This window comes from Hyperoodon ampullatus (assembly GCF_949752795.1).
Source record: "Hyperoodon ampullatus genome assembly, chromosome: 12".
Taxonomy (NCBI): domain Eukaryota; kingdom Metazoa; phylum Chordata; class Mammalia; order Artiodactyla; family Ziphiidae; genus Hyperoodon; species Hyperoodon ampullatus.
This window is the reverse complement of record NC_136925.1, coordinates 77,712,408-78,000,765: the sequence shown is the minus strand read 5'-3', so window position 1 is coordinate 78,000,765 and position 288,358 is coordinate 77,712,408. Positions and strand designations below refer to the sequence as shown.

General features: G+C 42.0%; 4 protein-coding genes across 4 annotated transcripts; 1 reads left to right on the top strand and 3 right to left on the bottom strand.

Annotated features, from left to right (window-relative positions):
- Positions 1-45,959: 45,959 nt before the first annotated feature.
- Positions 45,960-118,050, top strand: TFB1M (transcription factor B1, mitochondrial; the record flags this gene model as incomplete). Its single annotated transcript, XM_079716950.1, has 7 exons — positions 45,960-46,092; positions 48,807-48,958; positions 63,273-63,381; positions 64,767-64,918; positions 72,254-72,373; positions 114,566-114,693; positions 117,689-118,050. 7 exons carry the CDS (start codon positions 45,960-45,962, stop codon positions 117,897-117,899), a joined length of 1,005 nt encoding a protein of 334 aa, XP_079573076.1. The 3' UTR covers positions 117,900-118,050.
- Positions 78,674-78,956, bottom strand: LOC307061663 (small integral membrane protein 15-like; the record flags this gene model as incomplete). Its single annotated transcript, XM_079716905.1, has 1 exon — positions 78,674-78,956. One exon carries the CDS (start codon positions 78,954-78,956, stop codon positions 78,732-78,734), a length of 225 nt encoding a protein of 74 aa, XP_079573031.1. The 3' UTR covers positions 78,674-78,731.
- Positions 90,367-91,026, bottom strand: CLDN20 (claudin 20; the record flags this gene model as incomplete). The annotated part of the gene is made up of 1 exon (XM_079716854.1): positions 90,367-91,026. The coding sequence occupies one exon, from the start codon at positions 91,024-91,026 to the stop codon at positions 90,367-90,369; it is 660 nt and encodes a 219-aa protein (XP_079572980.1).
- Positions 118,051-118,573: 523 nt separating the features above from the next.
- TIAM2 (TIAM Rac1 associated GEF 2) lies at positions 118,574-229,226 on the bottom strand (the record flags this gene model as incomplete). The annotated part of the gene is made up of 25 exons (XM_079716560.1): positions 118,574-119,175; positions 120,548-120,702; positions 121,082-121,169; positions 122,115-122,220; positions 122,793-122,851; positions 123,463-123,571; positions 124,619-124,737; positions 126,413-126,592; positions 130,220-130,328; positions 131,223-131,348; positions 131,880-131,948; positions 134,569-134,748; positions 162,077-162,180; positions 182,634-182,897; positions 183,681-183,773; positions 187,326-187,404; positions 187,586-187,690; positions 189,083-189,244; positions 196,933-197,004; positions 199,914-200,060; positions 200,782-200,967; positions 212,694-212,918; positions 216,455-216,627; positions 221,936-222,371; positions 228,066-229,226. 25 exons carry the CDS (start codon positions 229,224-229,226, stop codon positions 118,574-118,576), a joined length of 5,109 nt encoding a protein of 1,702 aa, XP_079572686.1.
- Positions 229,227-288,358: the final 59,132 nt, after the last annotated feature.

Sequence of the window (288,358 nt, the reverse complement as noted above, 5' to 3'; positions counted from 1 at the left end):
AGGAAAGGACAATCACCATTACATTTTTTATTTTTTTGCGGTACGTGGGCCTCTCACTGTTGTGGCCTCTCCCGTTGCGGAGCACAGGCTCTGGACGCGCAGGCTCAGCGGCCATGGCTCACGGGCCCAGCCGCTCTGCGGCAAGTGGGATCTTCCCGGACCAGGGCACGAACCCGTGTCCCCTGCATCGGCAGGCGGACTCTCAACCACTGCGCCACCAGGGAAGCCCACCATTACATATTTTATGTGACAATCTTGTGCCACATCCTCCAAATCTCTAACCAACTTAACTCGAAATTCAATTTTATTTTTTTAATGTTTGGAGTGTGTAGAAACAGCATCAACAATATATGGTGCCAATAAATAATTCTGGCAAAATACATGAAAACTTTACAAAGAAAATTATAAAACTCTATCAACCATATCCTCATCACACTAACATGAACAGAGGTGTTACCCCTTTGCTGCCCTACCTCCACCTTGAGACTGTGTGGTGGGGACCTGTCAAGTATTCTTGCCCTACACTAAACAAATATCTAGAAAATGTTGAGAATCAGGGCCTGGGGAGAGGGCGGGGAGAGGGATATCCCAGAACTAAGATTGCTGAAGAAAAGGATTCTTAAATCTACATCTAAAGTCCTGGGCAAATTCCCAAAAGGCCAGTGTGTAAAACCAACCAGAATCAACAGCAAATGACTTGAGACTTGTACTCAGGTGAGGAATATTATCCAGTTTTCAGATTGGCCTCTGGGCTGCACACAAGTGAAGCATACCAGAATAGCATTGCAAAGGCTTTAAAAACTAAATTGATATTGGAACCACAAACCACAAAAGTGGGCCAGGATGTGTGTTCTGAACCCAAACCTGTTAACTGCCAGCTAAAATAGAAGATCTAAATAAGAACCAGAGTGTCATAACATTATACTCAAAATGTGCAGGATACAATCCAAAATTTTTGTCATACGAAGAACTAGGAAAATCTCAACTCAAATGAGAAAAGAAAATCAACAGATGCCAACACCAAGATGACACAAATGTTGGAATTATCTAACAAGAATTTTAAAGCAGCTATCATCAAAAGGTTCCAACAGGCAACTGCAATCACTGTGAAACAAATGCAAAAATAAATAGTCTCGGCAAAGATATAAAAGATACAAAAAGAGCCCAATGCAAGTTTTAGAACTTAAAAATATAATGACCAAAAGAAAAAACTCACTAGATGGCTTGTGGTAGGTAGGATAAGGCCCCGAAGATGCGCACATCCTAATCCCTAGAACTTGTGAGGTTCTTTGGCAAAGGGGAATTAAAATTCTGGATGAAATGGTGGTTGCTTTGAGATGATCCCCTTGAGATGGGAAGATCATCCTAGATTATCTGGGTGGGCCCAATGTTATCAAAAGGGACTTTAGAAATGGAAGAGGGAGGCAGAAAAGTCAGAGTCAAGAAACAGAAGTTGGAATGATGTGATGGATGGCTTTGAAGGTGAAAGGGGCTGCAAGCCAAAGGATGTAGGCAGCTGCTGGAAGCTGAGAGAGGCAAGGATACAGATTCTCCCCATGACCCTTCAGAAGGAAGCACAGCCCTGCCAACATCCTGATTTTAATTCAGTGAGATTCATGTTGGATTTTGACCTAAAAAAATTTAAGATAGCAAGATAGGGTTATGGAATTAAGAGATACAAACTGCTATGTATTGATATAAAAAAGATAAGCAGCAAGGATATATTGTATAGAACAGGGAAATATATCCATTATTTTGTAATAACTTTAATTGGAGTATAATCTATAAAAATATTGAATCACTGGGACTTCCCCAGCAGTCCAGTGGTTAAGACTCTGTGCTTCCACCACAGGGGGCATGGGTTCGATACCTAGTTGGGGAATTAAAATCCCACATGCCTTGCAGCACAGCCAAAAACAAACAAACAAATTGAATCACTATGTTGTACACCTGAAACTAATATAATATTGTAAATCAACTATACTTCAATTTTTTAAACTAATTAATTTAAATATATATATGTAAGATAATAAATTTGCATTATATTGTTGCAAGGTGCTAAATTTGGGGTAATTTGTTATAGCAGCAGTGGATAACGGATACAGATAGAAAGGTGCAATGTTATCAATGTGTCAGTTCTCCTCAAAACAATCCACAAATTCTAAGTAACTTCAATCAGAATTCTGAAAAGGTTTTTTATGAATCTTGATAGGCTTATTGAAAAAAACATATTTAGAAGAACACAGGAATAAGAATAACCCAGATGAAATTAAAGAACAAGAATCATCAAACATTTTCCCATAAAGGGCAAGAAAATAAATACTTTAGTCTTTGTCTACCTCTGTCATGTCTACTGCTTTGATTTATTATTCAATCCTTTACAGATGTAAAAACCATTCTGAGCTCAAGGGATGTATAAAAACAAACCACCAGCTAGATTTGGCCCATGGGCCATAGTTTGCCGATGCCAGAATTAGAAGGACATGAATAAGCCTCAAGATCGTATTGAGAAAAAAAAAAAAGGTGTAGAAGAATAGCTATAGTGTGGAACTACTCAAATAAGATTATAAAACATGCAAAACAATATTATTTACTCATACACACACATAATCACTTGCACGTAAGTGTACAGAAATGCACAGAAATTAAATTATGCACCCCACATTCAGAACACTGTTTGTTTCTAATAAGAGGAAAAAGACAAAGGACCTCAATAGTCTCTGTAATATTTATTTCTTAAGTTGGATTTTTAAATATGTATTACTTAAGCTGTAATTTTGTATGCACCTGATATGTTTCATAATATTAAGACATTCTTGGTAGATTTTTTGCTCTGCTAGGCAAGGGATGACTCCTCAAGTTATCAAGGGACATGTGGATTGTCCTCGGTGGATGGAGGTTCCCAAGTTCATCCTTCTTGAGGGTTTATGCAGTTATCCCATATATTAAAGATAAGGGTTTGAAAACACTTGGTTTTCTGGAACCCAGGAAAGCATGCTCAATTCATCATTGTGTCTGTGTCAAGGAAGCCTAGCTTGTCTCTCAACAATAGATGTCTAGAAATTTTCCAGAAGTCTGATGAAAGAGACCCAGGCTGTCTTAGCCTCTCCCACCACTGCCATCTCCCAACCCACATGATCACTTGCCCAGTCACTGTGGGATTTGGATTTTTAGGACAACACACCAAGATCCTCCAGTCCACAAAGATGTGCTTTTCTAACACTCCCTGTCTTGGCCACCATCACACAGTATTGAGTTCTAGGACCCTCCACTCTGTTTCTATTCATTTTCTTTCTTCAAACCCTGGAGTCAGTGTCAGGATATGGTAAAAACACAATATGGAAAGAAAATATGAGAAGGGATATGGCACAAACCCCCCAAAGTACAGCAGTTTGGGGGCCTGGAGACAGACCCAGCCTATGTGCAAGAGCAGCTGGGCAGGAAGACAAAGTGTAGTGCCCAAAGAAGGGCTGTGGGTTGGGCAACGGTGGACATTAAGACTTCCAAGAGAGAGGCATGTCCCAGGAAGGAAAGTAGACCAGGGTAGTAGAAATCCCAGATTGAGGATGGCAAGTGTCATCAACAGGAAGCATCACATCCAGGAATCAGAGTACCAGCTGCAGGACTGGGTATCAGAGGCAGAGGTGCCTGGACTTGACTGAGGATGGCAGGGTAGCGAGAACCGAAACAGAGCTCAGTTCTCAGCAGTGGAGCACACAGGAGCCCAGGAACATCACAGGGCTCTGGGGTCTGGGAAGCTGGAATATTCAATTCCATGGGATGAAGCGATGGAGCTGTTTAAATGCTGCCCATCTGTCATTTGAATTGGTCCAGGAACCAGGGCAGAGCTCAGCCTTGCAGTGAATGGCAAGACCCAGCCTAGCTCCTGTGACCTGGGGAAAGTCACAGGAAGAGAAAGCGGAGGGCAGCTGCCTGTTCCTCTTCTTCTTACGCTTGTCAACTTCCTCCCACCTCTCCCTCCTGTCCCCACCCAGGTATTAATGATTTGTACTAACATCTGCAGCACATTGTTCAGATTCACTGCTGGTACAAAGAAAGCGTTACAAAATAAAGTCGTGTTATTGTATTGTTTTAAATGGTGCATCTTGGTTTGAAAAGTGCTTAAGTTTTGGAAATGTCTCTCCATCCAGCATGATTAATGTGATACATACAGGAAAGCAGCAGAGTGAGTGGAGAATTAGAGTTGGTGCCAGTTCACCTCGAAGCATTTATCTTTGCTTTTTTTTTTCCCCTGGTGCCTGCGCTGAGCCTGAGGGTAAGCTGACACTTTCTTTTTCTTTTTTAACAAATTAAGCTTCATTTTCCTCTTCACGCGTGTGTTAAGAACCTTGAAAGGAATGAGCAATGTCTGCAGCCTCCAATACCAGCTGCTGTGGCAGGGAAGAAAGAGGTGACAATGTCCCACAGATTCGGAAAGATTGTTTTAATGGGGCTGTGGCAGAGGTAACAAGCACAAAGATACTGTGCTGCCAGGAAAAAGCAGGTTCTCTCTTCCCCCAGCCTCGCGCTACATGATGTAACATTTAGCTTCTGGCTTAACGTGGCATCTCTTCCCGGCTTTGATTTATTCCCACTTTTGCAAATCACGGAGGTATGTTATAGGAGATGCATTTAGAGCTGTTGTTATAGATCATTGAGGAGCCAGGTTGTATCCCTACCAGAGGAGAATCTCCTGCATAGCAGGGAGAGTGACCTAGAATAAAAGGAGAAGAGGGGGAAAAAAAGAGGGACAGAGAGAGCAGGAATGTAGATGTTACGCTGGGATGAAATTGTATTTACCTTGATTGAAAACTCTTTTATTATGAACATAATTTAGATCAGAATGGAAAATAGAACAACTGGGCTCCTTGCCTGGACGGGAGTGTTGCTGAGTGCACAGCCGCTACAGTAATGTAAGTGCATATGTGATGGCTGTGTTATTGTGTTTATATACGAAAGCACTATGCTCCATCAAAGGAGATGAAAAATATCTCCATGCGTTTGCTCAGTTAGCTTCTTTGGCAGAAAATGCTTGGAGGTGTGGAATCGTAACAGTGGCTAAAATGCAGAGTCTCAAAGAACTATGCAGGCTTACATGAAAGTCACACGTCCACTGGAAACAGTGAAATGCTGACCAGACCCTGGCATCCTCAGAACAGTTAATCCTGTATTGTGACTTGGGCGTAAGTGCTCCTTGAGCACGAATTATACCCACAGCTGATGAGTTGGGCAAAATAATGTGTAAGGCAGCAGTACTGTCTGCAGGGAGCTTACAGTCCAATGGAGCAGGCAAAACAAATACAGATAGAGAGATAATTAGAATTGCCGGTCAGGGGGTGGATTTCAAATGAATTGCTGAAATGATCCAAATTCTAAGGGGAATATTCTAGGAATTTAGCCACTCTCTCCAGAATGTCTGTGAGTATGTGTACATATCTATACATATACACCTATATATTAACATTTTATTTACATAGATGATATGTTTTTACCTTTTTATCCTAACACACTCAATTAGGAAGTCTCTGTTTCCTTATTTCTAAGACTTTCTCCATGTCAAAGCTACACTCCGGACCACAGAACTGAGAGAGAGTGGAAGACTTTGTCTTCACATCCCACTCTCAGCAGCATAAAGGAGTCTCTAGATGTTTTCCTTGTCAATTCAAGTTGTAATTGACGCCCCCACCGGCCGTGCTCCCCCCACCCCGCACAGTGTGGACTAGTGCTAGTGCTGGAGGCGAAGTAAGGCTCAGAAGAGGGCAAAGAAAACAATCAGCTCTGAGCTTCACTCTGTGCTAGAACCATGGAATGATGCTAAAGGTTTCACCTGTTATCACATCTGATTTATGGAATTTCAACAAGAGCAGGGGCCTTGCCTTATAATCAACACTGTATCCCCTCTACCTAGAGCTGGTCTTGGCAGATAGAACATGCTCAGTAAATATCTGTTGAATGAATGAATGAATGAATCTTTATAGCAAACTCTGTGAAGTGTATCATTACCTCATCTTACTGATGATGAAACGTCAACTCAAAGATTGAACCATCTGCACCTGGTCACACAACACGTGGATACAATTACCCATATTCAAGACTAATTAGGTCTGACTCCAAAGGCCAGCTTCTTTCCACATAAGCATTGTCGCTGAAAGACAGAAGGTCTAAGCCTGACCTCAAAGGGCTTACCATCAAATAGGGAAACAATACTTAGCATGTACAAGACGAGAACAAATGGCCCAAGGTAGGATGTGATTAAGAGAACGGAATGCTTGTGCAAATGATTTTCCTGAGCACGCCTCATGCTTACACAGCCCCAGCACCCTTTCTCTGGCAGCAGCTACTAACCCACTCACTCCCACATCTATACCATGAGGGGGAAGGAAACTAATTACTAACACACTTGGTTTTGTCGACCCATGTTTTTCCAGGCCAAGATAACTTACAAGTAAGAATGGAAACAAAAATTTTAAACTTATGATACCAGTTTACACAAACTTTTCTTTTCTGATTTTGCTCTCATAAATTTCTGTCAGATGGGTCTGGAATACTCAGAAGAGTTCTCTGCCATTTTCCTCTCTTCTTGTACCAGCTCACTGTGGTGACATGTATTACTTACAAAAGGTCAGCCATGCCTCGGACCTGAGTTAAAGGCACTGCTGACAGGAGACAGGAGAGGGGTTAAGCACATAGAATCTGGGGTCAGATGCCAGTCAAATGTGTAAAATAACCACAGTTGTGAGACTCAGATGATAAATGCCACCATAGGAAGATCAGACTGTTACCACTTTAACCCGGTGATAAATTTTAGTGTCACTAATGGTGCGACAGCCAGAAATTAGGTACCTCCCAATGTAACGTAAAATGAAATACACAGTAACGCCTGTGTATTCTTGCCGGAATGTTCAACCTAAATCTAATTGGACTTTTCAATACAGGGGACAGAGGAATAGGTTAGATGACACCACAGAAAACAATCAGACAAATACAGAAGGAGGGACATTTTAAAGATAAAAGACCTACTCTCTTCAAGCCAAAGTCATGACTTAAAAAAAAAAAAGAGAGAGCAATGTTGTACTGTAAAAAAAATGAAAGGGAGGATTTTCTAGATCAAGAGATATTTAAAGAGACATAATAGATGTGACAATTTAATTCTGGTTTAAAAAAAAGAGCTATAAAGACATATGTGGAGAAGAATTGGGGAAATTTGAATATACACTGAGTTTTAGATATTGGAGAATTGTCAAGGATGATAATAATGTTATGGTTATGTAGAAAATGTCCTTACATTTTGGAGGTGCATACTGAAATACTTCAGAGTGTAACGTCGTGATATCTGTAACTTAAAGTACTTCCACCAAAATAAAAAAGACAACAGTGCAGAAAAGTATGAATAACTATTAAATATAGATGATGGGGACTTCCCTGGTGGCACAGTGGTTAAGACCCCATGCTCCCAATGCAGGGGGCCGGGGTTCAATCCCTGGTCAGGGAACTGGATCCCACATGCCACAACTAAGGAGCTTGCATGCCGCAACTAAGGAGCCGCAATTAAGACCTAGCGCAACCAAATAAATAAATAAATAAAATTTAAAAATAAATGTAGATGATGGGTTTATGGGTAATTTTAATTCTGACTTTCTACTTTTTAGCACATAAGTTTTTGTAAAAAAGAAAATTTTAAAGGATGATATGATGCATGTGAATTGTTCAACAGAATTCCTGGCACTCCGTAAATGCTTATTAATATTGGCTTTTACTATGTTTATTGTTTTTATTATTTCCAGTTGTCAGTGCTGCTACCAATGCCTGCCAACATTACCATGAAGGCCGCTGCCCCCCAAAGCCCAGAGCACTGGTGTCAGTGTGGACTGCTGTCTCCAGTCCCTGCCTAAGCATGAAAGCCAGTGTTGCTGAGGCCTGTGCTCTCAATAACCCGCATTTTGTTGTTGTTTTTTAGATTTTGGTCATTCTTAATGCATCCTGTTCCCTGGAAACTGGACCAGAGAAGAGTCTGTGTGGTGGGTCCTGGGCTCTATTCAGCCAACAGCTATGAAGATACTGATGAGCCAGCTGTGTTGGAGGTGGTGAGGGTTGGAGGAGGGAAGGGTCCCGGCCCAGGCTTCATCTTCACCATGAAGGGACACCAGTGCATTTGGATATACTCCTCTTCCTCACTCACTCTTCTCCAACAAGGAGGATTGTTTTATCTTACTGGCAAATTCAGGAGCAAGCACTTAGGCGTGGACAGCTCAGCCTCTGCCTGTGCAGGACACATTATGTGTTAGGCTTTCCACATGCCAAGGCTTGTTGACAAAGGCTCTGTGCCTACAGGAGGAGCCTGCAGTGTCACCTGTGATTGGGTGGATGTTTGTCCAATCCTGAGATTCAAGATGGAAGTCCACGTCGCCACTCTAAAGCCATGTTCTTCAGTATTATAAAAAAACAAACAACAACAAAACACCCAAAAAACTGCTATTTCCTCCTCCAGCTCCTTATTCCACTTTATTGTTTAGTTTCAAAGCAGATGGGAGAGAAGAGGAGTGTTATATGTCCATTTTCTCAAACCCAACATCCTGCGCCAAACACTTGAGCTTCTAATTTTCCTACTGAGGTAAGTTCTTTCCCAGATCCTAGATACACATTCTACACTCTAAGGCATGCAGATATGCCTGGTAATGCCTGAATATTAAGAAAACACAGTTGATCTGGGATTTCTGTTCTATGTGTTTTAACTAAGCTCAATATACTAGGGATTACTAGTCATCAAACTTAAAAGAGCTGGGCAAATGGGTTTTATATGAATTATATGAAATTTTCAAGTTGGAGAACATTCTGAGTGAAGCTGAGTGAAATATGAAATGGCTATTATTTCTCCTAGATATTCTAATGTTTTAAATTAGAAAGAGGAAGAGAACAAAGATCCATATGCTACAAGTATAGAATTAGTAAGTTCTTTAGTAATTACTTTTTCTATGGTCTGAGGAAAATGCTAAAGTTAATCTTTTTTTTTAAATTTATTTATTTTTTGGCTGCGTTGGGTCTTCGTTGCTGTGCGCGGGCTTTCTCTAGTTGCGGCAAGCAGGGGCTACTCTTCATTGCGGTGCGCGGGCTTCTCATTGCGGTGGCTTCTCGTTGCAGAGCATGGGCTCTAGGCGCGTGGGCTTCAGTAGTTGTGGTTTGCGGGTTCTAGAGCGCAGGCTCAGTAACTGTGGCGCACAGGCTTAGTTGCTCTGCGGCATGTGGGACCTTCCCGGACCAGGGCTCAAACACGTGTCCCCTGCATTGACAGGTGGATTCTTAACCACTGAGCCACCAAGGAAGTCCAACTAAAGTTAATCTTGAAGTTGAAATACTGGATGCCCTTCCTGTAACCATCTCAACTTGCTCTTCTTTGCCTAATAATTTCAACTATCAGGAGATATATTTCCTAGGAGCATACGTCACCAAATTCTTAAGGTAAAACAACTGATACAATGGATTTTGATACGAGCAGAAAACACCTACATGTAAGCCAAATAAACTAAAGACAATTATTTTTGATACAGTTTTAAATGTGGTAAAATATACATACGATGTATCAACTTAGCTATTTTTTAAGGGTAGATCAGGGTTATTAAGTACATTCACATTATTGTGCAACCATCACCACCATCCATCTCCAGAACTCTTTCATCCTGCAAAACTGAAACTCTGTACCAAGTAAACGACTTCTCATTCCCTCCCATCCCCCCAACCCCTGGCAACCACCATTCTACTCTCTGTCTTTATGAATTTGACCATTCTAGGCACCTCCTATAGGTGGAATCATACAGTATTTGTCTTTTTGTGACTAAAGACAATTATTTTTAAGTGGCTTCTCTCCTATGTTCTGCCCATCACTTATGTGCACTTGGCCATGGGTATTTGCCCAATAACACTCCCAGCAATTGTACCAACACATAAGCCAGGCAATTTTACATTCAGAAGACCACCTCTTTCCACTTGATTTTTGCATTTAGCAATCACCGTGTCAAATAAAGCCTCTGTGCCATAGCCTGTTTTCTTTGTTCAAAGTTAAATTTGTAAGATCAAAACACTCTCCAATTTGTCTGTACCAATCTCTGGAAGCCTCCTCAACGTGGTATCAGCCTGGGTCATGGGCAGCAGACACCAAAAAGAGGGACCAAAGCCAGACTCAGAGAGTAAAAATAAGCAGTCAGGAGTCTGGAGACAAAGCCATCAACAAAAGATGAATGTCAACAGGCAACATCATAGACAAAGAAGTCTCAACTGAAGGAAGATCCACTGTGCATTTTCAATAGCTCCGCTGGAGTACAGCAAGGCATCACATGTGTCAGAGGGTGCCCTTTACCAGCAAAATGTGTCCAGTGTATAAGATATATTAAGAAAATATTCTACATTCTCTACTTTTATTGTTTAATATTAAACTAAATCATATTTCATAGTCATCTAATTTCTACCAACAGAAGACACTAAATCCAAAAGCTGAATGGAATCTCACTTAATTCAAGTGTTATTTCTTCTGTTTAAACACGTTGCTTTATATTAAATAACAAAAACCCAGGTCTGAGGACCCAGAGGGAAGAGAGATCTTTTGTCTTGGATAGTTGTTTCTCTTATGAAAAGTGATTCTGGGAATAAGAAGTCAAAACCAGTTTGACCTTTGGCCCTGAAATAGCACACACTGAATATCATGAAACCATAATTAGAAATAGTGTTCAGGAACTAATAATAATGTATTTTTCAAACTGATATTACTGTATATAAAACTTTGTAATTAATTCTGGGTCCCAGAAGAATTAATTGTTTCTCATTTTGGGAAAAGTCTGCCTTTCTGTGCCTCAGATTCTTCATATTCTTAGTCAAGGCAGTAATTTTCAAAGTTCAAGTTTCAGAGTTCAGAGTTGAAGTCCTGACAGACATAGTCATTTTCATAATCACTGAAAAAAATCTTCCATTAAAGAACTAAGCAATTAAATCTTGACTTTACTTCATATGAAAGTGTCATGGTCCTGAAAAATCGCATCTCTAGATGTCAATTCTTTTTTTTTTTTTTTTTTTGCGGTACACGGGCCTCTCACTGTTGTGGCCTCTCCCATTGCGGAGCACAGGCGCCGGACGCGCAGGCTCAGCGGCCACAGCTCACGGGCACAGCCGCTCCGCGGCATGTGGGATCTTCCCGGACCAGGGCACGAACCCGTGTCCCCTGCATCGGCAGGCAGACTCTCAACCACTGCGCCACCAGGGAAGCCCTAGATGTCAATTCTTATATAGCACTTGGGCACATCATTATTCTTAATATACAGTTTGTTACAGAACCTCAGAATGTTGGAGACAGAATTGGAAGCCAACTACAACAAATTCTTCATTTAAGGAAACTTTGGTCCAGACTAGTTTAACTCAGTTAAGTTCATGTAACTAGAATAAAAATTCCCATCTCTTGAATCTTATTTCAAGCTATTTTCCTCACACCAAATAAAAATACCTAAATAGTGAGGAAAGAAATTGGTCTTTAGTTAGAATCCAACTCCTAAGACATTGCCAGAGTCCTCTTGCCTGACCAAACTTCTCCAAGATGAAGGATGCTAGTTTTGGATAGGAGCTAGTTTCATTAGTTGATTGGACAACTGGCTCAAAAATAGACTGTGTTGGCCACAATCCATGTACTGAAATGTCCATCATAACACCTATGGTGCCCTTCGTAAAACAAGCTGCAATCCCTGGGGACAATAAACAATTAACAATTATAGGGACTTAATTTGAATCATGCCTGGGTCAAATTTAAGTTACAAGGCAAACAGCTTCAGTCCAACCTCCTGAAGTAAGGTAGATTCTATGATAAATTTTCAAGAGAGCAGATTTCCAGAGTCTGAATATATAGAGAAGATAATAGTAAAAGGAAGAGATTTATAGATTCACCAAGAACCAGGATATCTTTTGGAAAATTAGAGTCCATACAGAAAAGAAAAAAAAAAAAAAAAAGTAGGCTATCATCTGAGGTAAAATAGCACCAGACTGTTAAGGTTACTTTTCAAATTTCAGAAAGTTTAAGATTAAGAAATGGGGAGAAAAATGTCTAGAAACATAATATCTGAGTTATCCAAGATTCAAATAAAGCAATCAAGGAGGAAGTGCAGAACATATCTGAGAAAAATAAGGATAATAAAATAAGGATGCTGCAACCTAAGAACTAATAGATGGGAGAAGTGGTGAAAGACCAATTCAGTGGGCATAACTGCTTCAAATAAACATTAAAGACTTATCAGACCAAATGGCCACATGGAAATACACGGTGACAAGTGAGGGCTGTGATATAATTAGCAAGTAAATAACCAGATAACCTCTTGCTGCCAAACAAAAACTCCGTATACAGGGTTTCCCTGGTGGCGCAGTGGTTGGGAGTCCGCCTGCCGATTCAGGGGACACGGGTTCGTGCCCCGGTCCGGGAGGATCCCACATGCCACGGAGTGGCTGGGCCCGTGAGACATGGCAGCTGAGCCTGCGCGTCCGGAGCCTGTGCTCCGCAATGGAAGAGGCCACAACAGTGAGAGGCCCGCGTACCGCCAGAAAAAAAAAAAAACTCTGTATAGGAAGAATATGGTGTGAGCACACGGGAGGGGATATGGCTTTGTATTTTAGGGCCTCTTAAACAAAAACAAGTTGCAGAACTTTATGAGCAAAGGAAATATGATAGAATCACTGGGGGTAGAAAGTGCCATACTTTAATATCTAGATCAGAGTTTGGCAGATAACCGCCTGTAGGCCAAATCCAGCCTACAGCTTATTTCCATATAACCTGCAATCTAAGTGAAGTTTAAAAAGGAAATGTATTGTTTTAAAGGCATCATATTAAAAATAAATGTGCCTGAGTAGAAAAATATCATTGATGTCATACATAGCAGAAAAGATGCAAATAAAAAAAATTTTAAGCTAAAAAGAGAATCAGGACACATATCTGAGGAACCAACCCCAGTATTAAAATACTTGTTAGAAAGAGGGGAGCCAAAAAGATAGCAAGAGAATCAGTGAGACCAGCTGAGTGATGATCACAATATAAAAAGTCCATGCAGGTCTGAAAAGGAGATAGCAGAATGAATCATCTTACAAAGGAAAGCATTAGTGACAGTCTCACTCCTAAATTAACTTTTGAAGCAGATCAGTGACAGATACAAAATCAAATAGCAATAAATAAACTAGATGTCTTGGCTGAATCAATAATGCATTTTGTCACAATTTTCTTTCCCAAACTTGAGTAATCACTGGAAATAAATGGGCTCTACCCAAGAGTTTAGAAGACATTCAAGGGTGAAATTTGGGATCCACTGCAACTTGTGTAGACAGATCAATTTAATGGAGCTGCTAATGTGACGAGCATTCACGATTAAGGACCAAAGGGTATGATTCCCTGTACATTTAAGAATAAGATAATCTGCAGAGTAAGGCAAGATAGCTTCTGAAAGGGATATTACACCTCCCTCATATTCTGACGGAAGCATGCAATAAATGTCCTCCATTTAAATACTCAGTAGGCCTGGGTGGGATACGAGTCCATGAAGAATTATGCATATTTGATATTTCTAATTACAAAAGCAATATTTATTCTTTGTAGAAAATGTGGAAAACACAGAGAAGCAAAATGAATTCAATTAAAATCATCCATAATCTAGCTAACCAGAGATATCCACTGTTGATATTTTGCCATATATTATTTGGGACCAAACACAGAATTTAATTAACTGTTTTATCTTAGAAGAGAACTGACACTGGCTCCCAAAAAGGAGAGAAGGGAAAGGAAAAATATTTTTTAAATTGTGCCAACTCACAAATGGATGCTAAGATCTTAACAAGAGACTGTTTACAATAAAATCCTCAGGTCTTCACATGACACTAAGTTCTTTTTAATAATGAAATATTATGCCACTTATGCAGAGGAAGCTGTGAAATTTTCACAAGACTGCATATGGGAGCAGAAAACTGGCAGATGAAATCCCTTATAGGCAAGTATAAGAGAATACATTTAGGGAAGTGTAAGACCAGTTATCCTAGAAAAATGATGGATTCCATGGTTTCAGTCACCATCTAGAACATGGAGCATGCCATCATTACAGACTGTACCTTAAAGACAATGTACTGATTCAACTAAAAGATTAAAAATTATGCAGAAACCAATATTATACTCTCAAAAAGAACTGTATATCCACAGCTAGAATGCTCTGTGCATTTTCAGTCCTGCCTTAAGAAGGGCCAAAATAATTCAAAGAAATGATCAAAGCAAGATAGGGGTAGGGAATTAAGAGGTATATTTTATGAAGAATAAAATAAATAAGCTAAAATGATGTACAGCACAGGAATATAGCCACTATTTTATAACTGTAAAAGAAGTATAATCTATAAAAATTTTGAATCACTATGTTGTACACCTGAAACTAATATAGTACTATAAATCAACCATACCTCAATTTTTTTAAATGCTCAAAAAGGTCAAAGAAGTGAAGACACTTGCCTATGAGAGTCGGTGATTATAATTGGTATTCTCCAGTCTCCAAAGTCTAATTGTGATAGCTGAAATCTAAATGAAATGAAGTCTTTAAAATAGTGATATTTCTAGATTAGGTGATGCTTCTTAACCTGGGGTGCATGGCCTTTACAATGGCATGCACATTTTTCTATACATATGTATTTACATATATCTATATATAAATATATATAAATAAAAATTTTATATATTTATGATACATATATATTTCTTCTGTTGATCAGATGCCTAGTTATCATCAGATTCTTAACAGTGGTCATAACCCCCAAATCTCAAGAACTAGTGGTCTAGATGGTAAGGGTATGGATTCAGTCACTAATTCCTGGGAGCAGATCTTGAGGCTTGCAAAAGAAAGTTTTAAAATAAATCAAGTTGTGTTTACCCCATGAAAAATAAATGTGAGGAACTCATTTCCCTGAGAAAGGCTGTAGAAGAAGAAGATGTAAACTTATGAGACTGTTTGAAGGAGATGTTTTCAGTGGATCTCTGAGTTTCTGATATTGGGGCTCCATGAGGGCAAAGACTGAGGTCTCTTTTCTTTGCTGCTCTATGCCTAGTGCTTAGAACAGGGGCCTGGCACGTAGTAAGCACTCACTAAATACTTTCTGATCACTCAGGAGCTAGTTGGCGCCATCAGAGCTAGCACTGACTGAATGCAGGGTCTTTCGCTGGGTGGCATTTCTGACATTCACAAGGGTGAGGCTCTTTCCCTCCTTCTCTCTTTCCCATATCCTCATCTCATTTTCTCACTTGATCATCTACCACCAGGAGGGCATCTAGACTGTGGAAGAGAACAGGCACCACATCAGCAAAGAACCTCACTATTTTGGCCTTCGAAGAAGACAGGAAAAAAGACCTAGAAATGAAATATCAAAGAATTTATGAACATAACACAGGTAGGTACCACTGTTAAATAGAACACTGTCAAGCAGATTAATTAGTTAACATTTGGAAAGTGCATTGAAGATGAAAATTGCCAAATAAGGGCTTTGCATGTTGAATCAGTTTCTCATTTGTTATAACTGGGTGGCATAAGAAACAATTCCACTAATAGTTGAGACAACTATTATGCCCAAAATGGGCTATAGAAGTTCTTTGGCCCTCAGAAGACTGAGCCCAGTGTAGCCCCACTTTAGGATTTAGGGAGAGCATCTTGCCCCAGTATCTGCGAGGTTACAGCTATGGAGCTACCATCCCTGCTGTTCTCTGCTTTTGTTTGCCAATCCCTCTGCTACAGGCCTCTTGCAGGAGGCCTCTTAAGGCCAGGTGAAGGCTTTATAAATAGCTTTGTTAGAAGCTTCCAACCCAAATTTAGATTCTGTTAAAATGGGATTTTAGCCAACCTTCCCTGGATGGATGGAATTCCATTCTTCTACAATATTGAGATATTGAGCTATCCAGGTATTCTTGAAACCCAATAGGACAAGAGCTGGAGCTCAATACCAAGAGCTAGCTCGGCCTGTGCAGTCAGAACAGATACTCTCCCTGGAAGCAGGTGTCATTGAAGAGAGAACCCGGATCAGAAATCATCTGGACTGGGTGGCTGATAGCATGTGAAACCAAATTCCTTCAGCATAATTTGTCTCTGAAAAAAGAAAGGGTTCTACATGTTTGATGTAGTTTTATCTATTTATACAGGATTTTTATTTTGACCAGTATTTGTTTTGATTTACTTAAGTTTTAAGATCCCTCCTACTTCCAAAAAGAACTGAGACAGCTTATAGATTAAAACAAAGTACAAACAAACTAAAGCAGCCGGGGAGAAACTAGGACAGATAATGCATTCCTATGCTGGAATTCTTAGGACACTGAATATACATTAGTAAAAAAAAAAAAAAGGTATTGGAACTGAGGTTAAAAAATCCTGGGCTCTAGTCATAACTCTGTCCCTAATGAACTGTGTGGTCTTATGCAATCATTATTCCACTGGCAAAACAAAGTCTCTCCAAGGCTTTTAATGTGATCTTTTTAAGTGTTTAAAGAATAACGTTCTGGCATTAGTAAGTCAGGCAAAATGGAGTGGGTGAGGTTGTAGGGGGAACCGTTAAGAGACTGAAGTGTGATCCAGGTCCAGCAGGGATTAACAGTAGAGATGGACACAAAAGGAAGCAGAAAAGCTGTTTAAGGAAAACTTGACAAAACTTGGAAATTGACTGGATATGAGAAGGAACAAGATGATTCAAAGATACTATGAGTGTTTGTGGCTGGGAGCGTGATATCGCTGTGAGTAGAAAGAGGAAAATATTTCTAGGAAAGGAAGTGCAGCCAGGACTGAGCAGAGTGAGCTTGTCACGTGGAGTTTGTGATGACCGGAAACCATCCAAGGGAACTATCTATCCTGGAGTCATGTCTGGTGCCAGCTGCACCCAAGGCAGGAGACACTCTCTCTCTGAAGTCATTAGTGCTGCAGTGAAGAAGCCGATGAGCACAAACAGGAAGTGTACACGGGAGTGGGGTGCTGAGGGCTGAGTCCTGAGTTAACCTGGTTACTCAGTACCAACCGAGCATTTGTTTCTGTCATTAAAGGGTTTTAATTTGTGCTCTTCTCAGGGATGTCCAGTCCCATTCAAAGAGAGTGCCTGCTGGAGAAGACAAGCAGAGAGATGAGAAAGTGAGTTTCTGATGGGTGTCCATCTGGCCTGATTGGCTGTGTGGTACTTTTCTAGCTTTCTTTCGCCTTTTATTGGATGGTGCCACTTAGTCAAAGGTCCTCTTCTGAATGCACGTTGACGCCGGGCAACCTGGGATTTCCTGAACTATGTAGGTAGACTCAGTGTGTTTCATCCAACTGTGTTTTATTTTCATTTTCCCAAGTCTGCCCCTGTCCACTGCAAGCTCCCGGGCTTCTAAGGGTCATCTTTTGTGCTGTGCTCACTGCCAAGCTTCTCCAGAAACCTTGGGCAAGTTAAGTCAGGAGTTTGTTAAGATCTCTTTCCTCCCATTTATCAAGGGCAATTGCACAGATCCTGTATTCAACCCCCGTGATCTCTTCCCCTAGAGCAGTACCCAACTTTGTTAATCCTCAGAGGCAGGGAGATAGTACTGGGGTTTTCCATTGCAGGATATATACTACCACCCACATAACAAATTATAGAACAATGTACTAAACTACCAAAATACTCATCAAAAAGAAAAGCATTTTTTATTTTCCTTTTAGTCTTTCCCCTTCTAATCTCGGCATCAAACATACCATAGTAAAAAAGAGGTAAATGTGTTTTATGTTAGAATAATAAGCTTCTCTGAATATAAACTGGATATCTTTTTGGTATGACACATTTATATAACATATATACTAATATATTATTATCAACATATTATAATGGAGTATTTTCCTGCAGGGTAGGCTGTAATGTATATGTCTCAGTAATTGTAAAACTTGATGGCACATAAATCTAAAAATTTTTTCAATAACAGAGTATAAATGATATTTTTGAAAATTTATTTATTTATTTATTTTTGGCTGCACTGGGTTTTTGTTGCTGCGTGCGGGCTTTCTCTAGCTGTGGCGAGAGGGGGCTACTCTTCGTTGGGGTGCGCGGGCTTCTCATTGCTGTGACTTCTCTTGTTGCGGAGCTCGGGCTCTAGGTGCGTGGACTCAGTAGTTGTGGCTCACGGGCTTAGTTGCTTCACGGCATGTGGGATCTTCCCGGACCAGGGCCTGAACATGTATCCCCTGCATTGGCATGTAGATTCTTAACCACTGCGCCACCAGGGAAGCCCCTATAAATGATATTATCAATGTAGTTGATGCTAACATTTGCTAAACCAGCTTTTCTAATGATATTCATTTATGACACAAATACAACAATAAGACCAGATGTGGGAAGAAATAATGTGTGTAATAGAAAAGAAAAGAACACCTAAGGATATAAATTCAACATGATTTTGGCTTTCTTGGAGAGTTGTCAATGGTAGAACATTACTCCTGGTAGCTCTGGTGATCCAGGAAGAAGATTCTACCATCTGTGGTTCTCAGCTACTCGTGAACTGAAGTCAGTCAGAAACAAGTGAATGCTCAGGACGGTTGGAGCACAGAGCAGCCACAGCAAAATGGTTCTTCTCTCTGCACACTCCGAGGGCAAACTCAGATGAAACAGTCTAAGGGCAGAAGACGGTGGAACTCCACCCACGAGGTAAAAGTAAAAGAGAGAAAGTGTGTGTTTGAGACAAAAAAAGAACAGAGCTGTAGGAGTCTCCAACAGAGAAGTATTAACCTTCACAAGAATGAGATCCCTGTATTTCTCACTTCTAAGAATTATTTGCACCATCTCTGCCCTGATGTATCATCAAGTATTTATTTTGAATATAAGTGGAAAGTTCTGAAAGTGTAAGAGGAAAATTGCTAGAATTAGAACCAGTCGGTTATGTTGTCTCTATGCTACTTCCTAGCCATGTGGCATGAAGCAAGTTATTTAACCTCTCTGCCTGTTTTTGTGGGTTTTTTTCTTTTTCTTTTTTTATCTTTCTGAGCCTGTTTTTTTTTAATCAGTAAAATGGGAATAGTAATTATAATGTGTCCCTTACAAAATTGTTATCGAGATTCATGAGATAGTGTAGCTAGAAAGAATTTTGTAAATTTTGACTGCTATGCCAATGGCAGTTATTAGCAATTCTCTAAGACCAGTGGCATATATTTATCTATTTATGATTGATATTGAGGTCAGTTCACTTGGGGATGAGCAAGCTCACTCAGGCAGCTGTGGGGGTGATTTGGGAAGAGTTCCACCCAGCGTTTGGGGAGACAGGGTCCGTGGAAGGTGGCAATGAGACTGCAGGAGGCTGCACAAAGGGGATCGGCTCTGTAGAGGCTGTCTCTGTCTGACCCTGGATAAAAATGGCCTTCCAGAAGTTACAGTGATAGGGGTTTGGTGCCTATAACAAATGTACCTCTGGATGGCTTCCTTGCTGGAGAAAAGGGGGTGAGAACCTCACTGATCAAGCGCTAATTCCCACCTCAGCCTGACCCCAGCTGCCACTGGGTGTCACTGTGAAGAATGACTGCTGGAGTCATCCCACCCAAACCCTCTGGTGTCCCTGAAGGTCTGTGCACAGGGGTCCTTGGTCATCACTAGTTCAAAGGGCTGTAGACAAGAAAAATGGGAACAGTGACCAACAGGGTCTTATGTTTAGTTAGCTTACTTCATTCTGCTGACTCAGCCCACCTTTTTTTTTTTTTAATCTTTCTTTCCTTGCTCCAGGCCTTTCTTCTCCATGTTTCTCCTTTTTGCAAACTCTCTTCCTTCCTTTGGACTTCCCTCCTTTTATCATGCTTTAAAATCATTCTTCTCCCTTTCCCTTTAAATGGTCATTGTATTAAATCAAAACATTTCAATATCTCTTATGCAAAATAAATAGGGTTTTAGACTCTCTGCTCTTAAAACATATAAACAAAAATAATTTACAAAAAAATGAAATTAGGTTTTTTTTTTTTTTTTTTGCGGTATGCGTGCCTCTCACTGTTGTGGCCTCTCCCGTTGCGGAGCACAGGCTCTGGACGTGCAAGCTTAGCGGCCGTGACTCACAGGCCTAGCTGCTCTGCGGCATGTGGGATCCTCCCAGACCGGGGCACGAACCTGTGTCCCCTGCATCGGCAGGCGGACTCTCAACCACTGCGCCACCAGGGAAGCCCAATTAGGTTCATTTATTTAATGTAATGATCATTTTTTTTTATGTCAGAGGCCCTTGATAGGAATTTGAACTTGAAGCAGTTTTAAATGTTAAAAAGTCCACAACTGTCACCACAAAAAATTCCTGAAAAACACCATCATGAAACATATCACTGTAAAGCAGATTGTATCGTCCCATAGAAACCAGTTTGTAATTAGGGGTTTTGTTCTTGATCAAGGACTTAAATTCAATAAATCATAGATATGACCAACAATAAGTCATAAAGGAAAAGACACAACAATAAAATTTTATAGGCATTTGAAATAGTAAAATTAGGCCCCAGGTCTTATAAAATGAGCAAAAATAGAGCATGCACCATGACTACGACGGGACCCTAATCTGCTATTAACCACACTGATCACATAAAAATACAACTCTACCTTGTCATAAATTTGACTAAAAATTAATATATATAATGGATATTAAACATTTAATTAGCAATAACTTTGTGTGCTGTCCTTGACTTCAGAAAAACTTTCTAGGGAGCCTTTGGGTGAGTTGAGCCTCCTTACAAAGCCAGCTGGTGAGCAGGGACTAGGGCAGAGCATGGTGTTGGCCGTGGATGGGGTTCTGTTTTACACTCTTATTAGTTACTGAGACAAGTGAACATCCTAATTAAATTTGTAGGGGAGGGACTTCCCTGGTGGTACAGTGGTTAAGAATCCACCTGCCAATGCAGAGGACATGGGTTCGAGCTCTGATCTGGAAATATCCCACATGCCACGGAACAACTAAGCCTGTGCATCACAACTACTGAGCCTGTGCTCTAGAGCCCGTGAGCCATAACTACGGAGCCCGCGTGCCACAACTACTGAAGCCTGCGCGCCTTGAGCCCATGCTCCGCAACAAGAGAAGCCACCGCAATGAGAAGCCCACGTACCACAACGAAGAGTAGCCCCCTCTTGCTGCAACTAGAGAAAGCCCACGTGCAGCAACAAAGACCCAACACAGCCAAAAATTTATTTATTTATTTATTTATTAAAAGAAAAATTTGTAGGGGATGTTCCACAACTTTAAGATCTTGGTTAAAATTAATAAGGATCAGAAGCTGGAAAAGTGGACGGACCTCAAAAGAATGAGATTCAATAGGGATTTATGATGAGATTGTCATCTCAGTAGAAGAACAAACCATGTATCATTATTATCAAAGAAACATTTCCTGAGGTCTCATCAAACTAGGGGAAATACAACTGTTGTGTAAGAGGTTTAAAAGTAGTAAAAGGGCTGATCATAGAGAAAGTTAATACCCTAAGTTAAAAGACAAAAATAAACATAAAATAGGCACATTTTGTAAGTATAACATATAGACATTAAATAGTCAATAAAAGCAGTAACTTAAGATTTGGGGGTTCCCCTAACCCCTCTGCCTACTGTAGCAGAGCACACAGCACCTGTGATGTCACCCAGTGTGACAACAGAGGGTGACATGGCTGTCTTCCTGCTCAGCTGTGTGTTCCTTGTGTCTTCCCATTTTCTACCAAGCTGACCAATAACAAGCCCTCAGTCAATGTTTGTTGAATGAAAGGACAAATTAATACTCTGTTTTTCAGTGAGAAGCACTTGAGTAGGAGTCAAAAGCCCTGAGTTCTAAACCCCCCTCAACCACTCACTGCAATTGGATCTGGAATAAGTTCCAGTGAGGGGGTCCCTCACCTTTTGAATGCAAAGGACCACATTTATTACTCCTTCCGATGTTGGGCTCATGCCACAAAAATATTGGACTGCCAAATCCCTTTCATTAGTCAGTCCTTTATAGTTTTCCCTTGAGACAACCAGCGTTAGCACACTAAGTCTATATGATTATTGTCAAGGGCTGAAAAATTACATTTTTATAGTCTATACAGTTTATCATTGGTAAATATTCCCCTTTTTAAAGGCGAAAACAGATCATTGCTACCCTTACATTACTATATTCAGAGTCTCCAAGGTGAAAGCAGTCTTGATGCTATCTGTGGGGCCTTCTCATCCTAACTTTGAAATCTGAATAATTTGGGGTTAGGACCTAGAGAGGAAAAGCTGGGATGTGGTAACAGTCTACATCCAAACATATGTAATCATGGATAAGTATTTGTGAAATATAGGAAAAGTGAAAACAGGGAAAGAAAATATGAAAGGAATTATCTATTTAAATAGAAGTAAGAGGGATGTCCATTTTTTAAAAAATCTCAACAGCAAGCATTTCCACGCACAACACAGAATTACCCAAAGAGACATCAGTGAATCACATGGTCCTCTAGAAGGGACTTGAAAAACACATGGTCCTCCCTCACCAGCCAAAGGGTCAGGAATCCATTCCATGGCGTTTCTGACTGGAGGATGCCAGCCTGGAATCTGATGACTGAGACCCCAGGGCAATGCCTCCCAATCCAAGTGTAGATGGAAAACTACCTTAATCATTAGCTATATTCTCAGAAGATGAAGAGTAGAGGGGAAGAGGAGCATAAGAGCAGGGGGAGAAGCAAAGCCACAGACACTGCCTTGCTGGGAGACGCAGGAGGAGGTACTGAAAATGCCCCCCTGGAATCTGGAGGGAAAGGCCTAGGACCACAGCACACTCAAGGTCATCCCCAGGTGCGATGCAGCTGCTTCAGGACTGGGAGAGCTCAGGAAACACGCTCCTCCTTGCTCTGCCTGAGCTGCCCCATCCATCCAATGGAGACAGCCATCTTGCCTCATTCAACTGGGGTAAAAGGAGGCATAGGTACTTTGAAAAGTTGAAAACGTTGCTAAACTATGGCTTTTAAGAAAGGCATAAACAGCTCTGTATATCTGGGGTGAAAGAGCACTTTTGCATAAAGGCTGAGGTGTGGGCTGCTGGCTGCCTCTTCAGCCCTACGATGCTCTGATCCTGGGGCCGGGGATGGCGGGTTTGCAAACCCATCACCTCCGGTGTTGTTGCTGTGCTTAGGAAAGCAGGCCCAGAAAGGGTAGCCTTTCCTGCCACGAGCATTAAAAAAAAAGAAAAAGAAGAAGAAAAAAAAAAGTTTCCGAATTGTTCTTCCCTTTAAAGTACTAAGAAAGAATAAAAGAACTGAAAAAAAGGAAGACAGAAATCACAGAAGAAAATAAAAAGATGAGGGTAGATTGGAAAATTTGAAAAATGAGGGAAGAGAATAAGAAGGGGAGAGAGGAAAAGATCAGAGAGATAAAAGAGATTTGTGGAGAAGAAAAAAAAAAGAGAAACTGAGAGCAGATACAGGCCAACTTGAAAAGAAATGGAAGAATGTGTAAAAAAACCGACTTCACTGAGCACAGGAATAAAAAGCAATGCCAAATAAAAGGCAAAAGAAAAAGGCACTAAAATGAAAGAGCTATCAGAAAGGGAAAATGTCACAGAGAGATAAAAGAGATTTTTTTAAATGGGGTAAAAAAATCCTCCAAACATTTTTATTTAGTTAGCCAAGGAAGAATATGAATTCAAGAGGCTAGGGAGATAAGAAAAGGAATGACAAACAGTCATATAAGAAATTAAATAATATTAAAGAAAAGAACAAGGAAGAAAGGAGACAAATGATTTTGGCAAAAGAGAAACCCTTATATAAGAAATTTCAGCAGCTAAATTAGGTTAAAAGCCCTTTGTAAACATCGTCCTCAATCAAAAGCATGTATTGAACTCACTTTGAACCTGGCAAACACAGGTAGGGAGAACCCAGAGGCCCTTTAAAGAGGAGCGAAGACGAATCAGAAAACAAAAGTAGTTAACCTGGAATAAAAGCTCCAGGGCACACAAATCAGTCTTTTATCCTGTCACCTGACACAGAGAAGGCATTCTAAAAGTATCTGTGGAATGAATAAATGAAAGAGTGGATGGATGGGTGGATGGATGGATGGATGGATGATGGATGAATGGATTGGTAAATCTATGGAGTTTCAGGAGCCTCCTGTGTGTCTATAACTCCTGATGACACAGAAGCATTCTCTGCTCCCCAGTGTGGAAACTCCTCTTCCTCCTTTGTTCTGCCAGCAAAAATGACAAAATCTCTGTGATCCATGGTCTACTCACCAGGGAGTCATCCCAGCCCCATTTCCCATTAGCAGGGGAGAAGGGAAATGTAAACGTTTTTAACTTTTCAAAGCATTTCTAGAATAGCTCATTTTATCCCTGGCAAGTTGAGTGAGGCAACATAATTATCTTTCATTAAAATCAACTCTGAGAAGTCTAGTGGTCATTTTAATGATCCCTGAAAAAGAAAACAATACCGGTCATGGGATAAGAAGGGCTAAATTGTAAGATTCCCCCAACACCTGAATAAGAGAGATTTCAGCAGTACTGTGATTGAAGACAATTTAGCTTCACTCAGGATTCTTTGAAAAAGTGAGAGGGTAGCTGGGTTTTAAAATTTGAAAAAAACAGGGCTTGAGGATATTAGACTAGGAAATGGAAAACACACAAGCGTGAGCACCCACAATTATCGTACACTTAAAGCAGTCAAAATCAACACTGAGGGCCTCCCTGGTGGCGCAGTGGTTGAGAGTCCGCCTGCCGATGCAGGGGATACGGGTTCGTGCCCCGGTCTGGGAGGATCCCATATGCCGCGGAGCGGCTGGGCCCGTGAGCCATGGCTGCTGAGCCTGCGCATCCGGAGCCTGTGCTCCGCAACGGGAGAGGCCACAACAGTGAGAGGCCCGCATACCACAAAAAAAAAAAAAAAAAAAAAAAAAAAAAAAAAAAAAAAAAAAAAAAATCAACACTGAGAATTCTAGTGCCATTTAAGTGGCCTTGAATGAGGACCCAAAAACTCTCTCCACTCACTTCAACTGTTTTCATAATAGAATCTACTTCCTACCTACCAAAGCCTAACACTAAATTTAGAGCATTTTTTTTCCTTTAAGGGATACCCTTTATAAGGCAAATACTGTGATAAACCTAGGGAGACACTAAGCAATAGTTAAAAATGATTAAATGTGTATCAATCTCAAACTTGAAGTTATACAACTGTAAAGGATAGTTACAAAATAGAGTTTGTATTGCAGGGAGTGGTCCTAAGACCTGCAAGGGAATTTTTCATCATTTCCTTGAGAGCCAGAAAAGCAATACCAACAACTATGGCCAAGCTTCAGAAGAGCAAATCCGAGCTAGACAAATATGTTTTTATGTCATCCCAGAGACTTTCAAGTTGCATATTAAGTATGGCATATTTAAATAAATGCATTTAAATTTATGGCATGGTAAGCCATGTTCATTTCAAATTGTCAAGAAATCCATTAGATAAATAGCATAGACTTGTCCTTCTAAAAAATATAATATTAAATTGGGAAATATTTTAAATAGGATTTTAAAGAGTTGCTCATATTAATGGAATTAATTACTGAAGGTTGTCATGTATACTATCAAGTTTCTTCTCTGTTTGAGAATAAATGGATTTCCTTTCATGTCTGCTTTCTTCAGATCAGAAATAATCCAGGTGTTGAGAGAGCCAGTGGTATGTTGTTACTACCCTAACTTAAAAAAATCAAAATATTAATATCAGTTTCTAAAGTGAGTACAAGTATTTAATTTATGTAATATGACTCATTTTCTAAGCTTGTGCTACTGGAAATGGATATTATTATTCTCTTCAACTGAGCAGAGTTTAAACTCAGACTCACATATAAATCAGGGTCACAGAATCAGAAATTAAGATGGGTTATACAAGAAGAGAATAAAAAATGTTCTTGGAATTGGAAGGAACCTTGGCAATCATCATAGGTGCTTAATAAATATGTCAATTGGAAAATGTTACCAATAATGAAAAAAAACTGGATTTTGGAAAACAGTGCCAGTTATATGTGAATCCATTCTAATCACTAGCTATTTTCAGCAATTCCTGTTTAAGTGGTCAAACTTTTTTTTGCAGTGTAAGGCAAAGAGGAACTGCACAATAACATACCCATGAGTCTGAATGAATTTTTGCTGTTGAATTTGTTGCTGGAAATCACTTTTTAGTGGCCACAGTCTCCTTCAGGAGCCTCTTAATGAGACCTAGGAGGAAAAAAAGATCGGAAGATGATGATAAAAAATGATACAGCAGGGCTTCCCTGGTGGCACAGTGGTTTAGAATCTGCCTGCCAATGCAGGGGACATGGGTTCGAGCCCTGGTCTGGGAAGATCCGACATGCTGCGGAGCAACTGGGCCCTTGAGCCACAACTACTGAGCCTGCGCGTCTGGAGCCTGTGCTCCGCAAAAAGAGAGGCCGCGATAGTGAGAGGCCCACGCACCGCGATGAAGAGTGGCCCCCGCTCGCCGCACCTAGAGAAAGCCCTCGCACAGAAACGAAGACCCAACACAGCCAAAGATAAATAAATAAATTTATTTTTTTTAAAAAGTGATACTGCAAATGGTATGCAGTTAGGCTGAAATGGACCAGAAACATTGATCCACTGACCTACCTAAAAGGTAAAACATTCCCTGCTACAAAGTGGACCTTTTCTCATCAACTTTTTAAGAGCTCCTTAGGGCACTCTTTAACGCCACATAAAAAGCGTTTGCCAAAGGAACCCTGGGGTACTAGAAGGTTGTAAGTGACGAGCTAATTCTCAGAAGAGTTTTGGCTCTATTGGATCACCATAGTACTAAGTGAAGAATGCCACAGGACCTCAGAGCCCTTTTCCTGCTGAAATTTACTCAGTCATGATCATCCTATCATTTTTTTTTAATGAAACAGAAATAAGTAAGTTGGAACATTCATCCCACACTGGGAAGCCAAACTATATTCATTTATATTATTTTATTATTTTTTGCCTAGTTGGCCATGTCTGCTTCCTGTTTGGGTAGTGATTGGAACATACTGACAGATGTGGAAGCATGATTCAAAACTCAACCAGGGCAATTTTTCCAAAAAATAATTGAAGACTGCATTCAAGCCTGGCATATACATAGACACCTGCTGTATTTGCATAGCCCAAGCTTACAGGAAGTTTTAATCAATCATTTTCTGTGTGTAGAATTATCCAACCAGAAAACCATTACTTATTTCGCTAGAAAAAAATAGTTTTTTTTTTTTTTTGCTGCTGGATTAGTTGCATCCCATCTCCCACTCACCTCCCTCCCTCCACCAGCAAAAAAAAAAAAAAAGTTTATATCAAAATATATGGATCAATGTTCCAGTTTATAAACAATCTTGGCTTATTTTTACATCTCCAAAAAAAGTAGATTCTGTCACTTCTTTTGCCAATATGCATAAAAATTCTATCTTCAGTCACATACCTCTTCATTTATATTTATTGAGTGTTCCTTACTATGCCAGGTGCTAGGAAACTAGTGAACAAAAGAGAGAGACAAATGTTGATTAAGTAATCATAAAAAGTATGAATTACAAAAGTATGAGTGAAGAAGGTGCTATATAAAAGGATAAAACAGGGGAACCTGATATAACTGTAGGTCTGGAGTGGTGATGGGTCAAGAAAGAAGCAATATTTGAGCTGAGATTTTAATAAATAGACATTAACCCAACAGAATTTGGGAGGGAGAGACAAGAGAGGGAGGAGAAAGTTGCAGGCAAGACAAAAATAACACGTGCAAAGGCCCTGGGGCAACAGAGAGAATGCACATTGAAGAATAGAAAGGCTTAAGAGAATGTAATACAGAAAAAGAGTGAGAGGGTTGAATTAGCTGAGGCTGGAGTATGTGAGTTTGTGCAGACTTCCTAAGGAGTTTAATCTTCAAAAGCAACTGGAAGTCATTCAAAGGTTTCCAGATTCACATTTTTAATAGCTCATTCTGGGTACAGTATATTAGAGTGAGGAGGTCTTTCAGTTGACTTAAAACAGGTGACGTTAGTACCTGCTGTAAGGATACCAGTGAGTTAGAGGGGAGTGTATGCATTCCGGAGATATTTAGGCAGTAAAACCCACAGGACTTGGCCTTGTTAAATGAATACATGAATGTATTAGTGAATCAGTCCTCAAAACAGTTCACATTCATTTACTCTTCCCACTTACCACACTGACTGAATTTTAGAAAAATTCTCTATACAAATGGTAATTTTTAAAAAGAGAAAGTATAAAGTACATCCAACATTAGTGCTTTATGAAAAAAAAGGCATGAGTCATATCTTATGGACCTTATTTCAGGTTATAGACAAACCATCTTTAATTCAGTTATTTTTCCCCTTTGAATATTTTTGCAAGAAACTTTCCCAGGTTTCTAATTCATTCCCTACATTTATTAACATGTAAATGTTAACAGCCTTCAATTTAGAGCCAAGCTACAGATCACTCTTAAAGTGTGTTCACCAGAACCAGCCTTTGTGGAAGTAATAGCTATTACTTTAAAAATATATTTTTTAGAAAGGAAACAATAGTTAAGCAATATTCAACAAGTTTCTTTACTGAAAGGCTTTTCAGAGCCTTTAATGTGCTAATATGCATTATGAATTTCCAAGAGAGAAACAGGTAGCACATCCCAACTCATGTGTCCATGGAATGCCTTGCACTGAGTATCTCAGGGATTCCATAAGAGCCTTTGGGTAAAAAGCTATATACATATTGACTCAGTTCCTTGAACAGGGTTTTGCGTGAAACAGGTCTTTATAATTTGTTAAATGAATGAAGATGTAGATTGCGACTTGCGAACTCTAAGTCTCAGACGAGAGGGGGTTGGCAAATGTCCCAGGTCTCCACTGGGGGCAGCATTAGAAGGACAGCCTCTTATTACTCAGTTTCCAGCCAACTTGTTGACATGAAATATTCCTTTTTTTTTTTTGAAAAGCCAGAATTCTATATTTCTGTATGAAATTTCATATTTAAAAAAATTTTTAATGCTATAGGTCAAACAGAACATATAGGTGACCAGTTTTCAACTTCAGAGGGCGATATTTCTCCACTTTAAAACAAAATTACAATGAAGAGTCAGGACAAGCAACTCTAATGGAGCAATCAAGAATCCTTCTGTGAAATCCACAAATGCTTTCCACCCTTTTAAGGAACCCACAGTGTCCATTTGAGGAACATTAACTCCTTCATTGCCTGGAGGTATCATCAGAAGCCCGAAAATAGTATCACCAAATGATACTGTCAGACCCTGAAAGAAAGAACTATTTCATTTAAGTAAGCACATTTTCTCCCTATTGAGGAAAGATCAGGTCATTCAGGAATAAAGAGCAATGAAGAGCAATCCCATTTGAGAAAGAGCATTATTATACCAGAGACCACACTTAGAGCAGCACAATCAGACCAGAGTTTAATTACAGGCGGGATTGTCAGATTGTTTGTCTGTTTTGCCTAAAAGAAGTAATGTCACTATTTAAAAGACAGTCAACTCTCAGGTATTTAGGATCTGATTCATCACTTTATTGGTGACCTAACCCCACATTTTGTCCTTTCTTGCTTAGAATACTTGTCCATTTCAGTGTTAACAGGTGCAGACAAATGCAGACTTATCAAGTGTATATGCCTTAAATTGAACCAAAGGTACACACACATACACCGTACACATGGCATTAAGTATTCTGTCGGGGTTTTTTTCCTTATTTGTGTTATTGCAGTAATGGTGCTTTATGGCTTATCCTTTGCTTAAAATTCTATTTGTATACCTTTTTTTATCAGTTAGAAGTCCAATATGAATAGTGGGGGGAAAATTGTAGCACTGGCATGTTTCTATTTTGTAAAAATCAATTGTATTTTTAAATGAAGTGTAAACTTGAAAAAGAGAGGGTTTTTTTTTTTTTTTTACTGCTAATGGAACCATATATATAACAAAACCTCTCTAACTAGAGATAACTTGTTTCATGACCTCAACAATCTAAAACATATCCAAGAAAATAAAATAGAACTAATAAGTCTATGAGAGCCAAAACAGATGATAACAAAAAATAATACCACGACCTCATGTTGCCACAGCGGGTTTTCTTTAAATCATTTTGAAACACCTTCATAAATATAATCTCGTTTGGTTATTCTTAACAACATTGTAAGAAGGAAAGGGTTGGCAATATTATCCCCATTTTTCAGATGAGAAATGGAGGGTTACCATACAAGATTTCATCCAAATCAGGACATTGATTGAGGCCCTATTAATAATGACGCCAGAACAACAAACATAAACTGGGACGATCCCAGGCAAACTGGAACATACAGTCACCCTAGAAATATGGTGGCTCAAAGCCATGTCCTTCTCTCAGAGCTTATTTGCTCCTGTAATAGCTGACATGCCTCCCCTGTGAGGCAAGATGCTACCTGTAGCTGACAGGTGAGGGGTACAGAGTCAGCCTAGAAGGGCAGGGTTGGACCGGGAGTCTAACACAGATGAATTAGGCCAATGGTCCAAATCATGGTCACCAGGGCACTTAATGAACTTGTGGCTAATGTCCGATTCAAATGTCAAATCAGTCCTCAGATCAAACACAGTGCCCAGACTCTGAGTCAGGCAATGGAAGAGTCCTCATGTCAGGGCTTTGTTCCCCAGTATTTCCAGTGAGTAACTACTCTGTGTTTGGGCTATGGGGATGGTCAGGAGGGATAAGAAATGATGGAGAAAAAGACAGCAAAAGTCAAGAAGGTAAGTCTGAGACAATAGAGGTAAAATTCAAAAGCAGTCCCCAATCCCAACACAGAGGAACAGAGCTTAACATTTAGGGATATGGACCGGGCATGTAAGCCGGAGCTTATAGGGAAGCAGCAGCTCCTGGAGCATTCACCAGGGCTAGGGACCTGAGGACCAAATATTAGATTTAAAGCACTAATACTAAACCCAGGAATGAGGCTTCTAATTTCTGCTAGGCTGGCAGCTAGGGGAAATCCTCAGAAAAAAGAAAGGAAGAACAGAGAGTCTCATAGGAGCCCCAGTTCTGACCAGTTCATCATCTGATCATCTTGGTTATCGACAGCAAGTGGCCAATGGGATGCTGCTGGACCCAGGCATTCTCACAGTCAGAGACCTGCTGACCAACTGACATCTGGGAAGAGGCAGATGCCCTTGAATGAGTGAACAGAGACCTGCATGGGTTAAGCAGGATTCTGAGTCCCAGTAGTTCCTGAGGGCCCTTGAATGATTGAACAGAGACCTGCATGGGTTAAGCTGGATTCTGAGTCCCAGTAGTTCCTGAGGGCCCTTGGTTAGATGGTACCTAATGGGCTTCTTGGCTCTCAAATTGGTTTTAAATGGTGAACCTTAACCTTCTTTTTCGCAAAGGTTAAATTATATGCTGTTTAAAAAGGTGTGGCCATATGTAATAGATCTTAGAAAGATGATCTGTCCAAAATAATTAACATGGAAAGACTTTTTCCTTTAAGAGTAAGCCCCCTGGGCTACTCAGAAGCTTCAGTTATCCAGACTGAAGCATTCAAACATGTCTGAGAGCCCGAATTCCAGTGCAACTGAGTACTGTTTTGCTTAAAAAGATTAGGATCTCTCCAAAATTAGCATATATCTAAACACTTCTTAGTCTCCATTTGAACTTCCCACTACTGAGTTGTGATGCTTGGGGTAGCTTCCTGAAATGCTCTGGGTCTCCTATTTTCATCTGGAAATGAGGGGATTAGACTCCTGAGATCAGGGCTCAACACACTATAACCCACCGGCTAAATCCAGTCCGATATCTGTTTTTGTAAATAAAGTTTTATTGGAACAGAGACACCCTCAGCCATTGACATATTGTCTTTGGCTGCTTTAAATCTACAGTGGCAGAGCTGAGTAGTTACAACACACACTGTATGGCTCACAAAGCCTAAAATATTTATTACATGACAGAATATTTACTACTTTGCAGGAAAATGTTTGCCCTTACCTGACCTAATTATTCTTGATTTTATAAGTATAGACAGACAGATATACAAGTATGGAAATCCATATATATATAATTTTTTAAATGTTCCTATCATTGGTGATTTCACTTCCTCAGAGGTTAGGCTTCTCATTTATTCCCCGTCTCTCTCTGCTTCTTTCTAGCATTTTCTTACTTATCACAGCAATCACCTCTCACCTTGCTTGAAAGTTTCTTCCTATCGCTTCATTTTGTGTCTGCTGTTCTCTCCCTCTTTCTCTCTCTCTCTCCCCCTCTCATTAAAGAGAGGGATAACCCCATATAACTAACAATGCTTCAAATTATTTTAAAAAGACAAAGGCCTTTGAAAATACTGTGACATGGTCTTTAAAACAAAGTAACTTTTTAAAAATAAAGCAAACAATACAAAAGTGGAGGAACTCTCTCCCTTCAACTAGCTGTCTTTCCTTTCAGTGTCCTGCAGAAGGTCCCGAATGCACGCCCACCCACCTCGGTGTGTGGAAATGTCATGCTTGGTTTCGGCAACTTGTTTCTCTGCTTTCACCTCATTCTTACGCCTTCAACTTTAAATTTCAGCTTTCCGTTTTCCCATTTATCTGCTGCACTGCTTCCCAAACCAGTGTCCCTGACCTTTCCCACATCACTTCCTGCTGCTTATTTTTCATGTTTTCATAGTCTCCTGATCATAATGGAAGTATTTTGGCTAAATCTTCTCTATCTGAAAATGTCTCCTATACCTTTGACTCCTTTTTTTCCCTAAATCATTTTAAATCACATCACAAAGTTCTATTTTTACCTTTTCTTTAAATATAGTTACCTCTGAGCATCAAAGGACTCCCACTTCTTTCCCTTGACTATCCCTGTATAGAATACCCACTTGGGCTACTAGTTATTTATACTTTAGCAGTCAGCACTGGGGCTCCTTTCCCAGTCTGCTGCCATTAGGAGAACTAAAGCAGAACATTGAAACAAACCACAATGTGAATTTTTCTCTGCAGTGAATCTGAGAATGAGCAATCAACGTCCACTGATAACAAAGCACCATACATCCCATAATTATAGTCATGCCTGCTGTAATGCGGTGCTGGTGAAGGGAGGAGATGGAGTCAACTGAGAAAGTCTTTGTGCAATTTAGTTGAGCATCACTCTTTAAACTGCATTATCCACACTGACAATGTATATTCAGTACTAATCAAAAAGGGAGCTAAGACTTGGGCAAGAGCATTTTAATCCTGTAGCACCTCAAATACTATGTAGGTTAAATAACTAAAGATAAAAAACTAACCTTGACCACTCAGTGTATGATAGTTCCCATGAATGCTAAGTACTTTCTAGAATTATCTCTTGTAATCCTGCCCCCAAACCACTGCCTATGTGCTTTAGGTTGTACACTGCACAAAAGTAGCAAATCTAAGGAGACTGTCACATCATAGCCATCTTATGATTCTGTAATATTTTTGTATTTTTATCATAACTTTGTTAACTTCAGAGATGAGTGAGCTATATACTTATTAAGGCAGTTTTGTGGCAGATGACTATAAAATGTCTTTTTTCAATAGGATTGGAATATTATCACTGTCTGATTGGACTTACAAAAGAAGAATATGTTTGATTATTAAAATATCTTGATGATCTAACAAAATTCAAAATAACCTATGTTTCTAAATAAGAAATTGCTTTTCTCACTGAAGTACTGTTTAGTATCGTAACATTTTATAAAAATCTCTATCAGCGTCAATACATTGCAGTTCACATACTCTGCCATGTGTTTTCTGTGCCAGGTGGGGTTGTAGAGTTCCTATTTTAAACATATAGGCACTTTCATTATGATACAAATAACTAGGTAGTAACTAATATTAATTTAGCATTAATAATATACAAAGTGAGTATTAAATTGATATAAATTAGAGATTACTATGTAATGATCTGCTAATTACATTAGAGCACTTGTTTATTTGTTGTTATGGAAATTTCATAATTAACTGCTATTAAACTTTTGGGCTTGTTACATATCTTGTATTTTTAAATTTAATTTTTTAATTATTGTGATTAAAAATTCAAATCATGTATTATATTGTTGAATAATTTGATTTCTATTATTTATTCAGAATTATTTTATGTTTGTATCACTGTAATTAATGAGAAATATATACTATTCTAACTTCAAAAAGATGTTTTACTTGAGAGTGGGAACCTTTCTCTAATTTAGGCCAAGATGTCCTGTGAGCTAGCAGCAGCCCTGATTCAGACATTTGGTCCATAAGACATTTAGTCCATACCAAAGGTCCTTGAAATTTTTTCCTATCCAAAACATCCTTGAACATGTTTGGTCCATGCCCAAAGGTTTTAGATAGGATCAAATTTCAAGGACCTTTTGTCTCCATGGCCATTTGGGGCAGAACCAAATGTCTGCTAACTGTGTGTGCAGGAAGGCAGGAACCATTTGAAGAGTCAGTTGTTCATTTCCATTCTTCCTGCCCATCTCAACTACATTAAGTACCCAATTAAGGTTCATGAATGAATGAAAGGGGAATGAAATTACATACAAAACAGCAGAGATGTAGAAAAGACAAGTACGCAAGAGGAACCATGGGGAGGCAGTCCACAAGTCCAGAACATAAATCTGTTCAGAGGGTTTTCAGAAGATAGATCAAAGGAAGTAAAACCTCCACCAGGGGCAGCTCTGGTCTGTTTAGCCTTCAGCCACTTCATAACTTACTTTCAGCCCCTACCCTTGGATCTGCTTTGACAGGAGATCTTTAAATGTTGGGGGGAAATCACTTAACTGCTATCTGATCCTTCATCTGCAAAACAGAGCTAATGACACTGACCTTCCTCCTAGAGCTATTGTGTGGGATAATTAATTAATAATTGCAGACTCCTTTGAGAGTATAAAGTGCGATATAAATGCTAAGCATTATTTCCATACAGTCTCTGCTGGCTCTTCTAAAGTGCATTCTGGTCCCGTGCCTTTGATCTGCTGTTATCACCTGAAACAGAGCAAACAAAGCCTTTGTATCATTAAGCAAATGCATAATGAATGCTATTCATTGTTAAAGGTTACTTAGCGCTCTAACTTTTTTTTTTCTTTTGAATAGGGACATCCTCCTGTGAGAGGATTATGTAAGCTAATAGCTAATGTATCAAAGGAAAGGGGAGAAAAGAAGCAGCCATGGCAACCAGAGCCACAAGGCCCACGCTTCGGCCTTCAGAGGAAACCTGTGTCCACCTCAGAGGGAGGATAAGAAAGAAAACCAGAGGGGAAGATGAGCAGAGTCGGTGGTGGCAAATGGCAGGCCAGGGCCTGTGTCTCCTCCCACCGTCTCTCAGCTTATCGCACTGAATACAAGATGCCATGTGCAATATTTGGGAGGGTGAAGGATTCATGCAAGAGTCAAGTTTCTCCATCGTTGCCCTTTTCCACAAGCCCCTCCATCTTCACTGGTGTTTTACTGGGGAGATTGTTTTTCTTTTGAATATAACCTTTTCTAGAGATAGAGGTGGGCAGCGCTGTGATCAGAAAGCCTTTATCCACCCCTGCATTCCTACTGATGCTCGTTTATCTCCACTGAAACGGACCTCGACTTGAAGCCCTGCAGATAACAGTGCAGTTCATTTACTCCAGAAGCAATCGTCCCAAGGTTTTAAAGGTAAGCTAGGTGGCCTGATAGAGACACACTCTCCTATAAAATGGGGAAAAGCTCAAAACTTGTAGATTGGTTCCTTTTATTTAATATTAAAATATTGGAACAGAATTACAATTCCCTTATGTGTTTCCTTTAAATTTAGACCGAAGAAATATCGCGTTCATTGATTTGGTTTAGATTTTGTGGTTTAGACTTTTATGCTCCAACGCAGTTTTAAGGTACTCTGTTATTTTACAAGTTAAATCTTTAAATGTTAGGGTTAACTTTTAAACCAGTTTTTCAAAAACTATATAAATTTACAGTGTACTCCTCTCCCTCTATTCCTTTAAATAATACCCAAAACACAACTCTCACGTCCCCCTCTATGTTTTACTGCCTTAACTATAGAGATTTTATGTCTCTTATTTGGCATTGCTGTTTATTGTCATTCCTCCATAATTCTGGGAGGTTTTGCCGACCTGATTTTATTTCAGTATCCTTTGGAAAATCTATCTTCACTATGCTTAGTTAACTCAAACTTCAGCACTCTTGGAAAAAGCTAGAAAATCCTTCTTAATGTGGAACAAGATCACCACCAAGTGGCAAGGCTGGGCTTCCCTCTGTGCATCCTTCCAGATTCCCCCCCCACACACACACATTTTTATTTCATTGGATTATATAGAGCAGAAATGTCCCTAAAGATAGCTAACCCAGCCCCTTCATTCTTCAGATGAGAAAATTGAAGGTCAGAAAGGTGAATTTCTTTAATCAAGCCCACAATGCCTCATGACATGCTACACTCTTCATTTTTTCAACAGTGCCTCACACCTGGGATTGAGCTTCAGGGTCAACCAATCCAACCCTCTATCATACAGATGGGGAAACTGAGGCTCAGAGTAGGGAAATGGCTTCTCAAGGATCACAGAGCTGATCAAATTTGGACAAGAACCCAGCTTTATTAACTTAGCCTGGCATTCATTCTCCTACTAGACCAGCCCCATGTAAAAATTTTTCCTTTTGACGCCTTGATTTATCATAACTCCAGTCTTTTTTTTTTTTTTTTGCTGTACGCGGGCCTCTCGCCGCTGCGGCCTCTCCCGTTGCGGAGCACAGGCTCCGGACGCGCAGGCTCAGCGGCCATGGCTCACGGGCCCAGCCACTCCGCGGCATGCGGGATCCTCCCGGACCGGGGCACGAACCCGTGTCCCCTGCATCGGCAGGCAGACTCTCAACCACTGCGCCACCAGGGAAGCCCCCATAATTCTAGTCTTAATAGGTGACAACAGTGTCTGAGAAGGAAGTGGTCAAGTTTTCCCTTCTTCAAAATAAGTCCACACCAGAGGAGCCCTTTGAAAGGCAAACTTCATTCTTATGAACGAACTGTTCCTTGTAGACAGGTATAAAAATATTTCACCACTTTTGTTTATATGATATTTAGGAGGTGATGAATTTCAGTGAAGGGAATTAGAAATTCCAAGTGTATTCTTTTGGCTTAAGGAAAATACTTATCTCTAGCTCAAAACGTCTTGATTCTATGGTTTGATTGCAGGCATTAGAGAACTTTCTTTGTCAAGTCAGGATGAGTCCTCATTGTCTTTGAACTCCCTTCCCTCTAACTTCAAAGTCATTGTAATAAAATAAGAAAGGTTCACAACACTGAAGATTCCTTATCACTCTGAAAAACTCTGAGCTACTAAGTTCTCAGGGGGAATAGGGTTTGCACAGGGCAGCAGGTGCTGTGCGTTCCCGCCCCACCCCGTGTCCCTGTATCCTCCTAAGTTTACCTGCAGCTGTGATTCCAGGCAGACTGACAGCTTACCCCCTCCACTGCTGTCCTCCATCTTGAGGGCTTGGGGGAGCTTCCCCAGCTTCTAGTGGGAAAACTATGAGCTGGGCTTCACAGAGTTTTTCAACGTGTCCTCAGCGAGATTGAGGCTTAGTTGTCCTAGAGCCCTAGCATTAAACTACTCTTTAACCACATTTAATTAACTTTTCTCCCTTTCCCATCACAGGTTTCCCATTTCCTCCTCTGGAATTACCTCCTATATAAACTACCTGCATCCACATCCTTGCCTCAGGATCTGATTTTGAGCTGCTACAAGCTACGATGTTCATACTGTAAAGAAGCCCTGGTTCTGCCTTGGTGGCCGGACTGGTCCTCTAATAACAGGGTCTCCCAGAGGTCCTTCAGCCTGGCCCTTGTTCCTGCACATGGGCAGATGAACCGTGAAGCTCGGGAAGTTGGAGCGACAGGCCTCGACTTGAACAAACCTCTTGCAAGGCCCTGGGAGGGTCCCTGGAAATATACTCACATGGTTGTGCGTTTTTGTAAAATTTGCAAAAGTAAGGCATTTTAACCACAGTTAAGACCACTGTCTCTGTCCAGGTGATATTCTGGTGGCCAAGACCACTTTGGGAGTCTGGCGAAAGTGGAAAGTGAGTTAGGAATACATATTTTAATTGAACTTTGGAAAGATGTTTTAGAACATTTCAGTAAAACAAAGGCAAAATTATAGACTCCTGATTTGTGTGAATATGGAGTATGCTTTCTGCTATCTTTAAATTTGTGTATTTAAAGAACTGAAAGAAAATTTAGATTAAAAAATAGTGAGTAAGAAACGAAAGCAATAGAGTGATAAATAGAGCAATAAAGTCAATAGAAATTATTCTTATATCAAGAAGTGAATTGCAACCAAAAAATTCATCATATCAAATGCAGTAATTTATTAAGAGGAATAAATAAATTGAGCAGAAGTAAGGAATAGGTTTATGGACTGTTTGATAACCCAATTAATAAAGAGAAGTGAATCATATGAATACATTGGAAAAAATTAAATATCTTGATTATTTGACACCAAATACTGACATCAGTGACTCTAATACAAACTCATAATACGTCATTACAATGAGGATGCCTATGACAAATTGGTTAACGAGTGTCATCAATTCAAAGTATTTAAAATTAGACACAGCACAAAAAAACTTGAAATGCCCTAAAAATATACAGATCATATACGCAAAAAGCTTAAAAGAGATTTTCCAAATTTGACAACAATCCTAACTATTTATATGACATTGCCAATAATGAGTTTGAAGCTGCAAGAAATGTTTCTAAACTATCAAAAATAAAAACAAAGTTTTAATCAGAGTGGAGGAAACACTAAATTATCTTTCTATCTTTCTATAGAATTATCTTTCTATTTTCTCTATTCTCTCAAAACCTCCTCATATGAAAAAAACACCAAAGAGTTTGCCTCCAAAAATGTCAGGGAAAAATTATGAAAGCAGTTTGAAAGGAGTTAATTCGTAAAAACATTACATTACTTTTCAGATGTTGTGATGTTTGTGCTATTTGTCATGCTTGTAATTTCTTTCATTATTCCAAATAAATAATGACTCATATCTAATTTTATATTCATAATTTTGTATTCTTTTTCTTAAAGAAAGCCTCCCAAGTTGCATAAGCTTCCATATCTTCCCAAGGCTCCCTCTAACATTGAACATGATATACGAGACCTTAATCCTGCAACCGAAAAGAAGCAAAATGCTCTGTCTTCCACTTAATATACCAAGAATGGATATGTATCATGAGACTTCCCAAAATCAATTCGTTTAAGAGAGTGAGAAAACAGTATATGATCTTTCTGTTATGACATGAATCATTATATTTTACAATAAATTAAGTTGGGACTATATACATTTATTCAAGAAAAGAATTACCCACCTACTGTATTTGATAGTGACCTACGCTGCTGGCATTTCCAAAACTTAGAAAGAAAGAAAAATGTCACATGAGTTAGTCATCATAGGGGAATGAAGGAAAACTGACAGAGACCTTGGAAGAGTAGACCCCGATACACTTCTTAGGCTTAGGGGACAATAAGAAAATAAGACAGTGTGTTACAAACTGCAGGTCAGAATCCATTATTGAGCAGTAGAAACTAATATTTGTAACAATCATTTATTTAGGAAAAAAAAGAAATGATTAAAAAAGAATTGACTAGGAAATAGATTGGATCACACATAGTTAGGTTAAGTGTTCTATGAAACGTCTGCATGTGAGAGTATGTGTGTACAGGGTTACAAAGTAAGACATTTTTTACTGTGGATCACAGTCTAAAAAGCTTGAAAAGTATATAAAAGGGATATGGAGTGGCTGCAGATTTCAGCATAAGAGAATAAGAATGACAGAAACGGTTACCAGAGTTCAGGTTGATTATTTGTGGCAGATTATTTGTAAATTCACTGGAATTTGGGAGGCATTTTTAATAGAAATAATAGTTTAAGTCATGACTGGATTCCTGAGTGAAACCACAAAAGCTTATTAACTTAAAATGTAATATATAAATTATAGTATGATATGGTACAATGTGATAAAATATGATATGGTTAATATAATGACAGTATGTAATATAATGAACACAATACAATATAAATTAATGATTACAGTTATTACAGCCCTAAGCCAGCACTCTCATTTCCCTCCCCACTGTCTCTCCCATGTGCAAGTCTCATGAGCAAACTGTTATTTATATAGTCTACAATTACAGGATTTCGGTCACAATACTATGTGTATACATTTCAAAACACGATTTAACATTTTGTAATGATAATTTAATACTCTGTTTTGCACTGCCACTTGATTTGGTTTAATATAACTGTTACGTAAACCTTTCTGCCTAATTAGAACCACTCACCCTTCCTTGCCCTCACAAAAGAACAACAGAAGTATTGAAGAGGCTAAAAGGAATAAGGTTTTTAAACTGGGTATGAGTAAGACCAAATGACACGTTTGTTTTAAAGTGTAACATTTGTAATTCCAGCCTTAAGATAATCCTCTGATGTTAAAATTGTCAATGTCTCTAAATAATGAAGTAAAAGAATAAAAAGTCAATATGCAGCAGCCAAGCTCAATAAAAATCTGCAGAAGGGAAAGTCATCTTTCATGACAGCCACAGAATAATAAACAGGCAGGTAATCCTCTGAGCTTACTTTGTCATATGTTACAACAACAATATGGGAACTACATTCTAACGGTTATTTGACTTCAGTACCGTAAGAGTGTCAACAATTCATATGTTGATTATATGTAACTTGATATAGATCTGCTAGATACGTGTGTTCAGACAGGAAGAGAAAAGGGAAAAAGTATTAACATTTATGAAGTATCTTCAATGTGTTGGGACTATATTTGGTCCATTATATTCATTATATTATGAGGTAGAATGATACCTAATATTTTTTAATATCTTAATATTGCAAAAATTTTTGTAATGCTATAAGTTATCTGTTACTATACTCATGTTATAAAGATACTGTATTAGTGTTCTGTTGCTACTGTAACAACTTAGCATAAATTTGTTGGCTCAGCACATAAATTTGTCTTCCAGTTCTGTAGTTCAGAAGGGTGAAATGGGTCTCACTGGACTAAAATCAAGATGTCACCAGGGCTGTGTTCCTTTCTGGAGGCTCTAGGGGAGGACCCTGTTCCTTGCCTTTCCATCTTCTAGAGTGTCCCCACACCTTGAAGGTTTTACCCGCTCAGCTCTTGGCCTTCTTCCTCCATCTTCAAAGTCAACAATATTTGACCATGTCCTTCTCACGCTGCTTTGTCTCTAGTTTTCTTTCAATTCCCTCTTCCACTATTAAAGACCCTTGGGGTTACACTGGGCTCACCCAAATAATCCACGATTGGACAGTTTAGGAGAGGGGAAGTATAGTATGACAGAGGAATATGGTAAATTCAACAGCAGTCTGAAGGCACTGGGCTCCAGGTGGGCCACAAGGGAAAAGGTACGGTGCCAACAGAGCTGCTCTGGCCCTCCTCCTCTGACCAAGCCTCTCCATCCTTCTTCCTTCTGTTTTCACCAATCCCTTCTCAACTGGAGGAATAGGCAGCCAGCTGCTGTGAATAAATTACAACTCACTAACTTGTACCGACAAGAATGAGGATCCCAGGCCAGCTATGTGCCCACCGGCACTGCCATCCTCCTATGGCCTTGGCCTACACTCTTTGGTCTTTGGGGCTTGAGCTAGAGATGGGCAAGGAGAGGGAACCTAGAACAGAGAAAGAAGGAACAGATGTGGCCTGAGTGTCTAGTCCACCCCGTAGTCCCTTTGCTGGGGAGGGACAGGGAGCTGTCACCAAGATGCCCAGGGAGACCCATTTACTTGCTGTTCACAGGGTCTCCTCATTCACAGAGCAGTTTGTTCCCACGTAAATTTTTTAATGCATGGAAAAGCCTTAAATGCAAATGTATTCATATTCACAGTTTTATTTATTCTTAACCTTTTTTTCTCCCAATTAAATGTTGAGGCTTAAACTAATAAGCAATTGATATAATACAAGCTAATTATTTTTGCAGTGCCTTTAGCATATGTTGACTTCTTCTTCATTCACAAAAAGATCTGCTTTATTCTGTAGGAAAAATCCCTACCCCCAGCTCTGAGTCATCCTGAGTGGAAAGGGTTGCCTGCTCTCACCACCTCATTAGGATACTTGACAACAGTTTACAGATCTTTGGGGATAATCAGCAGGCTTTCAAATACTGCCTGTAACCGTGATAAACACTATATTTTTTTTAAAAAGTGTAACTCTTACATGGTTCCCTCAGGCAATTAGCCTGTGTTGCTTGCCATCATTGCCCTGCTTCCATCTGCAAAGAATAAGCATTCGGTCTGTCTGCTCAGAATTATCATGTATTTCCTTCTTCCCTCTAGGTAGGTCACTAGATTCCTTTGTGAACAGTGGGCATCAAACAGTCAATGTTTAATGACTGTTAAGTGACAAACAGTCATTAAAAAAAAAAAAACTAAATAGTGCAACATGTATCTCAACATTTCTCTAGAGCATGGAGTCATATTACATGGAATTATAAAATACTATCAGAAAAGGGCACTCTACATACCATAATAGTCATTTTTAAAAGTTCAATTTGGCAATTCCTGGCCACACTTAATTTTCTCTGAAAATTCCCACATGGCAGAAAGATACTGCTTTTTGTGGCTTTCAAGTCTCTTTCAGGGAACTGTAAAATGACAACCTTTTAGAATTAGCACTTTTTCTGTAAATAGACACTAAATTACTTATACCAAACAAAGTCACCTATGCATTTTCATTAAAATAATACTAAAATGATAAGTAATTTTCCTATATAACCATCTTGGGATTTATGAGGATTAGAATTCTGTACTATAGTTTAGTAGAAATCACTTGTAGTTCTTCATCTGCACTGATAGGTGGGGCTAGGAATTTCTGTATTAATTATAATATTTTAGCATATTAAAATTTATATCTAGATGAAGCAGATACTTCAAAGCTTCAAAACTCATGAAACTGCATACGTCTCTTTTAAGGGATAAAACTGTTGGCATTAATACGTGAAATACACTACCAAAACACCCCCTGCTGATTTCATAGGCTTTGCAGGGAGTTATGCAAAATTTTCTGAAAACTAAAAGACTGAGGATGAGATATTTATGATGATAAAAATTAGATCTCAAGAACTATTAGAAACTTGGAAGATTCTCTTAAGGTGGAATTTTTAAATTCAGTTCAGCAACTATTTAATACACACCAGAGGTAAAAGAGCCTAGCAGAGTCAGAAGATTGGAGTTTGAGCTGTGCCCTTGCTGGCAGCATAGCAAGGCACACTGAATATCTTTATAAACCTCCACCACGGAATTGAAATGAGAATTAACTGAAGTAACTGTTTTGGGAATAAAAGGTCATCACCTCTCAAATATTGATTATTAAGACAGCATGGCATAAGACAATAATTCTCATATTTAGATGTGGAAACAAATTCTTAGGAATGCACCAATTCTCCATGTAAATGTGTTTTTGCCCTTTAAATTTTTGTTTTGTTTTTATGTTAATGTTAATCTTTTAAAAAGTTCACGTGAGCACATTCTGGATCATCTGAATACCCTCTTTCTAACTGCCATGCAACATGTGGTACTCATGATAGCATTAGTGCCAAGTAATTGGACTTCATTTGTTTCGAAGCTAATGAAAACAGACACAAGCTGACTTAACATGTAGCTTTCACGTTCCTCCAAGACAAAGGCAAGCGACAATGGCAAAACTTCTGAACGAAGATTTGGTGGTAGTTTGGATCCAGAAAACTGATGAGAAAATTCCATCATTACGTGGTACACTATAGCATTTGGCAAAGCTGAACTTAAAAAAACAGAATCCTGCCAGTCTGCATCAAGAGCAGTGATTTAACATCATGCATCATCTGTACCGATTTTGTAGCTTTAAATATGTATTTACTGTAATTGTGTTTTAGTTAGTCATATGAAAACTATAAACTTAAGTTTATATTCACATTCAGATTCTATATATTTAAAATAAGATTATTAAAATTAACATATATTAATTAAATAATTAACTTTAAAATAATTTAATACTTGAGGGGTGTGGACAAGATCAGAACTCAGAAAAGAAAGAACTCAGGTTAAGTCTTCTAAGTCAAATGACTTCATCTCCCTCTATTTCTTCACAGAAATAAGGATAATAATCTCATCCACATAGGACTGTTGTGAGGAATAAATGAAACAATGAATATAACTGTGAATGAATACCTTCCCAGCCCTTACTGTGGAAAGTAAGGGCTCTGAATCAAGAGTCTAGACTTTCAGCCTACATTTCTATGCCACCTTGGGCAAATCACCTTAACTTTATGGGAGTCACTTCCCAATTTTCTAAAGCTAGGAGGTAGACCAGATCAGATTACTTTACAGTTCCTTATAATATAGCTGTAACAGCAGGTGGTTGGGTTTTCCGTTGGGATTTCAATGGACTCCTCATTTCCAAATCATACCCACAGTTACTTGGCTTTCCATTAGATTTATTTTAAACTTACTATTTCAAGAAATATAAAATTTTATCCTTCACTTGTGACCAATGAGCAATTCACAAAAAAACAGGGTTAGAAAAGCTAAATTCTCCCATCTGTCAGAGAGATTTTTAATATCTTTCTTTGCTTTGTTGTTTTCCATCCTAGGCAAGTCATATGACCTCTCCACTGCACTGCTTAAAAAGCAGGCTCTGGACACAGAATTGTGAATTTAAATCCTGACTCTACCACTTTTTATCTGGGCAGCCTAGGGCAAATTGCTGAACCTCTCTAAGCCTTAATCTTTTGTAACAATTAAGGAGATGATGGTCCTAAAGCACTCAGCTGTGAAGCCTGATACTTTGGAAAAGCTCAGTGAATGTTAGCTATTATCAGTATTATCATGTTTAATTTTCCTTCCCTTTCATCCTTCGTTTTCCAGTTGCTACAAAGAGAGGCTTGCAGCATGAAGGGGCAATAAGAAAACTCTGGGGAGCTACGCAAGAGGTGACAAACAATTCTCAATTCGTAGGCAGGTTACCAGAAAGAGCAGCCACCACACGCATCAGGAAACCTAGATTGGATCTGGGTTCTACAGTTTTCTACCTTTCTGAGTTTCATTAAGGTATCTTACCTCTCTAAAGTTTTTGTTTCCTCCGCTCTAAACGGAGGCTAGTAATATTTGCCCTATTTATTTCACAACACTGTTAGTGAAAGGTTCAAAAACAAGTATTTTATATATACACGAAAACACTTCCTAAAGCCTAAAGTGCTAAACAAAGTGGTTTTTCTAATTGATAACATTCTGAAGGGACAGGAGTTGGGTTCTGCTCTGGCTCTCTCACGAACAAGCTGTGCTGATGTTGTTTAACTCCTCTGGGCCGCATTCACCTGCCAGATAATTAAAGCAGTAACTGCCATCTTTGACTGCGGCTTTACCACACAGCATGCACTACTCTACGTTCTGGATCTACACACCAGGAGACTTCTCTCAGCGCCACAATTTTAAAGCAGACATTATGTTCACTTAACAGATTAAAAACAAATAGTAACAATAAGGCCAAGAGAAGTTAGAAACCTGCTATCCCGCACCTGCAGTGCTGAGGTTCTAAAAACACCTAACCATAAGAGAGTTATTAGCAATCAACAGTTTTGCCTCTAATCACCCGCGACCCCTCACAGAGAGGATGTAGGTAAGCCCATCCACCTGGAGAACTTCATCCACCAATCCCTGGATCCGACCCTCCCCGTTCCTGCCCAGGCCCCGCCTCGCCCCGCCCCCCACCACGGGCCGCTCCGGCCACCGCCCAACCACTAGAGGCCCGGCGCCGTAGACACCTCCCCCGCCCTCACGTGCGGAAACCAGCGTGTACCCAGACCTCACCGCGCTTACCGGACGCGGAGCATGCGCCATGTGCGCGCCCGGACTTCCTGTTCGCGTCTCATCGCTTCCGGCGGGGTACGTCTGACCAATAAGGCAGGCTCGGAGGCGGGCCATAGTACTACCCGGCTCTTCGCCCGCCTTTACTTAAGGAACCGCGGGGGAAGGGCCTGTGTGAGACCTATGCGGCCAGGTCGGGGCTCATGGCTGCCTCCAGGACGCTCGGCACTTTCCGTCTCCCGCCGTTACCCACGATTCGAGAAATCATTAAGTTGTTTAGACTGCAAGCCGTGAAGCAGCTATCCCAGAATTTTCTCTTGGACTTGAGGCTGACAGGTGGATGGTTTATCACTGCTCCCCGGATGTCTTCCCCCCGCGTCCCTGGGGCGTGGGTCAGGGGGGGTCGCGCGGACCCTGCGGGCGAGTGACGGGGGTCAGGGACAGGCGTCCAGTGGACTTAAGTCAGGCCCTTTTGCCGCTTTGAACTGAAAACTCCGGAGTCCCGCCGCCCAGGGGACGTGGAATGCGTTGTTTGCTCAGGGGCGTTTGCCGTGGGCTCTTGAAGGCAGGTTGTGTGGACGCCGAGCAAACACTAGGCGTAGAAGGGGTCGCGTTTCCTGAAAGGCGGTTTTGGAATTCGAGGCTCGGTGTGTTAACAATACGAAATACACTGTACGTGCTGACTAGATTGGCTTTTTATGCAGTTAAACTAGAGCAGGGATTTTATCAGTAACAATGCCGGAAGTGTCAGTTTCATGGGATTCGTTATTTAAACGTTTACCTGTTGAGTCTAAAATCCTCGAGGGTGCAAATATTCATTTCGTAAATACATATTAAACCAGCCCCTATGTGCTAGAGCTGAAGATGGGATATGGGAGTGAACAAGGCGAAGTCCGTCCCCAAGGAGCTTACATTTTAGTCAGTTTACATTCCCACTCCTGAAGTAACATTTAAAGTACAATAAAATTCACCTGTTTGAAGCGCACAGTGTGATACATTTTGACAAACGTGTATATTCGTTTAACCTCTACCGCCGTTTCTGAGTGTTGGTCGTTCTAAAAGATAAGACTTCAATAATAACGATGTGTATCAAATATGTCCACTAGTTCACGGCTGGAATACTTAACGTTTCTGAGGTTTTGATATTTCATTCTATTTGGCCCCTCTTCAGAAACTGAAAGGATCAGTAAATCACACCCCGAAAGTTCATCTTCTGTTAAATGAAGTACAGTCCACAAAGCATGGATAGGATGTTTTATCTTTTGGACATAGAATAGCAGTGTGGACAGGCCAGTAGCAGTATAACTGGGTAAAAATAGCTTAACGTGGTTTGAGTTTTCTCATCTTTTAATTCGAGGAGAGCTCTACTATAAGAGCTTTAAAAGGTTACCCACCTCTCAGATTCTTTGCTTCTGGTAGTAAACCAGAACCAACCTTTTCTACTAGTCATTAGCCACATTCTAGGTATAGAGCACCATTTTCAGGACTGAAAATACAGGTCTTTATATTTCCAGAAGAATCCTTCATGTACATTTTTTCATGTGAGCCTTTTCACCTTTAGGAATAAATTCTGGAATCTAGGTACTCTTATTCCCTTTTCTATAGGAACCAAAGTGAAGGGAAATTAAGGTACTTGTGTGAGGTGAGAAGCTCAGGTGTGAGCAGAGCAAGATGAAACCCAAGTGTAGTGAATTGACAGTGCCTCTTTGATAGTCATTTGTATTTGAATGTTTCTGAAAAGTTTTGAAAATTTTAAGGTGGAACGACTCCTACCTACTGTGATAGCTCTCCATTAAAAAAAAATGAGAATATTAAATTCACGATACCTGTGCTTAATGCAGACTCTCTGTTGTTCCCTCCGAGAGGCATTGGTCTTTAGTGGAGGAAGGATTGGCTTTAGGATTTACACCTAAGCTGGAGTCCCTTCTCTTCCATTTGCTTTCTAGGTGACCTCACCCAAATAAAATAATAAACAAGGAAACCAGGAAGTGTAGAGAAGTTAAACTGGGATAGTAGTTCTTAGTTAATGGGCTGTAAGGATTTGCTGTGAGAAAACATGTAAAGCACCTGTAACAAATAGATGGTCAGTGGGTGCAAGTTTTCTCCTGGCACCCATTAAAGAGAAAACTATTTTTGGATGGTTGAGAGCCTGTTTTTGCCTCTAAGCGTACAAGGATGGGTTATCAATAACACAAGCAAAAATGAGACTGTACGGTATCAGTGAACAATGCAGTGAAGTGCTGGTATGTTTTCAGTGGCTAAATTTCCACTATCCCAAGAAGCCCAATTGCTTGGATTTTAATATCTCAGTCAATAAAACCAGTCTGTTGTTTGTTTTTCCAGAAGTGATGGTTGATTGCAGTGAATCCTCAGTAATCTGCTTTTCCATGATTTCTTAAGGTCTGCTAACTTAGATCGATTAATTTAAAAATTTCTCATATCAACTTGCACGTTTGCAAAGCTTAAAAAACCTCCACTGCTAAATGTCACCTTTTCCTGAAAATAACCAAGAATCCAAGTTTCTGCAAGTCCTACCAGCTAGGAACTTGCTGCCATTGCCATATTGACCACCAACTAGATGCCTGCTAGTAAAAATAGAGACTGCCAGCACTTTTTGCTCCTGAATTTTTAACTAGCAGCACTGGAAATTGAGTGTGAAAGTCGTCTTGCTTATTCAGATATTTAGTGTTCAACAACTGTAGAGAAGTGGTGCATGCTTTTCCAGGCAGTTCTTCTTAGGAATTGATTGGTTTGGCAGAGGAACAGGTAGAAAAGACCATGTCGGCTAAATTTACGTTAAGGAAATTTGTTATGGTAATCTTATTTTTATTAAGGGTTTGGTACAATTCACCAGTTATATGATAGAATATTGAATGGCCACTATATGTTGGTTTAGGTTGAGCGTTAAATAATCGGATAAATATATCTTATATATAAAAGATTAGTTGATTGAGTAATTGCTGATAAGAATTTGTGTAGATTATTTTTCTTTTTAAATTCCATATGTTGAAATTTGCCAAGGTAATCGACTGAAACTTTCTTTTCTCTAGATAAAATTGTAAGGAAAGCTGGCAGTCTGACAAATGCTTATGTTTATGAAGTGGGCCCTGGGCCTGGGGGAATCACAAGATCCATTCTCAATGCCGGTGTTGCTGAACTGCTGGTGGTTGAAAAGGATAGTCGATTTATTCCTGGATTACAGGTGAGATACTTGGTGTCTCTTTTAGGAGGCAAAAACTCGATATAAATCTTCAAACAGTGCTTCTTAAACCCAAGGGTATCCAAGGATTCTGTAGTTTGCTCCTCAAACTGCAGCTCTCCAGGCTTCGTTCCAGAGATTCTGATTCCATAGTCTGGAGTGGTATAGGAATCTGCATTTCTAGCCAGCATGCCCACATGAACTCTTGGCCACAGCTTGAATAAACCTGCTTTATGCATTGATACTAAACAAACTTCCTTGTGTGACCTTTTTTTTTTATCTACTAATAGCTGTGCATGTCATGGCCCATTCTTTCAAAAATAAGTAAAACCAAGTAATGCCAATACTGACTTCTGAGAACCTCATTTAAATTCAGAAAATCATGTCTACAAGCAAAAGATGAAGACATATGCCTCATTGAGAGAGACTAATTGTTAAGCTTAGGCATTTGTATAAGGATTTTTTAAGTGAAGAAATTAAGTTGTACCATTGTACATGTAGAGTTAAGATGAGGTTTAAATGAAATGATACATGCATCTAAAACAGTAGGTGATGTCATATGGGAAATATTTGAAGGAATTGGGTGTGTTTCAACAGGAGAAGAGAAGCCTTGAGTGAGGGGATTGACAGCTGCTGGTGGGGAGGATCAGCTTGCTTTGGTCTTCTCTAGACGAGAACTAAAACAAATAGGTAAGAATTGAGGGAGGCAGATGTGGATTTAAAATGAGGAGGGACTTACATTTTTGGAACAGTGGCAAACAGTGGAACAGATTATATCAGGGATCTTGTAAAGGGAATTCTTCATGGGGGGCACTTAATGCACTTAAAAGGGCCTTTGATTCCTCTGCAATTCTGAAACTTTAAAAGAGCCCTTAGCCTTTAGTTCATATGAGTAGCAATTTATTAGGCGAGTCCAGCAGAATAATAAAATTATCTACATTGTTACTTTCATACAAGAGGACAGATTGGTTTAAAATTAGGACATTCTGATACTTTTGTATGTATTAATGGATAAATGTTTAATTTATGCCAGAACAGTTAGAAAAAATTTGTTTGAAAATCTAGGGCTTTGTGTTCATGCCTCTGAATTTTTTTAGAAACCTAGTGATTTTTTTCTCATTATTTTGCTATTTCTAGGTTTTATGCTTTAAACAATTAGGTATTTAGTTTCATCTAATTTTGCCAGCCTTTATTGATAGAATTGGTTTCAGATTTATAACTTTATTTGAGGAAAGAGCGGTGTATCAGTGGGAGGTGGAAGTGAATAATATTGTTATTTTTGGTGAGAGCATAAGGTGATAAAAAGAAACTGAATAACACTACGTAATTCCCTGCAGGTTTATTTATCTAACCCTTTTGTGGGCATAGAGAAGAAGACTCATCTGACTTTTTTCCCCTTAAAGGGACATCTTAACCCTAAATCTCACCCTCTCTTATGTGTAATTCTTTCATTAGGCAGGGAGGTGAATCACATTTCTCATCGCCAGCTTAATTTATATATTCTCCTCTCTGATCTCAACTAAAGATCTTTGAAGACAGACTAAACCACAACTGTACTCTTCTCACCTGCCCCCACCACCGCCTACGCAAGTTCCTGCACTCCTAACCTCTGCCTTGTTTTATTTGTCTCATGAGATTTCTTATCGTCTGACACACTATATGTTCTTCTTTGTTGTCAGTCTCACGCCGTGGAATGTAAGCGCCATGAGGGTAGAGATTTTTGTTCAGTTTGTTCCCTGACATGTAAGGGTGCCTGGCACATAGCAGGTGTTCAGTGATGTCTCATGTGGGAGATAAAAAGGTTGTCTGTCTTTGTAGGGATCTATCTAATAAGCTGATTAAATGTGTTATTTAATGGTGAAAGTGAATAATTGTGTAGCATTGATTATCAAAAGAGTTTTGTGCTTTTTTTTCCCTAACCATGAAGGTTGATTTCAAGGTAAATTACTGTGCAAGAAATGTGTTTGACTTCTTTTTTGTTTCTGTAGAAGAGGCAAAATTAATTTTTAGTGTCTTATATGCATGAAAGGAATTTACGTTAAAAAAAATGTTGGGTACTAAAATATCAAATAGACTTCTTTTTCCTGTAAAGAATGTTTCAATATGTAAAACCACTTTCTTTTAGAGGTACTAAATTAATCATAAAACTCAGTGAAGGCAGAAGGAGAGTGATCTATTTTAAGGATTCCATTTTAGTGATACCTAAGCTAATAGAATTACTTTTTAAAGAAATTATAATAATTTATAAAATGTCTGCTAGCTGAAAGTATGTCATTTGTAGCTTAATTCAATTCTTAAAATATTATCACGAGGCAGCCTGAGGGAAAGAACATAGTGATAACATAGGTTTCACTATCAGCATGTTGGAATGTAAGAAAACATGTCTAATACGTGGAAGCATTATAGTATGAGTTTGTAGCGAAGAACAGACTGTTAACATCAAATGGCTTGTGTTTGATTTCAGGCTGTACCGTTTACTATTTATATGACTTTGGGCAGGTAACTATCTCTCTGTGCCTTGGTTTGCTCATAGGATTGTTATGGATTAAATGAATGCCTTATCTTAGTGGGCACTCAGTACGATTTTTGATATAAGGAATCAATTAAATTATCATCCCCATGCCTTGGGCACTTTTGGTAATTAAGGATTGTTCATGAGACTGCTAATCTGGAAAGAGGTATAGGAAAAAAGTAATGTTACTCCTTTGGAGCGCTAGAAAATCCCCAGTGCTGTGGAAACATTGGGACTTTCTCCAACTCATCAAACTAGTATTGGGCATGTGGAGCTTCTTTCTCTCTTATTGTGTTGCATTTTCTTGTGATTGTGCATAAAACTTAGTTTTTATCATGTACAGTTTATCAATTTTTTTTAATTTGATGCTTTTTACACCTTAGTTTTAAAATAATTGGCCAAAACTAAGAATTTCTCCTACATTTTCTTCTGGATGTTTTATCTGGATGTGGAATCTAAAAACAACAACAGCAACAACAAAACAAAAGTGAACTCGTAGATGCAGAGAACAGATTGGTGACTGCCAGAGGCTGGGGGTTGGGCTTGGGTGAACTGGGTGAAGTTAGTCAAAAGGTACAAACTTCCAGTTATAAAATAAGTCCTGGGGATGTAATGTAGAGCATGCTGACTACAGTTAATACTGTACTGTATGTGTTAAAGTTGCTAAGAGGGTGAATCTTAGAAGTGCTCATCACAAGAAGAAAAATTTGTGTGTGGTGATAGTTTCACAGTGTACACATGTATCTAATCATTATGCTGTGCCCCGGAAACTAACATAATGTTATATGTTAATTGTATCTCAGTTTTTTAAAAAGTTGAATGCTAATTGAGTTGAAAGCTTATTTCCTGAATAATGTACAAATTCTTAGAATCATAAGCAACATAAGATCCAGTGGTTTTCAAAGTTCAGTTGACCCTAGAACAACACGGATTTGAACTGCAGTGGTCCACTTATACACAGATTTTTTTTCAGTAAATACATGCAGTACTACACTATGCGAGGTTAGTTGAATCCGAGGTTGAACAGGTACAGAGGGCTGATTATGGGACTTGAGTATCTGTGAATTTAGGTATTCTCGGCAGGTCCTAGAACCAGTCCCCTGCAGGTACCAAGGGATGATTGTAAATGGGAAGGAGAAAAATAAAATCCCTCTCCAATTTTCCAAGTGTTGATTAAGTAGAGACCTTGATTTGGTAGTTAGAGTGCCTCCTCATTGGTTTGCTCCAGGTGAGCCCAATTATAAACTCTGCCAGAACTTGCCCTCCTCTTGTTCTGAACATTCCATGACAAAACAGAAATGACAGTGAAAGGCAGAAGTCTCACTTTGATCTTCTTTTTGCACAATGAGAGGAACATGAACCTTGAAAATCTACAAATCTACAGTTTGGAGTAAAATATTACAATAAATCCCTATGAATCACTATGTAATATTAGTTCCTTACAATGAGCAGAAAAATTATGAAGATATCGCTAAAATACTTTCAGTAAGGAAACTTGTTTAGACACTAATCTTAGCGAGATCATTCTAACTCTAAATTCTCAAAATGGAGTTAATATAATTTGCTTCCACCTTACCCCATATAAGTGCATGAAATTTTAGCACTTAAATTTAATGCATGTTTCAGAGTCACAGTACTTTGAGAAATTTTTTTTTAAAAAGCCAAAACCCAAACTAAGAATTTCTCCTGTCTTCTAGAAGTTTCGTAGTTTTAACTTTTACATGTAGACCTATGACACATTTTGAGTTAACTTTTGTATATATTGTGATGTAAGGGTAAAGTGGGTTTTTTTGCACCATTTGTTGAGAATATTATCTTTTCCTCATTGAGTTGCCTTGTTACTGTTGTCAAAAATCAATTAGTTTTATGTGTGTTGGTCCATATCTGGACTTCCAATTCTGTTTTATTGATCTATAGGTCTGTCTTTTCACCAGTACCAATCTGTGTTGATTACTGTAGCTTTATAGTAAGACTTGAGAGCAGGTCATGTAAGTCTTCCAACCTTGTTCTTCTTTTTCAAAATTGTTTTTGCTATTCTAGATCCTTTGCATTTCCAAATAGTTTTAAAATCATGTTGGCAATTTCCACTTAAAAAAAAAAAGCCTCATGTGATTGCGATTGGATTAAAACTGTAGATCACTTTAGGGAGAACTGGAATCTTAATAGTATCGTCTTCTGATCCATGAACGTGATATATTGCTCCATTTATTAGGTTTTCTCTAATTTCTCATGGCCATGTTTTATAGTTCTTAGTAGACAAGTCTTGCACACCTTTTGTCATATTTACCCTTAACTATTTCATATTCTTTGATACTATTGTACGTGGTATTGGTTTTTAATTTTAACTCAAAGTTGTTTGTTGCTACTATGTAGAAATACCATTTATTTTTAGATATTGACTTTGTATCCTACAACTTTGCTATACTCACTTATTAGTAGCTGTTTTGTAGGTTTCCTTAGTATTGTCTGCATATATTAATATTTCATCTGCAAATAAAGACAGTTTCACCTCCTCCATTCCAATCTATTTGTCACTATTTTTCTTCATCTTGCACCAAGACCTACAGTACAGTGTTTAACAGAAGTGGTAGGAGTAAACATCCTTGTCTTTCTCGGGTCTTAGGGGAAAAGCATTCAGACTCTTAACCATTGAGTACGATGTTAGTTGTAGGTTTTTCCTGGATCTCCTTTTTCCGGCTGAAGAAGGTCCCTTCTGTTCCTAGTTTGCTGAGAAGTTTTTTGTTTGTTTTAAATAATGAATGGATGGGAGGGAGGGAGACACAAGAGGGAAGAGATATGGGAACATATGTATATGTATAGCTGATTCACTTTGTTATAAAGCAGAAACTAGCACACCATTGTAGGGCAGTTATACTCCAATAAAGATGTAAAAAAAATAATAAAAATAATGAATGGATATTGGATTTGCAAGAATACTTTTTCTGAGTTTTTGAGATAATCGTATGGTTTTCTTTTTTAATTAATATAGCAAATTATATTGATTTTTCTAATGGTAAAGAAACCATCTGTAGAATCTGTAATGATGTCACCTCTCTCATTCTTGATGTTGGTAATTGGCATATCTCTCTTTACTGATCAATCTGGCTACAGAGTAGTCAACTTTATTGATCTTAAACAAAAACAGCTTTGGAATCACTGATTTTTCTCTATTGTTTTCTTATTTCATAGATTTCTGCTCTGAAATTTTTGTTCCTCTTGCTTTGGGTTTAATTTGTTCTTCCTATAGTTTAAGGTGGAAACTGGAGTCATTGATTTGAAGCCTTTCATATTTTCTTATAGGTGTTAGTACAATAAATTTCCCTCTCAGTACACCTTTAGGAGAATCCCACAAATTTTTTGATATGTTGTTTTCATTTTCATTGCATTCAGAATACTTTCTAATTTCCTTTTTCTTTTTAGATATTAAAGAAAGACTTTAGCTCAAATTTCCCTTATAGTTTCTTATTTGACTTGTGGATTATTTAGAAGTGTATCATTTAGTTTTCAAATTTGGGGGCTTTTCAGATCTCTTTCTGTTATTAATTTCTAGTTTAATTCCATTGTAATCAGAGAACATACTTTGCATAGGTTGAATCATTTTTTATTAATTCAGACTTGTTTATGGCATATGGAATATGATCTGTCTTGGTAAACATTTCTTGAAAAGAATATGCATTCTGCTGTTGTTGGATGCAGCATAAATTTCAATTAGGTCAGTTGGCATTACTCAAGTCTTCTATCTCCTTAGTGATTTTCTGTCTACTTGTTCAATCATTTATTGAGAGAAAGGTGTTGAAATCTTGTACTCTAATTGCAGATTTGTCTGTCTCTCCTTGCAGTCCTATCAGTTTTTGTTTCAACTATTTTTAAACACCGTTTTTAGGTGCATAAACATTTAGGATTGTTATATCTTTGTTATGGATTGGCTTCTTTATCATTTTGAAATGAACTTCCTGATCCCTGGTGATATTCTTTCCTCTGAAATCTACATTGTCTGATATTAATATAGCCATTCCATCTTTCTTTTGATTAGTGTTAGAATGGTATATCTTTTCCATCCTTTTTACCTATTTCTGTTTTTATATTTTAAGTGTGTTTCTCATAGGCAAGTGTGTAGTGGGTCTTGCATTTTTCCCACCACTCTGGCCATCTCTGCCTTATGTATTAGTTTTCTATTGCTGCTGTAACAAATTACCACAAATTCAGTAGCTTAAAATGACTTTTCTCTTACAGTTCTGGGGGTCAGAAGTCTAAAAGCAGGGTCAGCAGGGCTGTATTCTGCTGGAGGCTTCAGGGGAGAATGTTTCCTTGCCTTTTTCAGCTTCTAGAGGCCACCTGCCATCATTAGCTCCTGTACCTCTTCTACATCTCTACTATTGCCTCTGATCCTCCTGCCTCTCATCACCTTTGTGATTACATTGGGCCCACTTGGATAATTTAGGCTTATTTCCCCATCTCAAGATCTTTTTTTTTTCTTTTTTTTTTTTTTTGCGGTACGCGGGCCTCTCACTGCTGTGGCCTCTCCCGCCGCGGAGCACAGGCTCTGGACGCGCAGGCTCAGCGGCCACGGCTCACGGGCCCAGCCGCTCCACGGCATGTGGGATCTTCCCGGACCGGGGCACGAACCTGTGTCCCCCGCATCGGCAGGCGGACTCTCAACCACTGCGCCACCAGGGAAGCCCCCCATCGCAAGATCTTTAATCACATCAGCCAAGTTCCTGTTACCATGTAACATAACCTAGTCACAGGTTCCAGGGATTAGGATGTGGATCTTTGTGGGGCCAGTAGTCAGTCTACTGCAGTTGATTATCTATAGCTCTGTATTTTATTATTTGAGTGGCTTATTGAAGGTGTATAGTATACGTCTGTCTTTAACGTATCCCAGTCTGTCTTCAAGTAATTACGTATACCGCTTCGTGGATAGCATACAGATCTTACAATAGTATACTTGCATCTCCTCCTGCCAGGCCTTTGTGCTGTTGTTGCCGTATTTCTCCATATGTTATAAAGTTCACAATACAATGTTATTTTTTGTTTTAAAAGTCAACTCTATATTAAAGACACTTAAATGATAAGCAAACATTCTTACCTAGTTACCCCTGTGGTTACTATTTTGAGTACTCTTCTTCCATATTTCTATTTAGTATCATTTCCTTTCTACCTGAAAAACTTTCTTTAGCATTTCTTGTAGTGTGGATCTCCTGGTAATAAATCCTTTTTAGTATGTCTGAAAAAGTGTTTTATTTTGCCTTTGTGTTTAAAAAACATAGTGTCAGGTTTTTGGGTTTTTTCAGTGCTCTTAAGATGTTGCTCTGCTATTTTCTTATTTGTGTTGTTTCTGACAAGAAATCTGTCATTCTTATCTTTGCTTCTGTCTTTTTTCTCTGGCCGTTTTTAAGATTTTTTTCTTTATCACTGGTTTTGAGCATTTTCATCATGATGTACCTGGTATCATTTTCTTCGTGTTTCTTGCCTGTGGGGCAGTGAGGGCTTCTTGGATCTGCAGGTTTTCCTGAACTTCCTGTTGTCCAGTGTCTGAATATTATTGCCTCAACTATTTTGTCCGTTTCTCGTTTAAGGCAAAAGAATGTATCTGGTCTCCTATATTTCATCTTGACCAGAGTAAGAAGCTCTAGGAGTCTTCCTAACCGTTATGTGTTTATTTCATGGAATTTTGGAGATTGTAAGGCATTGATTATTGTTAGTATTACCTCTGGGATTTTTATAGTAGGTAAATAGAGTGATTTATTTTTTACTTGATAGGCAAAGTAGAGAGTTCATGGCATTGAGAATCAAATAGGCTGATGTTCAAATATCATATATGTCACTTACTAGCTTTGTGACCCTGAGCTTGCCTTTGAATCTTTTTTAGCTTCAGCTTTCTCATCTGCAGCATGGGAATGATAGTTATCTTTTGTGGTTATAACAAGGATAGATAGAAATTTATGTAAAGAGCCTGGCCTATTGCCAGTTGTCAATAAATGGTTGCTATTATAATTATTCTCCTTCCCTGTCGTCTTGTAAAGGGACATATAAAGTAATCTAGTCATCCTGACAAAAGGAGCTGTTTTTAATCAGAGGTAGTAGAATTTTGAAATTCTTTCATTGCTAGCAAATTTTAAATAAGGAGGACTTTCTGTTGTGATAATTACATACTTTACACATGTAAGTTACTTGATATAGATATAACCGTAGTTAATCATAACATAGACAACACTCAACCAATTAGCAAAAGGTGACTTACAGCCAAAGTGATTTCCTAGTCCACTGTAAGTCGTAAGTACAGAGATCATTGCTAGAAGCAGACCCACTGACAAGAGCAAGAAGTAACAGTTATTACTGTGGCAGAAAAGCTATAAAAAGCAAATATAAAACTGAAAGAAAAGGGCTTCCCTGGTAACACAGTGGTTGAGAGTCCGCCTGCCGATGCAGGGGACACGGGTTCGTGCTCTGGTCCGGGAAGATCCCACATGCAGTGGAGCGGCTGAGCCCGTGAGCCATGGCCGCTGAGCCTGCGTGTCTGGAGCCTGTGCTCCACAACGGGAGAGGCCACAACAGTGAGAGGCCCGTGTACCGCAAAAAAAAAAAAAAAAAAAAAAAGCTGGAAAACACAGCACTAAGGGATCATAACCATTGAGGCCATTGCTCTACAGGCAACAGTGACCCAAGTCATCAAGAAAAGGGTGAAATTGGGTGCATTGTTCTTGGGTTAGGAAGAGAATTGTGCAATACAGTTTAGAAAGATTTCCATCTGTATGTTTCTGTTTAAGAAATGTTAACACCTAAAGGAGTTACATTGGTTGAGTAGAAAATTTATTAAACATCTAATTCCTTGATGAGTCTAAGTGAGTTTCTACTGTACATGTTCTGGGCCTGTTTAAAAAGCAAAGCAGGCTGACTTTTTGAAATCATGCTGTAATCTTCACCCTTAGAAAAGTCATTTTTAACATTATCTTAAATTCCTTTTGAATAATAGCATTAGTCTTTTCTGTGTGTTCTATATAATTAAAAAACTTTTTTTAACCTATTGGTTTCATACTGTAGATTCATTATCATATAGTTTGCCTAACAGTTTTGTCCAGCCCTTATTTCAACGGTGTTTGGGTTCCTACTTTGTGGCAAGTTAGAAAGAAGGTAATATCACTGGGCTGGGTAATTAATCTTTAGCCCACTGTACAGCATTGGCCGCCAGGAGCCCCTCACCATGAGAAGGTGGCATAAAACATACAAAATGGCTATTTGATAGTTTTTCTCAAGGAATTGGTAATTGGGCATAAGTACCTTATAATTGGGTATAAGTTCTTTCCTCATCAAATTAGATCACCAGCAAACTATCTAGTTAGACCATAGCTACTTGCCCCCCACAGAAAGCATTCACTAAGACCTTGACTTGTTAGAGGAGAGAGATTTTTCGGTGACCATGTGAAGAATACTTTTGCATTTGTTTTCTCACTTTTATTAAAGGCATTCTCTGTTTGTTCCTTGTACCCTTTACAAAACTTAATACCAGAAAAACACTTGATCTCTTGGAAACTGGGTATAATTACTTCCAATACTGAGTGAAAATGGTATAATTCAGTATGTCAGCTGTGAGATCTAACATCTCCAGGATTGTTACGATGTAAAGCTCTCACGATTTACATACATGTTTCCCCTATCGTGGTTTGGCTTTCTTTCTTCTTTTACAGCCTTATTTAATGAATATTTTTTACTCAAAGCTTACTCATGCCTCATTTTGGAAGAATATAGGATTGGAAACTAAAATAAAAATGATAGAATGATTTGAGTGTCTGTATAAATACCCATTTGGCTGTAATCAAGTGTGTGCATTCATAGTCAGCTGTGCCTTTGAGCACATGATGAGGCAACACCTCCAGTGTTTTGAAGTGTTATTCTTGAAGGGGTGTAATAGTGATCTTTCCCACCCCTTCGTCATTCCCCAAATATCATTATGATAATGAAAACATTTTCCTCTATTAGTGGTTAGTTAGAAGGTCTTTCTATGTCATTGCTGAATATCATCAGGTGTTGAAATGGCTGCTGTCTGTAATCATACTGTCATTTCAGTTTGTATAGCATTTTTTTTTTTTTGCCTCCATAATTGCTTCAGGGCCTTCCCATAAAACTGAACACCAGCATTCATTCCTTCTGCAGTGGGGGGTGGGAAAGGGGACGATTAAGCTACAGAGCGGTCCTGGAAAAGGCAGACCTTTTAGAGAACAGGACGACTTGCTGTTTCACTGATTGACACTTAAGCCTGAAGGGGAATCCAAAAAAAAAAAAAAGCGACTTTAAACTTAGGAAAGGAAGGTGAATGTGTATTATATCAGGTTTCTGGTATGCAGCTGTGTGTGTCAGTGTGGAAAAAATTAACATTTCAAACTTGGTTGCGTTATCAGAGCATGTAAATTAGTGCCAAAAAGCCAAATTTACATAGTTTTAATCTTAATTACTGATGACTTCATTACTTTCTATATATTGACATTGTGAAACATAAGCTTTTAGTTCTGCCTCTTGGTTTTTGGTATGCTTATTTGTTTTAATTATGTGAAGCATAATTATAGAAAAAAATTTTAAGTTCTTCATTGATGATAAATGCTAGCATTAAATACACAGTTTTTATACAGTAAGAACCTGTCCCATAGAGAGCTATCTCCTTTTTTATTTTTATGGTATATTGAGGTTATTATATTTTCTAAGATTAATTGTCTGGAACTCATCAGATTAAGTTTTAGCAAATCATGGTAACTTAAAATAATCCATAAGTACATTAATATCAGAGGTATGCAATTATTTTTGCTAAACTACCATGGCTAAATGTATCAAAGTAGATGATTCCCAGACTTAAAATGTTTAGCCTCTAATTAGTATATGCATTTCAGCTATGCATTTCTCACATTCTAATTGATTTATCAGTGAAATAAATCTTTGCAAGTTTCTGGACCCTACAAATTTTGGGAGCCCCAAATCTCACAGTCTAGTAGAGAAGTTTTCCAGCTTCACAGAAAACTGAATGCCATTTGAGCATTCACTTATTCATTCACTTATCAAATATATATGAAGCACTACTATGTACTATTGCAGCTGCAGGGGATATTAAGGTAGATAAGAAACAGGTGCCCTTAAGGGCCTATGTTGTTGCAGGGAAAAGAAACTTAAATATACATAACTGTAATACACAGTGTTCTAAAGAAGCATGTGCAAGGCACATTGTTGACCCAAAGGTGTAAGTGATCTACAACTGGGTGCCCTGGTCCATGTCTCCTCTCTGGCTTCTGTGGTGATGCTTTCGTCCTTCCTCAGTTGCCTGAGTTAGTGAAGAGGAGAGTTAGGAGAATTAGTTAGCTTTAATTGAGCTAGAGAAGAAGGTCCAAGGGATGCTCAGGGCAAAAGTTCCGTGAATTGGAGCCAAGGTTCTCTGAGCTCCCTGAGCTGAGATTTAATGTGGGAAGAGGGTTACGTCTTCCTTTTGTAACCTACTTTAGATGTTTGTTTTCATTGATTTTAGTCACTCCTGCATGTTGAGCTTTATAAGCTCAGGGATTGCATCTGTTTTCTTTTGTTGTTGTTTGTTTTTTAACTAAGGACTTCAAGAATCAAGTTTTGTGTTGGGTCCAGGGCACTTAACACAATGCAAATTTATAGATGGCTTAGCTGTAAGGCTCTTTTTAGGTGCCAGCACTTCAGTATTGTAAGAGCATTTCTTAAGATGTGATGCGAAGGTGGATGAGATGGAGGAAAAGAAAAAAAAAGCTAAAGGAAAGAGTACTTTTTTCCTTTATTTATTTTTCTTTTTTACTCAGAAAAACTGAAGGAAGAGGAAGGAAAGCAAATAGTGGAAGGTAGAAATAGGCTGGGAGGTAGCTTTTGTTAAAACATGCAGGGTGGGCTTCCCCGGTGGCACAGTGGTTGAGAGTCCGCCTACTGATGCAGGGGATGCGGGTTCGTGCCCCGGTCTGGGAGAGGCCACAACAGTGAGAGGCCCGTGTACCGCAAAAAACAAACAAACAAAAAACATGCAGGGTAATTCATTAGGTTGCAAGTGCCTGTGAATCAGAAGTACTTTAGGGGTAGTCTGGTCAGGGGGTGATTCAGACCCTGCCATGTACAGCATGGCGACGACACATGACTTTCTCCTTGTTTGACTCTAGTTGTCGATTAAGTTAAAGATCTTGGTTATATGTAGAATCCTTTGTATATACTTAGGCTACAAAGATTTAGTTGAATTAAGTCCATCTTTCCTATGATTTGCTCCTAATTAATTCTCAGTATTTCATTATAATGTCCTTAGTCTCTAATTTATCTTCTATCAATAATTTTTAATTGAAGTATAGTTGGCTTACAATGTTGTGTTAATTTCTGTTGTACGGCAAACTGATTTGGTTATACATATATATACATTCTTTTTTTATATTATTTTCCATTATGGTTTATCATAGGATATTGAATATAGTTCCCTGTGCTGTACAGTAGGACCTTGGTGTTTATCTATCCTACATATAATAGTTTGCATCTGCTAATCCCAAACTCCCACTCCCTCCATTCCCCACTCCCCCTTCCTCCCTTGGCAACCACCAGTCTGTTCTCTATGTCTGTGATTCTGTTTGTTTCAAGATAGGTTCATTTGTGTCATATTTTAGATTCTACATGTGTTATCATATGGTATTTTGTCTTTCTCTTTCTGACTTCACTTAGTATGATAATCTCTAGTTGCATCAGTGTTGCTGCAAATGGCATTATTTCATTCCTTTATATGGCTGAGTAATATTCCATTGTATATATGTACCACATCTTCTTTATCCATTCATCTGTCGATGGACATTTAGGTTGTTTCCATGTCTTGGCTATTGTGAATAGTGCCACTATGAACATTAGGGTGCATGTATCTTTTTGAATTATAGTTTTGTCTGAATATATGCTCAGGAGTGGGATTGCTGGATCATATGGTAATTCTATTTTTAGTTTTCTAAGGAACCTCCATACTGTTTTCCACAGTGACTGCACCAACTTACGTTCCCACCAACAGTGTAGGAGGGTTCCCTTTTCTCTACACCCTCTCCAGCATTTGTTATTTGTAGACTTTTTAATAATGGCCATTCTGACCGGTGTGAGGTGGTACCTCACTGCAGTTTTGATTTGCATTTCTCTAATGATTAGCAGTGTTGAACATCTTTTCATGTGCCTATTGGCCATCTGTATGTGTTCTTCAGAGAAATGTCTATTTAGGTCTTCTGCCCATTTTTTGATTGGGGTTTTTTGTTGTTGTTGAGTTGTATGAGCTGTTTGTATATTTTGGAAATTAAGCCCTTGTGGATCACATCGTTTGCAAATATTTTCTCCCATTCTGTAGGTTGTATTTTTGTTTTGTTTATGGTTTCCTCTGCTGTGCAAAAGCTTGTAAGTTTGATTAGGTCCCATTTGTTTATTTTTGGTTTTATTTCTGTTCCCTTGGGAGACTGCTTAGTCTGTAATTTAAAAAAACAGCTAAGAGTTGAGTTTTTGCTAAGTCTGTACAGAAATACAAGTCATTCTGAGGGTCAGAATTAAGATAATGTATTATTTGTGATGTTATAAGCTATTGTGATACTATTATCTGCCACTATCCCCAGTCATTCTTAATGTGTTGAAAGTCAAACACCACAGTTGCCTGTTGCAGTGGACACAGCATGCTATTAGTTCATTAATGATCATTCTTAGTCTGGCTTTTCAGATTTATTTAACGATGCACAGACTTGAAGAAAAAAAATTAGTTCTACTCTTCTCCAAAGTGTATGAGCTCATTTTATTGTCCTTTTTGTAAACTAGATGCTTTCTGATGCAGCACCTGGAAAATTGAGAATTGTCCATGGAGATGTCTTGACATTTAAGATAGAAAGGGCTTTTCCAGAAAGCCTCAAAAGACAGTGGGAGGATGGTAAGTGACTTTGGGTTGGTTTTCTTATTTTCTTTTGTAATTATTTAGATCACAAATATTTGTTATTTATTATACATTATAAATGTTTATTATATATTTATATTAAAAATTAAATGAATAGAATTAAATAGGTAATGCGCATTGCAATTTTTTTCTGCTTTTCCACTTTGTTCCAAAGTAAGATAAGGTAATTTGATTTTATAATTCTAATTTTTTTACCCGATATTTTTCAAATATTTTGGGTTCTGTTCAAATAAACTTTCCATTTTTATGATACCATATAAGGATGGAATGAACTATAAAGTGTTACATTTTCCAAGTGGTGAAAAAAGAAGTGTTTTAGTGAACCAAGCTGTACCCACACCTTTCTAACTTTATTTCCATTGTCTTTCACATTCAATGACTAACCAAGGTGCTCTTCATTCACAGACAGTGTTTACTGGGTACCTGCTATGTGCCAGCTCCTTGGAATACATAGATAAATGGGGTGTGTTTCTTGCCCGTTAAACCCCTCAGAACATCTGGAGGAGCGACTCTGGCATGCCCCCATGGCTGCCCCCCTTGTCTCTGGCCGCTGCACGCCAGGCTCCTTCAGAGACGCTAGCGCTGCCCGTCTCCCCCTTTCAACCCATTGTCCTCTTCTCGACACCAGCCTTCAGGTTTCTGCCTGCCCAGCCCATCACAGACACAGTGACAACCGACCTAACTGCCTGCTTCAAACCATCCCAAGTTCCCTGGCATTAATCTGACTGTTACTCTCTTCTAGACTATTTCTCTGCTCCTGTCTTCCCTGATACCAGGCCCTCCTATTCCTCCTTTTACATTGTTGGGAGCTTTCTCTAACTATTCTTTGCTGGTGTTATTTTTCCACCCACATCTTACATGTTGTTTCTGAGATGGCGGGGACGGGGTGGAATCTGCTGTTCTCATGCAGCAGGCTTGCCTGGATTACTCCTCCCCTGTGGTTTCACTTACCATGTATATACTGCACACACTTAATCTTCATGTCCAGCCTGTATCCCCTGCCTAAGTATCTGACAGCTTCATCTGGGTGCCCCATAGGAACTTTGACCTCATCATGTCCAAAGCAAATGATCTTTTCCCTCAAACCAGTTCTTTTTCATATTTTTCCTAAGCCAAAACCTGAAGACTTTGACTGACTGAATAGTAATTAGGTAGGATTTTTTTTCCTTGATAATTCAAAGCGGATTGTGAGAAAACACTGCTTCTGAAGAATAAATGGACTGGAAAATACTCAGCCATATCTTTTTTATATTTTTGTTTGATGCTGTTAATACCCAGTTTGATTTTACTCTTAGCTAAAATTGTATTCAGAATATATTGATGAAATAATCATTCCAAGTTTTTTTTCTCATGCCAACCAGATCCTCCAAATGTACATATTATTGGAAATCTGCCATTTAGTGTATCAACTCCACTGATTATCAAATGGCTTGAAAATGTTTCTCATAGAAACGGACCTTTTGCTTATGGCAGAACCCAAATGACTTTGACTTTTCAAAAGGAAGTGGCGGAGGTAAGTTTTAACTTTTTCTGGCTATTTTATCATGTGATCAAATTACCAAAGAAAACAAAAAGAATGTGATAATTTGGAGTTGAGAAAGGGAAGGGGGCTGCATGTCTTATTATTCAATAGATAGACTTTGATTCAGCTGATAAGCCTGCTAGGCATTCCCGTGGCTGGAGTGTTCCAAGTTTGTCTCTCTAGAAAATAAACCCTCAGGGCAGATGAGAGCAGTTTTTAAAGTGCAGAGGTTTAAGGAGGGAATCTGTAGACTATAAGCATTTTTTTAAAATTTCATTATGACATATAAATACAAAAGAGTATATAATATATATGCATGGCTTTGTGTATGTATGGCTTAATAAAAAGAACATATGAATCTCTACCACCCAAGTCAATAATTAAATTACAAACATCTTTGACACCCTCTTGTATACCTCATTCTGATTACATCTCCTGTCCTCCACATGCTACCAAGATAATCTATACCATGAGTTTGTGAATTATTATTCCCTGCATAGTTTATCACATAGATTCTTATCTGTAGAATTAATATACTTTAGTTTTGTCCATTTTTTGACTCTATACAGGTGGGTTCATAAAACGTGTATTCTCTGTATTCTTTTTATCCTGATCTGCTCATGTTCATAGCTGTAGTTTATTTGTACAGCTATTTACTACCCACTCTTTAACTATTTACTGTCAGATTTCTCTGTCCATTTTCTGTTTTGGGACCCTGCATTAGTTTCAGTGTTTCATTATCACAAACAAAACTGTCATGAACATTCCTATTTTGATGTCAACTGGTGCACATAGGCAAGATCTCTTTAGGGTATAAACCTGAAAGTGGCAATGCTGGATCATTCTGCAACTTTAAATTTACCACTCTTTTCTGCAGTGTCTAATCCGTTGTTAATTTTACTCAGTTTATTTTTCATTTCAGAAATTGTATTTTTATCTCTAAAAGTTTCATTTGAGTCTTATCATATCTTCCCTTTCTCTCATTATGTTCATGCTTTCCTTGGCATCCTTATGCATATGTATGATATTTGTAATAGCTATTTTAAGATCTTTGCCTACTAATTTCATTACCTCTGTCATTTCTGTACTGTTTTACCAGTTGACTTTGCCCACCCTCTTTGCTATGGGTCTTTGCAAGCCTGATAATTTTTGACAAGATACTGGATATTCTGAGGTTTTTGTTTTTTTAATGTTGGGGATGCTTCTGTCATCTAGTGGATAGAGGTTAGGGATGCTGATAAACATCCTTCAGTGCACAGGACAGTCCCCCACAGCAAAGAATTACTCAGCACTAACCAGCCCAAAATGTCAATAACGCCACAGTTGGAAAAACTTTGTTTTAGATTATTTGGCTATAAAATCCATCACAAAAATGTAGTACCCTTTTGTGTTTGTTAGAAACTCTAAGATGACATCCTCTTTTTCCTAAGGTCCTAGTCATCTCCTCCTCGTGACTCTTAATTCTCTTCTGTTGGTTTGAATTGAGGCCATGCTAATAGTTCTCCTTGTTTTCTCAACTTTGGGATTTGTCCTTGGTTTTTTTTTCTCAGCTGACATGATTATTATGGTATTTCTGTTCTTCAGTAACACAATAGAAATGCAAAGTGCTATGTACTCTGATTCTTTTGGGGGGAACGAGCAAAGGAACAGAGGCTGAAGAGGTGGGGTAACATCTTCAGTGACTCAGTGTCAGGTGTGCTTATTCATAATAGTGTTGCTTCCACTTAACCGTATGCAATTATTTTTCTTTAACAAAAAGTTGATTTTAGTTAAATTTTAGTATTAATATTGAGAAGAGTTTATAGTAAGTCTGTAATTAACGGAATGCTTTAGAAGTGTAGATGACACTGCTCCTCTGACCTTTGCAAGTGAAAGTTTCAATGGGAGGCTAAGCAGCATTCTCTTGTATAACTTCTGTTTGTTCTTGACACTGTCGTATTTGTAATTTTGTATTTAGCCACAGAAGGCACTTTTAAACATTTGCTTGGCTTGGCTTTGTGAGTTACAGAACAGAAATGAGCGTGTTCCTCCTAAGACTACAGGGTGTAAATTTAAGAATTCAGCTCACACATTACGAGTCGTGTAGACAGTTTAAAGTTACAGCTCATCATAAAATAGAATCAGACTGTGTAGCAATAAATGAGGCTTTAACAAATCTCATCTAACCTCATAGACGATGAAACTGAGGTTCCAAGTAGTTTAATGTCTTCCAAAGGTTGTGGAGCTAGTTACAGGGAAAGCTGAACTTCAACACAGGTCATATGTTTTCTGCTGAAGTCACGATGTTCACATTCTTTCTGTGACCCGACCTGTGGTCTTTTCTTTCTGGGTCCAGCATCAGCCTCTTCATCTCCTGCCATCTCCAGGGGACCCTGGCTGGTTAATGGTCACATCCCTGGCAGAGAGGGACTCACCTCTCCGTTAATTATCTAGTTCTCATCGTCCCTGGTGTTTGGCTGTGCAGCTTCTCAAGTATAAGCCTAATTTTTCTATTTGTACTTAAAATTATTTTAGATGAATAGGGAAATAAATAACACTGTCCTTGTGAATTCTTTGACCCGTTGTTTTTCTTATACTCAACCAGAATTTTTTAAAAGCTCAAGGGTTAAGAGTTTTTCTTTTTACTGAAAAATTACCTGGTTTGATTCCCTGGGCTTTTGCTTTACAAATCTATCCTGTGATGGAGTTTGAATTTTCATAGCTTTACCTGTAATACATCTATCAAAGAAACATCAATTCATGTTTGAATGGTTGATCGACCGTTTAACTCTTATGCTAGCGTTTAATGAAATCTTTTTGCAGAGCTTTCTGGCTTGAATTTTTCCTTAATAAATTAGGGACAGGTATGTGTGCTGCTTTCTTCTAAGTTATAAGATATGATTCACATATTTTCATCTCCACAGCCTGTGTGTGTATTTGCTACAAAGATTGGATGGGTTACATTGGATAGGTGTCCATCAGGACACCCCTTCCCCTGGCAGAACTGGATACATAGCACTCTAGGTGAAATATATTGTACTTAAATGTGTCTTTATAGCAAATTAGCTTACTATCCATGCCTCCCTGGTTTACTTTTTGGTTAAAGTGATTTTTAAATTCTCTTCAGTAGGAACACACCTTTCAGATGTAAAGTAAAATACCGGAAGAAAATCCAGGATGAGATAATTTTTTAAGTCTGGGCATTTCTTTTGGTTTATTTTCTAATTTTGTGATTATGTTCATGCTGCATTTTAGTTTTACACAACTGCTTTGAATTGTGCCAGTTTGCACAATGCATTTTAAAAATTTTGAATCTTATGCCAGTGGTAAAGTTCCTTTTTTCTTTATAAAGAAGTAGAAATATTTTTGACCATTTGATCCATAAGCTTATTCTTTAACTTAAATCTATACTTCCATTATTTGTCTTTGTTTTTGATATTTGCATGAGAATATGTACAGTTCTTGGCTTTGCATTTTAGAAAGGAAGAATTTATTTTGTTATATATACTGTAGCAACTCATCACTTGTCTTGAACTTGACTTCCTGGTAATTTTAACTGTCCAAATACAGACAAGAGCCAGGTAATCTAAAGTAAAAAGGGTTGAGATGAGGGATGGCTTCTAAGTAACAGAATACGCTACAAAATCTACGGTTAACTTTGCCCATAGGAAATTTTCTCAGCATCTCAGATTAAAGCCTATTTTTAAATCTTACCTAAGGCAGAGCTTTTACAAGCCAAATTATGTGGTGTTCATGCCCACAGCTGGTTAGAAGCAGCAAAGTAAAAGGGACTATTAGAGTTTGACACATGACAGTGAAGCAGGAAAGAGAAACACCCAGCACAGTAAATATATTGGGTTGGCCAAAAGATTCCTTCGGTTTTTAAGTAAAAATAAACGACACATTTTTCATTTTTACCAAGAACTTTATTGAACAATGTACTCCACTACCTTCTGCCATTTTTCAGGCAACTTCACAATTCCATCTTGCCAAAACTTTTTATCTTTTTGAGCAAAGAACTGTTCCAGGTGCCCTTTACAGTCTTCCAAGGAACTGAAATTTTTTCCATTAAGAGAATTTTGTAAAGACAAAAGTAATCGGAAATCCAAAGGTGCAATGCCTGGTGAATATGGCGGAGGAATCAGAACTTCCCAGCCAAGCTGTAACAGTTATTGCCTGGTCATCAAAGAAACATGTGGTCTTGCATTGTCCTGATGGAAGATTATGCGTTTTCTGTTGACTAATTCTGGACGCTTTTCATCAAATGCTGCTTTCAGTTGGTGTAATTGGGAGCAGTACTTGTTGGAATTAATCATCTAGTTTTCTGGAAGGAGCTCACAATAGAGGACTCCCTTCCATTCCCACCATGTACACAACATCACCTTCTTTGGATGAAGACCAGCCTTTGGAGTGGTGGTGGTTCATTTCGCTTGCCCCACAATCTCTTCCATTCCACATTATTGTGCAGTATCTACGTTTCATCACCCACCACAATTTGTTTTAAAAACGGAGCGTTTTTATTACATTTAAATAGAGAATTGCATGCGGAAATACAGTCAAGGTTTTTTTCACTTAACTTATGTGGTACCCAAACAACAAAGCATTTGAATATAACCAAGCTGGTGCAAATGATTTTCAGCACTTGATTTGTATATGTTGAGTATGTTGGCTATCTCCTGGGTGGTATAATGTTGAGTTCTCAATTAATTTCTCGATTTGATCGCTATCAACTTCAGCTGGTTTATCTGACCGTGGAGCATCGTCCAGCAAGAAATCGCCAGCACGAAACTTCACAGACCACTTTTGACACATTTGATCAGTCACAGCACCTTCTCCATACACTACACAAATCTTTTTTTTTTGCGTTTCAGTTCTGTTTTTACCTTTCTTGAAATAATAAAGCGTAATATTCAGGAAATGTCGCTTTTTTCTTTTGTCTTCAATGTTAAAATAGCTACACAAAAATTTACCAATTTTGGTAAGTTTTTCGGTGCACACTGATATGACAGCTGTCACAATCTAACAAATGTGTTTCGAATGTAGTTAAAGACAGCTGAGTGCTACTAGAGCCATCTTGCGTGGGGTGGTGGGGGACAAATGAACTTTTTGGCCAACCCTGTAACTCAAAAAGCACTCCGTCTTTGACTGTTTAGTAGTACGGCACAGCACAGGCATACCTGACACCAGGATTATTCCAGTAATTGTTGGTATTTGTAATGTTGACTCTGTCATTTAAAAGAGACTTAGAATGTCCAGGGAGTTCTAAGAACGTAGAGAAGCAGGCTACATTTTAGAAAAATAAGTATGCCTAATTTTTTTATCCACCACTCAGCTTTGTCCAATCTTAATATACTGCCATATTTTTCATATCTTTTTTAAGAAATATGTTTGGAGCCCTCTTCTATCCCCCTTTTCCCTCCTATGAATTGAACTGTCTTAAAATTGATATTATGCCCATGAACATGTTTTGCTTGCTCTACAGATATAGATAGATATACACATGCACATAGAGAGTAAACAATAAGAAATAATCTTTTGAAGTTTTTATGTGAGTGGAGTCATACTGTACATATATTCTGTCAATTATTGTTTACTCTATTTGGGATTTACGTTGGTGTCTCTTGTTATTCATTGTAACTATTATTTAGCATTCCATTGTCAAAATTACCACAGTTTAATTATTCACCTATTGATGGACGTTTATGTTTTTCCACTTTTTTTTGGATACTACATATAATGTTGCAGTGAATATCCCTGTACATATCTCCCTGTGAAGCAGGTCTCTAGGATATATTCATAAAGGTAGACCTAAAGGATCATAAGGGTTTACCCAGTTTTAGCTTTGCTATATATATTGCCAGATTACAGGCCACAGTGCTTGTGCCAGTTTCCCCTCTCACTAGCGGCATATGGGAATTCCTGCTGCTCCGTATTGGTGCCAGTATTAGGTTCTGTCAGGTTCTTTTTCTGTTGTTTAAATTTTGTTCATTTCATGAATATGCAACTGTATCTCATATGGTTTTAATATGCATGTCCCTAATCTGTAATTTACTTAAGCATAGTTTATGGTTATGGTTCATTTGGGTTGCTCTTACCATATTTCTCATCATATTTTCTATTAGTTGTTTATCTTTTGATTATTGAGCTGTAGGAGTTTCTTCTGAACGCTAATCCTTTGTCAGATATGAGTTTCAAGTACCTTGTCTCAGTCTGTGACTTATCTTTATAGTGTTTTTATTACACAGAAGTTTTTAATTTAAATAGAACAAAATATATCAGTCTTTTCTTTTCTGGCTTCTGCTTTTGCATTATTAAGAAATTCTTCCTCACCATGGGGGTCATAGATATTTAGTTACAAAAATTAAAAATTTTTCACTTCCTGTTAATTCACTTGGAATTTATTTTTGGTTGTGATGTGAGATATGGACCTCCATTGTCCTCCTTGTAGATTCCTGTTTACACCAGTATCACTGAAGGATCCTTCCTTTTCCCACTGGCAGCTGCTACCTCACATCTGTCACAGTTCAAATGTCCACAATGTGCTTGGGTCTCTTTCTAAGGTTTTTGTTCCATTGGTCTGTTTGTACCTCTAACAATACCATACTGCCTTAATTTTGATATCTGGCAAGGTGAATCACCCCCACCTCATCTCCACACAGCAGCCCCTACCCCCTGTTCCCCCAGTTACTGATGTTCTTCAGGACTATCCTGGCTGTCTTGGCCCTTTGCTTTTTCATATAAAATTTATATGGAATTTAAAGTTCTTTCTAAAAATCCTTTTGGGTTATTGGTTGAAATTGTATTTATGAGTTAATTTGAATATACCTAATTTTAAAATAAAAATGTTTGGGTGCTTAAGAGAATAAATTCCTAGTTTTTTATAAAAATTAGTTGTCAAAAACAGCCAGTTCTTCAATAGTTCTGAATATTCAAGGTTTTATTACATTTAAGAAAAGCACACCACTGAAAATGTTCATGCAGATATTGGGGTAGTTCATAAAATTAAAGCATCTTTAGTTCTTCATTATTCTTGCTAACTTTTTCATTTATCAATATTTATCAATATTTTTCATACAGTATCTTCTACATAATATAACAGTGGTTTGAAAATCCCAACAGCCAGTGGTAGGGAAGTTTTCTTATATGATTTTTTTTGAGTGCACTGTATATGATATAATTCACGCTTCTTAGATGTACCTCAGTTAGTACTGGAGGAAAATATTCTCCATGTTGGCTTTGTATCATGTCAGATAGCCTGTGCTTTTAAAATTTATCTCAAAGAATCTACCTAGTGTTCATAGATAATGAATGAATTATTTGCTAAAATTCCTTTGTGCCCTTGTGCAGAGACTTACAGCCAGTACAGGAAGCAAGCAGCGTAGTCGCCTCTCCATCATGGCCCAGTACCTCTGCAATGTTCAGCACATTTTGACAATTCCAGGTCAGGCTTTCATCCCCAAACCAGAGGTGAGTTTCTTTTTGTTTGTTTTAGTATACCAGAATTAGGATTTTAATTGTAATCTTTGCTCCTGTGAGGATATGTCATAGGAAATTATCTCTAGAATCTGATCTTATATGCAAACCGTACCATACCTTTTTCTTTACCTCTCCTAACTGAGAACCATAAACATCACAGTATGAATAGTTCTTATTCTAATTTTTCTTCTCCTTCTATAGTATGACCAAATGTCTAGGTTTATCCATGTTGCCCTGGTGCTGCTATTATCATTATTATTATTATCCCCCTTTACCCTTACAAGTATCCCAGTATTTAAGATGAGTTATATGGTCACCCAATACTCAAAAAAAGAAATCAGTATTTCTTTGTGATTTCTGATGGAGACTTCTAACTAAAGTTACATCAAACATTATTTATCTGTTTATTTGTATTGAAATATGTTTGACATTTAACATTGTATAAATTTAAGGTATACAACATGTTAACTTGGTACATTTATATATTGTAATATAGTTGCCATTGTAGCAATAATTGGCACCACTATCTTATTACATAATTATCCTTTCTTTTTAATAGTTGAAATAATTAAGTCCTAGTCTCTTAGCAAGTTTGATTATAATACAATATTGTTTATATTTACTGTGCATTATATCTCTAGGGTTTATTTACGACTCATTGTACGTTTGTGCCTTTAAACAGCTTCCTGTCCCCCCCTCCCCTGGTAACCACCATTTCACAAGTCTGGCTTTTTAAAATTCCACATGTCAGTGATAACATACAGTACTTGTCTTTCTGTCTGACTTACCTCACTTAGCATAATGTGCTCACGGTCCATCTGTGTTGTCACAGATTGTTGTGTTGTCAGGGCGTCCTCCTTTCTTATGACTGAATAATATTCCATAATATATGTATATAAAATATACACCATATTTTCTTTATCCATTCATCTATTGATGGACATTTAGGTTAGCTTCCATATCTGGCTATTGTAAGTAATGCTGCAATGAATACAGAGGTGCATGTATCTTTTTGAATTAGTGGTTTCATTTTCTTCAGATAAATACCCAGAAGTTGAATTGCTGGATCATATGGTAGATCTGTTTTTCATTTTGCCAGGAAACTCCATACCATTTTCCGTAGTGGCTGCACCAACTTACATTCCCACCAGCAGTGCACAAGGGTTCCCTTTTCTCCACATCCTCACCAGCACTTACCTCTTCTTTTTTTTTTTTTTTTTTTGCGGTACGCGGGCTTCTCACTGTTGTGGCCTCTCCCGTTGCGGAGCACAGGCTCCGGACGCGCAGGCTCAGCGGCCATGGCTCACGGGCCCAGGTGCTCCGCGGCATGTGGGATCTTCCCGGACCGGGGCACGAACCCGTGTCTCCTGCATCGGCAGGCGGACTCTCAACCACTGCGCCACCAGGGAAGCCCCGACTCTTATCCTCTTGATAGCCATTCTAACAGGTGTGAGGTGATGTCTCATTGTGGTTTTCATTACTATTTCCCTGATGCTTAGTGATGTCGAGCATTTTTTCATGTACCTGTTGGCCATTGGGTTATCTTCTTTGGGAAAAAGTCTATTTAGTTTTTCTGCCCATCTTTTAATCAGATTATTTGGGGTTTTGTTGTTGTTATTGAGTAGTAGGAGCTCTTTTTATATTTTGGGTATTAACTCCTTATCCAGTATATGATTTGTAAAAATTTTTTCTCATTCTGTAGTTTGTCTTTTCATTTTGTGAATTGTTACTTTTGCTATGCAGAAGCTCTTAAGTTTGTGGTCCCTTCTGTTGATTTTTGCTTTTGTTCTATGTGCTTTTGTTGTTATATCCAAAAAAATCATTGCCAGGACCAAGGAGAGGAGTTTACTTCCTACTGTTTTTTCTGGGAGTTGTGTAGTGTCAGGTCTTGTGTTTAAGTGTTTGATCCTAGAAAGGAGTCCAATTTCACTGCGTGTGTTTATCCGGTTTTCCCAACACCATTCATTGAAGAAATTGGGTGCTCTTGGCTCCCTTGGGTGCTCTTGCCTCCCTTGTCAAATATTAGTTGATCATATAAGCAAGGGTTTAATTCTGGGCTCTCTATCCTGTTCATTGGTCTATGTGTCTGTTTTTGTGCCAGTAACATACTGTTTTTTGTTTTGTTCTGTTTTGTTTTTACTGTAGCTTTGTAGTATAGTTTGTAATTGGGAAGTATGATATCTCAGAAAGTGTGATACCTCCAGCTTTGTTTTTTTCCTCAGTATTGCTTTGGCTATTCAGGGACATCTGTGGTTCCATACAAATTTTAGAATTCTTTTTTCTATTTCTGTAAAGAATGCCATTGGTATTTTCATGGGGATTGCATTGAATCTATAGATGGCTTTGGGTAGGATGGACATTGTAATAATATTAATTTTTCAAATCCATGAATATAAGATGTCTTTCCATTTGTGTTTTCTTTGATATCTTTCAGCAAAGTCTTGTAGTTTTCACTGTACAGATCTTTCGCTTCCTCGATTAAATTTATTCCTAAGTATTTTATTGTTTTTGATGCTATTGTGAATGGATAGTTTTATTTCTTTTCAGATGTTTCATTCTTAGTATATAGAAATGCAGTTGATTTCTGTATGTTGATTTTTGTGTCTTGCAACTTTACTGAAATTGTTGATTACTTCCAAGAGTTTTTTGGTTGAGTCTTTGGGATTTTCTATGTACAAAATCATATCATCTGCAAATAGTGACAGTTTGACTCCTTCTTTCCCGATTTGGATGCCTTTTCTTTGTCTTGTCTAATCACTCTAGCTAGGACTTCCAATATTCTTAAATAAATAAGAGTGGTGATAGTGGGCATCCTTGTCTTGTTTCTGATCTTAGAGGAAAAGCTTTCAGGTTTTCTCCACTGAGTATAATGTTAGTTGTGCATTTGTTGTTTGTGGTCTTTAGTATGTGGAACTATGTTCCTTCTATACCCAATCTACTGAAAGTTTTCATCAGGAAAGGATGTTGTAATTGTCAAGTGCTTTTTCTGCATCTAGTAAGGTGATCATGTGATTTTTATCTTTCATTTTATTAGTGTGATTGATGTATTACATTTATTGATTTGTGTATGTTGAACCATCCTTACATCTCAGGGGTAAATCCCACTTGGTCATGGTGCATGATCCTTTTTATGTGTTCTTGAATTGGGCTTACTAATATTTTGTTGAGAATTTTTGCATCTGTATTCATTAGGGGTATTGGTCTATAGTTTCCTTGTGGTATCCTTATCTGGCTTTGGTTTCAAAGTAATGCTGGCCTCATAGAATGAGTTTGGAAGTATTCCCTCCTCCTCTGTTTTTGGAAGAGTTTGAGAGGATTGGTGTTAATTCTTCTTTGAATGGTAGAATTTTCAAGTGAAGCCATCTGGTCCTGGGGTTTTCTGTTTTGGGAGGTTTTTGATTACTGATTCAACCTCTTTGCTCACTATTGGTCTGTTCAGATTTTCTGTTTCTTCGTGATTCAGTCTTGATAGGTTGTGTGTTTCTGAGAACTTACCTATTTCCTCTAGGTTGTCTAATTTGTTGGCATATCGTTTTTCATAATAGTCTTGTATGGTTCTGTGTATTTCTGTAGTCTCAGTTGTAAGTCTCAGTCTCCTTTTTCGTTTCTAATTTTATTTATTTGAGTCTTCTCTTTTCATCTTAGTCTGGCTAAAGGTTTGTCGATTTTTTAAATCTTTTCAAAGAACCAGCTTTTGGTTTTGTTGATTCTTTCTATTGTTTTTCTGGGCTTCATTTCATTTATTTCCACTCCAGTCTTTATTATTTCCTTTCTTCTGCTAACTTTGTTCTTTTTCTAAATCCTCGAGGTATAAAGTTAGGTTATTTGAGATCTTTCTAATTTCTTAATATATGCATTTATTGCTGTAAACTTCTCAGAACTGCTTTTGCTGCATTCCATAGGTTTTAATATGTTGTATTTTCATTTGTTATTTGAGAGAATTTTTTATTTCTCTTTTGATTTCTTCTTTGACCCATTGGTTGTTCAGAAGTGTGTTTAGTTTCCACATATTTTTAGATTTTCCAGCTTTCCTCTTGCTGATTTCTAGTTTTATACCATTGTGGTCAGAAAAGATAGTTGGTGTGATTTTCATCATCTTTAATTTTCTGAGATTTGTTTCATGCCCTATCATATGATCTATACTTGAAAACGTTCCACGTGCACTCGAGAATAATGTGTATTTTGCTACTGTTGTGTGGAATATTCTTTATATGTTTAAGTCTGTTTGTTCTAGAGTATGGTTTCCAACATTTCCTTGTTGATTTTCTGTCTGGATGATCTATCCATTGCTGACAGTGGCATATTATTGCATTGTTGTCTATTTCTCCCTTTGGATATGTTAGTACAGTAAGTCCCCTACATACGAATGAGTTCCATTCCGAGAGTGTGTTCTTAAGTCCAGTTTTTCCTAAGTCCAACAAAGCCTAGGTACCCACCTAACACAATCGGCTCTATAGTACTGTTCTGTAATAGGTTTATAATACTTTTCACACAAATAATACATTAAAAAAACCCACAAAAATTTTTAAAAACACTTTTAATCTTACAGTACGTACCTTGAAAAGTACAGTAGTACAGCACAACAGCTGGCACACGGGCACGTTCGCATCTTTGAAAGTTCGCAACTTGAAGGTTTGTATGTAGGGGACTTACTGTATTTGCTTAATATATTTCAGTGCTCCAGTGCTGAGTGTATATATATTTACAACTATTATGTCAATATCTTCAAGATGTATTGACCCTTTTATCGTTACATAACAACCTTGTTTGTCTCTTGTTATCATTGTTTGGCTTGAAGTCTATTTCATCTGATACAGGTGTGGCTCTACCCACTTTCTTTTGGTTTCCACTTCCATTCCTTCACTTTGAGCCTATGTGTGTCCTTAGAGCCGAAATGAGCTTCCTGTAGGCAGCATACAGTTGGGTTTTGTTTTTTTAATCCATGCAGTCATTGTGTACCTTTTGATTGGTGAATGCAGTCCATTTATATTTAGAGTGATGATTTTTTTTTATAAAAATGTATCAAATTTATTTCAATATCTAGTTTCATTTTTAAGTTAAAGCTTTTAGACAGTTTTTTTGTAGTTTAAAATTCATTATCAGGGGTGAGGAAAACATCAATAAGCTATTAATTACTGACAACAAATAAAATTATTAACCATGCATTTATAAAAGCCATGTTAAAGAGTAAAAAGTTCCAGTTATACTACTTAACTGAAGGAAATATCCTTCAGTCCTTTATTTCTAACTATAACACATTCTAATTTTGACATGATTTACACCTTTTTCACCCAACTAATACTATGCTAAACAAAATTTTTCCAACTGTTAAGCCTTTCTTTACCATTTATGAAATATGACTTAACTGTTACTCTTTAAAAGTTCCTTAAAAGAGATTTGAATTTTAATTTTCACCATGAACCTGTTTGATCAAAAAAGTAAAGGACATCACTACCACAAGAATTAAAAGAATGGAATGAAAAACAAAAGTGGTATTATATAACCAGTAAATTATTTGATAAGACATTTTAACTACTTCACATTTCTACTTACAGCACAGGTGAGAATTAATTGGTTCCAAGGTACTACAAGGTTTGGCATTTTTACTCCAAGCTTTAAATCATAGTGTTGCTCTACTCAAGTCATCTCTAAGAAAATGGCAGTGTTCATAAGTACAAAAATTGTTATATCCAGTAAGTGGTAATCTACATGGTCAAGATAATAAGAGAATTCTTTATAAAATTAGATTTTTAAAAATGCAGAATGTCTGGTAATTACCAGTATCTCAAAAGCTAAAATGAGAAAAATACAGAAAATAGAAGTACTCGTTGAATAATAATACTTTGCTTTGAGGAAGCCAGAAATGATTCTATTTCAAGAAATAAGTAATAATGATAAAAGGTGTGATTAATACACTGTATCTCTTTTAAGCCAAAGCATGCTTTTCACCTCAGGACAATTCTGATTTTTACATTCTTAATCTCCTTTGTCCAGAACAGGACCCCATTTTAAGCCATTATTTGAATAGAGTCCATAATCTAAAGCCATTTTTCTCCACAGGATGTTTTCACTTTAGTACATAGGCTGCAAAAAGGCAAATGACTAAGTCAGTTATAAAGAATCTGTAGCATAATAAATGCCAATTTACAGTGACTGTCAACAGACTTCTACACCGAAGCCTAAAAGCTGCTATAGTACAGGTAAGAATTAACATGATTCTTCCACATGCTCAGACTTCATTTACTAAATAATACTGCCATAAGATCTGAAAAGAAACCTTAATGGGTCCTTCCAAAGCTGCATAATTTTCCAGATGATTTTCCTCTGGTTGCAGAGCCTGTTCATTCCTTCAATCCTTTTTTAGTCGTTTAGCTTTTGCAATATTTTCTTGACGTTTTTGTTTCTTCTTTTGCTCCTTTTCCCTGGCCTCAATCATCTTGGCCAATTTCCAAGACAGTACAGCACTTGCTAGAAACAGTGGAGTTAGGGCCAGAATAACTGTTGTGAGGAAGCCATATGGGTCCCTTGCAGCCCATTCCACAACATACTCAGCCCAAGCCTTTACATCAAACATCTTTGTAGAGGCCTTATGCTTGAGTAGTGATCTCTAACTTTGTCCTGGGATTATTAGCCAATCACAATTTCAGATGACCCTTGGTTGGTTGTCTTCTTTAGCTCTACCATACACTTCTGAGAGAATGATTAAATTCTATATACTCCCATGCACCTCAATTTCGGACCCCAAGCGCACACGCCTCCCACACTCCAAGGAATATTTTCTTCCTTCCGAGAAGGATCGGCCGGGCTTGATCTCCAGACCAGACCCGCGCGGCGCCTAAAGCTGCAGCTGATGGCACCTCACAGCCATCCGCACTTCCCCTCCTTCCTTGTGTTTTCCTCGCTCACCCTTCCTTCCTTCCTCACCGCACCCGGCCGCCCGCCCCTGGGGCCACGCTCCCCAGACCCTCCACCTCGGCGAGCGCGGGCCCGGCGGGGCTCGCATAACGGGCGGCCCCCGGGAATCAGAGGTCGTCCCCGCCACACCTTGGGCCGTCGGCGCCGTGGCCGCCTCCGCCGGGCACGGGGGCAAAACTGCGGCTGCGGCCACCACCGGCCTCCCCTACGTCGCGCCCGAGACAGTGGGCTCGGACCCCCCACTCCCCTAGAGTGATGATTGACGTACAAGGATTTACTGCTGCCGTCTTACCATTTGCCTTCTGGTTATTTTGTATCACCATTGTTCCTTTTGCCTCTCTGTTTCTGTCTGCCTTTCTAACGTGGTGGGTTTCCACGGTCATTTGCTCAGTCTTCCCTTTTTTATCTTTCATGACTCTCCTCTAGAGTTTGGCTCTGTGGTTGCCATGTGGTTTACGTAAAACATCTCAGAAACAAAACACTTCTTTTTATGCTGATAGCACCTTATCTTTGTCTATAAAGTTTCCACCCTTTCATTCTTCCTCTTTTATATCTTTGATATCTCACTTTTTATGCTGTGGATTCACAGATAAATTGTAATAACTATAGTTACCCTTAATATTCTTTTCCTTAAGCCTTTATGCTATAATTGTGGTTAACACACCACTCTAATATAAAGTTTTCTAATTCTGACTGTTTTTCACCTTTGCAAGAGTATTGTGTACTTTCTTTTGTTGCTTTTATGTCATTATTAGTGTCTTTTTATTTTAGCTTGAAGAATTCCTTTCAGTATTTCTTGCAAGGCAGGTCTAGTGGTGAACTCCCTCAGTTTTTGTTTGTCTGGGAAAGCCTTTATTTGTTCATTATACTTGAAGGATAACTTTGCTGGATAAAGTATTCTTGGCTGGCAGTTTTTATCTTTCAACACTTTGAATATGTCATTCCATTCTCTCCTGGCCTGTAGTGTTTCTGCTGAGAAATCTGCTAATAGCCTAGTGGCAGTTCCTTTGTAGGTTACTTTCCTTCCCACCCCCGGCTGCCTTTAAGATTCTTTCTCTATCATTGATTTTTTTTATTAGTTTCTGCTTTATAACAAATTGAATCAGTTATACATATGCATCTGTTCCCATACCCCTTCCCTCTTGCATCTCCCTCCCTCCCACTCTCCCTATCCCACCCCTCCAGGAGGTCACAAAGCACCGAGCTGATCTCCCTGTGCTGTGCGGCTGCTTCCCACTATCTATCTACCTTACGTTTGGTAGTGTATATATGTCCATGCCTCTCTCTCGCTTTGTCACAGCTTACCCTTCCCCCTCCCCATATCCTCAAGTCCATTCTCAAGTAGGTCTGTGTCTTTAGACCTGTTTTACCCCTAGGTTCTTCATGACATTTTTTTCCCCTAAATTCCATATATATGTGTTAGCATACGGTATTTGTCTTTCTCTTTCTGACTTACTTCACTCTGTATGACAGACTCTAGGTCTATCCACCTCATTACAAATAGCTCAATTTCGTTTCTTTTTATGGCTGAGTAATATTCCATTGTATGTATGTGCCACATCTTCTTTATCCATTCATCGGATGATGGACACTTAGGTTGTTTCCATCTCCAGGCTATTTCAAATAGAGCTGCAATGAACATTTTGGTACAGGACTCTTTTTTTTATTATTATTATTAGTTTCTGCTTTATAACAAAGTGAATCAGTCATACATATACATCTGTTCCCACATCCCTTCCCTCCTGCATCTCCCTCCCTCCCACCCTCCCCATCCCACCCCTCCAGGCGGTCACAAAGCACCGAGCCGATCTCCCTGTGCTATGCGGCTGCTTCCCACTATCTATCTACCTTACGTTTGGTAGCGTATATATGTCCATGCCTCTCTCTCGCTTTGTCACAGCTTACCCTTCCCCCTCCCCATATCCTCAAGTCCATTCTCAAGTAGGTCTGTGTCTTTAGACCTGTTTTACCCCTAGGTTCTTCATGACATTTTTTTCCCCTAAATTCCATATATATGTGTTAGCATACGGTATTTGTCTTTCTCTTTCTGACTTACTTCACTCTGTATGACAGACTCTAGGTCTATCCACCTCATTACAAATAGCTCAGTTTCGTTTCTTTTTATGGCTGAGTAATATTCCATTGTATATGTGTGCCACATCTTTATCCATTCATCCGATGATGGACACTTAGGTTGTTTCCATCTGCAGGCTATTGTGAATAGAGCTGCTATGAACATTTTGGTACATGTCTCTTTTTGAATTATGGTTTTCTCAGGGTATATGCCTAGTAGTGAGATAGCTGGGTCATATGGTAGTTCTATTTTTAGTTTTTTAATGAACCTCCATACTGTTGTCCATAGTGGCTGTACCAATTCACATTCCCACCAGCAGTGCAAGAGTGTTCCCTTTTCTCCACACCCTCTCCAGCATTTATTGTTTCTAGAATTTTTGATGATGGCCATTCTGACTGGTGTGAGATGATATCTCATTGTAGTTTTGATTTGCATTTTTCTAATGATTAATGATGTTGAGCATTCTTTCATGTGTTTGTTGGCAGTCTGTATATCTTCATAAGCTCAAAATGGATTAAAGACCTAAATGTAAGGCCAGAAACTATCAAACTCTTAGAGGAAAACATAGGCAGAACACTCTATGACATAAATCACAGCAAGATCCTTTTTGACCCACCTCCTAGAGAAATGGAAATAAAAACAAAAATAAACAAATGGGACCTAATGAAACTTCAAAGCTTTTGCACAGCAAAGGAAACCATAAACAAGACCAAAAGACAACCCTCAGAATGGGAGAAAATATTTGCAAATGAAGCAACTGACAAAGGATTAATCTCTAGAATTTATAAGCAGCTCATGCAGCTCAATAGCAAAAAAACAAACAACCCAATCCAAAAATGGGCAGAAGACCTAAATAGACATTTCTTCAAAGAAGATATACAGTCTATCATTGATTTTTGACAGTTTCATTATAATGTATCTTGGGTAAGGTCTTTTTGCATTGAGGTGATAGGGTATTCTATTAGCTTCTTGGACATGTGTGCTTAATTCTTTCCCCAGGTTTGAGAAGTTCTCAGCAATTATTTCTCTAAATACATTCTCTGCTCTCTTCTCCTTTAGGAAGACCGATTATTCTTATATTTGTTTTTCTCATCATATCTGATAGCTCTCCTAGGATTTCTTCACTTTTTAAGAACCTTAGTTCTCACTCCTGAGTCATTTCTAAATTCCTGTCTTCCAAGTTGCTAATTCTTTCTTTGGTCTGATCTGCCCTATTTCTTAAGCTCTCTAGTGTATTTTTCATATCATTCATTGAATTCTTCAGCTTCAGAATTTGGTTCCTTTTTAAAATTTCAATCTCTCTGGTAAAGAACTCCTTCAGTTTACTCGTTTTATTCCTGAGTTCATCGAATTGCCTTTCTGAGTTTACTTGTAGCTCATTGAATTTCATCGTAACAGCTGTTTTGAATTCCTTGTAAGTTAGATTACAGTATTCTGTGCCTTTGAGTTTAGTTACTGGGGAATTACCATTTTCTTTTTGTGAATACCATGTTACCAGTTTTTCATCGTGTTTGATGAATTGTGCCTCTGCCATCTCATTTGAAGTAGCACACTTACTTTTACTTTTGTTAAAATAAGACTGGCAAATAGAAACCCTTCTTTTGTTTTCCAGAAGGTGGCGCTATAGCTCAAGTTTTTGGTTTCTCTTGACCTGATCTGGCTTTGGGGCTGCACTCTGAAGGGGGTGTTAAAAAAAAAAAAAAATTGGGTAGAAAAAGTCGGTGGCAGAGCAGCGGAAGGTTTGGGCTTAGCACCTGAGGCTCTGAGTGCTCACAGCCCAGTAGGGACGGTCCTTGAGTGGGAGTCCTCCCAGAGGTCCATGGCAGACCCCTTGCTGAAATCCCAAGGCAGACAGCAGAGACCAGCACCTTCCATGCTCTGTTATTCCTGTCTGCCTCTTTCCCTTTCCTCTCCCTCGTCCCAGTCATGGAGGTCCCTCCTCAGAAATCCAGACGCTGCTGGAGAGAAGCAGGTCCATCTAGTTGCGATCTGTGCAGCCGGGAGGTCGGTTACTCGCCCCTTTCTCTTTCCACCTCCTCTGTGAGGGGAGGTCACCACTGTCCTGGTGAAAGCCCAGCACGTTGCTGTGTTGCTCTAGGGAGGGAGGGGGGCTCACTCCTGAGTTCCTCCTTCTCAGCTCCATGCTTGTCTTTATCCCGCTCTGGTGGCGTGCCTGGTTCTCCCTCTGTCTGGCTGGACCTCCGCAAGTTCTCTGTCTCCCTGAGCGTCTGCTGCGGTTTTCAGTCGCCAGTTTCACTTCCCCCCACCCCACCCCCGTCAAGGTGCTGGGTGTGGGGCAGGCTTACTGCCTTCCTGGGGTCCACAGCCCCCTTCCCGGTCCTGTCTGTCTACTTCCTGAAGCACAGGTGGGTGGAAATCTCCTGGTTGGTCCGGTGTAATGTGCAGAGGCACTTTTTTCTGTTTGGTTATGAATGATGAATTGTATATAAAAAGGGAGAGAAAAAGAGACAACTCGTGCTGCCAGGATGCTGATGTCACTTTAAAGATCCGAACATATTATATTTATCATGATTTTTCCCCCACTTCTTTGAGAGACCTTGTTTTGACAGTATTACTTGTGATCAGTCATCTGTGGAAAACTAGTTGGATATTAAACTAGACTCTGACTGTTATATGCTAATCACAGAAGAGTAAGTGCTAATTACAGAAACCAATCTTCTCTGACAAAAGTACAAATCAGTAAGCCAGTGTCTAGTTTAGCAAAAGCACTGCTGGATGAGTTACTACAGGACGTGTGCTATAAAAACTTATTTATTTCTTCATTGAAGGTATCCTGAGCCCCAGCCGCATGAAAAGCCCTAGCTAGGCAGAGAGGGGGTGGTGACAGGAGTGGTAGCCCAGTCAGATATCTGCCTTCAGGGAGTGCACAGCTAGTGAGGAACAGCTTTCTTCTTGCTGAAACTCTCAACTCTAAAGTCTTGCAAAGTTTCCCTTACGTTATTTGACATTAGCTAATATAAGTAGATATCGTGAACAAATCATGTGGTTTTTAGATTTAGGTATAGACGTAAGTTATAGATTTAGAATGGAGCCCCTGACCAATAGCGTTTGACCTGTTTGTACAAATTGAACCGTGATCTGAGGCATCTCCATGGCCTTTGCTGCCACCTTCCACGTCCTCTGCCATGTTGTCGACCACAGTTAGCCATGCTTTCGGGTGACTTTAGGAATTCAGTCCATCTTCCACTTTTATAACAGATTTAATTGTCAGCTTTTTCTAAATCAAGGTCAGTATTACCTCCCTTCATCATCTCAAGCTTTCAGATATTGTAAATGACTTCTTCCATAATAATAGATCCTATTAGATCCTAGTCAGAACTTAATGATTGGAGATATAGATCATGATCAGATTTAACACAGTGGTGCTCTCAGGGATTTTTTTTATCCTAGAATAGGTGACCATTGTAATGAAGAAAACCAAGTCACCATATAGCCTTCTCTCTTCTCATAGTTCATATATATGTATATATAACGTTTTCAGTAGTATAAGAGCCAGTTATATCAGAAACCACTATCTTTAGGCTTTTAAAGTTATGGTGGTTGCTGTAATCCAGAATCTTTAGACATCTAAATTTTACCAAGGGTTTCTCAGGGTAGATATTAGAATATTTTTAGTGGAAAGTTTCTAACTCTTTGTTTTAGTTACCTAGTTGAGAGTAATTGATGGTGTTTAGAGGTTATTGTCAACTGTATCTTTGATTTAGGGATAAGATACACATAGAGTTAAAGTACTTTTCCTCCAGGATTAAGGTCTTATGAAACTGTTATTTGTTAAAAAGCTAGCTATGTCTTTGATTCTCTTTTTATTGAGGATGTTTGCTTTTTGGCAAATTAAACATACTCATAGCAATTCTCTGTATGTGCTTTTCATCATGTTGTAAATACTACATGCAGAGGATTTATTTTTAATCTAGGAAAGCAGTTTTCACAGAGGAGAGAGAATGTATTATGATAAAGGAAAACAGTAAATCAAATGATTAAATTTTAGTTGTAAAAGAATATGCTGCTGCTCTGAAGTAGTTTTACCTTATTAGGGCAAATCAGGAATGCTCTGAGGAAAGCCAGGAAATATTTGACTGATAGTTACATTGAGCACATTTTTAAAAATTCATTTTCTTAAATAAGAAAGGGGAAGAGTTCGTACAGAGATGATAAAAATAACAGTACAAGGGTGTCCCTCTGGCTAAACCCTTTTAAACGCAAGAAGAGAAAGTCATAAACATAACACAGGTAAAATATGCTCAGAAAAAGTTTACTGAAATTCAATGCTTATTCTCAACCAAAACTCTAAGAATAGATATGGAGAATTTCCTGTGTGATATAACAAGAAGGGCTTATTTATAACCATCTTAAGATTTTTCCTGGAGAATCGGTTAACCCTTCTAATTATCAGTCTTTAAATTAACTAACTTAATCAAGCTTTAATGGCAGAACCCTCACTCTGTGGAGCTATTACAACTACACCCTGCTCTAAGTAGTTGAGCTCAATTCTTGCCAAATTCTTCCCTCTCATTAACTTCTCTAGCCCAGTCCCCAAAGTTTGAACCCCAAATTCTTTTCTATTTACAGAAAACACAGCCTCTTACGTTCTTAAAATTAGACTAACTGGTCTACTCTAATGTTTCTTAAACTACTAGAGTTTGTAGTATATGGATTTTTAAGTTAGAATTTTAAAAATTTTGTATTTTAATTTCACTGTTGAGTTCATAAAATTATTTTACCAATTAGAAAACAAAATCTCTCTTTTGCAGTGCAAATTCACAGTTCAAAAATGTTTCCATGAGAACGTAAGACTTGTTTCTGAAGTTTCTCAAGCTGGCATCTGAAGACCCCTGAGAATTCATATATTTCTGGGGTTCCACAGTAATTTTTATTTCAACTAGTCTGCACATTACCGTCGGCCCTCCGTATCCACGGGTTCCACATTGGTGGATTCAACCAACACCCAGATTAAAAATAGTCAAGAAAAATAAATTCCAGGATGTTCCAAAAAGCAAAACTTGAATTTGCCAAATATAGGACAACTATTTATTTACATACCATTTACATTGTATTAGGTATTATAAGTAATCTAGAGATGATTGAAAGTACACGGGAAGATGTGTGTAGGTTCTGTGCAAATGCTATGCCACATTATATAAGGGACTTGAGTGTCCTCTGATTTTGGTATCTGTGGGGTTCCTGGAACCAATCCCCCACAGATACTGAGGGACAACCATACTCAAGTGTGAGAAATCCTGAGCCATTAGCTAGTCCCTCAAAATTCTATGTCATCTTTTTTCTTTTATAAATTGTGGTCATGGGTCTGGTGATCCTTCCCACACCACTGTCCTGTACCCCAACCTAGTAGAAAAGTCACTTAGATACAATCTGAGAATTGCAACAGGCTCTTCTGATTGATACAACAGAGGCAGTACAGAGCAGTGGAAGAACTAGAAGTACTTTGAAGTCAGCTGGGCCTCCTGGAATTCCAGCGTTCCTAGTTATGAGAACTTGGTCATGTTAATAAGCTGATAAGTTAACAATACATCAAATTGGGGCAATAATGCCACCCTTAAAGGATTGTTGTTGAGGGATAGAAATAATCAATATACAGTGCCTAACAGGAGTATCTCACACAGGGAGGCAGTCAGTGAAAGGTAGATCTTACTGTTATGATTATACACAAATATTTATGGACTAAGTTGTTATATCCTGATATAATAATGTGGATTATAACTTTTAAGACATACATATAATTTATATATAGTTTTGCCTATTTAGAAGTATGGCACATGGAGCAAGTGACTCCCAAACATGGTACAGATTTAAAGCATAAGTTGTGTCAATACAATCTAAGATGAATTAATGATGCTACACCTGTGACATAAAGAAAAGGTCAGCACTTTGGGGCATCCACGCATGACCTTTGAGAACAGCATTTTAGAAGCTTTCAGCTACGCTTGCCCCCCGCTATTGGGGCCTCAACCTCTGGTCAAATAAGCTTAGTAAATGGATGGGTCCACATAAGAAACAGCCATTTTTCATGCTTTAGTGTTTTTTGAATCTGATATTGAGGCTGTTACCTCTGCTGTCTTCTACCCTGTATTTGAAAATCCTTTGGACATAAGGTCAGAAGACTAATATTTTTCTGTTAACTAATATTCTTTTGTATTTGGTCTGGCTTCCTAGAAGCAGAGGTTGGGGTAAGGATTTTTGGGAAAGTGATGTATTGAGGAGACTCTGAAGAGAAGGAGTGAGGGAAGCCGGCCAAGGCAGGGCGAAAGCTAAGCAAGGGTATTGTTTCACTTGGAGACGTAGCTTCAGCCTGGTCCCACGGGGGTCCCAGGATGAGGTCTGAAGGGGAGCTCGGGGGCACAAATTGCCCCACAGGTTTTGTCCTCCCTTGAGGCAAGGGGCGGCTGTTGTACTGTTGCCAGTCGGTCTGGCTCCTGGCCACCTCCTAGGGACAGTTGGTGCCCTCACCTTGCAGTAGAGGCGGCTCCACATCTATGAGCCATTAGCACCCAGCGCTCAGAACAGCTGGCGAATGGTGGGGCGGGGCAGTATGGCACCAACAACGGCCTCTGTTGGTTTCCTCCAGGAGACAAAGCTATCAGATGCCTTATGTGGCCTTCTCCGACTTGGTTGTGTGGGAAGTTCTAAACAACATTTCATATTTAATTGCTTTAGCAACCTTTAACCAGGATTATTTACTAGCATTCTTTCTCTCTTCCTTTTCTTGGTAATTTTAACCTTCTTTATCTTTTAGTTTTTCTGTTTATTGGGCCAGCAGTTTTATTGTAAGTTGACTCAAATGCTTTTTGAAAGTGGATGAGTGTAAAAGAAATAAATATGTAAACTGAAAACCAGTTTTATAATTAGAAAAAATACCTGAGTTGCCCTCCTTAAATACCAGATAAAAAAAGTGTTGAATAGAAATAAGAGTATTTACTGTTACAATCTAATTTAACATGTTATGCTTTCATATGTACTCAAGAATAAAATAAGCAATAAGTATTATAAATCCAAGGAAGGAAGAAACAAAATTGCATTTTTGCAGATGACACTTTTTTTATATGTATGAAGCACAATGAAATGAACAAAATTACTGGAGGTAAGAGATATGCAACAGGGTTCTGCAAAATTATAGGCTATGATGGAAATCCTCAAACGTCAGTAAAATCAGTATATTCTCAAGTCATATAGCTAAAAATATAGATGGCATTTGTTTAGAAAGTATTTTGACTACTCAAAAGGAATATGTACTTTCTAATTTTTTTTTAATTTTTTAAAATTTTTGGCTGCGTTGGGTCTTCGTTGCTGTGCGCGGGCTTTCTCTAGTTGAGGCAAGCAGGGTCTGCTCTTCATTGCAGTGCGTGGGCTTCTCATTGCGGTGTTTTCTCGTTCTAGGACTTCAGTAGTTGTGGCGCATGGGCTCAGTAGTTGTAGCACACGGGCTCAGTAGTTGTGGCTTGCGGGCTCTAGAGCGCAGACTCAGTAGTTGTGGTGCACGGGCTTAGTTGCTCCGTGGCATGTGGGATCTTCCCGGACCAGGGCTCAAACCCGTGTCCCCTACATTGGCAGGCGGATTCTTAACCACTGTGCCACCAGGGAAGTCCAGGAGTATATACTTTCAATGCCTTCCTAATTCCCATGTGAAATCGTACCTTTATTTTAGCTATTCTGTTAATATGTAATGATGATGATACAGAAGAGAATGATGTACCAAATAAAATAGGTATAAAATATTTTAATCTGTATGTCTGTATGCACAATCCAAAATTATTTACTCACATGAAAGATAACTTCCCACTTCATGAGTTATTAATGTACAATGAAGTAGCCTTTTTCCCCTTTACCACTGTATTATGAACAATACCTAAGCGTAAATGAACAAATAAATTGTTAGAAACAACAGTGTACAGTGTTACCTTTGCACATTAGAAAATTCAATTTTTATTTTCTTATAAAGTGTTTGAATTACATATCATAATTTAACATCTTTTAAAGCATCCTTTATTCTTTAAGAATTCTTTTCACGTCCATTAACCAATTGAAGCAGCTCATTTATAAAAACATTTTTGTTAACATGAGTCAAACCTAAAAGAAAAAAAATGACAACTTGAAAGTAACCTTTATCATCCAGATACTAATCAGTGCGATATTAAATGATAGGGGTAAATCAAAAATGGTAGAGGTAAATGAACTTAATCTGGAGAATCCTCTTATTAGCAGCCAGAACAGGGCAGTTCTTAAGCCATTTTAAAACAAACTCTTCCTGTTTTCACTTAGCTTGTACTTGATGCTTTACAAGTCCTAGAGATTTCAGTTTGGGTTTGGTTTTGCTTTGCTGCTGTAGCATTTACCGATTTCTTTTCTTTATTCCTGCCTAATCTTTGAATGCCATATTATATGGAGATATTTTTCCTAAAATGTCAACAGAGCCGGGGAGATGACAGTAGGTGGGGACTTGGGGTGGCCGGCTTGGGCATCCTGTGAAGGGGGCGGGCTGCTCCTCTGTGCGTCGTAAGGCGCAGGCCTGTCGAGGGGCTCGAAAACAGAAGCAGGTGACCGTGGGGTGGCCGAGGAGAGGGAGCAGAAGCAGAGGGTACCCTGGGTTAACACCAGGACGAGGTGCTTTTTCTACTTGGCAATGGAGCTCTTTTATAAAATCCAATGAAGTACCAGTTAGGAAGATGTATCCACAATTTATCTTAAAAAGGGGGGAAAAAAAGCCATCAATTCATTGCCTTATTAATATAATCAGAACCTCTTTTCATTATAAACCTTTAGGTAAAACATGACAACAATAATGGAAAAATCATCTAAAACAGCTATAATTGTACACGAAGTTTGTTGGCATTTTGAACAACTTCATTTTTTAAGTATTTTACATCCTTTGTAGAGAAAGGTAAGCACAATTCTTGTATTTAATCTAAAATAAAGGCAGAAATCACAGCAGGCACCTAAGTCATGTGCGTCATACAGTTATTCACACATAATCCTTCAGGCTGTATGCTAAATGGTCCTCTGGCTGTGTGGTAGAGATGGGCTGCTGCTTGGATGGGTGGAGCCAAGCTTCCGAATTCTTTTTTATACAGGATGTGCAGAAAATTATGCCAGAGATCAACAGCAGCATGGCCGAAATGAATCCAATGTAGACAGCTCCTCCGGGTTCATGTTTGTTGCTTTCTGGAACTGTCACATCCACAAAGTTTGCTATGATCTCCTTTGTGTACCACACCGTCGGTATTAAACCAGAGATCCCCGCAGACATGAAGCAGACTCCCCCAGCAAAACAAGCGTAACACTTGGTTTCCATGTCCCCTCCTAAGCGAGTGCATTTCATCCCGATTGTGGCAGCGCAGATCCCCACAGCAGACAGGACACAGGCCAGGACCATGGCGGCCCGAGCGGCCTGCACGTGGGTGGGGAGGGCCAGGACGGAGTACTTCAAGGTGCAGCTGAACATCCCGGTGCTGTGCCACGTGCAGTCCATCCACAGCCCTTGCATCTGCACAATGGCCGTGATGATGTTGGAGCCCGCATCCACATTCACCTTCCAGTTGGGCAGCAGGGTGGCCATGAGCACTCCAGAGACCCCAGATAAGGCCAGGGCAAAAGCAAGGAGCTGGAGACCCGCCGAGGTCATAACGTCACCGTTACCTTTGTCCTCCTGGAAAATCCTGATGGCTCTCGGTCAGAATTGTAGCTATTTCTGTACAGTAGAGAACGAAGTAACAAAAGGCTGGGGAAAGAAGACAAAATCAGGGTTGAAAGAAAGGAAAAACAAAAACACTTCTGTGTGCAGTGGGAGCTGAGAACCCATCTGAATAGGTCCCAGCAGTGGACGAGGACACTGCTTCCCAGGAGAAAAGCTCACACCAGGCCCACAGAGGCTGCCATTGTCCTGGGTGATTTTGGTTGGGTGGTGCTTGATACATGGCGTAAAGGAGAGGGCTGTCCACTGTGTTCTTTTATTTAAAATTTAAGCTCTGCTGAAGTTGTCTGTGTGACTTGTTAGGAGATTTAGACATGGAACGCCAGCTGTAGGATATCTGATACAGAATTTTAATAGTATTACAGGTTTTAAAAACTTATTTCTAGTTGAAATACTCTATAGGTAATAAGAATAGTTTAAACCCATCTGTCAAAAATGATTTATAAATATATATTAGAAAAGTTTGAAGCATTCAAAAAATGATTTTATTTTTAAAAATGTATCAGATACTCTCCATGTGTCATTCACATGGCCCAGGTGAATTGTTTAAGAAGGAGAAGAAAGTAGTAAAAGAAAACAAAGTCACTGGCACGATTATCTCTAATTTCCAGCTTGCAAAATCCTTACCTAGGTGAGCAGTTGTTTCCCTTCAGGTACAGGTTACTCAAAACTGAAACAATTAAGCCACTGTCTTGCTTAGGAGAATGTGAGATCCTTTCTAGTTGGGACCAGAATCGTTCCCTGACCCAAATGAAGTAGTCTGTTGTAAAACCGGTTATTCAAAACGATTCAGAAGTAGTGACATTGAATCTTGCAAATACATACCAGAAGTAACCACATCATTATTTGTATGAGAGAGAATCAAAAATAATTCACACTTTTTTCCTCCCTCCCTCCCTTCCTTCCTTCTGTTTAGTAAGAGGGAAAAGATAGCACTTCCTTTGTGACGTGCTGTGTTTTAATCAGGCAGTACTTACTGCCTTCTTTGAGGAAAATATAATGGTTTCTGAAATACAGCAATATTGACCTTTTTGTGTTTCTGAATTTTTGAGTGATGTATTAGAATGGCTCTGTCGTGATTTATATATTTGTCACAAAAGGCAATATGAGCTCAGAATCTAAAGCACTTGGGTCAAATCTTGGCTTTCCAGAACCTCTCTGTGCCTCAGTATTCTCTTATGGAAAGCAGGGAGGATTATAGTATCTATATCATGGAGTTATATACATGAAAGAATTTTAAAGGGTGTAGAACAATGTCTAACCCATAGAAAGTACTCGGTAAGTTACAATTGACATTGTTATTAGTATTTCTAAAATTTATATTATGTCACGTGACAATTGATATTTAATGACATCTGGATTTTTTTTTCTCTTCCTTCCTTAGGCCGATTTCATTTGTTTTCATAGGAACTTAGAGCTGAAAGAAACCATAGATGTAATCTTGGCCATCAGCGTTGTTCCAGATTAGGACACTTAGGTAGTAGATCACCCCACGCCACACAGACCTCGGCGGCAAGATCGGCAGTGCCCCCTTCCCCACCTCTTCCCACCTCACTGCACCTTGCACCCTTGTCCCCCTTCACCACAGTAATTCCGGGTGAAATCCTCCTGTGTACTTCCTGTGGGAAGCAGGGAGAATGCTACATCTAAAGACAAAGCACTGTTAACCATCCCCTCACTCACTCCCTTTCTCACACAGAAAAAAAGACTCCAGAGGGAATTAATAGAGCAAATGAGCAAGTGGCGTAGCTTCAGAGACTCAGCAAGGAGGTTGATGCGTGGCTTTTGTGAAATGCCTGCAGTAATGTGAATCCATGCCTGTGTTACTTTTAATACAGTTGTATAGTTTAATATAGTTATAACATTGATTCCCTAAGAGGTTAAATCCTGGGCTATCTGAATTCCATTGTTCTATTTTTGTTCATAATCCTAAAATGTAAATTCTATAGTTTCAGGAGATTTCCCTGAGATTTTGAATTCTTAGAGTCAGTTTCACTATAAGCATCAAAGTGCCTTGGCTTTGCCTCCTACAGTTCATTCTTTTTCTGTTTTCCAAGTTTCTTTTCATATCTGAGACCAAAATAGAATGAAAGTTAAAGTTTCTAGAAAAAAAAATGAAGCACATGTTTATAGTTTCATAATAGCTGTTTTCAGGTTTGGGTTTTAACATTTCAGCCTCCAGCCAGCTCACTCAATTACTGCCTTCCCGGACCATTTTCGGCTTAACGGGTTCTTCAAGAGCGAGACTGCTGTTAGCATGCCCTACGAGCATCTCCTTTCTTTCTTTCTCTTTCCTTTGGTTGAGTAACCTTTATGTGTTGATCAGTCTCTGTTCAGCTTCCCAATTATAACTCTTTTCTTCCCATTAACCAATACACTTTATAAATTCCAGTGTAATTCAGACTTGGAGACAGCTTGTTCATCTTAATTAACAAATGCTGGCAGTGATAAATTACAGATGGCCAAAATCAGCATAAACAATATGACACTGCATTCCGTTAGCATAGTGCTCACTTACTATTGAATATTGGACTTTAAGTGCTTTCTTCTGCATGGAGAACTTATGCAGAAAGAATTTGTTCTCCAAAATGAAGGTCACTCTTTTCCCTTTGTAAAAAATATACTGGCATCTTAGCTATATTGCCGTGAAATCTTTTTTTTTTCCCCCTCCAGCCACAAGCATGGTACAGTTTGTGGCCTGTTCTCTCAGATTTCTGTCTCGTAGAGAATAAAGGCATACTTTGTTTCAGCGGTGGTGGTGGTGGTGATGGTGGTGAAATGCTGTGAAAGTAGGCATGGAAAACAGTTCTAAATGAGAACTCTTTCGTGCTTCCAAAATCTGTTGCATATAGAATAGAACCTATAATGTTAAATTTATGAGCTATTTCCCAAAGAAATTCTGAACTGGATTTCGTTAAAATGTAAAGTCAGTTTTCCAGACAAGATTTATTTATATCAAATTTAGTATTTAGAAACAGATTCACAACGTACAGTTCAAACCGAGTTATACTTGAAGATCTATATTTAGGTCCCGAAGCGTTGTGGAAGCTTCTCGTTTTCCATACCTTTTGTCAGTAGCCTTCAGTGACTTAACTCTCTTCTGTCAGTTGTCTTCAAATGAACCCCAGTAAGACATGATGAAGAGGAGCCACATACCTGAGGCTCAGTTCACAGCTTCTGAATATTAGCGATGAAGCTCCAGTAGGTTAACCTGAAAGTAGCAAATGAAGAGCAATGTAGAAATCCGAGCGGGGAAAACTGCTGGTGGTGCCAGGAGATAAATACCGGGTTCCCCATCTCATTTTTTGAGCTGGGGGAGAATTCAGAAAAGAGAGGTGGGGGAGGGGAGGGAGCTGTTGCTGCAACAGGATTTGTCGAAACCTGAAAGCTGAAAATGCTTCTGTGTCACTATATACAGAGGAGGAATTATCTGGGTGCTCACAAAAAGACTTTCTTTTAATATTATGTTCTAGCCCATAGTTACAATTTATTTCTGAATTTTTATCTATGTTGGGGGATACCGTTTATTATTTTATGTCCCCGATTAAAGAATATGGTCTGAAATATTTTTCACTAGACTGTGCTTTGCAAGTGATAGTTAATTGAGACTATCTGTTTATTCTGGTGCTTTTGATTTGTCTGAAATCAAGATTCACAAAATTGGTAACTTTCAAACTAAACATTCAAAAGACAGTTTTATATATATCTTGATAAAAGTAAAAAGAAATCCCAGCAACAGCTGTTGACTAGAATCTGAGCAGTAAACCTACAATTGTTTTCTTTTTGTTTGGCGGGGGCAGGGCGGTTGGTATCCTGAATTTTCTTCTATTAATCTTTCCACTGAGAAAGATTTCTAAAGTATAATAGATAGCTACTGGGAAGCAGCCACATAGCACAGGGAGATCAGCTCGGTGCTTTGTGACCACCTAGAGGGGTCGGATAGGGAGGGTGGGAGGGAGACGCAAGAGGGAGGAGATATGGGGATATACGTAAGCATATAGCTGATTCACTTTGTTATATACAGCAGCAACTAACACACCATTGTAAAGCAATTATACTCCAATAAAGATGTTAAAAACAAATAAATTATAACTTAGTAAATTAGAGATTTTAGAAAGCATTGTAAAGAAATGACACCAAAATAATGTGATGCAAAATATTAGATGAACCAAAATCAAACAGTGAGGTTCTAGACCATGAATAATGGTACAGACATATTTAGTCTTCATCTCCTTTGGGTTCTCATTTTTTTTTCTACCTCAGTAATGTTAATTCTACAGGCTATACATTCATAGCCACTATAGAGAAAGGAAGATAATTTTATGATTGGATGTTTAAAATTTTACAACTGCTAATAGCCATGTTAGATGTTAGCCATTTCTTTAAAAGCAGTGAATAATAAAAATGCATGTTTCATATATATGGAATCTAAAAAAAATGGTTCTGATGAACCTAGGGGCAAGACAGGAATAAAGACACAGACATAGAGAATGGACTTGAGGATATGGGGAGGGGGAAGGGTAAGCTGGGACAAACTGAGAGAGTAGCACTGATATATATACACTACCAAATGTAAAATAGATAGCTAGTGGGAAGCAGCCGCATAGCACAGGGAGATCAGCTCGGTGCTTTGTGACCACTTAGAGGGGTGGGATAGGGAGGGTCAGAGGGAGACGCAAGAGGGAGGGGATATGGGGATATACGTATGCATACAGCTGATTCACTTTGTTATACAGCAGAAAGAAACACAACACTGTAAAGCAATTATACTCCAATAAAGATAGTAAAAAAAAAGATGCATGTTTCAGTTATCTGGATTTTTCTGGATTTTTTTGTTGTTTTTAGTTGGTTTGTTTTCATCTTTTCTAAGTCTGGCATTTAGCAAGATACGTATTGTTTTCTCCTCTTAGAAATCTAATGCCTGTAGATTTGTGTTTTTAGCCATAGTGTTGTAATTTTGCTTTATAAACTTATTTAATTTCATCGAGATATATAAACAGTTCTTTGTCTAAGTACTGAGTGAAGTAGAGTTGAATTTCAGGCACTACCCCTAACAGCACTGTTACTACTGCTGTATGAAGAAATCCACCAGATCCCTTCAGTATCTTGGCTTGTTTTGCTCCTTGCCATGGTTGTCATGCACACTCACCTGTGCTGAGGCTGACTGGTGGCCGGTGGAGGGACCAGTCTGCTCCCAGCTCTGACCTCCAGCATAATGCAGCTTGCTGAGGGTAAATGGATTAAGCTTGGCTTAATGTACATTTTGCTATTTTCGAAACCTTTTTGATTATTTTTCTGCCTTGATGAGAACACTTACCTTCTAATACATTAGCTACCTGTTTTAAAAAGGCAAACTTCTGAAACGCAAAGAACTTTCATTAACTACAGGCCTTTAACCCAAGGAAGAATATCTTGTATAAGAAAGAAGCTAGAAAGTAGAGGTGTATAGAGAACTATAACTCATTGACATTATTATCTACTTCCAATGTGGATATTAAAGAGAATTAAATCTTTTCAGTTCAGAGGCTTCCCTAGATAACTCTTTATCTTTACCTTAGTTTATGTCTATTCTCCAGCCCTCCCCACAAACACCCAAGGTTTTTTGTTTGTTTGTTTTTTTACATCTTTATTGGAATATAATTGCTTTACACTAGTGTGTTAGTTTCTGCTTTATAACAAAGTGAATCACTTATACACATACATATGTTCCCGTATCTCTTCCCTCTTGCGTCTCCCTCCCTCCCGCACTCCCTATCCCACCCCTCGAGGTGGTCACAAAGCACCGAGCTCATCTACCTGTGCTATGCGGCTGCTTCCCACTAGCTATCTATTTTACATTTGGTAGTGTATATATGTCCAAGCCACTCTCTCACTTTGTCCAAGCTTAACCCTTCCCCCTCCCCATATCCTCAAGTCCATTCTCTAGTAGGTCTGTGTCTTTATTCCTGTCTTACCACTAGGTTTTTCATGACCTTTTTTTTTTCTTAGGTTCCATATATATCTGTTAGCATACGGTATTTGTCTTGCTCTTTCTGACTTACTTCACTCTGTATGACAGACTCTAGGTCCATCCACCTCATTACAAATAGCTCAATTTCATTTCTTTTTATGGCTGTGTAATATTCCATTGTATACATGTGCCACATCTTCTTTATCCGTTCATCCGATGATGGACACTTAGGTCGTTTCCGTCTCCGGGCTATTGTAAATAGAGCTGTAATGAACATTTTGGTACAGGACTCTTTTTGAATTATGGCTTTCTCAGGGTGTATGCCCAGTAGTGGGATCGCTGGGTCATATGGTAGTTCTATTTGTAGTTTTTTAATGAACCTCCATACTGTTCTCCGTAGTGGCTGTACCAATTCACATTCCCACCAGCAGTGCAAGAGTGTTCCCTTTTCTCCACACCCTCTCCAGCATTTATTGTTACTAGATTTTTTGGTGATGGCCATTCTGACTGGTGTGAGATGATATCTCATGGAGGTATGATTTGCATTTCTCTTATGATTAATGATGTTGAGCATTCTTTCATGTGTTTGTTGGCAGTCTGTATATCTTCTTTGGAGGAATGTCTATTTAGGTCTTCTGCCCATTTTTGGATTGGGTTGTTTGTTTTTTTGGTATTGAGCTGCATGAGCTGCTTATAAATTTTGGAGATTAATCCTTTGTCAGTGGCTTCGTTTGCAAATATTTTCTCCCATTCTGAGGGTTGTCTTTTGGTCTTGTTTATGGTTTCCTTTGCTGTGCAAAAGCTTTGAAGTTTCATTAGGTCCCATTTGTTTATTTTTGTTTTTATTTCCATTTCTCTAGGAGGTGGGTCAAAAAGGAACTTGCTGTGATTTATGTCATAGAGTGTTCTTCCTATGCTTTCCTCTAAGGGTTTGATAGTTTCTGGCCTCACATTTAGGTCTTTAATCCATTTTGAGCTTATTTTTGTGTATGGTGTTAGGGACTGATCTAATCTCATACTTTTACATGTGCCTGTCCAGTTTTCCCAGCACCACTTATTGAAGAGGCTGTCCTTTCTCCACTGTACATTCCTGTCTCCTTTATCAAAGATAAGGTGACCATATGTGCGTGGGTTTATCTCTGGGCTTTCTATCCCGTTCCATTGATCTATCTTTCCGTTTTTGTGCCAGTACCATACTGTCTTGATTACTGTAGCTTTGTAGTATAGTCTGAAGTCAGGGACCCTGACTCCTCCAGCTCCGTTTTTCGTTCTCAAGGTTGCTTTGGCTATTCGGGGTCTTTTGTGTTTCCATACAAATTGTGAAATTTTTTGTTCTAGTTCTGTGAAAAATGCCAGTGGTAGTTTGATAGGGATTGCATTGAATCTGTAGATTGCTTTGGGTAGTAGAGTCATTTTCACAATGTTGATTCTTTCAATCCAAGAACATGGTATATCTCTCCATCTATCTGTATCATCTTTCATTTCTTTCATCAGTGTCTTATAATTTTCTGCCTACAGGTATTTTGTATCCTTAGGTAGGTTTATTCCTGGATATTTTATTCTTTTTGTTGCAGTGGTAAATAGGAGTATTTTCTTAATTTCATTTTCAGGTTTTTCATCATTAGTGTACAGGAATGCCAGAGCTTTCTGTGCATTAATTTTGTATCCTGCTACTTTACCAAATTCATTGATTACCTCTAGTAGTTTTCTGGTACCATCTTTAGGATGCTCTATGTATAGTATCATGTCATCTGCAAACTATGACAGCTTTACTTCTTCTTTTCTGATTTGGATTTTTTTTTTCTTTTCTTCTCTGATTGCTGTGGCTAAAACTTCCAAAACTATCTTGAATAAGAGTGGAGAGAGTGGGCAACCTTGTCTTGTTCCTAATCTTAGTGGAAATGCTTTCAGTTTTTCACCATTCAGGATGATGTTGGCTGTGGGTTTGTCATATTTGGCCTTTATTATCTTGAAGAAAGTTCCTCTATGCCTACTTTCTGGAGGGTTTTTATCAAAAATGGGTGTTGAATTTTGTCGAAAGCTTTCTCTGCACCTATTGAGATGACCATATGGTTTTTCTCCTTCAGTTTGTTAATATGGTGTATCACATTGATTGATTTGCGTATATTGAAGAATCCTTGCATTCCTGGAATAAACCCCACTTGATCATGGTGTATGATCCTTTTAATGTGCTGTTGGATTCTGTTTGCTACTATTTTGTTGAGGATTTTTGCATCTATGTTCATCCGTGTTATTGGCCTGTAGTTTTCTTTCTTTGTGACATCCTTGTCTGGTTTTGGTATCAGGGTGATGGTGGCCTCTTAGAATGAGTTTCGGAGTGTTCCCCCCTCTGCTATATTTCGGAAGAGTTTGAGAAGGATAGGTGTTAGCTCTTCTCTAAATGTTTGCTAGAATTCGCCTGTGAAGCCATCTGGTCCTGGGCTTTTGTTTGTTGGAAGCTTTTTAATCACAGTTTCAATTTCAGTGCTTGTGATTGGTCTGTTCATACTTTCTATTTCTTCCTGATTCAGTCTTGGCTGGTTGTGCATTTCTAAGAATTTGTCCATTTCTTCCAGGTTGTCCATTTTATTGGCATAAAGTTGCTTGTAGTAATCTCTCATGATCCTTTGTATTTCTGCAGTGTCAGTTGATACTTCTCCTTTTTCATTTCTAATTCTATTGATCTGAGTCTTCTCCCTTTTTTTCGTGATGAGTCTGGCTAATGGTTTATCAATGTTGTTCATCTTCTCAAAGAACCAGCTTTTAGTTTTCCTGATCTTTGCTATCGTTTCCTTCATTTCTTTTTCATTTATTTCTGAACTGATCTTTATGATTTCTTTCCTTCTGCTAACTTTGGGGTTTTTTTTGTTCGACTATATTTTGGTAATCTTTTTTTTTTATTACTATCTGCTTTATAACAAAGTGAATCAGTTATACATATATATCTGTTCCCATATCCCTTCCCTCTTGCATCTCCCTCTCTGCCACCCTCCCTGTCCCACCCCCCCAGGCGGTCACAAAGCACCGAGCTCATCGCCCTGTGCTATGCGGCTGCTTCCCACTAGCAATCTACCTTACGTTTGGTAGTGTATATATGTCCATGCCTCTCTCTCGCTTTGTCACAGCTTACCATTCCCCCTCCCCATATCCTCAAGTCCATTCTCAAGTAGGTCTGTGTGTTTATTCCTGTTCTACCGCTAGGTTCTTCATGACATTTTTTTGTCTTAAATTCCATATATATGTGTTAGCATACGGTATTTGTCTTTCTCTTTCTGACTTACTTCACTCTGTATGACAGACTGTAGGTCTATGCACCTCATTACAAGTAGCTCAGTTTCGTTTCTTTTTATGGCTGAGTAATATTCCATTGTATATATGTGCCACATCTTCTTTATCCATTCATTGGATGATGGACACTTAGGTTTTTTCCATCTCCGGGGTATTGTAAATACAGCTGCAATGAACATTTTGGTACATGACCCTTTTTGAATTATGGTTTTCTCAGGGTATATGCCCAGTAGTGGGATCGCTGAGTCATATGGTAGTTCTATTTGTAGTTTTTTAATGAACCTCCATACTGTTCTCCATAGGGGCTGTACCAATTCACATTCCCACCAGCAGTGCAAGAGTGTTCCCTTTTCTCCACACCCTCTCCAGCATTTATTGTTTCTAGAATTTTTGATGATGGCCATTCTGACTGGTGTGAGATGATATCTCATTGTAGTTTTGATTTGCATTTCTCTTATGATTAATGATGTTGAGCATTCTTTCATGTGTTTGTTGGCAGTCTGTGTATCTTCTTTGGAGAAATGTCTATTTAGGTCTCCTGCCCATTTTTGGATTGGGTTGTTTGTTTTTTTGGTATTGAGCTGCATGAGCTGCTTATAAATTTTGGAGATTAATCCTTTGTCAGTTGCTTCATTTGCAAATATTTTCTCCCATTCTGAGGGTTGTCTTTTGGTCCTGTTTATGGTTTCCTTTGCTGTGCAAAAGCTTTGAAGTTTCATTAGGTCCCATTTGTTTATTTTTGTTTTTATTTCCATTTCTCTAGGAGGTGGGTCAAAAAGGAACTTGCTGTGATTTATGTCATAGAGTGTTCTGCCTATTTTTTCCTCTAAGGGTTTGATAGTTTCTGGCCTCACATTTAGGTCTTCAATCCATTTTGAGCTTATTTTTGTGTATGGTGTTAGGGAGTGATCTAATCTCATACTTTTACATGTCCCTGTCCAGTTTTCCCAGCACCACTTATTGAAGAGGCTGTCCTTTCTCCACTGTACATTCCTGCCTCCTTTATCAAAGATAAGGTGACCATATGTGCGTGGGTTTATCTCTGGGCTTTCTATCCCGTTCCATTGATCTATCTTTCCGTTTTTGTGCCAGTACCATACTGTCTTGATTACTGTAGCTTTGTAGTATAGTCTGAAGTCAGGGAGCCTGACTCCTCCAGCTCCGTTTTTCGTTCTCAAGGTTGCTTTGGCTATTCGGGGTCTTTTGTGTTTCCATACAAATTGTGAAATTTTTTGTTCTAGTTCTGTGAAAAATGCCAGTGGTAGTTTGATAGGGATTGCATTGAATCTGTAGATTGCTTTGGGTAGTAGAGTCATTTTCACAGCGTTGATTCTTTCAATCCAAGAACATGGTATATCTCTCCATCTATTTGTATCATCTTTCATTTCTTTCATCAGTGTCTTATAATTTTCTGCCTACAGGTCTTTTGTCTCCTTAGGTAGGTTTATTCCTAGATATTTTATTCTTTTTGTTGCAGTGGTAAATAGGAGTGTTTTCTTAATTTCATTTTCAGATATTTCATCATTAGTGTACAGGAATGCCAGAGCTTTCTGTGCATTAATTTTGTATCCTGCTACTTTACAAAATTCATTGATTAGCTCTAGTTGTTTTCTGGTAGCATCTTTAGGATTCTCTATGTCTAGTATCATGTCATCTGCAAACAGTGACAGCTTTACATCTTCTTTTCTGATTTGGATTCCTTTTTTTTCCTTTTCTTCTCTGATTGCTGTGGCTAAAACTTCCAAAACTATGTTGAATAGGAGCGGTGAGAGTGTGCAGCCTTGTCTTGTTCCTGATCCTAGTGGAACTGGTTTCAGTTTTTCACCATTGAGGACGATGTTGGCTGTGGGTTTGTCGTATATGGCCTTTATTATGTTGAAGAAAGTTCCCTCTATGCGTACTTTCTGGAGGGTTTTTATCATAAATGGGTGTTGAATTTTGTCAAAAGCTTTCTCTGCATCTATTGAGATGATCATATGGTTTTTCGCCTTCGTTTTGTTAATGTGGTGTATCATGTTGATTGATTTGCGTATATTAAAGAATCCTTGCATTCCTGGAATAAACCCCACTTTATCATGGTGTATGATCCTTTTAATGTGCTGTTGGATTCTGTTTGCTACTATTTTGTTGAGGATTTTTGCATGTATGTTCGTCAGTGATACTGGCCTGTAGTTTTCTTTCTTTGTGACATCCTTGTCTGGTTTTGGTATGAGGGTGATGGTGGCGTCGTAGAATGAGTTTGGGAGTGTTCCTCCCTCTGCTATATTTCGGAAGAGTTTGAGAAGGACAGGTGTTAGCTCTTCTCTAAATGTTTGCTAGAATTCGCCTGTGAAGCCATCTGGTCCTGGGCTTTTGTTTGTTGGAAGCTTTTTAATCACAGTTTCAATTTCAGTGCTTGTGATTGGTCTGTTCATACTTTCTATTTCTTCCTGATTCAGTCTTGGCTGGTTGTGCATTTCTAAGAATTTGTCCATTTCTTCCAGGTTGTCCATTTTATTGGCATAAAGTTGCTTGTAGTAATCTCTCATGATCTTTTGTATTTCTGCAGTGTCCGTTGTTACTTCTCCTTTTTCATTTCTAATTCTATTGATTTGAGTCTTCTCCCTTTTTTTCTTGATGAGTCAGGCTAATGGTTTATCAATTTTTTTTATCTTCTCCAAGAACCAGCTTTTAGTTTTATTGATCTTTGCTGTCGTTTCCTTCATTTCTTTTTCATTTATTTCTGATCTGATCTTTATGATTTCTTTCCTATTGCTAACTTTGGGGGTTTTTTGTTCTTCTTTCTCTAATTGCTTTAGGTGCAGGGTCAGGTTGTTTACTCGAGATGTTTCCTGTTTCTTAAGGTGGGATTGTATTGCTATAAACTTCCCCCTTAGAACTGCTTTTGCTGCGTCCCATAGGTTTTGGGTCGTCGTGTCTCCATTGTCATTTGTTTCTAGGTATTTTTTTATTTCCTCTTTGATTTCTTTAGTGATCACTTCGTTATTAAGTAGTGTATTGTTTAGCCTCCATGTGTTTGTATTTTTAACAGATCTTTTCCTGTAATTTATATCTAGTCTCATAGCGTTGTTGTCGGAAAAGATACTTGATACAATTTCAATTTTCTTAAATTTACCAAGGCTTGATTTGTGACCCAAGATATGATCTATCCTGGAGAATGTTCCATGAGCACTTGAGAAAAATGTGTATTCTGTTGTTTTTGAATGGGATGTCCTATAAATATCAATTAAGTCCATCTTGTTTAATGTATCATTTAAAGCTTGTGTTTCCTTATTTATTTTCATTTTGGATGATCTGTCCATTGGTCAAAGTGGGGTGTTAAAGTCCCCTACTATGAATGTGTTACTGTTGATTTCCCCTTTTATGGCTTTTAGTATTTTCCTTATGTACTGAGGTGCTTCTATGTTGGGTGCATAAATATTTACAATTGTTATATCTTCTTCTTAGATCGATCCCTTGATCGTTATGTAGTGTCCTTCTTTGTCTCTTCTAGTAGTCTTTATTTTAAAGTCTATTTTGTCTGATATGAGAATTGCTACTCCAGCTTTCTTTTGGTTTCCATTTGCATGAAATATCTTTTTCCATCCCCTCACTTTCAGTCTGTATGTGTCTCTAGGTCTGAAGTGGGTCTCTTGTACACAGCATAGATATGGTTCTTGGTTTTGTATCCATTCAGCTAGTGTGTGTCTTTTGGTGGGAGCATTTAATCCATTTACATTTAAGGTACTTATTGATATGTATGTTCCTATTCCCATCTTCTTAATTGTTTTGTGTTTGTTATTATAGGTCTTTTCCTTCTGTTGTGTTTCTTGCCTAGAGAAGACTCTTTAGCATTTGTTGTAAAGCTGGTTTGGTGGTGCTGAACGCTCTCAGCTTTTGCTTGTCTGTAAAGGTTTTATTTTCTCCATCAAATCTGAATGAGATCCTTGCTGGGTAGAGTAATCTTGGTTGTAGGTTTTTCTCCTTCATCACTTTAAATATGTCCTGCCGGTCCCTTCTGGCTTGCAGAGTTTCTGCTGAAAGATCAGCTGTTAACCTGACGGGGATTCCCTTTTGTGTTATTTGTTGTTTTTCCCTTGCTGCTTTTAATATGTTTTCTTTGTATTTAATTTTTGACAGGTTGATTAATATGTGTCTTGGCGTGTTTCTCCTTGGAATTATTCCGTATGGGACTCTGTGTGCTTCCTGGACTTGATTAACTATTTCCTTTCCCATATTAGGGAAGTTTTCAACTATAATCTCTTCAAATATTTTCTCAGTCCCTTTCTTTTTCTCTTCTTCTTCTGGAACCCCTATAATTCGAATGTTGGTGCGTTTAATGTTGTCCCAGAGGTCTCTGAGACTGTCCTCAGTTCTTTTCATTCTTTTTTCTTTATTCTGCTCTGCAGTAGTTATTTCCACTATTTTATCTTCCACGTCACTTATCCGTTCTTCTGCGTCAGTTATTCTGCTATTGATCTCTTCTAGAGTATTTTTAATTTCATTTATTGTGTTGTTCATCTTTGCTTGTTTCATCTTTAGTTCTTCTAGGTTCTTGTTAAATGTTTCTTGCATTTTCTCTATTCTATTTCCAGGATTTGGGATCATATTTACTATCATTACTCTGAATTCTTTTTCAGGTAGGCTGCCTGTTTCCTCTTCATTTGTTAGGTCTTGTGGGTTTTTATCTTGCTCCTTCACCTGCTGTGTGTTTTTTTGTCTTCTCATTTTGCTTATCTTGCTGTGTTTGGGGTCTCCTTTTTGCAGGCTGCAGGTTCGTAGTTCCCGTTGTTTTTGGTGTCTGTCCCCAGTGGCTAAGGTTGGTTCAGTGGGTTGTGTAGGCTTCCTGGTGGAGGGGACTAGTCCCTGTGTTCTAGTGGATGAGGCTGGATCTTGTCTTTCTGGTGGGCATGTCCACGTCTGGTGGTGTGTTTTGGGGTGTCTGTGGACTTATTATGATTTTAGGCAGCCTCTCTGCTAATGGGTGGGGTTGTGTTCCTGTCTTGCTAGTTGTTTGGCATAGCGTGTCCAGCACTGTAGCTTGCTGGTCGTTGAGTGAAGCTGGGTGTTGGTGTTGAGATGGAGATCTCTGGGAGATTTTCGCCATTTGATTATTATGTGGAGCTGGGAGGTCTCTTGTGGACCCGTGTCCTGAAGTTGGCTCTCCCACTTCAGAGGCACAGCACTGACTCCTGGCTGCAGCATCAAGGGCCTGTTATCCACACGGCTCAGAATAAAAGGGAGAAAAAGTAGAAAGAAAGAAAGGGAGGGAGGGAGGGAAAGAGAGAGAGAGAGAGGGAGGGAGGGAAGGAGAGAGAGAGAATAAAAGAAAATAAAGTAAGGTAAAATAAAATAGTTATTAAAATAAAAAATAATTAAGAAAAATATTTATAAAAAACGGACAGATAGAACTCTAGGACAAATGGTGAAAGCAAAGCTATACAGACAAAATCTCACACAGAAGCACACACATACACACTCACAAAAAGAGGAAAAGGGGAAAAAATCATAAATCTTGCTCTCAAAGTCCACCTCCTCAATTTGGGATGATTCGTTGTCTATTCAGATATTCCACAGGTACAGGGTACATCAAGTTGATTGTCGAGATTTCATCCGCTGCTTCTGAGGCTGCTGGGAGAGATTTCCCTGTCTCTTCTTTGTTCGCACAGCTCCTGGGGTTCAGCTTTGGATTTGGCCCCGCCTCTGCGTGTAGGTCGCCAGAGGGCGTCTGATCTTCGCTCAGACAGGACGGGCTTAAAGGAGCCGCTGATTCGGGGGCTCTGGCTCACTCAGGCCGGGGGGGAGGGAGGGGCACGGAGGCGGGGCGAGCCTGCGCCGGCAGAGGCCGGCGTGACATTGCACCAGCCTGAGGCGCGCCATGCGTTCTCCCGGGGAAGTTGTCCCTGGATCCCGGGACCCTGGCAGTGGCGGGCTGCACAGGCTCCCGGAAGGGAGGTGTGGATAGTGACCTGTGCTCGCACACAGGCTTCTTGGTGGCGGCAGCAGCAGCCTTAGCATCTCATGCCCATCTCTGGGGTCCGCTCTGTTAGCCGCAGCTCGCGCCCGTCTCTGGAGCTCCTTTAAGCGGCGCTCTTAATCCCCTCTCCTCGCGCACCAGAAAAGTCTCTTGCCTCTTCGGCAGGTCCAGACCTTTTCCCGGACTCCCTCCCGGCCAGGCGTGGTGCACTAACCCCTTCAGGCTGTGTTCACGCAGCCAACCCCAGTCCTCTCCCTGGGATCTGACCTCCAAAGCCGGAGCCTCAGCTCTCAGCCCCCGCCCGCCCTGGCCGCCGAGCAGACAAGCCTCTCCGGCTGGTGAGTGCTGGTCGGCACCGATCCTCTGTGCGGGAATCTCTCCACTTTGCCCTCCGCACCCCTGTGGCTGCGCTTTCCTCTGCGGCCCCGAAGCTTCCCTCCTCCGCCACCCGCAGTCTCTGCCCGCGAAGGGGCTTTTAGTGTGTGGAAACCTTTCCTCCTTCACGGCTCCCTCCCACTGGTGCAGGTCCTGTCCCTATCCTTTTGTCTCTGTTTATTCTTTTTGCTTTTGCCCTACCCAGGTACGTGGAGACTTTCTTGACTTTTGGGAGGTCTGAGGTCTTCTGCCAGTTTTCAGTAGGTGTCCTGTAGGAGTCGTTCCACATGTAGATGTATTTCTGATGTATTTGTGGGGAGGAAGGTGATCTCTGCATTTAACTCTTCCACCATCTTCCCCCTTTCTCAACACCCAAGTTTTGTATTGGGTTGGCCAAAAAGTTCGTTCGGGCTTTTGCGTAGCATCTTACGGTTGTAAAATTGTAAACATCCAACCGACTATGTCCCAGCTGCTGATGTGACATCACTGATAGACATCTCAGACCTATCAGGGACAGAACTGAGCTCTTGACTTTCCCCACACCAGTTCTCCCCAGTTTCGCAGTGTCCATTAACGGCAAACTCATCCTGCCATTTGGTGGACCCTGGATCTTACAAAACATCCTTGACTCCATACCCAAGAGCCATTCAATCAACACAACAAATCCTTTTGTTTCTAAACTTAAGAATAAATCAAGTATCCTACCATCTGAGCCCCTCTACTGCTTACTCTGGCTGAAGACCTCTAGAATGTAAACGGCACAAGGGCAAGGATTTCTGTCTTGTTAATTGCCAATTCTCCTGTGCCAGGAATGGTGCCTAGCTTATTGTAGACGTATGATAAATATTTGTTGAATGAATTCAGAAGCTGCTTTTGAGTATATAAAATAACAATAATACATTACCTTTACCTGATTAAAAGTATAATTTTGTCCTTTTTTAAGAGACTGTCATTTTAAGTAATTTTGCAACTCTTTAGTTTTATGATCTTGATGTAATATTAATATCTACCATTTATAAACTGCTTCCTGTATGCTAAGTACTGTTGAGGTACTTAATTCTTAAAACAAGCCTCTGAGATAACAGAAATCCTAATTTTACAGGTGAGAAAACTAAGCTCCAGAGAAGTTAAATAACTTGACTAAGGTCCATAATATGAGTAAGTAGCAGGAATGTGGGATTCAGGCCCAGAATATTGTGATTTTTGAAACCCTTATACACTCATAGCCCTGCCCTGCCCCCATTTAGAACAGAATGTGTTTTTAAGTCTCATTATAATGAGTCGTTCCTTTCAGTGGTAGTCTGGAGTAAGCTGTGCAAACAAATGAACTCTGACATCTCTGTAGCTTTACATATAAACATTTGCTTCTCACTCATGCCAAGTTCATGAGTGATTGCAGAGTAGCTGGCCGGTGACTCAGCAGTCCCATCTGTTTTCTTTAAAATGTTTTTATTTATCTGTTTTTAAGAAAAAATTACATGTGATTCCCTTAGTGTGTTTTTCTTAGCGATGATACTCTGGATAGTCAAGACAAGCTTTTCTTTTTCTTCTCAAAGAATCGGTAGTTTGACTGAATATTTGAGAAGTAATAACAATACCAAACCTTTGTGGGAAGTAGTTCTCCAGACCTGCGTCTCTCACCCCTGCCCACACGTGAGCATCACCTAGCTTTAGAAAAGCCCTGAGGTCCAGGCCCCTCCCAGTGGCTCTTAATTCAGTTGTCAGGGATGATGCCCAGTCATTGTGTGTTTAAAATGCCACCCACTTAATTCCAGTGAAAAGTTAAGGTTCTCATTTTAAAAAAACAGCAGCGTCTTTTCTCATTTGCTTTTTCTCTTCAACCTTGAAAATAAATAAAGTTCAGAGTAAGATTAAGATAGTTACCTGTTCCAGTCCCACAAATTTAAAGTGATTGACTTAATCTTAAAATCATGTTTTTCTTCCGACTCAGTTGTGGGAAATTAACAGTATCGGCTATGAGCACAATCAGTGCATTATTTCCTCCATCTTTATGGTTATTTTAGTTTTAAAATAATGCTTTAGGCTGCCCGAAGGCTTTATCTTTTAGAGTTGGTAGTTTGTAGACTAGTTGATGATAGTGAGGACCGTGTTAAAAATGAAGATGACTATTCTCTGGTTGCTGTGTGTTCCCAAATGTCTAAAGGGGCCATCCTGGCTCCGATGGCTCTGTGCAAGTCGTGTATGTTTCTGCTTGTAGGTTGCACTGCCATTTGCTCTATTGTTTATTTGTTTTGACAACATTTTGTTGCTCCTTTTTATGTCTTCATGTGAAAGGATCTTGAGGATTTGTTTTCTATGTCTTTATCACATTATTTTAGAATATTAAGACTGTCTTAGATTTTGTGGCGACACTTGGCAGATCAGCCTAGTTTTTCAACCTCGTAAATAATGTAAGTATGTATTTGCTGTGGCCTCACCATTGCATTCTCTTTGCACAATTATTTTGAAGAGCAGGACTTTTTTTAAAAACATCCTCACTTATTGGTAGTAGCTCAGATAGTGGGCTGAACACCCCTCGTCTAGGCCTGGCTCTCAGCTCACCACTCTCTCCTCCTCTTCCCTTCCTCTTTGTCTTCCTTCCCTGTGACTCTCTCTCTCTGCCCACTGGGTCTCCTACATTTCCGCCCCTGCCCACACTCTAGGGTCCTGGGTGGGTTCATGTGGACTTTGTGATGTTGCCAAATTAGAGAGCTTGCATCAGTTTTAATCATTTCTCTTATTTATTTTTATATCTCCGGTTACATACATAGGAGGTCCCCCAAACCTCCATGAGTTAAACTAGTAAAATCAGCATGTAAAGGAGGAGATCCAGTAGCTATGGCATTCATCTTTAAAAAGACACAGTGTCTTTCAAGTCAGAAACAGGAAAAGCAGGACAACATGAACACATTTAAAGAATAGCTGTGCAAATGGAGAGCTGGCCTGGGTACTGAGATCACACGGCCTAGGAGCATCTGCTACCCCGTACCTTGTGCCAGTGAGTGGCCAGTGACCACTGCAGCATCGTCTGTATGAGTTTGTTCCCATTCCGTGCCTCTGCACAACCCTCTCAGCATAACAGAGCTTGTTAGGTGGTTTTTATAGGAAGGGGATGTACTGACTAGTCAACTTGAGTGTCTCTTTGGCAGTTAGGACTCATTATGAATGAATGTATTTGCATTCATAATTGTTTATCAATCTTTTCACAATAGTAATAGTAATATTTATAGCGGCAGCAATTGAGTACCTTGTGAGTTTGCTTGGACTGAAACCATCCCCGAGGAGTTTTCCTGTGCTGTGGATGAGAAACCGGAGGTCCTGCCCTCGCTCTCGCCCCCTGGGCTGCTACAGCACGGCTCCTCCCCTGGCAGGGACCTCCCCCACCCGCACAGAGGGGGGCACAGTCCTGGCACAGTTAACACAGGCGCCTCCAGGTGCCGCCCTTTCACAGACACCGAAGTCATGGTTTGTGGGAAAGGTCCCGGTTTCAGAAAGGTGTTTTCCCTGTGCTCATTCGGGAACTGCAGGCTAAGATAACAGAAAATCCTAATCCAGCGTTTGTGAGTTCTTGTCTCTCTTGTACTTTGTTTAGAATTAAGTGTTCACATCCCTGAAATTTTCTCCTTTCTTGGGACCAAGAGACGCTCATTCATCTCGTTGTTGTCGCTAGTAGGCATAATTTACATACATACCTGTATTTACATATACAACATACACAGTAAAAAGCTCTCTCCATCCTCTCCCCTCACCCTGGGCACCTCTTAGGCTTATTGCTCATCCTGCTGTCAGCTCACCCTGTCATTCTCTTACATGCTTGTGCTCTGAGAGGAAACACTGACAGTTTAAAATCTGTTCTTTTTGTATGATTCCAAGGAGGAAAAGAGAAAAACCATTCAGACATCTGTGGGAGACAAAAGGTGTGGTGGAACATCTGCAGAAATTAATATTGTTTCAATAACAAACACAAATTGTAAACTTTAAAGAAAGAACTATAGGTCCTGACAGTCTTCATGGAATACCTTGGTTTGGAATACCTGGAATGTTGTTGGAGTGTTTTGAGTTGTAAGGTTTTACGGCGGAAATTCTGTCCTTAAATTGGGCTTGGGACGAGAATTATGGGCAGAATAAAACAGTTCTAGGAAATGTGATCTACATGTTTGTAAATATTTTGTTTTTCTACAAGATGCATAATTATAATAGCATAGGCAGCAGTGACATGCAACTGCTCCCCTTATTGGGGGGAAGTTGTAACTGCAGGGCCCATGACATTCTAATGGAGACTGTCCTTAGCTCGGCATAGGACCCTGAGGAGTAACTAGACACTGGTGGGTGGAGGGACCAAGCATCCCCCAGCGTGCTCAGCTTACTCTCATCTCCCCTGACACTGAATGTGACTCTCCCAAACTCCTGACCCCGTGTTCCATCAGGTGGTGCTGGCCACCTCAGAATCGCTGGACCCTTCCCACTCCCGTCTGCACAGGTCTGTCTGAGACAAGTACCACCTGGACTGTGAAGCCTTCTTGTGTTGTTCTTGGAGTCTTTCTGATTATTCCCTGGAGTCATTCTTTGTTCTCATCATTTCTTCTACAGTCTCCCAGTTATGGTTATATCTTGGCTAAGTAAACTGTAACTTCCTAATCATTTTTCCTCTCCACTGGCTTATCCTTTAATGGTCTTGAACACCATGGGAGCTGTTGAAGACCCTTTCTTAGGTAATGGCCAGTATTGTTTCTGTACCTTTTCATACGGTAGTTACTGAGCTCTTTGGCATATTATGATCATCTCGAAGTCAGAAACTGGGCTGTACAGTCTTTGGTGTTCCCTGTACCATGTTGATTCACGGCCCGAGTTAGCAATATCTAATATTTAAGATTGAATAGCTTCTTACCCCAGTTCTCTTATGAGTCCACAGTGCTGCTCTGAGCTCATAACCAGTCATGTCCTAGACATCCTGGCCTGGGAAATGGGACATCCGCCTCCAGCCTGCCTGTAGCCAAGGCTGTTCATGTTGAGAAGCATAACCTTAGCTTTGTGCAGCATTGACCTGATAGTGGATTGGAGAGGCAAATACTTAAAGTCACTATAAATCCTCTAATTTAAAATTCTAGTAGGTCATTTTGGTATACTGATAGGCTGAGTTTGGAGAGGGGCTGGCAACATTTAAACTAGAATTTTTAAGTGCATCTAGTGCCTATGTACTGATCTCTTTTTTGTAATCAAACCCTTTAATGGACTTAAAACTCAAGGAAAAATAATGGTTGTAATTTTAAATAAGCATTCATTTATGAGTAAGAAGCATTTTTGTATGTTACCATAGTTACTGAGCAGCTTTCCTGTGGTTCTAGAGAAAATGGGCTCTGTCACACAGAGTAACTCTGAGAAGTGCGTTTGGAGGCAGGAGTAGAAAAAAGGGTGGTACAGGTTTCCCAGAGAAACAGGACATGTTACAGGAAGAGCCTTTTTGACGCCGAGTTTTATGTGGTCCTCCACTAAATAGTAACTATTTGATTGTGAGTAGAAATTTTCTTTTATCCGAAAGACACTATTAGCTGACTTAACTGGGTATCAAACTTATAATCAAACTTTAGAAGTCTACTGCTACAGTGTACACAGGGTGCTGCTGTATTTATATGGGGTTTTAAAACTTTATTTAAATAAAAACATTAGACATTGCCTGTATTTGCAAACATCAACTGTATCTCAAAGGAATAAAATCAGGCAAATAAAGATGAGGCCAAAATTTTAAATCCAAAGAATCTGGAAGTGGCAGTTTCTGTACTGGAAGGAGAATGCATCTATCCCTGTTTTTGTGCCTTTGGTCTTAATAGTATTTGAACATTAGAATTTTGATAATATTTCATGGGTTTAGGGTTGGGTAGGGTTTAATTTTATCTCATAATTTACTAAAAGATTATTTTCTCTGGAGACTGGTGGGCTGCTCACTGTGGAAGAATCCTGTCAGAACTGACTAACTTGGAAGGATTGGATTGAAAGGGTTGAAGGACCTGAGTCATAGAGGGCTGGCGGAGCGAGAGGTGGGACAGGAATGCCAGTGAGTGCACACAGCGGAAAGGGGCGGGGCGAAGGCAAGAGAACGGTCTAGAACAGCTGAGTTCACAGCTGTTTTTCCTTCCCCAGAAGTGCTCTCACGTGAAGCACCTTTCATCCCTCCCTAGAGGGGTGCTCCTGTCCACTTAACCCCGAGTCCCCTCCCCAGCCCCACGTGCTCTCCAGGGACTCTCCTCTCTGTACTGACCACAGACCTCTCTGGGACCCCTGGACCCTGTTCCATGGTGTTTTTGTGATGGTCTAAGGAAAGTCCCAGCCTTTTAACCAAAACACTTACTTTCCCACAGGAATTATTTGTTAGTGAACTTGGAGAAACACATAGAACACAATCTGAAAAACTATTAAAATTTAATAAGAACATTGAGATGGTCACTCTCTGCAGTGGAATAACAGCTCTTCCACCAAAGGTGTATAATCGTCACTAAAATAGTCTGAAGGCTGAGGGACATTTCGGGGAGCATTTTCAGGCGGAAAGTCCTCTCCATTGGCAGTTTTCACTCGACTGCTTAGAACACTCCCAGCGTTTGCCAGCCTCAGTGACTGACGATGGGGAGGAGGTCTGGTGGGGCCACTCGTGGTGAGGCGGCTCAGACCCCACAAGAGAAACGCCACTCACACCGCTGGAAGCCCGTCCCGGTTGGCCGTCTTTGGTCCGTCTCATCCACACAGTCTCACGTCATACGCCAGTATTTTCCCTCCAACCTAAAAACAAAAACAAAACAAAAACTTCCCCATCCTCATATATTACAGGCCCATTTTAAGGAGTTTTGTAGCCACAAGGATCTTTAGGAGCGAGTCCTCCCAAGAGAACACGATAACCCCTATGGAATTTGAAAATACAGAATTCCTTCTGAAAAGCAGTGGTACAACCCGCACTTCATAAATTGCTGTACTTGCTTAGCCTTTGTAGAGTCTGTGTGATGTTCTGAGTAGCAAGTTTAGCAATAATCCCTTAGCGACCAAAGCTTTTGTAAATTATGAATACACTTCCCATTTCCTAGACCATGGTCTCTGTCAGGCTTTCGCGGGGGCGATAACTGCTTTGACTCCATTTCTCCGTTAGTCTTTACTTTCAGTAATTTTCTATTGTTATTTTGAATATATCCTTGTGAATCACCTTGAGTCCATTTTTAGAATAGGGCAGCGTATAAATCTCTTATCAGATATGCCTGAAAAGTTTTATTTTCTGATGAAGAATTTCAGCCACCGGCTAGCAGCTTGACACTTAAACAGTAATATTTTTGGTGGTTTCCATTCTATTTGGATCCTGCCTGTGCCTCTTGGGGCATTTAAAGTCGCTACCAGAAAGTTACGTGGCCGTGCAGACAACGAGTATGAATTCAGTCCAGCTGATTAATCAGTGCCTCCGACACTCTGGGGAGTTTAGCGCTGAGTGGTCCCTGGGGGCCCATCTGCCGTGTCTCTCTGGTTTGAAGTCCAGCCTTATAGTCAGAACTGCGGCTGCAGCTTATCTTCTACTCATTCAAAAGCTAAATAAAATACTCTAATGCTATCTGTTATCTGCCTACTGACTTTAATGATTATTTGGATCTTAAAAGGCCACTGTAAAACTGCATTCTAAAATTAAGTGACTGTCAAGCACAGGCCTAGTGGATGTCATTACAGAACAGATGCAGCCACTGTGAGTTCTCTGCGGCAGCTCAGATGCAAGCGTAGCATCTTACACGCCTGGAGAAAAGGCAACTGACGTCCATGTAAAGGGTTGTTCGTGAATACCATGCTCTTGATGACCTGTCCTCCTGTGTTCTACAAAGATGAATCGTTTAATATATTACACCAGGCAGTAAAATATTTGTTTTCTGACCATGAAGGTGGACTCGGGGGTGGTGCATTTCACCCCCCTGACCCGGCCCAGGATAGAGCAGCCGTTCAGGCTGGTGGAGAAAGTCGTTCAGAATGCCTTTCAGTTCCGAAGGAAATACTGCCATCGAGGGCTTGGGTAAGAACGCTTTCTTTTCCTTTTCAGTAGCACTCTTTACAAACTCCTCAGTCACCTTCAAAGATTAAGGACTTTGTTTTTATGATTGTTCAATCTGCCTGTAAATATTACTCTTAGTTCAGATCCTGTGATGAACAAACCTTGATGGCCACTGAGGAGAAAGCAAAAGGTTGATTTAACCTCAGATGCCACCGAGAGGTTCTATTTGGTTTGATCGTGAGTACAAACTAAAACTGACATCGCACAGTTTATAGTGAGCCTGTACCGGGGAGGGCATGACCCCTCACTCAGGACTCAGACCGTCTGAACTGTTTTCAGTCTCGACACTTCTGGCACTAAGTGTGTGGTGTTTTCCCCAACACCGACAAACTCCCTAACTCTCCAGACAGCACCTGGGCGTCCTACAACTTAATTCTGGTCCTGTCACTCACTACCTGGCGTTAGCGCAGCCCCTCAGCTTATGGGCCCAGTGCCGCAAGGCTGTCCCCACTTCAGTCGCCAGTCGCAGGTTCCAGGTTGCCACTTGTATTTATAGCCATAAATCGGCAATTTCCACGATCCCGTTCATCTTCAGGTTCAGTAATTTGCTAGAATGGCTCACAGAACTCACTGTCATGTATCAATTTTAAAGGCTATGACTCAGGAACTACCAAACGGAAGAGAGGCACAGGGCATCATATGGGGAGCAGGGTGCACAGCGCTTCCGTGCCCTCTCAAGGTTTCTCACCCTCCCAGCCCCTCAGTGTGTTCACCAACCCCGAAGCTCTCCGAACCCCATCGTTTGGGGGTTTTATGGAAGCTCCATTACCTAAGCAGCATTGATTAAATCATTGGCCTTTGGCGATGGAGCTCAGTTTTCCAGGAGTGGAGCTGAGAGAGGTCCATCCTTCAGTCACGTGGTTGGTTCCTCCTGCCACTGTTCCCCGTCCTGAAGCTTTCCAGGGGCCACCAGGAGTCGCCGCATTAGCACAGAGCCCAGGTGTGGTTGAAAGGGGCTTGTTACGAGTAAAAAAAGATGCTCCTGTCACCCCTGTCACTCAGGAAATGCCAAAGATTTTAGAAGCTCTGTCTGAAGAACCTGGGACAAAGACCAAGTATATATTTCCTACCATCACACGAGCTAGTGGGTTTTAAATGCTTTCTTTCCATCCAGTTGTTGTATCTCTTGAAGCTTTTAAAGACGTACTTAGAAGAAGGAAGCAAATATAACTTCTGAGTAGCCAAGACAGTGTCTCGAAGTATCCACACGAGCACGTTTCCATTCAGCGGCGGCTCCTGTGTTCTGCCGTGGGCGCTGCTCTGGCCAGGCCCTGAGGTACGTCCAGAAGCCCAGAGAGAGAAGGCGGCCTAAGGGTCTGCGGCCTGATGGCCCTGAAGTCACTGCAGCAACGTGTTACGTCCGGTGACAGCCTAGAAAGTGGGTAATTAGGCCCAACTGTAGTCTGTGTACGAAGGCAGGAAAGTGTATGTGTATTTTTAAAAGATTTTCATCTAATATAGTCAACTTTAGCTGTTTAAGGGGGTTCAGCTTTAGTGGCCTGTACTTCTTATTTTCTAAGAATAGCTCCTTTTCAGTTCTCTCATTCGTGAAGGGTCCCTTTAGCACATGAAACTACTTTAGGCACAGCTAGACAGCTGCATCCTGAATCCATTGGAATCCACAAAGCACGCTCTTGAGGATGTGAGAGGGCTGATGGAAGAAACCTCACCCTGCCGTTTGGTGGCTGTAGTTAGTCCAGTGTTCATACTTCAGCAGAGTTTCTGCTTCTCTAGTTGGGGACAGGGGTGCCACTGGTTTGTTCCTCGTGCTAATTAGAATGAAGGCACCCCCTGATACGCTGCAGCACCCCACCCAGCCCCCGCCAGGATGTACGACTTGGCAAGTAAAACACAAGCTGGCTTTCACACAGGATGTGACACGTACGGTTGTACATGATAGCCCTGATTCATGGAGGGAAAAAATTACAGAAAGTACATCCTACTTGTAGAAATCCTGGAATTGGCCTGAGCCCGGAGTTGGCCCTAGTGTTTCCAAGACAACCCCCCAGCTAAGTGATGGGCTCCCTTTACTTCACGTGCACAGTCCCCTATGCAGATACGGACCAAATCCTGTGACCCACTTTGACCTTTTGGTGTCCTTCAGTCACACCACACCACGAATCAGTCCCAGATCATAGTTAGAAACTATGGTCAGACCCCTGCTTGCCATGAAAGTGAACTCAGCGATGTCAGTCAGCTCACCCTGAGAATGTAGGGACACGCGGCTCCTGCTTGCGAGGACCATCGGCCTGTGAGAAGAAGTCAGTCTCCTCTCGCCACGATGCCTCCCGAGCCCTCTGAGACTTGAGAGAAGAAAATAAAATCCAGGTGTAGCTTTGCAATATTTCAGTCAGTCAGTCACTTGTACTATTCATTTTAAAACAATGATCTGATTTAGACGAAATTTAAAATGTATACTTTGAATCAATTTTAAAGATGCTTCAAATATCTTAAAGAGGAAAATAACTTTCCATTTTCACATGAACTGTTTTCTAACTTTGCAAAGAAAGGTCATTCTTTTGGGATGAAGAGATCCAAAGGCTGGTAAGTTCAAGTTACAGAGAATCAAAAGTGCACCAAAAATAATACGCAATTTTTATATTAAAATGTGAGGCACAGCAAACTTATGTTTCTTTAAGAATGCAACTGAGCATATGATAAAATTTACCTTCAAGATACATGTATTGATTGAGCTTTAGAAACTCTTTTCTCATGTGGACACACTGTGCAGGTCCGATTAGCTCTGCCTTCAGTGGTGGTTCATACCTGTTGCCTGGTGGTGTAAGCAGAGTCCTCCTCCACTGGCTTGGGGTCCTGCAGGGCCCTAGGGAGTGGAAGAAGAGCCTCTGCAAAGTTGTCAGTTGTCAGAACCATGCCGGTTTCAAATGAGGGTAGAAGGAAGCATGATGATTGGCAGAATTTAAGTAAAATTCTGACATTTTTCTCTTCCTTTCAGAATGTTATTCCCTGAAGCTCGGCGATTAGAAAGCACTGGGAAACTGTTACAGTCGGCAGATGTGGACCCTACTCTTCGACCCACCCAGCTCTCTGTCTTACATTTTAAGAGCCTCTGTGATGCATACCGAAAAATGTGTGATGAAGACCCACACCTCTTTGCTTACAATTTCAGAGAAGAACTCAAGCAAAAATCAGAAAAAAGGGGATGACAAGGAGAGTTACAGACTGTAGCTGCCACTTCAGGGGCTGGCAGCCGACTGGATGTCGATTTTCACAGTGTTGAACTTCTCATATGTGTGCTCCCCAGGTGTGACTTATTCCCCTTTTACAGCTTGGTAAAGAGAATAAATATCATCAAATAAGGTACAGTACAAGCTTTCTTTTAATATATATACTGCATAGATATGACATGTTTAGTATAAACAGCATCTATTACAACCTTACAAAAATGAAATATCTGCACACTGTACCCCCTAACCCACATTAGAATAATTTAAATATGCTTTAAATAAAGCAGAACCTAATAGCTCAAAGAAAATGCCCAGAGGATTGGAAAAAAATGACCTTTTAAAAGCTATTAATCACAATTTCCCCACCCTTTTCCACATAAATTAATTAGAACGCAGTTTCATTTTAAGGATTCTCTAAGTCATTTTGATACCTGCTCAAAAGGGATATAAACTAAGTAATTTACAAATTCTGACCAGTTTAATCTAGTTTTCTGATCCACAATAAATTAAAATAACTTAAATCTTTACAACTATTTGTGGGAAAATGTGTACTGCACAAAACCCAATAATGGAGTAGTTTTTCTGCAATTTCCATTTTACCCCCAGTTTAAAAGTGAAACCAGCAACTTAACCCAGATGTGGCTTGACCTGTATTATGCCTTTCCATGGCTCTCTGTTTCATAAAAACACTCCTCGTTGACCACCGACGTTAAGCTCTGGACGCTGAATTCTCGCTCGAGAACAGAGCTGAGATCAAGGTTGGCATTTTCCGACGGACTGTCCAGGGACTGGTGACGTATCTGTGCCTTCAGCAGAGTTCCCCTGTCCCTCTTGGTGCTGTTGGCTTTGCGTTTGATGGCGCAGAAGTGCCCCCGGACCAGCTTGGGCTGCCCGTCCTTGCCGGGCGGCTGTTCAGCTGGCCGAGCGTCCGGGCCCTCCGAGATCCTCAGTCTCTGGAACTGGAGCTCGATGTCTTTGGTAGGGCTGCCTTGCTTCCCAGTCTGGTGGTAGTCGTCCTCCTCGTCGTCGTCGCTCAGAATGTCGCTCTCTTTGATGAGACTGTCGGAGAAGTCGGCCAGGCCCTCGTGGGGGTGTTTCTGGGCGTCCTGTGTGCTCCCGGCCGGGGGGCAGCCGCTGCTCTGGGTGCCACTGCTCAGGCTGCCCTCATCCGAGTCCAGCGAGCTGCCCTTGCCTGGCTCCCCGGGCCACTCGCTGCTAGAGGAATTCTTAAGGACTTTTAAGGACCTGGATGAAGCTGCAGTGAGAAAAGCACATTTTCCCTTATGATACAGGAACCGATTCCACAATGCGTTAAGTTTTGCCTTGTAGGTTATCAGATTTAACATCTTAATTAAAGTTTTATCACCTCACTTCAATCCTGGGACTATCCTGGGACTTGGGGAAAAAAAAAATGTAGATACTGCAAATATGGACATTTTTTATTTATCTTTGTTTGAAATTTTAAGTTGGAATTTGGCATTTTTAGAGGACCAATTAATTACCAGAGCTTAATTACTGAGAACAATAAGCTATAAACTATCATAAGGGCTAGGATTCTTATTACTAATGAATAAATTTAAAAGTTAGTTTTACAGCTCATTAATGAATAAATTAGCTCTTGCTAATGAGTAAATTTAAAAGTTAGTTGCTAATAAAATCTAGGTTCCTTTCTTTCACTAAAGTACTTTATAGTTTGAGAACTAAGATTACACCATATTTCTCTGCCCACCTTCTCACCTGTTTATTTCCCTTGCCGCTCAATTAAAAGTACAAAAATGCTTTTCCTCATGAGAACTGTCTCTGTTGGAATTTCTAGCCAACTTTGAGATTTAATATGAATATTGAATCGTGTGTGTGTATAATTCCTTTCTCTTGGCTAGAAGGGAAAGGGGAGCTCAGTTGTGTTTCTGCAGACAACAATGTAGTTTTGATGGCTGCAGCTTATTTTGCCAGTAGAGGAAAAAATAGAAAATATATGGTAAATTTGAGGAGGTCAGACTGTGACCAAAAAGAAGAGATACATTTTGTAAGACTAAAAACTAGATCAGTGATATTAACAAAATAGTTAACATAGAAAGAAGGTTCTAAAAACTTAAGCTGAAATTTTAAAAACGGGCAGAAAGTTGAAGAACAGCATGATTTGGAATGTTTACCTGTGGACTTACTAAGAATGAGTATTAGCAAGCATTAGGTTTCTTGAGCTTAATTCACTGAGTATTGCCCTTCTAGAGGCCTCGCACTGTTCTGAGCACTGGGGATGCGGCAGTGAGCAGAACAGAGTCCTCTGACTCCTGTACATCTCAGTGAAAGAAAGACAGAAGACGGTAAGTGTAGACTGTGTCAGCAGGTGAAAGACGAAGGATTTGGATTGGGGGTGCTTATGTTTTATAAAAGGAGGTCTGGGACCGAGCATGTTTAGGCTTCTTAAAAGGAAATAAAATTGCCGCTACATTCTCATGTCACCCTATGTATCCGGTGTCTGGATCCGGTGTCTGGTTTAGGGCTTACAAAGCTACTGCTGATAATTTACAAAGTGATGACTTGCTGCTCTATCCTGAAAGCATACATCCTTGCAGAGGAGCTCGTCATGTTTTCCTGAATAAACCCAAGGCTAGCAGAGTTCTTACCTAATTTGGCTGAGACAGGAACGCGGTTCTTGAGGGGTACCAGGCGATCTTTACATGTTTTCTCCAGAGGTAATTCACACTTTATGTGACGCCTGAAGTTTTCCCTCAGAATAGATCGAATCACCTTGACAATGTTGGTTTTGCTTTCGTTGTCACTGGCGGGGAGAGAGAAGACATGTTGTAGTGTCTGCTGTCTCGTCCTGCTTCCGTTCCTCGTCTCCTGGCCCTCCCGTGGCACGTGACTGCTCTCAGCACAGACTGGCAGCGAGTCACCCAGCCTGTGTGTGCCTCGCTCTCTCGTCATTTACAAAAGGAGCGAGAACTGATCGTTTTTGAACTTCCTTCAAGCACTAAGATTTGGATGTATATTTAATCAATGTATATTATTCTCCTAGAGCCGCAGTTGCCAGTTTGGAGAGGGTGGGTGTGATCCTGAAGTCATCAAAATTTAGGAGGGCACTAAAAATAAACCCACTTTTAAGAGAACATAATTCTGTCTTATGCCCATTGGCTTTAATTTTTTGGAAGTAATACCTGCAGCACAACTGAAAGATGGTTTCTGGCCGTCCTTCTATTTCTGACTTTGTGTGGATCAGCTCCCATAAGGAATTATTTTCTGTCCCTGTGTAAAAAGAAACAAGGGGCCGCAACTTTGCCAAAGATGCTGTGGTAAAGGACACTTGAAGCTTAAAAACCACAATTTAGTAACTTTTTAAAGAGTTAAATATTCCCCGTCCTGACTCTCATCATTTTCTTCTGTGGCTCCTTCTATGTATGACTTTCACAAATAGTTACAAGAAGTTAAGTATGTTTTAGTTACTTTGTACACTTCCTGCTGAGGTTTTCCCATGTGCTTTCGCCCTACCCTGGATTCCATCTCTCTGGGAAAGAGGTTAAATGGATCCCATTTTTCAACCCCATTCCTTAGAAGGAACAGTAGGATGTGCTCAGGCCCTTGAGGTAAAGGAGGCCAGCCCCAAACTCAGTCATGGTCCAGGAAACATGAGCACTTCCAACAAAAACTGAACAGGGACCCAGAACGTCACTGCGGGCCTCAGCCTGTTGGTCCTTTGCTTAACCAGAGGTGCTGTCACCAGAACAGGGTTATTCTGAAAGGATCTCTGAACATTTTCCACAGTGGAAGTTTTTTCTTTTTCACCTGTAATAAAGCTTAATCTTAAGAAATTTTCTGGTGTATCAAAATTTGAAAAATTTAAATTTGTGGACCTTTGTTTCTTTAACAAATTTTAGAGATAGATATTATCGCTAAAGTTATTAAAATAATTAGAAATATTAGATATTAGGATATTAGAAAAATGTTGAAAACTATCGACAGTGAAAATAAGGAAACGATAAAGAGAGGTATTTGGCAAAGAAAAGCCATCCGCTGGCATTTACTTTCTCCAAAATCTGTAAAGAAACATCACAACAATCTCTCTTGTCCTCATTTTCCTTGCCAATAAAATACCAAAAATTATTCCCAGGTTCTTTCCTACTTTTTTATTCCACAGTTTAAAAATTCCCTTAAAATGTTTTTTCTGGCACTTGTACGACACACAACAATTACCTGCTGTATTCCCCAGTCTGACTTGAAGCGCGGATATGGGGATCAACCAGCGAAACTTAAACGGATCCAGGTCAGCAGAGTTGTGTGCCGGCCGGGAGTTCGACGGCTGCAACGTGAAAGCCCACCAAGAACAGCGTTAAAGCAAGCTCGCTCCTGCGGGCACGTGTGCACACGACAGAAGCTGTGAGCTCACCCTGGTGCAGACCTGCCGCCGTGTGGGGCTCAGGGTGCAAAAGGGAATCAGGTCGGGTGTGCTCCCAGCTCTCAGGGAGCTCCCAGACTGGGGACAGAGCAGAGTCATGTTTTGGGAAGCAGAAAGTTCTAGATCTTTAAGCAAAAATGACAAGCAAGCCTCCCATGACCCCATGTTACCTCTAAAAATAAAACCCCAAATTACACAGGCTCAGGTGTATGGAGAAAACGTGGACCATTTTTAGGGATAGAAAAGCTGGTTTTCTCTGTAGGGCCCAGCATGGGTATTTGTCTACGTCTTCTTTTAAAACAGATGTCTTTGGTGGGGAGGATAAGAAACACCTTGAGTATCTGATTTAGTTAGTTACCTCCGGAATAAGTCGCATCACTCAGTGAGGCCTTGATCCTTAGCAGGCCTCCCAGTTCAACAATAGGAAGATACAGGCATGAAAAGATAGCTTTAATTAAAATTAATTCATGTCTTACCAATTTCTTTTTCAGTTTGCAGTTTTCTTTATAAACCAATATGACGGCTCTCTTAAAAACTAAAGAAAGGAAAAGAGAAAGAAAAGTCTTTCATTATTTAATACAAACTCTCCAAAGTTGAACTGTAGCTGAATATTTTAATAGAACAAAGCTCTACAAGATCCTACGATGCTGACATGAGTGAATAAGTGGTACTTCCTTCTGTTCATATTTGAACTATGCACAGGTACCTGCTAATTTAAGAGCCAGTATCTGAAGGAGATCCTGGCATTTTGTTTTCTGAATTCCTGTTTTGTTTTATTGAAAGTTGAGGACATGTGTGTTCGTCTCAGTGAGAATACGCGGTCTATACCCACTCTCCCAGCTGTCCGGGAGAATTAAGACATTCCGAAGTGCAGCAAACTACTAAGATAGCAAGTTTCAAAATAGCCTCGGGGAGATCTGTTCCCATAACACGTGGTGAGATCCACTAAGCCAAGCAGCAGAAGGGAGGAGATCATGAGTATGTAGGGCAAGAGTTCTAAAGAGTTGGAAGCTGTCCATGTTAAGTCAAAGCCATTAGAGCAATGATTCTAAGTCCTTCTGGAAATCAGGACTTAGCTGGGTTTAGCAGGTTCTTCATTCTTGACAGCCTCTTTTAAGTTTACATTCTTTTGAATGGAGTACTGACCGAATACTGTGAGCTCGAGGTCCTTTCTGGCTTTTCCTAGAGACAGAAATGGATTCAACCAGGACACTGTAGAGTGCATCAGAAGCTCCCCCATTGAAAGTTCTGTGACCTAAATGGCAAAAACAGGAGATCAAGAAGACGTGGAAACCCTGGGGGGAGGCTGTCTCATATGAGAGAGGGATCACACATATATGGTCATTGCTAAAACACAGGTGCATTCACTTTGATTTTTAGGGTTCCTGTACACATGGGGCCTTAAATAGTGGCGGTTTTGAAAATATGAGCTAAGCATCAAACTGTTTGAAAAATAACATAAACGTGAAGGCATTTTGCTCCATTGCACACATTGTTTGTGGGTGAGACCTGCCTCCTGCCCTGTGGGATGGCATTTCTTCCACCCCAGTGTCAAGGTTCATCCCAAGTGCCTTTGATAACATTTCATCCAAGACCTAGTACACTCACCACCTCTAATCCCAAAAGTACACTAGGCCTGCTAATAAAAGAGGTACCAATGTTGAAACTGATTGTTAAAAAAAAAAAAAAAACACTAAACTCCAGCTGTTTTCTGTTCTTGCCTTTTTCTACTTAAATTATATTGCTTCTTATATGTAGGCATTTTAAAGCTCAAAATTCTAAATTTAGTAATCCAGCCAGAGAAGAAAAGTAGAGAAATTGTGAAGTTCCACTTAAACTACTTTTATAAGTAAGGAGGTAGCACCGATATTTGAGGTTAGAAAAGAAAAAAACACAAAGGAAAAGCTCTTAATTCTTTCCACATGCTGACTGCCTCTGCCTTTATCCATCCTACCCCCGCCAGCCCCAGCTCTCCATTTATGTTCTAGCCTCTGGGATCTGTCTTAACCTCACACTCCACGGGAAAGGAGGAAGAGGTACAGATACGAGCTCAGTGATATTTCTTCTTTTTTTAATACGATATTAACAGGACATAAGGTTATATTTTTAAACCAATGTAATCAATTTTATGTTACATTTATACCTAAGTTGTGAGGCTTGTTATAAGCATTAAGATCAAAAAGAAAATTTTAGGCATTTTCTCCTGCAGGAAATCCCTAACAGCATGACCTGGTCTGGAGGTGACCTCCAGACCCAGTGGTCACAGGCATTCAGCCTCTCGGAATCCAGAAGTCCTACTGACCTCCTTCTCTGTTCCGCTCTGTTCTGCTACCAGCTGGTCAAACACCGTCCCGTAATCCTCATATATCTTCTGCATCTCGTTGATGTGGCTTGCTACTTTTTCCATTGCCTTTAGTGCTTCTGCAAAATATGCAATCATATTTATTTTGTAATTTTGGTTTGTTTGAAATCCTACCCAGCAGCAATAATGAAAAAGCTCAAGATTCAAGCCAGAATCTGAGACCAGTTCTTACTAAGAGCAGCATCATTCAGGTATGATGCAAATAGCCCATGGTAATCCAGTTATAATAATGAAGAACATCAGAGTTATCTTCCACCTCAAATTCTCTTTGAAATGAGGCAGGGTACAAGTAAAAAGTATCACTAATAATAACAGCTATTTATGGAGCACTTTCTATTTGGCATGTTCTATTAGGCGATTTATGTGAAGCATCTCATTTAATCCCCACAATAACTCGATGACTGTAGGACCTGTTATCAACCCCATTTTACAGATGAGAAAACTCAGGTGCAGAGGGGTTCAGTTTTTTGCCAGACTTCCAAAGACAGACGAAAGGAGTGGAGCCAGAATTAAAATCCGAGGCTGACTGGCCACAGGATACCTGCTTTTAAACTTTGCCTCTCCTCCTGGACCACTTACTGGAATAGTGATCAATGACAATTTGTCTTAACAAGAACTGGCAAGAGCCTCTGTAAATGCCCAGTTGCCAGAGCAATTGTTTGCATTTATGCGTGGGCATGTGAGGGACAAAATGATTTCATCAAAGGCAAAAAGAAAATTTCAAGTCACCTCCAAATTCACTATTTTTCATACTTTGTTCTTCTGATTTGGTATTTATTTCAGTCTGGAGGGACGTTGGGAAGGCAATTTTTTAACAGACCCCCTTTAAAGATCATCTTAATGCAAAGTGAACTATTCACACAGTATTTGAATGCTAATCATAATTTGTATCATTTATGTATAAGCTTTAACTTTCATACAAAAAAATTATCCTCATTACTTATGATACAAAAGTATGCTTGTCACAGAAAAACAGCTAGTTTCATTTACACTCTTCTTGGTGTTTGCTATTCAGTAATACTAATAGTTATTAATAAGTTTCCCTCTCCACGTGCTTTATTACAGGTACTGTAACTGGACCTCCTAGCTTTGACATGTGGAGAACACATTACTCTTTGCAATCCAAACAGCAGCTCTTTAACGGATACTCTATTTACTATCAAAGTGAGGGGCTTTGTGTATCTGACAAATCTGTATCTTAGGCCAGTAATTTCTGAGGTTACAAAAGAAGACACCTCCGCGTCGGCCGTAAAAAGCTTCACGGGTCCTCGGGTGTTGGTTTCCGAGTCAGGCTCTGCTCAGAGCCGTCCACAAGGTGGAGCCTCACACAACATATTTGATAAGCCGCACTTGGGCAGCAAACAACACAAAACTTCACAAAGTTGTAGGAAAACAGGCCGGAGTTTTGGTCCAGGCAGCACTGTTTGTTTGTTAACCACATGACCTGAAGTAATTTATTTCAACTCACTGAGCTTAAATTATCTTCTCTGAAAAATGAAAATGGAAACATCCTTCCAGAGGCTATTCCAGTGAGAGAATTTTTGCCAAAATATTTTGCCCACCTACAGGGATGGCCGTACTACCTAGCCCTTTTCACATACTAAAATGATACCTAAGGCTAACAATCACAGTGCTGACAAATGGTCCAGAATGTGAAAGCAAGCGGGGGAAGAGGCGAGCTCGTGGGCCGGGGGCGGCAGCCGGCACAGCCGGCCTGGGACCCTCGCTCCTCACCTGTCAGGTGGTAGTGCTCCTCACTCTCGTGGTCTGTCAGGGACACGAGCTCCTTGAGCAGCAGTGGGTACTTGAGCACCCTCTGAACGGGCTTGATGAGGTAAGACTCCAGCGTGGAGGAGTGCTGCTTGGTGGGGTTCCGGGCGTCCAGAAAAGCCTTGAAGGCTTTATCAGTTTTAGCTACAAGCAGATGCATTAAAAGACCCTTAGAAGAGCACAGGAGGATGGATTAAATTCTACTTCATTTAGGTTTTAATGGAATTAGAGACGATCCACCTCTACAGTCCTCCTAATGACATCCTTCAAGAAAAACCCAGATGCACCCGTGGGTCAACTGCCCGGCTGTCAAGGTGGATTCAGCACCGCCGCTCTGTGATGAATCCCATGAGAGCTTAACGGAGCTTACCAGGCTGCCAGAAGAGTCCCAGCCACACACCAAAGAGGAATATCGAGTCAAAATGCAGGAATGTCTGACTTTAAAGGCACATTCACATGCATATCCATGAGAGACTGGTACAGGTGCCGAAAAAGTGAGTTTCAAACTATTCATAAAGCCACAAAACAGTGTATCCAAACCCGATGCCATACCCCCCAAAAGATTCATAGAGCAAAACAAAACAGTATTTTTTTTTCACTGACCTAGCACAAATTGTTTCTTATTCTATACACTCGAGGGCTATCTGTAAAGCAAAGGTTTTTTTCCTTTAAAAATAAGTTGATAAGCACTGCAGCCTCCATCTCTATAGTTCCAAACAATCTAAACCTTCCACCAGATTCAGACCCCTCTGGGCAGTGAAAACCACCTCTCTGTTCCATGTCACGAAGGTACACACATGAACCCAAGTGCTTTCAGTTTTGAGGGTGCCAGTGGACACCCCAGATGTTGCTTTGGATTCCACCAGCTGGCACTGGTTGACCAGCTGTTGGAATTCAGTCCATTTGGATGAAAACAAATCTTTATTTGGGGTTTTGTACAAAGGTAAAATACAACTTGTAGGAGATGCAGTACCATTTTGACTGTGGCTACTAGACAAAGGGGATGGTGAGACGATCCTTCATCTTTGTGGCAAAGAAGGAACTGAGCAAACCATCGGTATGCTTTTAATTTACTACACTGTCGATAAGAAGGTGTTCATGGGAGGAAGCTAGTTCTTTCTGGTTTAAAGAACTAGAGAAGACAGACTGGGCTCTGTCTTGTTGACCTGAAGCACTCCAAGACTTCCCTTTTTCAACCTGAGCCTGTTCTAGGATTTAAACCAAGTGGCAGAACTGCATCAGTGGACCTGGCTAAACACTACGGTGTCTGGATGAACCCTACACTCCCTCCACGATAGTACAGAGAGGCCATTCCCCAGTTCTGAAGAAGAAACACAGAAGAGCAAACTCTGGATTCTTTACGGCGATGCCATCAAGGAGCATCTGATGACAGATGGAAAGGGCTTGGGATGTACCTTGGCTCCTCCTTCCCTGCTGACACAACTAAAAAAGTTCCAATGCAGAATCCCCTCAAACACTCGCCGTCGTCATGGGAGTGAACTACACGAGGCCAACCTTAACTCTGAAGAAGGCATTCAAGTCCTGGGGAAGTCACTTTTTATCCTGGGAATTTATAACAGTTTAAGCTTCAGTACGTTCAGATCCTATTTTCCAGGTACACTTGAGAAAATGCAGGTAGCCTGGTGAGCTTCCCTGGAGACGGTTCAGGTGACCTTAAATAGGATTACATGTATTTTCATAAGACACGTTCCACTGTAGGACCCATGCAGAACAGGAACAACCCCTGGGGACCTGTATTTGTTTGATGTTCTCCGTGCAGATTGAATTACTGCTGCTCATGACCTTGAGCTTAAAGGCCTCCTCTCATCTCTGCCCCAGAAATGAGAATTCCAAAGAATGGGATAGAAAAATATCTTCTGAAAGAAACAAATCCGAGAATTCTAATCTCATACCTTAAGAGGTGTGTGATGACTGAAAGAAGCCTTTGGTAATAACAAAACCTCAGTTGAGCATTGCTAGTTTAGGGTGTGGTAAAAGAAATGTTCACATGTTGAGGTCTGGGGAAGTCACTCTGGCCTATACACGAGTTAACTTGAATTTAATGTAACTAAAACAGCCTGTTCGTGGCCTATCAAACATACACTGTACATCTGCTTTAATTATTAAAGAAAAGGGTGCATTGACCAGAAGTAAAGAATGTCCATGTTAAAATTAAAGATTAAATGCCTCCCTTCCTGGGATGCCAATGCTGGTCCTCCTTCCATGATAAGACTTCCTTCCCAGGTGCCAAGGCCATAGTGACTAGCTGTGTACCTACTGATCTGGTTTTCCTGAAATCTTGAAGGAATGTATCCCTGACTTGTTTGATGTTCTTTGTTCTGACAAGACATGAAACTGTGCTGACAACCCTGCTTCTCCAGAGCAGATCCTCAGAAGAATCAGAGAAGCTGTCTTCTGGGCTATAGTCCTCAGTCTGGCTCAAAACTCTTTTCTATTCCTATTATAGATTGTTTATTGATTATTTTTGTCAACAGGTTATTCCAGGAATAGCTTAAACACTGGGTTGATGACAACAGTGATGGTGACTGCAGCACAAAAATGCCCCCCAACACTCCTACACCTGGAGAAGGTCACTGCTGCCATCAAATCTCTGAATGCGCTTCCCAGGATGGGCTGACTGGCCGGCCTGTCACTGAAAGCCCAGGCAGATCAGTGTGTTGGCCACCTGCCCCCGAGCTGACCCGCTGCAAGTCGGCAGCCAAAGCTCAGGCATCTCGCTAGCTCCACAGAGTAACATTTGCCGTTGACATGAAGGGGAAGGGCAATGCAGGTTGGTCACCCAGGTCCACTTGGACGTCAAAAATAAAAATGTTCAATTAAAGTCAATAAAATAAAATAAGATGATAACAATGTGGAGAGACGAAAGGTACTTAAGTGACAGAATGTGGCCTGCGATAAGCACCCATTTCACCAAAGAGGCTTTAATTTTAGTTTACACACTTGTTGTGAGTTTGGTGGTTGCTGTTTGGTGCTGGTTTTTTGCAGTGGATCCTCGGGCTTAAGAAGGTTAACAAGAAGGAAAGAAGGGACTTCCCTGGTGGCACAGTGGTTAAGAATCCGCCTGCCAAAACAGAGCACACGGGTTCAAGCCCTGGTCCGGGAAGATCCCACATGCCTCAGAGCAACTAAGCCCGTGCACCACAACGACTGAGCCTGCGCTCTAGAGTCCGCGAGCCACACCTACTGAAGCCCACATGCCTAGAGCCCGTGCTCCACAACAAGAGAAGCCCCTGCTCGCCGCAATTAGACAGTCCACACGCAGCAGTGAAGACCCAACACAGCCAAAAATAAAAATAAATTATTAATTTTAAAAGGAAAGAAAGAAAGAAAATGGCATACATTGCTTTCTAGCCCCTCCAGCGGCTTATATGGTTGGTTAAAAGTTTTTAGAGCAAGGCATTTGGTGCAAAAAGAATCCAGATGCAATTTAACAGCAAAGTGACCCATGGCAAAGCAACATCTCTGCTGTTCGGTACACACATTCACTGTCACCAGTACACTGAAATAAACTGAAAACTTAATGTTTGTCCATTTCAAGGCCAACAATGGAGCATAATCCATTAAAATTACACTTATCCCTACTTGACGAATACAAATTTACTCTTTTAAAAAAATATATATATATATTTATTTGACTGCACTGGGTCTTTAGTTGCAGCACGCAACTAAGGGAACTTCACTGCTGCGTGTGGGATTTTATTAACAATTACGATTTCAAAAGTATAGCTATAAAAGGTATGAGCAACTTACCCCTCTCTAGAACCTTCTGTACTTTAATGTGATTAGCACAGAATCCGCTATACAGTTTAAAGTGGTCCGCGTAATAAAGGAAAGAGCCTCCAAGGGAAAACAGTAGTTTCTAGAAGGAAAGAGGAAAAGTTACATCAGGCGTGGTTTAATCAGTGTCTGTCTGCTGGCCCTGGCATGGTGTCTGACTGCTTTGCTGTCTCCATGGCATTTGTCTTTCGGACACCAGAGCACTAATGCCTCGGGGAGGGCACTGACTAAAAGCAGCCCAGGGCGGCCCCATCTGCCCAGTAGATGGAGAACAGCCCGGGCGTCCCTCTAGCAGAGCTTCAGTTTGATTGAAAAGTTTCTGGCAGCAGAGCCCATTGACACAGTGCGCAATCAAGGACAAGAAAGAAAGTTCTATAAAAAATACATCTGACACGGTGGGATATAAATAATCTGAGAGGCTAATTAATAAAGCTGACTCTGCATTACTTGGGACAAATGATGCTTGCTATGTGCTTCCTTGGTCCCTTTCTACTGCCTTCCGCCTGTCCTTCCCTGGAGGGACCTCTTGCCAGTCACCGACGGCCACACTGGAGACAGGGCTCCATAGAAGAGGAGGCTCTCTCAGAACCAGTGAAAACCTAGGCTTTCCTCCCAGTGTCACATGACCACAGAGACGCAGAATCGGATCACCTACTGCAGGTAGGTGCACCGGCTGCAGGTGCTCTTGCCTCCGAAGCAATCGCCCTACAGATCCTTCTGTAGAGCTGAGTAGGGAGCGTGCATGTCAACAGCAGGCAGGCTCCATAAAAGCTGTGCTGCCCAGACGTCTGAGTCACAGAGCATTTACTCTAGGGAGAAATGGAGGCTTCTTTTACCACCTGCCAGAGGAAAGCCATGCAATGAGAACGCTAAACTTACCTCTTCAATAGTCAAGAGACAACACTTTCTCTTCAAAGGGAGAATTTTGCACTGTTCCCACCTATTTTTGCTTTAAACCTAAGTCTAAAATACTTACTCTAAACTGCGAGGGGGTTTCAAGTATGTTAAAGTCAGATGATGCTGAAATCCCATCCTCCAGAGTCTCCAGAAATACCTTCTGAAATTCAAGCATCTCTGGCAAACTTCCAAAAAGTGACTCCATCTACGTGAAGATCAGAATTTGAAAAGAGGGTATTAGCGTTGAAGACCCAGATACCACTCCAAGTCCCAGATGCATAAGTGAATTACGTCATTCACCAAGAAGGAGACAGAAGTGAAGCCTTTAAAGAAGACGGCATATTCAGTAGGGGATATAGCTCATACACAGAGACTTTGACTGCCCCGGTCCCTGTAATACTAAAATAACTTGAAGCGGATGCCAAGTTTTCAGAATTCAAACTGGGGGGAAAATGGAAAGAACTAATTACTGTGATTTAACATTAAAAAGTCATGTATTAAAAAGTAATTTGGGGACACCTTCTACTACAAAAGGGGCACAGTCATTTATAACTCTTGGCACTGTGTTTCACGGGATGGAGGCCACATAAATGGCTGTGAAGGAGGCCACGCTTGGGTCTCTCTGAAGATCCTGAAGTCTCAAATGTTCTTTACGGATCGGTAGATAAAATCTAGGTCTGCTAAAAGGCAAACTGAGACTAACCTATGGGTCAATGGACTAAGGGAAGGTATTTACCTCATCTTGGGTAAGAAAGGTCTCACTTTGAAGTGGCTCCAAGTATAAGTCAAAGAGGCAGCTCAGATCCTGAAAGAGAGAAGTCTTTAACCCTTAAGTCTCCAAAATACCCAAGCGCTTCCAGCAGCCCGGGCTGCAGCTCAGACTTGCATTAGGAACGATGAAGTTTATGTCTGGTTGAAACGCTTGACCCTGAAAGTGGTGGTTCCCACTCAGCTAATTCAGAGGGGTTAACCACACAATACGACCCGCATCTGGATTCCACATTTTTCTTTATAGCTCCATCACCTACTCTGCGTATTTGAATGTCTTATTGGCAGAACCAGGATCTTTCTTTCGGCTGCTGCAGCAGGAACACTCATTTCCCTTCAGAGAAGTGAGTTCTGGCCAGGTACCTCTGTCAGGTGTGGCCACATCCGCTGGCCGACCTGGCTTCCTTCTCTGCCTCAAAGAGCAAGGCGACAGCTCCAGCATGGACAGCTGAGCCGACACAGACAGGACAAGATCTGGAGAGCTCTTCAGCTTTGGGGCTGACGCATGAGCAGAATTTCAAACTCCCATGCTCAAATGCAAGAAAACATTTCTGAAGATGAGCAGGCATGATGTTTACAGTCTAGGCCATCTTTGAATCTCCAGTAAACTGGGCTCCAACAGTACTGAATAGTGGGAGTTGACTGTATTTACAAAACTCTTTAGATAAAGGTTTTTTTTAAATAATTTGAAGCCAAGATCAGGATATAATTTAGTGATAGAAAAGATTTCTTTTTCTTGTTTCATTTATTCCGAAGAATTTTGAGTTCCAAACTATGAGAAGTAGGTGACTACATGTGCCTCATTTTACAATGGAGAAATCCAGCTCTGGAGAGCTTGGTAAAGCCAGAAGCCTCCAGAGCCTTGTGGTGTAGGTCCTGAGAGCAAGTGGACAGGCCTGTGACACTGAGTGCTTCAAAATCAAATCCACCCTGGCCTTCCCGACCTCCCCAGACCCCACGGCGGCTGCTGCAGAGCAGGGAGAGGTGAGAAGTCACTGAATCTTATCTCAGGGAACACATGAATGCTGAAAACGCCAAGTCATGTGCAGAGGTCCAGGTTACAAAACAAGTAAAAGTCCATGTTGAATGTCAGCAAAAACAAATGAAAAAATGAAAAAGGTGTGTGTGTGTGTGTGTGTGTGAGAGAGAGAGAGAGAGAGAGAGAGAGAGAATCACCATAGGCACGAGGCACTGGTTATTTTGTCAGAGGCAGAGGTGGGCTGTGGTCACTCCCTGAGCCAGTCACTGCCACCCAGGAGCAGTGACACACCGAGGGAGGCCTCGCTGAGCCACGGAGCCAGAGCCGCAACATGGGGGCAAGGAGACAAAGGGCAGGGCTCCCGCAGAGAGAAGGGAGAGCCACCCTTTGTATGCACTTCGCCCAGAGCATCCGTCTCAGTCCTAGACCAGTGTCACGAGGCAGTGACCCTCCCGTTCAAAGTGGTCTAACATTAAAATATAACGACGGCAGTGACAAAAATAAAAAGGGACTTGGATTCCGCTCTCAACTATGCCCTCGACCCTGCAGGTGAGGACACCACGGCCGTCATCAAGCTGCCACAGCGCACAGAGCTGCTGGGCAAGGTCACTGTTGGAAGCCCCTGAATGTTCACTTCATCTCCCCACATTCGATACAGGAAAAGACACAGTGGGAAATGAAATGGAACTGCCATCTCTGCAGTTTTCCTTTCTCCCCTACGGGACCAAAAGAAGAGGCTATGGGTAATTCTCCTGGGCTGCCTGTGAATGAGGCTTTCGGCAAAGTTCAGATAAAATGACAGTGATGTTAATGAAAGGGGAAGCTCAGATGAGTCTTGTGGAGAAAGAAGGTGAGAGCCGTGTGTGTGTGCGTGTGTGTGCGTGTGCACCAAGGCTTAATTCACGGACACAGTGTGTTAGAGCTGGAACAAGAACCCCCTGTCTCGGACCCCAGTTGAGGGGCTTGGAGGGAGCCGCCCAAGGCCACTGCAGCAGGTGAAGGCAAGGCCAGGCCTGGATTCTCAGCTCCCACACTGCTGCCAGCAATTGGCCGATGAGATGAGTTTAAAACCATTCCAAACCGTCAGCAAATACTTAAAGCAAAAGAACTCTGTCTTCCCAGGCACCTGCATTTTTTGTAAAATGTTTCTCAAACTACTAACTGAAGCCTCTGAGATGAATAAAGGAACTCCCCGGGTAGTGAAAGGTTCGGCCGCTGCCCTGTGTGATGGCTGGGGACGCCTGCGAGATGCCCCGGCACCTCCACTGCGGGGCTCTGTCCTGCGTGGTGGCCGCCTGCGCTCTGGAGCCCGTTCCAGCAGCTGCTTGCAGACAAGCCGCTCCCTGGTTCCTCAACACCCAAAGTGATCTCCGTTCCCCCTTTCCCTAAACCGGTCCAGGCTCCCTTCCCACAGATGGCACATGACAAACCAGAACATCTGTTCCCATAGTGAAGGCGACCTCGGTAACAAAACGACCGGGGAACCTAATTTTTGCAAAAGCCCTCTGAGCCCTTCCGTCCTCTCGCCCTCCCCTTCGGCAGCTCGGCACTTCAGGGAGCGGGCGTCTCCCTCGTGAGTGGCAGGGTCCCCGGCAGATACCTGGAGACCCCTGCCAACGTACATACAACTGGCTGTCACAGGAGGGGAGCAGGAAATTGTGGCAGCGTCCTCTGTTACCTTCACATAGGACTTCTCTGTGTCCATGAGCTCCTGGATGACTTTTCGGAGGCGATCTGCATCCGAGAGGTGGCGAGCCAGCGGCCTCGGAGGCGGGTCCTGACTCTCCCTTGGTCCTTCCATGCCGTTGGTCTGGGTGTCGTTATAACTCCTACAGAGCGCGGCGATCTGCTCAGCACTCTGGGAGGGAACAAGAGGCACAGGACGTTCTCCATCATTATCAACAGCCCATCAAAGACACAGGGGCTCTCTCCTCGCCCAGCGCCCTCTCAGGAGTCTCACGGGGCATTTATCTAGGGCATCCGGCTTCATTCATCTCAAACGACGCTGGCTACCATTCAAGGTTCTGGTCGTGAAGATATGAACTTACACTTGTTCAGTACTTACCCATGATGCTTTTTCACTTTCACAGTAGCTGTTTGACAGGTGCTTCTTTAGTGCTGAGACTAGAGAATAATAAGGCACAGAGCTAACCCTCTGCAATACAGTTGAGGTTGCTCTGAAATCAAGGTCATGGCTCTGTCAGAGCACAAGGAGAGACGGACTCACTTGGTCCACTCTGTCCCCTCAACGGCTGGCCTAACAGAGTTCAGTTCCCACACTGAACGGTCCTGAGAGACTCAGGAACGGGGCGGCGGGGCAGCAGTGTTAGGACGGCCTGACCACAAGGGGCTTAGATCTGCCCCCAGATCCAGCCCTGGAGCTCTGCAGCCTCGGGCCACGTAGCAGCATTAGGAGTGAGAGTTTGAGCTGCTGCATCAGCTAGGAACGGTAGTAGAGGGCAGGATGTGTAGGAAGGATAAGGTCCCCACGCTGAGGGGTGCAGCGCCCAGTGGAGGGCACGGACGGGGAGCAGACGACACAGGAAGCCTGGTGAGGCTCCGTGGGAACCTTCGCGGGGGAGGGAGACTTGAGCAGGTTCTTAGCAGGAAGCAGACGTGTCAGACCCAGGACGTGGGGGAAGGGAGGGTTCTCATTCCAGGTAGTGGGAATAGAATCACACAGGACAAGAGGGACAAGAAGGAGCGGGAATGTCTGCAGGGATGAACAGCCTTCTGTGCAATTTCCTGCTTAGATTTAAGCACAGCATGGGGCTTCCCTGGTGGCACAGTGGTTAAGAGTCCGCCTGCCGATGCAGGGGACATGGGTTCGTGCCCCCATCCGGGAGGATCCCACATGCCGCGGAGCGGCTGGGCCCGTGAGCCATGGCCGCTGAGCCTGCGCGTCCGGAGCCTGTGCTCCGCAACGGGAGAGGCCACAACAGTGAGAGGTCCGCGTACCGCACACACACACACAAAAAAAGCACAGCATGAAAAGCCTTTTCCAGGAGAGAGACCCCATTTGTACACTCCTGCCTCAGGCTGATGGTTTAAGGTCTCAAATGTGTCTCCTCCTATAGGCCTCTACCTGCCTGGAGCATGATCAGATTATATTCAAAGTATCTTTTCTATTTCTCTTTCTTTCCATTCCTCCCACACACAAGTTCCAGCCCATCTTACCACCCATCAGCCTGTAAGCCAGTCAAGGGCAGGGTCCTGCCTTTCTTTGTCATCGCCCCCAGGTGCTCAGTGTCGAGTCCACCTCTGTTGCACTGACGTTATTATTGAATAACAGAGCAGCTTAGTCCCAACACGAATGACCAATATCCATCCATCTTTGGCAACTTTCTGTCCCTCAACTAAAACTCTCCTTTCTTCAGCTAGATGTCTCCATGCCTGATCTCCATCACGCTGTCTCGGGTAAAAAGCTGCACCAGTCAGAAGTACCTCTTCATTCTCACTGAATTCATTTTCTTTGCTTGGATATTTCAGAACTCTAACAACTCACACAGCACACTGGTCAACCTCAGTGGCCGACTTGTTACAAAAGCTGTCACGTGACACACTGAAGTGCCTCAAAGTAAAAGTAGGACACCTGCCCTCCCTCCTTCTCTCCTTCCCTGTTCTACACCCCACCCGCCTTTCCTCAACACAGTGTCTTCATATGATGGAAACAGACAACACTGACACTTGGCATTGATCTTCTGGCTAGACTTTCTTTTTTTTTTGCGTTACACGGGCCCCTCACTGTTGTGGCCTTTCCCGTTGTGGAGCACAGGCTCCGGACGCGCAGGCTCAGCGGCCATGGCTCACAGGCCCAGCCGCTCCACGGCATGTGAGATCTTCCCGGACCGGGGCACGAACCCGTGTCCCCTGCATCGGCAGGCGGACTCTTAACCACTGCGCCACCAGGGAAGCCCTAGACTTTCAATTCAATCTGGTGGGAACCAATTGAGGATCTGCTCTGCCTCCAAAGAAACAGAAACCAGCCCCTGCACAAGGAGATAAGATTTGCCAAGAAACACCAAAGCGCAGCCTACGGCAGACTGGAAACCAACACGAGCCTGTGTGGAACAAACGAGAAATGTGACACACGTTAGACGAATGGGAGCATCATGTTGGAACAGGCTGTCTGGAAGGCTTCAGCGAAGAGTGGGTTGTAACTGGTCCTGGAAGGAGCGTGTACCAAGGGAGAACCACGGAATGAGCCAAAGGCGGCAGGTGGAGGGAAATGGTGGTGGTGGAGGATAAGCCTAGTAACATAAAGAGCCCAACTCAAGGCGGGGGTGAGAGTGAGGCCCCCGCAGATGTCTACGATGAGAACTCCCAGACTGCTGGCCTATTTCATATAATTGCTTCTCCTGTATTTTGACATTAATCTTGGTGCAAAAGTTAAATCAACCATGTAACAGATACTAAACCTCCAACTAGACACACAGACACATCTGAAGTAATTTACTTCTAAAACAGTTAAAGCATGTGTAAGCACTAATGGTCCTCCTTAAGTAGACATATTATCCCCCTGTTTTTATCCTTAACTATAACACTAGCATATTGCTGGTACTGCCTATCAGAAGATGTTCATTCAGAGTAAACTTTCAAAGAACAAGAAAACAGATGTGGGGCTTCCCTGGTGGTGCAGTGGTTAAGAACCTGCCTGCCAATGCAGGGGACATGGGTTTGAGCCCTGGTCTGGGAAGATCCCACATGCCACGGAGCAACTAAGCCCGTGAGCCACAACTACTGAGCCTGCGCTCTAGAGCCCATGCTCCACAATGAGAGAAGCCACTGCAGTGAGAAGCCCGCAATGAAGAGTAGCCCCCGCTCGCCGCAACTAGAGAAAGCCCGCGCGCAGCAACGAAGACCCAATGCAGCCAAAAATAAATAAATTAAATTAATTTAAAAAAAGAACACAGATGTGGATCTTAAAGCACCAATTAGAATGCAACTTGACCTATCAAAATGTCTCATAACATGTTTGAAACAACCAAATCTCAGGATTCATTATTGAAGAAACTCCAAACTGTTCAGTCTTACCCTAGAAGCCTGATGACACAGCAAAAGCCAAACAGAGCAGTGCAGCCAAAGGGTGGCTTTCCTTGTCTTCCCAGACATAAGCCTCACAATGAAGCACAAGGGAACATCACCAAACCAGCCCCAGTTCTCTCCTCCTCTTCCTGCTTCCCACGAGACTTCAAGCCAGGTCACACGTTTGCTCTCTGGGAGGGGCTATTAAAAAACACCCACGGCTGGACCAACTGAATCAGAATCTTTGGGGCCCCAGGTATGCTGCTGTGTGACTCACATGAGAACTACTGGTCTACCCATCAGTAGAGCGAGCATTCTGCTTGCGCTTTCTGGGAGGATCATGTTGTCCCCAGGGTCTGCACCACAAGATGGCCACGTAAAAGGTGTGTGGACTGAGCTCACAAGATAAGAGGAAAATAGGCAGAATCACACCTGTGCACCTGGTGTTCTGGGTTTGGCTCCACTCACAGTCCAACAGCCCAAGATAATAATACTGAGACTCTCAAACTTACTTATTTGAAGTCTCTATACTGGTATTTGCACCACAAGCTCAGACAATGCAATTCTGTAATCCTGAAAAATAACAGTTTCCAGGGCTGTAGAATCCAAATTAATAGCTCACATATACTGTATAAAATAAGATCTGACAAAATGCACCATAAGTGAGATGGCAGCTGGTGAGATTGCAGCTTTGCCTTGCTGGGATGTCAAAAATCACACCTAACAATGCAGTGTTAAAATAACGAGATTTTAAAAATAAAGTATCTTGCCATTTTAGAAAATCAGGATCCATGTTGAGAACGCTTCTGGTAAGATTAAGTTGGAAAAGTAAATGTTAGCTGAGAGTTTCACGGCAAATGTACTTTTGAAGGTAGTGCTCATGATGAAGTGCTCAAGTGCCACAAAGTCACCTTAGCTGCTGTCTAGGGAAGGTTGTGAGGATTACCTGGGGTCAAACAAGGCAGAGCCACTAAGAGGAGAAGAGTAACTGTACCTGTGTTTTTAGATCGTATCTGAAAGAGTCACTTGGTTGGTTATATTTCATTTCCTCCATTCTTAGCGATGGTGATAAAATTGAACTGCTAAAGGTAGAATTCTGGGTGTATCTGATAAGCAATTTCTAGGAACAACGACTATTTCGGTTGGGATATTTTCACACGTACGCGTGGTGATGGAGGTGAAAAGCACCGACAAGACTGAGAGGAACCGAGTTCTAGCCCTGGCTCTGCCTCCAGTCCTCCACGCGTGCTGGGCAAGACTCATTTGTGCACCTTCAATTTCCTTATTGATGAGAGAGAGGAAGCATTACCTAGCCCATCAAGTAACCCCTCAAATTGCCATTTGGACCACGGAGAAAGGGGAACTTGGATTTGTTGAGCACTTGCTGTATACAAGACAAACCCAGGGGGCGGTGTTCTCCTAGAACCATCAGGCATTCGGTCCTTACGATGCGACCAGCTGAGACTACAGGTGCCGAGTGCGAAGGCAGCACCTGATGGCACAGGATCCTCCTACTCTCTAGCTGTCTGCACGGTGCCGACCACTCCCTGGGTATCTGGCAGAGCATGGGCAAAACAGGCTTGCTGCTCTGGCTGCCTCTGCCCACAGTGCCGTCAGGGCTCTCCCAGCCCCAGGAGAATCCAGACACACCCCAGGCGTGCCCGGGATGCAGCCACCGGCCTCTGGAGGCCATCTCTGCTCAGGGAAGCAAATGCAGCTCCCCACATCTGCGCACAACTGTGACTTCTGTTAGGCTGAACCCCACTCCCCTCCATCCCCAGGGATGCTGCTTTTAAAGCAAGAGACAGATGTTCACAAATCAGGGCTGGGCATGCATGCGGATTCAGTAGCCAGACAGTGTGCGCTTGTGCAGAACAAAAAACACACTGGAACTTGAAACCCAGACTGGTATTTCCCAGTTCATAGTGATCAAGGCTGAGAACCTTGGGTTCATCGGGGGCCTTGCCTTTTATAAGACAGCATCAAACAGATCTTTTCTTCATGAATTCATTTTTAAAATTTAATGAAAACAGATTTCCCTAAAACTATGCTATATGAAAAAGTAGTGATATTGACCCACAAAAATTTTTTTCAGGCTTTTAAGTTTTCACTAAGGCTGATCCCTGCTTGAAAGTGATTTGATCTCATTTACAGATGAGGGACATCTCACTCAGGACCTCTGAATTAAGTCACTCTTCCATGTTCTCACCAAAAACAAACAAACAAAAAGAACTATGTGAGGTGACGGGTGTGTTAATTAACCTGACCGTGATAATCATCACAACGTATACGTATATCAAATCAAGTTGTACACCTTAAATATATATAATTTTTAATTGTCAACTTGATAAAGTTGGCAGGGAAAGACATCTAAAACAGAGTTATCTTTGTTTCTGTGTCTTAAACGTGTGAACACGGACACCTGCTTCCCTGTGTTAGGGCTGCAATGTGTCTCTTTTTCAGGAGCCCCATTTCTTGGGGGTGGTAATGAAACTGCTCAGGATGACCAAGCGCCCTGCCCCAGATTCTCTTTGGAGGAAGGCGGGGGCTGAGCCTTTTTCTCAGACAAGCTTGGAATCCCGTAGGTGACCCTTTTAACCTCGATTTGGCTCAATGCTTTTCATCCGAAGCATCAGGCAGCTCCTCCTGGCCTGGGTTAGTTAAGATCTGCTCCCCTGAGCGTAACTATTCTGATGTTTGCTTTGCTCTTCTTTGAAGGCATTGCTACCTGAGGCTTTTCAATTTCCCGGTGGGTTTTGAAACCTAAGCTGGGAAAAGTACATCACATTATCCGGAACCATTCCCGGACGACGACCGAGGTTTCGTAGCTACTCCATGAAATACCAGCGCCCACCAGGGGCCCCGCGCCTCGTCAGCAGCTGAGCTCCGCCCCTTCTTTCCGGGCTCAGTCTGCAATCCTGTCCTCACTTAGGGGCCTCGGGTACTGCAAACTCTTTTGTCAAAGGCATCTGTTGTCTGACTTGGACTCCAAAAACACTTTCAGCTGAAGAAAAACGGTTTTGGGGGTAATAGTTTGCAGGGAAATGCTGAAAGGTAAATGACAGCATTTGCAGTGTGCTCGACTTTTGAATCCCTGGTTTAGAGGGAAAGGAGGTTTACTTAGAGGGGAGGTCAGTCATGGCTCAGCCAGGACACGGACCTAGAAGGGAGGGTACCCCACACTGCTTGGTTAACTGGTCATACACAGTATGTGACCCCCATCTGCCACCCATGTCCTCCTCTCCCTCCGTCACACAGACCAGCTCTCCCTGCTGGGCCACTGATGGGGATGGAAGCCCAGGCTGGGTCACGTCTGCAGAGGCTCATCCTACCAGGACACCAATCAGAAGAACCAGATTCTACTATTTCTACCATCCCTAGAAAGAATGCTAGAAAAAAAATAAAAAGGTGTAGGCCCTGGGCAGTCAGTCAGTTGTCCTCAGGGACAGTCTAGGACTGGAAAGGTGTGGCTGCATGGTGTATGCTCAGCTGTGCTCATACAGACCCCCCAGTTCACTGTCCAGAGCATGAGCGGGGGGAACTAATGGCCTGAGATTTTCTTATACTTAACAAAATGGTACAGGAAGAATGAGAAAATGCTCATAATCTTTGTTTTCTAGACCAGACAGTTCTACTTCCAAAGGCAGAGTGGAAATTAAAAAATGTAAAATTAAATGTAAATGTATCAGATGAGAGTTCTTATTTTATGCTGAAAGGCAAAGATTAACCTAAATTATGGTACAAAAATGCAATGAAATCTATGCAGCAATTACTAATGATGGGAGAAATCGGCGTCTGTTGACCAAAAAAGGACATGATTTACTGGAAAGGGAAGAAGGTAGGTCTGAATTTTGGAAAGTGACTTTTATGTATATCTACTGCATGTAAACATATGTGCATAGATTTTTCTAACAGAATAATATATATCATAAATGCGGTGGTTAACACTGCATTTCAAGTTATTTTCATTTTAATCTTTGGCTTATCTATATCTTCTCATTTTTTATAGTGGTTTAATTTTTAAAAGAAATTTCTTAACGGAATCCTTTCCTGATGCTTTACAAAAATGATTTGAGGCAGAGGCGGCCTATTTCTAGGAGGACACAGTGATGGACGAGACTGACACAGTCCTTGGGCTCCCAGCTCCCAGAGTTCGGCTGGGAAGACAAGCTGGCAGCGGGTCAGTCAAGGTCGACCGGTGCCCAAAGCAGCGCGGGGGCCTGGGAACAGAACAGGGTGACTTTCTGTGGCCGGAGCACGGTCAGGGAAAGCAAGGTGGAAGCTAGGATGGACTCAAGGGAAACAAAGCTACCCACCCTACGCACAGTTTGGGGCTGAGGAGGGGGCCAAGAACTGAAGGCCAGCCCAGCCGTGGCCCATGGCCAAGTCCGGTCACACGGGCAGATGGGGCAGCGGACAGAGGTGGAGGCCTTGCTCTCGGGGGACCGGGGGCGGGGAGCGGCAGAGGAAACCCACTTGGAGTGTGTGCCGGGGTCGCGGGCCACCCTTAGGTACACACCTTATAGCAGGTGGCAGGGTGAGTAGCTGGGATAGCATTAGAGGGGTGGGGTGTGCACCTGCCACCTGAGCTCTGTCCTGTCATTACCCCCCGTGAGTGTGAAGCTCACACTAAGGGCCTCAGCGCATGCTCTGGGCGAAGCTTTCTGAGACAGTTACTTTTTCCAAGACAGGAGACTTAGACACACGGGTTCCAGAGTGACCACCCCAGACTCGGCAATCACCAGTCCTGATTCACTCCTCCCTGACCCAGTGTGCTCACCTATAAAGCAGGCACCGTGCTTCATAGGGTCGTTGAGAGGATTTAATGAGGTGAAACAGGTAAAACTACTTAGCGCAGTGCAAGGGATCAACAGAGGCCAGGGGCTCCATAGAAGTTAAAATATGCACAGGGAGTTTAATTGTCCAAGTTCTGTTGTTTTTACAAGCGTAGAAGGAGAAATGTCCTCTGAGTTCCCTGAAGGAAGGGCCAGAAAAATCAAACTCCATTTATTTACTAACTTTTCGCTGAGCACCTCCTCCAGGCCAGGCTCTGTTCTAGGTGCTGGAGATGAGGCTTGAACACAAAAGAGGGAAACTCTGGACCTCCCTGGTGGCACAGTGGTTGAGAATCTGCCTGCTAATGCAGGGGACACAGGTTCGAGCCCTGGTCTGGGAGGATCCCACATGCCACGGAGCAACCAGGCCCGTGAGCCACAACTACTGAGCCTGCGCGTCTGGTGCCTGTGCTCCGCAACAAGAGAGGCCGCGATAGTGAGAGGCCTGCGCACACCGCGATGAAGAGTGGTCCCCGCTTGCCACAACTAGAGAAAGCCCTCGCACAGAAATGAAGACCCAACACAGCCAAGAATAAAAATAAATAAATTTAAAAAAAAAAAAAAAAAAGAGGGAAACTCTGACCTTCATGCAAGACTATCAGGTGGAGTGAGAGGACCGGCAGAGAGAGGCAAACAAGGACACGGACGGGTGACAAAAAGTGGAACCCACAGTATCTGGACAGAGGCACAGGGCTCTGGGGAAAGCCAAAACGAGAGGAGGCTATGGAGGGCCGGTGGGACGCGCTGCAGCTTCACCAGGTGGGCAGAGGAGGAGACGAACTCCACCTTTGGAGAGCGGCCGTGCAGAGAGAGCGCAGCGTCTGAGAAGGCAGAGGGCACCTGTGTGTACCAAGCAGGAAGCGCCCGTCCTCAGGAGACACACCCCCGGGAAGGCAGGTCCGAGCCGTGTGCCCGGAGGTGGGGAAGCACCACGTGTGTGGCTCCGTGGCTCCCAGGGCAGAGTCACCCCCTCCGGGAGGGAGCCAGTGATCCAGAGCCCGTGTGAAACAGGCCTGCTGCCTGCCTTCTGCTCAGTTTCCTTATTTAACTGGAGTTTGATCTGAATTCAGGGATGAATAAGATACGCTCTCTCAGCCAAGGATGTTTCAAGGGCTATAGGGCAGCATTTCTACACGAGCAGGCGCTTCTTTCACATAAAATACCGGGTGTTTCAATATCACTCTTATGTAATTCACAAATATCGGCGCGTCCTATCTAACAGATCCTATGCCAGGTACTGTGTTCTCTCTTTCCCATTTTTCACCCAGGAAAAAAGATATGGCTTACTCCTGATGTATAGTCAAACCTGCGCATCAAGGAAGATGCGTGTGGGCCAGAATTTTTCCTTGACTTCTGAGTGCAAAAATGGTATAAAAGAGACTCTTATGAACCCACTCTGAAACAAGCAGGTGAGCTAAGGGCGGACCATCAGGGCAGGAGTCAACAAACTATAGCTTTCAGGCCAAACCTAGCCTGCCTGCTGTCATTGTGGATAAAGTTTTATCAGAACTCAGCCATGCTCATGCATCTACCTATGGTCTATGGCTGCTTCCGCACTGACACGCAGACATAAATGGCTGCCAGAGCCTAAAATATTTACTACCTGGCCCTTCACAGGAGAAGTCTGCCAGTCCCTGATAAAGAGCCGAGCCCAACCAAAAAAGATTTCTCTTTTGAAATTCAGTCTGAATTAAAACTTGAAATAATCTATAAAACTTTATTCTAAATTTTTCAGTGAGTAAAGTGTATATTTAAAAAATGACTCTGGGGCTTCCCTGGTGGTGCAGTGGTTGAGAGTCTGCCTGCCGATGCAGGGGACACAGGTTCGTGCCCCGGTCCAGGAAGATCCCACATGCCATGGAGTGGCTGGGCCCGTGAGCCATGGCCGCTGAGCCTGCGCGTCCAGAGCCTGTGCTCCGCAACGGGAGAGGCCACAACAGTGAGAGGCCCGCGTACCGCAAAAAAAAAAAAAACAAAAAAACAAAACAAAAAAAAACACCTGTGTGCCTGGCTCAGATCCAGGGCTCAGAGAAACAACTCAAATTCTCTTTAACAGTTTTTGCTTTCTTTTGTGTTGCTTTTTGATGCATGGGAGAATTCAGCTTGCTTTTCCTGTGACTTGGGGTATTAAGGTCTATTGTGATTATACCATTTAACATTCATTCTAAATATGTTTATCTAGGTCAAGAAGTCTCTAAACCAATATCTTTCAACTCACGGTTTGGAAAACATACACTTGTCTATCTATGACTTCTCTGTCTTACCCTCACTCACTTTCCCATCCATAGGTATTTATCTCAGGTCTTAGCTCCCTCTTAATTCTCTTCCTCTGGTTTTCTCTCACAGCCTACTTTTGTTCTGATCATCACATAAATTAGTTTAAACTTGTGTATTTACAGTAACTCTCCCTTCAGTGGTTTATGTTTTCATTGAACCCTATTATTCTAGTTGGTTTTGTTTACTGCCGATTTTTCCAAACACAACATTTCTATTCAAGAGTTGTGCCTCTAACTTTATTCTTGGCGATTGATAATATATTATTGAGCAGTTTTTCCAGCAAAGGTCTTTAAGTGCTACATATTCTGAGAATTTACTGAGCTGAGAATTTTTGCTATCTTCGTCACTGTATTTGAAGAGAAAATGTGTCAATAACAACACCAACTGTAATCAAATTCTGGAGAGACTAGAGCTTTGAAAAACCTTTGTTAGCCTCCAATTTCTTGGGCAGGTAGAGTCTCTACTATAAACAGAAGACTGAGGACGACACAGTTGAATCCTGGAAGAGGGCCCCGCACACTGAGGTCCAACAGCTCAGGCTGTGTATGACTCTGCCTAGGACAGCTCTGCCCACCCACCTAAGCCCGGACTGTCCCCCAGCTGAGTCCTCTCTCTTTGCCCTGGTACCTTGAGAACTATATTTTCTTTCTAGTTGTAATCTACAAGCGTTCCTGGTTGCCTTACCTAGAAAACCAAAAAGCAGGGCAACATGTGCTTCCCAGCTGCAGACCAAGCCCTCAGCCCTGGGAGCAGTTCTAAGATTCTCAGAAAACTACGATTCAGTTGCCCCTATCCCAGTTCTCTGATGATACTCCTTGGGCACCTTAGATCAGCTCCCAGACTGTCGTAGCCCTACATCTCAGCTGGCTCTAAATAGTTGGCCTGGTCTACCTTCTTGTGGAACATAAGCCTGGGGCCACCACACCCTCGCAGACTCCCCTGACCCATAGGGAGTGGGGATGGTGGGGGGCTTCATGGCAGCACCGACTAATACCGTCATCTTGTTATCCGCCCTTCATTGCTCTTAACGCACATAACCCTACCAGTGTCCCAAGTCTTCTTATTAAATATCATTACTGTTGCCATATAATAATTTTATCTTAGGAAATATTTTTGTAGGAATCCACAAGACAGACACTACTAGGACACGTTTACTGTTGTTAAAAGGTGCCCTTTTTTCCCTGCAATGTTTCTCCCAATACCAAAGAAAGAGAGCGGGAATAAAAGGTATCCAACTCGGAAAAGAAGAAGTAAAGCTGTCACTGTTTGCAGATGACATGATACTATACATAGAGAATCCCAAAGATGCAACCAGAAAACTACCAGAGCTAATCAATGAATTTGGTAAAGCTGCAGGATACAAAATTGATGCACAGAAATCTCTGGCATTCCTATACACTAATGATGAAAAATCTGAAAATGACGTTAAGAAAACACTCCTATTTACCACTGCAACAAAAAGAATAAAATATCTAGGAATAAACCTACCTAAGAAGACAAAAGACCTGTATGCAGAAAATTATAAGACACTGATGAAAGAAATTAAAGATGATACAAATAGATGGAGAGATATACCATGTTCTTGGATTGGAAGAATCAACATTGTGAAAATGACTCTACTACCCGAAGCAATTCACAGATTCAATGCAATCCCTATCAAACTACCACTGGCATTTTTCACAGAACTAGAACAAAAAATTTCACAATTTCTATGGAAACACAAAAGACCCCAAATAGCCAAAGCAATCTTGAGAACGAAAAATGGAGCTGGAGGAATCAGGCTCCCTGACTTCAGACTATACTACAAAGCTACAGTAATCAAGACAGTATGGTACTGGCACAAAAACAGAAATATAGATCAATGGCACAGAATAGAAGGCCCAGAGATAAACCCACGCACATATGGTCACCTTATCTTTGATAAAGGAGGCAAGAGTATACAGTGGAGAAAAGACAGCCTCTTCAATAAGTGGTGCTGGGAAAACTGGACAGGTACATGTAAAAGTATGAGATTAGAACACTCCTTAACACCATACACAAAAATAAGCTCAAAATGGATTAAAGGTATAAATGTAAGGCCAGAAACTATCAAACTCTTATAGGAAAACATAGAACACTCTATGACATAAATCACAGCAAGATTCTTTTTGACCCACTTCCTAGAGAAATGGAAATAAAAACAAAAATAAACAAATGGGACCTAATGAAACTTCAAAGCTTTTGCACAGCAAAGGAAACCATAAACAAGAGCAAAAGACAACCCTCAGAATGGGAGAAAATATTTGCAAATGAAGCAACTGACAAAACATTAATCTCCAAAATTTACAAGCAGCTCAATAACAAAAAAACAAACAACCCAATCCAAAAATGGGCAGAAGAGCTAAATAGACATTTCTCCAAAGAAGATATACAGATTGCCAACAAACACATGAAAGAATGCTCAACATCATTAATCATTAGAGAAATGCAAATCAAAACTACAATGAGATATCATCCCACACCGGTCAGAATGGCCATCATCAAAAAATCTAGAAACAGTAAATGCTGGAGAGGTTGTGGAGAAAAGGGAACACTCTTGCAATGCTGATGGGAATGTAAATTGATACAGCCACTATGGAGAACAGTATGGAGGTTCTTTAAAAAAGTACAAATAGAACTACCATACGACCCAGCAATCCCACTACTGGGCATATACCCTGAGAAAACGATAATTCATAAAGAGTCATGTACCAGAATGTTCACTGCAGCTCTATTTACAATAGCCAGGAGATGGAAGCAACCTAAATGTCCATCATCGGATGAATGGATAAAGAAGATGTGGCACATATATACAATGGAATATTACTCAGCCATAAAATGAAACGAAACTGAGTTATTTGTAGTGAGGTGGATGGACCTAGAGTCTGTCATACAGAGTGAAGTAAGTCAGAAAGAGAAAGACAAATACCGTATGCTAACACATATATATGGAATCTAAGGGAAAAAAAAAAAGGTCATGAAGAACCTAGGGGTAAGACGGGAATAAAGACACAGGCCTACTAGAGAATGGACTTGAAGATATGGGGAGGGGGAAGGGTAAGCTGTGACAAAGTGAGAGAGTGGCATGGACATATATACACTACCAAATGTAAAATAGATAGCTAGTGGGAAGCAGCCGCATAGCACAGGGAGATCAGCTCGGTGCTTTGTGACCACCTAGAGGGGTGGGATAGGGAGGGTGGGAGGGAGGGAGACGCAAGAGGGCAGAGATATGGGAACATATGTATATGTATAACTGATTCACTTTGTTATAAAGCAGAAACTAACACACCATTGTAAAGCAATTATATTCCAATAAAGATGTTAAAAAAAGAAAGCAGGAAAAATAGCAAATAAAGCAGAAGCAAGCAAGTATACAAAAGTTTACTTACAAATCAAGTGTTTTCTTTTTTCTTTATCCCTTTGGGGATGGGATTTTTTGCGGGGAGGTCTACATAAATCCTACAAGGAGTGAGCTCCCATGGAAAACCCAACAGTAAAAGGTACGTTCAGATCAGGAACGTTATAAATTTATGGAGAAATGTTCTCTAGGTATTACTGACAAAAATTAAAATTCAATATTACTAGACCCTCTGCTCTACGCAGATGTACCCAGGGTGGGACTCTCAGCTACCAATGCACTGAAGATGCAGGAGGAAGACACCCAACCAGCTCTGGGAGAGAAGAGCAATTCTGTTCAGATATATGTGGTCTTCTCCAGTATCGCTATACTTTCGTGTACCCCCAACATACAGTTTTAAATGTTTTTTTTTTTAAAGACCAGTATCTACTGGTTATACTGTATTATTTTAATGTTAAGGTTATTATATAGTGACAGATTTTTTTTTACAACTTTATTGGAGTATAATTGCTTCACAATGGTGTGTTAGTTTCTGCTTTATAACAAAGTGAATCAGTTATACATATACATCTGTTTCCATATCCCTTCCCTCTTGCATCTCCCTCCCTCCCACCCTCCCTATCCCACCCCTCCAGGCGGTCACAAAGCACCATCTGATCTTCCTGTGCTATGTGGCTGCTTCCCACTAGCTATCTACCTTACATTTGGTAGTGTATATATGTCCATGCCTCTCTCTCGCTTTGTCACAGCTTACCCTTCCCCCTCCCCATATCCTCAAGTCCATTGTCAAGTAGGTCTGTGTCTTTATTCCTATAGTGACAGATTTTAAAACATGAATTTTATCTATTGAGAAACAAGTTGGAGGTGAAAACATTCACATATGGCCTGCACCTAGTACAAAACTACACTCCAAATTATCAAACTAATCACTAGTCAGATGCAAATATCAGATATTAGTACTTGGTAGTCTGGGACTTGAGAACTTTTCTGCAACAGATTTCAAATTTGTTGACAATAACAACTCCGCAAGTTTCATTATAGCTCTATGAAATAGATTCTTTAAAGGCCAAAACAAACAAAAACAAAACAACAACAAAATAACACATGTACATTGCTTAACCACATTTGTAAATTAAGCTAAAGAATCAATAAGTTGTGTCCGGATTTCTAACATCATACCCGCAATTGAACAAATAGAGTTGCTCTGCCTTTAAGTCAAGTACATGTCTCTGGTATTTAAATGCACCGTTGTTGATCTGGTTTCTCCCTTTCCTCTATAATCAGCACCACATTCTCCTTACTGGTCAGATGGGTGGAGGGGAAAGAATGGACTTCAGCATCCAACAGAGCTGGCTGTGAACGCTGCCCCACACCTGACCGGACCATGAGTTAGATTCTCCCATCTCAGTTCTCTCACACTAAAAGGGGCTCGTGATATCTACTCAATAGGGCTGCTGTGGAGAAAATGGGGTTTTAATGAGATGCTGTATATAAAATTCACAATGCACGCTAAGGGCTGAGTATCACATGCTAAGGGCAGCTTGCAAAGTCCTTTCACTTCCATGGAACTGTCATGGCAATATAATCCCATTCTTTTTTAGTGAGTAAGGATATAAGGGCCTCAGAAGGTGACGTGATTTTCCTAAAGTCCACTAACCAGTGAGAGTGAGCGAGGCTCCGGCACCCAGGGCCACCTCCTGCCTGGTCCAGCAAGTTAAGCAATAAACCTCTACTCTTCAAATTAGTACAGCAGGGGATGAAACCCTTCTAGTGAATCCTCTTATTTTTCTTATGTATCTCACCCTCCTAATGTGAACTGCAAATGTGCGGTTTGGAATAGCCTTGGCCGTGGGGATGATCAGAGTCAACCGAAGGGGCTCAACCCCTAAGGAAGGAGGCACCAAACAGGCAGCACGCTTGCCTCTACCCCATAACCACTCTCCAGAAGAAACCAAGCCATGGTTGCCCTCACCGGGACAGGCAGACGGGCACATGCTCTGCTTTGGGGTAATGCAGGAAGCCATTTCCCCGCCTGAATTTGGTGCAAATTCCAAGTTCTTAAAGAACTTCCCTGAGCATTTCGACTTTACCATTTACAATCTCTTGCTGCCACTGAGAAGCAGAGCTGTCATGGATGCCCAGCAAGCCGAGGTGGCCACCTGGACGGATCGGCACATGGGGCCCCCGCTGCAGCTCCAGGAAGACGGCAGCCCACCCTCCTCCCCATGCCCTCTCGAGGCTGGTACCTTTGGGACAGCTTAACAGTTACACTGATTTCCAGTGAGTGCTGCTCCACGAGGTTTCATGGACCAGGACGCCCCACAGTCACTTATGAACACTGTCACGGGGTTAGGGGCAAAGGGTCCAGGCGCTATGATTTGTCTGAAACACACCACACCCACTTCGTGCATAAAAAGGCCTGGATTTTCAGTTCTAATATGCAGCTGAAAATAACGTTTGGAATTTGGTTTCAAAAATATCGCAGCTTTGGGGAGAAAAAAATCATAACAATATGAAAAAATCAAATTATTTGTTAAAATCCCGACAGCCTTAATTGGGTGTGGGTATTGCCAAGCACAATCTATCTGCCTTGAGTGAGCACAGGTACAACCTGCGTGGCCCCTGACTTGTGGTTTTAGTTAAATTTTTTTGCTGGATTTCAGCAATGTGATAGTCCAGTCTGTTACATTACTCTGGATTGCTTCTTACTGATGGGGGTCTCAAAAATAATCACCTCATACGGAACAATGCCCACATCATACACATTTATCTGAGACTTTACCGCCAACCCATCTCTAAAATTTAACATTAACTAAATAACAGAAAGGAAGTAATAACATTTAAACTAGGACAACAACCATGTTCAATAAACGGTTTGGCAATTCTGATCAAGCTTCTAGAAAATAACAAACCAATAAGTACAAAGTAACCAAAGCCATGCTTCCCTGGGGTGAGGAGAACAGGTGATGACCTAGGGAAGGGGTGCACAGACAGACAGACCCTCAAGTAAAACTGAAATACATCAGAGACAATGTGACCGTGACACAATGTACATTTACAACTTTTCTGCATAACGGAATCACTTTGCTATACACCTGAAACTAACACAGCATTATAAGTCAACAATACTTCAATAAAAAAAACAAACAAAAACATCTTTTTTTTTTTTAAAGCCTCAGACATAGAAGATTGTTTTTAAATCTCACCTGAGGTTACTGGTTGGATAATCAGCCTTTCCATCTTGCAAAGTCACTATAAAAGCACGACATCCAAGATCTCACGAGGCTACTGACGGTAGAGCAGCGCATGCCCAGCCCCATCCTGATGCCCATCCTGATGCCTGGAACCCCCAGGCCGTGGGGCCGGGCCAGGCTTCTCATCTGACTATCCTTTATCTTGTGACTGTATGAACCCAGAAGGGACTGGATTCTAGAACATTCCACAGCCAGCTCAAAGCAGCTTGAGAGGTGGAAGACGGCAGGACTCCTCAAGCTATGTGACACTTGTGGCTTCTAAGCAGTCAGAACGAAACCCCCAGCCTATGCCAGTGCCAGGCTGGGACTTCCTAAGCAGTTGCACATGGAAGAGCTTCCTCATCTGACATCTGTTTTCTGAAAACACAAGAGAACTTAGGTGGCAGCCAAGGATCTGAGAGCGTGAGGGAAGGTGAGCCACGGGGACGAGGGGGCACTGGAGGCTGAACCAACAAAATAAGAGAGAAGGAGGTGGCGACGAGCAAAAGAAGGAAGAGGAGAAAAGAACTGGGGGGCACCTGTGAAAACACACCCCCCATTTTCTCCGGTCTCCCATGCTAGTGACAAATGGATTTTTCTTGGCCATTTAAAAACATTTCTTATTTTGAAATAATATGAGACTTAAGAAGAACTGTAAAGGACACAGAGTTCCTGGATTCTCCTTCCATCAGTTTCCCCTAATGTTAACATCTTATACGTCAAATACAGTTTTTGTTGGCCTGTTCTTCATACTATTGACAAAGTGAGAGAGAGGCATGGACATACATACACTACCAAACGTAAGGCAGATAGCTAGTGGGAAGCAGCCGCATAGCACAGGGAGATCAGCTCGGTGTTTAGTGGCCGCCTGGAGGGGTGGGATGGGGAGGGTGGGAGGGACGGAGACCCAAGAGGGAAGAGATACGGGGACATATGTATATGTATAACTGATTCACTTCGTTATAAAGCAGAAACTAATACACCATTGTAAAGCAATTATACTCCAATAAAGATGTTAAAAAAAAAAAAAAAAGAACAGCAGGAGATTGATTTACAAAAGTAATAATCACTTCTTTACTCTCAGCAGTTGGAAGCCGGGATCTGGGTGAAAACACTACCGCCTGCTTGTGTGAAGGGCTCCCAGGCAGAGTCCCCCGTGTCCCCCCACCTCCCCTCCGCCAGCCGCCCAGCCCCAAGGAGGGTGGCACAGAAATCCACTCCAAGAGGAGAGCACGGGGGAAATTGCCAAATGACTCGGAACACTTTCCCAACATTTTTTTTTTCTTTTTAAAAGTGAAAGCGGCTACCCCGTGGGGCTGGGACATTATCAAAAGGTGAGAATCTGCTGTGAGTAATGAAAATCACAAAAAAGCACTCAGACTCAAATACACCTTCACTGACCCAGCACAATCAGAGGGTTCATTCGACTACCATCTCGACGTACACAGAACATTTAAAGGACTATCTCAGAGCTCTCAACAACGGCTAGCAGCTGAGAGCACCTTTGTGAAGGAGATTTTAGTAAAGGAATGAACAAGCAGTGTGATGCTACCCCCATTCTTGGCAGATACTACAGATAAGATGGATGAAGATTCCCGGTGCCCAAGCAGTGGCCAGCCAGAGTTAGACTGTAACCATGGCTGTAAATCCCTCCAAAGAAAGGGAAGGAGCGGGTAGCAGCTAAGACCCAGCTCACCTGCCGATGTGGAAGCGGCCGGGGTGATGCTCTCAGAAGAGAAACGCAGGGGCTGCCTGATCACCCCCCAGACTGAGCATGTAGACCACCCCTCCTGGTCCTCAGGCAGCGGCTCACTTTACAAAAATGAGTTTTCCACAATTTTGCTTTGGAATCAAAATTTAAATGCGTGTCCCCCCCCAGATCACTTTTTTTCACCAATTACAGAAAATAAAACTTTTTGAAATGCTCTGACAGCAGCACACAGCGTTACGGTTGGTGTTAACAATCCAGGGATGTCTGCCCACCACCATCAATATGGCCTCCTTGTCTCAACTTAGCAGTGTTTTGCCATCTAGGGAGGGGTTGTTATGTATCTGATGGTCCTCCATCTCCTAGCACATTAAAAGAATCAAGCACTGATAGCCAACCCCACCCAACCAATTAGACTTGAAGATGAAAACAAAGCTCAAATGTCACTTGACTACATAAACGCAGTGCTTTTCTTATTGTGGGTACTTGATAATTGATTCTGTCATGCCCATAATATTAAGTCAAGACAGAAGCTAGATGATTCAGATGTTCACTCCAAGTCAGAATTCTGAACCCAGAGTTCATCGATTCCTAAGGGGGGGAATCCACGGATAAACATCATAAGATCAATGAGCTCCCTTGGAATCGCGGGTGACTTTTTACATATGCATCTGAGCAATTTTCTGAGCGTCCACAGTTGCTCGGAGCCAGGACGGGCCGCCAAGACGGACAGCCCCAGCCCCCAGCTGCACAGACACAGATGTGTGATGACTTATCCAAGGACAAAGGGACTTCCTTGTGAGACCTGGGGCAAAATCCCATGTGTCCTTCCTCTGAGGCCACCTGCCATCCAGGAGGCTTCCTCTGAGCATACACAAGAGCCTGCAAACGGAGTTTACTGAGGTTAGGGTTTGGCCTGAGAAACTCAGACTCCCTGCTTTCTTCTCCTCCAAAAAAGCAGAGCTATACTCAAGTCTCTATAACTCTCTACGTCCAATCCAGGAGGCCCAGAAAGAAAGATGGAGACATAGAAGGCTGAATGCCGAAGAGGATGAGGATGGGGGACAAATGGAGGCCATGACCTCTCCCCCACGACCGTATCCAAGAGCACGCGGCCCACTCCTCAGCCAGCACAGAGCACAGGGAGCTTGCGGCCCAGCCCCCTCCTTGACGAGTCCAGGCGCCGGCACCGAAGGCGAGGTCTCAAGGAGCAGGCCGAGGCCCCTGTCCAGCCCCGAGGTGCGGGTGGCCGGCGCCTTGCAAAGGACCAGCACATCCCTCTGCGGTCGCATCCCAGAGAGGACAGGAGCGAAACCACAGCCCCCGCTGTTCCGAAGGGGAGGAAGAGGAGGGAGAGGCCCGCATCAGAAGTAAGTGTGGCGGGTCGGTCATCGGGTTAAGACCCGGCCTGGCCCTGCAGCATCTCTGTGGTCAGGGTCCACCCTGGGTGGCCTTGGCTCTGGGCCCCACTTGGCCTCAGTGCCCCGCGGTGTGAGGAGGGGACTGTGCTCACTGCGTCAGCAAGAGGAGCCAGAGCGCGTCCGTCCAGCTGCCGGGCCCCGACGGCACAGCCGCCCGCGGTGACTCCAGCCGCTGCCGCTGGCGGGGGGCGGGAGGGCCTCTTCTCCTCCACTGTGTGACTCTGCAGATGCCTCGCCATGACAACTTTTTATTTTGCCCAGAAAAACAGGATGGAAAGGGAGAGCCTGGAGGAGAGCGAGAAAGCAGGGGACGGAGGCTGGGGACGCAGAGGGCTGGGGACAACGGATGACAGAGTGAAGGAAGAGGCCAGAGGGACACGCAGCCAGCGAGTTCACAGGAAAGCCCCCGCCACCGGGGCACAAAGGGAAGGCGGCTGAGTGAGCCCTCGGATGCTGGGGTCCCCACCTCACAGGTGGAGCCGGGGAGCAGGGGCCGCGGCGGCCCCACCCCAGGCCTCCCCGAGCCGAGACCTGCGCCGTCGGGCTCCCCGCACCCTACTGCCTGCACACGGGCACATCCCACGGGAGCGCAGGGCCCGGGCCCCCTGGGCGAGCCAGCCCCACGTCGGAGCTCTAGGAGCCCCCAAGGCAGAGGCTCAGGCCTTTGGGCCCTCGTCAGGCATCACCCAGCTGGGGGCAGCTTCTGGGTTTCCGGCCCCAAGTGGCCCACAGCTCTCAGCCAGCAGTGACAGCCCCCTTCCATCGGCCGGTGTGCCCTGTCCAGGGACACACCGGGCCTAACACACACCCCTTTAGGACCACAGCCACGTCGATGGGGGTAGGGGCTGTGAGAGGAAGTGGAGAGAGAGGCCAGCACCGGTGAGATTTCTTCCCCCTGCCACCATGTCCCCTCCTCCACTGGGCACGCCCTCCAGTCCCAGGCTGTGGCCAGGAAGCCACCCACTCGGCGTCTTCCCGCTGCAGGGCGTGAGGCACCCCACACCTCCGCTCGCGACGGGCCCGCCCACGCCCGGCGCTGAGATGTGGTTTTCTTTCTTCCTTTCCTTCCCTCATCTGACACTGTGAGTGGCATCGAAGCCTGTGGGTCAGAGTGTATAAATGATCCTTTTCCACCAAGAGGACAGTGATGTCCCCTCCTGCCACTCCAGCAAAGACCTGGCATCTCCCCGGCACATCAGCCCTAACGATCAAGGACGGACCAAGAAGAACAGGGGGCTAACACCCTGAAGCTAGGAAAATGGGAAATTTTTTTAAAATCCAGCAAACTACAAAGAGACCAAATGGCCTTTCAGACGCCAATGAAAATGAATCCCAGTCATTTCAAACAAGTTCACCAACGTGCCCCCAAGTCCCTGCCGAAAGGAAGCAGGGTGCTAGAAATGGAGAACAGTGCACTGGAGAGCTAATGGGGACTCAGCTCTGCTCTGATCCCTCCCAGCCTGTGTCCTTCTGTGCCCTTGGTGACTCTCTCTGCCCTGAAGTGACGCCTCTCTTCCAAAAGGCGAAGCGTCTGCAAGACCTCCTAAGCATCTCTCATTCACAGCTCACTCCTGCTACGGATAAAGGCAAACCTAACATACACTGCTTTTATTCAGTCCTTTGAACAGCCCTTTAGAAAAGGTCATCAATTCACAACAGTCTACCTAAGAAAAATAAGCTAAAAGATGGGCAGGCTTTGTCTCCATGCAGATGACAAAGAGCTAAGAGGACTCCATGGCCAAGGCCCTTGGTCTCCAATTCTTTTTTATCTCAGGGGACAGCTCGGCAGGATTTGACCACAGACACTAACTTCAAGAAGACCGGGCAGGCAGCCTTGTGGCTAAGTCATGCATTAGGTGAGCAGAGTTGGAAAGCATTCAAAACGTGCAAATGTATGAGCCGCGTCGGGAAGCGGGGTTGCTACTCATCTGATAATCTCTCATGTCTGGGCTTCTAGTCATCCACGATCCTCTCCACTACACAGGCTTGGAGCTATTGTTATTTTTACTTACAGATGAGGACACAGAGGCTTAGAAAGACCGGGTACCTCACCCCAGGGCATGCAGTGGTAAAGCCTGGTGGCCCAGGATACAGATTCAGGTTTCCAACTACTGAGATCAAGAGTTCTTTCTATTATACCACTACCTACAAGAAAAGGCTACCCGGAATTGAATCACTGTGAAAGATTATCATCTCACTACTGGGGAACATCAGGCCCCAAATCATTTTTCAGGGACAATGGGTTTGCTGTCAGGATGCAACCTCTCCATTCATTCCTATAGGAATTATGTCAGATAGCATGCATTTAGAAATAGGTATGTTTAGTTTGAAAAAGGATCATGCTTATATTAATCTATTCAACAGCAGCCATGTAGAAAGACTACTATTTACAAATAAATTCTATTTTCGCTGTACTTTTTAACAAAAGCATCTTACAACCAAGAGATGCTGAAATAATGCAGGACACTCAAAGAAAGGTAAGAAAGATACATAGTTAAAAATGCTGAAAAATAAATCACACGATCCACGAATCTTTTTCTTTTCCTGTAGCTTCTTAGAGATGCAAGCTCTTAAAAGCAATTCATGCAGAAAACTCAAAAGGTTAAGCTAAGTGGGTGAGCAGGCATTAAATATTAAATGCAAGTTATGTTCATGCTGGGTACCAAAACCTAAGCATCAGTGCATGTCCCTTTTTTCTACCTTGAAAAAATAAACAGGACAAAATATATTCTAAACGTGATTAAATTGCAAAGCGCACAACACACAGTTGCCAAGGCTGTATGTCTCCAGGTCCTCAGTGCTCTCCGTTCTATCAACACGACGCCTACAAACTGCAAAAATAATCACTGCCAAAGCTACCTTAGGTGATTACATAAAATTTTTCTAAAAAGCTGAAAAAAAATATTTAAACAGGAATAACTAAAGTAAAACACTGCTTACCTTACAGAAAACGGGTTTCACTCTTGTGGATTTTCTTTTACAGCATTACACCCAACACAAGTATGTACAACATTCCAAGAAAATTTGACAAAGCATAAAATTGTTTACTGTCTTCAAATTATCCTTCTCTCTTTTCAAACATATTTTACAGAGTAAATCTTTGAAATTTCCCTAAGACTTTCTGATATCTTTCTATTTCAAAAGGACAAACTATTTCAGAGATCCATTTAGAGACCTATGCATCCTTGGAATGAGAAAGGAAAAGTTGACAGTGCCACCGAACAACTAGTATCCAAAAGAAATTCTCTTAATCCTGAGCTGTAAAGAGCGCTTGAAGATTACTGCCAGGATCCCTTCCGGAAAGAAAGGCTTATCTTGTCTGCAGAACAGTCTTTAGACATTTTAGAGCAAAATCAACTTTCAAGACACAGAAAAGAAAACCATGCAAGCATGCCTACATTTGGATCAGAATGCACATCCCTGAGAATCAAAGCCCTTGTTTACTTACATGCTGTACATAGAAAGGAAAAGTTCAAAGAAACCTGCACCCTCTGGGAGAAATGATTCCATCTAAGTCGGCTGCTGGGAAATGAGTAAGACACACGTTCTCTCTCACTCTCACCCCAGGCAGTGAAAAAAATCCCAAACTGTTCTTTCAAGTCACATTCACAAGGGCTTCCTAGCGCCACCAAGCTCTTCCTCCAAGGCAGCCTGGGGGTTGGGGAAGGCTCACCCCCTTGCTCTGGATTTCCACCCCATGCCCTGAACCCGCCTGCCCTGGGAAGGTGCCAGGTTAGGGCACACAGGGAGACGGCAGTACCACGAAGGGCCACATCTTCAGAGCCAGCTCAGAGGGTGGCAAACAAAGCAAGCGGCACTTCTGTGGGGACCGCTTTACACACCTCAAGTTCCCAGAACAAACCAGAAGCTCCTTCAACACCCTCACCTCCAAAGGAACTGTTTATTCCTTTCAGACTCCAAACTATTACAGTAGTGCGAGCTGATTGCTAACAATACTGAAAAAAAAATTCCCCACACCGGAGAGGTTGACAGGGGCACACAAAGAGCTGCGACAGTAATAGGCACCCTTGAGGAGAAAGAAGGCAATCAATTATGAACCATTTGCAGAAATTGCGGGGCTGTCAAAAGCCCTACTTACAGCTGTGCTTCATCAAGCCGGGCTGCACTTGATTTTCAAGGGAAATTATTCCTGATTCTCGAGTGTAGAATATTGTTAGTAAAAATACCCCAAACAGCCCAGGTTCAACCAGGGTCTTATCTGAAAAGAAGTTAATGACCCCTGAGAAGGCTGACGGGCCAGCATGAGAAGCCCAGGAACCAGAGGCAGGTCTCCCCTCTGGGGAGTGACCACCTCCTGTGGGCACCATGGGACAGCGCCAGGGCCATCCCGAAAGACCCAAGACCAGCACCCGCTGGACAGGCATCCTAAAACTCCCAAATCACCGTTTGGAAAATAGGAAAGCATTGCTTTTAGATATAACCTGCTGTTTCTAGGAGGCTAAACATAATAACAGAAGAGAAATTTTATTTTTTAATTCTTCAATTCAAAACTTCCTTTTCACTACTATCCATCACAGTGATCACTTTTGATGATCACAGATTCTTTTTTCCCCAAGGAACAAAGAATATGTAAACCGAGTAGCTGCTAGGCATTTGCTAGGATTTTTAAAAAATATACTGAAATCCATTACTATAGATAGATATCTTCAAATTTGAAAAAGGTGAGCTGATAACTACTCTAGACTTGAGAGGAATCTGACAGCAAATGCTTAACATGCTAATATTCTTTAATATTTTTTTCTTCTGTGTTCCTTGATATCTTTTGCTTTCTCCTTTAATCATCTTAGCAATGAAAATTAGAGCTCAGAGAGCTCCAATTTCAAGCTGAACTGCAGCTTTCACTCCTCTTCTAAATTTCTAACTGATGCTCCAATGTTCATCTTATAAACCTTTGTTTAGTTATGATAGGCATTAAGTAATAGAAATGGAAATAGCCTCAACATGGTAACTTTCTACAGATTTATTTGACTGAATCTTCACATAAAATAAAACTTGGAAAAGAATTTAATTTCCTCCTTAAGAATTTTAATGGGGAACTCAAACATTGTAACAGAGAGGAAACCATTATCGCTAATGGCGTTAATGATCTCCCCAAAGCTGCCACCTGCCCCAGTGTCTCACAGCCACACTGACCTTAAATAGAGAGCCTAGCTTCTTGAGTGTTGCCTTAGCATTTGCCTTTTTTAAAAAAGTCAAGACAAAGCAATCCAAACACATCTATTTGATGCTCTAGGATCCACTGCTTCCAAAAAAATGATGAATTTGAGCTACAATATTGGGTTCCCACAAGTAAATAACCCACCAGAGACAGAACACAGCAGAAAGACTAAAAATGCTGATGACTGTAGTTTAGTAAAAGAAATTGCTTCCTGAGGGCATAACCAGGCCAGTGAAAGTAGCTGAGTATTTGGTTTGTATGAGGAATTGAGAAGAAAGAAAAGGGAGATTTTGGAGGAGGTGGATAGGGAATGGGGGGAGGAATTCAGGGGGTAAGAAAGGGAAACAGAGAAGAGAGGTGAGGCCAGGTGCCAGTGGCCACTTGAACCTGCTCTGAAGCTGGCAGGCTCTATCTCACCCGAACGACCCATCCCACACTGATCACCACCAGTCACCTGGGGCTGGGCCAATGGCCAGTCACCCAAGGACCGGCTCCTAGGAGTATTAGTTTAAACCCAACTGGGGTGTGATCCTGCTAAATTTTTTTAAATACCCATCATAGTTTACATTTCCTCTATTCTTGTTTTGTATTTAAGACAAAAGGAAGAAATATAAAACAGAGTTATAATCTCAAAGTCACTTAAAACTGGACTGTGTACTTACAAAGATCATGTCAGACAGACAATTTCTGAAAGGAGAGCTAACTAAGAACAGTTAGAAATGTAGGAAACGGGGGCTTCCCTGGTGGCGCAGTGGTTGAGAATCTGCCTGCTAATGCAGGGGACACGGGTTCGAGCCCTGGTCTGGGAGGATCCCACATGCTGCAGAGCAACTACGCCCGTGAGCCACAACTACTGAGCCTGCGCTCCGCAACAAGAGAGACCGCGATAGTGAGAGGCCCGCGCACCGCGATGAAGAGTGGCCCCCGCTCGCCGCAACTAGCGAAAGCCCTCGCACAGAAACGAAGACCCAACACAGCAAAAATAGATAAATTAATTAATCAAAAAAAAATGTAGGAAAGGAATGGAATGTGACAAGGGTTGGTGAGGATGTGGAGAAACTGGAACCCTCGTACACTGCTAGTGGGAATGTAAAACGGCGCAGTGCTGTGTGTGCAAGCCAGTTGGGCTGTTCCTCAAAAAAGCTAAACATAGAATTACCACATGACCCAGCAATTCCACTCTGAGTGGCATACCCAAAAGAAGTGAAAACAAGGTTTTAAACAGATATTTGTATGCCAATGTCACTGCAGTGTTACTCACAATAGCCAAACAGTGGAAACAACCCACGTGTCCGTCAATAGATGAACGGATAAACAAAATATAGTGTGTGTGTGTATGTGTGTGTATATATATATATATATATGTATATATATATACACACACACAATGGAATATCATTCAGCCATAAAAGGAGTAAAGTTTTGATACATGCTACCACATGGATGAACCTTGAAAACATTATGCAGAAACAAAAGGACAAATATTATACGATCACACTCACATGAGGTAACCAGAATAGGCAAATGAGACAGAAAGTATAACAGAGGTTTCCAGGGGACTAGGGGGTGGGATGAATGGGTGGTTATTGTCTAATGGGTACTGAGCTTCTATTTGGCAGGATGAAAACGCTCTGGAAATGGACAGTGGTAATGGTTTGCACCATACTGTGAATGTTAATGCCATGAAGTGTACACTTAAAAGTGGTGAAAATGGCAAATTTTATGTTTTATATATTTTATAACAAAATGACAACATTCCAAAAATAATTTATCTTCAGCCAAAAATACATGTAGTAAATGAATACAATAGTAATTTTATGTGACCCTCAGAACACCTGAGCTTAGATTTTCCTTGTCAAACCATCCTAGTATACGAATGGCCACGTTTGCAGTACTCTGGTGGCATGCCGGAAGTCAGGCAGGGGGCTGGGCCAGGGTCAAGGATTCCTACTAGTACTTCACTTCAAATAAAGAAGGAAACTATTTTCTTTAAAGAAAAAAAAAACGTTTGAATTGACTGTTGTACCTAGGGATAGGAGAGCGCCATCTTTTTCTCCCCACCTCAGGTGCAGGTGGGAACCAACACTTGCCTGCCAGGCCCTTGTTTGAGAGCTGGGGCAGCATCTTACCCTGAACGTCTGCTCCTTCTTCTCCCTGTGGGAAACCTGGTCCAGCGTGCCATCAGTCTGACTCCTCTTCAGGCCAGTTGTGACGTCAGGGACATTGCTGAAATCTGCATGGAAAGTGACAAAAACATAGGTGAGTTTGGCCGTCTGCAAAGAATAGTAGTGACTGACTTAGAGGCTCAGATAGAGAAAGAGAGGGAAGAAAAAAAATTAACTAACACCCTGGAAGGCAGGACATCACTGTCCTTAGTGATACTGCTGTTACCATATGCATCGCTGGTCTTCTAAAACAGATCTGGGCTCTGGCTAATTGAAGAAGCATTGCATCTGCCTGTTTTGCATCTGTTTTGCCTGTTTAGCATCTGCCTGTTTTGGTCAAAGGAGGCCAATGACCAATCAAAACACTGACTTCAATGCCTGGCCACTCTTGTCACTGCTGTGCAAACTTCACTAAGTACACTATTATGTAGTGTTGGTACTTTCGCTCCTTTATTTCTGGCTAAGTGAGGGCAAAATCACCAGGGAGATCTGAGAAAACCAATGATGCAACACCACAGATTCTTATTATAGTCCACAAATTGCTCATTTGCGAGCATAATTCTTCTTTTTCTGGCATCGACCACAATTGCATCCTAAATTGAAAGCCCCAAGAGGAACAGTAAACCTTTGTTAACTTCCAGAGTAAGGGTTAAGAAACAATATAAAAGGTGGGTAGAGCACGTGGCTTTCCAACCTACACTTACACACACACGCCATCCTCAACAGCTCTTTCCAGTGGTTCTCAAATGAACGAATTCAAGAAAGACGGAAAGACCAGCCTCTGTCAAAATATTACACAGATTTTCATTCTAATGTTTGCATTTGGTAGACTATCCTCTCCACTAGGTGAAACCAGATGGTTTCTGATCTTGGTCAGCTACAAAAAGAAGTCATCAATCTCATACCTGTCTGAGACGATCTAGGCAGAAAAGACATGGATAGACATTGGCAAACCATCCAGCATGATGGAGGCAAGGACAGTGGTCTCCAGGAGACCTTTAGAAGCTATGGGAGCCCTAGGAGGTTGATGGAACTCATGGACAGAAATGCTGGTCCGTGATCCAGGCTGATATCACCAATCACTACACAAGAGGAGACCTAAAGAAAATGTCGTAATGGTCTACAGAATTCTGGAGCTCCAATTCCTTCTTCCTTTTACTTCTTCTAACACCCTAACCCTGCCCAGAAAAGGACCACGCCGCCTATTTCACATAAGGAGATACAGACAAGGGCGGCAGGAAGGCTTTTATGTCTTAGGTGATTGGGTAGATGTGAAGAGTGCGGGCTGGGAGTAGAAGTCACAAGCTCAGCTTTGGCAAAGCTGATGTTGAGAGGCATGTGGGCCATCCAGTGCAACACACCCAGGAGTCCAGTAGTGCAAGAAAGGTCTGCACAGGGATGTGGCTTTGGAGCCATCATCATACACTTGGCAGTGAAGCCACAGGGATGGATGGTGCCTCCAGGGAGAATGTGCAGAATGGGACAAGAAGAGGCCCAGGGAGAGAACCCTGGAACTGCTAAGGCACAGTGTGCAGGACAGGAGGTACCTGTCTCTTTAGAGAGAAGCAACAGCCAGAGAAGCACAAGGAAATCAAGAAAGAGCAACGCCACAGACGCCACGCAATGTAAAAATACATTACCTAGGCAACAGAGTCAAATCTGCATTATTGCTGCCTTTACCTTATAAATAAAAAGCTCCAATATTTCCAGAGAGTTGTGCTAAGTACAGGAAATACAACACACAATCAATGCATTTATTCGTGATGATGATTTCTACAGCGCCTGCTCTGTGTCAGGTATGTACTACGTTCTGGGGATACAAAGATGAAAGCGACCTCAAGTCCCCTGAAGATCTCAGAGACGGCACGGCCACAAGGAGCCTTGGAGCCCGGAGGCGCCAGATGGATATGCTGGAGAAAATAACATGGCTGATGTCAAAAGCGGAAGCGAATTCTGAGTCATCTCTTCAATATATTCACACAACTTTGCAACTTCCTTAAACGCTGAAAATTCCCAGAACCACCTTTTACCTCTTACAAAGGCAAAGTGTTTTCCTGCTAGCAGAACATGCCATGCCCTCCCTCTCAAAATCCTACTCACCCCAGGACCAAAGGCTTTACTATGAATCGGTGAGGCTCTGCAGCCACCTTTGCAGCCCCTTAACTTCAGGGAGGCCCCTGGTGTGGCGTGGGTCCTCTCTGAGGCAGGGCTTGGACGGGAAGAATCACAGGACCCATCTCCCACGGAGGCTGGCCCCGGGGACCTCTGAGAAGGCAGGTCTGCAAGATAGGACGTCTCGAGCTGTTCCACCACCCAAATTTCAAGAAGTTGACTGGCAGCTGGGCATCAACAGAGCCTCGGGGGTGACTGATTCCCCTTCCAACCCCACCAGCAGGGCGCCCGTGCTGTCCTGGAGATGGCAAAACACGAGGAAGCCTAGCTTGACAGCGTCCACAGCTGCGGACCTGGGTCCAGGAGCCTCAGGTTTCAACTGGACCTGCATCCCTGTCTAAAAAGCAGTGCGCCCTTCACGTTCTTTCTAGAGGAGAAATGAGAACAAAGTAGGTTCTGGAAGAACAGCAGACTGGCTGAAAAAAAAAGTGTAGGCCCGTAAAATTCGAATCCTTATTTACAAAGCTCTTTTAAATAGGCAGCGCGCTGACATCCTGTCCTGGGCGCCAAATGCCTAGGCATAGCCCCACTTACGCTCCGCCCACATCCTGAGCGCCAGCTGCTAGGGTGAGTAAACATATCCTTCCCCTCCCAGCCAAAAACTGGCTTCCCACCTTGGGAGAGCCTTCGTGTGGCCCTGTTCACTAGACACATGTTGGGGCACTGGATCCCTACCAGGGAACACGGGGCATGTGTCACCAGGGCCGTAACGCCGCCCACCCTGGGCTCAGCTGCTACAGGACAGACGGTCAGACGCGGGCTCCAGACGAGTCTTTAGCCAATGTGATTGTAAACAATGAAAAATAACAAAATTACAAATCCAAGTCAAGACATCTATTTATAAGTGGCAAATACACTCTTTTGTCTTTCTCCTCTTATGCCTTGTGGAAATTAACAATTTGGGGTGAGGACTAGCAATTTGAAACATGTAGCATCTAATTCTGCTGACATGAGCTTCTACTCAGCAGGTGAGTGAGCAGAGTTGCGACGTTCCGTGTCACAGGCTCTGTTCCTCCATGTGGACCCGTCGGTCCATTTATTTATCCCCTGGTCGGATGTGGGCTGAGCACTGCACACCCACAGAGTACCAGGTCCTGTGTCAGACGCCGTACATGAGACCAGCCCCAGACATCTTTCTCCTTTAAAACAAACATTTTTGGAGAGTGACGGCACACCGGGCGGGCTGTCCCGGAAGGTGACTGCCCCCCGCTCGCCTGCACACCCTACAGTTCCCCACAGACAACAAGGGAAACACGGGGCTTCAGGTGAGACACGCTCTAGTCACAGCGTCTTCCTGTTCTGAGCATCAGTACAGACCCCACAGGTATCACAGTCGGCCAAGTAACTGGCAACCCCAAACCCTTTATAAGTAAAGGTCAAAACATGTGTTCAAGTAACATCCTGGGTATCAACTTAAAAATGGAAACGTTAGGATAAATGCTAAAGTTAAGGTTGCTTCGCCCATACAGCTCACAACGTGAATTCAAAGTTTGCATTTACTTCACTTCCAAATCCAGTTTAGCACAGTTAATATGCAAGGAGTGTGGGCTCTGCCATTTATCTCCCCCAGGCCTGTAAGAAGCAGCAGGCTATCTGGGTGCTAAGTCTGATGTGTGCAAAGGGGACTTTCAGGAAATAGGTGTCACTGGGGGTCGGGAAGAGGGTTTGGTGGTGTCCCTGCCAATCTCCCACCTGCTGCTTACTCTTCAGGAGCCTCACTGCTCAGCAGGCAGCTAGGATGCTGGGCTCGTCTGGCTGATGCCATCCCATCACCCCGTCGTGCTGGTTGCTTCCTCCTTACTCAACCAGGCGGCAAGGGCAGAGGCAACAAGTCCTTCCCAGGCCCCGACACCCACCCAGGTGGCCGCCAGCAGCGCCCAGAGACACCAGGCAGCTTCTAGCTGTAGGAGGGCGGGCAAGGTGCTCTTCCCGGGCGGCAGACAGACAGCTGGTTCCCAGAAAGGCGAGAAAGTCTGAGCATGCCTCTGTTCTCAGGAACAGCAACTGTAAGAGGAATTGAGTTAAAATCTCGAGATGATATCAATCCCGAGGCCAAAAACAAGAAACTAACATGAGAGAAGAGTGTTTGTTTCCGCCTTTTTAATACAGTAAGACTTTCTTGAGAAACAAAGGGTGGTAGTCACAGCATCAGGAAAAGCTCTACTTCAGTTTGTGGGTTGAGGACTCATGTGAAGGAGACTGAAAGGACAGGCAATGAGACCAGGAATTATTTTGAAACTCCACTTTTTGTGCTTCAAAGCATATTGTACCCTGATTCTCAATACTATAAGCTCCAAAGCCCCCCTTTTGATAATATATACTTTTACTATCCTGAACTAAAATTCTTTCTTGACGTAATCTACCTCCACACATAATTTCACAAAAAAAATAATATATGCCTTAATAGTAACACAAGGAGAAGAATAAATGGAAAGTAACAATTTTTAAAAAATATGTATTTCAGTATGTAAATGCTAGTGTACAACCACTCTAGAAACCGTGACGAAGCTGTGCAAAGCCTGCCCCACAGAGAATCACGGGGAATGTCTCAGCTTCATCACAGACCCAGGCCGGGGTGTCTCGGTGGAGATTTAAATGCCTACGGGGTGCTGCCATCACACCTATGGGGTGACATGATTTTCCAAACGGGCAAAGACATTTGACAAAGTTCTGAACAAAACAAAGGTCAAACTCTCATTGATTTATTGGGTTGATGCACTCCTACAAAATTCAAAGTACCCTACAGCGGAGGGGAAAAAATAATTTGTGTTCACTTGTAAAATGGAGCTGGTTCTTGGCTCAAGTAATTACACCATGGTTTTCACTTACATGAATGTCCAGGAGAACAGTTCTGCAGTGTGAGGGACTGACTTAAACATGCAGGACAGCCAGCACCACAGCCCCAAACACTAAGTGCCACCTTCCCCCAATTCATGATGAAAACCAAAAACAGACCCATCAACTTCCAAAATGTCACTGGTGGGCAGTACCTCGGCTGCTGCGAACTGTCTCTGCCCCTCTCCACGGCCAGGACTTCAACTTCACCTCTGGGAGGGTCAGTGACATCAGAGGACACCGAATGCACCAAAAAGCACACAGCCCAGAGCAGGTGCAAAGGGAATATTAGCGCCCTCACTTCCTGAAAAAAGGAAATACACTCACCAGAGCAATTTAAAAGACAGCATTTCAATAAATAATGTAGCATATTTAACTGGGACTCTCATCTTGGGATCAAAAATGTTTTATTTGATTAATCATCAGCCCTTAGACCCCCGCTCTGAGGTAAAAACTACAGAACGATAATCTTCTATGAAGACGACTGAAAAAAAAATCTAAAAAATAATATCAAAGAAGTTACAAGTAAATAATAAATGATGTAAGTTTTCAACCACATAATGCCCTGTGGCATCAAGGCTGTACATCCTTGACACTTAACAGTTTTATATCTGCAGTCATCCCTCAGTATCCGAGGGGGACTGGTTCGAGGACCCGCAGGGAAACCAAATCTGAGGATGCTCAAGTCCTTTATAGCACAGAATAGTGTTTTCCATCCACTGTTGATTAACTCCGAGGATGTAGAACCTGCACATACAGAGGGCCAACTGTACTTACATTCACAGTTTGATCTACAGCCATACCACCCAGAATGTGCCCGATCTCATCACATACACAGTTTGTGTGAATTATGTTCTTAATCTACTTGATTTATTCAATTTCTCTATTCAATTTCTCAGAATCTCTACTATGTAATTCCATAAATGAACAGCTTGTAAAGAATCAATGAATTTTACATCTGAAAAGAATCTTAGAAAGTATCCAATTCAATTCCTTCATCTGATGTATCTGTGTTACTTTAAAAAGTGTGTGTAATTTTAAGAAAAGGTAAAGATTTTGGTAAATCAAGGCTGCCAGTAGAAGGATATAGCATTTTGTAAATACAAAATTACAATTTTTTTTCAGTTCTCCAAGCTTCACACACTATATACAATTCTGTATTCATGCTTTTGACATACTTTATCTTGGTGTCAAGAGCACATTGAGCATTGAGTTAATCTGCACAGAAAAGCTCAAAAATCTCTCAAATTTTAAATATCAATTTGCAAACTTTGTATAGCATTGGTTATTCTTAATTAACTCAGATTTCCCTAAATTTTACTCATGCTTTTACTTAAAAATGCAATGGTGCGTGACATCTTTCATCAGTGACATTTGCTGTGCTCTGTCATCCAAGCAAATATCAATCATCATCGGTTAGTGAAAGAGAATGAAAATCAAACCATTTAAATGAAATAACAGAAGGACTGCTCAATGAGAGAAAAAATAACCATATTCGTTGACCACATTCAAAGGCTAGTCAAGTCTAACCTGTATACCATTAACAAACAGATCACCATTACTTTATGTTCTTCTGATGTAGACAGAAATTGATCTACTTTTCAGAAGATATCTGGGACTCTACAATTCTTTATTGTTATTATGCTTTTGTCAAGGAAATTCAAGGCAGCAGTATGCTTGCAAAGAAATAAATTCTATCATAACATAAATGTCATGCCAGAAAAAAATGTAATTTCATAAATCTTCCAAGTGCACTTGACCTGAGGTCACATTCCAATTGGTAATGTTCTTGACAATGCAAGGTCTCTGGAGATAAAAGAGAGAAGTAAATACTGGTAGTAAATGTTTCTTAATAGCAGGCTGCCATGATTTGATTCAATTATCTTGTGATAAATATCCTCAGCATCTGAAAGAACACTTAGAGGAACAGGAACATGGCGGGTGTTTTCATGGTGGGAATGTGCTGCAGGCCACCTCCACGTTCATTATAACATGGGGGAGGGAAAGGCCTTCCTGGAAGAGGAGTGGGGAATGTAGGTGCACCCATGCTCTTGGGCTCCAGGAGGCTATGGCTGTGCAGGGGTCCTCCCATGGTACCTTATCCGGGTCCCTGATGGAAAGTACAAAGTCAAAGGCAACAGGATCTTCAGCCAGAGTTTCGTTTCCACCAGAAACTGGTCCCTGAAGAGCTGGGAGAACCACCCAGATGTCACAGTTATATTCAGAGGCATATAACAGACACCACTGTATTTCTGACACTTAAAGAACTTTGATAAAGAAGAATTTAAGTTCAAAACCCTTACCAACTACCTAGCTGGAATTCTATTTAAAGACCCTGAGGGACTTCCCTGGTGGTCCAGTGGCTAAGACTCTGTGCTTCCATTGCAGGGGGCACGGCTGGCTTCGATCCCTGGTTGGGGAACTAAGATCCCACATGCTGCGCGGTGTGGCAAAAAAGGGAAAAAAAATAAAATAAAATAAAAACATTAAAATAAAAATAAAGACCCTGAGAAGAACCCTAAAAACTCATTACTCGCAAGTTTCTATTGGGGGATGTGCTGTAAGAAAAAGGAAACCTGAGGACCACCTCCTTTCAGGAAGTGCTACTGCTCTGTGGGATTAAAGTAAAAAAAGAACAGTATTCAGCCATAAAAAGGATGAATGAATGAAGCACTGAGTCACGCAGCAACATGGATAAAGCTAGAAAACATCAGGCTAAACAAAAGAAGGCAGACACACAGGCTACATATTGTACGATTCCATTTCTATGAAATAGCAGCATAGGCAAATCCACAGAAACAGAAAGCAGACGCCTGGCTGTCAGGGGCTGCGGGGAGTGGAGGAGGAGAGACGGCTGAGGGCACCGGGGCTGCTCTTCTTTTCTTTTCTTTTTTTTTTTTGCAGTGATGAAAATGTTCTGGAATTAGATAGTGGTGATGGTTGTACAACTCTGTGAATATACTAAAAACCACTGATTTGTACACTTTTAGAGGTGACTTTTATGGTGTGTGAATTACACTTAACTTTTTAAAAAGAAGGTAAAGATGTCGGTGCAGATTTTACAGGAGAGAAATTCGAGTTACAATAAAACTCCATCATAAGTGGCTTCCAAAGGACCAAATCACACGAAATATGCAGCTGCATTACTGCGAGGTTAATGAAAATCAGTGTGAATTATCTAAATAAATAAAGGCGCAAGAATAAAGACAGCAAAACGATTACTAAACAATCGACCTCTCCCTGCACTGAGCAAGCCCCAAATGATCACAAGGCAGTTAGTTCCAAATCGCCACCCCCAGTCCCCAGATAAGAATATAAGGTCCATTATCAATGCAGTTACATCTAAATTTGCTGTACTGCAGGACACATTATTACTGGGTTTTACTCTATGTATGTTAATAGAGGAATATTTAAAAGGAAAAAAAAAGTGGTTAAAATCCAGTTCCCCTACATGGAGGGAAAAACAAAAAAATACAGTTCTCTCCCTATCTACGATGGACCATGACCTTGTCCAAGTTACTAGCAACTTAATGTGTCTCTGTGCCTTGATTTACCCAGCTGTGAAAGTAAAATGATAATAACACATCTCTGCTCCACAGGGTGATGTAACGGATAATTAATGCTTTTAAGGTTCTTGGTGATCTTTATATTTGAGACAGCCTGTTATTAGGACGAAGTCTTAACAAACACCTTCTCTCCAGCAGTCAAGACCTGATTCTATTTAAAGAGGTAATGAGATTTGTTGCAAAACCAAATGGAATGCTTGATCCATTACTTTGCTTTTTTCACTTCATAAACTTGTGTAAAATAAACGCACATTCCTATAGTTGTTTAACTTGGTGCTTTAATCATACTGAATAACTGAATTTTAGAAAAAAAATGCTAAACTCTTTTATCCGATCCTTCATTTTAAGACGATTTAGAAAAGGAGGAGTTAGAATAACCTGCCCAAGGTCAAGCATGAGGCCTGGAGCTAGAATCCAGGTCTCAGACCCACTGTCTTTTATAAACATTAGTACCCCCAAATTAAACTTAAAACACATCTATCAGCATTGACTTTTACCGGGGATACAGATGTTACTATTCTTTTTTAGCTGTGGTTTTGGTTTATCTGTCAAAACAAACCCATGGGGCTTCCCTGGTGGCGCAGTGGTTGAGAGTCCGCCTGCCGATGCAGGGGACACGGGTTCGTGCCCCAGTCCGGGAGGATCCCACATGCCACGGAGCGGCTGGGCCCGTGAGCCATGGCCGCTGAGCCTGCGCGTCCGGAGCCTGTGCTCCGCAACGGGAGAGACCACAACAGTGAGAGCCCCGCGTACCGCAAAAAAAAAAAAAAAAACAACCATGGGCACCAATCAACGCATTAAAGTCGCAGAGCAGTCAGGCTCTTTGGAGCGGGGTATATGTCATGGGCCATCCCAGAGTCCCTCAGGCACGTGGGCAAGTGAGCAGAGCCTTCAGCTCTGAGGAAGTCTCAGTACAATTCCCTTGCAACCAGATTTATAAAAAGAAATCTGGGAAGCTTCAAGGCACACTCCAAGGTTGCTTTTTATCCCCCAGGACCCACACTTGGGACGCTGCCTTTCCTTGCTAGACACGCCTATCAACCTGCCTTTCACTTAATAGACAGTTAAGTGAAATACCTGCTATTCACCAAGAAGTGTGTTTGCTGCTGCGTCCAAAACATCTTTGTGTTCCTCACAGGCCCCGTTTTTCAAGGGATTTTCAATCTCTTGAAAATAGTACGTAAATTATGACAAGCACACAGAGTGACACTGCAAGGCAATAAATCTTAACTTCCACATCAGGTATACAGACAAAATGCTTTCAGAGCTCAGAAGAGGAAGAGCCTATGACCCCTCCAAGGTGACATGCAAGCAGCCCCCCTACTTCTTACAGAACACAATCCTAAAAGTAGGAAAACTGAGTTTATAGGTTCTGTGAAGACTTCTATTCCCAGGGATCTAAACAAATTATAATATTCCTATTTATACCTCAGCTTTTAAACACACCTGACACATATCTTAATCTCCTCCTCCTCCTTCCCCAGGGAAAGCACATGACCTGTTGAAGATCAAAGAACATCCCCAAGGGGGCTACAGGCTCACCAGCCCAAACACACCTGACGACTGGCATTTTGGGGTCATAGGTATTAAGCTATGAAACCAAGGCTTCTTATCAACATTTTTCAGGTCCCTTTTCCCCTCATTTTTATAAAATAATAATGACAAAATTCAGTAAACATTCAAATAATTTTGTGGATACTACTAAACAAAGATGCCTAAACCTCGCAAAAAGGTGATGTGGTCCTTCATCAGCTGAAACATGAAAGTCAGAATTAGATTCACAAATAACAATTTAGGAGTAAATAATTAGTGTTGGAAAGGTAAAGGCAGAAAAGCTGACAATAGCACATCCTTCTGTTTAGAAGCTTCCAAGTGCTTCACTGGAAATTCCGGATTTCCTCAGAAGCCTGTTGGGGAACTCTGGGGGGGAAGGCACATTCTAGAAACTGTTCCACGTGGCACAGCATCTGCCCCCGTCCTGGGGCAGCTGGTCAGGGCTCCTCATAGAAGACACAAAATAATTTTGCTGACAACTGCATATGTCTCTTAGCAAATAAATTTTCCCAGAGCTACTAACAAGTAACAAACTTGGATAATTTGAACTCTGTCACATTGTCCCATAACATGTTAAGGTGGTTAATGGCCAAAAAGCAAAACAAAAAAAAAGGATAAAAGATAAAGGGATTTGCATGGGATTGGACAATTTATAAAAAGAGAATCAGAGCTGAGTCCTGTAGGATCAGAAATCAATTTATACACCGCAAAAATCATAACTGAATTGTTTGAAATGAAAGGAATTAATTTGCAGCTCTTGAATTTCAACCTTGATTGTTTTCTCCTATAAACAAACATGTGTTTGCCTTACGCTGTGAGTGAAAATCTTTAAAGTCGGCAAGTTGTCATTCAAATCTCCTCCTTCTCCCTTTATGTGGCTACCTTTGATGAGTTGTGGGGTTTTATGGATGGCTTTCAGTATAAGCCATTAAAACCATTTGGAAACAGGTGGGATATTCACTATAAATATAGAGGCTTAGCACAAGGTGTTCCAAAATGAACTCCTGGTCATCTGCCAAAACCGCTCCACAGACAGCTTCCCCATCTTCATTGCTGACAACTCCATCCTTTCCGTTGCTCAGGCAAAACCCGGGAGTCCTCCTTGGCCTCCGTTCCTTCCCTCACACCACACAGCCATCTCTGAGCAAGTTCTGCTGGCTCCACCTCCCCCGCGACCACTGAGACCAAAGCCACCATCACCTCTCGCCTGGTCACTGCAAAAGCCACCCTGGCCTCCTACAGTCCATTCATTCTCAACAGTCACTGATCCTTTTGAAACACTGGTCAGATCATGTCACTTCTCTGCTCAGATACACGGGATGGTCCCGCGTGTTCCCCAGAGTCAACGTCAGACCTTGGGAACACATCTAGGAAGTAGCCAAACAGCTCTTCTGCAATGGTTATTTCAAGAAAAAGCACTTATATGGTGTTGCAAGCTGAACCAGCTGCTTTCTTTCACAAAACACAATTTTTACTCAAGAAAACGACAGAAAATATATTTTTTTAATGAGCAAAACGAACCTGTCATTTCCAAGGGGGAAAAAATGACAGTATCTGTAGATATAATGCAAACTTTCCAGCAAAAATCGGAATTTTGGAAAACTTGTGTTCCCCACCATGAGCTTGACAGCTTCCCAATACTTTGAGACTTTTCCAATGAGACTGGAGGTGATATTAATGAATGTGACTTTTAATGCTATATAATAAAATGTCCATATTTGAAAGGTCTGCATAACACCAAGTGACCTAATATTTTGGAAATAACCATTGCATGTTATAATACATGAGTAAAAGATCCATTCAGAGTACAAGATAGGCCAATGGACTTTAATGTGACAAAGTAAGGAAAGTCCACCAATAAGGTTTCAGATTCCACATTGTAACTAACATTGAAGGAACTACCTCTTGTTGAGCTTTGGTGTAATATTAAATAAGAATATCCGCAACTATTTGAAAGGATTATTAAAATACTCCTCCCTTTTCTGACTACAAATCTATGTGAGGTTGAGTTTTCTTCAAATCACTTCCACCAAAACAACACAGTGCAACAGACTGAATGCAGAAGCTGATGTAAAAATCCAGCTGTCTTCTATTAAGACACACATTAAAGAAATTTGCGGAGGGAGGGAGATGCATGAGGGAAGGGATGTGGGAACAGATGTATATGTATGACTGATTCACTTTGTTATAAAGCAGAAACTAATAAAAAAAAAAAAAAGAAATTTGCACAAAAGTAAAACAATACCACTCTTCTCACTGATATATACATGATTTTGGTTTGGAGAACTAGTTCATTTTTAGAAATATGCTTATTGTGTTAACATGAAGTATATTCATTGTTGTTACGTTAAATAAACTTTAATAGATTTTTTTAAATTTCTCAGTTTAAATTTCTAATACACTAAATACGGATAGATAGTAATACAACTAAGCTCTTTAGAGCCCCACATAGCTAAGCTCTTTGGGGGTCCCTGATAACTTTTTACAGTAAAGGATCTGGAGACCAGCAAGTTTAGCAACTGCAGAATCAGAGCCATTATCATGGTGGACTGATTATTGTCTATTCACACATCTACCCCTCAAAGTCTGCCCACCCCGAAAGTGGGGACTGTGGTTCTTTATTTTTGTATCTTTGCCATCAAACACAGTGCCTGACGCACAAACACAAATTTGTTATCTTACTGGTTCTGGAAGTCAGAAGACTAAACTTGGTCAGCAGGGCTGTATTTCATGTGGAGGCTCAAGGAGATAATGTTTCCAGGCCTTTTCCAGCTTCCAGAAGCTGCCTGCATTCCTTGACTCACAGGCCTGCATCACTTCAATCTCTGCTTATGTCATCACATCTTCTCTGATTCTGACTCTCCAGCCTCTCTCTTATAAAGACCCTGTGATTAGGCCCATCCAGATAATCCAAGATAATCTCCCCATCTCAAGGTCCTTAATTTAATCACATCTTTGAAGTCCCTTTTGCCATATGCACAGGCTCCAGGGATTAGGATGCAGACATTCCTGGGGGAGCCATTATTCTGCCTACCACAAGCCATGTATGAAGATAATGCAGTTAAAGCCAAGGAGAAAATGACCCCACCATTTCCCCCAACATTTAAGAGTCTGAGGCCAGGATGAGAAAGAAACTGAGCACAAAGATTACCTCTGGGAGAGAAACTGGGTGGCCAAGGACAGGGTGGGAGGAATTTATCTCTATTATTTGTTTAACTAACACTTACATGGCCTTTACTATGTGCCAGGCACCGTCTAGTTCTTTCCAGGTATTACTTCATTGATCCCATGATCCAAAATCCTAAACTACTTTACAGATGCAAAAACTCAGCACAGAGAGTGTAAGTGACTTGCCCAACCAAAGCCACCCAGCTAGTAAGTGGGCGAGCCTGGAGCCAAGACTCGCACCCAGGGTGTCTGGCTAGTGTCTGTGCTCTTAACCACTTGACTACACAGCTTAGGGGGACTTATCTATCACAGTTTAACCTTTTATACTGCTGGAATTTCATATCATGCCCATGTATTACCAATCCAAAAAAATTAAAGATACAGCCACATATAGCTGTCTCTAGAAGTGAGAGCTAAAAGGGAGATGTCTGTACTTGGTCCTTCCTGAGTCTCAATTCCTTGATAGGGAGGAATAAAGTCAGGAACATAATTCATTTACAAAAGAAGGGGAACAAAAAATGGAAATGCAGACAAGCATCATTTGGCAATCAGTACTGGAATCATCCACAGGAAGAGTCAGACCTTTTTTTTTTTCCTTTTATGTAACAGGCTATGTAACATTTCCTCTTTTCAACAAACAAGCATCATTTGGCAATCAGTACTTGTAACATCCACAGGAAGAGTCAGACCTTTTTTTTCCTTTTATGTAACAGGCTATGTAACATTTCCTCTTTCCAACAATAGGTAACAGTTTTACAGAACTACTACCTCATAGAGACCTGGCTCACTTTGCATGAACAGGAGACTATGTTTGATCCAAGCATCCCAACTTTCAAATGGCTATTAAAAGTGATCTATCCAACAGAAAGTGCATGCTGTGTTCTTCAAAGAATTCTGTAGATTTTAACCTGAAAGATGAATTTGCATGTTACGTTAGGACAGAGAATACAGGACTGGTTTTACTCAAAATGCCAGCAAGTTTTACTCACCAGCTTCTCCCTCAGTTCCAACGCTGCCTCATCCTCGGTGCTACGGGCATCTGCTCACCACCAGCTGGCCTGGCCTGAGGCCAGCCACGTCCCTAAAGGGGACCTGCAAGGACCACGCTGCTAGTGGACACAGCGTCACAATGCTGAGGAGGCACTTTGTATTTATAGGGCACTGATAGTAATTCATATATTCATTCCCCAAAAAACATTTATTTGAGTCTTTATTTTACAAGGGACTTTTGATCGTTAAAAATAACAATACTGTAAGAGCCAAAGGAATGAAGCTCTAGCAGTGGAATAATAAAGCCAATATGCAGAAGGTGGAGTATCTACCCTGGAAGGATGTCGAGCCACATTTTAGTGCTCCTTAAATGACCAGACAAATTCTCTGTGTGTTTTTTTTTTTAAGGCAGGGGAAAGTAAGGCAATACTCGCTAGTTTCTTCAGCTACCTGCCATGATATATTTGTTAAAAACCCCAGGAATTCAGGGTTTTAATACAATCTGGCCCCAACAGACTTTCCAATGTTATTTCCCACTCACACAGAGCCAGGTGACCTGTGCTTTGGGCCTGTGTCGCAGGTTACACGCCCTCTATGAAATGCTCTCCCGCTTCCACCACACACCTTCCAATCTACAACCTGCCCATCTAACACGCTCAGATCTTTCTCCAATTCTCACACCTCTCTTTGGGGACCCCTTTGCTCCCAGGAGAAACAAACAGAAAAATCAGTGGGAATTCTACCTCTGAGGTGGACCTCTAATTCTCTTCATTGAAAAGCTTTTTTTTCAAACGTGAATTATTATTTACAAGTGTTTTACTTTTCCTACTCAACTATAAGCTCCTTGAAGGTAAAAAATAACATCTAACGCATTTTTATATACCTGCAACATTCAGCAAGAAGTTATTGTTTATGTGTTAAATAAACAAGTAAATAAATGAATGAATATGGGAAAGAGGAAAACAAATTCCCCAATAGCAACACTGAATTTTATAAGGGAATTAGCACCCAAGGATCATAGTTACTGCTAACAGAAAGCCACACTGCTCACTTCTGCTGATGAAATTGAAACTACCTTCAGCACCATCATAAGAAACTACGAACTCTGAGACCAAAGTTCTCTGTGTCCTGGTAAAATCAGTATTTCCCGCCCAGATTTTAAAAAAATTTTTTATATGCGCCAACCATCTTTAAGAACTTGAATATGTTTTGACATCTGGGGATCTGGGGTGTCAGCCAGAGAGACTCAGTAACAGCAGTTTCACACACAAACAGGGCATTTTCTGAGCTCGTTGTTCTTAGCTATCCTAAGCCAGGCTATGGAAGCCGAAATGCCCTCACTCTCATAAACAGGAGATAAGTGGGTTCGCCACATCAGAGCTGGCTCTATAATTCTTCCCCTGGTGAAAGCTGTATAATGGACACATACATTCCCAGGAGCAATTCATTCCAAAGAGCAAATCTGCATCTAAGTGGCTTCTGGTAGACTAAGACTCTACACTACTCATACAGCAATTTAAAAAGAGTGATTCAAAGTCGGGTGGGGAATTAAAAAAAGAACCTCAGGCTGCAATTACCTTCATCATCCAGTAAGAAGCATTTGCTGGGCTGGCATTATCTAAATGGAAGCAAGAACATAGGTCTTTTCTATTTTTGTCTCCTGTTAAGTATACCCCAATCCTAACAAGGCCATATGAACAGCTGTTTATAGATGGAGAATACATTAATGCCACATCAAGTTCAATGTTTACATAAAGGCTTTGTTCAGGAAGTCTATGCCCGATGAGACTCTCTTAACAGCTATTGGAATTTTTCAAACGATGGCATACACTGGAAAAGGGATTTTCCATATAAATGAAAAACAGCATTAACAGGAACCCGGTATCAACAGGGCTGGCACGTCTGATGCCTTCAATAGTGGCCTTGTTGGCTTCTCTGGGGATTTCCAGCGGTAAAACTAATTCTCTGTATAGAAAGTCTTTACAAACGATATTTCCACTCAAGTCAAATACAGCCTCTAGACATTTCTTCTCTCTCTCTCCTATAGAGAACTAGAACAGAAATTCAAACCCTTACAGGCAGGAATCAAATGGTCATTCATTTCTAAGGATACAGAGGAACTTAGTACTGGACACCCATCACTTCTCGGTGCATTCCTGCCCATTCCACTCCTCACAGACTCAGGGGAATGTCACAGCAAAGCCGCTGACTGTTGGAAGTTCTTTGCTTCTCAGTGTATCAATCCGCTGAATGGGACTGTCTCCTGAGGGTGGGCTAAGAACCAATGAGGGGAACTGCTGAGTGCTGCCTCCTGATCGCACTGAGGACAGTGGTGGGGCTGGGGGCATGGGATCCCTGATTGAGCAACTAACAACACACAGGCATAATCGCTGTCATTTGCTGAGAACTTTATACACATTATCTTGTTTAATTCTCAAGAGCTGGGCACAGAAGCGTTCAGGGAAGGGTAGGCCCTACTGCTGAGGATCAGACCACCTCCTTCAGACTGCTGGCCTTGACAATGTGAGCAAGCCCTGGTCCACGACAGAGCTGGCACTACCCCAGACCACCTGAAGGGGGCTTCCTGATTGCAGGACCCAGGAATTTGCATTTTCACAAGCTCATCGGGTGAGTCTTAAGCACTATGAAGGCTGAGAACCATTTCCTTAAACACTGTACACATCCATGAGTCTCAAACACCACTAGGATGTTTCTTTTCCAGAAAAGCATGGAACCTGAACAGCAACTCAATCCCTGCCGGAGTTCCATGGGACTTGTCACCATTACCACCATTTCTTTCACTCACTTATATATAATAAGAGGGGTTTTGTTTTTGTTTTCCCCCGCTCAAACCTGATCAAGACACTAAAGCTAACAAACATGAATTTCTGGATACCTGACTAAAACCAAAAGTAGACCAAAAGTCCTAAACTCACGTCGCTTACCCTCCGGTCTTGCATATTTTAAACACCCAATAGGGCTCAGTGAATATTCAGCCCAGACAGTTAAGATATACCCAAAACAGCTGCTGAGGGCTTCTTCTTCCTCCATCTTCTGATGTTCTTACAGTTTCTATTCAAAACAAACAAACAAACAAAAATACCAGGTCTTCCCTTCCAGAGAGCCAGCTGTGTGGTTTTTATTAACAGGCAAAGGACTGGCTTCTCCGGAAAATAAAACAGGGAAAGCTTCCTTCTTTTCAAGTACCAGGCTGCCTTTGGTAACGCTGAGAGCACATGAAATTTAGGGAAAGGCAGACTCTGAAATGACCACTCCTAAGTATCATTCAACATTGTTTTCCAAAAATCACTTAAATTCTTTTGTGTAATTTTAAAACCTTTTTTTAGCACAAAAGTGGGACTACTGTTTCCTAATTCATCACCAAAGCAAGTCAAGGTAACCTTTAATGAGCTCACAGGATGGGGGGAGGGGAGAGGAGACTCCCGTGTTCAGGTGTCCTGCCCCACAGGAACCAGGCTGCACCCGGGCAGACACCGACTAGCTCAAGCTCTCGGCGGCCCGTTGGGCAGGGACGGGCCGCCGTGAGCTTGAGCTAGACGAAGCCTCGTCTTCCAGGTGAGGAATCAAGGCTCGGTGTCCTCATTCGGGCTCCCCCAGATGCAGTCTGAGCCAAGGTCGTGGCTACAGAAGTTTATCTAGAAGGTGATCCCAAGACGCCCAAGCGAGGGAGTGAGGCCAGGGAGACCAGAGCGCAGAAAGCCCAGAAAAGGTGTGAAATGAGGTTCCACGTGCAAGAGGAATCAGCTCCACGGGGGCCTCTGAAGAACCGCGGGGTGCACCCCAGAACTGTCTTGGCAGGGGATAGCGCAGCTGGGGTGTCATCCACCGATGCCCTCTCCTCCCTGGCTGAGCGCCGCCCCCAAGGTCACACAACCTGTGAAGGGCGGGCCCAGACTCAAGCCCAGGTGGGACTCAAAGCCTGCCTGCCTGTCACCACACCATCCACCTTCCCCACTTCCACGAACACGGGCTTCTCATGCCATCGGGATGTTAGGCTCAGCTGAGAGGTGCCCTCTTTTCTCTCTCGTCTCCCTTATCTTCTTCCCTCCGTCCCCCCGACACGCCCCCGACCTTAAAAACAGACAGGCTTCCTTCTGAGATGTTCACGCACAGGCGTTTAACTTCCTTCACAAGCTACACAACTACTTCAAAAAAGAAAATAAACCAAGGGGGCGGGGGGGGTGGGGGAGGGACGGACTGGGAGCTTGGGGTTAGCAGATGCAAACTATTCTATACAGAACGGATAAACAACAAGGTCCTGCTGTAGAGCACAGGGAACTGAATTCAATAACCTGTAATAAACCATCATGGAAAAGAACATGAAAGACAATGTATATATATGTATAACTGAATCATTTCGTTGTACGGCAGAACTTAACACGACATTGTAAATCAACTATACTTCAGTTTTTTTAAAAAAACAACAAATTGACAGAGAAAAAAAGAAAGAAAAGAAATCAATTCCATATTTGCCAAGCATTTGGGAAAGCAGTCCATCGTGGCTGTTTTGTTTCCATCACAGCACATTACTCTGAAGCAGTGGAGGTCACAGACGGTAAATCCCTGGGGAGAAGATGCTTCATGCCCACAGAGCACGGTCTCACCAGGAAGACAGGGTGGTGATAAACCACCCAGGGAAGGCTGAGCAGAGGTGTGCACTGCATCCGTGCGGGTACCTGCGGCATACACGGTTCAGAGCAGGGTGGGAAAGCCCTGCCACAGGCTAAGCTAAGCCACCTGCACACACTGACATGGGTATCCTTAGGTAAGTTACAAAACTGTAACCCATAAGAATGGGTCCCTAGGACAACAACTCTAGCAGTCATCTAACATATCCAGGCCCTCCTCTTATGCTGCTTCCTTGCCAAAAAAAAAAAAAAGTGAAAAACAAGATTAACTAACTGACCTGCTTGATCCTAAACTGTTTGGGAAAAAAAAAAAAAGGTAAATTTGCCTCTTTTGCTACTTTCTACAGAAATTCATTCCTGCAAGTACCAAAAGTGTTATTGATTCTGCAGTGATTTCTTATTATGATAAAATACATGGAGATACAACAGGCAGTGAATGTATCCCTCCAGAATAACGAATCCAACGAATGGACACACGATGTCTTATGTAGAATACTCAGACCTGTAAGAGCAGCCCAGGGTGGCTGAATGATGGCCCTAATATAGCCAAGTAATTAATTAGTTCCATCATAATTTTGGTTTTATGACACTCCCTTTTATATGTCAATAGTCAATGTAATGGCATTTTAAATTAGAGGGAAACCTCAAGAGAGGAGGAAAAGGCAGTATATACCTTATTGAATCACAAATCTTACAATCTGATTTTTTAATTCCAAAAATGACCTAATAAACTTGTTTTATAATTAAATTGATCCTAACAGCTTCTCTTTTTGTTTTCCATTCATTTTTGGTAATCATGCAGAGATTTCTATTGGAAATCTATTATCATTATAATTAAGTATAAAAATTACTTTGTGTGCCTGTAACGTAAGACCTCACACTTGGTCTACTCTGGGGGCTTGGCCAGCTCCCTCCAGGGGTACAGAAGGAAACCACAGCTTTTCACTGTGAGCTGGAGCCCCTAATTTACTTGACTACAAAATATGAAATATGCACGAATAATAAGCTCAGAAATTCAAACCTTCAAATGACTGCCTTACATGGAAATCTCACCTTCAGAAAAATAAGCTGGCATACAATATTTCATTTTTAGGCCTTTACAAAATTTTAGAATTCATGACCTACATGAAAAGTTCGTAGTTTATTGAGGAAGCAGTACTCAACAAAAGAGTTAAAGAACTGAATTGCATCAACCCTTCTTAGAACCCAATAAATTACTGCAAAATGCCTTTGCCTTACACTCAACTGAACAGAAAAATCAACTTTGGCATTTATGCTGGCTTTCATCTCCTTCAGTAACAAAGTAATTACAATACTAAATATCATGGGTGATTTTTTTTTAAGACTGCAATTTTCAAGAAAGTTATTTTGTGCAAAAACCATTATTTTCTATTTTCACTAAAAGAGATAATTACTAAAATGCATGGAATTTTATATCAAATCTACTTGGTTGACATCTGTGTTCTTCTAAGAAATGAGAAAACATCCTTTGAATAGCTTCAATAATCTCAGTTTGCAAGCAAAATCACAGCCTAAAAATATTAGCTGGTGATACCAGCAGTGAAGGAAGAAAGAACAAAACCTTACCATTTGTCAAATCCTTTTTAAAGTTATCCAGGAATTCCTCCAGGAGCTGGGACTGGTTAGGAGGGGGCAGCAGACCCTTCTGGTCCCTTGAGAACAGGTCACTGTCTGACCAGGAAGAACACAGAGTTGCTTTTGTGTCCGGCGGCCTGGCAATCAGAGTGAGCTCGACACTCTTCTCAGAAAACAGGGCCTCCATCTGCTTGAGGTCAAGATCAGACACAGCTTCCCCATTTAAGGTCATGATTTCATTGCCCTTTCTCAGCCCTGAGGAGAAAGGGGACACAGAGGAAGAAGGAAGAGAGATATTACGAGAGAAATATTTTAAGATGAAAGACGGCTGCAAACTCAAACCGTCTAGCGTTCTCAGGGACTGTTCTGTTGCCACTTTAAAAGAAAGCGCCAAAAGGTGTAGTATTCGGATTCCACTGATAACAAATTGCAGCTCTCTCAGACTAGTGTTAGAAGAAATAGTCTGAGAGTCACTCAAATTAATTATTCCTCTATGTGATGTTCAGTGCCCTGGGAAATAACATTTGCCTGTGTCTGTCTGCCTGGCCGGCTCCATCTGTCTGTACGTATGCATGTGTACTGTGTGTGTGTATACTCTCTCTCTCTCTTTCAAAACCACACACACAAATTCTCTCTATATATATACATATATGTGTGTATGTATATGTATATGCATATGCATTTTCAATTCAACTATTAAGTTTACTTTCTTTAAAATTCTAGGAGAAATTGTTTTCTGACAAAATCATAAGAAAATTTCACTAGCCAGACTGCACTGCACAGAATTAAGAGAGAAGAGAGGGGCTTCCCTGGTGGTGCAGTGGTTGAGAGTCTGCCTGCTGATGCAGGGGATACGGGTTCGTGCCCTGGTCCAGGAAGATCCCACATGCCGCGGAGCGGCTGGGCCCGTGAGCCTGCGTGTCCGGAGCCTGTGCTCCGCAACGGGAGAGGCCACAGCAGTGAGAGGCTCACGTACCGCAAAAAAAAAAAAAAAAAAAAAAAAAGAGAGAGAACAGAGACACCGTGAGCCACACGGACCTTCCCCATATGCCAGGCCAGCCGGGAGAACATCACTTATAAAAATGCGGCTGAGATGCTGATGCTCATCCACCTGCGCAGTCACTGCAAACCCTAGGAATGAAAATAAAAGGAGAAAACAAGTCTAAATTCATCACACTAAATCAATGGGCAGTACTTCCTTGACCATCTATTCTCATAAGTATGGTATGTTTAGAAAGTCTAAATTACAACTATTTTGATATCTAGCAGGGGCAGAAAAGGGGGAATGTGTCAGATATAAAGGTATAAGAAAAATGAGTGCACAGCCTTACTCAAAAGTTGAGACAATATATCCATGTTCAGAGAAGCATTATTCACAACAGCCAGAAGGTGGAAGCAACCCAACTGTCCATGGACAGAGGAATGGAAAAACAGAACGTGGTAGAGACATACAGTGGAATATCTTCACTCAGAAAAAGGAAGAAAATTCTGACACACGCTACAACACAAACCTTGAGGACATTATGCTACATGAAATAAGCCAGCCACAAAAGAACAAATACTGTATGATTCCACTTATATGAGGGACTAGACCAGTCAAATTTATAGAGACGAAAAATAGAAGGTTGGTTGCCAGGTGCTGAGGGAAGAAGGAACGGAAAGGTATTGTTTAAGAGAGTCCCGGTTTTGCAAGACAAAAACAGTTCTGGAAATAGATGCTGTTAATGGTGACACAACAATATGAATGTATTTAATGTCGCTGAATTGTCATTTTAGCCATTCTTAACAACTGTTATGAAAGTAAACTTTATGTTATGTGTAGTTTACCACAATTTAAATTTTTTTTAATTTTTTTTAAAAGTTGAGACAAAAAATAGTCTTATTAAAATAAATTAAGTTCGCTTCAATACAAAAATTTGTTCAGAAGCAACTCTATATGGGGCTAGGCAATTTAAGTAGGTGGAAAAATACTTGAATGGTTATAGTGTTCGCCCTAAATAGGACTACATGAGACAACCAGGAGAGACGGCCCTTCTCTGAATGCATCACCCTCTGTATTCCATGCCCTTGTCTGTGATTCCATGGTGGGAACACATGTTTCCATGTCTTGGTCCCATAATACTGGGAGTTCCTTGACAATAGGAAGAAAGGCATGTCCCCTGTTTCCTTTGTACTCAGGCAGAGCCCAGAAGATTGTGGTCACCAAAAAGAATCTTTTCAAGTATCTTCCTTCAGTCATTCAAATGCAAAGAAGATTCACCAATGGGGACTGTGGAGAGTAAAGGCCAATAGAAACATAGACAACATGCTCAGTGGGCTTCAGAGGAAAAACCAACTTAACACTTGGGGCCAAACAGATGACGTAAAATTAAGAAACAAAGAACATGTCAATTTTATCAAGTAAAAAAAGAACAAATCATAAAACAGAAATCTTAACATATTACAATGACTAGGATTTAATCAGCTTGAGTCATTTTAAGGAAAATAAGTATGTCAATATATCTAAGACGAAATAATCTTTCTATGGAGATATTTACTGACCATTATATAATTATCAAGTTCCTATGGTAAAAGGCAAAAGATGGGAAGGAACTTTAAGACACAAGCACAGTCTATAAAGAGCTCAAAGCCAAGTTTAAACACAGACAGACAGAAATGCAAGAATTAAATGCTATGAAGTGAATGGCTGCTTCCTTGAAGGCGCTGTCATGTGGAACCTCTTAGCCTCAGCATCCTGAACTGATAGAATTAAACAAATACCACTTTCTTTGAAACCTTCAGCCTTCAAGAACCAGTCACCTCAAGATCTCAACGTCATGATCTCAGTTTCAACACAACTGTTCCTAGTCCTCTTTTCATTGCTTTTGGTGCTGCCTGTTGCAGCACCAAAAGGAGAAGCCGGAGATACAATCGCTCTCTTGTTAGGTGTGGTTCTCAGCTACAGGCATTTGTGCTTGTTCGGGGGTGTATGCACGAAAGAGAAATGGACAGATGTGACTTTGAAGGGCCTCCTGAATCAAACCTTGCCCTGAAAACCTTTGTGCTATTGAGGTTCAGAACTGAGCTTTGGTGTCTGAAAGTTCCCAAGAAACAGTAAATAGGGTAGTTTCATGGTCTTGGTTATTTCCCTATAAATAGGAACAAATTGATATACTATGTTAAATGGAAAACAAAATGTTTTCTTCACAACAAATAATGCACTGAAAAATGCCGTCTGTAATTTGCATTTGCTAGTTAGAAAGAAGGTCAAAGAAGTGAGATGGCTGAACTTTGCATAAGTAATATTTCATAGTTTCAGAATTCTCAATAGGAAGAAGAAAACTCTTGCCCAGAAACCTAGGAAACTGCCATGGTTCAGTTATAACACGGCCTCCTGCATCACTGAGGAGTCTTTTCTCCATATTTTTAATGGATTTTTGTTTTGTTATCTCCCAAGTTAATACTGCACCTAGATATTAAATACAGTTGGTCAAAAAATAAAACTTATCTCTTTGTGGGGGAAAAAGTTTAGAAAAATGTATTCGATGTATCTAATGTTGAAATGGAGAAAACGTTTAATGTAAAAAAAATACTTTATATTGACATTGAACTGGAGAAGAAGGGCTTCCCTGGTGGCGCAGTGGTTAAGAATCCACTTGCCAATGCAGGAGACACGGGTTTGAGCCCTGGTCCGGGAAGATCCCACATGCCACAGAACAACTAAGCCTGTGCGCCACAACTACTGAGCCTGCGCTCTAGAGCCTGCGAGTCACAACTACTGAGCCCACGTGCCACAACTACTGAAGCCTGTGCGCCACAACTACTGAGCTTGCGCTCTGGAGCCCACAAGCCAGAACTACTGAAGTCCGTACGCCTAGAGCCCGTGCTCCACAACAAGAGAAGCCACTGCGATGAGAAGCCCGCGCACGTCAACGCAGAGCAGCCCCCGCTCACTGCAACTAGAGAAAGCCCGGGTGCAGCAACAAAGACCTAACGCAGCGAAAAATAAATAAATAAAAAGTTATTTTTTAAAAAAATAGAAATGGAGAAGAGATTTAATGTTTAACAAAAACAATCTTATATTAACTGAGTAACATCTCCATGGTGAGAAGCACTATATTAAATATAAACCCATTATGTAAGTTAAATAAATAAATGCTATGAAGTGATTTGGGTAACACTGACCCTTAATTGTTAAACTGAAGGCAAAGCAATCAGATAAGGCTTCTTCAAGAAAGTCAGACTTTCAGTTAGTTCTTGAAGGACAGGTCGGATTTACACACTCAGAGAGGAGGGATTGGGGGAGGGAGAAATGAGGGGAGCCGTCCAGGTGGGTGAAAAGCTAAGAGCAAAGACACTGAGACAAAGAGAACTGTTACATGCATCAGAAGTTAATCAGCTTAGAACCGCCCCCAGCACACTACAAATCCATTGTCTTGTTATTATCACCATCATTTCACATTTCTCTTCAATTTTTCCATTCGTTCCTTTAAATTACTTTGGCATTTTTCACTAATAGTAATACATACCTTTTTAGCCCACTCATATAAATAAATAGAAATGAAGAAAGAGAAAGGAAGCTCAGAAACTATTGTCATAGTTGCTGAAAATGTAAAGAAAAAATATTAGGTCCAAAGATACTGGGGGCAAGCTAGGCAAGGATGGACCAGACAGTTCTCTGATGAGGGTGTTCCTTAACCTTACCGAAGTCAGACACGCCCCCGGTCTTTGTGAGCTGCACGTCATAAACATTTAGTGGGAAGACTTCTATTTCATCATAAACCTACAAAAGGTAAAAACCAAAATCAGAGGATTTGATGTCATAATATCTGGAAATTTATTTTGATTGTTTCCAAACTAGATGCCAATTTAAACAGAACCTTCCCCCCAGATTACACATTTTTAAAATTAAGGGGCCACAGATGGGGTTCAGAGGTCCCTTTCTGAAGCCAAAGCCCACTCACCTGCTCCTGCATGTATTCATACGGCGCAGGAATACTGTACTCAACGTTCTCATCCACTAATTTTCGAAGTTGGAGGCCATAGTGGCTGGGTTCCAACTGCCTCATCTACAAAGAAAAAGACAATTATTCAGATGTTGACTGTTCTTTCTAAATGCATCACTGTTCATTAAAAATCAAAGTGGAAATTTCTAAAAGAAATATATAATTTGCTGAGTTTAAATCTACATAAGAGCTCCAATTTAAGTAGGCAAAAAAGAGAAAAAGGGACAAATAATTATTTTTAAGGTTTTCTCTAAATGATACCGCTTATCACTAAAAGCAAGAGAGGTAATTTGAAGAAGTATGGTCATAGATATCTGAGTAGAATATATCTCATCATCAGCAAGTGCTCTCTTTTTATAGATGGACTGTACCTAACTTTAAGTTGTTTCCTGTTACTGAAGTAGGGAGATTTGTGAACTGTCAACCATATCATATTCTACAGACTTCAGAATTAGGAATTTCCTATTCCAACCACTTTTCACAAAGAAAGGTATACATGCACACATTCTCTCTCAGACACATTTTCAACAATGACAAATTATCTCAGGCCTCTGTTCTAATTGGGTCTAATTCACCCACTACTTCTGACCTCCTCTATCAGAATGCTTACCAACTTAATAACTAGTATCATTGCTATCGAACAATACTGTTTGCTGTCTGAATTAAACCTGACATAATGGAGTGAAAGGAAATTAAATTCATGATTATAACCTGTGTGCATAAATGTCTGGAATCCTAAGGTGTAAGTCAAAGTGACAAAGGAGGACTGAAATGAACGAGGATCTAGTGAGTCAGTGTTCGTGGTCAAGAGTTACCAAACTCTACGTGACTTTTTTACCATTTCATGTATTTGCATTTTCTCTTCAAACTTAAAAATATTTCAGCTCTCCTGTGCCATCTGGTGGTCTGAAAGCATCTGAGCTGATGCTGCTGAGTCTGCTTCATGGATCTCAGAGGGCTCTCTTGAAAATGTATCATAAACTTCCTTTTCAAAATAAAACCCAGTTTGAATAATGAATAAAACACCATCTCATAAAAATCTCCATGAAGCAACTGTGGATGGTACCAAGTAACTCATTTAAACTGGAGAAACTTGATAAAACTATTTAGGATCAAATCAAAATAATTCAAAGTTTACACAACTTTCTCATAGAGCACCATCTCTAAGTACCCTAAATAACAACAGCCTTCATAATTATCCCAGATATAGAGGTGTATACAGAATTCCAGTAAGATAGCTCAGGTTCTTCATGAAGGCAAGGGGTCATGACTTATCCTTCTAAGACATGAAGGAAGAGAATGCTAATAATTAATGTGTTAATTAACTAATACGTTCATTGGTTCCTTCGTGTAGAAAGTGAGGCCTTAAACACCATGCAAATTTAGAAGGCACGGGAGGACAACGTGAACGATTATTTCCATTCAGAAGTATATTTCTACCGCAAAATCCACTACCTTGCACGCCAAAGTCAGAATATCTTCTACTCTGTGTTCCGGCTTGATCATCACGGTCACAGCTTGATGGTCCTGAAACTGAACGTCAGTCTGGCTCTCCCATGAGCCGTCTCGGGGAACACGATCTACTGCTGACCCGTATATGTGCAGCAGCTCATCCACCTGTTTTTAGATCCCAAAGGAAAAGGTGGACAGACTTGATAAGCAAATGATGGAAACTACTGGGAAAATGCCCCCTTAATTTATAGTTAGCCATTTCACACTCCTCGCATCCTGGCTTCTCATGACCCTCTGGGGCAGACAAGCCTGGGATTTCCTCATTTGTTTAACCCACGTGCAGCTGAAGCCCTGGGAGGCTGAGCGAAGTCAATCAACTCCTCCTCCCGAGTTCTAGCCAGTATGCCTTAGCCCAAGTTAGAACACTGCAGTCACTGACGGGCTGCTTAGTATCTACTCTTACTGCTCTAGAAATTGCCAGCTGACTGGGGCACAGTGAAATCTGCATCTAAGCCATGATCCCAGTGAATTTCAGATACACTCTCATCCACGGCCTCTGACACCCGCCTGCATTGTAACCATGAACTGTGTTTAACTTAATCCAAGCACGTTTCTCTTCTCTCTTATTTCTACTTTTTTTTTTAATTAACCCCTAATCCTGGGCTAAATGGTTTTCCATCCTTCAGCTATTTCACATCTAGACAAACTTTTAGAAATCATCCCCAACCATACCACCTTTCACAAACTTTTCCCAGGGACGTTTTGCTTCCTAAACGTCACCATCACAGTAACTCCATGACCTCATGCTAATATGTACTTCTATAATTTATAAACAAAAATAAATAACATTCATTAAGCAACTCAGAAATGTTTCCCTCTGCTTAGGTTCTCATATTAGTCTGATGGTAAAGACAAGACTTGGGGATTTAAATCAAAAGACTGATGTTCAAGTCACAAACTCTACCACCTCACCAGCAGTAGGACAGGACATTTCCCTTGCTGAGCCTTGACTTCTATTTTGTAAGAGGGGATAATATTAATATAACACAATTGCTTAAGTTGATTAATTAATAATACAAATTTTGTGAGCAAAGATCACAGAAGTCAAAACACCTTACACACCCGAAAACGTTACATTCAGATCCAACACTATCACATTATTATATCCCACGTATCATACACTAAAGTTGTCATTGATGCTTGACTTTACTTTGAATTCTATGCATTTTTTAAAAACCACAAAGCAAAAGATCCTCCTGTATAGGATCAAAATACTAGAATACAGGGCTTCCCTGGTGGCACAGAGATTGAGCGTCCGCCTGCCGATGCAGGGGACACGGGTTCGTGCCCTGGTCCGGGAAGATCCCACATGCCACGGGGCGGCTGGGCCCGTGAGCTATGGCCACTGAGCCTGCGCGTCCGGAGCCTGTGCTCCGCAACAGGAGAGGCCACAACAGTGAGACGCCCGCGTACCGCAAAAAAAAAAAAAAATACTAGAATACATACAGTAAAGAAAAAAAAAAAACCCAAAACAGGTTTAGGCAAAGAAAGGGAAGAATCAATCTTCCTGTGTCTTTTTAAATGTGGTGGTCTCTCATCTTTAAAGTGGCATTTCTGGATCTGTCACTTTCTGTACATTTTCCTGGAAAGATGATCACAGCCTAGAATGAAAATGAACCTCACGTGCCAAAGCAAAAGGAAAATAAAGAGAGAGAGAGAGAGAGAGAGAGAGAGAGAGAGAGAGAGAGAAGAAGGAGGGAGGGAGGGAGGGAGGGAGGGAGGGAGGGAGAGAGAGACAGGCAGACAAAGGAGCAGATGCCCGGAACCAAGGACACAGGGAACCAGCACGGACAGAGGGAACCAGCATGGACACCAGTTTCCCCTGTAGGGTCCCTTCTCACATGGGTCACATTTTCTTCTCCAGTTAAAGAAACCTCCAGGCACTTCTGCTCATTTGAGCAGTGACTTCAAGCACGTGCATCAGCAACAAGCAGGTACTGCCTTAAAGGCACAGACCCCGCCTCTCAAACTACGCTTGCTCAGAATCAAACGAAAACCCCAGCAGAGGTCACTGTGGAGTAAGAAACCAGAAAGAGCCCGTCCAAGAGGAAGTCAAATCGTCCTGACGGCCACTGCAAAGCGATTCAGGTCTGCACTTTCAGAGCAGAACAGGAAAGGCGTGATCTAGGATGGACCGCTGGGGGCGGGACGGGGAAATACAAATTCACAACAACCCTCCCCTGCCCTCCTGTCCATCACAGAGAGCCCATACTACACACTGCCAGTTCACTCACCATTCACAGCCCTCTGAGGTCGGCACTGTCCCGACCCTCCATTTAACAAGTGAGAATCATGAGGCTCGGAAAATTCTAGAGACTTGCCCAAGCTCCCACAGGAAGCTGTGACTGTCGTCCTGTGGGGACGTGAACCCTGGAACCCGGCTTCAGCCTCTGGTCCCCGCCACTGCACTACAGAAACACCAGCCCGGCAGTCCGTTACCTCTCGCAAAATGGACACAAGCCAACTTTCTGGACTCTGGCGTTATTCTGGCCACACACCACCATGGTCTGGCTCCCCTGACACCTCCACAAAGCAGCAGCACTCTCCTGCCTCCAGACCCCCGGTCACCTCCACCTCCTTCACCTGCTTTACCCTCCTCACAGCTTCTGTGCTGAAACCACATATACCTTTCAACCTTATTTCAAACACTACCCCCCGTCTTGTGGAGTGTCTCCTGCTCTCTTCGCCCCCGGACCCCAATTCCACTCAGACGCATCTGCACCCCAATGTCCCGGTGCAGCACTTAGCGAAGCCCAGCCCACTTGACAGTCATTTCTAGGCTGCTCCCACGCCCCCAGGTGCTGAGATGAATGACAACAGAGGCTCCGTCTTTCTCATTCTCAGTCTCTTTCAGCCCTGCACACAGTGTGTCCTGCACCCAGAACACACCCAGGCCATGGATGTTGAATTGGATGCAATGAGAAATTCACAGTCACACAGAGACCTGGAAGGTAAAGGCTGTCCATTTTCAGTATCCTATTCGAATCTATTTACACAGTGTCAAGTTCTTAATCCTCCCTAAAGTTTCGAGAAAAAGAACTAAGAGCGGATTACTGAAAGGGAAGAAGTTCTAGGCTAGGGAAAACTGTGCAGGCAAACTCAGAGATGCAAAGGACAAAAGAGATGTTCATATTCTATTCGATTAAACAAGGTTTTGTGCCTACAAGTGCTCTGAGGAATCATTTCCTGAGTCTACACTATTGACCTAAGATCATGACAAAGAATGACAAATGAGAAGACGCCTATCAAAGCCAAGGCCATGGAAGGTTCAGATCCTCTCAAGAGATCCTACAGGGAACATTTATGTGTAATTTTTTTTCCTGTGCATCTCACACACTCTCACACACACACACCCTAGAAATGTACGCAATTAAAGAAAGGTAAAACCTGGCTATTCAAAGGAAGCTATGAGGATGTAGAATTGATTCATTAATTAGAACTAGAAAAAGAAAAGGCTACTTGGTGCTTACAGATCTCCTAGGCTGTTGGAAGATGTACCCACTTGGAGAAAAAAACCGGACTGATTCCCTCAAGGGTCAATGTTATCCATGCTGAAATCACATGCTTTATTTTCAATAAGTCAGATAAGATATTCTCTTACATTGTTTTTCATAAAAGGAACAGGAAATCGTGAAAATAAGACCAGCAAGTTGATGTATCTGGAAAACTCCTTTCTCTGCTTAGCCTTAAAGGTGCTACATTAATCTTCTAACCACCCACCCAGAAGTCCCCGGTTGGCTACCTCTGTGGTTGGCTACCTCTGTTGAGACCGCTGTATACTCCTCCCACCCACTCCATCTCCCCCTCCCCACAGAATTAGTTTCCAATCAGCCTGTTCAAGGTTTCCAGTTCCTGGAGAAGACAAACGAAACAGCAAAAAAATATAATAAACAGACAATGTGGGTCAAATCCCAGCCTTGTCGGGGCTGGTTATCTCATGTCTCTGGGCTTCCTATTTCTTCACCTTTACAAGGGGCTAAAGCGCCCCAGCCTCATGGAGAAATCAGGAGACTGGTGTGAGGAATGGCATTTGAAGGTACTACATAAACTGTAAAGAGCCATAAACAATGTAAAAGATCTGTTTTGGAGTTCAGTGTGGACTGTGGAATTACACTATAGAAGGCTTGACCACCGTAATTCAACAATGGCCACTATAAAGAACTGCATGAGAATCGCCCCTTGTTTCAAAACCCTGGGGAATCATGGTGACTACGGGCGCCCAGACCACCGCGTGGTCCAGCGCTGAGTGGCCACGCATGAAATGCAACATCACTGAGCTGCAGCCGAGGCCATTGCGGCCACTACAGTTAAGGTTTGCAAATCACTTCCGCCCTCAGGGTAGGGCAACTTCTACAGAAGCATTTCTTATTATTACTCTCATATTAATGGTCCTGAAAGCACATGTCAAATGACTTCTGCCCCGTGTGCCTCAAGGAGAGGAAATTGAAAGTCCGTGGATTCTCACAGCAGATGCTTTTGGATCAAATGGCTCATAATTACTGCCTGGATCAGTGAAGGGGAGTGAGCAGCAAAACCACAACCTGGCTGTCGCAAAGGGGCCCACACCGCAGTCACTGATGAAAGGGAGGCCTATTAGCAAGTGAGATGAGAAGAGAACACAAAAGGAGTTACGCGCTCTTGGCTGCCTTAACAACAGCAAAATGTCACAGAGGAGGTGGTGTTTATTTCCTTCTTGGGCCGAGGCCCAAACATCAGTTGATATGAAAGGGAAACAAAGACCTATCTATGTACTATCCATCTGTGCATGTATGGATGTTATGTACGGTTCCAGACTAAATGTTCTATTTAAACAGACCAGAGTTATGGTCAAGAGTAAGCGGTTTCATTCATAGCTTCCATTTAAAAAAAAAAACAACATTAGCGAGTTTTTTTTTCCAGTTTGGAGCTAACGACTGATGTGACAATACTTCATTCACTCACTGCCGCAGAAAGTTGGGACACCCCAAGCCAATTTTCCAGGAGAGAGAGCCAAGGCCCACGGCTCCACAGCAACTGCAATGAAGCTTCTGGGGTAGCTGCCATCCAGAGCCTCCGTCAGGGATTTGTTGTCACAATCTCCATAACAAACATCTCCCTCCACACGTTGGTTGAGACTCATTATTACTCACCAAGAAGTACCCTAGGAAAAGCTTTCGTTTTTGGCTGGCCAAAGTGTCCTTTAAAAAATGCTCAAATAAGGGCTTCCCTGGTGGCGCAGTGGTTGAGAGTCCACCTGCCGATGCAGGGGACGCGGGTTCGTGCCCCGGTGCGGGAGGTTCGTGCCCCGGTGCGGGAGGATCCCACATGCCGCGGAGCGGCCGGGCCCATGAGCCATGGCCGCTGAACCTGCGTGTCCGGAGCCTGTGTTCCGCAGCGGCAGAGGCCACAGCAGTGAGAGGCCCGTGTACCACAAAAAAAAATAAAAATAAAAATAAAAATAAATGCTCAAATAAGACTGGCCTTATTCCAACCTTAACAGATTTCAAATTAGGGTGACTCACTGTTGGACAGTTATATGACGCACCGATTAGAATAGAATATTTTTAAATACCCGTGACCTCCTCCCTCCCCACACTCAGGAATGACTGCCTTTCTGTGTGATGCTAATGGACACAATACACTGTTTACAAACAGACGTTTCGTGCAAGTTATAAATATTCTCCAAGAACGATTAGCAAAGGAAAACTAGTGGAATGAAATATTAATTATTCAACCAGCTACAGGCAGAATTTTAAGTCCCAGAGACATAAAAAACCAAACACCCTTCATTCTAGCTGCAACTCACTTAAATGTAGTTATCTGAGCACTACAGTACAAAAATGATAAACACACCATTAAAATAGCCCTATATGTCAAAGGAATTTCTTCACTGTTGCTACAGCAGAAGCAATGTTTAGTTAAAACAAACAGGGATAAATGTTTAAATACATATGCCTAGAAAAGAAAAGATGCAATAATTCTCTCCTCTCACTCGTTCCAGCGCCAGTGGGACTTGTCAATTAAATCACAAGAAGATCATTTGGTAATTAAAGCCCAATTTAAATAAACACTAAGCTTAATTCTGACCATTAATGGCTATTTTAGCAAAAATTTATTTTCAAAGTCCAACATAAGTTCTGTTAATAGAAAGTGCTTTGATGATACAATTTCTAAACTCTCAAAGTAGGAATTTTAAGTTGTTATTTAATGCTGGAAGACATATGAAAATTATGGGTTTTCATTACAGATCAAAGAGCTCTTCTCAACCATTAAAGGGCTACATCTAATATAGACAATTAATAGGCAAATTTATTAAGCAATATTATATCCTTAGCAGTGAGTCATGGATTGAGAACACACACACAATCAAGGGTCCTAGCTACAAGTTTGCTTGGGAGACATGACATATACACTTGGTGGGATGACTAACCATAAAAGATTGTAAGAACCAAGTAAATAATAGTGAACTAATTTTTTTTAATCAAGTAAAATCCCTGGTGGACAGTGTATTTTGATCTGATTTTGAAATAAGCTCTGCATGTATATAGAAATAAAGGGGCAGGGAATGGAAATTACTCATTATGAAAAGTCCACCATTTTGATGGTATGTTTTATAAAAAAGGAAGGTATGGATCAGGCTTCCTCAGGGCCCCGTTTGGTCAAAGCTGGCCAAAGGAGGGCACAGAGACCAGCCAGAAGCAGTGCCCATGACACAGCCTCCAGGCACAGGCACCCCATCTCATGACCTGCCCTCTGGCAGCCCCTGACCTCTGTGAGTGGGAGGTCAGGGTAGGGTTCTGAGCAGAGGTTCTCTACCCCATTTCAGGACACCTCGGGCAGAGTTGCCCCCCAGAGTGGTCTCTATAATAACCATGGAACTGAGCCCATGCTCAGCACCCACGGTTGGGCCAACCTCCCATGGAGGCAGAATAGGTAGTGGTCTATGGTGTATATTTTAGGATCACCGGAAAGTTCCTCACTCACCTCCCCCAGACCCATCACTGGGTCTAACACTCCACCATTCCTCAGATTTTTCAAACTATGGCCAATTCACTGAATTATCCCAATTAATTTGTTAAGTAATACTGCCTACTTCTGCAACAGCACATTAAGTTTGTCCAAGCCGTTAAAATCATGTTTCAACCTCAACAAAGAGTTTAGAGGTTTATTGGACATAAAGCCTAAGAGAAAATAATTTGGTGAAGCAGATGATAAGAGAAATAGATCGTAACATGAAACACAGCTTTAGGGGAGACACAGCTTTGTGTCTTTGAAAAAGACACAAAGAAGAGGCATGAGCTCGCCAAGACCACCTTCACCCTACTCCAGAATTCCATTCAGAAATGGTTTTGAGGATTTACTCAGTCAGAAGCTGTCCTGGGGACTACACGGGGCCCCTGTATTCAGCTCCACTGAGGGCACCAAAGGCTACTGATTCGCAGCATGATGTAATATGTGTGTGAAGCCCCCGGGCACCCTGAGAGGAAAATGCAAGCTTGGATTCACCAGACTCTCAAATGATGGTAAGAACTGCTGAGGAATAGGGACGAATAAATGAAAGTTGCTATTTTGAACTAAAGTTGCTTTAGTCTAGCTATACCACTTTGAAGATGGAGTTATCATGAGTTTAGATACCTTCAAAAATACTTGGCATTCTGAAAACATCTTTTACCTACTCAGGACCACTTGAGTTCTAACTTTACAGTATTTTCAACAGATTCAGGTAAAGATTCAGAACTAGCATCCCCTCATTAACGTAGCATTTGCGTCATCCAAGTAAAAATAAGATGGCTGCCATCTACAGCAACGTTTACCTCACTGGAGTTATTGGAGCTTTGAGGTAGCTGAGTTCCAGAAAATCCATGGCTGCCACTTGAATCAAATATCTGATAGGCAGGAGGGAAGAAAAGACTAATGAAATGGCTCTGCAGTATTCGTTTGGCAGCTACCCTTTCTCAATATTGAAAAATTTAAGGTCTATGACATTTGATAAGATCTTCATATTGCAATGTGTACTAGTTACTACTCTACTACATTTAAAGTTTTAACTTTAAAGTTGCTTTTTCTCTTCCCATATGGTTACATATGTTACTTTTCTATGATATATATTATTCAAGTCATCCTGGATATTCTTGATGCTGCTTTTACCAAGAAGTACATGTTTCTGAAGATGTAGAAATCAAAGCTGGCAAAGCCACCAAAATCAAGCTTATAACTGTTTTGTAAATGTGCATAGAAGAAATATTGGGAAGAAATAAAGCTAAATTTTAAAAGTGGCTGTGTTTGGGTAGAGGGACTAGGAATAATTTCCTTTACTTTTTCCAATTTTTATCTTCTAGATTTTGTAGTAGAATACTAAACATTAACAAACAGGCCATGTACACATTTACGGATACCTACTACCTCAACTGCATTCAGTTATATAAATACCAGTGTCATATCTTTTTAAAACAAAAATGTTCAACCAAATGCTTTTGTTTCTCAAGAAATCTTATATTAAGGGCATTTACTACATATGATGGGGTAAAGAGCGTATTAGGGTCATATCTAATTGCTAAACGTCAACATTTTATAAGCAAATTATCAAGATATGTATCATTGTCATTTAATTATACAGAATTGGCTACCTTGATTAAAATCAGAATTTGCCTCAAAGACATTATTTAAACTTCATAGAAGTTGAATTCAAAAACATAAGCCCAGCATTAGCCAATGGTTTATAGTTAACTGTAGTCTATAACGAGGAAATACATTTCCATTTATAACCAACAAATGATTACTTTCACAACTAAAGTACAAATAGAACCACAATTTTTTTTAAAATAAATGTATTTATTTAATTTATTTTTTTGGCTGCACTGGGTCTTTGTTGCTGCGTGCGGGCTTTCTCTAGTTGCGGCGATCGGGGGCTACTCTGTGTTGCGGTGCACGGGCTTCTCATTGCGGTGGCTTCTCTTGTTGCGGAGCACGGGCTCTAGGCGCGCGGGCTTCAGTAGTTGTGGCTCGTGGGCTTAGTTGCTCCACGGCATGTGGGATCTTCCTGGACCAGGGCTCGAACCCGCATCCCCTGAATTGGCAGGCGGATTCCTAACCACTGTGCCACCAGGGAAGTCCAGAACCACAATTTTTAAACGTGATATTCTTTCCAATTGTGAGTATAAAAAAACAGTGGCCAAGTAAAAGGGATTCCATGTGAGTTTGTCCTCTTTCAATCAATCAACCCATGTCCCACCACCTCCAGCTTTATTGTTTTAGGATTACAGACGGGTCAAAGAAGTTGATTCTATCCCTGTTACTCACCTATTTCACAAAACTGTTATGCACAATCAAATGTGTATATCCATATAAAATTAGAAAATAAAGTTCATAAAATGTGACCCTCTCTGCCAGCATATTCAGAATAACAGCAACGCATCAGAAGTAAAAACAAGAACCTCCTTGAACTTCATCACAACTCACTTCCCAACTCACTTAAACGATCAGATCATTCTGATAGCTCATCTTTTCAACAGTCTTTCAAAAAATAATAATCCTAAAACATATTGCTCAGCAACATAAAAATCATTATCATATACTGTATTAACAGCATTAGGAAATACTTCAGATATGAGTGTTCAAAATGTTCTGAAAACAATTCACTGTCCTTGGGCCACATTTCAACAATAAGCACTCAGGCTATTTTTAACTTGACAAAATGTTGAAAGAGCTGCCTTTCCTCCAGAAAACTAAGCAGCAGCAATGGCCCAGTGTTGCAGCATCCAGGTAGACCAAGTCCCAGCCCTGCCCCTTGGCTGCTGCGTGAACAGCCGCGGAAAGGAGGTGACTCAACCTCTCCCCGTCTCAGGCTCCTCATCTGTAAAATGTGATGACAAAACATCTACTTTGTGTCATAAAGATGAAGTCAGCAAAGCGTCCAGCACCATCAATAGAATTTAGTTGCTGCTACTCTATTATTAATTTTACATGTTGGTTTTTGGGTTTTTTGTGTTTTTTTTGGTTTTTTTGCGGTACGCAGGCCTCTCACTGTTGTGGCCTCTCCTGTTGCAGAGCACAGGCTCCAGACGTGCAGGCTCAGCGGCCATGGCTCACGGGCCCAGCCGCTCCGCGGCATGTGGGATCTTCCCAGACTGGGGCACGAACCCGTGTCCCCTGCATTGGCAGGTGGACCCTCAACCACTCCGCCACCAGAGAAGCCCTTGGGTTTTTTTTTGTTTTTTTTTTACAAAGTTGTACAATCATCATTACCATCTAATTCCAGAATATTTTTTATCACTCCCCAAAGAAACTCCATATCCATTGGCAGTCATTCCCTATGCGCCCCTCCCCCCAGCCCTCGGCAATCACTAGTTACTTTCTGTCTCTATGGTTGTACCTATCCTGGACTTTCAATGTAAATGGAGTTATAAAACCTGTGGCCTTTTGTGTTTAGCTTCTTTCACTTAGCATCATGTTTTCAAGGTTCATCCACGTGGGAGCACGTATCAGCATTTTCTTCCTTTTTTTTTCTTTAGTATAAAATCTATGACAATTACTTCTAAAGGCTTCTTTTCTGATGATTCTTATTTTTGTGTTACCGTGCGCTGCAGATGTGAGCAAGGTGTGAATACCTCTTTGGGAGTGCCAAAAAGAGACTGAGCAACTTGTGTGTTTCCATTTGAGGAAAAAATCCATGCTAATACTGCATCCCTTTGCAGGAACTTTTATCTCATTCTGAAGGGTGATGGACATTTATGATTTATGGCATATCAAGGATTCCCCGCTAAGTCTGCTGTCCCTCCCACGTTGGCAAACTCACCTGAGTTATAGACGGTCTTTTCTCCTTCCCTTTTCTTGCGAGCGTGTCCAGCCCTTTTAATGAAGAAAATAAGCCCTTCTTGTGTCTTCCTCGCTGGGTCAGTGAGAGTGTTCTTTTCCGGAGAGCAGAGTCATCTCTAGAACATACCTAATTCAAAACAATTTAGAAAAATCTTAAGGCGCCATTATTTAGATGACAGAGAGAATTAACCAACCATTGCCCTAGAACAGGAGTAAAGCCCTGCCTGCTATAAACGTGTTCTGAGCAGCCCCCAAAACTGCTGCAGGTCTGACATACCAGGACCGCATCCACCATAGAGATGTCCCTTATCTGGATAAACACGTCTAGTTACAACATTCACACCTCTTCGGGGTGGGCAGCAGGGTCAGCACAACAACCCTCGGACCACCCACCCACCCCCACCCCCCACCCCCCACCCCCGCTGAGCTAGTACTATCCACAGAAGCCACCTGCACAGGAGCGATTTCAGAAAACCCAGTGGGGCTCTCGGGAGAACAGATCCAACAACCTTCTGTCAGCCCTTTAATTCTTCACGCCACTGTTGCTGCTCCTCGAGGATTCCACCTTCCTGACTGTATGAGGTGGAACAGACAGGGCAGACGCAGATGTGAATATTTAATAACTGTGTATTAGTAGTTGGATTCCGAGAACGAGCAGCAAAGAAGCTGGGATGCTGGGACTTTGTAGCAGGATGCCAATCATCCCTCCCCCGGCGCCTGGCCCCTGGGTGGCCCTGGTCAGTTATTGGCTTAAGTCGCAGCAGAGCTGAATGTCAACAAGCTGGAGAAAGGTGAGCATCCGCAGTGCTCCCCGTTCACACCACTGAACAGCCGTCCTGGAAACTTACCAGAGCGTGGAAAGAGGAAACTGACAAGACGCCCAACCGGCCCAGGGCCAGCTTGGAGGGGCGGCTGGCAGCAGCAAGGAGGCTCTTGGGGTTCGGCAACTCCCCGCCTTGCAGGCTGGCCAGATAGCAGCGCATCCTGAACAGATCCATGTGAAATTTCTCCAGGTTCTGCTCCCACTGCTGGATCTGTTTAAGCAAGAATAGGACTAATTTAAATAAAAATGAGAAGTGCTCATGGGTCAAATTGAAAACGTGACCCCTTTCACAAACTTTAAGGAAAAAGTCATTTCAGCTGGCGCTGCACGGTTGAAATGAGCCTTCCCTGCTCACCCCATCTCAAGCCGTCCTGCCCAAACACATGGGGTCGGACCGCACTGTACTGCATCAGGATGGCCAAAGACAAAACAAAGCCGGTGGTCCCAATACAGTGCCATGCCATGACCTTTGGAGAACTCTAGCACTGAAAAGCAGGCCGACTTAAGGCAGGATGCACAATTGAAAGTCAGTTATTTCACTTTGTTTCATTTACATTCACAGCCTCTGATCTTAATCAGATGAACTGGTCTGCACACAAACAGATGCTGGCTGAATGGAGGCAAGTGGCTGTACATTTCTGTACATTCTGAGAATGACTTAAAATAACAAGCAGATGAACTGCAGGCAGAAGGCCAAACAGAGCTTTTACTCCTATTTTAAGTATATTAGAGAAGAATCACCATCTACACATCTTTATTAAGACACATATAATTATTTACACAACAGAAGTTTCTACGTATTCTTCGAAACTTAAGTCATGAGTTGGTAAAGAAGTATAAATTCCGGGGGCCACTCTCCCTTCTTCCAAGAATGTCAAAGTATGTGGTGTGTAAGTAATACCTTCATTTAAACACAAACGAATAGGTGAAGAAAGGCTCTAGTAAGTTGCCAACGTAGGGATTCAGAACAGAACAGAAAGCAGGGCTTCAAACGGTATTCAGAGCAATCTCGAAATTCAAGAGAAGGTCTGTAGTGCAGGCTTACAATGATTCGGTACAAGAATTGTGTCATTTCATTTGCAACAACTGCATCTCTAGTTTTGCCAAGTTTAGCACCCAAACAGATCCTAAACTTTCACAGTACACTTTCCAGGTCAACCCGTGATCCTGAATAAATGATATTTTGAAGGCTCTCTGACATTTAACACTATGGTCCCCTCAGTCTCTGCCCAGGGAAAAGCAGGACAAATTCTGGGTGCTCCCTAGACCCCCTCCAAGTTCTCTGTATCCATTTCTTAGAAGGTCACTGCACAACTTTTCCACATAAAAGAAATATGATGGCTACAAGGTCTAAACAAATAATTTGTTGATCCGTCATAGTTTGTCTGCAAAACAACAAAAGTCCCAGAGTGCACTGAAAAATCTCAATCTCCAGTTTAACTTCATTTAAGACACTGTATGACCTTGCTAGTGATGTAACAGCCCACTCATGTCAGCCTTGAATCAATACCAGAATGACCTGTTGGCTTTTACAAGTGAAAAATGCCCAGCTCCACTGCCTGAGGAGTCTACTCATTAGGCATGAGGCCCAGAAAAGCTGACACTTCAAAAGCACCTCCAGCAACTCTGGTACCAGCCTGAGTGAGGACCACTGTTCTAGACTAACACGGCAGTTCAAATTGAACTGCAAATCTCTTCGTGGTCTTGCCATGTTAGAGAGTTCTAGATTCCAGAAGTAATGGATGGGTATTCTGAAACCATAAACTACACATACCAGGAGCGATAAGTCCCAGCAAAACTATATTCCCAGTTCTGTCTCACAAATATCTTCAGTAGCTGACACCTGAACATCCACAACTTAGACACATTCTTTTGTCTTCTAATAATATGCAGATATTTCTAGGTTGGCTAGTGTATTAAAGCTTATCCCTCATCTATAACTCCACGTGAAACAGCTTATGAGATGCTTTCTAGGGGTTCTGGGGGGGGGGGGGTATGAAAGGAAAGAAAAACAGTGAGTCATTGGATACCAGACAATAAAGGAGCCCATGCCATCCACAGAGGAATAAAAAGACAAAATACCAAATAAAATAAAATCCAGGTCTATGCCAATCACTACAGATCAGGGAAGATGACAATCTCTCATATTTTCACTGACTTCTGCAGTTTACAAAGATTTTTAAAGGCATCATTGAATGTATTTAAATGACTACACATCAAAGCACCACTGGAAGGAAAAGACAGTTCCATCCTAAACAATACACAGGGAATCTTCAAATTTTGCCAGAAACACTTTATAATCTTCAGCACACCTAGACCTCTCTACCCAAAACCTGGGACAAAATGCAGGTAAGTTCATAGGAAGAAAATGAATTCAGATGCTTAGGTTTGTTGAAAGAAAGAAGGGGCTGGGAGACCCCAAAAGCCCAAAGCAGACCTTACAAAGATCAAGAAGTTTGTTAATATATGTGACTATGTTTCAAGAGAACTAGTATCTCAATCAGTACTGCACACTGTAGAGAAACTTTTTTAATCTGAACTTAGTAGAAAATGCAAATGAGAATGGACTTTATGACTTCTCCATTTCAATGATGCTTCCTGTCCTTATCTTGACTGAGCCACGGGGTGCCCAGATGTATGGTCAAACACTAATCCGACTGTTCCTATGAGTGTTTGGGATGGGATTAACATTTAAATGGGTAGATAGAATAAAGCAGACTGCCCTGCCTCATGTGGGTGGGCCTCATCCAATAAGCTGAAGGCCTGGCTGGAACAAAAAGTCTGACCCTCCCCAAGCAAGGAAGAATTCCTCTTGCCCGATGGTCCTTCAAACTGGGATATCGGCCTTTTTCCTGCCTTTTGACTGGAACTGAAATACTGGCCCATCCTGGGTCTCCAGCCTGCCAGTCTTCAGATGCAAACCACACCATCTGCTGTCCTGGGTCTGTAGCTGGCTGACTCACTGCAGATCTTGGGGCCTGCCCATCTCTGTAATCACATGAGCCAACTCCTTGTAATAAATCTCTTATATTTTTCACACGTCCTGTTGGTTCTGTCTCTCTGGAGAACCCTGACTAATACATCCTTCATCCCACAGAGCTCTGTGGCAGAGTAAGCCATCATTAGTCACACAGCTAGTCCGTATTTAAAGACAATATTTATCTTATTTTTAAGGTCATGGCTCTTTACGGAGAGAATCGGACAGAGTGTTCAGATGAGGATCTGTGGCTGGATAAGAAACAATGAAATATTTGATTTTTCTATGCACAGACTCACCAAAGTTGTAGAGGAGGATGTGGGAGAATATGCAGGTAAAAGTCCAGTGAGGACATGGATTTGGGTGCTTGGGTTACTTAGAGGGAAGAGAAAAGTACAAAGGCCAGACCCACAAGCTCAGTACAGACCCTGTAATACTGGGGAAGTCTGTGGACACAGGCAATGAGCTTGCAAGGGAGTTAGGGTCGCCACACCCTCATTTCTCAGCAGAGAATACTGAGGCCCAGGGAGGGAAGTGACTTGACCAGGGCCACACAATAAGCCAGCCCCTCCAGGTTGACCAAGGCCCAAAGCTGATCCTGATGGAAACAACATGCAGGAACAAGCTTGAACCGAGCACTTAGAACACAGCCCCTGAGCCCTTGGTCCTCTCGCTCACAAGGTGGGTATCGTGCACTATCCAGTAATTACTGAGCAACTTTCAGTTAAATTTTCATCTAATTGTCAACTGCATTTCTACCCACAAATCCCCAGGTGTTCTACAGAGAAGATGTAAGACTATCCACACTCTCAAATGGGTGAACATCTTGCCTCTCAATTTCCTACCAGCCTTGATCTTCAAGTTCAGCCCAAATTTTTTTTTTTTTTTTTTTTTTGCAGTACGTGGGCCTCTCACCGCTGTGGCCTCTCCCGCTGTGGAGCACAGGCTCCGGACGTGCAGGCTCAGCGGCCATGGCTCACGGGCCCAGCCGCTCCGCGGCATGTGGGATCTTCCCGGACCGGGGCACGAACCCGTGTCCCCTGCATCGGCAGGCGGACTCTCAACCACTGTGCCACCAGGGAAGCCCCAGCCCAAATTTAATGTTAACTAAAAGGAAAAACATTTTATTTTTATCCCTTTATCCCTCAAAAGATGAGATAAGGATACATTTTTCTTAAATGAAAGGGAGAAATAGAAGACAGTTTTGTATCTATGATACATACTACCGCAGTAAATTTCAACCATCGTCACCAAAATAGCAATATTATCCAAGCTCACACTTATCAGGGAATTTCTGGAGATTTTTTCCTAATATAATCAAAAATGAAAATGCCCCAGATCAATTCCTTTAACCCAAGACTGTTTTTTCCCCCTATTTCCTACATTCCACAAGTACTGATAATTGCCCCAGACATTTATTTCATCAGGACATGAAAATCAAAACTCAACTTCTATGGAGCTTGAGCTGTCACTTCTTTAATACCTGTGCACAAAACACAAAAATAACATGAATGAAGAAAAGTCACACAAAGGAAGTTTTCATTATCTTTCATTTGTAAAAGAAAAATTATCAACAAAAAATTAAGGAGGAAAACTCCCATTTTTAAGCACGGACACAAATGCAGTGCGCAAGTTTCCTCTTTATTGCTAATATAGCTATATTTATTTAATGAGCTCAGAAAGGCTATGGTCTGCTCTAGAAAGTGGGAGGGGAAGGAGATGAGGGTTCATGCTAAAAATAACAGATGAATAAGTGATACATAAAAAAGATGACAAGTACATTCCTACCACACCCAAAACTCCTAGAAAAATATTTTCTGCCGTTTAGTCATTCCATCACAGTATTTGGTCATTTGTCCATTTCTAGGTTGGTCCTAAAAGATAATTAGTTTTTCCTTTCTGGCAGAGTAAGTTGAAAAACTCCCATGCAATACTTTCCAAGCACTAAAACCCACCTCCGCAGAAGAATGCAGCTAGTCACACAGAAGACGCTGAAGTTCACTGGTAGTTAGAATAACCAGCCACAGGTTTAGAAAATCAGTTTTGTTTTGTTCTTCCCTTTGAGATAGAATTCACATGCTAGAAAATCCACTCACCGAGTGCATTCATAATAAATACATTTCCCACCCATCAAATCAAGCTGAAAAATCCAAGTTACGAAAAGAAGTAAATTAAGGATTAATTTCTACTTTACACAAAACCCTTCATCACATGGTTCCTTGGCAAGTGAAGCACAGTCTGATTCACTGAAGTCTTACTGAGAGGCTTGATTTGGTTAGGAGCACAGATTTGTGTTTAAGCTCTGCCACTTGACAGCTGTGTGACATTGGACCATGTCTCTCACCTCTCCCAGCGTCTAACCACTCATCCATCAGGTGGGCGATACAGACAACTTGACCGCACGGAGTTACTGTAGAATCATACAGGATCCTGGCCTGAGATAGGAGCCTTGAGAAGTAGACTCGGAAACCATGAGGATGGAGAGCAGAAGAGAGGATGTTCCTCGGGAAATGAAGGAGTGAAGCCTGAAGGAAAGTAGCCAGGAGCTGGTGAGGGGCTGGGGTGGGGACCAGCCCAGGGAAGAGGAAAGGAGACACAGATGCATCCACTCACTACCTGGAACCAAGTACCATAAAACAGATGGGGAGAAAGTTACCCACCCTTTGGGAGCTGTTATTTCATACTAGGAGCAACCTTATACACAAAGGGATAATTACACAACAATGTGTGAGATAAGGAGAGACCCTGAGAATTATGGGAGTACAGAAAGGGGCCTGATGGCGAAGTGGGAACGGGGGTCAAGGGCAGCTCCTTGGAGGAGCTAAACCCTTCATCACAGACAAGCAGGGATGAGCCTGATGACAGGGGCAGGTGGGATGGGGCAGTTTGCGTGTGTGGTCTACGTGGGTCCTCTCTGGCTGAGGGAAAACCCAAAGAAAGAAGTGGAACCTACAGGAAGTTTGGTGTTGTAGCTAAAGGTCGAGGTGGGGAGAGGCTGTCAGGGACTTTATCTTGTAAGCAATGGGGTCCACTGGGGGATTTTTAATCCTGGTAATCCCATGGTCAGATTTGCTTTTTAGATGCAAACCTCTCTCTGACCTTGTGCAGAAGAGGCATCTGAGGAAGGGCAAAACCCACAGCCTGTGCAGCCTTGCAGGGAAGAGAGAAGACAGTCCTGCTTACACCCCTCATCCCTCAGCACCTGCATACCGTGTGCTGGAAATTCAAACGGCCAGGGTGACCGCAGCATTTCAGAGCACTCTGCCTTGGCTCATGCTGACCCCTGGCCTGGAATTTCCTTCTCCATTCCTCTCCTGATTAACTCCTCATTCGTTAAGAAGCAATGCAGGCACCCCCTCCTCCAGGAAGTCCTCCAGGACTACACAGGAGGCTAAACTTCACGTGTGTCTTCCACAACACTCTGGAATATCGTCTGCTCTGAATTCATTCTATTATGTTGAAATTATATGCTCAGCTGTCTGTCACTCTGCTAGACTGCGAGCACCCTGAGGGCAAAGACAGCATCTTCGAATTCCCAGTCTGCACCCTCGCGGGGCCCAGGGTCTGCACTGAGTAAACGTTCGCTGAACTAGACTGAATGTTAATCTCCTGCCCTCGGCCCGTCCACCACGTCCCTGCGGCCTGCTGAAGGCAGGCTCGACCTGGCCCAGCTCCTCCGTAATCTGGCCTTGTCTCCCTCAAACCTGCTTCTCGAAAACCCTCCGATGCTTTATTGCCCAAATGGCTTCCCCCCACGCATCTCAGATCACATTTTCCTCAAGGCTTTGTTCATTTTTTTTTCCCTTCACCGCAGTCTCCGATGGCCTAAGTTCAATCTCTCCTAGTTATGATTTTCAAACTCGAATATTGAAAATGAAGCCTGCGGTGGTTCACAGAACCCAGCCGGTCCCAAACCCACCCGCTGCCAGTTTTCTCTTCCCAAGATACCACCTCCCTGCCCCCCACCTCCGCCCTCTCAGCCTCACTAACCCCAGGAAGTGAGAAAGGCCCAGAGAGTCAGGATGGGGAGGGCAGACGGCTGGCAGGAGGTCAAGACCCGCCCAAGGGCAGGGAGGTTTTGTCCTTGTTCACTTGTTTAAAATAACAAACGGGAAGGAAAGGAAAGTACTAACTGGACTTAATTTACAGCTCTTTCTCCCTCAGGACTTCAAAAGGAATCCAACATGTGGACGGTCTGCTCCACGTTGGATATGCCCAAATGCAAGTTGCATCATCCTGCCCCAGAGTCGCCGAAAGGCCCGGGGACAAGCCCGTACGATGGCCGCTTTTAGGCAAAGCATGTCCCTACACACAGCGGTATGAAACTCAGCCATTACCACTGTGATAGTGTCTTTTTATCTGGAAAGGGCATTGACAATGAACTCCTCTGCCGCAGCACTTCCAAGAAAACCTGTTCCAGAGACTTCCCTCTCCCATGACGTAATATGCACTCTCTGTTCAGCTGTTACAAGGCTGTAAGTGACTATATCTGAGTTTCTTGGGATCTCTGGGGGAAAGCGCTATGTAAATAAATATTTTCTATTATGTAAAATAAAATACAGTGAAGTTGAGATTTTTAAATGGTAACTGGATAAAGCACAGCTCAGTACTTTAGAGAAAACCATATACTTATGGGATATGTAGATCAGGTTCTTACTGATCTTGATTTGTAAATGCCTTTGCCTTTGTAGCATCGCAGAACATTCTCTAGTCCAAAACCATCTCATAAAAGCAATTCTAAGCATGTGCTTGTTTGCCCCCTTAATGCTTCATACTCTCTGTGTCTGCAAGTAAAGAGCAAACAGCTCTCTTCACAACCATCTGGCAAAAGAGTTAAGGTCAGTGGGTATAGCAAATATAACTCATGTTACCCACCGCAAGCCTTCTGGGAAGACATAGATAAATTACAACCTTAACAATTGCCAATATGGTAGGGAGAATATTTTCAGGTGGAATGTCTAAAGATCAACCCAAATTGTTTCTTACCAGACATTCAGAAGTGTAATATGAGAAGGTGAATGTGTGCAGGGGAGGGGAGAAGTGAAATGAAAAATCAGCAGTTTTAGGACAGCGTGCTTAAAATAACTGATGTAATGATTCTGTCAAAGAATGCATAATGGGCCACAAGTAATAATTACCCTTTCTTTAAAAAAGCTTCTCTTGGTACTTCCCTGGTGGCACAGTGCTTGAGAATCCTCCTGCCAGTGCAGGGGACACGGGTTTGAGCCCTGGTCCGGGAAGATCCCACGTGCTGTGGAGCAACTAAGCCTGTGCACCACGACTACTGAGCCTGCGCTCTAGAGCCCGTGAGCCACAACTACTGAGCCCACGTGCCACAACTACTGAAGCCTGCATGCCCAGAGCCCGTGCTCCAAAACAAGAGAAGCCACCGCAATGAGAAGCCCGCGCACCGCAACAAAGAGTAGCCTCCGCTCGCTGCAACTAGAGAAAGCCTGCGCGAAGCAGCAAAAAACCAACGCAGTCAAAAAATTAAAATAATTAATTAAATTTAATTTTAAAAAAGCTTCTCTTCAGGCCAACCGACCACCCTAGACCCTTGGATTTGTGTAGGGATTTATGTGAAAGTAATTCCCCCCTCCCAAGAGAGAACAGCACCACTTTTGACATCATAAATTAAGCATTTACCAACTATGAAAAAAGAAATAAAGTTACATTTAATGAAAATTTAAATTTTAAAAAAATGTTTGCTTGGACTTCTTGTGGCCATAAAGAGAGAAAGAAAAAGGAGGGGGTGGAAAAAAAGGCCAGGAGCATCTCAGTGTTGCCCAATTTCCCATCTCTCTCCCTGGACCTAAACATTTGACAACACACAAGGACCTGAAAACTCCAAGCTGGGCATCCCCTCCATTGGACTAAAGTATGACTTTGAACTTAAATTTAGAGAGCCAATAAAAGTTAAAACCATACGTTTTCCCACTACAATCAATATGAAATTTTTAATTGGGGCACTTGAATCCATGAGTTGCATCTCTGATGACAGACTCGGATCCTGGAAATTCAGGACCCCAGGGGAGACGTAGTACAGAGAAAATTCAGGAAAAGCTATTTCTCCTTCTCCTCAAGCTTTTTGATTTGTCGTGTAAATGTGACACAGCATGACATCGCTACACGCCCCAGACAGAAAGCTGCGCGGTCGGGACCTGTCTCAAGACTGGCCCTCTACCCAGACATGAGCAGGGTGAGGCTTCCGGGCAGGAGCTGGCCAAGGGCAGAGATGTGTCTGTCCCCAGAAGCTGTGTCTTTGGCAAAACCCCCCAAACCCTTCCACTCCCGCTATTCTCCTTGGCAGTTTCAACTTCCCTTTCAGTTCCTTGGAAACACTATTTTGTAGTTTGTTAGCTGGCACTCCTGAAATAAATAGCATATTCTGTTTCAATTCAGGAGCATAGGAAACTATCTTTAATATTCTATAAAATTAGAGAAAATGATGTACTCTGAAAAACATTTTCCATATAAATTGTTAAACTTCTGCAGGGTTACTCTGGGCCAGGCCTTCATAACTGCACATCCAGATCAGGGCCATTCCACCACCCAACACTTTCCCCTACTTCAATCTGTCCGTCACCAGCATCACCACCGCCAAGCCACTGCCAGATTAATCTTCCAAAGATAATGCATTCATCACGATTTTCCTCCCAACTTAAAAACCTATATTCCTCCCTTAGATCTAGAGGCTATAATAAACCTTATATCCCAGGGTTATTTTTAAGACCCTGAAAAAGCTGCGCCAGTACCCGTCCCACCCAACCACCAGCTATTCATCACTTCCTAGCCCACACCTCTGCTCCCACGTGCTCAGGAGCCTCAAGCAACCACTGTTACTCCTACAGTTGACCCTTGAACAGTAAGGATTTGAACTGCACGGGTCCGCTTATACGCAGATTTTTTTTTGTAAATACTATGTACTACAGCACCACACGATCGTGGTTGGCTGAATACAGAGGGCCAACTATAAGTTATACACTGGAGGGTTGGAGCCCCTAATCCTTGTGTTATTCAAAGGTCAACTATACCTCCAAATTGTCCTACCATGCGCCCCACTCTCCTCGCAGCCTGATCAGCTTTCATACCAACAGACCTCTTAGCAATTTTTTAAGGCCATATCCTTCCAGCCTGGATCAGCTTTCATACCAACAGACCTCTTAGCAATTTTTTAAGGCCATATCCTTCCAGGAAGTCTCCTCCATCTCCTCTAGATCACAGCACAGCTCAACCCCTGATGCCTCACAGCATTTGATGACTATGCTAGTTGGTACTAACTTATACCATTCTAGAATATTCTTTAGTTTCATGTTTATGAGGCCTGCTTTCTAACTAGATAATACATTTTTTAGAAACGGGGTCCATATTTTATAATTATTTTTATATTTTGAAGTTATAGGCATCTGTTAGGTATGTCGATATCTGAAGATGGACAAATAAGCGAGAGGGAAGAATTGGGAAGGGAGAAAGATGACACAGGATATCAGAAAAGGAGAAGGCAACGGTGGATCCAGGTATGAGCAGAAGATCTGTCTCAACTGTGCCATCATTTAGAAATACTTGAAGGGGCAAGAGATGGGAATTACTTGGTTATTTTGCTACTGCCAATTGATAAATCCCAAATTCTTAGTGTAACACAAATATATCACTTGAATGCATGCCTTTCATCAGTTTCTTATTTACAGCCAGAAATTTCTTTCTACACATTCTAAGTTCTTCATATATATGCAGGCAGAAAAAAAATTCTAAGCAAGGTTAAATATTCAAACACAAATAGAAGATTGATAATGTACTGTTTGATTTGTGATTTAAGTCAAACGCTATAGGGAAAATTCTTTTCTGATGGGGTGTCCAAATTGCTGTATTGCCATGGAATTTTTTTTAAAGAACCTGGTCTCTCTATAATAATTTACAAAGTAAAAAGAATGAAAAATTCAGGAACACACCAACCCATCTTTGCCCTATCCCTCTTCAAGTTCCCAAATCATCTGACACTGATTTTGAAGGGACTGTAGTGGACACTGTTGTGCACCACCAGACCTCTCTTTCAAGACAGAGGCATCCTTTCCCTTAGCTGCTCATGGTGCAAGAATGGGAACCCACCTCTTCTGAAGGCAGCTGCTTTGACCAGTAGACATGGCATGACACGGCATGCCTCACTGGAAGCAAGCAATTCTGAATGGCCACCCCAGCTCCCAAGCCCCCTGTAGGATCAGCTCAACACAATTCAACGAGTCCCTCCTTAATCATGCTCCCTCACTCCCTTACTCCTGAGAACGGTCCTAATAAAACTCCTCACATGCAAATCTCTACCTCAGTGTGTTTCCCAGGGAAACTGAATGAAGAGAGGGGCGCTAGAAATTTCACCGACACTTGTGTAAGTGCTCAGGCTGTCTGAGTAAAGGAAAATAGAAACTAAGCTTCTCCCTCTCCTCTAAAATGCAAATAGCATAGAAAGTAGCTGTTTAATTATGTGAATGTGGAGACAGGCCAAAGAAAGCATCTTCCTTAGCACCTTATCTGTTATAAACAGAAAAAACAAACCAAAAAATTAGTGGTTTTTTTCTAATCCACAGACACAGGAATAGCTGTATTATACCAAACTACTCTTTCTCAGCCATCTTCTGTATTAGAATTGCATGTGTCTAATCTTCCAATAGTTTTACCATATAAATTTTGTTCCCAAAGTGCCAATATATGAGAGAATCATCCAGGCCAGGAGCTACTCAACACAAGGGAACAAGATTTGGTCACAAAATGTTCCAGTGTCCATATACAGCCACCAAAGGTTGCAAAGCACATCACATCCCTCATATGACAAAACTGCAGCCATTAAGTACTTGAGCCAAAAAGCCACAGAAACTACTCCCTGTAGAGGTGTAGGAACCAGTTCCCCCATCTGAGTCTGCCCCGAGTGACATGAGCCATGAGAGGAAACACTTGTAAATAACCTGTACCTGGTTTTCTATGGCTTTCCTGTTCTTTGGGTCGCTCACCACGGACAGCTGTAACTCTGCCATCTTCTTCATCTTGCTGTCCATATCTATCTTCTGAACGAGGTTTCTGGTCTGGTTCTTCAGCAGCCGAACTGTGTCCTCTTTGCCGTGCTTCTTTGCGAAAAGGGATGCGCAGGCCGAGTGGATGGCAGTGACCCAGTTCTCCAGATCTGTCTGGCTGGTGGCCTAAACACAGGGGAAAAAAGCAATTTGGAATTGTTTCATCACAAAAGTGTTCTCTAAAGTGGCAGGCTGGGCTTGAATATGTAAAACCCCAAAGTACCTTCACTTCATAAAAACTGTTTGTTTTATTTGTTTTTTTTTTTTTTGCAGTATGCGGGCCTCTCACTGTTGTGGCCTCTCCCGTTGCGGAGCACAGGCTCCAGACGCGCAGGCTCAGCGGCCATGGCTCATGGGCCCAGCCGCTCCGTGGCATGTGGGATCCTCCCGGACCGGGGCACGAACCCGCGTCCCCTGCATCAGCAGGCGGACTCTCAACCACTGCACCACCAGGGAAGCCCAAAACTGTTTAATTTTAAAAACACACACTCACCACAGGTCCACAGGCTTCCTTTACTCCAGAGGGCCTGTGAGAACATCGAGGGTGACACATGGCCCCAGATAGAACGGGAAGACAAACTACTGATAGAATCAAGCTGTACACCAGCAATAGGGGAGTAATAAGAAAACCAGGGCTTATCCACGCAGTGTACATCATGCTGCTCTCTAAAAAGCACTTTATCGTCATAATTTTAATAGGATGAGAAAATATTAGGACTAAATGGTTACACTGTGAAGCCTGGATATGAAATTTCATCTACGGTATGGACTCAATTATGAAAAATAACAATAAAAGAACATTTCGGGGAGGACACAATAATATTAAAATAGTCGTCTGTGAATATTGGGAATGTGGAGAGTGGTTTTCTTTTTCTACCCTTCAGTACCTTCAGACACAATGACCATATAGTATTTTCATATAAGAATATTTTATTTTAAAAACAGTAAAGAGGGCTTCCCTGGTGGCGCAGTGGTTGAGAGTCCGCCTGCGAACACAGGGGACGTGGGTTCGTGCCCCAGTCCGGGAAGATACCACATGCCACGAAGCAGCTGGGCCCATGAGCCATGGCCACTGAGCCTGCGCGTCCAGAGCAATGGGAGAGGCCACAACAGGGAGAGGCCACAACAGCGAGAGGCCCGCGTACCGCAAAAAAAAAAAAAAAAAAAAAAAAAACAGTAAAGAAAGTCTGAACAAAGCAGAACGGGTAAAGATGTATGATTCTAAGCAGGCTGAAACACACGTTCAGTTTCCCCTGATGCCCAGAAATAACCACACACGTTCACACCACGAGGTTAATCCTCCAGTGACCTGTGGGATCGTACAATGGGAACTACTGGGAAAATTTCTTTAAAACTAAGGATATTTTTCCTGAATCACAAAATAAAATATTCATTTCATACCTCCTCCTAAGTCCGTGCAGATTTAATCCAGTGTATTTACCTTTCCTACAATTCATATGAACACCAGTTTGTTACTTTGCTTTAAAGCACCACAGAAAGTTCAAGCAAACCTTTCTGTTAAAAGAAGGAAAATCAAACCTTAGGCCCTGACTCTTTTCAGTCAGGTCAGGTTGAAGACAGCAATAAGGCTAGGGGCCCAGGGCGTTTACCAGGTTAGTGCTGGGAAATCCTATTGCCCAAAACACTTCAGAGAATTCTAGATTCCAAAGAAGCTAGAATCAAAGGGGTCCAAAACAACTATATTGTTCTAAAGGGGCCCTGGGGGCAGCCAGGACCAAGCTTATCAGAGACCTGAATCGAGGACCTAGGAGGTTTTCCATGAAGCTTCCAGCCACATAGAATCTATAGCTCATGTTGTGTCTACACCCAGTACTGGGTTTGGATTCGGAGGCATTTCAGAAGCACACTTCACTTCCTGGCTCTCACCCCCACTTCTCTGGAGTTAATTCATAATAACAACAGTCATAATAGTTAGAATTTCTTTAGCACTGAACACATGCATATCATATTGTTTACCCTTAAAACAATCCTAGAAGCTATTATTATCCTACAGGTTGAAGGGTCTGAAGCTCAGAGAAGTTCAGTAAGTGTTGCAAGATGATGTGCAGACTCAGCGAGAACACCAGGATCCACACCTCAGCCTGACCCTCCTTTGCTAGAAAGATTCTAAGAATCATAACAGTAGATAACCTGAACCTTAACGTCCTAAGACCACTTCCACAGGGTAATGAGACCCTACAGTATTTGTCAATGAGGGTTTTCCTGAAAAGCATCTTCACTGCCACTGGGATTCTTGGGAAGAACTTAAGCCTCTACTGTCCATTTTCTCTGGGTTTTCACTTAAAAACTTCCACTCTGGCAACTTCGGATCTTGTACTCACTAGATCACGGACTAGGCCAGAACAGGATCGTAATTTTTCTCTCTTTGTATCCTGAAGAGCAGCCCAGGGGCTACAGCCTGGCATTTCATGGGCAGGCATCCAAGAAGTGTTTGCTGGATGAATGGCTGCATTTGCAATGACCCTGCGGCACCTGGCAGTCAGCGGAGGCCAATTTTCTTGCTTAAACCTTAATCCAAAGTCTGACAGCTTTTAGTCTATTTCAAATTGCTAAGTTGTGCCTCTTAATTCTGGTCCTTCTCATCCTAGCAGGACACAAGCTATCGCCTCCACCCTCCATTTAGAAAGCTCAGCAGATGGGCATCATCAGAAAATCTACAACAACAAATGCTGGAGAGGGTGTGGAGAAAAGGGAACCCTCTTGCACTGTTGGTGGGAATGTAAATTGATACAGCCACTATGGAGAACAGTATGGAGGTTCCTTAAGAAAACTAAAAATAGAATTACCATATGACCCAGCAATCCCACTATTGGGCATACACCCAGAGAAAACCATAATTCAAAAAGACACATGCACCCCAATGTTCACTGCAGGACTATTTACAATAGTCAGGTCATGGAAGAAACCTAAATACCCATCGACAGATGAATCGATAAGGAGGTGTGGTACATATATACAATGGAATATTACTCAGCCATAAAAAGGAACGAAACTGGGTCATTTGTAGAGACATGGTTGGATCTACAGACTGTCATACACAGTGAAGTAAGTCAGAAAGAGAAAAACAGGACTTCCCTGGTGGCGCAGTGGTTAAGAATCCACCTGCCAATGCAGGGGACATGGGTTCAAGCCCTGGTCCGAGAAGATCCCACATGCCGCGGAGCAACTAAGCCCGTGCGCCACAACTACTGAGCCTGTGCTCTAGAGCCTGTGAGCCAAAACTACCAAAGCCCACGTGCCTAGAGCCCATGCTCTGCAACAAGAGAAGCCACCACAATGAGAAGCCCATGCACCACAATGAAGAGTAGCCCCCGCTCGCCACAACTAGAGAAAGCCCACGTGCAGCAATGAAGACCCAATGCAGCCAAAAATAAATAAATTTATTTAAAAAAGAAAAGAGAGAAACAAATATTGTATATTAACGTATATATGTGGAATCTAGGAAAATGGTACAGATGAACCGGTTTGCAAGGCAGAAATAGAGACACAGATGTAGAGAACGAACGTATGGACACTAAGGGGGGAAAGTGGTGGGAGGGGTGGTGGTGGGGAATGACTGGGAGACTGGGATTGACATGGATACACTGATATGTATAAAATAGATAACTAATAAAAAGTAAAAAAAGAAAGCTCGGCAGTACCTGGAAAAGGTAGACATCTCCAAAGGAGTTGCTGAGGCAGAAGACATTTTCCTTCTTAGGATGTTCTGGGACGGCCTGCACTATGCTGTCTTCTGCAAACAGGGCACACCGAGGGGCACTACTCTGATCCATGGAATTCTTCCCGTAGGTCTCATAAAACAGCAGGGTGCATCCTGTGAAAGAGAGAAGCACGGTCCTTATCACATGTCCCGAGGATCTATCTAGGAAAGGAATGAGAAGTAAAGGATACGGACAGACAGAAGGAAGGAAGGAAGGAAGGAGGGAGGAAAAGAAAGAGAGAGAAAGAGACAGAAAGAAAAGAAGAGAAAAGAGAAAAGAAAAGAAAAAGGAAAGGAAAGAAAAGAAAAAAGAAAATGACTGAATGAGACACAGTCACAAAAGGAAATTTATCACAAAAGGAAATTTTGGGATCTAAATTATGCCTAGTTGTGTTAGCATTAACCCAGATGAAAATGAGATGTTTCTTGTAAAGGTAATAATGGTAATAACAATACCAAGCATTTATTGTTGCTTACTCTGTGTCAGGAATTCTTCTAAGTATTTCACATGCTCTGGCTTATTTGGTGCCCAAAGCAGCCTTAGAAGGCAGGCGCAGTTATTAGTCCCATTTTACAGATGGAAAGCCTGAGAGTTTACACCACTTTGCAGGTCCCATAGCTGGACTGCAGTGGAGCAGGATCTGAACCCAGGCACCCTGGCCGCAGAGCCCTCCTTCATAACCACAGCACCACACTTCTTAGGAGAACTAAATGCAGGAGACAGAAGAAAACCCCGTATTCATTAACTAAGCGAACTTCTACAATTAAAATGTGGGGTCACAAGAAACTGAGTTCACCTGGAGCACTTTGCCATTTGTGACAAAGTACCCAGTTTATTCTCCAAATGCCACACAGAATAACTTAATTTTAATACATTCTCTTATCTCACAGTGATAGGAAATATTACTACCATCTTGCTAATTTAGACTGAGAGGAAAATGAAGCTACATGTCCCTGTATTTTAAAACATTACCCTAAAGTGCCACTACATATGCTTGCAGGTACATAGCTTTCCCCTAATAAGCTAATAAGATATTCTAGGCAGAAGTTACTAGGGATCTGTTTTGATAATTCGATAGGAATGCTTTCTAATGAGACGTAATTTTTTTTTTTTTTTTTTTTGCGGTACGCAGGCCTCTCACTGTTGTGGCTTCTCCCGCTGCGGAGCACAGGCTCCGGACGCGCAGGCTCAGCGGCCACGGCTCACGGGCCCAGCCGCTCCGCGGCATGTGGGATCTTCCCGGACCGGGGCACGAACCCGTGTCCCCTGCATCGGCAGGCGGACTCTCAACCACTGTGCCACCAGGGAAGCCCATGAGACGTAATTTTTAAGCAAATTCTAAAATGCTCACAAGTATGTTTACTTGTTGAATATCCCTTAAAACCTTCAACCAATCAACATTTCTGAGCACTTCTCATGTGCTGATGAATGATATGGTACCATCATGATATGGGCACCATGCCTTGTTTGAAAATATTGGGCTGGCTGAAAAGTTCATTCCGGTTTTCCCATAAGATGTTACGGAAAAACCCAAATGAACCTTTTGGCCAACCCAATACTTTTCACACTGACAGTTAATGAAGCAGTAGCCTGCTTTCCCCTGCATTGTAAGTGGATGGGGTCCATTTCATGGCTGCTTTACCCTGCTACACTATGAGTCTTCATTCATAAAAGTTTACGTGTTTTGAAAACTATCTCACTCTTACCAGTTGCACTTCTTCCCTTGAAAACAGATCTTAATTTGGATGAACAAGTTTATATAATGGAGCCCAGCGTAGCACAGAAGCCAGGAGAAAAAAAATGCAGGACCCTAGCTCAAGACAGCACTTTCTCCCTCCATGGTACTTTCTGATCTCAAGAAGCACTGAGCGATCTCTCCTCCCACAATCAAAACTCACCCAAACACAGAAGCTGTGAGAGCCTCTTAGAACAAGGGAGAGGAGGAAGAGGTTTATGGACAGAGCTACTGCGGCAGGTCTGAGCCTGTCTTTTCTTCCAGCCACTAACGGACTTAGAAACAATCCCCAAGTCTTTCCATCAGGAAAAGCCTGTGCGACATCCCATGACCATGGGACCCGAGGACAACAGAGCAACACCAGCTCCACCCAACTCCCAATTCTTTCCAAGGGGTTCATGTTCACTTCCCAGCGCCCCTAACACTGACCTCCCAGGGGCGGTGGTTTGAATCGCGGCATCCAGAGGAAATGAACGCAATCTTGGGCAGATGCCAGAACGCTGCCAACCCTAACGTCCCCCTACGCCCCACCCTGACAGAATGCAGCTCTCCCACGGAAGCGTGAAACCGAAACAGGACATTTCGCTTTACAATCAGGCCAGTATGTCAAACAATTTGCAGAATTTTGTTGCCATCGAATTTAAGGAACAGGAAACCAGTCGTAAGTCTATTACGTCGAGTTTAACTTAATCTGCATCTCTGACGCGGGGGCGATGAGGCTGATGGAAAGGGGCTGCACGCCCATGTCAGCAGAGCCTCCCGGGCCCACCCCACCCCCCAATGCTGTGGCCGTCAGCCCTGCCCTGTCCACCCCCCCAGGAGCTGGTGTCAGCCTGGGCAGTGGAAGCAAAAAGAGAAAACAGATCAGAACAGCACTGGAAGCACAAGAAGAGAAGAGGCTGTATTACTAGAAATATCACCAGGGAAAGGAGAGAAATTAGTCTCGGTCTCCCTTCAAATCCACCTTCTCAACCCACACTCATCCGTCCTCCCTGTCACAGGCACAATGACCAGCATCCTAAACTTCCTTTATGAACCCCCCTCCTGACCTCGGTTATGTACTGTGTGTTTTGAGGGACAGCTTTAACCCCCTTGCCAACTATTCTGCTCAGGAAGTTCCCTGTGAACTGCACGAAAATCCACTCATTGGAAAAGACAGATGGAAAGCGGAATTACCCTTGTTAAAAATTTATTACATCCTCCGAACCCTAAAAAACATTTGCGCCCTTAGCATACCTATACATTCGACGTAGGTGGGCAACCAGATGGTTGGCTGATAGCCGCTCTCTCTGAATAACACTGTTTCTACTTTAGTTACATAGAGACTCCAAGGATAATTTAAAAGTTCTGCTTAAATGTACATGTGTGTGTGTGTGTATATATATACACATATATGTTTTTAACTATGATTAAATGAGATAGTTAAGTCCAAATATTACAACTTGGATTCTAAGCCAAGAAAGTTGAATTCAATATATTGAATTCCCAGAGGAAAGAGGTGTAGAAAACCATATGGAAAAGGTTATGCTGGCAAAAAAAAATCTCTATCCCATGCCTTTCCTTGGCTGCAAAGGAAACAAAGGGATGTGTGCTTTATAACATTTACCCCTACAAAGCACCCTTTATCCACGGGTCTTCAAGTGTTTAACCGGCAAGGGCTCAGGAAGGACTGTGGATCTTTCAATCGTCAGAGACAAGTCAGGACCACCCCTGCCCCCGAAGTCAGCAACCAGAAGTTCCCCGGGGAAGCTGCCAGGATGGAAGACAGGGTCCTGGAGACACCCTCTTCCAAACTTAAGTGATCCCTGCCTGAACTTCCCCCAGGAAGCCTCCAACACTCTGGCGTTGCACAAATGTCTCCAGTAGCAGGGAACTCAGGAAGGCAGTGGGTTTGTTTGGTTTTTTTCTGTTGTATTTTTTACATTAATTCACAATCAGCTTCTTTTCCATTTATTAGTCCTATCCCAACCTCAGATGAACCAGAATAAATTCAGTGTCTCTTTTACCAGACTGACACATCCTATGCATGACACATTCTAGAACACAGTGCACCCACTCTAAATACCGCACAAATGGGATGCAGCTTCAGGCTTTGAGTCATAAACAATTCCAGACACTCATTCCCCTGAGGGGACATTTTTCACTCCCCTCTTCAGCTGGAACTTTTACAAGACCCACTGGCTCGTTGATGAACAAGTCTCCTGCAATATCCTGCCCCTAAGGAGAGAAACGGCCAACTCTGACCAGGGCAGAGGCAGGGGGGAATGATGGAGCTGCAGACGACATGCCATCTCTAATGATGTAGCCAACAACCGTGTGTGCTCTTTAAATCGTATCTACTTTCATTTTAGCCTCATCACAGTGGAAACCCATTGTGAATGGCCTGCAAATCGAACCCTCAAATCTTTTTCACTTGTAATACTTTGCGGCTATACCTCCCTATCCTGTACTTGGGTAGCTCTTTGATTATTAAAACTTAAAGCATCACTTATCCCTTCAAAATGTTATCTTGATGGATTTGACCCATAATTCCAACCTTCCAAATCTCTTCCGTCATCCAGTAGAAAACTCCGCCTCTCCAGTACACCCAAACTGGGTAAGCTCTTTGCCTTCCTCAGCCACAAGGTATCACAAGGATCCAAATCCAGAGGTTGGAAAAGAGGACTGCATCCATGTGGGATGCCAGGTCTTGGGTTTTATAAACCGTCCAGTTTGCTAGGGAAAGGAGATGAGATGCCTTCGCGGGTGCACCTTTCCCAGAGGGGCTTCTGGGTAATTATGAATCGACGCCAGCTCCCCAAGGCTCACAATTTCTAAATATGGGGAGCGCCACAGACAGCTCCGGGCCTTTCACACTCGCTGTGTGCAGATGTGATTTCTGTTTCTGCCTTCTCCCATGACAGGAAAGGGTGGTGGCCGCTAATGAGGTTTGACTTTGCATACCATACCAGGTTCCACCGACAAAGAGTCACACAACAGCTGTGAAGAAATGCCAGAGGCTGTGGGACTGCTCTGTGTCCACATCTGTATAAATCAACATGATGCTGACTCAGAGCCTTAGATCACTTCAAATAATCTATTCATCCACAATGAGCAAGGTGATTATAATTTTTAAATGGCAATGCTTGTGAGAAAACTTTATCGTCTTAACAAAGCAAATGCTTTCTCCTATTTCCTCTGCATCAAAAAAAGAAAAAATAAAAGCATTTGTTGGTGACGACAATTAGACTCTCAGTTCATAAAGGCGAGGTGACACAAATCAAATAATGCAGATGAAATTCTTAGTTGTACAAGCTGGGAAGGATACCTCTTTGGAGTTCTGAACGTGCACAGAAATTCATGATCTATATTCCAAATAACTAAACTACGTTTGGTAACTTATTTGGGGCTCCCCTCCCACCCCCCAGATGCAGGAAAAGTATTAAAGAATGGTACAGAAATACCTATAATGAGCAATAGTTATTAAATTCAATCATTACTTATGAGAATGAATAATGTATACGAATGTTAAGTGAGGCATATTATACAGGTGTGAGAAGGTATTTGTAGGAAAGCAGGCTGGTAGATTCTGGATCAGATGCCTTCACGTGAACTCAGGTCAACACTGCACTCACTGACACTTCCTAGGAAAGAGGACAGCGGAGGAAAGGACCCCAGGGACTCTCTGGGTGGTGACGATCACTTACCTTTAAGTGTCACCCAGTACTGCTTCCATTTCCTCCGAGCCACCAGCTCCAGCTTCCTTTCCTTCTGCAGAGTGACGAGGGCTTTGAAGAAGAGCCACCCGGCTTTGCGCACCACCCCCTGTTCCTTCTCAAAGAGCAGGTCCAGTTGCTCCAAGGAGCTGAGCGAATCGCTGCTGGATTCGGCGGTCTCTGTGGACGTTTCGAGGTTCTCCGTGTTGGTCCTGCTCATTTCCAGCTCTCGCATGAAATTCTCGTAAATGTTCTGTTGGAGGGGGTCGCTGCCGATCGCGTGAGCGGATTCGCTTCTGTGGCACAGGATCTGAGCCGAGCCCCCTGACCACAGGGATGCAGATGCCTGGGAGGGCCCCTGCACGTCCACGTTCAGCCCATCCGAGCGACTGTCAAAGTAGTCACTGCCCTCCTTGGATCTCGGCTCCTGTGGGCAACACAGATGACCACCCATCAGAGGTTACATATGACCAAAGCACCCCTTCCCCAATGCGGCATATGTGTTAATAGTGTGGTTTGCTAATACTACTGCTGCAAAGCAAGATTCTTTTTTTTTTTTTTTAATGCATCTTTATCCATCAAGTCTGCAAATCAGAAAGAATTAGAGAAACAGTATTGCTCAACCCAACGTATAGCCTGTGGAATCAATGCTTAAAAAATGTAAACCAAATAACCCTGACTATCCTAAATCCAACCCACAGTTAGCATCAAAAAATGAACTAGTATATTCAAAACACACTAGCGAAGATTTCTGGACTGATACTTCTTTGCTAATTGTGAATCACTATCTTCCGGGAAAGAATTCATGTTCTTGCAGTCTTGTTTTTCTTCTGGATCATTTTTAAGCTAAATTAGATGAGCACTAGTTCCAGGCTCAAGGAGGGCGTGGTTTATACAAACTTTTCTTCCCCTCCCCACACTGAGCAGTCTCAGCTTCTCACCTCCTCCCAAGGTCTAGACATTGAGATCTCTAGCATCATATTTTCCCTCTTTGGATAGTGAAAACCATGCACCTGGGGTGCCTTATCCACAAAGGGTAGTGGTTAGCAACTGTAGCTTTTACTTCGTAACAAATATTTTTTACTTTGGGAATTCTTTCATGAAAGGAATGTACTATTAATTCATTCACATTGTTTTATTTGAACACCTATTTTATTTTAAGCACTGGGAATACCAAAGCATGACTCTTTAGTATTTATTCTGCCACAAAATCAGACACAGGGGGTTCTTAATAAAATTAATATTTATTCTAATAACCGCTGCCCCCCTTAAGACAACATGCACTGAACAGTGAATTGGCCATGTACAGAGATGAAAACACAAAGGTTTCCTCTAATGTCTAGATTAGAAGTCTAGACATTCAAGAAGAATAACTTGCATAGAGGCCATTCATTGGTCAATAGCAGTAAGGAAATTTTTCAGCAGAAAGTGAGCTAATTTATGACTTAAAAGACACTGACATTCCAAACTTACAGTTTAAATTAAGGTAACTCTGCAGAGAGACTCTAATACTTATCTACTCAGAGGCTAGTGGGTTTTCCTTCTCCATTAAAATAAAAAGGAGGGAAAACAGGATCAAGGACCATTGACTAAAGACCTTATTTTGAATATTCCCCTGTGTGGAGGGCTTTTCTTTTCAGAAATTTCATCCAGAAATCAAGTCGCAATTAGTTGCTATCTTTTGCAGGAAAATCATCAATAGAAAAGTGCTTCTAAATACCCAAGGGCTACAAGCAACTAAGCCCCAAACATAGCTGTTACTAATGAAAATATTATCTTCCGCTCTGTTTATACTATGTCCCATAATCAGATTTATTTATACACTGATGCTTATGCAAGAACAGAGCAAATAAGCCAGCTGTGGTGAGTCACTTGGACAGGAAACTTTCAACATAGTTTAAGGTTTTTTTTTTTTTTTTTCAATTGTCACTTTGTTGCTCTTCAAAAGTTCTTAGGAGATGAAGGAATACTTCTCATTTAGCTAGTATTGACATTATTTCAGCTATAAATAGGACTCTCTGACTCACAGCCCCAAAACACTGGGATTGCCTCTGGTACCCAGCTAGAGCTATAATGGGGTGTTTCAAACCAAGCAGAGCCCTGCCAGAGAAAGGCATCAAGAGGCAAACTTAAGTGTAACCTGTTAGTGCTCCTGACATTGTTTCTCATAAGAGGGAGACTTAAAGGCACAGCGCTAACTTTTAAATGTTCAACTGGAGCAAAGCAAGACAAATTTTCCTCCATGACAAATGGAGAAAGATTGCATTTTAGCATCCATAACTGATTCTTATACACAGACATGAACTTTCCTGGTCTCTAGTAAATTTGTAAAGCTTCCTATCCAGAATCCTAATAGCTAGTGACTCATTTTCAGGCTAATAGGAAGGAAGGAAGGAAGGAAGGAAGGAAGGAAGGAAGGAAGGAAGGGAGGGAAGGAGGGAAGGAGGGAAGGAAGGAGGGAGGGAGGGAGGGAGGGAGGGAGGGAGGGAGGGAGGAGGGAGGGAGGACAGTTCCTGAACAGTCTCAGCTGGATTTCCTGATCACTGTGTTATGGGTATGAAACTAAGGTGCTATGTTAGACATGTACATAAAGAAGTCTGATTTCCATTTCCACCCCCACTGGATAATTGTAAACAATGGATAACATAACGATGACAAGAGCACTATAGCAAAGAGTAGAGAGGAATTCAAGAGATGTCACTGAATTCCTTTGGAGCTAAAGGAAAACTCTTACCACCATTCCTCATTCTCTAGGAAAAAGTACCAAATTTACCATGTCATTCTTCGTATGCTATTGTCCTTTTCACAGTAATGGCCACTGGTCCTCTGCAGAAATTCCCTGTGACTATGTAGCCCTCAAAGGGCAGTGAGAGCCTAAAATTAAGATGGTCAGAAAGGCGGAGTCTCTGTGTCCTGAATCTCCTCTGTAAGAAACTCTACAGTAGTAGTCACTGCTACGCCTCAAATATATCTGGTCCTCCCCTAGGGTACACGGCAGGACCATTCCCTACTCCCCAACCCCCTCCCTTGGAGTTAGGCAAGGCCATGTGACTTGCTTTGGCCAATAAATGCAAACAGAAGTGAAATGTGTCACCCCTGAGTGGGAGCTTCAAAAGCCAACACACGGTTCTTTCTCCCTCTGCCACAGAGGCTTGCGGTGTGCCAGATGGTAACTGCTCTGTGGACCTGGGGTCCCAGAGGGGAACAATGCAGACCACAGTTACAGCTTGAATGAGACACAGACTTTGCTTGTGCTAAACCTCAGAGAATTGAGGGCTTTTTGTTACCTCCGCATAACCTAGCCCACCCTGACTGACAGAATGGAAAGTTTACCCAGGACAGGAGCAAGGCCTCACAGGTCTCAGCAAAGCTGCATTAATATGAATAGTTTACCAGCATCAAACACATGCTCTTCTCCAGCACATGTGTGTTCCCTCCCCCTCCCTCTAGCTTTGAATAGTGTGATATTCTTTCTCAGCTATGTAAGTTTCTCCACTGATTAATCTGCTTTCAGGCTCTAACTCCCCAGAGTGGTTGAAAACCCTATAAAAAAAAAAAGGACTGCTCTTTTTACATCACTTTTTTCTAAAAAGTCAAAACAAATATGTCTACCCATCATAGGAAGATTTTCCAAGCCTAAGCCCTGCTGGCAAACAGAAGTCTGTGTGTGTAAGAGGATAAGCATTTGGTCCTTACTATAGTATACTGTCACAAACTTTGCTCCTATGCACTGACTACATTTTTTAAGGATCCAAACTTTGTCTTCACGTTCAATTGTAAAAGAAAAACAAAGGCCAGAGTTCCCTGGTGGCCTGGTGACTCGGGTTCAATCGCTGGTCAGGGAACTGAGACCCCAGAAGCTGCATGGTGCAGCCAAACAAAACAAAAGAAGAAAAAAGCAAAGGCATAGCCAACGGAAGTGGCATACTTACCAAAAAAGTACATTTTGCTCACCTTTATAAATTATCAAAATTTGACACAAGCATAACTCAAAAGCTGCCTTCATAGGTCACTTTTCAAAAATACAAGATAGTTTATTATCTTAATATTCAGTAACCCCGAAGTAATTACTAGTGTCTATCAACAGTACCTTGGCTATGTATCTAGGTGGAAAAGGCACACCTTTGAGCTTTAGCAGAAGTGGCTTTGGCCCTGGCTTCTCCCCTAATCAGCCGTGTGTCTTCAAACTCCTTGAACATTAGTTTCTTCATTTTAATATGAGGGGGAGTCCTTTCTAGCTTTCAAATTCAGATTCTTTGATTGTAACCAGTCTGTTCCTAACTTCACAGGCTTACAGATCATCCAGTTAAATCTTTGGATGATACAGACTTGAAGGAGGGTCACTTCCCAGGGTGGCTGGGCAGCGAGGTCCCGCATGGGGCAGAATGTGGTCAGTTCACAGTGGCAAAGGGTCTGCTTTGGACCTGAGTGGAAACGGAGTGAGACACGGCAGAGCCGGGTGTAAGGCAGGCCACAAGCACAGATGAGAAACATGCAAATAAGAGATGTGGGGGAACAGGCTTAAGGGCCACAGCAGATGACAGCTGAACACTAGTCGACAACACAACACTTGCATCAGCAAGACGGGAAAGCTGTCTGTGTGGGACTGCAGCTCCCCAGAAAGTAGGAGTTCTCTCTCCAATTATGCTGGACTGCTGTCAGTTGTTTGGGAAATGGCAGCTGAGAAAAAAAGGTCAAAGAAATTTCTACTACAGCACTTAGCAGTTTAGCATGAAGAAGTAACAAGTAAGAAGGGAGCAAATGACTACATTCAGGGGTATGAAGAGTTCTGGGGCTTCCCTGGTGGCGCAGTGGTTGAGAGTCCGCCTGCTAATGCAGGGGACACGGGTTCGTGCCCCAGTCCGGGAAGATCCCACATGCCGCGGAGCGGCTGGGCCCGTGAGCCATGGCCGCTGAGCCTGCACGTCCGGAGCCTGTGCTCCGCAACGGGAGAGGCCACAACAGTGAGAGGCCTGCGTACCGCAAAAAAAAAAAAAAAGAGTTCTGTAATAGGACAACAATCATCTATTCTTCGTCTCTGTGTAGAGGAGGAGAAAAGGGCACAAAGTACAATTTGGGGGCAGGGGACATGGACCTTATACATAAGAAGGAAATAACTAATGGTAAATTTTATAGATCTGAAACAATCTGCTCAGGGAAGTTATTTTCTATCCCTAAAGCTCTATTTAATTTTATAAGTATATATCTATCTAGGATGGTTTAAATGCAGTTCTACTAGAGACAAACTGGTCATTCAAATTTCCTTTAACAATCTGACTTATATTGAGTTAAAAAAACAAAACACTTTCTCCCTTCTATAAATTATTAAAAGTAAAAACAAGCAAACAAAGAGCAAGCAACTGAAAACCTAGAAATCCCGTTACCTAAGAAGGCAAACCATTACTTTCCTTCCTGATGTCGAAGTCATTTTGTTTCCCCCATTCAAACTTTATATGCCCATTAAAAGGATTACCGTCATCATCGTGATTCTTATTTTCTCAACATCATCATACTTTTGCTCTTCCACGTACTTAGGTCAAGATGTTTTCAAAACTGTTAGCTGCCCCCATGAGGAGGTGGTGAGATTATACATATAGATCACCCACATTTTTTTTCCCGATGTACCAACTGAACAACAGGAATTTTAATTTCTCCAAAGTCATATCGAGCTCAGCAAGGCTACTCATCCCAAAATGACAACGATCTCTCTCTCTTCCTTTCTGTTTAGGCTTTAAGAATGAGCTCTAGCAAAATACTCAGATCACCAGTTCACTGGGGAAGTCTCTCCAACACTGTCCTTTCTAAGAACCGCTTGGCCAGGTCTTGGGATGCGACCTGTGGGGTTCATACCAGAGTCCAGGAGACGAGACTGGACAGAACCCGGGAGACTGAAGTCCAGGGTTAAGAGTGAAAATGCACATCTGAAGCAAAAGGAAAGAAAGAAAACACACACACACACACACACCTGCGAACAAGACGTGCCATGGCTTAGGCTAAACTCTTCACTCTCACGCGCTCATTCAAGCCTCAGGACACGCTCTGCAGTAGCTTCTGGTAACTTCCCCATTTTGCAGATAGGAAACCGAAGAGCATCTCTCCTGGCGCTCCAAGCCTGACTCACCTGGAGTCTTCTTTTCTTTCTGGAGAGGCTTCCCGTCCAGTCGCTGATGCGGCGCATCCTGGCTTTCAGGGTGTCCTTCTTGGAGGGCTCCTCGCTCAGGGCCCTGGACTTGCGGCAGGGAAGGGTGAAGGAGGCGAACTGCCCGGGCTCCCCGCGCCCCACGCGGGCCGGCACGTCCATGTCGGAGGCGAAGGAGACGCGGGCGCTGAGGCTGGCGCGCGTGCCCATGTAGTCGTCGGAGAGCCGCAGGGCGGCGGGCGCCAGGCTCCCCAGGGTGGCGTCCGGGTAGGGTTCCCGGAGGGACGAGAGGGAGGCGCTTTGGCTGAAAGGCTTTGGAGCATCCCTGGGCGGGAAGCCGGCGTGGAGGCCGGGCTCGTGCTCAGGCTCCGGTGTGCCGGGCGCCGCGAAGGAGCCCTCGGCCTCGCTGACCTCGCCGGCCGGGCCCCAGGGTGAGTCGTACCAGGAGGACTCGGAGCTGAGCGAGCTGCCCTTGCTGGAGCGCGGGCGCGCGGCGGCGGAGGCGGCGGGGGAGGCGCGCGGGCTGGGCGGGGCGCCGGCCGAGTAGCGCAGCAGCTGCACGGGGCCGCCCGAGGCCCCCGGGGACGCGGCGCTGTGCGGGCCGCCGCTGTGGAATTCCACCCGGAGGCACCCGTCCAGCTTGCCCAGCGTCTTGATAAGCACCCTGGGGCTCTTGCGGTCCTCGCCCGGAGGGGTGGACGCGACGCTCTCGTCCCTGCCGTAGCAGTTGAGAAGGTGCCCATTGCAGTCCGTCGAGGCCGCGTGGTCATCCGCCGGTGGGTGCCCGACGTAGTGGAAGACGTTCTCGGGGGAGAAAGCAGCATCGTTGCCCTGGAAATCCGATCCCGAGGCATTTGACCTGTGCTTGGAGTAGGCACTGCCTTTGGAGACTTTACACGAGGGACCACCCGGTCGGGATGCATAAGGCTGATTGCTCTTGAAGTGAGAAAGGCAGCTTCGGGCCAGCGACCTGGACTTGTACCCGGCTCCGCTGCTTCCGTGACCCCATCCGTGCAATGACTTGTCATCCTTTGCATGAAGGCCACGGATTTTCAGGGAGCAAGGCTTTTGCTTAGCACCAGTAATAGTATTGCTATGATTTTTAGATCCTTGAAGGGTGTACTGACTCTCGGAGTTCCCCATTTTCACCTAAATTAAGAACAGTAGCATCGGTAAGAGTCACGACCTAAATTAACTTCCACTATGACAGAACTTTCTAAAAATACGTTCTTCACATGACAAAGGAACCAAGCAACTTCTTTCTGAACCTGACACAACTCAGAGACATAGGGACAAGAGTGACTTACAGAATTGGTTCTCCTCCTAAAATGCAGGTCATCAGCCAGATAAACAGTACTGCCCGCTCCTGTGCTAGTGACTTTAAGCACACGATCTGTTGTCTAATTTTTTTTTTATTAGTTTCTGCTTTATAACAAAGTGAATCAGTCATACATATTGTTGTCTAATGTTAATTCAGAAACTGAACAGGCATAGGAATCAGCTTAAGACAAGAGACCTCCTATAGGCTTGGGATTGGGAGGTTTTGAACCAATGATTCTTGAAGAGAAAAATGAGGGGAAAATATCTTTACTCTGTCACTCCAATATAATGATTTTTCAGTGACCACACAGACCACACAGATATATTTTCATTATACATAAGCTACTGGAAGAGCTCATATAAGTGATTACTGCTGAAAAATGACCACATTGGTAATAACATGACTCTGGGTACCATACTGTGTTGGAGCTTTCGTACCACACAGAGTAGGATATCAAAAAGGATAAGGACTAGAAGTTCTCAAAAACTAAATGAGATGGAAAAAAGGGGAGGAAAATACAAGCTCTCATTCGGGACAGAAAAACATTTTAATGAAACATCTCTAGCGCTTTTCTAAAGACTTTAAGGGTTCTCACTTTAGAACCTGATGACAGAAAAAAGTCTGAAGCTGACTTGTTAGAATGTGGGTATTAAAAAAAAAAACTGTTAGATTCTTTCAATTCCCTTTAAAACCCCAATTTGCTTAAGGAGTCTATTAGTTAAGCCAAATTCAAGGTGAAACTTATCCAAACCTCCCCCCGAACCCCACCCTCAGTTTTTATTCTAACCAGTATATCACTGTTTGAGGCAAGTTGGAGGTGATACTTCCACTCATGTCTCCAAATATATGTAGTAGGTTTTTCATTTTAATTCTTCTGTACCTAAGAATGTACAGCCACAAAATTCAAAAGGGCTGACGTTTCTTTGGTGGCAATTATCAAACACAGTTTAAAATGCAAATAATGGGAACAAATAATTAAACCTTTACTAATCCCCTAAATCACAGTCATGCAACTAGACATGAACCGCAGCTCCCATGAGCAGGACTTACCTGCAGTCTGGTTTGTGCACTGAGGGAGATTAACGGTCAGTCGACTTGACAGGGTCCTGGGAGCAAGGCAGCATGGTTAGCAAGTGAGAGGAGTGAGTCCATGAAATGATCCTGAAAAACAGAAATAGGAGTAAACTCTGTCAAGCGTTCTACACCCATGAAACGAAGGTTTCATGTAAATTACCTGAAGAAACAACAGGTGCCCAGAAGCCCTGTCAAAATAATACATGGAATGTCTGTGAGCTGCCTGATCCATGGGGGTTGTTTGGAAGATGTGAAGGAAGCCAGGACCAACCCCTCCCCACACCCCTCCCCCACCCCTCCCCCCGACCTTGCAAAGGCCTTTCACTCCACACAGTCTGCATTCAAATGTACGCCTTTGTTTCAGGGGAGAGCAGGTGAAAGTGCTGCCCTGAGTCATGGCTCATCTGTCACCACCGCTAGGAAAACAACTCACAGAAGCACCGTCCTGGTATGGCGAGAACGGGTCCCTGATCCCCATTTGACGAAGCAGCAAAAACAAAACCCAAAACGTAGAGTCACAGGGAAACAGCCCTTGGCTAAAATAACGCGTGTCAGAGAGGTGGACCCGGTCGATGAGATGAAAAGGTTTTCTCCAGCACCTGCTTGGGTCTCACTGCACAAGGCTAGAGGCAGGAAGCCCACCTTTGAGGGAAAGAGGGAGGGCTTGGGGTGCTGCCATCTGGCTGTGCTCACTGCCGGACACAAAGCCTTTATTTCCACCACAGAGTGAGCAGAGCAGTGAGGGGCCACTAGTGACTTTTTTCCTCTTAAAAAAAACGTTTATTTGTAATTGTGGTACAACACATGTAACATTTACCATCTGAACCAATTTCAAGTGTACAGACAGTAATGCGAAGCACGCTCACATCGTTATGCAATCCATCTCCAGATGCTTTCCATCTTGCAAAACTAAATCTCCGTACATTAAACAACTCCCCACCTCACCCTCTCCCCCATCTCCCCAGCCCCTTGTAACAACCATTCTATTTTCTGTCTCTATGAATTTGATAGCTCTTGGTACATTACGCAAGTGGAATCATACAGGATTTGTTGTTTGTGACTGGCTTATTTCATTTAGCATAATGTCTTCGAGGCTCATCTGTGTTGCAGCATGCATCAGAATTTCCTTCCTTTTTAAGGCTGAATAATATTCCATTGTATGTGTACACAATTCGTTTATCCATTCATCTGTAAATGGATACCTAGAGACTGCTTTCTACCTCTTGGCCATTGTGCATAATGCTGCTGTGAACATAGGTATACAAATATCTCTTCAATACTCTGCTTTTACTTCCTTTGGGTATATACCCAGAAATGGAATTGCTGGATCATATGGTAATTCTAGTTTTCATTTTTCAAGGAGCCACCATACTGTTTCCCACAGCAGCAGCACCATTTTACATTCCCACAAACAGTTCACAGACTTCTAATTTCTTTACATCTTCACCAATACTTGTGATTTTCTATTTGTTTGTTTTATATAGTGGCCATCCTACAGTATGAGATGATATCTTACTGTGGTTTTGATTTGCATTTCCCTAATGATTAGTGATGTTGAGCATTTTTTCATGGTTTATTAGCCACTTGTATAGCTTCTTTGGAGGGTTCAATGGTGACTTTTAAAGTTCATGAAGCACTGGCACGGGACCTAAGTATGTCCAATGAGGCCAAAGACACAAGTCTATCTGGGACGATCCACACACACACATTTTAAATTGAAAAAAACATTTTTTAATGTCAAAGATTTCCCACTCAGGCATCAGCAGGAGATCTAACAGTCTTTATAAAGACTGAGGCCGGCATCTAACTAACAAGGTCTGAAATGGTACCTACTACATTACTGACCACACCTTCCTGTGGGCAGCTCTCCCAAACATCTAAAAGGCAGAAGAGCCACTGGTTGAGCTGCCACTAAAAAGTGGCCCCCGTGATACCTCTGACACGGGAGCTAGAACACAAGAACCCCACCTTTTGAAACTTCAAAACCTGAGTTGTCTGTCTTTTCTCAGCTACACTCTTTTAACACAGGAACTAAAAGTGGCCAGGGAAGCTCCCAGCTGCCGGGTCTGAGACCTCACACAATAAGCTGATGGGCGTGAGCCTTTGTGCTTGTGTACTTTCATGAAGACCAAGGTCTGGTGATGACCCACAGGTGAAAGTCTCCTGGGCGGCTCTTTGTCAGGCCCTTCTGATCCCAGGATCACGTGCCCAAAGACGAGCACACAGAGCACTGGCTTAAGGCCCCCAACCCAGCAGCATAAAGCTGCCACTGAGAGAGGGTCCCGCTGGGTCAGCCGCTCAAGGACAAAGACAGGGGTTCAAAGGCGCAGAATGGCTCAGGGTTGGAAGTTTATGCCCCAGCGGCAGATTGTAACCTCAACTTGTCTTACTCCTTTTGAAGTTAAATAGCTTAATTTTAAATTTCATGTCCTATTTTAAAACACATAGCCCTGAACCCTGTCCTTTCTGAGGTGCTGTCCATTAAGGCCTGCAACTTTGGGGCTCACAGAAGCATTTAATAAACACCTGTTGAATTGAATGAAAGCAACTTCACCTGTTAGAAGGTTGATCTGGGCACAAACTAAGAGCAGGAATCATCCCAACAGGATCTGGCTCAAAGACTGATGTATTAATCCATGAGGCGATGTCTCAATAATTAACACAGTACTGCCCGGAGAAAAGCCGAAAGGCGGATACAACGTGCAATGTGACACGTGGACGATGCTGACCAGCTGTTCAACATCCCTAGTCAATCAATCCCACAAAAGGAAAACAGCCTTAAACTGTAGCAAGGAGAATTTATCTAATATTTATGAGGAATTTATTGACAGAGAAGGGTAATCTCTGAGGGAAACTTTAGATCTGTCCCTGAGGAGCTTGGCAAATTGAACTGCTGTTTATCTGTCATGCTTCAGCTGTGATTTTTTGTCTGAAAGCAAGAGAATAAACAGGTCAGGTTTTCTGCAACCCTGACCCTCTGAACTCTTTTACTAAGGGAATTTTATAGTATTCAAGTTAAAAAAAAATTATTGATAGAAAGCAGGCTGACAATATCAAAATGACAGATTTCCTGTGAAATTTTTTAAAAATAAATAGCTAAAAGCCCCCAATAGGAAAAAGCATGCACATTGGGTACACTAACCTGCAGTAATACATATCAGGTACACTAATGTACAACAAGGCCCACAGTTGACCCAGAGAAAATTTAAGTGACGCTACTCAGGAATAAATGAAAGGGTGCTAAGACTGTGTGGACTTCACAAATATTCTATGCTGTGTATACATTTTTTTACAATTATTTTTATTTATTGAATAATTATAATATTGGAATTTTAAAAAATTGATCACCATCTCCTGAACCTAAAAACAACCCTTGTCTTTTGTTTTCTACATTCCCTTCCAATTCCCAATCTTATGAATGTGCTATGTAGCTTTTTAAGCTAAAATCACAAACAAGAATGGAAGTTTTTTTCCTTTTTTTTTAATTGAAGTATAGCTGATTTACAATTTGTTAGTTTCAGGTGTACAGCAAAGTGATTTATATACATATGATTCAGTTATATATATATGTATTTATATGTATATATATATATATATATATCTCACATATACATTCTTTTTCAGATTCTTTTCCCTTATTCTTTATTACAAAATATTGAGTATAGTTCCCTGTGCTCTACAGTAGGTCCTTGTTATCTATTTTATATATAGTACTGTGTATATGTTAATCCCAAACTCCTAATTTAAACTTTTTTAAATTGCAATCAATTACCACCCCAGAAATGTCCAGCAATGTGGAGGAATTCCACAAATATGTCATCAGAATCCCAGCAGCCACTGTGACCTACTGAATCTCACAGCAGGAATCTTTTAGGAGGAAATTCAAGATTTACCTTTTCTTCACTTGCCTTGAGCTTGGGCTTGAACTGATGTGTCAGATGGGCAAATTCTCTGCTTCCACGTAATATAGAGTTCAGAGCAAAGGAAACTAAAATCCTCCAACTCTCCTTGGTCTCCGCCTGTGCCGGCTGCCCAGATAGAGCAACTACAGGGAAATCAGAGACAACCCGAGCAGGCCAGATGGGGCTGTGCGGAGGGCTGGGGGCTGACTGGTGATGACGAGCAGAACGGAGGTGTGGGGACACGGAACAAAAGCCAGACTTACGGCTTGGCGAGGCAGTTAAGGGGAGCTCAACAAGATATCAACAAGGCTTCTCACGTAATTGTAGAAAGATTTTTATACTGAAAGAGGAGCCTCATCATTGGACAAGACAAACATTTCAGAGAGTGATAAGAGCTGGAAACAAAGATAAGAAAAGGACTAACCATTAATCATAACAATATCTACTTGGTTCCCTTTACTTAGGGGTGGGAGGCTGAGGGGGGCTTCACTCATTAAGGAGACAAATCTCAGAATCCTTGTCTGGTTTGTGTCACAGAACTTGGGTTTAAGACCTGCTTCCAACTCTTAAATAACATGTGAGTTTTAGGTCGAACTACTTCTGCTTTCTGAATCCCTTTTTCCCCATTTGCAATTTGAGGATAAAAATATCTGTCCTACCTACTTCATAGAGAATCGAGTGTGGAAATAGATGTGAAACCACCTAAAAAACTGTGAAACACAAATATTCAGTACTATTATTAATTTTTAGTGATAAATTTAACTTGGTGTACTATGATATCAGATCTTATAACAGTCTGCTGTTTCATTTTATTAACTATTAGTCAGTACATTAATTATTACATATGTTTATATATACAAATTTGGAACTTTCCAAGTTCCACTGTTAGCACTGATTTTGATTTTGATCTTGATCAATTCCCCAATAATTACAGCATATAAAACTACCTAATTTGCCACACGTGTCAAATGTCAACAGAAACAATGACACAAACCATGTACTTGTATTATTACATGCTAGAAAGTGTAGAAATGTAACCTAAGTATTCACTGAACAACTGGAGAATCCAGCCATGGTGCTCTTCGTCCCCAGGGGACGTTTGTCAATATCTAGAAACATCTTTGGTTGTCACGCTGGGGCACTGGCATCGAGCAGGTAGAGTCCAGAGATGCTAATCATCTTACAACGCACAGGAGAGTCCCCACAATAAGTAACTACTTGACTCCATACGTCATTAGTGTTGAGGCTGAGAAACCCTGCCTTAAAATGTTACTGCTTGTCTCATTAAAAACACTAAAATACAAGAACAAATATGCCGAAAAATCTAAAACCAAAGCATTCAAACTCTGTCAAGGACCCAAACTTACTAACAAACTCTGTAAATACAGCCGGAAGCTGCTTCTCCCATTTTGCCTCAAGGAAGCACACTCCAAATGCACGGATACCCGGACTCGAAGGAGCTCATTTCTAATCATAAGAAAACTTGAACCCAATTTGTATGAAGAGGCAGGATAAAGGAACATCTGGTCTCCATAGGAATAGTGCTGAGGGACGTAACCCTTATAAATAAAGTGAGCACAAAGCGGGCTGCTGCTAAGGGCCTCAAAAGCTAAGCATCCATTGTAGAGCCCCATTGGGTCTATTTCAATCAGCAGGATTCCTTCCAAATGCACATTAACAGATGAAAAGACAAACCAATCTGCAGCAAGGGATGCCTAACAGGACCTCAGTCGACAAACATGGCTGGTATTCAGCAGAGGAAAAGCAATAAATTCCACAGAGACAATAGCCCAGCTTTTTGCACAGTTCATCACCTTAGTAAGCCAATTTCTTGCAAGCAGGGTCTCAGCACTCACACCTGTCTTCATAAAAAAAAAAAAAACTTTAACATCTGCAGCATTGCTTACAGAAGTGTTTGTCCAAGCGTTCATGATGCATTGTTGGCTCATGAAATTTATTTAATGATTTAATACCAGTATTTTCAAAGGAATAGAACAGAATAGGAATGGAGCAGAGACTATAATAAAATAGAAAATAGAGAATTGTATCCCAATAATGGTAAAAGTTGTTCTATGACATTAAATTTTTGTGTGTGCTTGTATGTTTGCCTGTATACTGGGTGGTGAAGTAAAATTATATCTCCTTGAGTAATGGTCTGAAAAAAGAACTTGAAAACAATGATGTATAAAACCGAAAGTAGCAGTTTCGTCAGAATGGCACATCCATTCTAATAAGACCCAAGGACAGCCCAAGTCTAGAGAGTCTTGAAACATCCAAAAAATCATCACCCAAGGCAAACACTTCAGCTAGAGAGAAGAAGAGCGAGAGAGAAAAGGACTCTCCGTTATTGATGTGCAGTTCTGGGCACCACATGTGACGTCCTCACCCTTCCGCAGGCTACAGATTAAGAGAAACTTTCCTTGGACGTTCAGATCCTTCCTATGAAAGTTAAACATGACCCGATAAAGAAGTCAGCCAAAGAACTGAGTCTTGAGCATGTGTGAGATTCTGCTAGATGAAGAAAGAAAAGGACATTCCAAGGAATAGAAAATGGCGCATCAAAGACACGGGCGCTCCCGGACCACTTGCTGAATCCGTATGTGACTGAATCAACAAGTGAACTAAGCAGAGAAAGCCCCCGGCTTGTTCAGGAAAGGGGACAAGGGCAGCAGGGGCTGAGCACAAGTGTCAGGGATAATGTTGTATCCCTGACAACGTTAGGGACAGAGGAGGAAGAGAGAAGAGGGGAAGGAGAGGAGAGGAGGAAGAGGTGAGAGGGGAAGGAGGGACGAGGGAGAGGAGGCTGGGGGAGACCCTGCCGGTCCCTGCCCATCACCTTTGCGCCCTCCCCACCGTCCCCAGGAGCACCACACATGAGCCGTCTCCTAGGGACACTCTGGGACACCATCTGGGAAGGAGTCCACAGTAATCAGTAGCTCGAAGCCCAGCGTGGGAGGCAGTGTTGGCAAAAGAAGAAAATGTCCTTAGTGTTCGCAGAAACTTGGGAACTGATGTGAAATAAGAGTTCCACTCACCAACTCAACTTGAATTTCTGCAGACCCGCCTATACATCCACCCGGGTGCTGGGCACTGGAGAGAAACAAGAGTGATATATGATCTGATCCCTTCCCCAGAGGGGCTTATCAGCTTGTGTAGGAAGGGGGAGCAATGATGAACAGGAAACATTTGCAGAATCAATAAGCGAGTTTACAACAACTTTAACAGCATTGAGTTTATGAGAGACGTGGTGAGACCAACAGTCCCACAAATATTACTGGTATGTTTCTGGAATGTCAGTGAGTTGAGAGGCCCAGCTACCTCTGAGCCATCACAGAAACTAAAAATATTTCAGGGGTTTTTTAAAAATCAACTTTTCAATAAAAATTACAGAACTAACATAGTCTAAAATAAAACCATCCATGTAAAGATAAAACTTTTTTATTTTTCTTTCAAAAATTATCAAAATGCACCTCATAGATTTTCATCCCTGCTCTTTCTAACACAGTAGCACGGACTTTTTTTTTTTTAAGTATCAAATGTTGGGACTTCCCTGGTGGCACAGTGGTTAAGAATCCACCTGCCAATGCAGGGGACACGGGTTCGAGCCCTGGTCCGGGAAGATCCCACAAGCCGTGGAGCAACTAAGCCCATACGCCACAACTACTGAGCCTGCGCTCAAAAGCCACAGCTACCGAGTCCAAGCACCACAACTACTGAAGCTCATGTGCCTAGAGCCCATGCTCCGCAACGAGAGAAGCCACCGCAATGAGAAGCCTGCGCACCGCAATGAAGAGTAACCCCAGCTCACCGCAACTAGAGAAAGCCCGCGCGCAGCAACGAAGACTCAATGCAGCCAAAAATAAATTAATTAATTAAATAAAAATAAATTTATTAAAAAAAATATATCGCTGACCTTAAAATATATATATATCAAATGTTGAGTCCCACTCTGCATTTTCTCCCAAGGGTACTTCAAGTCTCATCCACAATTTGGCCAACAGCCTGGTCTCTACAGACCTTATACTGCTTTGGTGATGGCTGGAACCAAAGATGCACAAGACTCAAAATGGTTAGCATGACTTTTAAATAACCCTCTTTTGTAACTTGGGATTCAAAATGGTTTGCATGACTTTTAAATAACCTCTCTTTTTTAACTTTTAGGAACATGAGCCATTCCACAACAAGCGAGTTCAGACATGGGTAGGCACCTCCCAAGCCTCACACCAAGATGAAAACAGAAGACCATGCATCAGAATCCCAGGCTATAACCACATGGCTTCTCACTGACTCGGAGACCTGTCTGTCAGGCACGTGCTTCAGTAAATCAGAAGCAGGCATCGCACTCCTAAACCGCAGTCATGTTCTGTGAACAAAATATACCGTGGTCATTGTACCAGGTTATTCTTAGCAAAGTATTTCTTCATTATATACTGTTCCATTTACGTTTAAAAATGAACAGGCTTAAACCACACATTTTTCCCCTCATTTAAACAGGGGCTTTCCTCACCCTCATAAATGTGTAACTATTTGCCTTCCATTCAGCTTGTAGCCTGATTGAAGCCTTCATTTCTGTAAGTCTATGTCTTAAAGCCACAATATAAGTTGTTCTTGGGCCTGAAGGTAAAATTAAACCAATCACTGCTGAACTTTTTCATAAATCATACATTATTCAAAATAAACCTGATAAGATTTTAGCTAGTAACTTTACAGAAACTTTCAGGGGAAAAAAAAAAAAATGAATAGCATTAGTACGTATAGTTTAAATTTCATAATTTACAGGAATTGAAAAGTTTTGATACCTCAAGTAGATGGGAATGCAGAGAGACAGGGAAGGATTTAATATGTCCTGAGATGCTGTGTGCCAGGGCTACCCAGGGCACAAGAACCCCAAGAGCTTAGCTAATCATCCCTGTTTTATAGGAAAGGAAATGTTAGCCTCCAGGGATTAAATAATTTGACCAAGATCCCGAAGGGGCAAAGATAGAAATCCAACCTGGATTTCTTTAATTTTTAAAAAAATGTATGTACTTACATCAGTACAATTTTAAATGTTTCTGTACTTTTTATTTATTTATTTATTTTTGCGGTACGCGGGCCTCTCACTGTTGTGGCCTCTCCCGTTGCGGAGCACAGGCTCCGGATGCGCAGGCTCAGCGGCCATGGCTCATGGGCCTAGCCGCTCCGTGGCATGTGGGATCTTCCCAGACTGGGGCACGAACCCATGTCCCCTGCATCGGCAGGCGGATTCTCAACCACTGCGCCACCAGGGAAGCCCTCTGTACTTTTTAAACCTGAAAACATCCCGTATCTTTTTTTTAAAAGTACAATCTAACTTTCAGTTTCCTCCTTTACAAGAATGATTGGGATCCATGCCCCTTTCATAAATACCTTTCCTTAGCGGTATCTGTTCTCCAAGCAGCAAAGGCTTCCACAGCTGGGGATGGGAACATGATAAAATGAAAAACTGCAATTTTAAGTTAACTAAGGAGCTGGAAGTTTAAAATGTAGTTATTCTGTTCTGCTGCTTTGCAACAACATTGCACAAATGAGAGTTTTGTTTTCTTGATAGTTTAAGCTACATGGTCATTATTCTAAGTATCAAGACCATAGAATAACCAAGGGGAATCTTCCTGAAGTTTCCATTTCATCTAATGCTAAGTAATTTAAACACTGTTGCCAAAGAAACATAGATCACGAAGTAAAATATAAAATTTACATTTTGAGATAAAACATAGGAAGTCAATGATATTTAGCATTTACATTAGGTTGCTTTAGCTACCTCATCGGGTATCCTAAGTAGGATATATTTCCATTGAATAATGTGATAAATGTTTCCTGAGCAACCAGTCTGTGCTAGAACTGTTCTGGGCCCTGGGATATAGCAATAAATACACCGCCCCCCACCAAAAAAAAATTCCTTTCATGGAGCTTATATTATAGTGGGGAGACCGAACAATAAACCAAGAAGGTAAGTAAATTATATATTAGAAGGTGATTAAGTACTTTAACAAAAAAATAAAGGGGGGAGGGGGAAATAGGCCATGTGCGGAGGTGGGAGCTATAGGTCTAGAAAGCGGAGCAGAGAAGTCCTCATGACTGGTGACATTTCAGCAAGGACTTGCTGGAGGGGAGAACATGTAGATTCTGGGGAAAGAAAGAGCCTCTGAAGCAGAGGACAGAAGGTGCAAATGCCCAGAACGGTGGACAGGCAGGAGGTCAGCTCAGCTAGAGCAAGAGCCGTCAGAGGGGACAAGGAGCCAGAGGGCGCAGCCCGAAGGGACATTGTAAGGGCTCTGGCTTTCACCCTGAGATGGCAAGTCATGATTAGAGGGCTGTAAATAGAGACGGCTCATCATGGGGCATATTTCTAGAGGACCCCTGCAGCTGCCCTGTGGATCTGGACTGCTGGCAGCAAGGGGGAAGCCAGGGCCTGTTGGGCTGGGAGGGTAATTCACACGAGAGGTGATGTGGGTTGGACTCAGGTGGGAGGGTTGGGAGTCTGGAGACAGGTGAAAGGAGAGCCAACAGGAGTCTCAGGGGGTTGGGAGTGAGCAGTGACAGGTCAAGGACGACACGGCGATCTTCAGACGAAGCCACCGGGAGAACGGGGAGGGCAGAGCAGGCTTGAGAGGAAGAGAAGGAGGTGGGGTCTGCTTTTGTCAGGTGGGAGAAGCCCGCTGGACAGCAAAGTGGCAACGCTGAGTAGACACTGGGATTTAGGAGCCTAGCGTTCCAGGGAGAGATGGGCCTGAGGGACAAACTTTCTATCACCCACGTGAAGATGGTATTTAAAACATACATTGGATGAGCCCCCCCGAGGGAATAAGTAAACAAAGGGAAGAGAAGAGGCCCGGTAGTGCTCCAACACCAAGAGGCCAAGAAATAAGGAGAAACAGGAAGAGCGGTCAGTGGATCCAATTAAGAGGAAACCAAGAAAATATGTTGCTGACAAAGCCCACTGAAAAAAGGCTTTTCAGGGAGGAGATCATGAGCAAGTACCAAATGCTTCTGATAGTTCATGTAACAAGGACTGAGAACAGAGCCCTGGACTCAGCAACGTGGAGGCTATCGGTGAACTTGACCGGAGCAGAATCCAGGTGGAGAAAGCTGGGTTGGAGTGAGTCCGAGGTCCATGAAATTGAAGATGGTGAAGAGAGACAATTCGTCAAGGAGTTTTACTGTAAAGAAGAGAGAATCAGGTGGTAGGAATCTAAAAGAAGGGTGTGAGGGTGTGAGTGAGTGAGTGAGTGAGTGAGTGAGTGAGTGAGTGAGTGAGTGAGTGTGTGAGTGTGTGTGTGTGTGTGTGTGTGCGTCTTCAGAAGAAATCCGAGAATTTGACGTGGCAGGAGAGAGAGGGGAAATTCTGGTGTTGTCCTTTATTAGCCAAAGGGGAAGGAGGCTTCTCCCCAAGCCTGTTCATGCACCAGAGGGGGAACTGGTCCTAGAGCCATGATGCTCTACTACTAGAGAAACTTTAGAAAAACATCTGAGAACTAATAATAAACACATGAGGTAAGGCGCCAGGACAAAAGGGTATCAACTCCAGTAAGGAACTTTTTGGCAAATTATTTCTCACTGTGCCTTCTTATCATTTCCAGTTTTTTCCTCTCTAGGTCACATGTAGGGTAGAAAAAGTCAGTCAAAGTTTTTGCTATGTTCCGGTTACTTCTGGGTTTGGGAGTTGTTTTGTATTTAACTTTTGATTAATTTGTGATCATGCTATCAACTGTCAATGGAATATGTATGTATACACATATATGTGACTGTGTGTGTGTGTCTGTGTTCCATGAATGTGGGCGCACTTTTCATGAAGCTCTTTACTCTCTATTACCTTTTGACATCTTGGGTTTTCTTGGCTTATGTCTGTCTGCGAACAATGCTGCCTTTCACTTGTCACTCTACCTTCCAGGAGTGGCTACAGATGACTTGCAAACAAATCTATTTTCATTGTCTCCACTCAGAGTTTCTTTTCACTGGCTTTAATGGTATGGACTTTTAACTTTTGTCTTTCCCAGCCCATACACTCCGCATCTCTTTAGCCCTTCACATCTCAGCAATCCTACTCAATTCTGCAACTAGAGATGTGTCAAGGTCAAGTACAAAAACAGGATGGGGATTATTATTGCTTTCCAGTGTTGTCCTAAAGATACCCAGGATTTCTAAACCTTTATTTAAGTTTTAGGAACATCCTGGACCAACTTCATCCCAACACTATCTGTAGCACTTACCACGTCCCTTTCCTAGAACAAAATGATTACTTAGTCTATCACTTTATATGTAAAGTTTATTTTTCCAAAAGGGCCTTACATTACCTTGGCACCAAAGCTAAAGTCCATCTGCTGTCTTCTGTTCCCTTCCAGAGCCTCTCTTGTCAGGCACAGAACTAATGAAAACGTCAGTCTTCTATTAGAGTGGGATCATGGGGAAAAAAACCTCTCAATATAAGGCCACAAAGAGAGACAGACTGACAGATGAAGTCTAGCCAAAGCTGCCTCATCATACAGGTTGACACATGGGCCCCTGACTCTCTCTCTGGCAATAGTCAATGGGGATGATGACCATCGACTGAGTGTACAGCTTTGAACTTCATTAGGATCCAAGAGAAACAAAAGTCTTTGTCTTGTCTCTGACTAGAGCTTTAAGCCTGTCTCGTTTGGTAAGTAAGTAAGTATGTAAGTCAATGAAAGGAAGGAAGGAAGGGAGGGAGAGAGAGAGGGAGGGAGGGACGGAGGAAAATGGGTATGTATGCGTCCATTTATAAAGATATATCAGAATGAGCCAAAGTATTCCCGATTACAGAGACAGGTAGTGTACGGAAAGACCAACAAGATAACTGGTATCACATCCCAGCTCAGCAGCCAACCGTCTTGGTAACTTTGGACTTGCCATTTCATTTCTGTAGGTTTTCAGTTTTCCCATTTGAAAAATGGCCTAAGGTCCCTTTTCAACTCTACAATACTACGGACTATAAATAGCTGACAACAGAGTGTACGATGTAGTCCTGGGATACTGACATGAACGCCTCCTAGCCTTTGGGAGTCCATCTGAGATAGAACTGAATAATCAAAAGACACTCAACCCACCATGACTAAAATTCAAACTGTTATAAACACAATGTTTAGAACCTTTCTGGGTCAACAGTCAGAAATTCAGGTTTATCAACTACTATTATTATTTCTTTTCCCTGTGTCTAATATTATTGCTATTTCTTTTGAGTCCATACCTTTATCTAATTTTTTTTTTTTTAGTTTTTCTAGTAAAACCATTTTATCTTGTTCCTTATTTAAGGAACACAATTTCAAATGACAAATGCAAATTATTATTTATTTATTTATACTTATTATTACTTCTCTTTCAAGGGATCTCACTAATGGGGTTTATTATCTTTACGTAAATGAGTCTTACAAAGTGGGCTAAACCTGAAGGCACAGACACACACAGAAAGGGGCCCCATCAGATACTTAAGGAGTGTGAGCTTTTCCCTCTAGGCTTCTCTCTGTGTTGTTTCCACATTCATTCGATAGCTGTTGAATAGGAAGAGGCTGTAGGGACCCTAGGCTAACTTCATACTTCGGAAAAAGGGGATATGGCTCTTCTCAAGCACAGTCTTGGACCACCAAGGCAGAATCGTCTGCTCTACTTAGTGGTTCAGTGAGGACCACTTCAGAAGGATAATCCCTTGGCAAGGAGCCCAGCCCTTATCTCGCCCTTTTAGGCATCCTAGATCAGGCCTGGGGTAAGGAGAAGGCTTTGCAAGTCACTCCCTCTGCACTAAAGTATTGAAAGAAAGGTGTTATCTACTTGCATTCAAAACACCGTGTCAGTATGGAGTGGAGTCAGAAGGTTCTTCGACAGACTTCAGTTTCTGTCTACAAGCTCTGGTGAAAATCAAAGTGGTTGACATGTGTTAATGCGGCTACACGAGAAGACAGGTGGGGCTTGCTCGGTCCCTGCTCTACGTGGCTGCCGGCTCTGTCACAGCAGCGATTTCTACTTTCAAAGGAAGAGCAAGAAATGAAACACTACCAGCATTTCTATTAATTCTAACCTACCTGGACAGCACTCACATTCCTCCATCCCTAAAAGACATTTCTGTAAAGGAAGACACACATTGAAGAGGCACACACATCACCCACCTTAAAATAACTCATAACCTCATTCAGCTGAAAGTAAGTACAAAATTTAGAATCCCTAAGTATGACGGAGGGCCACAGTGAAACGCTGAGACGTGTTAGGGAAAACTCTAGCAGCTGTTCTGCAGTACACTTACTTTCCAGAAATTCTATAAATAATCTTCCAAGTTACAATGATTTCAAGAAAGCTTCCTATTTCTGTCTCTCCACCTACCAATTTTCCGAGAATTACATGCTTGGCCAAATTAACATAAAGCTGAGGGAAATACTCTGCCGAGCTGGGTCCCTCAATCCTTGCTGATAAACTCAGCGCTCAGACAGCCTAATGAATGAGCCGCCCCTGAGGGATTATGACATGAATCAATCATCCTACTTAAATAAAGTACTCCCCGCCGCCCCACACACACACACGACGAAAGATTCCCTTTCCTTCTCAGAAAGTTGGAGACAAAAGTTAAGGATAAACGTGAATAAAGAGTGAACATCAAATTACAAGTCCAAACTCTTAAACCAAGGAGCTCACTCAGCTCAAAAGTAAGGCCTGAGGAAGTTGCATAATGAGCAGGAAACTATAAAATATAATCTCTGCGCACATTTTCATTTCCCTCCGTGCCCTGAAAGAATTAACTGGTAAAGATAAGGTCGTAGTCATTAGTGCTTTCACATGGTCAGACTGAGAAATGGCACTTTCCTGAGATAGCAGGAAAAATAAATCCATACAACATATACCATCAGCTTTGGGAGAGAGTTAATTAGTAAAACGGGATGGGCAGCTGTGATAAATCACTAATAGGTGTGTGAAAGCATACAGACACTCAACTGGAAAGGGACTGTTCCCTCATGCACACCAATGTGGGCGGCCCAAGTACAAAATAATGTAAAACAAAATTCAGCACAGGATGACATGTTACCAAAAGGAACATTTCAAGAAACACTGATATCTCATATATAACATGAAGTCTCAACTGCAAAAGGGGGGAAATAAACAGTTATACCCTTACCTTTGCCAGCACTTTGGATGTAGACAGTTCTTCTCAGGCTCTCTTAATTAGTCCACCAAGTTTCCCAGAGTCAAGGTCTATACACACATCCGTGGACTCCCTCTTCTTCCTGCCCATGGTAAGGCAGGAAACAACGTCTAACACTTCAAATGCTCGGCCGTTAAGAGCTAAAAACAGATCCTGTGCAATGCTGGATGTATTTTCGTCTGCTAGCTACACACCCTCATCATGTTCAATTTTTTCCATTGGTGGAGGAGTATGATGCAGACTTAACCAGAAAGTGGTTTTCCATGGGCTGCCGGCAGCGATTAGGCAGGACAGCCTGCCATCAGGGCCTCGGAGCGGGGCTCGCCCATGACTGCGCTGCTGTTGGCCTCACATTCCAGAATTACCACCAAAGTTCCATAGGGACGCGGCTCCAGAGTTTGCTGAATAAAGGTTTACTCACTTGAAGGGAAGCTCAGCTGCTTTTTTAAGCCTTTGCAGCAGGAAGAATACACACCTACCATCCTTGTGTTTAGGCGGTAGTAAACATTCTATCTCCAAAACCACAGCTGGAATGTGACGGTCATAAAAACCCTGCCTCAAGAGCAGCCCTTCAAAATAATTTTGTGATTTGCAAAATAGCGGGTGTATACTTACTCTGTGTGCCTTGCTGGAGTTACTTCGTTTTTCAGTGAAGTAGCAGTGCCCTACACTGGAAGTTCCTGTTATCTCAGAGGGTCACTATTTTCTCAAAAATTAACATTGAATTGTTAAAAAAAAAAAAAAAAAAGGGATAGACCAGAGGTTCAAGGATTAAGTCTTGCTGTACCTTTTGATGAAAGACCTTCCATTTAAAGTACGCCCAAAAGATAAAGCAACATTTTCAGATCATTTTATATTAGTTACTGGGGATGGAGGAGTTGCCAAATGGGAAAACAAGGTTACATCTGTGAAGCAGATTTTCAATTTTAATTTCAGTTTCAATTTTTGAAATTATAGTCCATAAAGAAAACAGTTTAAGCAGAATTTTCCATGTTATCCTGGACAAACACATGGCAAGAGTTTTTTAAGAAAATACTTTTCATGAAAAAATGTGAATGGCTCTATACATGCAACAGACAAGATTCTTACATAATATTAAAGACAAGATTCTAGTTTAGACATATAAGCTTTTAATTCCTTATCTTGCATGAAAAATGAATGCATATGTACACATGCATAATCTACACATACAGGTACGCACATGTGCAAACAGAATGTTTCCATCTAGTTTCCATGTAGTTAATACATGCTTGAAGATACACTTTCTAATCTTAGCTGACAAATAATAAGGGTCGTTACATAAGATCATCAGCCCAATAGTTATAAAAAGTATTCTAACCTCCACAAAAACTTAAATTAGTGAACATAGAACCAAGGAATTTTTAGTGCTGGTGGAGAAAAACTGAAAAATTCCTTGCTCCAAGCCCCTCAGTGAGCAAACCAGAAACGAGGCTTTAAGTGACTTGCTCAAGGTCAGCAGCAGGCAGCAGAGTCAGGATCTGCCACCCAAGTAGCCACAACCCCTGGGACTGAAGTCAGAAGGTTGCCAGGGAAGCCAAGTCACATAACAGAAAACATGGGAATTCCCAAAATGTTAATTTGACGTGTGTCTGTATTTAAAAATTCTCTGGGTAAATACAGAAGAAGCAAGTATGCTGTTGAAGTCACTTAGCTCCTATTCCTTTAGATCCAGCACCATCATTTCTGTTACCAAAAAAATTAAGTAAAATAAAATATCAGCCAGCATAAAACAAGCATATGTCTTCCAAACAACCTCAAGACAGAAGAACTGCTCCTTGATGTGACGGAGAAGAGGGGAATTATGTCAGAAAGAAGAAGGAAGTTTTAAAGAGATATGTTTCTGAGGGTGGACAAAGTATCAGAAGAACAATTAATTGCGTGGAAACAGTTGCACATCCCTATTATTCTTAAGACAATTCTGACTTTTTTTTTTTTTTTTTTTTTGGTGGTACGCGGGCCTCTCGTTGTTGTGGCCTCTCCCGTTGCGGAGCCTGCGGCCATGGCTCACGGGTCCAGCCGCTCCGCGGCATGTGGGATCCTCCCAGGCCGGGGCACGAACCCGCGTCCCCTGCACCGGCAGGCGGACTCTCAACCACTGCGCCACCAGGGAAGCCCCAATTCTGACCTTTTGATACATTTTACACAGAGATTGCTCTAAGCCAGAACTACCCAGAAGACTGACTTATCTCTAACATTCCTCAGACAGTTCCAATGGGTTTGCATTGCCTGGTTCCATTTTTTATCACTGAGGTCACCCAAATAACTTTAGTTCTACAAATTTATAGAGTCACTTGGGGTTTCAAACTATATCAGATTTTTCAAGTTCTTTAGACTTTGTCCAACTACAGCAAAATACTCTCAATTTAGTACTCCATCCTAAAATTACAAAACCCAGCATATTTCCACATCATAAAACCTAGACTTTATCTCTCTAATGCCTCATTCTGACATAATAATATAACTGGACATATGCATTAACAGGCATCTAAAACTGAATTCCTTGGCAAAGATCTCTGAGCATTATGTAAATTACTACTTAAGAAGTATTCTGTCCTCAAACACACCATGCAAAATGACACATGTAAAAGCAAATATAGCAAGATGTTAACAATTACAGAATTCACGTGGTAGGTTTATTGTTCACTATACAATTCTTTGGACTTTTCTGTATTTTTGCAAATTTTCTTAATAAAAGGTTGGGGGGAGATTGGGATTGACATATATACACTAAGATGTACAAAACAGATAACTAGTAAGAACCTGCTGTATAAAAAAAGTTTTGCAGGGCGGAAATTGAGACACAGATGTAGAGAACAAACGTATGGACACCAAGGGGGGAAAGCGGTGGTGGGTGGGGATGGTGGTGTGATGAATTGGGAGATTGGGATTGACATGGATACACTGATGTGGATAAAATGGATGACTAATAAGAACTTGCTGTATCAAAAAGTAAATAAAAGAAAAAAAAGATACGTGCACCCCAATGTTCACTGCAGCACTATTTACAGTAGCCAAGTCATGGAAACAACCTAAATGTCCATCAACAGAAGACTGGATGAAGAAGATGTGGTCCATGTATACAAGGGAATATTACTCAGCCGTAAAAAAGAATGAAATAACACCATTTGCAGCAACATGGATGGACCTAGAGATTACCATACTAGGTGAAGTAAGTCAGACAAAGACAAATATCATATGATATCCCTCATATGTGGAATCTAATTTTTAAAAATGATACAAATGAACTTATTTACAAAACAGAAACAGACTTGCAGATATCGAAAACAAACTTATGGTTACCAAAGGGGAAACATGGGGCAGAGGGAGGGATAAATCAGGAGCTTGGAATGAACACACACACACTACTATATATAAGATAGATAACCGACAAGGACCTACATAGCATAGGGAACTCTGCTCAATATTCTGTGATAACCTATATGACAAAAGAATCTTAAAAAGACTGAATATATGCATATGTATAACTGAACAACTATACTCCAATAAAATTTAAAAGAACAACTATACTCCAATAAAATTTAAAAGAAAAAGAGTGAAGCCATATATAGCTGAGACCACTCCTTTTTTGTTTATTTATGTGTTTATTTATTTATTTTTGGCTGCATTGGGTCTTCTTTGCTGCACGCGGGCTTTCCTAGTTGCGGAGAGCAGGGGCTACTCTTCGTGGTGGTGTGCAGGCTTCTCACTGCAGTGTCTTCTCTTGTTGCAGAGCATGGGCTCTAGGCACGTGGGCTTCAGTAGTTGTGGTACTTGGGCTCGGTAGTTGTGGTGCACGGGCTTAGTTGCTCCACAGCGTGTGGGATCTTCCCAGACCAGGGCTCGAACCCATGTCCCCTGCATTGGCAGGTGGATTCTTAACCACTGTGCCACCAGTGAAGTCCCAAGCATCATTCTTTATTGATAATCTACAGTCAATTCTAAGGGCTTCATCTGGATATATATATAGATATATAAACACACACACACACACACACACACACACATATATGTAAAATATAATAGTAATAATAAATAAAGGCTAAAAACATAAATTACTTTTACCCAAACAGCATTCCAAAAGATCAAATAATCTCTCACAAATATAAACATCCACCTTTGAGGAAGTTCCACAAATGAGCACAAAACTCCACAAAACACTCACGTGCTGAAAGAGCTTTCAGTTTGCTGCTGATGGAACAGCAATACTTCAAATAACGTGGGTTGAAAAAACATGGAACTTGAGTAATGTCATTGCAAAAATGTCCTAGATGAAGGCAATACCAGAAGAAAATGAAAACTGCAAAATATTCATGTGAAAACCCTAAAATCCGAAGAAATATTACTTGGGGAGGTGACTTTTCTCCCCATTTCATCAAAAGGCACAAATCTAGTTGTGCCTAGGCACAAGTCTGCTTCTAAAACCAAATGCTTCTGAACTAGACCAGAGACAAGTGAAAGCATGCATGGTTGGCCTTCATATCCAAACTGCCGTGAAGGTTTTACCTCCCATGTGTGACACTGAAAACCCACACAAATGTACAACTGACACATGCAATTCATTTGCTACCCAGTCATTGTTCCCTGGGGGCCAGCAAAACAGCTCAGGGCCCAGCCATTAGAGTCCCTCTGCCCTGACCTCAGACCCCGCCGTGTGAACTGGACACATCACTTAACTTAGCTTTTCAATCTATAAAATGGGGATAATATTACCTACCTCACAGAGCTGCTGTAAGGATTAAGTAAAATAATACATGTTGATTGTTTAACACAGTGCCTGTCTGAGAATGCAAACTCCATAAAGCAGAGATCTTGTTAAAAGTGTCTACTGTTAAGTCTAGTACTTTAAAATGTGACTGGCACATGATGAATACCCAATAAATATCCACTGAGTCAGTGAATGAATGAATGAATGAATGGGAGATAACAGTGATGATGGCAGTGGGGTGAACATGCAAAGAAAAGAGCATCTGGGAATTCCCTGGTGGTCCAGTGATTAGGACACTGTGCTTTCACTGCCGAGGGCCCAGGTTCAATCCCTGGTCAGGAAACTAAGATCCTGCAAGCCACACAATGCAGCCAAATAAATAAATAAATAAATATTTTAAATAAAATTATTAAAAAGAAAAGAGAATCTGGTGCAGTCTATGTCTTTGTGTCGGAAGCCTCTAAAACCCCTTTATTTAAAATTAGCTGCCCACGAGTTCTCAATGCCCACTGAGCAGAACTTTCAGAGTTTCCACTTGAAATTCCCCAGTGGTTCTCCTGTAGCGTTTCCCATTCCAGGATGCTTCGGCCTCAAGAAGATGCCTGAGCAGCCCACGGCCATGCATCTTTAAAATCAGTCGACTTTAAGATAATTCAAAATGTAATGCTAGCATGGTACACACTGCTTTAAAACCACAGCTTCACAAATGTTGATTAAGAAGAAAATAGAGGGCTTCCCTGGTGGCGCAGTGGTTGAGAATCTGCCTGCTAATGCAGGGGACACGGGTTCGAACCCTGGTCTGGGAGGATCCCACATGCCGCGGAGCAACTAGGCCCGTGTGCCACAACTACTGAGCCTGCGCATCTGGAGCCTGTGCTCCGCAACAAGAGAGGCCGCCATAGTGAGAGGCCCGTGCACCGCGATGAAGAGCGGCCCCCGCTTGCCACAACGAGAGAAAGCACTCGCACAGAAACGAAGACCCAACACAGCAAAAATAAATTAATTAATTAATAAACTCCTACCCCCAACATCTTCTAATAAATAAATAAATAAATAAAAAGAAGAAAATAGAACGCCCCCATAGAATCAATGAAAAACTTAGTATTTATTAAGTGAGAACAAAATAAAGACCAAAATGAATTTTTAACTTTTTAAAAGCAAACTGGAGGTGCCTACAAAATTAATAGTCAATTTTAAGATGCTTCAAAATGCAATACTGGGGGGGTGGGAGGGAGGTCCAAGAGGGAGGGGATATAGGTATAAAAAAAAAAATCCAATACTAGCATGGTATGTATTGCTTTAAAACCACAACGAATCTAAATTTCATAATACAATCTTTTTCTAAGCATTTTAAAGACATCCAATGTGCAAAAGAAAATTTTTAATGGAGACAGTTATCATGAAAATGAGAGATTTTATGCTGTAAATGTTTATATAGTCCAAGTGGTACCTTACATTCCATAACAAGCTAGCTCTAATAATTTAACCAAATGACCAGTTAATTACTTTTGTAAGAATGAGCAAATATCAAGTGATGTAAAAATTAAGATTTAAAACAAATTCTTAAAAAAAGTTTTCCGGGCTTCCCTGGTGGCGCAGTGGTTGAGAGTCCGCCTGCCGATGCAGGGGACATGGGTTCGTGTCCCGGTCCAGGAAGATCCCACGTGCCATGGAGCGGCTGGGCCCGTGAGCCATGGCCGCTGAGCCTGCGCGTCCAGAGCCTGTGCTCCGCAACGGGAGAGGCCACAACAGTGAGAGGCCCGTGTAACGTAAAAAAAAAAAAAAGTTTTCCTTTCAAAGGCCTTTTTCTGTAAGTCCTTATATCCAAATTAAATACACTTTGACAATTAACAGTTACTGACAGTGTATAAAATGCTAAATTTTGAAATTAAATAGAACGCTTTATAACAAGGAACAGGTAAAATTTTTATATAAATGACAAAATCTGTATTAATTATCATGCTACCAAAAATAAAACTACAAAATGAGTTTCAGCTAAGGTAAAATAAAACAATTTAGTAGAAATAAATCATTTAGGAATGATGCTTGCAAAATCCTGGCTTATAAATATTAACCACTAGACACATCTGTTTACATTTTTGAAGGGTTATATCAGAATATTTAAGAAAGTACAAGTAATCTGCCCAGAACTAAATGTAATTAAGAAGCATTATATTCTGCCTCTCACTCCACTCACAATATTTTCTTTTTAAGGATTGAAGTGAAACTGCTTTAGCTGAAAGGTTCCTAATCAGTTTAATTCAGAGAATAACTGAATCTGAGTTTTTGAAGAGACCATGCAGGTCATCTACCGAGCCTGGTCTTGCTTCTAATTTGAGAACCGCCTCCAGTATCCTGACAGATGGGCCCATCTCTTCTCCCTAAATACATGGAGTGATGGGAAGTTCACAGCTCTGTCTATGAGGGAGCACATTCCACTGTTAAGTAACCAACTGATAGACGAGAACTCCTTCCCAGGCCTTTAGATCAGCCATCCTAAAAATTCCACTCATTAAGTTCAGTCTTTCTGTCATTATCCACACACATGTTACATCCCTCTTCCACCCAATCACCCTACAGAACAACCGAAGTCAATGTTCACGGTTCTTCCCTGCTCTCTCCATCCCTTTTAGTTTATCTTCACCATGAAGCCAGAACCACCTTGTAAAACAGAACAAACAGACAACACCAGACTATGTTTTTCACTAAAAATTAAATGCACATGGTAGAGAGTCCTAAGGCTTCAGTCTTGTGCCTGCGGGAGCCCAGAGCACAGCTGTCTTGGTCACCCCACTCAGGATAAACGAGGCCACAGGCCCTCTTTGGTGCCACAAAGTCTAGGGAACATTGGGGCTCCAGTGGAGAAGGCAGAAAGGAACCTACTTCCAGAGTCCCCACAAGTGTGCAAATTACAGACTGTTGCCAGCCCAGCGACCAGGAGACCCAACAATTGATCTTAAGGAAGGCAAGGGAGTTTGCTGCTGAAAGAGAAGAAATGGCCTAAAATAAAAGCAAAAGAATGGTGTCTGAACACAGAAGGAAAATTTTACTATCCAGAGGAGGAATCAGTCTCATACTTCCTGGGCTGTTTAAAATGCATGAATCAAGCAGGCCTGGGTGCTGCGTGCTTAAGAAACAGAAACCATTTGTTTGCAAATGAAACGTGTACACGTATTCTTCAGCGCACACCAAAATGCTCTGTTCTGTTTTTGTTTAAATATGAAACTCTATAGAAATATCTTTCGTTTTTCCACTACTGATACAGAAGTAGACTGAACCTTTTCACTTTTCTCCTAATTCTACCAGAAGTAAAACAACTTAAGTAAATGAAAAAATCATTTCATTTCCAGTGTCCATCATGGCAACTGACACTCAGCGTCAGCGAGACTGCGTGCGCGGTGAGGACTGTGGCAAAGCGGCCCACGACGACCCGGCCCAAAGGGTTGCCCGCCCCCAGGAATGCAGGACCCTGGGGATGCTGCCAGCTGAACCACCTTCTTAAGAAACACTGAAACTGCTACTTTTAGGTAAACTTTTCCATTTTTAAAGGTAGGCAACTAACTTAAAGAGGCTGAAAGCACTTGTCAGGGACATATTTTGCAAACCCATCAAAGCTTATCTGCAGCCCAGAACCAGCCAGAAGCCAACCAGTTTGCAACCTCGGATGTAAATGATACACCGCAAACAGGAAAATTTCAAATCCTGAAAAACATTTCCAAAGAAAACAATCAGCAGTCCCAACTCCCTGTCTGGGGGAGGCTAAATCCTGGGTCTCCATCCATCTCTGCACAACCAACTTGGCCAAGACACCCAGATGGGCAGGCCTGATTTTGCAGAGGGGGCCACATATACAGAGACGGCATCCTAAACGACCATACAGGCCACGGCACCCACCCTCCTAGTGAGTGGAGGAATCCTTTCTACAGAACTCTTGATCTGCAGCCAACTAGCCTCGGGACACCACATCTGCCCGGAAGTTCATTACCACGCAGGGTCACCCCTCTCACTTTCCCACAGCTCCTAACAAAGTCCTTCCTTACATGAAACCCAAAGTGGCTTCCTCCCGCTGCTACTCACTGGTCCTAGTGGTTCCTCAGAAGCTGGTCAAGTGCGCCCCATTGGCCCTGCTTACAAGTGACCCTTGACCCTTGACCCATTGACCCTTACGAGTGAAGGGTGGGTAGCACATTCCCTACTAAGCGCACTACTTTCGACACTAAGGATTCTATTCTCTTCATCATGAGCAGTAGGACACTATTTCCAAACATTTCTAACCATGATCACTCTCCTCTGGTTATCAATAGCCTTAAACCTAAGGTCTGGAAGGCAAGGAAGAAGGAAACCAAGGATTAGGCAGCACTGTGCCAGGAGCATTACCTTTATTTTATTTTATTTATTTATTTATTTATTTATTTATTTTTTTTTTGCGGTACGCGGGCCTCTCACTGCTGTGGCCTCTCCCGTTGCGGAGCACAGGCTCCGGACGCGCAGGCTCAGCGGCCATGGCTCACGGGCCCAGGCGCTCCGCGGCATGTGGGATCCTCCCGGACAGGGGCACGAACCCGTGTCCCCTGCATCGGCAGGCGGACTCTCAACCACTGCGCCACCAGGGAAGCCCTATATTTTAATATTTTATATTTGATTCTCATAGCAATCCTCTTTGATTTGTATTATTATCACTACTTGGCAGGTGAAGAAACTAAGTCAAGTAATTTGCTGAAGGCCACAAAACTACTGGGCTGGCCAAAAAGTTCATTCATAACATCCCTTCCATAAGATGTTACAGAAAAACCTGAACGAGCTGTTTGGCCAACCCAATAGTACAACCAAAAAACTCAAAAAGTCTATCTGATACCAAAGAGACAATGGCATTGCTATACTTACAGAAAATGGCATATCGATAATGCTTTCTCATTATAACTTATTAAAATGATAAATAATTATAAGCTAGTCTATTCTTTCTGGTGATCTCAGGAACGGACTGCTGTTTTCATCCACAGTAACTCAAAAACAAATTCTCAAAGTGGGTCACCACTTGATAAACAGTATCCAAATACATTATTTTAAAAACCTAGTTAATGTATTTCACATATAAAAATCCAAGTATATACTAAATAAAATAGAAATTCATATAACATGTGTATGAACATACTTAATCACACTCATTGAGAAAAATGCTTTTCTTACTCCTGTTTTACAAAAGAAGAAACTGAGCCAGGAAATGTCAGAGACTAGAGTTAAAGAACACAGGCAGTCCAAGTCCCCAGAAATCTAGACTTTAGATGTTTCAAACAGGTGTCTTTCAGTCATGGTTTCTGAACTTCATGGAAACATAAATGAAACACCTCTCCAAGGCTAACTGGATATTCCTTCTGAATATTCTAATGTAGATGATATAAAGGGCAGTCAACACAAAGGTTACCAATGACCATCAAGATGTGTAACTTTAATGTGTGCTGTATTTGCAAATAAACCCAGAAATGTTAGAAAACATCCTGCTTACAGGGAACATAATGTTAAACATGATAATTCTATCAGGGAACAATTCACATTTTTAAACCAGTAACCAGGCAAATTGAGTCTTCAAAATCTCCTCCAGAGAGAACAAATTTCTCACCACATGACACTGACAACTTACACAGTGAGCTTCACTTAGTGCTGAGCTCATTATATGTTTAGTCAAACAATATCTGTGGTGCACCAGACACCGTTCTGGCTGTGGAGCCACGTGAGGAACCAGACAGACACTGGTCCTGAGCTCTTGGAACTTCTGCTCCAGGGACAGTGGTCTGGACAACAAGCCAATAAATAAGTACAGGAAGGAGAAAACTGTCAGGTAGGGACAAGCACTTTTCAGAGAATTAAAATAGAGTGATGTCTGTTGCTGTGAATGTAAATTGGTGCAGCCACTATGGAGGACAGTATGGAGGCTCATTAAAAAACTAAAAACAGAGCTACCATATGACCCAGCAACCCCATCCTGGGCATATATCCGAAAAAGATGAAAGCTCTAATTTGAATAGATACATGCACCCTAATGTTCATAGCAGTACTATTTATTTACAATAGCCATGACATGGAAATAACCTAAGTATCCATCGACAGATGAATGGATAAAGACAACATGGGGTGTGTGTGTGTGTACATACACATACACAAAATGGAATATTACTCAGCCATAAAAAAGAATAAAATAATGCCATTTGCAGCAACATGAATGGACCTAGAGATGATCATATTAAGTGATGTCAGAGAAAGATAAATCTCATATGATATCACTTATTTGTGGAATCTATAAAACGATATAAATGAACTTATTTATAAAACAGACTCACAGACATAGAGAACAATCTTATGGTTTCCAAAGGGCAAAGGGGCTGGGGGGTGGGGGGCGGCGGATGGTAAACTAGGAGTTTGGGAGTGAGAGGTACACACTCTACTACATATAAAATAGGTAACCGACAAGGGCCTACTGCACAGTACAGGGGACGTATTCAACATCTTAGAATAACCCATAATGAAAAAGAATCTCAAAAAGTATATATATAAAAAATTGAATCACTGCTGTACACCTGAAACTAACACAACATTGTAAATCAACTCTACTTCAATTTAAAAAAAAATTTTAATAAAAATAAAAGTAAAATAAAATAGAGTGATAGTGTAGCAGGTGGCTGGGTGGCCACCTCAGATTGGGTGCTCGAGAGGCAGCACCCTGAGTTGAGATCCAAAGGGCACAAAGCGGCCCAGGAAAGATGAGACGCATTGCAGCCTGGAGAGCTTCTGCCTGTATCTGTGTGCTTCACCAAAGCAAGCATGAACTGCAGACAGAGCAAACGCTTCCAGGGAATTACTTGCAACCATTCCAAACACTGCTTTGGGAACTGCTCAGCTTTCCTGCTGTAGCACTTACCCTGCAATGACCAACGCATCTACTAGTAAGACGCCCCAGTCAGAATGAAACAGCCTTCACGTCGGAGTTGGAGCCTTACCTTTCCTCGGTGGTTTCCTAGTGTCTGAGTCTCCTGAGCTGTCCTGATCTTACCACTGCAACTAGAAATGACATACTCTAGTCTGTTCTTCAGCAGGAGGTCCTAGTTGGCTTGGAGTTCAAGTACATGCTTATCAGTATTGGACATCTACAGAAAAGGAAATGAACACTTCCCAGGCTGCAACTTCTCTACCTAAGCTCCCAGAGCAGATGGACATATGCTCTCCCACATAGAGAGGGTTAGCCGGCGTATCAAAATTACAGGGCATTTGTAATAAGCCCCTCAGATTGGGCGCCCGCTGCCTGCAGGACCCTCAGACCAACACCTGAGGAACCCTCGCCACCTTTCCCCACTCAGGTCCGCATACAAAGAGCAGTTAACAGAGCTACGTGGGAAACAGACACATAAATACAAGCTGCCAGACATTATTGCCTTTGAGATGTACAAGTGCCTGGAACTTACCCCCAGAGGAAGTGTGGACCACACTTGGTGTAATCATTCATTCATTCATCCGGAATGAGCAGGCTGCAGAAGTGTCTGTAATTCAAGCACAAAGCCCTGCAAGAGAAAACAAAAACACAGAGGTGCTGAGAAACAATTTTTCAAACATCAGAATTTTATAACTAAAGCTCAGTTTCTCAGCTTTCTGCCCTATCTTGGGCTTGATACAAAAAGGGAGCATTCGGTGCTTTGTGACCACCTAGAGGGGTGGGATAGGGAGGGTGGGAGGGAGGGAGATGCAAGAGGGAAGAGATATGGGAACATATGTATATGTATAACTGATTCACTTTGTTATAAAGCAGAAACTAACACACCATTGTAAAGCAATTATACTCCAATAAAGATGTAAAAAAAAAAAAAAAAGGGAGCATCTAAGAGAAAAATCCAGTGCTAAGTGATTAACTATAAAGGAAATGTGAGGGTCTTCCCACATCCTACGTGGAGAAGCACATTTACTGCTTCATGCTATAACTTTAGACGGCCAAGCCATTTTATCGATAGATAGATGGAGGGAGGGAAGGAAAAAGGGAGGGGAGGGAGGGAGGGAAAGACAAACGATGGAGGGGGAAGAGGAAGGGAAGTGGGGGAGACAGACGGATGGTTAAATAGACAGAAGGAGCCTACTGTTATCAAGCCACTCTTCCACCCTCTGAGGATACAGCAGTAAAAAAGAGCGGAAGGGTCTTCCCTGGTGGCGCAGTGGTTGAGAGTCCGCCTGCCGATGCAGGGGACGCAGGTTCGTGCCCCTGTCCGGGAGGATCCCACATGCCACGGAGCGGCTGGGCCCATGAGCCATGGCTGCTGAGCCTGCGCGTCCGGAGCCTGTGCTCCGCCACGGGAGAGGCCACAGCAGTGAGAGGCCCGCGTACCGCAAAAAAAAAAAAGAGAGGAAATCTCCGCTCTCACTGAGCTTTATTCAAATGGGAGGAAGCAGTCAAACAAACAGGTAAATAAACAAATAAGAAAAATATCCTAGAGTGATACTTGCAATGCAGAGACATAAAACAGGATGATGAGCTAGTGAGTGACAAGTATCTAATTTAAATTGGAAGGTCAAGAAATGGCCCCCTGAGATGGCAACTAGGCTGAGATCTGAATGTTATTTCGAAATCATGGAAATGATCCCCCAGACAGAGGGACCAGCCAAGACCCTTATAAGTACCAGCGTGCCAAGAGCAATTATCACGGGGTGTGGGGCAGAACCCACATGCAAGGGAGCGGAGTCAAAGGACCAGAGTTTCATTACTAATTAAGCAGGTGGCTTCTGGGTCCTCTCATATTATGGAGAATATTATGGAGAATAATACTTTCCTCCTATGTCTGAAATGCTGCCCAGGGACGTATTAAAACTCATGGCCCTGTTGGTCAACATACCAAAAAGCACCTCTGTTTTCTTTCACTGTTTAAAATGTTACAGGGCTTGGGACTTCCCTGGTGGCACAGTGGTGAAGAATCTGTCTGCCAATACAGGGGACACGGGTTCGAGCCCCGGTCCAGGAGGATCCCACGTGCCACGGAGCAACTAAGCCCACAACTACTTAAGTCCACGCGCCTAGAGCCCGTGCTCCACAACAAGAGAAGCCACCACAATGAGAAGCCCGCGCACCGCAACAAAGAGTAGCTCCCGCTCGCCGCAACTAGAGAAAAGCCCATGCACAGCAATTAAGACCCAATGCAGCCAAAAATAAATTTTAAAAAAATTGAAAAAAAAAAATGTTACAGGGATTCCTTTCAGACAATGAGACTTCTCTCTCTTTTTAAAATTGAACTATAGTTGATTTACAACATTGTGTTAGTTTCAGGTGGAGACTTGTCTTTTTACAAAACATTTTCTCACCTCTGCTACGTACACAAGATGCTACATTGTGGGAATAATTGCGTATGTGGCTCACAGTTCACAATCCTTGATAAAGAACACAGACTTTGGAGCCAAAGGATCAGAGTTCAACCCCCAGCTCCCCCATTACCACCTGAGTGACATTATTTAAATTGTCTGAGCCTCTGGTTTATTCAACTATAAAATGGAAATGATACCTATTTTGCAGAGTTATTCTACCTACTTAATAGGATAGTGCACATAAAATACTTAATAAAGTGGTTGAAAAATGTGAAATACTCAAAGTGGCGATAAAATACTTTCATTGTAAACCGTAGCTATTGGGAAAGGTGTGGCTATCAATGATTCAGGCTACAGAAATACAGCTATATAACCAGAACAGTGGCGATAACGATTTTCACTGAGAGATCACAGGAGAGCCTATGGGTGGACCTTCAAAAACCAGCCCGACTCCCTCTCTCTAAAAGGGAGAATTTAAAGCTTAAAGAGGTAGACTGATTTGCCCAAGGTGACATAACTGGTTCAGAGAACATTTTTAGAAACCTAAATAACAGATATGTTTGGTCTAGAATGCCTGCCTTATAAGATAAATCCTAAAGAGACATAAATTTTGAATTCTCTTTGTAATGAACCCAGTATGGACAAGAAACTATTTCTGAACATAATGGAAAATTAAACAAGCTTTGATGAACTCTATCTAAATACATTATACTGACAATTTTTAAAGGCCCAAAATTACCGTATCTTACTGATGGCCTGACAGATGGTTATTTCCTAACCAAGAAACTATAAAATATAACACCTGCCACACTTTAATTTTTTCGATGATAACAGCAGATATTGAGTCTCAAGCACCTACTATGTGACAGAAGTTTCCATACATTCATTCTGAATACTTTGCCATTTCACGCGTGTAATAGTCTTTTATTCTCCACACCCTTTGTACAATATTACTGTGTCCTGCTGGAGAACTCCAACTACCCCTCCAGATCAAGCTTATCTCCTCTTCCATGAAGCCTTCCCTGATCTCCTACTTTCCTCCTGCCAAGACATGAAGTGTTATACTCCCCTCCTTCGCCTCACTACGCTAATAAAGGCAGCCATGTTGCAATCGTTTCTTTTTCACTTGTCTACTTCTAGAGTAGACGTTGATTACTTTGAATGTAAAGGGCTTATCTTGGTTTTCCCGATGTCAAGCACAGTGCCTTACACGTGGGTGCTTACTAATCGTATGCCAAATGGATCGATGGAAGAATTGATGCCTCAAACTGCTAAGAAAGCATGATTTAATTTCAGACTAGCCTTCTTTTCCATCCCATCACCATGACTTAAATTCCAAATAAAGAGTTTACAGCTTAACTACTGTGAGAGTTAACGTTATATGTCAACTCAATTAGGCTATGGTGCCCAGATGTTTGGTCAAACACCAGTCTAGATGTTGCTGTAAAGGCCCTTTTTAGGTGGAATTAACATTGAAATCAGTAGACTTTGGGTGAAGCAGATTACCCTCCATAACGTAGGTGGGCCTCAGCCAGTCGGCTGAAGACATTAAAGCAAAGACGGAAGATTTCCGAAGAAGGAATTCTGCCTCCAGATGGCAACGTAAAAACCCTGCCTGGGTTCCCAGCTGCCCGTCATGCAGAACTTGGACTCAAGGCTGCAACATCAACTTTTGCCTGACTTTCCAGACTGCTGGCCTGCCCTGTGGATTTCAGACTTGCTAGCAGCCCCACACCCCAATCACGTGAAAGAGTTCCTCAAAATCTCTTGATAGATAGAGGAAGGAAGGAAGGAAGGAAGGGAGGGAGGGAAGGAGGGAGGGAGGGAGGAAAGGAGGGAGGGAGGGAAGGAGGAAGGGAAGGAGGGAGGGAGGGAAGGAGGGAGGGAGGAAGGGAGGGAGGGAGGGAGGGAAGGAGGGAGGGAAGGAGGGAGGGAGGGAGGGAGAGGCAGGCTCCAGTTGGCTCTGATTCTCTGGATACCCTGATTAATCTAATTACTAATCATTCTGGACTCAAATGGTTTTAGGCAGGATTATTACAGAATTTTATAGTACATCAGTTTAAACCCTGTTCATTTTGCAGATGAAGAAAGGGAAGCCTAGAAAGGATAAATCAGACCTGCCACATAGAGAGTGGGAAAGAACTCGGACTGGAACTCAGGTCACCAAACAACAACCTTGGCTCTGGTCCCAGAACAGGGGACAGTGGTTTTGTCACAGTGACAAAGAAGCGGTTGCCAAAGTGCTCTTCCTTGGACCCCAGTGTTCCCTTCCTGACCTTCTCCGCTTTCTGTATGTATTCTGGAGCCACATGAACGATTAGCTTTCATCTAGTTGGAAGGACTGAAACCTACCTTCAATAAGCAGATATTCTCTCAACAGTGTAGACTGGATTTAGCTGCCATCTAGAGCCATGTTTTAAGGTAATTCAACAATGGGACAGGTACTGCAATCTCCTGCAACTCCAGAAAGGTCTAAGAGGGCCCTGTGTGTAAAGTCTACGTGATTCAAGGCAGTGCTGGGTAAACTACACCTACCGTAAAACTCTAGTGATTCTACATTATTAGTTACACAAAGAGTATGCTTGTATCTATGACAGCACGTAGGTAGCCTGTGTAGACAAAATCATCCATCAACAGATTTCACTCATGCTCTTTTCAGCATGGAAACCTGCCATCCTAAAGGCCCTGAGCTGCCTGCTTGTCACCATGATATCATTTGAATTCATGAACATAGCTTACATTTTTCTCTTGAGTTTTGTGATGAAAAGCTGCCCCCATGCCTTCCCTAAAGGCTGAATGTAGTTGAACCTTCAGCTACGTAACAGTTTAAAAAAAAAAAAGAAAAGGGCCACACCTAAAGAAAGGCTACAACATTCATCAATCTAGAAGCCTGTGGTCAAGCCCTGGCCTAAGTTCCCAGCGCCCAGTGTATATAAAACTTTCACTGCTGGGCCAACCAGGTCAAGGAGAAAGTGCTGGGGAAGAGAAAGATAAATTACTACTTCACCATGCCTTGAAAATAGGCTGCTGGCTAACCACCTAGGTAAGAAGAATGCATTTCCCGCTGAGAAATCTCTCTTTAAAATTCACGCCTTCTTCGGATTAAATCCCCTTTGTAACTACTACCTCTCTGACTAAAAACATGTCTTCAAGTTTCTGGGTTTCCTTTAGCCTTGCTCTATCAGCGAGGCAGCTTATCAATTCAGAGACTCAACCCAGTGTTTGCAGTAAAACAATACAGCAAGTGGGAGGTGCTCCAGGAGCCAGAAAGGGGCTGGGAGTAAATGGAACTCCTGTCTCCATGACCCCCTCGTGCGACCCATGTCTGCGCCCCCTGACGGAGCCCGTCAGCATCACCACCCACAGGTGGATTATTTCCTACCTCTGCCTCTCAGGCCCGTAGTGATTTCAGAGACATAATGAACAAACCCCTGAGACTCCTACTCCAAGGTGGGAGGAGGGATGTGCTGGATGCCTTCATTAAGTGACAGTTTTCACCAGCTTCTCACACTGACACTAACACACTGTTCCTGCACAAAGAACTCATGGGATCAGATGCCGCCCTTAACAAAAGAGGACGGTACAGCCGCCCGGGAGACTATAGCATGTTAGAGAATCTGCCCTCCTGACAAAGGGGTGATTGATTACAATGAAAATAGGCAGTTTCGGTCTATCCCCCCCAAAGAGCAGACTTCTGGGCCCACGGAGGACAGCCTTTAGTGCTTACTACGAACCAAGTCACAGCAAGTCCCTTGTTATTTATAAAACAGCTCATATGAAACACCAAAACAGAAACAAAAACAACGGCTGGAAGCAGGACAGGGCGTATCCATTTGGGCCACTGTGTTCCCTGGGCTGGTGATCCTGTCAGCCAATCTGGCCTCTGTTTAGAGTTAAGTGTGCCCTGGGATTCCCACAAAGTTCATGTATCCAGAGAGAAAATTTGAGGATGCAAAAGTAGGCGCATTATACCTTGAGTGCCTACGTGCAGGTCATTTATTCAGTTAATTCAATTCAATTCAAGAAGTATCTGTTGAGGAACTTCCCTGGTGGTCCAGTGGTAAAGAATCTGCCTTCCAATGCAGGGGATGAGGGTTCGATCCCTGGTCGAGGAACTAAGATCCCACATGCCGCAGGGCAACTAAGCCCTCGCACCAGAACTACTGAGCTCATGCGCCTCAACGAGACGGAAGCCCACCCGCTGCAACGAAAAGATCCCATGTGCTGCAACTAAGACCTGATGCAGCCAAAAAATTAAAGAAAATAAAGTAAATAAATATTAAAAAAAAAAAAAAAAAAAGAAGGGGCTTCCCTGGTGGCGCAGTGGTTGAGAGTCCGCCCGCCGATGCAGGGGACGCGGGTTCGTGACCCGGTCCAGGAAGATCCCACATGCCGCGGAGCGGCTAGGCCTGTGAGCCATAGCCGCTGAGCCTGTGTCATCTGGAGCCTGTGCTCCGCAACGGGAGAGGCCACAGCGGTGAGAGGCCCGCGTACCGCAAAAAAAAAAAAAAAAAGAAGTATCTGTTGAACGTCTATTGTGTTCAAGGTACTACGCTAAGTGCTGGGAATACGATGGTGATCAGAAGCCTGCGGACAGTGTCACCAGCCTGTAAATAAATCAGCCATCAGTCACAACACAGTGTGGAGACGATTACAGTCCAGAGGGGCAGATGCTATGGAAGCACACAGGGGTGGCAGCATGAGACGACACCGCTAAGCATCCTAGCCCATCCCTGGCCAAGACAAAAGAAACTGATTTAGCCTTGATGTCTTAAAGCCACCACTGAATTGTGGCTCCTAGGCGAAGAGATGAGCCTCATCCAGTTGACTGACACTCAGGGAGTGACTTTCTTCATGAGATAACTGCAATGTAATAGTTCCTAATCACTTCCAAAACCACAGCATCCATGCACCACGAATTACACACATTCAGCATCAGGGCAGGCTCGCAAACCAATTATGACACAGCCTTGGGCCTGCGGAAAACAAATGAGTCAGGCAACCACCTCAGACATAAGAAACTCAAAACTATGTAGGGCAGAGACCACCTGGATGATCATGGCAGGAGATACCTGCTTCCTTCTTGCTCTCTCCTGAGAAAGAATTGTCCCGCTCACCTCTACTTCTTCCAGCCCTCTCAACACTCAGAACCATCCTATCATCATCTAGCACCTCTTGAAGAAGAGAGGAGAGAGAAGAAAGGCAGAGGATGACTCATAAACAAACAAAACAGAATGTTTGTATGTGGAGGCTGGGGCGTGGGGCGTGTGTTAAAAAAAAAAAAAAAGCAGCAGGGCCTCAGTTAACCGTCTTTTTACATCCCTGTCCATCCATCATGTTCCCCCTCCTACTTGGTAACCAACACAAGCTCTAAGCATAATAAGGCCCCACCTTTAGATGGATAACAGGCAAAATATCCCATTTAATAGCTAAAGGAATGATGGAAGGAAATGATATCCATTCATTTCTTACAAGAACAGCTTACATTGGTACAAGATCATCATTTCCTTTATCCCATCCTTAGAATGAGTTCCTTTACAGTAACTGAAGAACCATAGGGATGAAAGAAGGAAATAAATGAGAGCCAATGAGGTACCGTTGAATAACTATTAAATTAACAAATCAGCACAACACAATAGCTTATAAAAGGTGGCATGATCACAGATATAGGGGACAAATTAGTGGCTACCACTGCAGGGAGGCAACAGAGGGGAGGAGGAATGGGACGTACAGACTATTGGGTATAAGACACGCTACAAGGACGTATTGTACAACGTGGGGAATATAGCCAATATTCTGTAATAACGAAATGGAGTGCAACCTCTAAAAGTTGTATTTAAAAAACAGGTGGCATAAGCAACAGAACAAAACACATGTAGAAGTTACCCTACAATATGGATTTAAATGCTCCTTTAGTGAAAGGGAGAAAAAAAGTGAAAGGGTCCACTGACCTTAAAATAGGAAATAAACTTGAAAGGGCACACACCTGAAAATGGCACATAGTGGCAAGGTGGTTCAAGAATCCCTGAATTTAAGTAGACTATGGCAAGATCTGTCCTTGAATGCTTTAATATCACAGCTACCACCAAATGATGGTGGTGATAAGAGTTCGGCCTCCTGAACTTTTCAAATCTGCCACACTTTTCCTTCCTGGAAACAGAGCACAAGCTAATGCTTCAATGGACAAAGGAATATTTTCTGACTGGCCCCGTCCCTGTGGACCTCCAGGAAACAATGATCTCAGAGTCATGACCGTAGCTGAGAAAGTTCATGCCGTAGAACCTGCCAGAAAAGCACCAAATTCATCCCAAGCAAGACTCGTTTCGAGACTGCTTTAGCTGTTCTCCTGCCCTCAGGTGACACCTCACAGGTTCCTCCTCAAGGCTGAGGATGTTGTTCAGGGCGTAAAACATTATCTCAGATGATACTTGATAGCAACACACTACATAGCATGTTAATGTCACTATGATCTAAAAGATGCCACACTTCACACTTGAAGAAGTCATGTTGTTTTTACCTAAACTTCTGTTTAAACTCAAATTTTTTTAAATGGTTTTTCTTCATGTTATTGAGCATGAGAGGTCTTTTTAAAATATTTATTTATTTTTATTATTATTATTATTATTTTTGGCTGCATCGGGTCTTAGTTGTGGCACGTGGGATCTTTCATTGCGGTGTGTGGGTTCTTTGTTGCGGTGCACAGGCTTCTCTCTAGTTGTGGCACATGGGCTCCAGAGCACAGGGTCTCTGTAGTTGCGGCACTCGGACCCTCTAGTTGTGGCACGCAGGCTTAGTTGCCCTGCAGCAAGTGGGGATCGAACCGGCATCCCGTGCATTGCTAGACGGATTCTTAACCACTGGACCACCAGGGAGGTCCCTAAAGTCAAATATTTAGGAAAAAGGAAACATGGGCTATATACACCTTGCCCACAAAGATGTATACTTTTACTTCCAAAGATAAAGAATGTGTAGGTTTTACAGTAAATTCTCTTTTGAACACCTTTCATAAATGTTTTAACGTCCTCCCACTGACAAACAGTACACGTGAAATAAAGAGGTACCAGCTCACAGAGAAGGCTCTAGTGATTCTGTGCCACTGGTATGGAAATCGGAGATAACGTTTCGCACAATGCAAACAAATACAAAAAAATGACAGCCACCGTGTAGGTGAGGAAGCGTTTCTGAAAGGTGAGAGAAACACTTGGCAGAAGGCTGCTTTAGTTTTTTGTTTTGTTTCGTTTTGCAGTATGCGGGCCTCTCACTGTTGTGGCCTCTCCCGCTGCGGAGCACAGGCTCCAGATGCGCAGGTTCAGCGTCCATGGCTCACGGGCCCAGTCACTCCGTGGAATGTGGGATCTTCCCGGACCGGGGCACGAACCCGTGTCCCCTGCATCGGCAGGCGGACTCTCAACCACTGTGCCACCAAGGAAGCCCGGCTGCTTTAGTTTTTGATTCATCAATTAATTTTGCAAAAAGAAGCACATGTGAGAGTCCCCAGTGGTCAAACAGCTGTGGCTGTTTCATTCCATTCTTACAGGAATGAAATGTAATGACCCAAGAAGTAAACCAACATCAGAAACTTTCTGAACAAAGAAAACAGTAGGATCCATAAAATGCAGCCTATGGTTTCACACTACGTATATCTGAATCTCCGGCTGTACTGACTGTAGCTGACAAATAACTCATTTTAATTTCGTAACATTTAAGTCCCAGTTAACAGCAAACTGTGACGTTGGGCACCATGAATGAACCAAAGATGAATCAGACGTGGCGCCACTTCTCAAAGGGCCTGGAGTTAGCATGGGAGAAAAGACGGCAAAGACATTATACGTTACATAAAGAGGCAGGAAAACTGGACAGGTGGGATGGGAGCAAGATGGCATTACAAAGAATGCCAGAAACTTCCCTTGGTTTTAAAAAAAAAAAAAAAAAGAAAAACTACCAAAACCAAACAAAATCCATTAAATCTATCCAGAACAGGCATTCTCAGTAGCAACACCACTCAGATCATCAAGCCAAACTAGAGCAAGAGGATTTGAGTCCAGCCTAAAAGGAGAAGAAAACAAAACACACCTAACAAAACCAAACCAAACAAAACCAGGGCTTCCCTGGTGGCACAGTGGTTGGGAGTCCGCCTGCCGATGCAGGGGACGTGGGAGAGGCCACAGCAGTGAGAGGCCCGGGTACCCCCCCCAAAAAAAAAAACAAAAACAAAAACAAACAAACAAAAATTAACCTCTACAACGAAACAAACTACAGAACTTTTCAAAAAAAGTTTGGAGGTTGCAGGGCACCTATTTCCAAAGATAAAGGCAGACCCTGCAACCACAGATGAGACAGGCTGCGATCAAGAAAGACGGCCCAGGGGTGATGCCCACCAGAGCATCGCTGGGTGCAGCTGGGCAGCAGCTCGGACAAGAAGGATGTGACGCTGGGCTGGGCAGAGCAGGACAGGCTTGCCTGTGGACCTGGCCTTGAGGAACTGTCCAACTTGGACGTGGAATCAGGGAGGTCCTGCATTGTCATAAGGAGGACAGCATGGATGAAGGACAGAGAGACCAGGAAGCCCAAGACCCACATGAGACACAGAGCAGCATCAAGTGTGATGAAGCACAGCATGCAGTGAAGGCAGAGGGAGAAGCAGATGAGGATGGAGCCCCTCCAGCCCAGGCTGCCACCTGCGCTTAGTCGTGAGACGGTGACTGCAAAAGCAGACGTGCCTGCCAGCAATCCACGAGCCCCTCCCTCTGGCACTAGCCCGGCACCATTCATCGATATGGAATGAAAATTAACTGCATTTCATAATGATGAAAATTAACAGGGAAATCCTAAAGTGTTTGCAAAATAGAAGAGAGCTCATTCATAAGAAGGCTGGAGCAGGCGGTAAGGAGTTAGGAGAAAACCCCTTGACAATCCCTGACTTTGGGTCATTTATCTACCTCTCTAAACCTGATTTCCATCCATGCAAAATGGAAATGATGAGGGCTCCCCTGGTGGCGCAGTGGTTGAGAGGCCGCCTGCCGATGCAGGGGACACAGGTTCGTGCCCCGGTCGGGAAGATCCCACATGCCGCGGAGCGGCTGGGCCCGTGAGCCATGGCCGCTGAGCCTGCACGTCCGGAGCCTGTGCTCCGCAACGGGAGAGGCCACAACAGTGAGAGGCCCGCCTACCAAAAAAAAAAAAAAAAAAAGGAAATGATGACACCCACCTGCTGGGACTGTTGTGAAAGCAAAATGAGAAAGTATCTTTAAATTACCCGACATGGGGCTTAGTCCGAGTCAATAAATGTTAAATAATAGATGTTAATTCTCTCTTCTTGTCCTGGTTTCTGGGATGTAGAAAGAAAGGCAGGCTTTCTTCCACAGGGAGCAGCACGAATAAAAACTCTGCATTATTTTTAATAAGCACAAGGCTAGCAAGATGACTCAGTAATACCAAGTAATACTTCAAAGTCCGTTACTAACAAATACTGTAAAACATTTTTTTTAAAAATATTTCTCTAGGAACTGAGTAAGTGGGTAAATTAAATATTAAAAGGAAAATGTCAATTGGGAAACTGGCACAATTTGACTTGGAGATTATTGTTTCAATATCTATAGTAATATTCTGAAACTATTTTCATAATATTCCAAAATCAAGAGTTATTAAATTAATTGGGGCACTGAAGCCTCCTCCAACCCCAGACCAGCAAGGGAGCCTTCTGAACGGGCAGGTAATTGTACATCTGTTTCTGAGTGAAGCATCAGGCTGGGCCCTATAGCACTACTGTTCTTTAGGAAAAATTACCCATCACTGTGAAAGGTGCTCAACACACATTAGGAGGTTTTAGAATAAACAGCTTCCGGTCCTTTGGGCCCAAAGTAAAATAAACTAGGGGAATTTTTGAGAAATGAGCATAAATTATGGCAAATTTATTAAATGTGAACTCTGTGTATGCAAAATAAAATGGATTTGGGGGAAAGGATTTGAATTTCAAATTCTCAGTAGGGTGATGTGACTGAGGGCTTGGCTGTGCTGTTTTCCTAATTTTGCTCTTCCTGTGGCCAACCATTCAGCAATCAATCTCTACCTTCTCTCCTGAGACCAAACCAGAGAGTCCAATTAGCATCAAATTACAGTTACTGTACCTAAACGATTTGTACATCTCTAAACAACTATAATCACAGAATTTCCTTAGACTGAAAGTACTTCAGACATTTAATTTTAATTACTTCAGCACGGAATCAGCAACATATTTCCCACAGGTATTTTATTACCTGTTTTTCATGAGGATGACTAACTAAGATGTCAATTAGAAAATAGCTGTAAATGGAGAGGGGGTGGGGGGAGGACAGTGACCTGCGCATTTACTGATTCTTACAATGTGAAATACATTTACAGGGACAGTCCAGGAATATAATTTGAGTCAAAATTCCAGAGCCCATAATGAATGTTCCATTCCCTTTCTACCTCTTAGACCACCCACAGGAACTCTACCACCCATGCCTCAGACCTCAACCCAACTGCTATTAATAACTCCTTCCGGCTCAAACCTAAACTGCTGCATGCCTCCCAGAACTGTCTACCACCTCACTCCTAATGCCTAAGGTGTCCTGTCTGCCCTGTCCCTGCTAACTCGATCACCCAGATTCTCTCCTTTGCCATTATTTCTTTTTCCTACAGTTATCATGGTTTATTTTATTTTATTTATTTATTTTGGCTGCATTGGGTCTTCACTGCTGTGCACGGGCTTTCTCTAGTTGCAGCGAGCAAGGACTACTCTTCCTTGTGGTGCGTGCAGGCTTCTCATTGCGGTGGCTTCTCTTGTTGCAGAGCACGGGCTCTAGCCATGCGGGCTCCAGTAGTTATGGCACGTGGGCTCAGTATTTGTGGCTCGCGGACTCTAGAGCAGCAGGCTCAGTAGTTGTGGCTCGTGGGCTCTAGACTGCAGGTTCAGTAGTTGTGACGCACGGGCTTAGTTGCTCCGCGGCATGTGGGATCTTCCCGGACCAGGGCCTGAACCCGTGTCCCCTGCATTGGCAGGTGGATTCTTAACCACTGCGCCACCAGGGAAGCCCCATTTTGCCATTATTTTATACTGATTCCTTTGTCAAGTCTTGTTCTCACTTCATTCGAAAACTCAGGGACTCCCAAGTGACATTAGGCAAGGAAAGAAGAGGTGGAGTCATTATAGCCTCAACTCCCCAGGAAACGAAAATAAAAAGACAAAGACGAAGTTTTTCTTCAACAGTTGGTTGCTGGATTTTTTTTTTTTTTAGTTCCAATGTAGTGACACAAAAAAAGCCAATATTCTATTTAGCTTACCTTTCATCTTTTTGCTGTAACAGAACCTGACTTCATTGAAAAATATTTCTATGCGGGCTTCCCTGGTGGCGCAATGGTTGAGAGTCCACCTGCCGATGCAGGGGACACGGGTTCGTGCCCCGGTCTGGGAAGATCCCACATGCCACGGAGCGGCTGGGCCCGTGAGCCATGGCCACTGAGCCTGCGCGTCCAGAGCCTGTGCTCCGCAACGGGAGAGGCCATATCAGTGAGGGGCCCGCGTACCGCAAAAAAAAAAAATATTTCTATGGCATTAAGCATGCTCGTGAAAATCTTCTGTATGAATTAGCCAGAGGGTTTTTTAACTTTATACACAAGTCGAATATTTAATCCAACCCAGTCTCCCCTTACTACCTCACACTCACTCCCATCCCACAGCAGGAGCAGACAGTAAGCTGGAGGAGCTCGAATCACATTCCCAATCCCGTGTGCTCTGGCTCCGTACGCCCCGACACCCCACTATCCTTGCCCAGAACCGCACCTGCTCCAGCATCCTTATCTAGAGCTGCTCTGAGAGCCAGTCCTTCTCTACCATTTTACCAGCCACCCACTCCATCCTTGAAGTCCCCCAGGCCCTGGTCGTGAGATCAACATTGGTGGCCCATCTCCAGCTCTACTGACAATTCTCTGCGATTCTAATAACATTTTAAACAGCACTGGGATCAGTTCTCAAGACACAAACTCCCTCAATGACAGTTTAAGAACTAACAGTCTCTTAGCCCCTTAGGAAGAACTTAATAAACATACAAGAAAAGGCATATTGGTACCAACCAGGACCTACTGTATAGCACAGGGAACTATATTCAATATCTTGTAATAACCTATAATGGATAAAAATCTAAGAAAGAATAGATACGTATATGTGTACAACAGAATCACTTTGCTGTACACCTGAAACTAACACAACATTGTAAGTCACTATACCTCAATAAAGATTAAAAAAACTGTTAAAGGTGTGTTGATAATAATAATTTGAAAAACATGTTAAAGAAACTTATCAATACACTCAACTTATTAGATAAGATTAATATGCTTAAACCTTATCCAGATATTTTAAAGTCACAGTACATTAACTGTTTTACAAAAGACTAACTTTGGAAGTAAATTAACTCTGATATGGAGAGGAGTTCATGACTAAGTTTATCATTAGGCATCGTGCTTTGGTTAGAACCCTTGTAGCCACATCGGCAAATCAGTGATATCAGCTGTTGATGAGGCGTGAGTTAATATGATCTATGTAGGACCTGGTATCATGATGGCATTGTCAATACAGGACTGCACCTGCCGTGGGTCTTCTTTCAGATGATAAAATCAGTATTTTGGTTCTAGGTGGATCTACCTAACAAGTCACTTTGGGAAAAGCACCCTTAAGGTCTCTTACTCTGCCCAGAATCACTTGGCATTTTCCACCTACCAGCCTCAAAAGATTTTGCAGGGATTACTGCTGTCTGAAAATCTTTCACCTCTGGGCATGAAAGGTGCTAATGAGTATTTGTTAGGAAGTGCTCCCACACTGCCCTGTAGGAAGATTCAGAATTCTTCTAAGGGTGTTTACTGCAGGTAGGAAAATGTTACCTTTGGGGTGGAAATTACAATGGACTTTTTTTTTTTTTTTTTTTTTGCAGTACGCGGGCCTCTCACTGCTGTGGCCTCTCCCGTTGCGGACCACAGGCTCCGGATGCGCAGGCTCAGCGGCCATGGCTCACGGGCCCAGCTGCTCCGCGGCATGTGGGATCTTCCCAGACCGGGGCACGAACCCGTGTCCCCTGCATCGGCAGACGGACTCTCAACCACTGCGCCACCAGGGAAGCCCTACAATGGACTTTTGATCACAGGGAGGTGGGGCTGCTCACTGCTGAGCAGAGACCGGGCACCCTTCAATTCTCATTTTTCCTCAGCTGCTACACTGGGTGTAACCTTGAGCCTCACCCTCTTGCTCTGGGAATCCAGGTTAAGTACAGAGTCCCAGTAGAAGCCAAACTGAAGTGGAAACATTTGTATAATATCACAATTATACACAGTGGGACTTGGCTATAGTCTCAGGCCCTTCTATAAAAGGCCTTAGTCAATCTGAAACACGAAAAGTACCAGGTACAACTAAAAATGGATAATAATACAGTCTAATACAGGGTCTTTCTAAAGTCTTTTAACTTCTAAACTTTAGTAAAAGATTTTAAGCATAACAAATATCAACTTATGAGCGGCATCTAAAAGACTTAGCTCCTAATAGGAAATATGGATTTGAATTTTGCCAACTAGAGACGACTTCCCCTCAGTGGACACTGTTCATTTATCACGGAATCTATAAGAAATACTCTGTACGCAGCTTCTTGGCCCCCCGTCCCCCGCTGGAGTCCTTGACTCCCCTCCCCGCCCCAATTCTCTGCCTCCTTCTTGAGCTCCTTCACCTCCACCCACCTCCTTGGATGTTCCTCCGGCCCAGTCTTGGTCCTCATCTTGTCACCTTCGATATTCTCTTTCTGGTGGCTTCATGGCTTCCAGTCTCATGGATGGCAAGTGAGTCTCCTTCTCCAGCTTTAAATGGAGATGGCTCCTCTCAGCTCCAGATGCATTTAGAGAGCTACTTGTGCCACCTCGAAATCAGGATGACCCAAACTAAACTTACACATTCTTCCAACCCTACCCTGCACCCAAGTAACCCGGTTCTGGGTCCCCAAGCCAGGACAATGGTCCCTCCAAGTGGGCTACTCTCACAAGATGCAACCCCATCAGTTACACTAGTCTTGCCTGGCCTTTCCCTCCGTTTGCACATCCAGGTGTCAGCAGACCTCCTGCACCCTCAGTGTCTCTTTCACATGCCTCCCTCTCCTCTGCTGCACTGCGTTCATGCATACCCCAGATGACCCTCTTGTTTCCTACAGGAATACCCCCAGGCCTTCCTCCATCCACACATCTCTTCTCCAGTAGCCAGAAGAAAATTCACAAATCGGATCCTGACACTCCATCCCTTACAACTAAAAATCCCAAACTTTTCAGGGCACACAAAACTCAACTGACCCTTCCAGCTCCTGTCCGGCCAGCCTCCAACACAAACTCCTTAGGGCCCATGGCATCCCACGTTCTCCAGTGCCTACATGGCTTTTGTGCGGCTAGAATGCTCCCCTCTGCTTTGACTGCTCAGCAAATTTCTCCTCATTCTCAAAACCAACTTATGTGGTTCTTCTGAGATGTCCTCGCTAGCAAATCTCTGTTCGAACACTTGTTACACTACACAGATTCTTTGCTCATATGCCCGTCTGTTTTACTAGGGCACAAACTCTGCTGTGAGTCTGTTCTTATTTCAGCGCTGCCTAACACAGGCCATAGTAAAGACTCTATGAGCACAGAGTGTTGGCTGAATGAACAAACTAATAAACACAGACAAGTTCCAGAAGGTGGTTGTCCTAATGTAATAAATCCATGCTGAAACGCTGCTTCCACTTTCTTCCCATCATCCATAAATCCAGTTATTTCCGGCTCACGTGTCTCCTTATCTTGATGAAGATTCCATAGAGACGTGTCCCAAAGTTGTCTGGAAAGCCAGGGCATCCTTATTCATTTCTATAATACGTAAGCACACATTCAGAAAATATTTCTTATACGTTCAAAGCCCAAGCTGAACCACAAGGCTCTGTAGTGAAGACACATAAATAAAGGCGCTTTCTTGGGAACTAAGTCTCCACCCACACCTCAGGGCATCATCATCCCAACATAAATTGCCCTTTAAAAGAGTAGGACGATCCATTTGCCCAAATATTTTTAGGGCCTTTTGCCCTTAGTTATTTATCATTTCCCTGTTTAACCCATCATCAAGAAATTCCTGAGGAACTGCCTTCGAGTCAGGAAGGATATGCTTACCAGATATATATTTCAATGAATACTGACTGCGTGGAATAGGATTTTTTTTTAAAAGAGCCAAAGTAAGCCAAATTTCATTTTACAAAGGAAGTAACTGTCCAGATAGCAAACTGCAGACAACACATACGATGGCAAAACTCACAATACAGGTAAAAAACAGCAAGACAATTTATTTCTTCAATATCTCTATTGTTTCAATTTTCTTTTTTTTTTAATAAACATGCCAATTTTTTAAATAAATAAATAAATTTATTTATTTTTGGCTGCTTTGGGTCTTCGTTGATGCGCACGGGCTTTCTCTAGTTGCAGCGAGCGGGAGCTACTACTCTGTTGCGTTGCTCAGGCTTCTCATTTCAGTGGCTTCTCTTGTTGCAGATCACGGGCTCTAGGCACGTGGACTTCAGTAGTTGTGGCTCTCAGGCTCCGGGGCGCAGGCTCAGTGTTGCGGCGCACGGGCTGAGTTGCTCCGCGGCACGTGGGATCTTCCCGGACCGGGGCTCGAACCCGTGTCCCCTGCATTGGCAGGTGGATTCTTAACCACTGCGCCACCAGGAAAGTCGCTCAGTTTTCTTCACTTAAATCATAGTGGGAAGCTACATAGTGACTCAAAGCCGATGACAGGGCTTCCCTGGTGGCGCAGTGGTTGAGAGTCCGCCTGCCGATGCAGGGGACGCGGGTTCGTGCCCCGGTCTGAGAAGATCCCACATGCCACGGAGCGGCTGGGCCCGTGAGCCATGGCCACTGAGTCTGCGCATCCGGAGCCTGTGGTCCGCAACGGGAGAGGCCACAACAGTGAGAGGCCCGCGTACCGCAAAAAAAAAAAAAAAACCCGATGACAAAGCAAATCATCTGCACTTGTTTTTATTTTTCTGATTAAATAGCTGCTATACATAATATTAACACAAAGTAGGGTGATTCTTCTACGCTAAAATTACTGTGTACAACTACATAGACTATCAGTCTTTTCCTATGCCTCTACCATGTACTGGTAATTCCTTGTTATGTCCATTTCTTATTTTCTTTTGGTGTCTAACTTCAAACAGGCACAGATGGTTACCAAGGTTACATGCAAATATATGCTGCTTTATAGAACCTTTGATAACCATTTCTCCAAAGGTGGGCCATTATTCCCTTCCAGTGAATGGAGCTCTAGCTCTTCTCTGATTGAACTTGAATCAAACAATGGAAAATCAGGCTATAATGTTTACCAACAGCTACCAGTCGCTATATAGGATGGTATGATACCAGGCAGGTTCTACTCACAGAATTTCCTGAAGGGGGAAATGGAACGAAAATAGAGTATCTTGCAGTTGAGAAGTCAATAGAGGAGAGAAAGTGCTCTCTGGGGAAGAGCAGTCCTGGATTCAAATCATGCCTCCACCACTTTCTTAATCAGGACTGAGATCCCTACCTCACAGGGCTGTGGTGATTAGATGGTCAATGTGTATGAAGCACCCAGCACAGACCTCTCCTCCAAGCTCCAGGCTGTCTACCTGCCACTTCCACCAGGCAGTCTCAAGGGCAATGAAAACTCAACACTCCCTCACCCCCAGCTCATCTGCAAGGCCTGCTGATGGTTCCTCCTCAGTATCGTCCCAGCATACCCACCTCCCTGCACCCCCTCAGCTGCCACCCAGTCCACGACACCAACTCTCTCCAATGTTAATGCAACAGCCTCCCAACTGGCTTCCCCAAATCCACCTTTAAAACCCTTTTGGAGTCTTCCCCATGCTCTTGGATGAACACCAAGATCCTTAATAGGATCTACAAAGTCTTGCAAAGACAACCCTTACCTGCCTCCCTGGCTCACCTTCCTCCATTCTCCTTCCTACCTCCTTACACTACAGCCACACTGCCTCCTGCCTCAGGGCCTTTGCACACACCACCACTCCTTTGCTTGAAATGGAGGGATCTTCTTTATTCCCTACCCCACTCCCGGCCTAATTATTACCTTTCCTGATCCTCAAAGCTAGGTCAGGTCCACCTCTCAATGAAGCAAATGCTTTGTCCTTCAAAGAACTTTTCACAGTTGAGATAGTTTATTTTTACTTACATAATTAATCAATGTATATCTCTTCTACTTCACCCAAAACTCAAAGGAGGGTAGAGAACTAACAAGTTTTTACCACTATCTTAGTGGTAAAAACTTGTTAGTTTTAAAAAAATTTTTAAAAAGGAAGCTATGTTTGGACAGTAGAAAGCAAATATTATATTTATGTTTAACATAATGGGAGACTCTGAGGTGAAAATAGCCTTAAGACATTGACTAGGTGATACAGCTGTATAATCCTCTTCCTAATCCTAAAGCTTCTGTAAATTCCTTAAGATTCCTTAATATCTTCATGGATGACTGTCAGCAACTAGTAAAATGTTGCAAAATGGTGCACTTACACATACAGATCATTTCGGTCAAATCCTTTAAACTTAAGGACTTTACCTGCTTAAGATTCACAGATTAAACTAAGATTTAGAGAGTGTTTATTACACACATGGACCTGAGGTTGTGTGGAGACGAAAGAATAGATTCAGTTCCTGGCATAAAAGAATGATCTAGAACAACCTAGGCCAGGAAGTAGACCTAGATTCAAATGATAATGGCAGGGTGAAAAGCAAAATGTTATTTAAAACCAAAACTAACTGCCCCACTTCTGTCTCCTGAAGAAGAAGCACAGTTCATATCTGTGGAGACATCAGTCTTTCAATTTCTCCTCTCCATTGAGAAGATTCATGAAGGAAGGAGAAAGAAAAAGCAGAAATTTCAAATCCTTTCTCAGGTCTTCCATGCATATGAAAGGTGAGTAGAGAGCCCTTTGTCTTTTTTTTTTTAATTGAAGTATAGTTGGTTTACAAAGTTGTATTAGTTTCAGATTCTTTTCCATTATAGGTTTTTACGAGATACTGAATACAGTTCCCTGTGCTATATAATAGGTCCTTGTTGATTATCTATTTTAGAGAGTCTTTGCCTTTAGCAGTTAATGGAAAGGGGCTCCAGAAAGGGAGAAAGCCAGGAGATCCACGCCAACAGTTAAGGAAGAGAGAGACCAAGCAAAATGCCAAGAGCCTGGGAGCTTCAGGCAACTGTGGTTGTGAAATCCGTGGTGGGATGGTCAGAGGTCTCCTCGAAGAAATGACAGTGCGACCTACGACTTCAACATGTTACACTGCTGCCTGTGAAGGAGGTAGAAACTAATGCCCTCTGTGCCAAGTCTAGAGTGAGTTCCCAGAGCCCAACTGGATCTTTCATTGGCCCTGCTAACTGAGGTAGTACGATGTGGTGGCTGCACCGTAAGACACCATGGGGGTCCTTTTCCGAGAACCCTGCAGCTCCAGCAGGTTGGGAAGATCGTAATGGAAATGCTGGTAAAGAATTCATCAAAAAAAATTTTTACTTCACCATAACCGTTAGACCTCAGGAAGGTATGCAAAGAAGAATTTCACCAAATATTGTTGTTAAAGTTTATTGTTAAAATCCAGGCTCACGGGACTTCCCTGGTGGCATAGTGGTTAAGAATCTGCCTGCCAGTGCAGGGGACACAGGTTCGAGCCCTGGTCCGGGAAGATCCCACAGGCCGCAGAGCAGCTAAGCCCATGCGACAGAACTACTGAGCCTGTGCGCCACAAATACTGAAGCCCGCGTGCCACAACTAATGAAGACCGCACGCCTAGAGCCCGTGCTCTGCAACAAGAAAAGCCATTGCAATGAGAAGCCCGCGCAGCGCAACGAAGAATAGTTCCCACTCGCTCCAACTAGAGAAAGCCTGCGTGCAGCAACAAAAATCCAACACAGCCAAAAAAAAAAAAAAAAAATCCGGGCTTGCTTCCCATTTCTGAAATCAAAGTCTATTACAACGGATAAAAACTAAAGGAAACCCAGGGCCAAACAGGAAAGACACACTAGAAATACGATGCAGAAGTCCCATAAAATATTGAAGCCTATCCACTGAAAGCATCCCTGGTGGGTCCCCTCTGAAAGTCTGCACACGCACACCTACCACCTCCTCACCTGGGAGGAAACTCTTCCAGGCCATGGCAGGGTACCAGCAGAACCGCACAGATTTAATTTCTGCTCATGCTCCGGGCCTTCACAGTCTCATGTGTGATGTGATGTTATCGATGAATAACAAATATCAACAAAACATGATGTAAATGAGAATCTGACTGAGAGGCTCAAAATTAGAGATGGTGAGGCTAAAAGTGGTGGCGGGGGTGGAGGTTAGGAAGAGGGGGCGGGGGGTAGGGCACAGTCCCGAGTGGGCCCAGAACTACTATGGATGGCACTGAGAGAGATCATTATTCTAGAACCACTTCAGAGAGCAGCTGGACTTTCCAAAGTTCAATGTTATCCAGTCTAAAGGACAGGAGGACTTTAAGACACATATCCAATACCTTGTCTCCAAATTACCAATACTGGGTTGGCCTTAGAGGCCAGGTCATGAACACAAATTAGCAGCATGACTGGTTGCCAAATCCACTTAGCTCCTGTTCCTGCCCAGATTTCCAGCCAGAGTCACCACGCCAAAAAATAAGCTGTTCCTCCTTTTCACTAGATCATTGTTATAATTCAAATATAAATTTGCACTTAGGGAAGTTATCCTTTTGTATTACAAAATAAAAAAAGGTTATTTTCACTTGAAAATAAGAAGGTCATATAAGGGCAAGAGAAAGGAAATGCACAATTATTTGTGCGTAGTAGAATATGCATTGTTAGAATATAAGAAAAACTAGAAGGAAATGGTTTAATAGTGTGTACGTATGAACAAAATTAATTTTGCCAGTATCCTACTCTGGAGACAGGAGGGGAGGAGGAAGTGGGGAGAAAAGGGGGAAAGAAATGAGGGGGAGAGGAGAAAAATGAAATGAGATGCTTATCTTCACCACAGTAGGAACTAGAACTGGGGACAAATATGTAACCTAAAAGAAACTTGCCTTGTTTACTTTCAGTATGCTCGCACCAAGTTATTAATTACACTGGCCTGAAGTACAATTACGTAACCCAGTTTTAATGTTCAAACCCAGTTGTTGTTTTTTTAATAAATCTTTATTGGAGATAATTGATTCACAATACTGTGTTAGTGAATCAGTCATATGCATACATATGCATACACATGTCCCCGTATCCCCTCCCTCTTTTTTTTTTTTTTTTTTTTTTTTAACGGGCCTCTCACTGCTGTGGTCTCTCGCGTCGCGGAGCACAGGCTCCAGACGCGCAGGCTCAGCGGCCATGGCTCACGGGCCCAGCCGCTCCGCGGCATGTGGGATCTTCCCGGACCGGGGCACGAACCCGTGTCCCCTGCATTGGCAGGCGGACTTGCAACCACTGCGCCACCAGGGAAGCCCTCCCCTCCCTCTTAAGCCTCCCTCCAACCCTCCCTATCCCACCCCTCTAGGTCATCACAAAGCACCGAGCTGACCTCCCTGTGCTATGCTGCTGCTTCCCACAAGCTAACTATTTTACGTTCGATAGTGCATACATGTCGATGCTACTCTCCCTTTGCCCCAGCTTCTCCCTCCCCCACAACCCCATGTCCTCAAGTCCATTCTCTATGTCTACGTCTTTCCTTCCCTGCCACTAGGTTCATCAGTACCACTTTTTTTTTTTTAAGATTCCATATATGTGTGTTAGCATATGGTATTTGTTTTTCTCTTTCTGACTTACTTCACTCTGTATGACAGACTCTAGGTCCATCCACCTCACTATAAATAACTCAATTTCGTTTCTTTTTATGGCTGAGTAACACTCCATGGTATATATGTGCCACATCTTTATCCATTCATCTGTCAATGGACATTTAGGTTGCTTCCATGTCCTGGTGATTGTAAACAGTGCTGCAATGAACACTGTGGTACATGTCTCTTTCTGAATTATGGTTTTCTCAGGGTATATGCCCAGTAGTGGGATTGCTGGGTCATATGGTAATTCTATTTTTAGTTTTTGCAAGGAACCTCCGTACTGTTCTCCATAGTAGTTGTATCAATTTACATTCCCACCAACAGTGCAGAAGGGTTCCTTTTTTACCACAACATTCCCAGCATTTATTGTTTCTAGATTTTTTTGATAATGGCCATTCCGACCGGTGTGAGGTGATACCTCATTGTAGTTTTGATTTGCATTTCTCTAATGATTAGTGATGTTGAGCATCCTTTCATGTGTTTGTTGGCAGTCTGTATATCTTCTTTGGAGAAATGTCTATTTAGGTCTTCTGCCCATTTTTGGATTGGGTTGTTTGTTTTTTGATACTGAGCTGCATGAGCTGCTTGTATATTTTGGAGATTAATCCTTTGTCAGTTGCTTCATTTGTAAATATTTTCTCCCATTCTGAGGGTTGTCTTTTCGTCTTGTTTATGGTTTCCTTTGCTGTGCAAAAGCTCTTAAGTTTCATTAGGTCCCATTTGCTTATTTTTGTTTTTATTTCCATTTCTCTAGGAAGTGGGTCAAAAAGGATCTTGTTGTGATTTATGTCAAAGAGTGTTCTTCCTATGTTTTCCTCTAAGAGTTTTATAGTGTCTGGCCTTAAATTTAGGTCTCTAACCCATTTTGAGTTTATTTTTGTGTATGGTGTTAGGAAGTATTCTAATTTCATCCTTTTACATGTAACTGTCCAGGTTTCCCAGCACCACTTATTGAAGAGGCTGTCTTTTCTCCACTGTATATTCTTGCCTCCTTTGTCAAAGATAAGGTGACCATATGTGCATGGGTTTATCTCTGGACTTTCTATCCTGTTCCATTGATCTATATTTCTGTTTTTTGCCAGTACCCTGCTGACACTGTGCCAGTGTCCTGATTACTGTAGCTTTGTAGTATAGTTTGAAGTTGGGGAGCCTGATTCCTCCAGCTCCATTTTTCTTTCTCAAGATTGCTTTGGCTACTCAGGGTCTTTTGTGTTTCCATACAAACTGTAACATTTTTTGTTCTATTTCTGCGAAGAATGCCACTGGTAGTTTGATAGGGATTGCATTGAATCTGTAGGTTGTTTTCGGTAGTATAGTCATACAATACTGATTCCTACAATCTAAGAACATGGTATATTTCTTCATCTTTTTATGTCATCTTTGATTTATTTCATCAGTGTTTTTTTTTTTTTGTTTTGTTTTTTTTTTGCTGTACGCGGGCCTCTCACTGTTGTGGCCTCTCCCGTTAAGGAGCACAGGCTCCGGACGCGCAGGCTCAGCGGCCATGGCTCACGGGCCCAGCCGCTCCGCGGCATGTGGGATCCTCCCGGACCGGGGCACGAACCCGCGTCCCCTGCATCGGCAGGCGGACTCTCAACCACTGCGCCACCAGGGAAGCCCTTCATCAGTGTTTTATAGTTTTCTGAGTACAAGTCTTTTGCCTCCTTAGGTAGGTTTATTCCTAGGTATTTTATTCTTTTTTTGCGATGGTAAATGGGATTGTTTCCTTAATTTCTCCTTCTGATTTTTCATTGTTAGTGTATAGGAATGCCAGAGATTTCTGTCCATTAATTTTGTATCCTGCAACTTTACCAAATTCATTGATTAGTTCTAGTAGTTTTCTGGTGGCATCTTTAGGATTTTCTGTGTACCGTATCATGTCATCTGCAGACAGTGACACTTTTACTTCTTCTTTTCCAGTTTGTATCCCTTTTATTTCTTTTTCTTCTGTGATTGCCATGGCGAGGATTTCCAAAACTATGTTGAATAAGAATGGCAAGAGTGGACATCCTTGTCTTGTTCCTGATCTTAGTGGAAATGCTTTCAGTTTTTCACCACTGAGTATGATGCTTGCTGTGGGTTTGTCATATATGGCCTTTATTATGTTGATGTAGGTTCCCTCTATGCCCATTTTCTGGAGAGTTTTTATCATAAATGGGTGTTGAATTTTGTCAAAAGCTTTTTCTTCCTCTGTTGAGATCATATGGTTTTTATTCCTTAATTTGTTGATATGTTATATCACATTGATTGCTTTGCATATACTGAAGAATCCTTGCATCCCTGGGATAAATCCCACTTGATCATGGTGTATGATCCTTTTAATATGTTGTTGGATTCTGTTTGCTAGTATTTTGTTGAGGATTTTTGCATCTATGTTCATCAGTGATATTGGTCTATAACTTTCTTTTTTGTGTGATATCTTTTTCTGGTTTCGGTATCAGGGTGATGGTGGCTTCATAGAATGAATTTGGGAGTGTTCCTCCTCCCTTATTTTGCAGGAGTGTGAGAAGGATAGGTGTTAGCTGTTCTCTAAACGTTTGATAGAATTCACCTGTGAAGCCATCTGGTCCTGGACTTTTGTTTGTTGGAAGATTTTCCATTACAGTTTCAATTTCACTACTTGTGATAGGTCAGTTTATATTTTCTAATTCTTCCTGGTTCAGTCTTGGAAAATTGTACCTTTCCAAGAATTTGTCCATTTCTTCGTGGTTGTCCATTTTATTGGCATATAGGTGTTTGTAGTAGTCTCTTATAATGTTTGTATTTCTGTGGTGTCAGTTATGATTTCTCCTTTTTCATTTCTAATTCTATTGATTTGAGTCTTCTCCCTTTTTTTCTTGATGAGTCTGGCCAAAGGTTTATCAATTTCATTTATCTTCTCAAAGAACCAGCTTTTAGTTTTATTGATCTTTGCTATTGTTTTGTTCATTTCTATTTCCTTTATTTCTGCTCTGATCTTTATGATTTCTTTCCTTCTACTGACTTTGAGTTTTCTTTGTTCTTCTTTTAGACTTTAAAATAAAGATTGTTACAAGAGATAAGCACACTACATAATGATCAAGGGATCAATCCAAGAAGAAGATAATAACAATCATAAATGTTTATGCACCCAACATAGGAGCACCTCAATACATAAGGCACACGCTAACAACCAGGAAAGGGGAAATCGACAGTAACACAATAATAGTAGGGGACTCAAACCCAGTTTTAATGTTCAAACCCCGTCAAGCCTCCACCTGGAGTTACTCAAAAGAATTTTTTCCCCATTGAGAAACAAAGAAACAAAGTCTCCGGACACAGTAATGAAATTCCAGAACCGGAGCTTCCTTACGGTGTCTGCCAGCTCTTATACTACGTTTGATTCCGGGCCAAACCGAAAGTTCTGTGGAGGTCAACTCTTCAAATCCCAGCCCAAAATATAGTCACAATTCACAATTAAACCATAGGCAAGCCAGATACATAAACTTATCAGGGTTTTATGTTTTAGCAATGTTCATGAGACAATATACTTTTCTATGAGTTATGCGATTTTCATGTCCTAAGGCTGTAAAAGCTAGACGACAAGTTTCAGGTTTAGTTCTTAAAATAAGGCACTTGTATCTCACATTATTTGATTCTACTCACCAACAACATTGACATTCCACACTGGCAAAGGAAGTCTTTTGGGAATTACCAAATCAGCACAGCGTCAAAGAAGCTTTAAAAAATGTACAGGTAGGGCTTCCCCGGTGGTGTAGTGGTTGAGAGTCCGCCTGCCGATGCAGGGGACAGGGGTTCGTGCCCTGGTCTGGGAGGATCCCACATGCCGCGGAGCGGCTGGGCCCGTGAGCCATGGCTGCCGGGCCTGCGCGTCCGGAGCCTGTGCTCCGCAACGGGAGAGGCCACAACAGTACCGCAAAAAAAAAAAAAAAATGTACAGGTAAATTTGTAGATTGTTATTAAAACCCTACAACCAAGATACTAGGCTACTTACTCATTCATAGTTATCAAGAGAAAATGATCTATTTTCCAAGCTGTAGGATATCTAGCAGATATCTACAGACCAATAGACACTGGTCTATTATTTTCCTTCTAAGCTTCTCTGTATCTTCCACAGGACAACTGTGTGGAATTCCAGATAAATATTTTTCCATATGTATTCATCCATCATTTCTACATGATTTTGACTTTCTTCTATTTATTACTTTTATCCAAGGCTTCACCACCTTATAGCCACATATACATTGTTTATTTTTTATACAGTTATAACATGCATGCAATAAAAAGCACTAATCTTAACTGCACCTTTCCATAACTTTTACATATGTATATACTCATGTAACTCTCACCCAGATCAAGATATACTGCAGGAAATGTAAAAACAATTGTTCATGTCCATACACACATGCACACACCCACCTACACACACACAAACACACACTCCATCCCTAGGATCACATTAAAGCTGTGGTATAAACAAACAGGAAAGAGGTCAACCACAATATGATCAACTTTTAAAACAATTCTTTTTAGTCGACTGTGGAAAAATAAAGTATCTAAAGTATCATTTACAATTTGATACAGAGATCTTGTTACTGCATTTCTAAGTCTTGAATCATTACCCCTTTTATTAAATTATGTTGCCTTGCCACTAAATCTGAACCAGTTATTTTCTTAAAAAAAAAAAAGTTACAAGTCTCAGAATGAGAGGAAATACTTGCAAATCACATAGCCAATAAAGGACTTGTCTCCAAAATATATATAAAAAATTGACAAAACCCAACAGTAAGAAAACAAACAACTCAGTTTTTTAAATACGCAAAAGATCTGAACAGACACTTCACCAAAGAAGATATATATGGATGGCAAACAAGCACATGAAAAGAAGCTCAACATTATTAGTTATTCAGGAAACGCAAATTAAAACCACAAGGAGATGTCACTATACACTATGAGAATGGCTAAAATTTTTAAAAAGTAAAACAAACTGGTAACACCAAAAGCTGGTGAGGATATGGAGCCACAGGAGGTAGGGATGCAAAACGATGGCCACTTTGGAAAACAGTTTCACAGTTTCTTATAAAGCTAAACACACATCCACCATATAACCCAGCAGTCCCACTCCAAGGAATTTACCAACTGAATTAAAAACTTATACTCGCACAAAAATCTGTATACAAATGCTTATTCATAATCTCCAAAAATTACAAACAACCAAACCGAAAAATTACAAATCAACAATCAAATGATTAACAGTGGTACATCCATACAATGGAATACTATGCAACAATAAAAAAGAATTTATTGATTCACCCAATAAACTGGATGAATCTCACATGCGTTTTCCTAACTTAAAGAAGCCAGACACCCCCCACCTTCAAAAAAAAGGCTGCATGTTTTATAACCTTATTTATATGACATTCAGGAAAAAACAAAATTCTAGGGAGAGAATCAGTGGTTGCCAGGGAGCGGGGAACCACACAGAGAATTTTAGGATGATGGAAATGTTCATTGTGACACTGGGATGGTGGGTACATGACCCTATGCCTTTGTCAAAACCCATATAACTATACACCACAAAGAGCAAGTTAAACTCTTATGCACTATTTTTAAAAAATCTATCAGGGTGTCAGAGGATCTCAGGATGGGATGCAGGCTAGAGGAAAGGAATGTAACAAATGGATGACAGAATTTCACTACAGTGGGTGGAGGAAAGGAGCTGATCTAAATATCTTTGGAGCCCAGCATTTTAGCTAATGACAAGACAAAAAAAAAAGTGTAAACACTGAACACTGTACTGGGATTGGTAACTCTGTTGCTCTCAAGAGTACCGGTCGGCAATTCTGAAACTACTTTACATATAAACCAGGATTAAACAAATTCGCAAATAAACTGTAGATAACGGAAGCCAAGATTTTCACTGTCAGAAAAAGAAGCTGTGAAGAAGAAAAAGGGGAAGAATAAAATGAGCCTTGTGTTTCTGGATAATAAATATAAACAAGGAAATAGATATAAAAATAAATATAGATGTGTGTAAGTGCTATGATATATGAACTCATGCTTATTTTCATTTATATGTATAGACAGATACAGAAATACAGATATAAATGTAAAGTCAGAGATACCAGTGTAAACTCAAGTTTATTTTAAGACAGAGAAAGAAATACAGGTACGTGTATACTTGGATTAGTATATATACAAATATTTCCTCGCTCTGTTCAGTGAGAGTGCCTAAGAGAAGCAGCAACACTCCAGTAGCAATGAGCACACCCAGTACCCAGGTCCTGGTTTCTAAATACCATTTTCAACTAAAGGCTAATTCTAGAGCTGGAGTGGGTAAACACTGAAGATGAACCTGGCACATCCTATAGTGCCAGAACACCAAGAGGAAAAAGGAGCCAACCTGAAAGAGTTTTCAATCACCAGATTTGGAACAATTTGAGCAACATAATAATGATAGTATTGGGTTATAACCCAAAGGATAAAATAAATTACCACAAGCCCATTCTGATACACAATAAATAAATAACTGAATAAAGAAAGAAATAGAGAAGGAACAAATCTTCATGACAAAAGACTTGTAAGAATGAGAGATATAGAAAATCATCATTAGAACAGCACAGTCATGGGACTTCCCTGGTGGTCCAGTGGTTAAGACTCCACACTTCCACTGCAGGGGGCACAGGTTTGATCCCTGATCGGGGAATTATAATCCCGCATGCCACGCTTGGCCATGGAAAAAAAAAAAAAAAAAAAGAACAGCACAGTCATATTGCTCAGGCTGGATAAATACTAAAGGCAGTGGGCAGTGTGTGAAGCTATAGAGAAAAAGGATTTTTGCAATGCCTCAAAGTATATCACCCCAAATTTATTAAACACTGTGCTAGTTTTCAGATTTGACCACAAATTATTTGATACTCCTCCCTCTAGAAGGTGGAGCTAAATCCCCTCCCCTTGATAGGGGCTGGACTTGGTGACTTCCTTCTAACAGAATACAGAAAGTAAAAAATAGTTACTACACTATGGAGAAAGCTGGCTGACAACACTTTAACCAAGTGACCAAAGTATAAATCACGTTGACATCACGTGTCCCTAATATCATGCAAAGAAAAGGGCACATTGCCTTTATGATATTCTGCCCAAAATCCATAACCTCAGTCTAATATGAAAAAAATAAGAGGTCAACACAAATAGACGGACATTCCATGAGATTCCTGACTCACCAAAAATGTCAAGGGCATAAAAAACAAGGAAAAACCAAGACATAGTCACAGACTGGGGAATACCAAGAGATATGAGAACTAAATGGAATGTACAATCATGAACTGGATCTTGGAACAGAAAACATATATTAGTGGAAAACCTGGGGAAGATCTGTAGTTTAGTTAATAGTACTGTATCAGTGTTAATCTCCTAGCACAGCTGCCTGAAATATCTTCTTCCTCTCCACATTGCATAATAGTCAGCTCCTAATCTTTCAAAACACAGGTCAGATGCCCTCTCTTCCAAAAAGTCTTCCATGATCACATACACTTTCTCTCTGGGTTGTTAGATACCATTTCTCTGTGCTTCTATCATAACCCTTTATCTCTCAGTATTGTACTGTTTTTTTCTGATTAACATCCTCTACAGGGACTTATAGTATAAAATGTACCCCGTTCTAATATAATTATCTATTTGTTCCTCCACTCAAACTTGGAATCCCTGAGAAAGACAGGATAGTGGGTGGCTGTGATGAGCTTTGGAGACCAGCCAGATCTCAGTTCAAACCCCAGCTCCACAACTTTCCATGTGATCTTAGGTAAGTCATTTAAATCTTTCAGAGCCTCAATTTGGCACATTGGTAAAACAGACCTAAGACAAAGAGTTGTCTGAAGACTTAATGAAATAATGTACATAAGGTGATTAGCTTAGTGCTTGTATATAGTATGT